The 288,358-nt window shown below is 42.8% G+C and overlaps 2 protein-coding genes and 1 non-coding gene across 30 annotated transcripts in view; 1 reads left to right on the forward strand and 2 right to left on the reverse strand.

Annotated features, from left to right (window-relative positions):
• Positions 1 to 45,276: 45,276 nt before the first annotated feature.
• Arhgap21 (Rho GTPase activating protein 21) lies at positions 45,277 to 173,278 on the forward strand. 9 transcript variants are annotated; one of them, XM_087896323.1, is made up of 27 exons: positions 45,277 to 45,402; positions 45,782 to 46,208; positions 99,683 to 99,862; positions 102,148 to 102,172; positions 127,176 to 127,268; positions 128,775 to 128,853; positions 131,313 to 131,367; positions 136,019 to 136,048; positions 136,905 to 138,795; positions 150,185 to 150,343; positions 150,461 to 150,563; positions 151,058 to 151,159; positions 153,197 to 153,233; positions 155,373 to 155,498; positions 157,529 to 157,813; positions 160,299 to 160,363; positions 160,439 to 160,578; positions 161,059 to 161,201; positions 161,449 to 161,604; positions 161,692 to 161,770; positions 162,373 to 162,446; positions 162,523 to 162,612; positions 165,104 to 165,229; positions 165,408 to 165,449; positions 165,734 to 165,839; positions 167,717 to 167,748; positions 170,825 to 173,278. In XM_087896323.1, exons 2-27 carry the CDS (start codon positions 46,128 to 46,130, stop codon positions 172,496 to 172,498), a joined length of 5,973 nt encoding a protein of 1,990 aa, XP_087752449.1. In that variant the 5' UTR covers positions 45,277 to 45,402; positions 45,782 to 46,127; the 3' UTR covers positions 172,499 to 173,278. The 9 variants fall into 9 exon arrangements, with proteins under 9 accessions (XP_087752449.1, XP_048317019.3, XP_087752450.1 ...); XM_048461062.3 differs by having other exon boundaries at positions 151,058 to 151,150; XM_087896324.1 differs by having other exon boundaries at positions 45,278 to 45,402; positions 160,442 to 160,578.
• Positions 94,315 to 94,421, reverse strand: LOC125417697 (U6 spliceosomal RNA). Its single transcript, XR_007237222.3, has one exon. It is a non-coding gene; the product is annotated as a U6 spliceosomal RNA (small nuclear RNA).
• Positions 173,279 to 208,402: 35,124 nt separating the features above from the next.
• Positions 208,403 to 288,358, reverse strand: part of Kiaa1217 (KIAA1217 ortholog) — a 789,856-nt gene continuing 709,900 nt past the window's right edge. For 8 of the 20 annotated variants that reach the window (XM_085699015.2, XM_085699014.2, XM_087896327.1 and 5 more), the window contains 16 exons: positions 267,535 to 268,367; positions 250,127 to 250,231; positions 249,568 to 249,617; positions 243,926 to 244,092; positions 232,467 to 232,642; positions 230,705 to 230,835; positions 230,026 to 230,173; positions 226,663 to 227,122; positions 223,678 to 223,861; positions 220,652 to 220,812; positions 219,858 to 220,025; positions 217,185 to 217,304; positions 213,034 to 213,111; positions 211,328 to 212,923; positions 210,726 to 210,848; positions 208,403 to 210,026 (listed from right to left, as the gene is read on the reverse strand). In XM_085699015.2, the coding sequence (XP_085555141.2) occupies positions 209,532 to 210,026; positions 210,726 to 210,848; positions 211,328 to 212,923; positions 213,034 to 213,111; positions 217,185 to 217,304; positions 219,858 to 220,025; positions 220,652 to 220,812; positions 223,678 to 223,861; positions 226,663 to 227,122; positions 230,026 to 230,173; positions 230,705 to 230,835; positions 232,467 to 232,642; positions 243,926 to 244,092; positions 249,568 to 249,617; positions 250,127 to 250,231; positions 267,535 to 268,367 (4,995 nt within the window). In that variant the 3' untranslated portion in view covers positions 208,403 to 209,531. Of the gene's footprint in view, positions 210,027 to 210,511; positions 210,849 to 211,327; positions 212,924 to 213,033; positions 213,112 to 217,184; positions 217,305 to 219,857; positions 220,026 to 220,651; positions 220,813 to 223,677; positions 223,862 to 226,662; positions 227,123 to 230,025; positions 230,174 to 230,704; positions 230,836 to 232,466; positions 232,643 to 243,925; positions 244,093 to 249,567; positions 249,618 to 250,126; positions 250,232 to 267,534; positions 268,368 to 273,275; positions 274,268 to 284,589; positions 284,792 to 286,845; positions 287,192 to 288,358 lie in introns of those variants that run through there. The other 12 variants (XM_085699013.2, XM_048460706.3, XM_048460713.3 and 9 more) reach the window with 11 other exon arrangements.

Consider the following 288,358-nt stretch of genomic DNA (forward strand, 5'->3'; position numbering starts at 1 on the left):
TTTCAACCATACCTGCCTTTTGAAAGGGGAAAGTGAAAGTGGTATTAAGGTTACAAAGATAGAAGTGGTAGCTGGGCAGTGGTGGTGCACGCCTGAAATCTCACTACCAGCGAGACAGAAGTGGGAGGGTCAGAAGTCTGAGGCAGTGGGGACTACAAAGGCAAGCTCCCCAACTCCTCCTCAGTTGTAAAATGTTGATTTTTATATGTCATATAAAATATGACAATATTGTTGATTTCTGTTCTCATTCTTTATGTAATCTCCGTTTTTGATTACTGTAAAATGGAGATAGGAGTACATCCTCATTTCTCTGTCCTCTGAGCCCCTAAAATGTGAGCACAATTGCTGCACACACCTGCTTCCACTGTGCCACCTGCCACCATGTTTTCTCGGCCACTCCTCCATCAAGCTGCATCTTGCTGGGTATTTGGTCAAAAAGGTTTAGTTTCGTCTTGTTTTTGTTGTTGCTGTCGTTTGTTTGTTTGGAGTAACCAATGCAGAACATTGGTAGAGAGAAGGGGGATTGCTGTGATGATACCCTAACTATGATCCCCAGGCCTTTAGAGCCAGCTTGTGGAAGGAATGTGGAAGAATTGGAGCTATGGCCTAGAGAAGTCCTAGTGCGCTGCGAGCAGTGTTCAGTGAGCCATGCTGACCCTAACCTGGAAGGCAAGAAAGCAAATAGAGTCGTAGAGTGGAGGCTGAGCTCATTAGGTCTCTGAGGGGAGCAAAGATTCTCCTGGGAATGGGGCCAGAGGCCATTCATGTTATACTCTGGCAAAGAATCATGTTCTGTTTCCTGAAAACCTGAATGAGACTGAATTCAGAAGCAGTGGATTAGCTTGTTAGATGGAGGTAATTTCAAGACAGCATAACATTTAGACTGTAGGGTGGTTTTTACCACACTATATTCTTCCAATTTATACTGAAAGAGATCAGAAAGCCAAGCATGGAGCTGTGAAAAATGAACATAGTTAAAGTTTAGGATGGGGCAGTTTCAGAAAAAATGACTGTAATTTCTAAACAGATCAGCACTATTACAGAGAAGCCTCTGACTTCATACCAGGACAACAGTGTTGTAGGACAATCTTTTTGCACACTGTAAAGATGGTCTGTCCCTAAGGTTCCTGGTGATCAGCTTAATAGATGAATAGCCAATAGCTAAGCAGGAAAGAATAGGGGAGACTTCCAGAGGAAAAGAGTAACTTGGGGTTAGAATCTAGGCATGCAAGAGACATCAGGGAGACACTGAAGAGACCAGACATACAGTACAGAGTAGACCAAACCAAGTGGCAGAGTGTAGATTAATAGAAACAGGTTAATTTAAGTAATAAGACCTAGCTGGGGACAAGTCGAAGCTAACGGCTAAGCTTTCATGATTAATAAGAAGCCCGCATATTGTTATCTGTGGGTTGTAAGTCCAAGAAAAGTTCAGCTACACAATAGGGAAGGTGTTTGTGTGGGAGGATGCACACATGAAGAGTTCCAGGGTGCAATCGGACGATTGATCTGAAAGAAACAAACATGGAAAAGAAGAAATTTTGGAATACCCTATTTGAAAGGTGTCTAGGGAAGTGTTTTCCTAGACTCATCTACAAAGGCACCAGGGGTCATTGCTGCTGCAATGCAGGCTGTATTTGAACTGGTGTTAGAACTTGCTGGTGGTGTCCACATTGCATTGGTTTTGCAGGCATGCAAGTGAGAGAATCATGGAGGCTTGCAGCAGCAAGCTTCTGAGGTCCGGCGACATGGCAGCAATGTCAGATTCCCTCATGGAAGACCTGAGTGGGCTGTGCATGGAACAGTGAAGAAAACCCTGAATGTCAATGGAGATGTTAAAAATTTGGAAATAGCAGGCGGTAATACTGCACACCTTTAATCCCCGCATTCAGGAGCAGAGGCGGATGGATTTCTGAGTTTGATATCAACCTGGTCTACAGAGTGAGATCCAGAACAACAAGAGAGAAATCCTGCTGTCTCTAAAATAAAATAAAATTAAATTAAATTAAAATAAAAAAATGGTAATACTGGAAACACGGGTGTCTATTGAGGGACACTTCGGGTATGGTGTAGAATAGACTGAGCAGAGAGGATACACGCAGCCTAGAAAATAGAGCTTTAGGGGGAGGGCTACCTATCCAAGGCTGGCAGGGCCCAGGTGGAGATACTGAATGTGGAGCTACGAGCCAGCCTCCTGGTGTTGATCTCGTATTTTTAACCTATGCTTGCTATGCTCCTATGTCTCCCATTGGGTACGTTCACTCTGCCACTGTATGTTGAAAGTATAGGACTTAATTTTTAATTTATAGTTGCTCACAGTTAAGATTGGCTTGAGTATTAGAAGAGATTTTGAGCTTTTAGAAACTTTTAGAAATAGTTAAAACTATTAAAACTATTAAGAAGATTGGGAATCTTCCAATGAACTAAATGCTTCTTGCGTTGTGAGATGGCCACAAGCCCTTGAGGATTGAGGGTGGAATATTAAAGGTTTTCGTTTTCGTTTTTGTCTTTCAAGACAGGTTTTCTCTATGCAACAGAGCCCTGGCTGTCCTGGAACTCACTTTGTAGACTAGGCTGGCCTCTAACTCACAGAGATCTGCCTGCTTCTGCCTTCCAAGTGCTGGGATTAAGGGTGTGCACCCCACTGTCCAACTTGGAATGTTGTAGTTTTAAAGTGATTTGTTTGGGTGTAAGTTAACAAGATGTGGACTTTTGATGGCTAATCTTCACTGTCAATTTCAGAGGATTCAGAATCACCTAGGAGACACACCTCCAGGCACATCTGTGAAGGATGTGGGGAGTTAACTAAAGATAGGAAACCCTCCCTGAATATGGATGACATGAACCCATGGAAGCCCCACACTGAATACAATGAAAAAAAGCAGTGATCCAGCTGATCACCGGCCTTTCCCCTTTCTGCTTTCTGGTCTACTGAAATGTGGCAAACAGTTGTTATATACAGAACCAGCAGCCACAGAAGCCCCTGCCACCATGCTTTCCACGCTATATTTCTTCAGTGAGGCAAGATAAGCATCTTTCTCTTTGAAAATGGGGAGGATGACAATGGTCCATATACAAGATTATCATGAGGCTTAAATGAAATGATCCATCCTGTCAGAATAAATCTCAAACCTCAAATCCTAGTATAAAAGTGTGTGTATGTATGTTTGTATGTTTTCTTTTGTGTATATGTATTAGTCAGTGTTTTCTAGGGGAACAGAACTTACAGACACACACACACACATATACTGTATATATGTATGTGTGTATGTATATATATATATATATATATATTATTAAAAATGGCTTACAGACTGTGTTGTAATCGAGCTGGTCAATGATTGTCTACCAATGGAAGATCCAAGATTCCAGTAGTTGTTCAGTCCATGAGACTGGATGTCTTAGCTGGTCTTCAGCATATACCAGAACCCCAAAGAAGTAGACTCTCATGTCAGTGGAGGAATGGACTTGCCAGCAAGAGTGAGAGCCAGTAGGCAGAAGAGAACAACTATGCCATTTCTATAGGCTGCTATCAAAAGGTGTGGCTCAGATTAAAGGTGGATCTTTTCACCTCAAAAGATCCAGATTAAAAGTAGGTCTTCACCAGGTAATGGTGGTGCACATCTTTAATCCCAGTATTTGGGATGCAGAGACAGGCAGATCTCTATGAGTTAGAGGCCAGCCTGGTCTACAGAACTAGTTCCAGACAGTCAAGGTTGTGACACAGTAAAACCCTGTTTCGAATCCACCCTACACACATACATACACACACACACACACACACACACACACACACACACACACACACACACACACAAAGTGGGTCTTCCAGGGCCTAGAGAGACGGCTTAGTGGTTAAGAGCCCTATTTTCTTTTCCAGAGGTCCTGGGCTCAGTTCCCAGCACCATTATGGCAGCTCACAACCATGAGAAATTATAATGCCATCTTCTGATGTGCAGACATACATGCAGACAAAACATACATATACATAAAATAAATCATCTTTAAAATAGATAAGTAAATAAATAAATAAAGGTGGGTCTTCCCACCTTTTAAGAAAAAATCCCTCGCAGGTACCCAGCCACTGGGTTTAAGTAAATTATAGATGTAATCGAGTTGACAACCAAAAAAAGCCATCACACGCATGTATTGTATGTATATATGTATGTATGTGTGTATTTATATATATCCAATGTCATGCATATATAGTATGCATGTTATATGTTCCAATGGCATATATTTATAGTGTGTATATGTGTATGTATGTGCATGCACACACATATATACTCATATAACATGCATACCTAACCTATGTGTGTGTGCCCTATGTGTATATATATATAGTATATGTGCGTGGTCTATGTGTACATATATACTATATACATACTATACATTCATGTCCTTGGTTATAGGTATATAATTTTTTAAATCATTTTCTGAGTCATAATCCTCTGGGTTACCATGAAATTTAACTTTAGACACTATTGGGGATTTCCCACCCATATTCCAGTGCACAATTTAAGTGTCTTACATAGATGTCATCCTTTAATATCTACCAAGATGGTTCCAGGACCGCTTCAGAATACCAACATCTATCATTGTTCAACTCTCTTATATAAAACAAAATATAATCTACATCTACCTTTCTGTATATTTCAAGTCATCTCTAGGTTGCTTATAAAATCTAATAAAGTAGAAATGATATATACACTTTATCATTTCATATTATTTGTAAAATTATGCAAGAAAAGTGTCTGCATATGTTCAGATTTTTACAAAATGTCTTCCATCCATGACTGGTTGGATCTACAGATAAAGAATCTGAGTACAGAGGGCTCATTTTCTAGTGTACAACAAGGGATAGAGGCATGGGGATTCTCCTGGGTCTTTGAGATGCATGTTGCCTTGACGCATAGGGGCCTGGCAGTAACTCTTCTGCCATGTTTGAACAAAAGGCCCCTGAGAGAAGACTAGGAAGTTCAACATGCTGATATTGTCCCTTTGCTGAGGTCTAACCCCTCCCCAGTCCCTGTTCTCCATGACTGAAGAAGTTCTTCATAGTCTAGAGCTAGGTTCTTCATAGTCTAGCTCTGGGACCAGACTCTGGGGTTTGGAAGGCATCAACACCGAGAAGCGCCTGCGGCTCTCCAAGCCTACAGTCATCTCACCAGCTCTCTGCAGGAAGCCCATTGTCTACATTTGATTCCTGTAGACAATTCTTGAGACCTGAGCTGTCTCCCTTCAAGCCCTCCTATAGGCTAAACTTAAACTAACTTGGGTCTCAATCAGTGGAGCTTCTTCTATGATGCCTCCAGAGTTAGCTCTTCCTTCTCCTAGCTACCACTGATGTACCGCAATACTGGCTTCATCCTACTGCACATCCTAAGGGAATGTATGCTTTCTCTACTCATTTGAAAACAGTGTCAGCTCTCTTTGTCTCCAGCTAGTGCTGGACCCAGCAAGTATACAGTTTAGGTTTGGTAAGTCAATTTTCTCAACAGCAATTGTATGCATTTAACTTTCTCTCCTAATAGTGCTTGACCTCGGTGCTTGAACCCATGACACTGCTATGCACAGTTAGGTCTGTGGCCACCAGTGACCACAGACAACGTGAATTACATGGCTTCCTAATTGCAGATCCTGGGGGGTAAAACAACTCAATTGTAGTGTTAAAAACCTCTTCTTCATAGTGCAGAACTCATTTACAGATGGTCATTCACTCTCTTCTTAAATAATCCCCAAGGCTTTCACATTAAGTGGATTCAGAAGTGCATCGTGGGAAACACTAGCATGTGGGTAGGCATTATGAGAATGTCCTGGCATACAGCACCTGACTCACTCTGTGGATGAGAACAGAGCAGTTCAGAACACACAGATGCTGGGAGGAAGGGACATTCTGTTTTTCATGAAGCTTATTTTTCTTTCAGATTACAGTCCAGGCAAATAAGGAGGCTGGGTGGCCCTGCTCTCGAGTGCCCTGTTCTGTTAGCTGGTTCTGACTACAATCCTACAGGTAACAGAACCAGAGCCTTCTGCTCGCTCTTCCAGGAGCCGCTGTTATCACCACCAAGAGTTTTGGACTCGAACGGTTTTTGGAGATGAGAAAGAAGCAAAGACAGTGGCTCTTTGTGTCTCTCAAAGGCAGCACTGTTTCCCTGAACTGGCACAGCTCGCCGTCAACGTGGTGCCCTTCATGCGAGATTGTTTGACTACCCTGGCACATGGACTGCCCAGTGCCAGTCCTCGGCAGGGAGAAATGCTGGTGTCTCTGGCACTGCCTTTGCAGAGCAGCAAATAGGAATACCTTCCAAAAGGGGACTGTCAATTACCTGTCATACTTTCTGCTGCTGGCTTGTTTGTCTCCTGTAGCTAGTTGCCAACTAGAAGTGGAGTTGCAGCCTTGCCTTGTGCTTAGAACTGGAGTTGCTAAAGGCCCCTCTCATGTTCCTCTATTTGGAGTTCTTGTCCCAGGCCCACATCACAGCATGTTAATCTGTTTAAAAAAAAATAGCTGTTTGTTGATGCTACCACAACTTCCGGATCCCCCTACACCGGTCATTCATCGGTACAGTTAGCAAACACTTACTGGGAACAGATTTGATATCACCTGCCTCAGCCACCAAAGTGCACAATTACACACCTGGTTTCTTTAGCAGCCTTGCCTGTCTCTTTCATGTTTTGTTTAAAAAGGTGAAAATGGTGTTCATGGTGTTGAGATAAACAGACCAAACTCAAGAAGACAGATAATGTTTTCTCTCAGACGTGGACTCTGCACTATATGTGACGTATGTTTCTTGGGGGAAGAGAACCAGCAAGAGGAAGGAAGGGCACAAGACAGACATTAGATACAAATATTGACAAAGTACAATGATATACATATGTGAAGATGTCATAATGAAACCCATTATTTTGTATGCTAGCTAATAATAATGATAATAATAAATAATAATATGTGACTCTTAATAGAGGGAAGGCTATCATTGTTGGTGCTAAGTCCTGTGGGTCCCTTGTTGGTTACAGAAATACCAGGGACACAGGACAACACTGCCTCCTTGAAGCATCAAATAAGCCCTTGTTTTCTTAAGTCTCTGAAATTCAGGGTGCATTTGTAACTAAAACATGAATCATTCTATCCTAATTAGCATTCTTGTACTTAGGTCATAGCTATCCTTTGTTTTAGTTTCTGTCTTATGTTTCTATGGTGATAAATCTTGATTATTTTTCCTCTGGTTCCATACTGTTTATTGAGCTGCATTTATCCTCTCCGATGCTTTTCCAGTGGGTTTTATTTTCTGAGAAATAGTAGCATCACAAAAATCTTTCTTGAATGACTATCAATAGTGGAGTAGTTGGAATACATACTTTATTCATTACATTTGGCAAAGAGAAAGTATAGTTCTTTTGAGCGGGTCCCCACCCTTCAGCTGTAACTCATTACTGTCTACCTAAATGGCCTCAACTAGCCAGAAAGCAAAGGTTTCCCGTTACACATGACATCCATCAGCCAGTCTCAGCAGTGAGCTCCCTTCAAAATTGATCTAACTTGGAAGTAACAGTTATGACTCACTACTGAATCTCTTCATGCTTCCAAAGTGCAAAGGCACAATGGATGTTACGATTAATCTCGACCCACTGCGTCTTTCTTAGGTGTGCTTCAACTTTTGTATTTATTTCTCTGGTAGGATGCTGCTTGGGGCTATCAGCTCTTGAATGTCTTCCTCAGTAGGTCTGAAAGTCCTTCATCTGCAGGCGTAGGCTACATTAAGAAGATTTTTAAAAATACTTTTTAGAACTGTTATCTTATTCTGTAGTGCCACCCAGAAGCTGAACTATGTTAAACAATGTTTGAGTAAATGCTATGGTTCAGAGAGCAATGCTGATTGAAATCAGTACCCCAACTTCCACATGGGTTACATTCTGGAAGTTTATGGTCTGGTTTTTGGAACTTAGGTGACATTTCCCAGAGATAGTTCTGAAATTCATCATTTATTCTATCTGTTCTATCCTAACTACTCAAAGGCAGTGTAATCGTGAGAGCAGGTGAAGCATACTTTTTCAGTATGCTAACTATCTGAGCTATTTGTGCAATCTAATCATTGTTTATAAAAAATGTTTGTCGAAACTAGTCTGTTGCTATCAAAACAATGGTTACACACTGGTTTGGGAAAATGTTTGACCTCTGACACTCTCCATGTAAAGGAAAGCAATGTGGAATCCACAAGAACATATTCTGGTCACTCACAAACGTGTTTTTCAAAATAGTGAATGGCCTGTGCATGTCTGATCAAGAGGGCGAAAGCGTCAGAGCCTCTTTCAGGGGCTCTGGTGGGTTTCTTGAAGCATCAGCTGCAGTTTGAGATGCAGAGTTAAGACCAAAAGGTTGTTGTAAAACAGATGCTTTTAATTTCAAAGTTAATTTTATGCAATAGTTTTGAGAGTGCTTGAAGCCAATTCATGTCACAGCAGCATAATACAAAAGTGGGTCATGTGCGCTGGATCGTTATTCTGATCCCAACGTAAAGCACTAGGGACCACTGATAAGAACATCTGTCAAATGAAGTCTAGCGACCACCTGATAGGAGCATCCGGCTAATGAACAGTCTCACCCCTGGCTGAGAGGGCTTGGCGTGACCGTCCAGGAGGCACTGAAATGCCTCTGGGAGTCTGACTTTGGGAGAAGTGGAACACAGAGTGTGTGCTGAGTGACAGACTATTACTACTGTCCTGCCACCGGGGCTCAAAGATAGTACTAAGCCCTCAGGTACCATTTCCAGGTACCGTTTGTTCTGTTCTGAAAGCTGTTAAACCAGGGCCCACACTCGAGCTTGAGACAGGAAAGTAATAAGGAAAAAACTGACCCCATAGACCTATTACATAACAGTTGTGCTATTTCCAAGATAATTCACTGTGATTAACTCAAGTAAACAAACTGGGTGGGTGGTGGTGCACGCCTTTAATCAGGAGGCAGAGGCAGGCTAGTTCAAGGACAGGTACCAAAGCTATACAGAGAAGCCTTGTCTCAAAAGAACAAAAAAACAAAAACAAACAAAAAACAAAAAAGCAAAAAAAGAGGAAGGAAGGAAGAAAGAAAGAAGAAAAGAAGAAAAGAGAATGTCTCCCACCTTCACCATTTCAAAAGGAAATGGATGGTACTGTAAACCTAGCTAATAACCCAGGTCTGGGGAGGGTGTGGCTCCAGAAGGAAGAATTTGTCACTGTCCTTTAACGAAACTGGCATAGCCTCAAACTGCCTTCTAAATGTGTAAGCTTGCACCAATAAGTAAAAGCCACCCCAGTGTCAACCAGAGAACCTCCCCTTGCAGAATATGGCAGAGAATAAATAGATTCATGGCTGCCCAAGGAGTTGAGATTAAGTGGTAGCGGTGACCTCACCCCTAAACAAGACATTTACACCACCCGTCTAAGGCTCAGGAACCATTTCAGGACCGGGCAGAAAGCATGTCAGAGGCAGAAGCTAGGGCTAAGGCCTGTGAAATGCTATCTTCTCAGCTCAGCAGGACCTCGGCAATCACTAACTCAGCAACTTTGGTTACCTACATCGGGCCCACACAAGACTGACCCTATCAACAGTCAGTCATGAATGGGGGTGGTCAAGAGGCCCTCCCTACCTTTACTACTGAACTATCGGTAGGTTCTAGGACAGGGGAATTGCTGTCTCCTTTTGTATCCTCACTACTGAGTCCACTGGTCTCCACTGGATATGCCAAAGCAGTGGACACATAGATGTTATGGTTAAACTCCGTCACAAAGCAGAACAGACATGAACTTGAGGAGAGAGAGAAAGAGACAGGTTTGTAGGAAAGAGGCATGATGGGAAAGAGTGGCAGGGAAAGAGGAGACAAGTGGGGTGAGAGTGTACATAAGAAATTATCTAAAAACACATTTAAACAACAAAATTAAAAAATAGAAAATGTAAACAAAACAAGTATTTTGATTTTTAAATTTTCTTAGAAATAATTATGAATCAGAAATTTAATAATTTAATAAAAGCAAAAGTCTCTCTCTCTCTCTCTCTCTCTCTCTCTCTCTTTCTGTCTCTTTCCCTCCCTTCTACACTCCTTTCCTTCATTTTCTTTAAAAATTTGACAGGATCTTGTTATGTAGCCCTGGCTGGCCTTGAACTCACAATCTTTCTGCCTTGGCTTCCTAAATGCTAAAATTACAGGCAGGCACCACTATACCTAGATTTCCTATACCTATTAAAGACTTGAAACCAGAGTCAACCACAGGGTAAAAAGTTTGGAAATATCAATTCATTATTTTAAAACTGCAATACAAAAAACAAATGAAGATTTCTTTATCTCCCTGCCCCAGGGGTTGAATCCAGGGTCTTGCACATGTGAGGTAAATGCCCTTCCGCTAAGCATTTGCTCTAGTCCTGGGATTTCCTGTAAGTTACCAATATTGATTCATTTTCCCCCTAAATTGGATAGAAAAAGATAGGAAAAGAGGGGATAGGAGAAGGAGAGAGGGAGGAAGGGAGAGAGTGGGAAGGGAAGAAGGAAGGGGGCAGAGAGAGAGAGAAAGGGAGGGAGGAAGAGAGGAAGGGAGGGAAGAAGGAAGGGATTCAGGCAAGTATGTAGTGACCTGGATCTTGAACCAGGAAGTTTTGTTTTACCTTCTCTCTATTTTCCTGGTGATTTGATAACAGTTATCCTTATCTAGCCATATTATGCTCTTTCTGATTTAGTGTGGCCACACTCAGCAATCTGCCATTGGTCTACTCAGTCAGATGTGGACCTGTCTAGATGTTGAAGGGCAGACGACATTTGGACAGGTAGACAGTTTCAAACAATATTAGCAACTAGCTCAGCTGCCAGTCATGGAAAATTGACTGCAGACAAGACTCATGTTGAGTTACATGCATTCTATAACCCAGCCCACAAAACACCTTAGAAGGCTGGGGCTGCGGTGGCATGATACTGTCATTACCTGAAATATGCAAGTCCCTGCCTTCAACACCCAAGAATGGAAAAGAAAAGTCATTAGAGACTATGCATGGTGATGGTTAGGACCTATTGTCAACAGACATCTTTAAATTTCTCATCTCCTCGAGGATCCAGCTTTATGCTAAGGTCCATTCCATTTCTTTTGAGGTAATTGAAGAAACTTGCGTCTCAGAAGTTTCACGGAGGCTGAAGGACCAGAGCTCAGTTGCCAGCACCTATGTCAGGTGGATCATAACTGCAGGTGACTCCAGGACCAAAGAATATGACATCTTCTAGCCTCTCGGGACACCCGCACTCGTGTGTGTATATACCTACACATTTGTACATGCATACACATAATTAAAAATAAAAATAAATCACAAAACATAAAGAAGCTTCACTGAGCAGTGATGGCACACACCTTTAATCCCCTCAATCAGGAGGCAGAGGCAAGCAGATCGCTGAGTTAGAGGCCAGCCATCTACAGAGTGAGTTCTAGGACAGTCAGGGCTACACAGAGAAACCCTGTCTCAAAAAACAAAAACAAAAACACAACAACAACAACAAAAGGAAGCTTCACCATATGTCATTGTCTTGCTGACCCAAATGTAATGATGTCCACATCACTGTCCTAAATTTGATAATGTCAATTTCAGCAATTTATATGGCAACAACAACAACAACAAAAAAAACCATTGTCCTCCTTGGTTTTAGCCAATAAAGGCAATGCCAGGATAGACCTCACTGTAAGTATGATCTCATACTCCCAAAATCTCAGTATACTTAAAGCAAAAGGTGGGGAGGAAAGATTCTAGTGAGGCTGCTAAAACTATGGACTCCGTCCTCCAGTCCTATTGGTTCGTTAAAAGCAAAGTCTCAGAAAATATTATTTTTTAAATATTTAAAAATTTATTTTAAACTCTGTTATTCAAAAAAATGTAAACTAAAAAACATCACACAGTGAAATTAACCAAACCCAAAGACTCCACAGCTCAATGAACTTTTAAACAGTTAATAACCATTCAAATCATAGGCTGTGGTGCTTCACACTGCATTTTATACTTTGACTATCAAAAAGATTTTATGTACTTATCTATCATCAAAACTAAAAAACATGACAGACTTAGAACTAGAAAAACAATTAGCTTTATACCCTCTTTCACAGCTAGTGTTATCAGCCTGCATTCATGTTACACTGTATCCACATGTACATTTGTTTACATATGTGAATACATCATTGGCTAAATTTCATATATGAGGGAGAATATGAGTTCTTCTGAGATTCTGTGACCTCAATTAATATGCATTTTAAGTCTTTCCATTTTCCTGAAAAATTTGTAAGTTGTTTTCTCTAGAGCTGAGTAGTATTCATAAATATAAATATATATAATTTTCATTGTCTATTCATCTGTTGATAGGCAATTTGGTTGGTTCCACATCCTTGCTATAGTGAATAAAGCAGCCAGAAGCCTGGGAGCACAAATATGCCTACCGTAAGGTATGGTATTCTTGGGTATATACCCGGGAGTACAACAGTTGGGTCGCATGCTAGCTCTACTTTTAATTTTTTGAGAACTTTCCTGTAGGTGGAGTTTTCTTTCCTGCCCACAAATCCCAAGTAACCGCAGAGGCTTAAACTAATTACAAATGCTTGATCAATAGCTCAGGCTTATTACTAATTAGTTCTTACATTTTAAATTAACCCTGATGTTTTATTTCTACTCTGCTATGTGGCAGTACCTTTGTTAACAAGGCGTATTCATCTCCTGCTCCCTCTGCTTCTGGCTGGCAATCCAGACTCAGTCCTCCTTTCTCCCATCATTCTCAGTTTGGTTCTCAGGACTAACCTTACTCTGTTCAGCTTCTTTAAACCAGTCACAGCGACATGTATTCACACAGTTTAAAGAATATTCCACAGCACTCTCCAAACTGATTTCTACAATGACTGTGTTAATTTGCACCCCAACTCCCAGTTAAAAAGGGTTCCTTTCTGTCCGCATCATTTCCAACATCCTTTGTCAGATGGATGATAACCATTCTGACTGGGGTGAGGAAGAATCCCAAAGTAGTTCTAATTTCCATTTCTCTGATGGGTAGGGATATTGAAACTTTTACAACATAGTTATTGGCTATGTGTGTTTCTTGTTTTGAATATTGCCTTTTCAGTTCCTTAGCCTGTTTGTTGATTGGTGGTTTCGTTTCCCTGGTATTTACTTTCTGTGATTCTTTGTAAATCCCGAATGTTAGCCCTTTGTCTGAAATGTGACTGGTAGAGATTTTCTCACATTCTGTATACTGTTGGCTTATTCTGCTGAGTGTTTTCTGTACAGAAATGTCTTGTTTTCTTGTACTCCCACCTGTTGGTGTTTGGAGTCAGTGCCTATGTCGTTGGTTTTCTGTTCAAAATACTCTTGCCTACTCCAGTATCTTAAAGGTATGTCACGTTTTCTTCTAAAGGTTCCAGGTTTTAAAGTCTTTGATGCATTTTGAATAGATTTTCTTATGGAGCAGAAATGTAGTTTTGCCAGCATCATTTGGTGGACAAACTTTTTCCCAATCTATGTTTTTCCTTTATCGGAAATTAAGTGGGCATAGCTTTGTCACTTCCTTTTTGGGCTCCCTATCTGATATTCTAGTCTATTTTTATGCCAGTCCCAGGCATGTTTACGAAATTTTGGGAAGGGTATTATACTACCCCAGCAGGTATATTAAAGGCCATCCTGGATGGGAAAGCTCTGGATTAGCAAGTTCCCACCTATGATTCTGTAAGTCGTCACTGCTAACAGGCATTGTGCTGTGTCTCACTCAGGTTAACACGGTAGCTACCACACGACCCAAGGTCTCTGGAGCTCGATTATTCTCCTTCTCTAAAGCACTCACACAGCCTAGAGGATGCAGCTTAAGGTGAAACATAGTTTTACTCAGCTTCACTTCAAGGAGAAAGAAAGAGCATCAATAGTCAACAGATCTACTAATTTCCAGTTGTGGCTCTCGGCTTCTAATAATCGCAGAGTTTGGCTGACCCATTACGTTTCTAAAAGCTAAATAAATCAGTACCATGAGAAATACCCTGGCCTGGTTCTGCCTCAAATATAAATATACAAAAGAAGAATTCACACAGGTCTGTTTATAATTCAGAACAATAAAATAAATAAGATTGAAAAAGTCCTGGAGATGAGTCCAGAATGTCTGAGCCAGTTTCAAGTCTTCTGGCCTCTGAGTTGCTAACGTTTATTTTTTTTCCATTCCCTTCTAAAAGCATCGTGGCTACAAAATCTCAGAAACAGAACTGCAGAAAAGGGACAGCCCTACTTTATCCCATCAACCCCCAGTCACCAAACTGTGATTAAATGGGTGTGAAGACCAAAGCAGCCCAAGATTCCTAAAATGTCACATATTTGTAATTTGCCCAAAATGGAACCAAGCCTGGAGAAGCCTGTCTCATTACTTTTTGGCAAAAGACAAGGAATATCCATGGAAATGCTCTTAAATTTGTCCTTGTTTTCTTCTGAAAAGTAGTATCAATTTATAAAATAAATTTGAGCCCCAATAAAAGGTACCAACACGTCCAACCAGGGACCCTCAAAAAAGAACCTGGGCCACCCCAAACTATAGTGTTAGCATAGTGTTATGCTTAGAATGAGAACTGATGGTCAACTCAGCACACATGTCCTAACATGCCCTCACCTTATTAACTGTGGTACAAAGACCTTTCTTCCCTTCAAAGTGGCAGCTTCTTTGGGGGTGTAAACACTAAACCTTCCTGGATAATCATTATGACTCTTCTCTGAACTAATAGAAAGCTTTTTAATGATCCTAGATTAATGGTTGAACCAGCCCCTTTAGACTAACAGAAAGCATTTTAATGATCCTGGATTATGGTTGAGTTAGTTCTTTCTTTGCAGAAACTGCCCATTAGAGAAATCAGTAGGCCCAGCAGTCCACTCACAGATTCTAACAATAAATTCTACAAGTAGAGCAGTTGTGGGTTGTTCACACTTTTGTTTATTTGTCTAGAAGTTGATATTAGCATGCATTGTCTTTTTTGGATTCCTTACCACAGCCTATGCCTTCCAGGGTGAGTATCTGACAATCTTGGCATCCTGGGTCTACTGCTCTGGACTTTTTGGCATTAGAGTTGAATTGGTTTCACTCCTAATCAATGAACAAAACATGTGTAGAAAAATATAAGAAAGGAATACCCATCCTTTCTTGGTATTGGGGTTGTATAATAGGTGACTGTTTACATCTTGGTGGCTCAGGGAACTTGAGATAATCAGGTGAGTATCATGGCCTACTCCTAATGAGTCAGTATTGCTGCATCCCAAAGGTTCTATAGCGTCCTAAAATAGAAGCACAACCTGAAGACCAAGTGTCCAAACGTATAAGACTGTAGAAGACATTTCACACTCAAGCCCTGACAATAGTGCACTCATAAAAATGCTATTAACTTTAAGTGGTTTTACATATGGCATTGAGAGAATAGTAAAAAGTAACGGAATTCTTACATCTTTAATCAAGGTCAAAGAAGAAGAAATAAAAAGCATACTTCATTTACTTTTCAGGTGTTAAGCAATACATATTTGCTTACAAAATAAACTGATATTTAGTATCATAGTGTAGTTTATAACCTGTTCAAGGGTGGGGAAGCATCCAGAGTGAAAAGGGACAAATAAAACTGTGTAGACACATGATCGAAGAAGGGAGCAGAGATGACAGAAGCCACAGACCTATGAGGACTGCCATGAAGGGTTTCCGGACATGTGTCTTAGTTAAGGTTTCTATTGCAGAGCAAGCTGGGGAGGAAGGATTTTTGTTTTTTGTTTGTTTTGGCTTACATTTCATTGTTCATCATTTATAAAGGAATGGGAACTCATACAGAGCAGGAACTCAAATTTCATCAGGACAGAAATTCAAACAGGGCAGGATTTGGAGGTGGGAGCTGATGTTGAGGCCATGGAGGAGTGCTGCTTATTGGCTTGCTCCATGTAAGTCTACTTTCTTATAGAACCTAAGACCACCTGCTCGGGAATGGCACCTCCCACAGTGGGCTGGGTCCTTCCCATTTAATAGTTAATTAAGAAGATGCCCTATAGGCTGGCCCATAGTGTAGCATGAGGGGCCGGCTTGTTGGGGTTTCTGTTCCCCCCCAGAACCCCACAGCCGGCAAGTCCCAGAAAAAATCAATCACACAAAGCTCTCTATAAGTTATAAAACTGATTGGCCCATTAGGTCAGGCTACTTATTAGTTCTTATGACTTATCTTAACCCATTATTCTGATCTATGTTAGCCATATGGCTTGGTACCTTTCTCAGCGTGACAGCTCACATGTTGCCTCTTTGGTGGTCTCACATGTTGCCTCTTTGGTGGAGCTTCCTGATTCCCAGAATACTCCCAGTCTCTTTGTTCCACCCCTACTTCCTGTCTGGCTTTCCCGCCTATACTACCTGCCTGGCCAATCAGCATTTTATTAAAATATGATTGACAGAATACAGACAATTCTCCCACACCACCGCAGCACTATCTTATGTAGGCATTTTCTCAGTTGAGGTTTCCTCCGCCCGGATTCCTATAGGTTGTATCAAGTTGACATGCATCTAACCAGGACAACACAGGGTCACAGTCATGGACCCACAGTGGCTATTGAAAATCAGTATTGGGGAGTAGCTTTAAAGGCCTCACCCCTAGCTGAAGGGCTTGATGCTGTTGAAGGCTGTTGAGGATAGGAAACATCGGTGTCCTTCAGGGGTGTGAGCCCTGTTAGGTTTCCATGGTATCAGTGGATGGTCGCACACCCATGGGCACACGGGCAGTACTAACTGGACTCTGTGGATTTTGTTCTTATCTGAAAAGGCTGGGTGGGATAGTGCACACCTTTAACCCCAGCAATTAGGAGACAGAGGCAGACTGATCTCTGTGAGTTCTAGCCTAGACTGGTCTATATAGTGATACCCTAGCTGAACAAAACAAAAAAAAAAGGAAGGAAGGAAGGAAAAAAGAAAGAAAGAAAAATACCCCCTACCCAAAGGTTTGAGAGGAAATATGGAAAAGGAAATATGGTTTTGGAGGTGATGAAAGGGTGTAAATAGGATCAATATGCATTGGATTGCATTGTATACAAGTATAAATCCTTAAAGAATAAATGAAAAAATATCATTAAAAAAAACCTCATTCACAAATGACATAATAGTCTGTGTAGAAAATCCTGAAGAATTTATAGAACAGAGTTCAGAAATAGGTCAACATTACAAAAAAATAAATTTCACAATGGTCTCAATATAATTTAGTAAAACAAAGGAAATTTTTTTCTGACAAGTGGTTTACTGAAGTGAAACTCCCTCCTCTCAGATGACTGTAGGTTATGTCAGCTGACATAAAACTAGTCAGCACACTTAGCTTGATCAGTGCCAGATCACTGAGAAATCCTATCTCATTGAAACAAGGAGGACAGCACATGAGGAGAAACAACACTGGAGGTTGTTCTCTGGCCTCCATGTATATGTTCCCATGTGCACCTGCACACATACACACATATGAACATGAATGCAAACATGCACCCACACACATGGAAAATAAAGTTGACAGCACCAAATGTTGATGTGGCTGTAGACCTAGCAGAACTCTCAGAAGCAGAACACTATGTGTCACTTTGAAAAGCTACAAGATTTTATATAAAGCCAAACATGTACATTTTTTATGGTTTGATAATTCTGTTAGGTGTTTCTTCAAGAGAAATACAACATACTCACAAAACATTTGCACAAGAACATTTGAATATATGTGGCAGTATTTGACTTTATTGATAATGGTCCCTTACTGGGGAAAAAAAAACAAACATGTTAACAGTTGAATGTTTACACACGTCATGGGAGAGTCACACAATGGAATATTACTAAGTAGTGAAAAAAGAACTGCTAATGTACACACACTACTGATCAAATTAAAAAACAACAGTATAGCAAGTTAAAGAAGGCAGCAACTGGGGACAGAACCAGGGGGCTGGAGAAATGGCTCAGCAGTTAAGAGCAGTGACTGCTCTTCAGAGGACCTGGGTTCAATTTCCAGCATCCACATGGCAGCTCACAACTGTCTGAAAATCCAGTTCCAGGGAATCTGACACCTTCACACCAATGCAAATAAAATAAAGATAAATAAATCATTAAAAAATTTTTAAAAAAGTCAGAACCAGAACCAAAGTGAGGAGTGCTGCTTATTGCTTGCTTTTATGCCTTACTTATTCTGCTTTTGTTCACAATCCAGGTCCACCTCTAAGCTATGGTGCCCCTCAAAGCAGCTGGGTCCTCCCACATCAATCACCAATCAAGAAAATACCCTACAAACCAATCTCATGAGGTACTTCCTCAATTGGAGTTCCTTCTTCCCAAGTGTGATGATTGATGGAACCATTTGGGAAGGATAGGAGGTGTGACCTTGTTGGAAGAGGTGTCTCACCAGGGGTGGGCTCTGAGGTTCCAAAAGACTCCTAACATTACCAGTGTGTTCTCTGCCTTGTGCTGTGGATCAAGATGTGAATCTCAGTGGTTCCTGCTACCACATTTTTCTCTGCTTTCATGGATTTTATCCAACCCACTGAAACTATGAGCACAATAAACACTTTCTCTTCTATGTTGTCTTGGTCACGGTGTTTTTTGATAACAATCGAAAAGTATCTAAGACAGAAGTTGGTCTCAAGGAGTAGCTAGTACTATGACAGGGCCCGATCATGCTGGGTTTTGGAGAAATATGGAAAACTTTAGGGCTTTGGACTAGGAAAGGGCTTGAATGCTCTAAGCAGTGTTTAATTTATAGGACTTTGGGAGACAGAAGTGCTGAGCACTGTGGGGACTGTGGAGGCCCAGCTCAAGAGATCTCAGATGGGAATAATATTAGCAACTGGATTAGAGACCATTCTTGTGATATTTTTGACAAAGAATGTGACTGTCTTCTGCCCTTGTCCAAAGAATTTTCCTGTGTCTAAACTGAAAAGTAGGGAACTAATTTCTTTGGCAGAGGAGATTTCAAGACAACCTAATATTGACTTCATTGTATGAGTATTAGTGATCACTCTTATGCAGGTCTATTAATGAAAAAGAGAAGGAATGTGGAGCAAAGGGAAATACAAAATATACAGTCTGAAAAAAAAAGGGCACTGAGAAGTGTAATATGGGAGCCGAGGACTGTGCTGGGCAAGACTTCACCTGCTAAGCTGCCAGTGTGTGAAAGGAGGAGGCCTAAGGGATTCTCTGTTTCTAAAAAGAACAACAAATCAAAGATGCTACAAGTGTGTCTCAAGGGTGCCAGGGTACACCCCACATTTGCAGTTCAACTCGGCAGTGTTGACCTCATGATTCTGACTTTAAAGTCATGAGGGGCATCGGAATGAAGGGGTTGTGGAACCTTCCTCTGCTCTTAAGGAAGACCACGGAGCTCAGGCCTGCGGCAGGGAAGAGGCCATTGCATAAAACTGTAAAGGTAAAGCCAGCAATACATTGGAGAACCCAAGAGATTGGAGATTCCAGAGCCATGGAATGACTGCCATGGGGAGCTGCAGATGGGATAGAACCAGTCAAAGAGAGAGAAGGTGTTGAAGGCAACAGAGCTGGAAGGGAGGAGTCATCTAATCCCGCGACACTGAGCAGAACTGCAGAGTTTGGAGACTTCCCTGCTGGGTTTTGATCTTGTTTTCATTCAGTATTTCCTTGCTATTCCTTCATCCCTGCTTTTTAAAAAGGTAATGTGCATTCTGTGCCACTGTGTGTTGGAAGTACACATTGGCTTTTTTGTTTTTACAGGGGTGACAGTCAAGAGATCGCTTTGAGCTTCAGAAGAAACTTTTTAAAGTGCTGAGACTGAAAGACTATAGGGCCTTTAGAAACTGGACTGAGCACATTTTTCATTAAGCCATGCCCACCGGCCTATGGGGGCCAGGGAGTGGAACATGGAGGCTTGAACGAGAGTGGCCCACAGACTCCTGTGTTTGGATATTTGCTCGCCACTGGTGGACGAACAATCAAGAAAGAATTTGTTAGAGGAGGCTGTGTCACCAACACAGGGGGGCTTCGAGGTTTCAAAAGATCCATGTCGTTGCCAGTGTTCTCTGTGCCTTCTACTTGCGGATTACTATGTGAGCTCTCAGCTCAGGCAGGGCCTTTTCTCAGCCATTGTGGACTCTGCCCCTCGGATCCATCAGCCCAGCTGAACCCTTTCTTTGGTAGGTTTTAGAAGTTGGTCATGGTGTTTCTGTCACAGCAACAGAAAAGTAGCTAAGACAGAGGAAGACCGACACTTCCTGTATTTTGTTTCTGAACTCTAAACCAATATTTTACAAATAAGTTTGTATCTAATATTTCCTAAAAGCTGGGTTTCAGTCTTTACTCCACAAACTATCATGTGTATTTAGCTGGACTTAAAATTCAGGTGTTTATAAAAAGTGATATATTTCTGAGCCGTTTCTTCACCTGAGAGTCAAGAGTTGAGAGAAAACTGAAAACAAATGGTGCTACAGCACTGGATGAGGTCGATGGATTCACAACCACCACAGGAAGGCCACACAGCAGGAGCGGACAGGAAAAACCCGGAAGCAGGTAGGCCCTAATGCTAATTAAGCCCCCAGGGGGTGATCTCTACACCCAAGGCTGTGAGTAGCCAGCCTTCTCTGCTCCCTACAAGGAGCAGGGCTCACTGCCAGCCCTGCCGTGACCTTGGGTCTTGCTCTCGCTCCTAGCATGCCTCTCATTCCATGGTACACAAATATGCCTTTCATATCAGAAAGAGACTATTCCCTGTATGCCCAGCCTTCGCGGCCTTCCACGGACACAGGGACAGACAGCTGGGCAGAGCTATTTATGTTTCTTCAAACCATATTTCTTCGTAGATCAGTTAAGTTTTTCCTTAGACCTGTTTTCACTGGACTTATTAGATGCTGTCTTCAAGAACAAAATTTAGTCTGTTTATTTAAAAAAATAAAAGATATTTTGTTTGAGAAGTAAAATGTGTTGATCTAAGTGGCCATTATTGCAAGCTGTGGAATGGGATGTTATAAGGGTTATAGCTGTTTTGTTCAGCTTGCTTTATGTTAGAACCGCTTCTTTCCTTTGCTCAAACTCATATGGGCAGACACCCTGTTTGGCTCCTCCTCCATGTCTCTCCTGCAGAGCTTTTAGCATGTCTGGACTTTAACAATTTACTTTATTGAAATTAACTGTCTTGCCTTTCACCCTTGCCTCTACACTGCCAGGAGCTCCAGAGCGTCTCTGGCACAATTCCTCTCTCGCGCCACCCTCTTTACACTTCTCATGCTCTTTGGAAGGGGTCTGTTTCATTCATCCGTCCATCTCATCCCGACCCCTGGCTTCTTTCTACTTTTCTGAGAAGGTCAACTGCTAAATAGATAAATAGTTGGCCAGAGTCCTGTTTTCTCTACAATTGCCTCCCAAAGAAAAGGCAATAAATAAAACAGAGCAAGCGGGGGCTGTGTCAACATAGCAAACACCTGCAGAACAACTCGGGGCTGAAAAGGGCTTATGCAACCCTTCAATGGCTGTCCTGGGTCCAATAGTCAGCTTTTCCGGACCCTAACTCTTTCCCTGCCAAGGAGTCATGACCTTCGAACCTGGTGGAGAAGTTCAGTATAATACTGTATTATTACTTCATAGAACTACAGGATAAAATACACGATTGGAATTGGTCACAGACACAGGCTACGGGCCAATTAACACAAGCTAGAAAATGGAAAAATGATGGCAACCAAAACACTCCAAAATATAATAGGATTTACTATTTGCAAGCTGATTTTGCATACACTATAGCAACCTTCCTTACTACCACATATTAATAAAATAAGCCTCCGAGTGACTGAAATTTTCTTTATGATACCCACAAGGGAAGGGGCTCTGGGTAATAGGGGCAGCTATTCAGGGTCCCGAAATCATATTCCTCTGCGATATTCTCTTCCTCTCAGGCACTGGTCTTCTACTTCCATTGTGAAATATGTACCATTGCCAAGTTTTATTCTAGCCCTCACTCAGCTTTGATACAACGTTGTTTAAGGCTCAAAAGTGACTTCTCTTCACAAATTTACTTTCCCCAATTGTGCACAGAAATCACCCCAGAACCACAACAGTCAGGAAGAAAAGTCACCACAAGGAAAGTGGGAATATATGTAACTTATAATGTTAAAAGTATTTGACAAATATTAATGAGAAACATTGAGCATTTATTCAGTAACAGGCATTGTGGTGGGTGCCTATAGAATCTTTGGGCCTATGCTAGGCTGGGATGTAGCATGTTCGTAGAGCATTTGCCTAGTAAGCAAGAGGCCCTGAGTTCAAGTCTAGCAACACACACACACACACACACACACACACACACAAACACACAAACTCTCTCTCTCTCTCTGTCTCTCTGTCTCTCCGTCCCTCTCTCTCTTTCTCTCTCAGAATTACCCAAGAATAGCCTATGAAAATGTAGTATGAAACCAGTGGAAAGGAATGAACTCTACAGAGCTCTGAAGAATTTCAGGAATCTTACTGACATCTTTACTAGAGTTGCCAGAAGATGCTGTCTTCATGAATAAGAACATTAAAAGAAGAGAGCAAAGAGGATTTGAAGAAGAAGAATGTCATGAGAAAGCAAAAGAGTAGAGGTAACTTGGAAAGCAAAGTAGATAAAATAAAAATGTTTTTTAAAAAGCAGAAAAACAGAGTTAAAGTTACTTGTGCTTGAAAGCAGCACAGTGAGTTTCCCAAATATGCAGGAATTAAGCAAATAGATCTGGCTGCACATGATGATACTCTATAACCCCAGCACTATGAAAGCAGAGGTAGGAAGATCCCGAGTTCAAAGGCAGCCTGGACTAGCTAGATCCATCTCAAAAATAAACAAGCAAATAAACACACAAAGTCCAAAAGTAACCAAAAAGAAAAAAGAGAGAGAAAAATTTAAATAAATTAATTAATTAATTAATTAATAAGAAAAAAAAAGGCGTGCCTAGTTTTTGTAACCAGAGACAGCACATTTGTTTTCCGGCTGCCCAGAACTGAATAATAATACAGAAACCATATTAATTATAACACTGTTTGGTCTATTAGCTCAGGCTTCTTATTAAGTAACTCTTACATCTTAAATTAATCCCAGACCCAAATAGTCACACAAAAACTATATTTATTACAACACTGTTTGGCCAATAGCTTAAGTGTACTTTTAGACTGCTAGTTCTTATGTCTTAAATTAACCCACTTTTATTAATCTATGTATCACCATAAGGCTGTGGCCTACTGGTAAGGCTCTGGCCAGTGTCTGTCTCCTTCAGAAGCTACAATGACTTTTCTCTGCCTACTCTCTCTTTATATCTCTTCCGGCATGGCTATATTCTGCCTTGCAATAGGCCAAAGTTGCTTTATTCATTAGCCAATAAAAGCAACACATATACAGAGGGACATCCCACATCAGGTCATTGCTTCTATTAAGGATTCCTCAGGGCCTTTCAATTATGAAATAAGTCAAGAAAAGGACTGATCCATGAATCAGAAAGAAGAAAGAATATGTGGGGGTTAGAGGAGCCAGTGCTATTTATTAAGCAAATATACAAAATGAATCATTTTTTGCATATAAAGGAATAGTTTGAAAATATACAGACAAGTATTTCAACTGCAAATCATGATGAGTTATAAACACCTGAGAATAAACTTAAATAAAGGCAAGGGGCAGGCAAGAAGGCTCGGAGGGCAAAAGCACTTGATGACAAGATCTGAGTCTGATACCTGGGACTCACGTGATGGAAAGAGAGAACCAACTCCTGAAAGCTATTCTCTGACATCCGCACATGTGTTATAGTAGACACATAGAAAGAGAGAGAGAGAGAGAGAGAGAGAGAGAGAGAGAGAGAAATATGGGAGGGAAGGAAGGAGGGAGGGAGGAAGGGAGGAAGAAAGAAAAGATGAAAGAAGTTGGGCATGGATGTATACACCTATAATACCAGTGCTCGAAAGGCTTGAGGCAAGATATCACTGTGAATTCAAGACCAGTCTTGAATTCAAGACCAGACAGAGCTACAAAGTATAAAAGGACTGTGTAAGAATGACATTAAAAATTGTTAAACTGGGGCTGTAAAGATGGCCCAGCAGTTTAGAGCACTTGCTATTCTTGTAAAGGTCCTGGATTTGATTCCCAGTACTCACATGGCAGCTCACAACTGTCTCTCACTTCAGTTCCAGAGAAGCTGATGCTCTCTTCTGACCTCTGCAAGCACCGGATACACAAGTGGTACACAGACATACATGCAATCAAAATACTTATACAACATTAAATAAATCTAAAAATTAAGACATTTAAAAATTATAAAACTCCATCCCAGGTAACATACTAAGACAAATTGCTGGAAAAAGCATCTATATTCGTTATAGGGAAGCATAAAATACTATTACATTCTATGTCTATTCTGAGTCTATGCAATACCATTTCAATTTAAATTTTGATGGGTTTTGTTTGTTTTGTTTTTGAGATGACTATTCAAAGAAGAAGAGCCAAGAATCAAATTGGAAAACTATTACTGAAAGGCAGCTCTTGCTTCAAAAATGAAGGGTACATGTTAAAACAAAACAAAACAAAATATGTACATATTCACTTTTGGTTCTGATCTTGTCTAGACACCCAGGGTCAGCTTGCCAACTAGCGGGTGGATCTAGAACTTCAAAGTCAGCATATCGGACACATTCCCTCCCCACACTGTGTTTATAACCTCTGAGGCCACAGTCGGGAGGATTACAACTGTACATACTTCTCTTCCATTTCCTCAGACAGACATATTGCCATCCTCTGCTGCAGGTCTCTATGACCCTCTCTGCCCTTGGCCCCAGGCCTGGATTTTTCTCCTCCTTTGTGTCTACGTGACTAATCTCCATGGAGAGACCTTGGTCATGGCATTCCTTCTATCGCGTGCTTCAGAACCTTTAGTGACACCTAACTGTCTACTAAATATAGTCTAAACTCTTTAGTTTGGCATTTGTAAAAGGTCCTGTGCTTTCTGATCCCCCACTTCAGTTCTCCACTTCATCTCTCTGTCAGCAGACAGGTTAGTGGGAACAGCAGAGAAACGAAAGAACAGAGAGTGAAACATATGTAGATTACTCTTTAGAAGCCTTTCCTAGAGCCAGGCAGGACAATGTGCGTGCCGTCAAAAGAAGGTGGAGGCAGGAGGATTGACAGTCTGAATGAGTGTTCAGTGAGACTCCCTTTCACAAAGGCAAGGATTAGGTATGAAATCAGCAGTAGAGAGCCCAGCACATAACAAACTATGGGTTCCATTTCTAGCACAAGACAATACGCAAAACAAAAACAGAGAAACTGATGTGAATGGAAGGTAAAAATCAAATACTATTCTAGAATCATCCATTGAAAGAGGTTTTGCCCTATTTTGTCTTGGAATGGAGTCTTTGAAAGATGCTTATTTCATGAGTTGGTTAGAAATTACTCTGTAACAAACTACCCCAAAGCTTAGTGACCCAATATTCAACAACCATTTATATTGGGTGTTAATTTAGTTCCAGAGTCTACAGGGCTGCTGGTGGTTTTGCTAATTTGAATCCTGCTTAGTAGATCTTGGCTGGACAACCATTACTCAGCTGATGGAAAGGTAGCAGACTCCTGATCTAGAATGGTTCCAGCTGACACAACTGTCCTCATTTTGTGGAGTCTTTCATCCAGCATTAGGCAAGCCTGGGCTTGTTAACAAAGTGGTGGGAAGGTCTCAAGGAAGAGCCTAGAAGCAACAGGGCTTCTGGGTTGTAAGTATCCCAAGGTGGGTGTGGGAACTGAACTCAGGTCCTATGCAACAACAGTACATGATCTCAACCACTGAGTCATCTCTCCAGTACCCACATGGGGCTTCTTAAAGCTTAAGCTCAGAGTCGGCGTATTGTCATTTCCTTTGGCAGAACAAGTGACAAGTGGCCTAAATGTGATGGATGAAAACATTGAAGCCACCTCCTAACCATAGAAACTTCAGGGTCACACTGGAAAGGACAGAAATAGAAGGAAGAGCGAGTACTTGAGACCATTTTTCATAACTAGTAGTTGCCAGTCCCTACAGCTTATATCATAATAAGCAGGACAGACCAAGGGCTGAACCCACAGCAGTCAGTTTTGATTGGCAGATACTTGGGCCAATCTGGCTGTTCATGTGATCTGCAAAGATCTCTTTTGTCCACTAATCTCACCAGTCACCTCAAGAGCTTTGTTATGGATGCAACACACAAAAGTACAATTAAAACAAAATAAATCTTTGCATTTGGGGAACTAACTCAACGTCTTACCGCATCAATATCATAATTTGTAAACTTCGTTTACACAATGGTAAAAGCTTCTGGCCCTTCTGGCTGTGTAGAGAGATGCTGGAGCTCATCCTGTATGGAATGAGTTTGTCTTTCTTCAGGATGCACCACAGATCCCTTCAGGAGAGGTTGAAAGACCATAATTTTAATATTTTGTCTGTTCATTTCTTCAGACCAGTTTACCTAATACCAAAATAATTTTCGAACGACTTTATTCTTTAGAAGAAGCCTCTTTTAGTTGGCCATTGTTTTTATTCTTCTTTATGCAGCACAGTAATATCTGTATGAATGTATGTTACAAAATACTATTTATTTTAAGGACTAGACAAGTCCATTGCAAAACGTCTATGAATGACAGCATAAAAGGTTTTATAGAAAATAATGCTATATTTCCATTTGGTATTTCAGTTTGTGCTCACCATGAGTCTTTGCGGTGAAAAGACATCTGAGAAGACCAAAGGATTCCGTTCTGTGCCACCTGAGAGTTGTCCCTACCCAAAACAGCTTACAAATACAAACAGAAACACCGTGCCAAGAATTCAGATCACAGAAATTCCCTCCCAAATGAATACAACGTATATAATAATTAAGTTTTCAGCTCATTTGATATATAACTGTGCTCGTGCCCTAAAGCAGTGTGATTACCTGACATTTAATACTAAATATAAAATGAAAATTAATAGATGTACAACTGGATCCACATGCTAGCACTTGCGAATATAAATTAAAAAAAAAAATCTTGAAGACATTGTAGCCCAGAATAATGTGGGATGCCAAAGCCCTTATGACATTGAAGACTTTCCCATTGTTTCTTTTCTATTGTTGACTCTATCACCTTCATTAATTTATTCTTAATCTTTTCCTTTTTGTTATCAAAGAAACCTTGAAATCTTTTAAAATTAGAACCACTGAGCTCCTTCGAGCATAGCTATGTAAGCAGACCAAAGGCTGCAGGAGTCCAGTTTTCTGCTCCAGCAGCAGCCGGTGTTGTGTTCTTTAGTGTTCTCTTGCTCTGACCATTTGTTAAGTCACACAGAGAAGAGCTGGATCTGGTGGCTCAGGGCCTGGAACCTCAGCCACTTGGGAGGCTGGGGCAGGAAAACCATGAGTTCAAGGCCTGCCTTGGCGAGATCCTGATGCAAAACCAAGCTAGAAGAGAGAAGAGGACCTGTGGTGCAGAGAGAGAGTCCTAAGCCCCGAATCGGACACAACTTTACTACCATATTCAGATGCTAACACCAGGCTCTTGAGGTTTTTCTCCACACTGACCAGGAGTAAGGAACGTCACCCCAAACATCCAAGCATGTGAAGTTTCTTTTAAATGTTGTTCTAATTACATACAATATGAAAATTATTCAAATAGCGTAGGATAGAAAGTAGATCTCAGCCAACCACCTGGCGTCTATCCCAATTCTTCAGTTAGTTTACAACTTTTCTGACAATAAATGTCTATAATAAGGACATATAAATTGTACACAGATACATACAATCAATATTTATTGTGTAATTCCACGGCTTGTGAACGAATTCATAAATCTCTCCCCAATTCCTTTTTAACAACCACAGAATGTTTTTACTAATCCTTTTGTATAACCATTCAAGCCAAATGTCCATTCCTTATTGAGTAGCTTTGCATGTTTACTTAAACCAAGTTCTATATTGGATTTGTTGTAAAGTATATAATTTGCCCTCATCTTTTTAAAGATTTCTCTAGGACAGTGACTCTCAGTTTTCCTAAGATGCAACCCCTTGACACAGCTCCTCGTGTTGTGGGGACCCCACCCATACAATTATTTCGTTGCTCCTTCATAACTGTAATTTTGCTCCTGCTTATGAGTCTTAATGTAAATATCTGATATGCAGATGGGCTTAGGTGACCCCTGTGAAAGGGTCGTTAGCCACCCCCACAAGAGGTCACAACCCAGAGGTTAAGAACCACTGTTCTGAGGTGATTCCTGTGTCTCTTATGGTTTCATTATCCTTTCCTTGTCACTGAGGAAACTGCCTTCTCCAGTCTTATGATTTAAGAGCAGAGTGTACAAATATGTAAATTTGGGGCCGACAAGACACATACAGATAAGTAAATAAACAAACAAATAAAATAAATAAAAATTTCTATAAAACTTCAAATTAAAATACATATTTTGTATATGCTCAAAATATTAATTATTACAAACCTTAAAAGAACCTTAAATAGGCTGGGCAGTAGTGGCGCACCTCTTTAATCCCAGCACTTGGGAGGTAGAGGCAGGCGGATCTCTGTGAGTTCAAGGCCAGCCTTGAACAAAAGCTACTTCCAAAGTACTTCCAAGCTACTTCCAAAAGCTACTCCCCAAAGCTACAGAGAAACCCTATCTCGAAAAACAAAACAAAACAAAAAAGAACCTAAATACAAATAAACCCTGTTCATATCTTTGGTTTTTGATTTATTTTTAAATAGATAACCAAAACTTTCCTTTCATTCTTTGAGATGATAAAAGGAGCTTGGCGTGGCAGAGAAGGCGTGCCTTGCACTGGTTAGGCACTCAGGAATCTGGTCAAATCTCCCAAGACCTTGCTGGTTACAGTATTATTACTAGCAGTTTCAGATTGGAGTGTTTACCAAGCATTTGCCAGGAATGAAGAGAACCTCCCCTATCCATGGAGAGCTAGCAACCGCAAGGAAAAAGTCCAGCCCCAGTAGGTAGGGCACTAACTACACCAGCAACAAAAGGCAAGGTAACTGGACATAAAAATTATATCTTTTAGATTAAATACCTCTAGTGAATCAAACTTTAAAGTTTTGTGAAACTATGAAACACATGCATTCTACATAATATCCCAAACTTGACATTGCGCTTTAAAGTCCTTTGTATGGCTTAGTTCATTAAATCTTCAAAGCAAAAGGTGAGGTGGCACATGCCTGTAATTCCAGCACTTGGGGGCTTAGGGAGGAGAACTGGTCATTGTCCTTCAGCTGCACAGGGAGTCTGTGCAAGAGTCTTAACATAAAAAAGTGAAAATAGAAAAATTCCAAAATACGATAGGTGTTGTCTCCATTTTTTATTATTAGAGAAACTAAGAAAACAAGAGAGGTTGTCTATTTGCAAAACCAGCCATGGTTCTAGCAGCATTTGGACCACTTGAGCAGAACCTGACCTAACCACCTTTTCCTTTTGCTACTTCTAAATAAAACATAAAGCTGCGGACACCATATATAATATACAAAATACAGTGTTAAAAATACAAATTCATAAAAGGTTCTGCATCAACAACCATGAAGAAATACAAACTGAAACCACAGTGAGACATAACATGAGAGACTTTGAGGTCCCCACTAGGAAACTCTTAGAATTGCTAAGCACTTTCATCAGAATGGGGGATACAAAGTTAGTGTGAAAAAAATCAGTAAGTAGCCTTCCTATACACCACAAATATCTGAGAAAGAAGTCAGGGAAGCAATCCTATTCACAATAGCCTTTGACGAAAACCAAAGAAACACCTTGGAAAACACCCAACCGAGGAAGAGAAGACCTGCTAAGAGAACAACCCAAGGAAGACATTGGAAATGGAAAAGACCTCATGCTCACAGATTGGGAGAATTAACATTCGATAAATAGCTATTCCACCAAAAATGATTAGTCCCCAGTATAATCCCAATACCCTTTTGCACAGAAAGAGGAAAAAAGCAATAGCATTTAAAAAAAAAAAAAACCCTTTAAATTCATACGGAACAAGAGCTCTAGCAGCCAAAGCAATTCTGAACAAAACCAATATTACTGATATGATAATATCTGATTTCTAATTATACTACAGAGCCATAGTAATAAAAACATCATGAGAGTCAGGCAATGGAGGTGCACACCTTTAATCCCAGCACTCCAGAGGCAGAGGCAGAGGCAGGCGGATTTTTATAAATTCGAGGCCAACCTGGACTACAAAACGAGATCCAGAACAGCCAGTGCTACACAGAGAAACCCTGTCTTGGAAAATCAAACAAAACAACAAACAACCAAACACATAAAAAGAAACAAACCAGTCTGAAACAGGGAAAAACACACACTAAGGTTAATGGGAGAGAAACCCAAATACAAGCCCACAAAAGTATAACCACCTGATTTTTGGCAAAAATATGAAAATATACATTGGAGAAAGTACAGCTTTCAACAGATGGGGCAATGGGATCAACTTGAGTTTAGCAATAATTTTCTTTGGAAATCATTATTTGTCATTTTATTGTGATAAAATGCACATTTCCTAAATCTCCCATTTTAAATCATTTCCTGTGACCACACATTCACACTGTGTGTGTCACCACCCTCCATCTCCAAAGCTTTTCACCTTGCAAACCTGAAATTGTACCTATGAAAGGATAACCCGCCCTTCCCACCCACTATGGACATTTCCTTCCTGCTCTCTACTCTAGGAATTTTATTACTAGAACCTCCAAAAAGAGATGATGATACCATTGATCCTTTTGTGGGTTATTTTGTCTAGTTCAGGCATGTTTCAGAATGTCTTCCTTTTCTTTAATGATAAAAAGCATTCCTCCTCTCTCTCTCTCTCTCTCTCTCTCTCTCTCTCTCTCTCTCTCTCTCTCTGTGTGTGTGTGTGTGTGTGTGTGTGTGAATTTATTTTATGTATTCATTCATCAATGGGTACTTGGAGTTTTCCATGTTTGGGTTGTTATGAGCAATGCTGTATGGACATGGGTGCTTAGATAATCCTTTAAATCTCTGTTGTCAATTCTTTGGGGTACAGGCCATGAAGGAAGATTTCCATCCACATAATTCTAGTCTTGCACTTTTGAAAGCCCACCTTGGTGTTTTCCCTGGCAGCCGTACCATTTCACATTCCTCCCAACAGTTATTTTCCCACAATGTTTGCCAATGTTCACCCCTCCCCCTTGCTTTCCTCTCCCAGGAGTCATCATCATGGATGTGAGGGCGAAGTGTGCATAGCCCTTAATGCTACACATTGCAGTGATCAAGAATAATATTTATAGAAACATGTTGGTTAATACCCTTGTGAATTAGTAACTACTCCCATGCTGCTGAGTTTGCCATCATCTTGAGCACCACAATTGCCTCAAGACAGCCAACAGAACTGCAGACATGGGCTTTAGGAGACATTGCCCGGTGTGGGGTTGCCTAGTCAGTGGTGGCAGTAGCATGGAGCCCCGTGACTAGCCGGCAGTGAAGACTGTTACAGAAACTATTCTCCCCGGAGCTCACCCACCCAGTGTTGCCCACTTGATCCTCTGACAACCAGGTCTTGCCCTTTATTTTTTTATTTTTAATATTGCATCAGCACTCACTTCAAATGCCCACCCGTTGGACTTACAGTTTTTCTCCAAGAAAATAAGAAACCATGTCTTGCAGTTTAATTAAAAGTTTCAAAGTGTTAGGTCTTATTTATCTCTTAATGTAGAGTCACAATTCAGCATGTCTTGGCAGCTGACATCTGAAATTCTAGCATTCAGAGTAAGGGGCAGGAGGATCACTGTAAGTGCAAGGCCCACCAGATTCGGATAGTGATCTCCCCCATTCCAGACTCTTCCACATTCTTCCCACAAACCAGTTCCTCAGGCCTAAACACTACATACATGGTCAGGTTTATCTCAGCTATTGCCAGACTCCTCTGGACCAGTTTTCTGAATTAGTCACCTTTATCATTGTTAGGATAAACTATCTGACAGGGGCCACTGAAGGGGGAAAGGTTTATCTTGCCAACAATCCATCATGGTTGAGGACACACAGTGTCCTTGAGTAGATGGTCACACTGTGTCTCCAGTCAGGAAGCAGCAAGAGGGATGTTGGTACACAGCTCATTTGGACATCAACCCATGGGACGATGCCATTCATTTTTAAGGATGGGTTTTCTGTCTTCAATTAACCCAAACCTAGAAGCTTCCTCACATATTTCCTATTCCTCATTGTCTTTTTTCCCCTTCCTCTTCCTGTTTGAGGTCAGTATGAATCTGCCCATGATTTTTGTACTTTTAATGAATGTGTGTGTTCATAATACTATGTGACATATATTATATATGTATTATAAATCAACTCACACTTAGGGAATTTCCTTTCACATTTGGGATCCATTTTATTATAAATTAATTTATATTATTATATTTATTGACTTTGTTAATTAAACGTGCACTGCCTAAATAAAGTTGATTTTATCCACTTTTTTTCCTACAGAAGGAGAACTTAGGAGGGGAATATTTTATACATATAAAATATTTTATAGTGAAAATATTTTTTCTGGATGAATATGCCGAAGTATAATTTTTTGTAATAGGATTTTTTAGCCATATATTTAAAGCTGCTTTTCCCTCCCGAAGTGGTTCTTTATTCAGTTTACAACACATGATGTATTGAGTATATTGCACAAACCAGGATCTGTTGTAGACACCGAGGAGATAGCAACCTGCAAAAGAGACCTGCTTCCAGCTCCTCTAAGGCTTACTGTCTAAGAAGAAAAAATAAATACATAACACCAGGTAGCGATGAATACTTTGAGAAACTGAAGCACAAAGGACAGAGTTAGAGTTTGCCGCTTAAGTGTTCTCCAAATGTGTGCATGCTGTCTGGAGGTTAGATCACGGAGGGAGTGAGTTTGCCTCTTATGTGTTCCCCAAATGTGTGCATGCTGTCTGGAGGTTAGGTCACAGAGGGAGAGATCTTGAAGGGGATCCCAGCATCCCAGACTCTTTTTAGCCTTTTGCCCACTGTCCCATGAAGAACCTCTACCACATGCTCCCCACCAGATGCACTGTACAGACACAACACAGCCAAATGCCTGACCAACATGGACTGTGAAACCGTGAGCCTGAATAAGCCACTTCCTCAGTTCAGCTGCCTACCTGCTACACTTACTGAAATCTAATACAGGCAGAGAGATAACTATCTGACGCATGACTGAGGTGGCCCCTGTGGAGGCAGCTAAGGCGTCATTTAAAGTACGGAGGTCAATGAAAACCTTTTTAAAAAATAACTTTTAAGTAAAAAACCGCAATGAGATGAGGAGGTCCCTCGGCTGTGTGAGGGAGGGCAGGTCTGAAGAATAGATGGGCTGCAGCTATGCAGGGAGCAAGCCCCCAACACTTGAGAAATGACAGTAAGCAGAAGGGTGCATTCTGGAGGTGGACCAGGAGAGGCGGTGTACGTTATTGGTAGGGTTTAGGCCTTTTTATCTTAACCAAAAATAGGAAGCCATTGGGGGATTTTAAACAAATAAGTGTGTCAGGATCCGATCTGAGTTCTCAGAGGCTTTCCTTGGCCCCTGCAGATTGTGGTAAAGACAAGGGCAGAAGCCAGAAGACTAATTAAAGGCTGTCGCTTTAATCCAGGTGATAGATGGCTTGGCTGGGGTTAGGGTGACAGCTGTGGAGGTGACGGATCTGGGCATAACTGAGCATCAGAGCTGTCTGACTATGGGATGAGAGAGAAAGAGGGGTTCAGGGAGCCTCACAAGTCGGAGATTTGAAGCAACTGGAAGGACAGAATTGCCACTTATGTGGGGAAAACAGATTGGGGCATTTCACATTGGAGACCCCTGCTGGATATCAAGGTGGAGATCGGTGGCCTCAGGTTCTGCAGACAGTTTAGAAAAGGGGCCAGAACAACCTTTGGACGGCACTGAACGACCCACATGCTGTGAAGTCAGCGCTTTCCTCGCCAACACAGTGTGGTTTCAGAAGGCTCCTCCGTTTGATTGGCATTATCCTGACCACAGGGGCACGGAACACGAACACTTTTTTTAACGCTCAGGGTCAGAGATATTTTCTCTTTTGTGAACTATTGGTCCTTTCTATTTTGCCTGCTGGCCTCTGGGAGCTCTTTCCACATCTGAATATAAATTCCCTTTGAGTTGTATGGGTCTCTTGAGTCTGTGGTTTGCCTTTTCACTTTACGTCTAAGTATTTCGTCTTTAGGATTTCAAGCAGCGTAAATAACTTAATGGTATTTCCATAGCTCCTTGTAGCCGACAAGGAAATTGACATGAGTAACACTTCTTCACCTTTCCTCTCCTGCTTCTCCAACACCCTTGGTTCGCTTCTGCCGTAGTCTGTTATTGCAGTATTATTATTGCCTTCTTTTTTGACAACGATTTTCCTCTTAAGATTTATAGTATCTGCATTCTGTGATGGCACAGTGAAGACCACAGGTATGCCATTGTCACGACCAGTCCTCATTTATGTAATGGAATCCAGTAGTAAATCACAGTGCCATATGTCATACTTTGGGGGAAAGTGATATAGTTCCTGAATTTACATGTTCAAAATGTCTTCTTATTGCTTTTAAATTTGAAACGGTTACACGGTTTTGATCTTTAGAGTCATTTTTCTTTTTGTTTTTCTTCAGAACTTCTTCCATATTTGCTGTGGGACAATGGTCTGTGTCCTGTTAATTATATTTTAAATAAACACTGATTGGCCAGTAGCCAGGCAGGAAGTATAGGCGTGACCCAGCCACAGAAGAAGTAAGATGTGACTGCCCCGCTGAATAAGGTACCAAGCCACGTGGCTAGCAAAGACAAGAATAATGGGCTAATATAAGTTATAAGAGTTAATAAGAAGCTTGAGCTAATGGGCCAATCAGTTTATAACTAATGTAGACCTCTGTGTGATTTCTTTGGGACTTAATGGTTATGGGAACCGGGCAGGACAGAAACCCCGACAACACATATTAATTAATACTGAGAATTTGTAGCCAGTCCCGCTTCTCCTTCAGATTAAAGGCATGTGCTACCGCTGCCCAGCACTATCTATTTAAACTGCTTCCACTTAAAAAGCAGGGTTTTTGTTTGTTCATTTGTTTGTTTTCCCCTGGAAAGAGGTAGATAGGAAATTTATTAGGCTCTGTCGTTCTCACGGACTGAAGTATCTCCTTATTGCCATAGTGCTGCCTGGATGATCAGTGCTGCAGGCAAAACAAATGGAAGTTCTATTGTTTGCAGCCTTATTTTATTTTTATTTATTACTAACACATGTGTTCATGCGTGTGTGTGTGTGTGTGTGTGTGTAGGCATGTGTGTATGAGTGTGTGTGTGCACACACCGTTACTATGTGAAGGTCAGAGGTCAACTTTGGGAGTTTGTTCTTTCCTTCTAGCAGGAGTTCCAGCTGATGAACTCAGGTCCTTAAGTCGGCCCTTCACAGGCATTTAATTACAATTCTTGCTATCTCTGAGAGGGTCCATAGACAAAATATTTGACGCCTATTAACATAAATTTCAGATAAAGAACAAATAAATGTGTACTATTTCAGTTATTACAACAGGTTTATACTAGAAAAGTATTTTTTGAGATCTATTCTACATTTTTGTTGTTTTTGTTTATTTTGTTTTGTTTTGTTTTGTTTTGAGACAAGATTTCTCTGTGTAACTCTGACTGTCCTAAAACTCACTCTGTAAACCAGGCTGGCCTCCTGAGTCCTGGGATTAAAGGCATGTGCTACCACTGCCCAGCACTATCAATACTCCATTTTTATTTGCTCTTTATTTGAGAGTAAAATGGAACTGGGAGCCATTTATATATTATTTATTATTAAGACAGGGTTTCATGTAACACAGACTGGTCTTAAAACTTATGTTCAGATCCTCCTGCTTCCACCTTCCAAAGTGCTGGGATTCCTGGCATATGCCACGATGACATGTTTAGCACTGGAGATGGAACTAGAGTACAGTGTAGACCAGGCAAGGTCTCTACCACCGAGTCCAAACTCTAACCCTTTATTTTTATATGCTAAATGTGACAACCTATTTCAGTCACTGTGAAGTTGGGGAGCCTTTTAAGGGGAGAATTGATACAGGAGGTTCTTTTGGCTATGTGTTGCTTTCATTGGTTGAATAAAGAACTGCCTTGACCTTTTGATAGGGCAGCACTTAGGTGGGCAGAGTAGACAGAACAGAATACTGGGAAGAAGGACAGACAGGCAGATGCCATGAATCTCCAGCCTGAGACAGACAAAGGTTAGAATCTTGCTGGTAAGCCACAGTCACATGGTGATACACAAATTTAATAGAAATGGATTAATCAAAATGTGAGAGTTAGCCAATAAGAGACTAGAGTTAATGGGCTAAGCAGTGTTTAAATGAATACAGTTTCTGTGTGGTTATTTCTGAGCTAAACTAGTTAGGGCAGCCAGGACGAAAAGCAAGCCCACTCATTCCTGTTATAGAGAATTCCTGCCCATGTTTCATATAGTCATATGACCACACATAGGAGGAAGGCTGGGGAATAAAGCGCAACTTGTTGCCCCAGTAAAATGCTATTATTAGGGAAGGATGGTACAGATGCTGGGGGACACTCAACTGCAAGCCCATTTTACCTCTGAAAAGATTTTTACTTTTGTTAATGCAAACTCTTTGTCAGAGGTCTTTATTTCTCCAAATTATATTTTTATCATTTATTCCTTATATTTATTTTTCTCACACTCCCCGCTCCTGGTGTGAAGAGTTTCCTCTGAGACTGAACCATTCTGTCATACAGGAAAGTACTTTAAACAGAAAGGTAAACTATTGAAAATAGCTACAGGAAGAACCTGAAACTGACCAGATTCACTAGCCCTCCTTCTCTGCCAGAGTAAGTATTAAAAGCTGAGTGTCTCTCTCAGAGGAGTGGAGAAAAGCTGTGAAGATGGCTTTCAGACAAACCGAACTGCAAAGAAGACTCTGAGGCCAGAGCAGCTACGGGAAGAGGTTTAGACCAAATGAGTCACAGGGACGGGACAGTCACCAAGCTGTTGAGCTGCCTGCAGGCTGTGCAGGGTGCTCCAGGTTCTCAGCTTCTGTGAGCTGTCAGCATGCTGCAGTGGGCCTTGACGAGGCAGCTGTCTTTGAGTCATTTCTATTCCTCCAATAACCCCTCACCTGTATTCCTGTGAGTAACTTCCATAAAACCCATTGGTTCACCAATTTGGAGTTTGATGGCGTTTGTGTTTTGGTCTGTTGTGGCTTTTCCATTTGGGGTGAGTAGATACGTGTGTTTCTCCCCAGGAGAAGTTTTGTCACACAGCACCCCCCTCCCCTTCTTTATTTCCCCTTTCTCTAGCACTATGTAGTTTAGGCAGGTCTTGAACTCGCAGTCTTTTTGCTTCATCCTCTGGCATGATTTTAATCTCTAGCCCCACTCACTTTACATCTCTTCCTTTCCTTTGGGTTTCATGTGGAAAACGACAGCAACCAGACCAGCCCTGCACACACCAGAAGCTTCCCGTTCACCTACACTGCATTCTTCTAGATACTCCATGACGCTGTGGCTGATTCCTGCTTTACTTCTGCCATGGTATGGTTCTTCCCTCTCGACATATTCTCTCAGCTCTCCCAGTGCCTTTCATATTTTCTTCATTCACTTTAAATATATCATTTCCACTTGGGTATAAAATATTGGTCTACTTTTCTTCAGTTATTGGAGTTAATCTTCTATAATATATTTTTTTCTCTCTTGTAAGGAGAATATACTCTGTTTCTGAAGTTTTTACAGCTTATTGGTCTTCTGATAAATCTGCCCCATCAAAGATCCAGCTGTTGCGGAGTCTCTGCCCCTGCTGTTTGCCTGTCTGAAGGCCTGACTTCACACATCCTGCTCTTGCACACAGCACAGACTCCTTGAGGTCCTTTTTGTTTTGCTCAGGGCATGTCTTGCAAGGTTGTTTGGGCTTGGCTTTCCTTCTTCCTTTCTTTCTCCTTCCTTCCTTCCTTCCTTCCTTCCTTCCTTCCTTCCTTCCTTCCTTCCTTTCTTTTTTCGAGATAGGGTTTCTCTGCAGCTTTGGAGCCTGTCCTGGAATTTTGGACTCATAGAAATCCACCTGCCTCTGTCTTCCCAGGGCTGGGATTAAGGCAAGCGCCACCACCACACAGTCTGGGCTTGGTTTCTTTGCGCAATCCCAGGATCAAAATTAAGGCCACCTGTTTTGCCACCACTGAAAGGAGTTCTGAATCAGCGCGAAAATGTCATTGGGTACAGTCTTGTGTATGTTGGATAGTTCCCCTGAAATGTTTGCGTTTGGAACCATTATCTTCTCAGAGTAAAAGACACTGATGATCATTTGTTTGCTTTGAGGAGACTGATCACAAACCCCTCCGTCTAGACAGTTACCATTGATGATAGTAGATCTGCAGGCAGCCAGGAAAGTGAAACTGCATGCTCCTTTATTTTGCCTTCTTCCCCACAATGACAATGTAAAATGTTTCCATCAATAATAATAAAAAAAAGTAGCCTAGGTAGGCCTGGAACTCAAAGTAGCCATCCAGGTTGGCCTTGGACTCATCTTAATCTTAAAGTGTCTAAGTCTCCCTTAGTACTGGAATTAAAGGCCAGCATGTCTGCGTCTCCATTCACCTTTGACAAGGACTCACACACTATCTTTTCCGTTTGTATATTAACAGACCTCAGAGTAGATGAAATATCTCTGAGAGTCTCAGGATTCCTGTTGGATTCAACCAGTAAAAAGCTTTGGGAAGACGCCAGAGTATAGATTTGTAAAGTATGATATGAAGTCAGCTCTGCAGGGCCTGAATGTTTATTTGTATGTGTGTGTTGTGACTCTTTTAGAAATTAAAATATAATTGAACTGGGTATGTTGGTTTATGCCTTTAATCTCAGCGCTTGGGAGGCAAAGGCAGATGGATCTATGTGATTTCGAGGCCAGTCTGGTCTACAGCTAGAGCTACATAATAGACGTTGTCTCTCTTGTGCAAAGAAAACAAGACCAATTTTATGCTTATATATAATCAAAATAATCCTTAGGGGAAAGTTATGCAAGCTTCAATCTATACTTCTTGAACCCACATGTGAATCGCCATATATTATTCTTTTTTTTTTTTTCTATCTGAAGGAAGAATCTTTAGTTAGTTGACTTTTGGATTAGTAAGGAATGCAGGTGATTTTAGGAATAAGGGACCCTAATCTATGGAGCTAAGGAGTATGGAAAGACAACCGGAGTTTTACTGATGCCAGGAATGGAACGGGCTTGGAACTTTCCTAATCCTGCCTAGTGATGGCAAAAGGAACTTCTAGGACAAAAAGTATCTTTCTTTTTTACTATGATGAAAAGTTTGGGTTACTCTGGATTGGGCCTACCATATTCAAAATCAACTGCTGGCAGTCTCCTAGTTTGAACAGAATAGCTGGAATGCAGCCCTCTCTTCCGAGCTGATAAAACACACTTCACGTTTACTGTAACGTGGGTTTCCACCCAGACTGCAGTGCTTGCACAGCGTGTTCCAGCCCAGACGTAGGCGAGTGGGTGGTTTTAAAAACTGGTCTCATATTTTTAAAAATAGAACGTTTCTAAATGAAAGTCACGATTCCTAGGGCGAAAGAGAAGCTGTGCATCAATGTATTTAGTCCTATTATTCTTCAGATGCAGAAATAAACTCTCAATGGTGCTGATTCATTGTAGCACTACATTGGAATAACACAAATTTGACTGCTGAAAAATAGTTGGAATCCAGAAGGAAGTGGTGGATATATGATGCCGGGTAAACTGTGATTTGAGATTTTATACCACTCAAAGTTATTGCCACCCAAATGCAAGTGATACTAGTTTTTAGGATGGTGTTGTGAGCCAAAAGAGTCAGTCACCGGAGATGAAGTTAGGTAAAGAGCTAAAACCTGCCATGGGTGGAGCTTGAGGCACACGGTCTTTATTCTCTTTATGGATACAGCTTTGAATTTATTCTCTTCAGCCATATGCACTGTGATCTGGATAGTTAGTGGTCTGCTAGGAATTTGAGATAAAACCGTTTATCATTAACAGTGATACAGACTCAGTGGTAGAACATTTGCCTAGTGTGTGTGAGGTCATGGGTTCAAACTTTAGAACCACAAATAATAACAATTATAACAATATCACCTTGATTATTTATTTGTTGAGTAATTGAGTACCAATTTGTGTGGCCCAAAGATGTGGCAGGTATTATGAGAATCTGAAATAAAGTTTCAAAATGAATACTAGTGTTCTATTACAGGATTGGGGGAAAAATAAGCTGAGAGCAAAGAAATTATTCAAAATTAGTATTTAACAGTTTGCTGGCCACTGTATATAAGAAACTAAAGTCTATTATCTTCAAGATCAGAAATTAATGGTAAGCCTAGATCATCTACAGTATGAATAAGAAGTCATGTATCTAGCAAATGCAGAACATTAAATTAGTAAATAATTTACAGTATTTGTTTGGAAGGGTTGGATGTGATAGAGGGCCCTAGCACTTCACTGCCTTAGAGAATCACTCCTATCTCTTGAATACAACAGTTAAATGCCTTGTGAAGTGAGGGGAGATATTCAACATGAAAGTGTCATTTCAAAGAAATGTTGGTAGGTATCAGTTCCTTTCTGAAGTTGTGTGACTAAGAAGTATAGCTCACAGTGTTTCCTCGCTGAAGGGAAGTTGCTCGTCTCATGGCATTTGATCTCAAATATCTCAGACACATAATTTTGCAAGTGCTTCATACTGAATTACAAATTTCACTTGTGGAATTCTCTGGCAAACACTCGTGCCTCTTAGACTTGGCAGCTTCTGTATTCAGAGTAGAAATCATCCATAGATTGTCACAGAATGACCTCAGACCAGACCAGGCCAGGCCACTGTGGTTCTATTTCTGGCTTTGACATTTTCCCTGATAATGGTTCACCAAACAATATTATTATGCCATCTACAAAGCCAAAACTTACATTTTGAGGATATAGTTGTCATCTTTAAAAAAAAAAAACTTACTTGCCTTGCAAGAATTATAGTTTATGAGTTGGCCTTCTAGTAGTTAACATAGTAATTTATGAAACTCTTTCAAGTTTGATGATAGGAAATCACATTAGACATGCTGCAGGCAGAAGATGGGTCTTCCAAGTGAGCAAAGCTATTACTTATCCAAGATACTTGTGATGAACAAGGGGCCAGGTATCAACCATGACATCCATGAGATCCAGTTTGTTTCAGTGTTCTCAGTTACAGTGATCCCCAACATCGGTTCACCCACTCTGCCAGGAGAGCTTTTAACAGGTGCCACATGATTGAAGTTTGGCTCATTTTCCTTTCCCTTGCCCTCCCTCTGGTGGAGGTGTTAATGAGTTCAAATACCTATATGGGCAGCTGAGGATTCCAAGGGCTGCATCCTGAACCCCTTACTCTGTCAGCCTGTGACGCCTAGTGAGGGGCTGACTGTTGGCTGCTGCTTTCCAGATGAGCCAAGGGTGCCCGTGCCCTTTCCTTAATCAGAAGGAAGCTAAATGGGAGAAGAATCACTTATTCTGAGGTTACTATTGCTCACATCTTCAGACAGGAGCAGATATAACTCTGAACTGGCTAATGTGTTCCTAGTAAGGGTCACGGAAAGTGAAGTCCCATTGAGGACACAAGACAAGGTCTTGCTTCACAGTAGCTTCGTGGTTTAATAGTTAATAATACACAGCGATTTGGTACTTCTTTTTTTTTTTTTTTTTTTGAGACAGGATTTCTCTGCACAGCCCTGACTGTCCTGGAACTAGCTCTGTAGACCAGGCTAACCTCAAACTCACAGAGATCCACCTGCCTCTGCCTTCCAAGTGCTGGGATTAAAGGCATGAGCTCCCACCACCCAGCATACTTTAATAGTTTAATAGCCAACATAATGTTTTTTTATTTGCAAAGTCCCTTTACAGCTGTGATTTCACCTGATGTTCTCAACTCAACAAACTATGAAAAATACTGTTATACTCACAGATTCTAGTAGGGGGACCAGAAACGTGTTTCTCAAACCCTAGCCACATAGTCTTCTCCATCCAGTAAGTCTGACATACACAAGCCACACATGATGTAACTCATAAAGTTATGAAAAGCATTCCCACGTTTTTGGGACACCATGATCATACCTGTCCGTCCTAGAAATAGGATTAAGTTGGTACTTACAGACCACAAAAATTAGCACATAGTATGTTAAATGTTAGCTAATATGGTTATTATCATCGTAAAGGCGTTTGAGGGAGTATAGAGCTATATAAAAAAGAGCGGACTCTGGAGCCAGACTCTCTGGGTTTGAGTCCTGCCTCCAGCACATAGCAGTCTCCTTAGGATGGACATGGAGCTCTCACAGCAGCACCAACGGGGACAGGGCTAAAGAGATGTCCGGCTGCTATTGTTCCTCATTAGCTCAAGAAGATTTTGCCTCAAGTTACATGAAAAATGAGGAAGATAGAATGTAACACTTTGAAAAGACTTTATTTTTAAATCATGTATATGTGTGTGTGGGTGTTGCGGCGAGTATAAGTGCTCCCAGAGATGGGAGGTGTTGTGCACCTGGAGCTGGAGTTCCAGGAGGCTGTGAGCTGGTTGGTGGAGGTGCTAGGAGCCTAACTCAAGTCTTAACTGCTGAGTCATTCCTCTCTCCAACCCCTGGATATAATCTTGGTTCTCGCGTGTTACTTTCTTTGTCATTCGTAAGGTATGTTACTTCCCCATAATTCCATAATGAATTTTATTTCCTTTCACGGCTAACCTTTTATTCTCTAGTACCAAATGGAAACCCTTTTCCCAAAACCCACCTTTGTAAAGATCTACTGCGAAACCTTCTAGAGAGTCTCAGCTGTTAGGCCCTCAGTTATGCCAGGCACGCACAATTGCATCTGTAAGCAAAGGATGTGAACTTTTGCTCATCTCCTCTTATTCTCTAAGCACACTAGAGACAAACCGCTTAAACGTTAGATTTCTTTTCAGTTTTTGTTGATTTAGCCAATAACAGGGTAGAACTAGATTTGCTATAGAAGGTCTATAGAGGATCTGGGCTGCTACGGAGTAAATTACTGAGCAGTAGGTTTCCTCTTCTATTTTCTTCCCTCCCTTCCTCCCCCCTTTTTCCCTCTCTCCGTCCCTCCCTCCCTCCCTCCTTCCCTCCCTTCCTTCCTTTTTCATTCTTGGCTATTGGTTAACTATTTTGGTCCGGAGCCGTCAGACACTGCATCTCTCAGGGTTACTGAAAATGATCTAGTTAATTTCTGTCCTCTAAGTGTGAGGGTTTGGTTGTGAATTCTTTCATTGTAAGGAACTAAGGTTCGGGTTCTTTACCAGCTCCAGAGAGTGCTTTAAACCTGGAAAAGAAACAGGACCCTAGGCAGTGGGTGTGGAACGGGGAGGAGTCTTCAGAAGATAATTGCAGCAAAGAAGAAAAAGGTAGCGCGTCCCACAGTGTCTTGTTTTTGTTCTGCTCTCTCAGGATGGTAGTGACAAATGATCAGACACAAAAGCTGGCAGTCTTCTGCCAAAAAGAGGATCAAAATGCCCCTCAACAGCATCTCCAGGAGGACAGAGACCGAGAGAAGGGGTGTGCGTAAGAGGAGGAGAGGACGACAGTGACAAGGCGCCTAGTGCTACGGTCCCAGCTAGGTGCTCCTCCAAGGATCAGTTGGTGAGCCACCTCCCAAGAAGGGGTGGGGGTGGAAAGGGGAGGCTGAGGGGCGGGGCAGAAGGCCCGAGCCGGTAGCCTCTGATTGGCTCATACTCTCTCGCAGCGTCTCCGGATTGGGCGGTTTGCAGCGGGAGATGTTGTGAGACGCAGCAGGGCGGAGCTAGCCGTTGGGGTCTGAGTGCTGGCCCGGGAGTGCGGTGTGGAGCCGCGGCTGCCGGCTGGGTCCCTGGGACTGGGACTATGGGGACGGCACAGCCGCCGCCGCCGCTCGGTCCTGCTAGCCGCGCCTATTCGCTCTGCTGCTCCGCAGGCTAAAACAGAAAAGAAAAGAAAAAACAAAGCAACCACAAAAAGTCTGAACGACACGTATCCGCCACCACCGGGTCCCTGCTTACCGCAGGAAGCTACCTTGCAGTGGGGCGGGTGGGGACACTCCCTTATCTGGAAGCCCCACATCCCGTAGCCTCTAGCCCCACCCGCTGCAGAAAAGGGGCCGCTGTCGCCCAAGACCTGTATCCCCGCGGTCCCGGGCCCTCGGTCCAGCAGGCAACTGCAGGGCTGTGCCTGCTCTTGGAGCGGCGCTAGGGAAGCATCTGGGGTTGTGAGCCCGAATCGGGGCGCGGGGACGAGACGGATCCCGCGCGTCCAAGTTTCGGGGGGCCTGGCGAGTACCACCCCGTCCTGGCCCATCTTCCTTCTCCAGCTTGACTTCCCGGGCCGGGTGACTGCAGACCGAAAACTCCTCGTCCCCGAGCGTCCCCCGGGAGGGGAGGGGAAGGAGGTGGGGGTGGAAGGAGGTGGATCCAGAAGGAAGGCGCGAGCAGTCCGCCCCCGGGAAGCAGCTCGCGTGCCCGCCGGCCGGGACAGTCTCGCGCTCGGCGATCGCGGGAGCGGGGGCCCCGGCCGGCCCGGCCAGGCGAGGGGAGAGTCCGGCGGCCACCGCCCCGCCCCACGCCCTCCCGCGGCGCCGAGAGCCCGGGGCCGGCCGGGGCAGGTCGTGGCGCTGCCTGCGAGCGGACCCCCTCGCCCGCGTCCTCCGTTGCGTGGCCGTCTCTCTCACCGCCCGGGGCTGAGGCGCGGGCCCGCGGAGGCCGCGCCCGCGTGTGAGCAGCGAGCGAACGAGGCCGGGGCACAAAGGCGGGCGGCGGGCGCCGGGGTCCGGCGGGCCGCGGAGGAGGGGCGGCGCCTCATGAATATTAACCGAGCCGCGGCCTAGCGCGCCCCGCCGCGGGCCGAGCCGCCGAGCGGAGCCCTCGCTACCCGCACGCGCCCGGGCCGCGCTTCCCGGGAGCCCTCGCCGGCGACCCGCCTCAGGAAGGGGCGGAGGAAATAGTGGTAGGTGGGTGGTTTGCTTTGCGCTTTTCCCTCTTCTTCAGGTGGCCACCCGGGAGGGCGAGCTCGGGTCGGGGTGGGGGTGGGGGGCGCAGCGGCGACCTACGAGTTGCCGGGGCCGCGGCTCTCCCGAAGCATGCCCGGGAGCCCGAGCGGGAGTGGGAGCGGCGCCGCGTCGCAGCCGCGGCGCCGCACGCCTCCCCACCCAGCCCAGCCGCGGGCCAAGGAAAACAGCCGCCTCCTCGGGGGCGCGGGCCGGGGCGCAGGGCAGGCTGCCACGGGCGGCCCGAGTCACCCGCGGCCCCGGCGGCCGCCGCAGACGCCGCCGAGCCCACGCCCGCCCGGCTCGGAGCTGGCTTTTTGTTTGTTTGTTGGGGAGTTGGAGGGCGTCTGCGAGTCTAACCCGGTGCGGTGCAAACTTCGCTTAAGAGTAGGTATCCGGGTGCTGCAGAACGCGCACACTGCCTCGACACTGCCCAGGAAATGCAGCAATTAAAATACACTTGAACCGGGAATTTTTTTCCTTTTAATTCATGAAGGCTTCATAGCAGCCGGGCGTGCTTGACACAGCCACAAGGGCAGTTCTGAGGTCTCGCTCTCTCGTTCTCTTCCCGCTGTTCAGGCTTCTCTCTCTCTTTTTAATTTGTGGCATGCGAGAACTGTTTCTTTCCTTTGCGTGGTTCACCTTTCGTGGACTGAGTAATCAATCGGATTGGGGGAGAGGGGGAACTTGGTCTGGACTTGTGGCAAGGCTAAAGATCGGCGCCTGGGGAAAGTTCACGTCCTTCATTAACTTCTCCCTGTTCTAGGAAGGATCTCCGAAAGCTGACGCCAGAGCAGCCCACTAGGATTTTTGTCTGCCTTCGAGTAGCACCGCTTGGAAGTAGACCTCTTCTCTCTGCCCTTGGCCTCCACCCTCCCTGCCAAGGAAACCTGTCGCCCCTGGACTCTGTCTGAAGTAATGAAGAGGGCGAATTCTCTTGAAGAGGGCGTTTGAAGGGGCTTCCTGCAAATCTTTCTTGTCTGTACGTTGTTGGACCAGTCCCTTCCCTGCTTGCCTCAGAACCTGCCGTGGAATTGATCCCCTTTTGGTGTGTGGTGGCTCCTCTTCAATGTGGACTCCAAAGGATTTGTCCCTTTACAGTTTGAAATGAAATGATGGCCACACATTGGACTGGTCTGCCTGAGGGAGATGGTGACAAACTCAAGGCCTGTGGGGCCGCCTCTGCCTGTGAGGTAAGCCAGCTAGCTGGGCGGTGGCTATTCTGTGAGCGTCCTGAGAGAGTGGGGTCGGCTGCCGCTGGGCCTCCCGAGGGGCAGTGTTGGGGGCGTTCAGCTGCTTGGTGCCAGTGCCCCAGTTGACCAGGAGGGACGTGAAACCTGGCCTACTTTTGTTTCTAGCGACTTCAGTGTTTAATTAGCAGGAACGAGTCTCTGTTTTAAATGCCCACATCTCGGTTACCCTTCGGGTCAGAGGCATTCTTCCATCCACGAAGGCTGAGAAGCCTGCGAACAGACGGTTCAGCGTCCATGTTTCCTTCAGTGTTTGGAGATGGAGCTGCTTGGGGACGGCTTTATGTAACTCGTGTGTGTGTGTGTGTGTGTGTGTGTGTGTGTGTGTGTGTGTGTGTTGCAGCCCCAGCGGAGAGGGCAGCTGCTGTGCTTCGCTGCACCTGGAAGCCGGTGTTTGTGACTGATGGGAGGGGATCTTGGCTGCTAGCGGTGCCCATAGCAGCTTTGGGTGGGAATCGAGTCTTTCCACCGACAGTTTGAGCTCAGCCTTGGAAAACGCCTGTAGTGTTGAAATTCCAAGCCCCTGAAAATCCTGGCTTTGCTGTTGTTTTATTTCTGCTCTCTGAGCCCTTCTACTGCCCCGTAGTTCTGAGGGCTGCTCCGGGTGTCAGGTGGTTTGTCCTGAAGTTCAGAGAACAGCTGGCTGGGAAGCACTGACTCCAGCTTTCCGGATTTCTCTCTCTCTCTCTCTCTCTCTCTCTCTCTTAGTTTCTTTTCTGTTTGTTTTTTGAGCCAGCCGCACAGAATTTGTAGAATATCTATTAATTTATGGCATCTGCATGCCCTCCTGTCTTCACCTGTCTTTATCCTCCTTGTATTGGAGTTGGTGTATGTGGGGTTCAGTTCTATGATGGATCTATTGTTTTGTATAGTTTCTGTAATTTGTTTGGTAAAGGCCTTGCACATTGCTAATCTTTACGCCTGTTTTTTGAGGTGCCTGTGTCTCTATTGAGAAGTCAGTGGTGACAATAGCAACGTCTCCAGTGAGTCCTCACTAGCTCACTCTTTCTTTTGCCTCTATTGTCAATTTCCACGTCTTGGTCTTCCGAACACGACTCGTTCTAAGCATTTAGTCAGTATTTCGGTTCAGAAAGCATGCAGAAAGCATGCTTCAAACAGATTGCTTCGTGTGGGAATAGAAAGTTTGTGCAGAGGGGACATTCTGTGTGTTAGCACGCAGTTTATTGGGCACAGTCTCAGGTTTACGTCTAGAACAGGTATTCTACTTTTTGATATTGGTAAACACCTGCTTGCAGGTTAAGCATGATTAAGTCTGACACCACAATTCTCTGATCGCAGTAAACCATAATGACACCTTTTGGAAGACCTACCTACAACCTGGTGATTGCTTAATGGGCATTGTAGTTACATAATGATATATGCTGTGGTCCTAAAGCCTTATTTGTCGTTGTCTTGTGAACACTTGAATTAGCATGCTGCTTGCATTGTGTTTTCTAGAACTAACGTTTATTTGATAATATACATATGTGTGTGTTGTTATTGTTTAAGGGTTGCTCTCATGCCAAGACTTTAGACACACCTTGTCCTTGTCTGTAAAGCAGTATGCACTTCAGTTAATTGCATGCTGGTTTTTATTGACAGTGGCAGTGTGTGTGTGCATATGTATATACATATGTATATGTATTTTTGAGGGCTGCAAAATTTGTTTTCAGTTGGGCTTTTTTTTGCTTGTGTGGCTATATTGTTTTAGTTGGGAATGAAGAAACAACATTGTATTTTGCTCATTTAAAGAGTACTTGAATTTGGTATTAAATGAATTTGACTTGACTTTTTAAAGAATAGTCTTAGATTCTTTGTGCTTCAGAAAACATTTTCAAACTGGCAGGTAGGAGGTGAGGGAAGTGTGGTTTTACTGCCTGCAGTTAGCTGGGTTTGGGTCTCTCTCAGATGTTGGCTGCAGCTTGGGAATATTTCTGAGTACTAGAAAGGGAGTTGCCATAGTTTGGTTTGATAAATGTTCGTCATTGAACACTGCACTTATTGGCAGTACTCTATTCTGTAATACCATCATTCTTCAATTAAAAAGGAAAAAGAAGAAAAAGGAGAAACAGTAACTATATTCCTGAATGTGTTTGAATAGTAAATTGATGTATATTTTTAACTAACCAGGAAACAATGCATATGTTTGGTAATAATGCTGTTTGTTAAATTACCAAAATGTCTAACTTTGTGAGACAGAAGAAACCAATTTGGTAATTTAATTGGCATTTCTTTCATGCCATATCTAATTATATCGTTCCATGTTCAATGAATAAGGTCAGTTGCTTTGCATAAAACAGAGATTTCATGTTTCTATTAAATGATATAATCTACTTGTGTCGATAAGTATATTAATTTAGGTACCTTTCCTCAAGAATATATTGGAAGACCAAAAAGCAGATAACCAATAGTTCCCATAACTTAAGGAATTCTGAAAATTCAGAAAGTGTCTTGGCGTTACAGTAAGGGCTGTATAGTTAGTGTTCTGTACCATCATACACGAACCTCCTCTGTGCATCCCTTTTCCCTTTGCCTGCCCTTCCCTCCCTTCTTATAGGTCCTGCCTTGTAGTCCTGGCTGGTCTCAAACCCAAAGCAATCTTACATCAACTTTCCAAGCAGTGGGATTATAGGCAAGAGCCACCAGGGTGGGCTTTAAAGATAAGTTTTTTAGTAATGGTTTTAATCAACTTGAACTATGTGTGTGTGTGTAAGTTTGGCTTGCTATTTTTGTTTTATATAGACACCTTTAAATATTGTGATAAGATCACCCCCTTTTCATGTTACTTAGTCTTGGTCTTCAAGGTTTAGTTTGTTTTTTTAGCCAGAAAACTGAAAAGTTGCATTGATTTTTCTTCCCCCATTCCTCCATTTTAAACGCTATTTTCACCTTTTAGTCTGTAGCACCTAGAGTTCTATAGTAATAAAAATTTTAGCAACCTCATTGTTAAAAACTTAATTGTCATTGCTAATTTCAGTAGTTCACGCTGTGTCTTGCTTTTTTTTTAAACTTCGGCTGAGATTTTCCAGTAACTGTAATGTTTTTGTGGCTGATGAAAATTATTTGCTTGTTGATAGTGCAGTAGTGTGAACACTTTGGTAGTGAGTTTTTTTCCTGAGTGGGAATTTGTGTGAAGTCTTACTTTAGCTGTCTTTTATAGTAGTGCTTGTTTTTTATAGTAGTTGTTTTTATCCCAGGTTCCCTTGCTCCATCTTGGATTCGTTCTGTTTTTCCTTTTTCTTCCTCTTCCTCCTCCTCCTTTTTCCATAAGATTCTTTTACTGTTTGCTTATTTCATATTGGATTAAGCCCTAGCTAGTCTCTTTCTAGTCTTTTATCCTCTGCTTTCATTCCCAGGCTTTATTTTATGTTTTCCTGTAACTTTAATGTGTGTGTGTGTGTGTGTGTGTGTGTGTGTGTGTGTGTGAGATTCCCAGTATATAACCCTATCCCAGATTTTATGGTTGCCCTGTAGACCTCCATAACCGTTTTGTTGAGTTCTCAGCAGTGTTTTGGGAACTCCGCAGATTTAGCCCGGCCACCAGCCTTCTGTCTGCCTGCTACTTGTCTCAGTTAAACACTAGGTGGTTAGTCTTGATTATCTTCTCTAAAGCTCTGTCAAGTCTCCACTCTAGATTCTACCGCCACTGGGGTCGCTTTCTCTCTGAACCACAGAAAACTGGTTTCTCCAGGAGTCCCAGTAGCCCAGCTTGTCCCTTTCTTCTCCCAGGCCACCCTTCTTTCTCACCTCTTTCTGTAGTTCCTATCATTGAACTTGCGGACTGTGGGGCAGGCAAGGCCTTCCTTCAGGTCCTCACCGGTGACTCTTCCACCTTGCCCTGGGTTCCCCACAGGCTCCTCACTGCTGCCTTTATCCCTTCAGGCTTCCATTTTACACAACTCCTCGGGAAGTCTGCCCTGACTCTCCAAGTGCATTAGTCCAAAACATGCTGCACTTTATTGGGAACAAGTGCTCACAGCTCTGGCCATCTCTGTCTTCTTTGGACTGCAGCCTCCATAGGAGCACAGATCATGTTTATGTGCACAGTGTCTGGCACATAATACATGCCCAGTGTTTGCTGACTAAGTGAATGGATACGTGCATTGGAAGGGCTTTACATTTCGTTGGCTGTTTCCGGAGAGTCCAGTCCACTGGTTGTTATCTCGATTGTTCTACCTCATCATTCCTTCCTCCACTGTCAATTTCAAGTTTTTTTCAACTTTCTTCCCTATGTATATCTCAGGACTCAGTTTGACCCTCTTTTCCTCCTGTGTTTCATGGTTTTGACCTTTGACCCAGGGTAGTCTCAAACTGGATGTGTAGCTGAGGATGACCTTGGAGTTATGATCTTCCTGATTCCACTTTCCAACTATTGGGATTATAGGCATACGCCAGAAAGCCTGCTTTTCTCTGTTGTTTTTGTTTTTGAGACAAGATCTCACTATAGAGCCAGGATGGTCTTGACTTTACCATCTTCCTACCTCCGTCTCCTCAGTCTGGGATTATAGGTAGATGCCACCATGTCAAGCTTCCCTTTATTTGAATTTGGATGCCCACATCCTACTGCCCTGAGCACTCAGAATCCATCTGCTCTTGAAGAGTGAGTAAACAGGCAACTCCAGAGCCAAACCGGAGACTCCCTGCCTTCTACTGCCCACCTTCCCCATTTGCTCCTGTGGGCATGCTCATCACCGGCAATAGCGGCCCGGCTCTGCAGACTCTGAAATGCCTCTTTTAGCACATGCATGATATGTATATTTCTTGCTTGATTTTTTGGCTTGCTGAGATGCTGTTTCTCCCTGTTGTAAGCAGAGCAGACCATTTATAAATCAAATCATGTCATTCTTTCACTCAGATTCCTTTAATGACCTTTCGTTTCCTTAAAAATTAAAGGACAGAGTTCTTTTGGTGACCTTCAGGGCTTTCCCCTTTGCCTTCCTACCCTCACTTCCTGTTACTCTTCCCCTCGTTATGTACTGGCTATCACAGACTTTTGCTCTTCTGCACACAGAGATGGAGCCTGGCGACCTCGAGCCTCCCGCTTGCTGTTCCCTGCTTTTGCAATGCTCTTCCCCATCTCTTCAAGGCTGGCTTTCTTGTCTCCAGTTTGTGCTCAGAGGCCACCCTCTGAATGCAGCATTGCCACCCACCCAAATGAGCGAACACAGTCCTCCACCTGCTCCCCACTGCCCCTTTCCTAGCATTATTTATCTTTGCATCACCTGTGTCCGGTGGACATGCTTAGATATTTTTTCTTTTTTGGGGGACGCAGCTAGAATATAGAATATAAATGTTCTGAGTGCAGAGTGTGACTGTTTTGTCCGTGTGCTCTTTGTGTTGTAATATGTTTTTAGATGGATGAAGACGAGAAATTTCAGTGTTGTGAGGTTTGTTCTTAGGCATGTCATATGTAAATACAGCGTGTTAACCATGAAGTAGGAAGTGCTTGTTCTTCAGAAGGGCTCCTCACTCCTTCCATTCCCTTCCTTTTCCCTTAAGGATTGCATTTTCATTAAGGATTGCAACTGAGATGTTTGAGTCTATTTTTTTTCCTTTGTATCTTTCTTACCTTTGGGAAGTTGGTTACCAAGTTACAGTAACCAGGACAATATATAGTGCAAATGAAGGAAATAATTTGCACCACTGGGTTTGATAACAGACTCGTGGAAAGATCATCAGGGTAGTGGATGCTTTACCTGTCAGGCGTGGGGCTCTGAGTTTGAACCTAACACTTAAAAAAAGTAGTATGTCTATATTAACAATATTTCTTTAGTCAAATGACTGTCTATCATATGACTGATACTTATTTTATATTTTTGTTTTTAATATAATAATCAGGCAATTTTAACAGCTGTTAATTTTGATGAGAATATAGAAATAAGTTTTTATCCTTTTCAATTATGAACTGCTATTTACTGATTTTTTTTTAAAATAAGTTACATGTTACCAGTCTTATAAAATTCTGATTTCTAGCAAACCCATACTCAAAGCAATACATGAGCAAGGTTTCAGAGGCATATGCTTTGTTCTGAGATGTCCTGGGGTTGACTCTAGCTATTTATTGTATAAGATAGCACCATTACTTAATCTTAAGTGTTCCTCCATATAAATAGATCCAAAGCCAGAATACCACTCTGCCAGAAATCTCTATGTAGACTTAGGACTGAGAGTGAAGCCTGCCAGGATTGAGAATAGTGTAGTCGCTGAAGCGCCCATCACTGGGGCATCATATGTGAGTCTGGAATTGAATGTGTTAAACAAGATCTTTCACTAGATAAGAGCCACCAACAAAGAAAATTTCTCCATAAATTATTAGTGTTCCTTAACATTCATTTCGCTTAACATATTTTGAAGTCTGTTGTGCTTTGATTTCATGTTTTGAGCAACTGCGGGTCAGGTAATGTATGACAAAGGTAATACTCTCTTTTGTTCTTTGCACTGTGGAGAGCTTTGTCTTATTATATTAACAATATGCTTGCTGATTTAAGGATGGGCAGGGCTAGTGCTGTTAGATGCACAGATGCTGTTATTGAATGCAGCTATTTTCTGCCACAGAAGGGCCATATGGTAGGCACTTGTTTTTCTTTCTGGTTGATGTGATTAGATTACTAAAATGAAAGGTTACTGTATTAAAGACTGTCCTAGTATTTATCCGCTTTTAATCGACCTTAAGGAATTAAATGTGTGAAACTATTATAAATAGCCTTCTGAATAGCTTTGGAGGAGAAAGACTTCATGTAAGTTACCTTTATGTTTCTGTGACAAAGCACCTGACATGAAGTAGCCTCAGGAAGGACAGGTTTATTTTGGCTTAGAGCTCTCCAGGATAGAGTCCGTCGTGGGAGGGAAAGCGCTGTGCAAAGAGAGAAGGTGCTGGCCACATTGTGTCTGCAGTCAGGAGCTGAGGCTGAAGGCTGCCGGTGTTCAACCTGTCTCAGTTCTGTCCTCTCTGGGACTCCAGCTCATGGAGTGGTAACACTCACATTCAGTCTTCACTTCTTCCTCAGTTACAGTTTTCTGGGGACATCCTCATGAACATACCAAGGGGTATGTTTCCATGGTGATTCTAAGTCCAGTCAAGTTGGCCATGGAGGTGAACCGTTGTAGACATCTTCATGCAAAAGCTGCATTTTGGATTCTTTTTATGAAAGCAGTTTTGTAATTTGAAGTCAGACTACAAACCATAATCTCATCACACTGAATATTAGACAGAATAGTTTATTTCTGTTAATAATGGAATAGCAGAGGACAGCACTTTATGCTTTTAAAGTCATCTGAAAGTGGGCTTGAAAGATGTCTCTGGGGTACAGGCACTTGCCATGTAAGCCTGGCAGCCTGAACTCAAAGCCTGTAACCCATGGTGGAAGGAGAAGACTGATTCTCCAGGGTTGTTTTCTCACCTCCATGTGTACACCATTGCATGTGCACCCCCACATCTCTCTCTGTCTCTCTATTACACACACACACACACACACACACACACACTATAAATTTTTTAAAAATCTGAAAGGGAAATGAATATACTGTACTATAGCTTTAAAAACTTCACACAATAGAATTTTTTGTTTGTTTTCTAGTTAATATAAAAAATTCCATTCTCATGTTAGGATTAAAACAATAAGTTTAAAACTTAAACCTGGTGTTTCTGAATATTTGTCTATTTAAGAGAACATGGTTAGACAGACCAGAGCAAACTGTAGTCCATTACTATAAAGAAAGCTATGTTAAAGACTTTATTGACTTTCCCCAGTGTCTGGCTGCTCTCCGGCCTTCTGTTTGATATTGGGTATGTTTGGATTCTGGCTGGGTTATTTGCTGCCTTTTGCCCTGTTGCTTATCTCAGCCCTGGATGGACATCTGGTGCAGCTGTGGGTCGGGCGAGGCATGCTCTGTCCTTTTCATAACCTAGTGAGCACATAGTGTCTTGACTTCCAGCTCTCTTTTCACTGCCTTCCTCACTAGTATAGCTTAGAGGGGCTTACATTTTTAATAACATGCTGATTATCAGATATCAGATGGGTTTAGTGTGCTTGGAAGTTTCTTCTAGATATAGTTTCACTAGTGTGCTCTTGGACTTATAGGCACTTTAAAAAGTGTCTTCAGGTCAGGTGTCTGGATACACCAGTGTCTCCTGCTATCTCAGGGTTCTGTATTGGAGAAAATCTGTGTGAGCGTGATCAGTGAGGCCTACTTTCTCTTCTGGCCTCTGATTATTGGCTTCTGGAAATGATCAGGATTGGTATGTGAGGTGAGGGAAGGAAGTGCTTGGGGCACCCAGTTTTAAATGGGTCTTCATTAAAAAGCTTTTAGGAAATTGCTTTTGCTTCATTTATTCTTTCCCTACACTCATGCTTCTCAACAGGTTCGAAAACAAATGAAAAATAGAGACAGAGTAAGTAAAAGCCTAGAATTGTCCCAGGTGCACACTTAACAAATTGTGGTGAGCACTGCTGAAGTTATGGGCTGAGCTCATGGACTGGATTTCTTCCTGACATTCCAGTTTGTTCTTTATTCCTTGAAGTGAGAGAAACCCAGTACGGAAACAAAGGTAGGAACCACTGACGTACTGGAGACTTCTGTGAGGCCCATCATCTCCCAGAATGTTTTCTATAAGTGCCAGCAGTTTCTTACAGGATTCTTTCCACCGTGGTGCGTGGCCAGAATTTTGACTTAGTGAAATGTAGAGGATCATGATTAGAAATTTGTTTTTACTTTTTTAATTTTAAAAATTTTATATTTGTACTGTATTTTTTTAAAAAGTGACTTAATATATCATAGGCATACATCTTTGTTCATAGGTTTATGGATGGATCATACCCTATTGTATATGGAGGACAAGAAACCTAAATAGGCTAGGCCAAAGGGAATTTCAAAGTCTGTAATATAGAACTAAGATTAGATTCATTTTCTATGTCTGTGAAGGTAGAACTAGGTAGATGGGCCTATTCTAATTAGAAATTAACCGAAATTAAATTTGTTTTCTTAGCAGAGGTAGGATGATCTTCAGATAGAGATGTTATAGTCGATACTTCTGCCTTGGTAGGATTTTCAGTCAGGTGTGTTGGGGTGATCTTTTGAGTAACTTTTTGAACTACAGATTTCTAGTAATGTAATGAATAGATAACCCTGGAATTCACCCCAAACCTTTAATTATTGAATGAGCTTGTGGTATCCCAGTGATCACCCAATTTTAAGAACAGCAGAACTCAAGATCATATTCACAGACCCTTCTGGGAAGTTGTAAATGGCCATAAACTTAGTTAATCTTCAAGACTGAAATTGTATTGGAGCTTCTTCTCTTGTAGTGAAGCCTTGTATCCGCGTTGCTGATCTGCTGAAGTTATCTTTTCAGACACAGACAACTGTCAAGAGAGTCAGACATGGTGGTGCACACCTCTAGCTGCAGCTAGCTCGGAAGCTGAGACATGAGTAGAAGTTGAACCAAGGGATTCAAGGCAGCAGAACAAAACACACTTTAAAATCCAGCAGGTGTGAGTGATAGCTAGTGTACTTTTGAAAAATGTTGGTTGTCCCTTAGTCAAAAGTTAAACATTTTAAAGTGATAGAATTCTCCTTTTTGGCTTAGTGCACATACAGCTGTTAGTTTCTTGCTTTATTACAAAACTAATATATTTGACTTCATTTGTACAAGGTTGTATTTAAAAATTATTGCTAGGATAAATTGCAGGCAGTTGTTTTTACTAATTTTTAGCAAGAAAAGAAAAAGTTACAGTAGAAGAATCTAGTTGCACACCCACATGCACACATACACATGCATGCACATGCACGCGGTTCTGTACCTTAATACACACTGAGTACACATTGTGAGGGACAGAAATCATTACAGCATAAATCTTCAACAATGAAGTGTTCATTAGTGAGATAATTTCCCCGTAAATCTGTCCCCATTTCCCTCCAGCCAGCAGCTCTCCTGAGTGGCCGGCATCGGATAGTGTGATGCAGACACAATGCAAACTAATTGCAGTGTCCAGTTGCAGTTCTGAAAAAGAAGTGGGTTTTCTCGAAGACAGTGAATGTGAAGGAGAAGGCGTCCAGCCACTGACAAAGAGGGACTGGCAGAGTGAGACCCAGTTCCCAAATGAAGGAAATGTAATCAGGGTTGATAGGCATCTCAAAGGAGAGCAGTGGAGAGCATGTTTAAGGATTAAGAGCTTTTGAGAAATTGATGTCTTTGACTGTGATTGCATCTGGGAGGGTGCAGTTCTTCTCAGAAGCAAAGTTTAACTTAGACCTAGTCTTTGAGCAGCTCTGTTTGCCGAGAGACAAGAAACAGCAGCTATGAATGTGTTGATGGATGGATGGAAGTAGTGGGCAAATTTCTCTTACGACTGAGCATTAGCAGAAAACCCTAGCTTTTCTGGTTGGCTTTAAATGAAGCTGTTTAAAAATAGCTCTCAGCGATAGCCTCATACAAGGTTGTAGTTCTTAGATGCCCAAGTAGTTCAGAATTGTGATGATTTTAGCTGCTACTGTTTGTGACTCTCACGGGTCTTTGCTGCCTAGAATACCACTGATGGCTTAGCCAAGAGTTCAGGTGATTAAAATCAAGACTGGTAGGCACAATTACATTGTACGTCTCATAAAAATCTTCTTCAGGATATGCTTCAAACGATCTCTAGGTGATGATACTAACAGAACCATAGTGTGTGGCTGCCAGAACTGTGTCTGCTCCAGCCATAGAGGAATACAGATTCTAATCAGCTACGGAGAAACCAAGAATCTTTTTTTCTGTTGTTTGTTTCTGTTGCCTTTGCTGCTGTCGCTCCTGACAGCCTTGTCCTCTGTGATCGTCATTCTAAGTTTGACTTTTAAGCAGATTGTTCGAAAGATATGTTTGGAGTAGCAGGTATTTTGAGAAGAGGGTAGACAGTTATTTAATGGCTTAACATATGTGTGTCCATTTGGAGAACACAATAATTCCTCCAAACACTGGGCTTAGAAAGGGCATGCCTCACAGTGTGCTGAGTGTTAGGTATTATTGGCAGGAAAATGGTGTGTCTTTCCTAGCTGACTTTTAATTGACCATAGACTAAATAGAACTCTTTCTTAGTCTCTTAATAGGATTCGAACTTTAGAAGTTATTTTGTATATTCACTAAGAGGGATAGAATACCAATATTATGAATAAAGTAGGGGTCATTGGTCATAGCCTATATATAGAAAATAAAAAAGAGAATTTCATGGATTAATTTACGCCAGTGAACTTGGCAAATGAAATGGTCAAGTTTCTTAAGAGGGCAAATTACTGCAGTGGACACAAGGAGAAATTGAGGAATCGTAACAGTGTCGTGTGTTAAAGCAATTGCATGTGAAACCACAAACCTTTCCAAACAGAAGGTTTGAAATCCATTTGGTACATTGGTGTATTTAAGGTATACATCTATCTAACTATATATCTTATATATTAAACATGTCACATATTTAAGGAAGAAAGGATTTTATAAGCCAATTTTTTTTTTTTACAAACTCAAAAGATAGAAGTATATAGAATTTTTCTGGCTTCCAATTTATGAGGCCATTGTAGGCCTGTCCAGATAAATACGTAAGAGAAGGAATTCATATTAACAGCTGTCATGTTTAAATTCTGCAAGGATATTAGCAAATCAGAGCTAGCAATGAAGTGAAAAGGGTAGCATGCCAAAAGTAATTTTGAATTATTTTAGAAGTGACTGTTTATTATCAAAAATGAATTAGCAACAAAGCAAGGCAGTTTATATGATCATCTCAGTAGATGCAAAGTGTTTGATCCAGTGTCAGTCAGAAAGCTGGGAACGTAATGACACTCGCTGATTTGCTGGGAGAACAGCTGTCAGATGGTGTCTGGTCTTCAGTGCTCACATCCACGGCCTCCCGCAGGCTTACAGTGTAAGTCAGCAGAGGAGCTAGAAGGGAGGACGGAGAGCAACGAACCACTTCTTAGAATGCATTTATACACGTAGAAAACCATAAGGGATGCACCGCAAATGCCTGCTAGAACTAACTAGTTATAGTTTCAAACTTAGGGATACAAGGCGGTTATGTGGTAGGTGTTATATTTCTGTGTGCTGACAACAGCTAGCGAATGAGACGTAAAAATGAGCTTTATTTTAATGTTTGAAGGGGAACTAAATGGAGAGTTAGCCACAAACTGCTCTGTTAGATTCAGTTTCGTTACAGTTAAACTTAAAGCAGGCTTTTTGCTGTTGTTTGCTGGTTTTTTGTTTTTTGTTTTTTGTTTTTGTTTGTTTGTTTTGTTTTTGAGACAAGGTCTCTGTACATGACCCTGTCTGTCCTAGCTCTGACTCTGGCTGGCCTCTAACACAGAGATCCACTTGGCTCTGCTGGGACTGTGTTTTACCACACCCAGCTTTTAAAAAGAGAACTAAATAAGTTGATTCTAAAAGGTATGTAGATGCAAAGGACAAATTGTTGCTAAAGCTATACTGAAAAAGTAGGACTTTGAAAGACTTGCAGTATCATACTGACTTAAAGCCACGGAAATCCAGACAGTACAGAATTAATATAATCTTAATGTCTGCAGGAATGAAGGTGAGTAGAGAGTGGAGACCTGCTCATCCTTCCTTCCTCCGTCCACTCAGATGCACTGAGGAAGGATAGTGTTTCCAACAAATGGACATACATACAGAAAAAGGAGCATCCTTTTTAATGTCTCATTGGACAGAAAAGTTAACACAACATTGATCACTGGTGTGAATATGAAAGCTGATTATAAAGCTCCAATAAAGCAGCAGAATGGACAAAGGTTTCTGAGAAATGACCCAAAAAATATTTGCTATAAGAGGAAAACAGTGATTATTTCTACTTTATTAAAATGAAAACTTCTATTTTTGTAAAATGCAATTAAGAAAATGTTTTTCCGGTTGCACAAGGTGTTGTAGCCTTTAATCCCACGCTCAGGAGACAGAGGCAGGTGGATCTCTGTAATTTCCAGGCCAGCCTGGTCTACAGAATGAGTTCCAGGATAGTCAGGGCTCCACAGAGAAATCCTGCCTTGAAAAACCAAAATAAATAAATAAACAAAGAAGCAAACAAATAAAAAAATTCTTTTTGAAACCAGAGATGGGGAGGAGAGCTTCGTGGAGTCTGTTTTGAATGAAGGGATTGCTTCTAGAATCTGTATAGGAAATTCCTAGAACACAACTATAAGACAGTCTACTTTTAAAAATGGGCAGAAACTGAACCACAAGACGAAATAGATGGAAAACACATGCAGACATGTTCATCGTCTTAGTAATGGGGACGTTTGGAGCATTTGCTGTTCTCCGTCGCTGTGCGGTTTGCTGCTGTGACTGCCTGCACTCAGTCAACGCGACAGCAGCTTGTGGGACATCTCTTTGTAGGGTCTCTCTGAAGCACTAAAGTAATATTGCTCTTACTTTTTTATTTTTATTTTGTGTTAATTGGTGTTTTGCCAGCATATATGTCTGTTGTGAAGGTGTCAGAAGCCCTGGACCTGGAATTACAGACAGTTGTGAGCTGCCTTGTGGGTGGGAATTGAACCCTTATCCTCTAGAAGAGCAGCCAGTGCTCTTAGCCACTGAGCCATCTCTCCAGACCTATTGCTGTTACTTTCCAATTTCATTTTCCAGTTATTCATTACTACCACATAGGAATGAAGGATTTTGTATAGCAACTTTGCATACTCAAAATGTAAAAATTTCACTTTTTGGCTGCTACCCATTAGAATATCAGAATTATAAGTCAGAATACCAAGCATTGTTTGGGGAGGAGCAGCTGACCTCTCACGTACTGTAGCTGACATGATGACACGCCGTGGAGGAAGACCTTTTGCCACCTGTCGGGAATTCAGGCACTCATTCACTATGCAGAGTCTTGCTGTGTAATAGCCCTGGCTAGCCTATTGCTTGCTGCATTGCCCAGAATAGCCTTGAACACAAGATAATCTTTCTGCCTCAGCTTCTCAAATTCTGAATTTACAGGCATGTAGCATGTGTCTCTTTTTAGCTGTTTGTAGTCTTAATATCTAGCATCTTCAAATTTGAAATAGCCTATGTGTTTACCAACAGATGAACCAGAAAGTAAATTTTAATGTATTATATAGTAGAATACTACTCAGACTTAGAGTGGACTGATACTTGCAACCACATAGATGTATCTCACAAAGTAAGAGAAGTTAGACGTGAAAGAGTGGATATATAGACACATATATGTACACACACACAGTTCCACGTATAGGAAATCCTAGAACTAGGGAAAATAATCTCTAGTGATGTAGAGTATACTGTTGGTCACATGGGGGAAGACTGATTGCAGAAGTCCGAAGGAACCTGGGGTAACTGGTTGTGGTTGTGGTGTTTATGTGTATATATATTTATGAAAATCAGTTGTGCATTCAATGGATACATTTTATTCTGTGAATTAGACTTTAGCAAAATGTATTTGAAAAGAAAAATGTTTGCCAACATGAAAGTGTGGCAAGGCTGTGCAGTAGCAAGCCCTGATATAGTGCCCAGTGCCGTCTAACACAGCACACTTAGACCAAAGGCTTGGTGGCTTCCTGTAAACGCCAGCAGATACCCACCTTATGATCCACAATTTCTATTCCCAAAAAACAAATGTTCACAGGAGTGTTCACAAGGGCTTGCTCCTGCCAGACTGAAAGCAACTCACCTGTCCGTCTGTAGGAAAATAGATAAAGTGTGTGGTGTGGTTGTATGGCAGCAGGATGTATGGATATGAAAATATCCTAAACAGAAGAAGTGAACAGACAACAGGGCCCAGCACTATGATTGCAGAACTGTTACATGGTGGTAGAAAAGAGAACGGAGTTTACTTTTGTGTGTGAAGGCCAGGGCATCACTAGGAAGCACACAGGAAACTTGCAGGGTAATGGGAACGTTTTGTATCTTCATGTATGTGTGAATGGTGTAGGCACATGAACTTGGAAAATCAAATAAATATGGGCTCAAGAACTGCGGGACCCAAGTAAAAGACTAAATATTTGGCTGGGAGATGGGTCAGTGTGTAACACACTTGCCATGCAAGTCTTAGGAGTATTAGTACAAGGTTTGGGACCCCTCCACACACACTCATGTAAATGCTGGGTGGGCATAGTGGCCTCTAACTGTATTCACAGTTCTCAGGAGGTGACAGAGACTTGTGGTTCTGGGAGCAAGCTGAGTAAACAAGCCCAGGAGGGAGCTCTGAGATTAAGTGAGAGACCCTCCCTCAATATCTCAAGTGTCTTCTTTTATCCCTTCCCACTTGAGGTTAACCTCTGGCCCCCACATGTGCAGACATAGGGGCACGATCCCTCTTCCCATGCATTCACATAGATCTGAACACATACATGTATGTACACATGTGCGTGCACAAAAAAGAAAAAGCTATGCTAAGTATGACAGTAAAATGCAAAATGGTGAAAAAGGAGGCGGTGCAGAAACTGAAGAATTCACCAGAACTGTTGTGTAAGCACCAAGTTCCCACCTAGTGCTTAACTGTGCCTCCTGGATGTAAAAATAAATATTTTTAAAAGGAAGAAAATGAAAATAACTTAGTTTCTATTCTTAAGTTCTAAACTTAAGAAGTGTTTTCAAAGAAAGGATAGTTAAGGGAGCTATTGTAGCTCTCAGGAACCTGAAGCTAAACATTACACTTAATTTGTATCTCCTACATACAGCCAGCTTCTTATATCCTAACAGTGTGACAAAATTTATCAAATTTTGGTTTTCTCTAGAACAATTTTTTTAATATTTATTTATTTATTATGTATACAATATTCTGTCTGTGTGTATGCCTGCAGGCCAGAAGAGGGCACCAGACCCCATTACAGATGGTTGTGAGCCACCATGTGGTTGCTGGGAATTGAACTCAGGACCTCTGGAAGAGCAGGCAGTGCTCTTAACCTCTGAGCCATCTCTCCAAATAGAACAAATATTTTTAAGAATTTCTTTTATTTCCTTAACTGCAGTCATTAAGAAATCATAGTGAGCTGGGCAGTGGTGGCGCACACCTTTAATCCCAGCATACAGGAAGCAGAGGCAGGGGACTCTCTGAATTAGAGGCCAGCCTGGTCTACAAGAGCTAGTTTTAGAACAGGCTTCAAAGCTACAGAGAAACCCTAACTAGAAAAACCAAAAAGGAAAAAAAAAAAAAAGGAAAAGAAATCATAGTGAAACTATACAAAAATTGAAAAATTACAAATACTATAGGGGGTGAGAAGCTGATACTTTACATTGAGACTGGAGCTCCGCTGTCAGGCAACTTGATTTTGTATGGAGGTGGAAATAAGTAAGTAAACTCTGAATATCATTTTTAAAATGTGGGATTAAATTGTTAGCTATTCCACTTAAATGCTGTGAGTTAGATTCTTTGCAGGAAACTGTATTTTATAATTTTTTTGGTTATGCCCAATAATTGTTTTATCTTCTTAGTGACTCGAGGACTTAAGATTTAAGATGTAATTTTTTATTTTAAAAAATGCTTAATAGTCATACATGCATATAATGTGCTTTGATCAAATGAATCCTTCATTCCCTCCTTTTCAGTTCCTCTCATCCCCCACCCCCAACTCTTTCCCCTCGACTTCATATGCAGCTTGGCTGGGGGAGGGGCTCATGAAGTCCCACTCCTGTCTGAGGGGCTATTGCCTGTTGATGGCTGTTGAAAGAAGAGTCAGTTTTCTTCAGGGTTGCTTCCAGTAGGCGGTCCTCCACACATACATATATATGCAGTACTAAATGGACTCAGTGGTATTCAGTTTAAAAAGGAGATCACACTTTAACCATTTTTAAGGGCATAACTTGGTACATTATGCACATTCATAATTTTCTGTAATCCTCCCTATTTCTAGGGTCTTCTCATCACACCAGAGTGAAACCCTGCCTACTGTCCCTGGCCTCCGGTCACCTCGGTTCTATTTCAGGGTTACCATTGGCCGATCCTTGTGATCTGTGCGGTCAACAGCGTTTGTCTGTTGCTGTCTGGCTGCCTCCCTTAGCACAGTGCTTTCGTGCTTCACCGCACTGTGGGGTCTGTTAGAATTCCATGTCCTTCTGTGGTGAGCGGCATCCTGCTGAGTAACATGCATTTGGTTGTTTATGGTCTCTTAGGCTGTGAATAACGCCATTGTGAACATACTACACAGGTATCTGTTTGAATTCCTGTCTTCTTCCAAGAACAGAACTGGTGACAACTGCAGGCAGGTAGGACAGCGTGGCAGGGGCAAATGTGAGAGAATAAGTAATGTTCAGAACAAACCAAAAAATGTGTGAAGGAGAACTGTTAAGTACGCGGTAATACAGAACTTAATTTCCAGTCATCCAGTGATGATGCAGGGAACAGGTTCCAGTGTTTGAACAAGTCTTTGCTGCGTTCCATTCCAGCTCAGACCTGTTTTTGGCTCACGAGGGCACTGTGCAAGGAATCTCTGTTATAGTCTCCATCCAGTATCTGACTTTTTAAAAACACCCAGCGTCTAGTAACAGGAAACCAGTGGTGTTGTTTTGTCAGCCCGGATCATCTGTTAGTTCTCACAGAGAGAGCGTTTGAGGATGGAGAAACTTTAATATTAATAATAGTGTTTTTCAGTTCTTCCTTTCTAGTGAGTAAAATCAGAGTATCTCCATTTTAATTATTTTAATGAATTTGGTTTTGTTGTCTTCTTATACTTAGCTTTTTTTCTGCCCATCTCATTTTACGGCTAGTTTATAACCTACAATCTGCTGGAGACTTACAAGTGATTGTTTGACTTTTCTGTAAATAGAACAGGCACAGTCATTAAAAATAAATTTACTTCTGTCTGATTAGTTTTGTACAATTTTAAATGCTTGCTAGTCAAGTTACTTAAGCAGGATGGGATACTAGTTAGATTGTTTTGTCTTCAGGTAAAAATACAGACTATGAGAACAGATTTAAATAGTTGGGGTAATTACACTAAAGACTTTAAAAAATTTGTATGTAGGGGTTGGAGAGATGGCTCAGAGATTAAGAGCATTGCCTGCTCTTCCAAAGGTCCTGAGTTCAATTCCCAGCAACCACATGGTGGCTCACAACCATCTGTAATGATGTCTGGTGCCCTCTTCTGGCCTGCAGGCATATACACAGACAGAATATTGCATACATAATAAATAAATAAATAAATATTTTTAAAAAATTGTGTGTATGCGTGCTCCACATGTGTGCAGGTGTTGAGAAAGCCAGAAGAGGGCGTTAGATCCCCTGGAGCTGGAGTTACAGGCTGTCGTGAGCTGTCCACCACTGTTTCTTGTCCTCTGCAAGAGTGGGAAGAACTCTTAACCAATAAACTGTCTTTCCAGCGCCCAGGGAATTAAGTCTTTGCAAAGGGTGATTTGAGCTGTTGTTCCATAGCCGTATAGTTTATGTCTTGTGTTTGCTGTTGTTTGATTGCCTCTAAATGTGAACATCAGAAAAACGTAATCGTTGGTCCGCTTTCTAGCATGGAGCATGTAATTGCATCTGCTTTCAGTTTTATCTCACCACCTTTTAATACTCATTCCTACTGTCCTGTAGACGTGGATGCTGTTGACATTTGTTGGCTGTAATGTTTGTTCAGTCTCAGAGCACTGGTTAGTTCTTTGTGAGTTCTAGACTGGAATATCTGTTTCCTAGAAATATGCTATGAGACAAAGAACATCTTAGACAGTTTTATAGTTCTGAAGAAAGAGCGTTAACACTCACAGCACTTAGCCTCTACAGCATTCCGGGAAGGCGTGTATGACTGTATGCATTTTCAAGGTGAAAACAGGTTCAGAGAGCTTAATTAACAAGGCCAAGGCCACACAGATCTATAGCTATCTTATTTCCACTCATTTCTTCAGAGTGGTGAATTGCTCATGATGTTTTCCCGAGGAAAGCCCATGTTGAGTTTGAACCTGACCTAACCTCCCTTGTTGGTGGGACAAAAGGTCTTTGCAGCAAGTAGCATAGCAGTGGTTCCTTGAACTCACAAGACGGCCAAAGTCCATCATGTCTGTTCACGTTCATTGTGCTGAAATACCTTTCTCACGTCTCATGTCTCTCTGTAAGTCCTGTTTCCTTAAGCCTGCGGCAGAGCACAGTGCCTGAGAAGTGTTTTTTCTGACCTCACTGACCTCAGGTAGAAAATAGTTTTTCAGTCCCAAGGTGGATAGTCTTGCTTTTGGCGGCTTTTCTTCCTTGACACTTTCTCTCCCTCTGGACTCCTGCTGTCATTTTCCTTATTTTTAGTATTGAGTAGATCTGTAACTTAATTCTTTCAGAGTTCAGAAGGTCTTAGATCTTAGAAGTGGTGTAGATTCTGGCTGTGAACTGTTGTGTGAGTATTTGCATTCATGGAATAAACACAGACTTAGAGCCTATGGTCAACTCAAGTCAGGCTTTATTTACTGCCAGTGTATTAAAAATGTTTTCACTTTCAGGGCTGTTTGAAATTTAGGATAGGCAATGTATAGCTATAAATACAGATCGACTGCTATTTCAGAAAATCTATCTAGTAGTCACATGATAATTTATGACTTTTGTTTATTTATTTATTTTTTTGAAAACAAATTAGTATTGATTACCTTAGAGATGATGTGAGTGTGTGGGTATTGGCTGCCAATTGAACCATCATTAACAGGTAGAAGTGACTTTATCTTTCAAAGCTTATTATACTTTGATTTTTTTGGTCACTGTTGACCTTTTCAGTTTTTTCCTAAATCCTTTAGACACAAACCCAATTATCACTGATGGTTTTTTTATTTTCTAGTTCAATTTTATGTGCTATTTTAGCCCATGATCTGGAATCAACCATTGTTTCAAGATGTCCTAGTATCTTTTAGTAGACACAGTATTTCAAGACCTCACCTTCTCTTAGAGATAGATGTTCATTCCCAAAGAATTGAACACACACACTCATGTTCTATAAGCTTCTATACTTATCCATACCAGGACAGCAGCAACAATATTGCTATAGTATTATTATTAAACAATAGGCCTATTTGCTGCTTTTTTATTTTTTTTTATTTTTTTGGTAATAAGAATATAAGTCATACTATTTCCTTTCAAATTCAGGGTTTTGAGAGTGTTGTTGTTTGAGACAAGGCCTCACTGTATAACCCTGGCTGTCTTGGAACTCACTATATAGATCAGGCTGGTCTAGAACTCACAGAGATTGTCTTGCCTCTGCCTCTTTGTGCTGGAATTAAAGGTGTGCCACCACACCTGGCAGGCTCAGGCATTTTTGTTTAACCTTTTTGGTATTTCATTCTATTCCTCTTTACCCCCAGAGAACTCATTTAATTTTATCCCAAACAGCATATATAACAATCTGGGGAAAAAAAAGTGCCTGATGAATGTAACTCTGAGAAATTACATTTTTTCCTATTCTTCCTTTACCACCCTTCCCATTTTTTAAAGAAGTTGTATTATATCTGCATTGTCAAATGAACAGGAATTACAGGTCCTCTGTTCCCTTTTAAAGTGTCATTTAGTGTTGATTCTAAAATAGCTCAGTGTTAAATAATCATCTTTGTTTCCCATGCTCTGCTTCTTTGGTTTTGACATGGAGTCCTTCTTTGTAGCCAACACGGGCCTGTGATTTACTTTGTAGCTCAGGCTGGCCAGGTTACAGATATGAGTCACCACATCTGGTTGCTTTAGTTGTTTTGATTGTCTAGAGTTTGTTTTCTGATAGGTTCTGTGTGAAAGTCTAGGACACACAATTCCTAGAGTTCTCACAAATTTGTGAATATTACGGTGGAAAGCTCTACCCTGGGCAGTTTCTGGATTCATTTTCTTCCTGGAAATGTCTTAAAACTGATGCTGCAGGTTTGTTTTTGTTGTGGAAAAGTAAAATGGCCATTTAATTTTATTTCCATAAGCACTTTGCTCTTTCTGCCTCAGTTAGTTGGTTATTATTCATTGCTATGATAAAATACCATGACCAAAAGTGACTTACGGAAGAAAGACTTTATTTCAGTTTCCGGTTCATGGCGAGAGACCATGATGGTGGTGGAGGCGGAGTAGCAGACAGCCAGAGCCAGATGCAGGCAATTTCATATTCCCCTGTAAACCCTAAGCAGAAAGCAAACTGGAAGTGATGCGTGGGTTTAAACTTTCAAAGCTTCCCTCAGTGATGCATTCTTCATCAAGGATCCAACGCAAAGGTTTCACATCTCCCCAAGCAGCACCACTAGATGGGGACCAAGAATTCAGCTGCAAGAGCTTATGAGGACATTGCTCATTCAGAGCACCACAGTGGCTCCCATCTCATTAATGTAATGATGGCATTCCAAGGGCATTCCCTTTCAATTTCAAATGTTCTTGTTTCAGGAAAGCATTTATGAATTAACTCTTTGTACATACTCTTCTGCTTCTCTGGGATTCTTAACGGACTGTGTTGTATGTACATTGAAACTTTCCTCCTATTTTCAGTGATTACCATATTCTCTTATGTCTCCTCTAGCTTACTGTTTACTTCTGATTTTGTTTCTTTTTATTCTTTTGAGTTTTATCATCTCATTTCTGAGTTTGTGTAGTTTGAAAGGAAGTTTATTTGACCAACTGGTAATTGGTGCAAGCCAGTTCTAATTTACCTTCCATGTTCTATAGAACTAGTGGGAACATACTTTGAGAAATGCTGCTGTATCCTGACAGAAAGCAACGGTTGGAAGTGATGTAGCCTGTGTAATCTATGTTTAACTTTGGTTTAAAATATTCTTTTGTTAATCCTGTGGAGCAAGATTTCAGAAAGGTGTGACAATGGTCGAGAGACCAACCTAGGAGAAAGCTTATGGGAGTCTAATTCGGCGGGAGGCAGTGGAGTAAGAAAGGGACAGTTCTAGAAGTGACAGGTTTAGTAACTGGGCAGAGAGAGAAGGGACTCTAGGATGGCTGTTTTCTGTTTTGGTAACCAAGGGCTTGAATTGAGCTGTCGTTATGTAGATTTGGAGATTATTGGTGCTGGGAGTTGGGAGAGGGAAGATAATGAGCTCTGTTTAGGGCTTGTAGTGCAAGGCAGCTAGGTACCCAGGCTTAGCCAGGGCTCAGTCATGCAAATGGGGGCTTGGGGGAAAGAGTGGCGTTGGAGAGGGTTGAAAGTAATTCATAGTCATGAGCCTGGAGGATGACATCATCTAGGGAGAGCGTAAGAAAGGAGAAAGTGGGTCAAGGAGAGAATTCTAACTTAGATAAGAAGGGAAACCAGCCTTAGAATGATTAGGTGCTATTTAATCTTGTTACAGTTGTTCATGCTAAAAGGTCCATGCAGGCGTTACTCATTTTACAAATGAATGATTTGGAGTTCAAAGGTTAAAGCATTTGCTCCTTGTTGTACTTCTGTCTGTGTGGTTTGAACCCCTGCTTCTCACTTCTACCTGGCCTCTTGCTGCGCAAGGAGTTTCAGAAACATTGTACAAGTGGCAGTGTGCTGCCTAAGGTGAGAGATATGGAAGGTGTTAGCAGTGTGGGGTCCTGCTGAGAAGTTAAGGAGGATGAGTAAAAGCCACCGATTCTTGTGCTGGAGTTGGGTTGCTGTGGGGTGTAGGTAGTGTGGTTAGTTTATTGCACCACTTTGTTATGCCGTGCTTTTATTGACTAAGTAAGTGCCAGCTCATGATTCTCCAAAAGAAGAAAACAACAATTGTTAGAAAAACGAAGTGATGCTAAATTCATACTAAGACTGTTATGAGACAGCCCTCCTGCATGATGTAACACAGCATTCTAGTGCTTTGGAGGGTGACGCAGCTCAGACAGGAAGGGGAGGGGAACGCCTCTGAGCACTTCACTGCAGAGGGAGCGCCGCTTGCTGACAAAAGCTGAGTCAGAGGATGGAGACTGCGCTATAGGCAGACATGGCCCAGTTCAGGCTGCTGGACTGCATGATCAACCACAACTGGAGTTTACTCTGCAATCTCTACTGTGCATGGAGTGGCCAGGTTTGTCTGTTGGATACATACTTTGGCTTTGTAATTTGAGGCTGCTGTGACTGTAGAGCAGAGTGGAAATGCTTGATACAAGAACATAGTCTTGTGCAGTCGGCTTTTGTTACTTTTTGATGAATTAGTTTTGTTCACATAGCATATGGTAAATGTGATCTGCATTACTCTAAGATTGAGTTCACTGAAGGAGCGCACACAAACGGTGCTGTTGGTAGAGCATTCTGTAGTGGGGGAGGGGAAGTGGCGATGAATCCTTAACACAAAACTAATAAATAGGAAAGCAATACAGTTGTAAAAGAAGGCAAACATCACAGCTTTTCCAAGGAGTTTAAGATTATGTTAATAAGGTGGTAGGAGTTCAGAATGAACTGCCTTTTATTAGCAAGCTTTTTATTTACAAAAAATATGGTTCTGGATTTCTTTCACAGTGATATTGAATGAAGCTCCTTTCTGAACTTTTCATGTTGTGAGCCAGGCTTTTATGAAAACTATTGTTTTGCTTGGTGGGCATGTTTCTTAGAATAGCTTCCTGCTCTTGAGTGTTCTCTAAGAAGCAAGCCGTTCTCAGTGCATCCCCACCAGCACTCTTAGCAGGTAAAGACTGCTTTAGTAAGTCGTAAATCATGTTGTACATGCTCAACCTAATGGCTTTTAAAATACAGAAGACCCAGCTACGCCCCAGCGATGTCTCAGTTCTTCCACAGGCCAGATACAAACTTCCTAGGTTGGAAGATTTGAAATTAGTTCCAAGCAGAACATTTGGGTCTCAGTTCTTTTCTGTGTATCCTATTTTTTTCTGGCGTGGAAAATAGTTTCATAGTTTAGCATGGACACAGTAGACCAATAAATAGATCAGAGAAATTAGAGATAGAGAAGGCCATTTAGTGTCTGTTTCTTTCAGATAAGATTGATCCCTCAATGCACTTTCTAGTACTTTTCCTAATGGATTTACATTACCATAAAAATATGGGTTTTACATGGCTACTAAGAGAATAAGCGAAGATAGATACTGCAATTATATTAACATTTAAAATTCATGATATCAGGAGCCGCGAAGCTGAAACCTGAGCTCTGTGCTTTATACTTGCTCCATAACTATTACTAAGCCTGTAGTCTCACCAGCAAACTTCCTTGTTTGAAGTCTGAAGCTACTTGGTCCTAACTAACCCCAAAGGAGTTTTAACTGTACTGTAGATGTCCTGGGATGAGTTGACGCAGCTGCTGACTCCAAGTACTTTGTGTGTGCCTTGGCCTGTGTGTTGTTGGAGTTACTGTTGCCATAGTCATGGCTTTGATTTGACGTTGGCCATTTAGCTAGAGTGTCTCTCAGAGAGTTTGCAGAATGTAGCATAAGGAAAATGGCACAGGACACCATCTCCTCTGGATTTTGATGCCACTACTTAAAAAAATCTGTTTGTTTTCCAGACAGGGTTTCTCTTTGTAGCCTTGGTTGTCCACGGTCTCACTCTGTAGACCAGGCTGGCCTTGAACTCAGAGCTCTGTCTGTCTCTGCCTCTGGAGTGCTGGGATTAAAGGCATGCGCCACCACTGCCTGGCTACTTAAAAGTGGTGCACTTTTAAAAAAAGTATTTAAAGAAAGTCACAGATGCAGCATATTTATTTATTTATTTGGTTTTTCGAGACAGGGTTTCTCTATAGCTTTGGAGCCTGTCCTGTAACTTGCTCTGTAGGCTAGGCTGACAACTGAAGTATGAAAGGAGTCGAAAAAGAGTGAAGTGATGGCACATACCTGCAATCACAGCACTTGGATGCAGAGGCAGAGGAGGATCAGGAGTTCAAGGCTAGCCAGAGCTTAAAGGAGTGAAGAGACCTGCATGGAGGCAGGTATTAGAGACTGCAGACAACAGGAATGCGAAAGCTCTCGGTCACAGCTCCTGTGCTGGACCTGATGTTGACAGACGCTGCCTGTATGTCTGTTGTATATAACATACACAGCTGGTGCTGGCAGAGCTCAGAAGAGGGGATTGTGTAGCAGGCTTTCTTGGCTCACCAACCCCCAAATCATTACACGGAGACTCATTATTAATCATGAATGCCTGGCCTTAGTTTAGGCTTGTCCCACTAGCTCTTATAACTTATTTTAACCTGTTTTTCTTCATCTACGATTTGCCTGAGGGTTTTTTGTTTTGTTTTGTTTTGCTTTTTACCTTTCTCTTATTCTGTATTTTCTACTTTCCTGCTTTCTCTGTGTCTTGTCTGGCAGCTGCCTCCCTGTCTGACCTCGGGCTCTCTCTCTTTTCTCTCTTCTTCCTTCCTTCCTTCCTTCCTTCCTTCCTTCCTTCCTTCCTTCCTTCCTTCCTTCCTTCCTTCCTTCCTTCCTTCCTTCCTTCTTTTGAGCCTACTTATTCTTTCTGCCTGCCAGCCCTGCTTCTACTGCCTAACTATTGGAAGTTCAGCTTTTTATTAGACCAATCAGGTGACTTAGGCAAGCAAGGTGTAACAAATGTAACACATCTTTTCAAAGTTGAACAAATACAGCATAAAGAAATACAATACACTTTTACAATGTTAAAATAATATTCTGCAACATAAACAAATGTAATACGTCTTTACATAGTTAAAATAATATTCCACACCAGGGGTGGATTCTCTGGAACTGGGTGGTTGTACGCCACTGTGTTGGTGCTGGGAACTGAGCTGAAGTCCTTTGCAAAAGCAACAAGTGCTCTTCTAAGCCTTGTCTCTAGTTCCTTCAAGATACTGTATTTTAAAAGAAGCTAAGTGTTTAAATTATATGTGAATTTACCATACCTTTTAAACATTGATGGTTTATTAAAAACTTTCAAAACAGGATCTGAAGCAAATCCATATATTGGGCAGGTGTGGCTCTAGACTTACATTGTGTGACTTCTAATTTATAGTAGACATGGGGTGTCACTTGGTTCTCTTGATTTCACCATTGAAGCTAAGCAGTGCCCAAGAATGTTGCTAGATAAAAGCATGTGGTATTGATAGGGAAGGCGTGCAGAGGATGAGGAAGAAAGGGAGTAAATGAAGTGGTGGATGAGGGAAGAGGGAAACAAAATGGAGATGAAGGAATGATAAACCAGGAATGAGGAAGTACCACCTTGGGGCAGAATGCTGGTCCTGTTAGTTGCTACATATCTCATTGCTGCAGGAGACAGGATAGTGGAGAATAATGCCAAGTTTGGCGTCCCAGAATATTTAAAGTAGAGTTAATGATGGTTCTGTTATGTCCATATGCTGCTGACTTTGTGTACCTCACATAGTGTGGACATCAGGAATTACTGTGAAGATGAAAACGGGGGGGGGGGGAGGCTTGGTCCAGCGCTTGGCAAAGTGCCTGGCATATTATGTTTAATGTGTGCTTGTTGTTGTTGTTGTTGTTATTAATGTCCTCTAGCTCGATCCAGTGTGCATCAAGGTAATATCACATGAGGTTTATATTAGAAATTAAAATTATTTATAAGTTGAATGATTACTTGTAAAACATTGGAAATATAAGTTAAAATTGATTTACACATTTTAGTCATTCAGCTAACACTCCTACTAATATTTGATATGTATATGGCCAGTGTTTTCCAAAATCTTTTGTGGAATTTTGAATAGTTTGAAAATTTTTGAGTAGTTGATAGTTTTTATAAACTGGAGTCAAAGTATGAACAATTCCCACTCCCCAATTTAAAAGGCTTCATTAAAAAGGTGTGTGTGTGTGTGTGTGTGTGTGTGTGTGTGTGTGTGTGTGTGTCTGAGAATGTGTTGAGTGCAGGTGCTCGGGAGGTCAGGAGATTGTTGGATTCCCTTGGAGCTGGAGTTAAAGGTGGTTGTGAGCTGCCCTATGTAGGTGCTGAGGACCAAATTAGGTCCTCAGCAAGACGAACAAGGACTTTTAACTACTGAGCCATCTCTCTAGTTCTCAAGGCTTTGTTTTTAATAACTAATATTCTAGCTATAAAATCTATATATTTTAATTACATTGCTGGATATTCAGATTGCTTCTTTGTATGTTTTCATGTGTCTGCATACAATTGTGTGCATCTATATATGCATGCATGTTGAGACAGGAGAACAACCTTAGGTGGCAGCACCTGGAGCTGCTGTTGTTTGTGTGTGTTTACTTTTGAGACAGGGTCCCTCTACATGCCCCTGACTTTTCTGGACCTGGCTATGTAGACCATACTTTCCTCGAACTCATAGAAGATCCATCTGCCTCTGCCTACAGAGTACTGGGATTAAAGGTGTGAGCCTAGGTATTTTAATGATAGGGTTTGAGTTTCACTGATTAGGCTAGACTGGCTATCCAGTGAGCCTCAGGGATCTGCCTGTCTCTGCCTCCCAGCACTAGGATTAAAAGCACAAGCTACCGTGCCTGGCCTTTTTGCATGGGTTCTGGGGATTGAATTCAGACTCTTGTGCTTATGTGTCTAGTACTTTGTTGACTAGCATTTCTCTAGTCCCCTCTAGTGGTTTCAGTGACTCACATAGGACCATAGGAAGTGCCACTGTTAGGAGGTGTGGCCTTGTTGGAGGAAGTATGTCACTAGGGGTGGGCTTTGAGGTTTCAGAAGCCCAAGCCAGGCTGAATGACCCACTGTCTCTTCCTACTGTGTGGATCCAGATGTAGAACTCTCCGTTCCTTCTCTAGCACCTTATCTTCCTGCGTGCTGCCATGCTTTCCACCCCCATGATGTTAATGGATTAAACCTCTGAGCTGTAAGCCAACTCCAGTTAAATGTTTTCCTTTACAAAAGTTGCTGTGTTTATAGTGTGTCTTTACAGCAATAGAAACCCTAAGACACCCCCGCTTCTGTATCTTTGCTATAATGAATTGCTGAATATCCTTCAAGGCTGTGGCTGTAGCTCAGTTGATAGAGTGCTTGCTTAGCAGCAGGCAGAAGTCCTGGGTTAGATCACCAGTGCTACATAAACCGGGTGTGTGGCACATGCTTATAATTTCAGCATTTGGGAGGTGGAGGCAGGAGCATCAGGAGGTCCAAGTCATGTTCAGCTACAAGAAGATTGTGGTCAGCTTGGGTTGGGCTACATGAGACCTCCTACCCCACCCTACCAGTCCCAGTACCCTCCTACCCTCCAAATCCAACACACACCTCCAGGCAAGCCAGTAACCTCAGTTTTCACGTTTTGTATTTTACTAACTTAGGAAGGTGTTTCATTATTGCTGCTTTAGTCAGCTGGGCACTCCAGAGGGACTTTAGGCAGAGATCCTGAAGGTTTTGTTTCACAACGGACACAGTGCTATAATGGGCTGTGCTCCTTAGCCTGACCTCCAGGGCAGCCTTGTATGTAGCTGTGCGGATGTGCGTCTGGAGTCTTCTGTCTGCTTGTTCTGTTTGCTGTGCACTTCCAAACGGAAGGTTTTTAGATGAGTAGGCGACATCAGCCAGAAGTAACATTTGGAAAGCACACAGTGGGTGGGACAGATTCAGCATGAACACAGGTGAGAACAGGGACGTGGGGTGGAAGAGCGGAGTTCTCTTCCTCACTGTTAAGAGAAGTCCAAGCTGAGCAACTGTGTGTCTAACCAGTAGTGTTTAAGGACTGTTGGCTTCAGTCTCAGAACTGAAGCTCTCACAACCATTGGTTTCAGGAGGAGGAGAAAGCACTGTTCCGCCATTAGCTCTAAGATAAGCCCTGTACAGGAAACCTGCACAATGATGGAAAAGGCCATGAGGAACTTTGGTTCAGTATTTTCAGAGTGATTAAAAATAGCTGCCAGGCATTTTAGATATTTAACCTCCTTGGTACTTCTGATAACCCCACAGTGTGGGTGTAGAGGTCACATGCCTGTCTTTGCACTTGAGGAAGCTAGTGCAGTGGGAGGCTTAGTCCCTGGTCCAGTTCCCACCACTGGGACGATTTAAGCAGGGTACGCTGAGACTCATCGCAGCTGAGTGTTGTGATTACAGGTTGTACCACCTGTTAAACCAATTCGGTAATTCCCAGGGCTTCTGAATTCTAATTCTAACAAAATAAGATATGATTTATATACTGTATGTTTGAGAAATGACATTTTAATTCTGCTTTGTTACCATGGTTAATTGTTAAGTCATAATTGATATGGTTGCTTCTCCCAGTGACCTTGGGTTCAGAGAATGAATGGGAAAGTTTTTAGAAAGAACTTCACTTGGTGCTTTAAAGAACTCAGTTCCTGATTTTCCTGCCGTTGTACAAACACTAGCAAATGCAGCAGCCAGGGACTCTATTCACTTTACCAGCAAAAGACCTGAGAATGTTTCTGTCCACGGGTAGTGTAGGTTATTCTGTGCTTTCTCTTAGTTGAAGAAAATCGGGCTCAACAACTCATCAGGCTTTAAAACAGCAGAGTTTTCAAAACTGATGAGCACTTGGTGGAGTATGAGGAAGGTTTGGCCTAGGCCAGTGATCAGAACGGGGGAAAGGCATCTGGTCTTCCTCACTTCTCTCCATCTTCCTGCATGCTCGCTTTATTTCCTCCCTGTGGCTGATCCTCTAACCCTCCCCGCTCAGCATCCTTTCACTTAGATTTCCTCACCTACGACTTTTCCCCCATTCTTTGGAGGCAGGTGGCACTAAGGTTGAGTCACGTTTAGGAACAATGTTTTATTACTCTTCTCTCATTTCTGATTCAGGCTCTTTGGTACCCTTCTCACTGGGCCCCTGCTGTTTTCTGTGCTGCTGCCATCCCCTTTGCTCCATCACCAGGCTGTATTCTCGGCGTTGACTTGAGAGAGCATGCAGCACCGCGCAGACTGGCACTGCCTTGATGACTGGAGTGCCCTCTGACCTCTGCAGATTCGTGCTGACTGGTTTGTTTTCGTTTCTGATGCCTTGACCTGGTCCCGAATGCCCCGGTTCCTGAGCATCATGGTCAGCCACAGCAGTTCTAGTGCCTCTGCTTAATATGCAGTCTCATTTTGTCAAGCTTCTTAGGCCCTGCCCAGTGGTGTATGTGAGCCTCCCGTTCGCTCTCCCGTTCGCTCTGCCGTTCCCACTACTCTGAAGCTAATACTTTTCATGCACCAGTACGTACTGGCCAGGGCCTGCAGTTCTCGGGGGAACAGGAACCCTTTCCTCTTCATTTTTGTTGGCCCTGTTTCTAACCTTTATTAAATATGCCGATCCCTTTCAGTCAGGAGCAGATTCACCCTGATAGTGGGCAGTACTCTTAAGTATTTTACTTGGTGTACCATTGCTGACTGCATCTTCCCTCTCTCACTGGTGGGAACAGCTGTGTTCCTGGTCCTGGTCCTTTTCAGTGGCTGGATACCCATCCTTTTAAGAAGTCCTTCCTTCAAGCAGACTAACCCTGCTTGTTAGGACTGGGCCTCTGGGTCAGAATCCCCTGACCTCTCTTTCTGGTCTGTTACTTAGCCCTCTGCCCTGTGAACTCAAGTCTTCGCTGCGGAAGTCTTACACATTGTGTGTATAAACCTGGGTTGTCATAGGGCTCCTTCATCCTCTCGGGGCTCCTTCATCCTCTCGGGGCTCACTGCCCTTTGTCATCTGCTGATCCCTGACTGGAAGCTGTTGCTTCATAGACGCTATCTGAGTTTGGGTTGTTTACTCGGTAGAACGTCAGTTATCTGCTACTGAGTAGCAGATTACCCCTGCATCTTAATGGCTGGGAGAACATGTCTCTGTTTCTTCTGGGGTAGAAAGAGAAGCATACTCTCTTAGGCTTGTCTGTAGTATTGGCCACAGCACAGCCTGGCTCTCCGTTTGCCTGGGGGATGATCCTGTTGATGACTGACTTCAGTTCTTCAGGGGCTATGCAACTGAGAGCACATGAGTTTTTTCTTTTCTAAAAGAGGTGATTTCATTTTATTTAAGTACATCTTTTACAAAGAAATAAATTTTATTTTTAATGTGGATGTTTGCCTGCATGTATGCATGTGAATCTCATGCATGTCTGGCGCCTGTGGAGCCTCCTGAGCACGCTTTGCTTAAGCTGGCTGAGTGGACGGCAACTTCAATTTTGTGTTTTGTGCTATGTGACCCTTTGCAGAGAGGGTGCGGTGTACAACCTGGCAACTTGTTTCATGAGAGGGTGTAAGGGAGAAGAGGCAGAGAGTGGACAAGACAATGGTTGCTGTGTTTTGGAATCTAACCTGGGAAGGGACATTCCATCACTTTTATGGAATCTCGTTCTTCAGGAGCTAATCACTAGGTCCAGCCCACACTCAAGGGGGGAGTTTGCACATAGACAGGAATGCCAGAAGGTGGGGAGATTGATTAGAACCCATTGCAGAGTCGGGGGATGTGTTGGTTTGTGAGGCAGCTCACAGACCTGAGTCTGCAGTACTCAGCTCCAGGAGCTATGTCACAGTGAAAGGACACAAAGCAAGTCAGCAGAGAAAAGGAAAAGGCAGGGACAAAGGTCAGTGGAAACCACACAGGCTTCCATGAGTCCTCCCTTGGTGAAGTCACACAGGATGTGCCTAATTGCTTCAGCCACAGACTGTTAACAGCATACATGAGAGAAAAGGGTACCAGAGAAACTCATTCAAGGTGAGTTTCTTTTTCTTTTTTTTTTTTTTAAACTGCAGCCCAGTCACCTGTCTAGAATACACCACAATTCTAGACTCTTAAGAAGAAAACAAGTAAGTACTTAAGCGAAGTGAGCCTCTTTCATCAGCTAGGAATTGATGGGAACATTCTTAAAACCTAAACAGCATGACACCAGTCTATGGACGCTTTGCAGGCAGTTCTCAGGTCTGCGGTGCTAACTCTCCTGAAGAAGTTGGAATTTGTGTTTGTCTTACTACAAATCATAGTAACAGTCAAAACATTGTATTAAAGCCAGGTGTGGCAGTGCATAGCTGTGATTCTAACATTCAAGACATTGAACCAAGAAGATAGCCATTCTGTGCCGTCCAGGACCATACAGTGAGACCATGGCTTAAAATAAATTACCCAATTTCTTGGAATATGATGTTAAGTACTGTTATAGTGGAATAATACTATCTTTTTCTTTCTTTTAGTAGTCTCTTTTTGAGTAAACAAAACAGGTTAATATGAATTTTAAGGCTTTTTCAGCAGTTTATAAGATCTGAAGAACTAAACATTAAGTAAGATCAACTACTTTCTACACAGACAATGTCTATTTTGGATATAAAGAGTTTTCAAGAGACTAGATCCAAAGTGTGGCTTAGTATTGTAAAATTCAACTAGGACTGGGACCTGGCTCATGTGGTAAAGGACCTGTTCTGCAAGCATGAAGACCTGGGTTTGATTTCCCAGAACTCACGGGAAAATGGGCCAGGTGGTGGTGCACACTTGTACTGTGGGGCAGGGACACACAGACCTCTGAGGCTCATTGGCCAGCCAGTTTTGCCTGAATAGTGAATTCTAGATCAATGGTAGACCCTCTTCAAAGAGGTACACAGAATTTTTTTTTTCACTCTGCCCCCCTCATATATAACATACACACACCTCCAATTAATGAAAATAAACTTTCAAAATAATAAGATTAGTTGGGGATGCAAGTGAGTTTGTAGAATGCCAGTCTAACGTGCTGGAGGCCCTGGTTTCAGCCCTAGTACTCTGAGACTGGGATGGTGGCACCAGGCCTGTTATCCAATACTCCAGAGGCAAAGCAGGAGGATCAGGAGTTCTAGGTCATTCTCAGTCCCAGCCAGTTCCTGGCCAACCTGGATTGCATAATATTCTGTCTAAAATACAACAGTGACAACAAAAAATATATTAAAAGAAGACTCTTGTTCTTCTTTCACAAGAAGAAACATTTTTTAAAAACTTATTTAAACCCAGTTTATCTGTAGGTTACTCTTCTGAACACAAGTTCATTTTTATATCTAACTGCAAAGCCTCTCTACATGTTCCTTATGAGTGTTTCAGGACTGGTAGCTCCCTGTCTCCCAGTGCCATAGCCAGTGCCTCCCAAACTCTGACAGGATAGCATAGCAACATCTACAAAACCTGTCGTTTGGTTTTGCAGGTGCCCTGACTGACCAGTATTTCCAGACATGGCCCATGACTTTGAGCACACCCAGGAGCATCTGCTCTGTTAGCAAAGTGGAGCGGTGCTGCCCACCCTTGTCTATTTATTTTGAATGGTGCATGCTTCTTTTAGCTTCTAAATTTGTATACAGGATAATTCTTGGTTTGCTGCATTTGTATTTTCACAAGTTTGATATTCATTTTAAGACACCTGAAGATATTCATTATATAGTATGCAACTTTCTTAAAAGGGTATAGTTCAGTGGTGGAGCACTTGCTCAGCATGCACAAGGCCCCTAGTTTGGTTTTAACATCTTCACCTTATAGATAGTTTCTAAGTTTCCAGTTTCTATAGCTTTGCTTCTTGATAATTGTTGGGCTATTTCTGGGTTTTGGAAGCATTTTTCTTTGTAATCTATTGAAACAATCTGTTCTGTAATGTTGTTTCTATTGTATTGTAGATTTACTGAAATTCTTCAGTGCTTCCTGAAAGATTTTACACCAAGGTTCTCTTAAATATCAAGCCTCTCCACAGTGTTCAAATGTGTTTAAAATACTTTTTGATATTTAATTATAGCTTTTCATGACCTAACTGTAAAATATATACCTCCTGCATTTGGAACGTTTTACTTGGCTGAGTTTTTAGTGCGTTTGACCCTAAAACAACTTTTGAAAGTGCAGGAAGGAATTGTGTATTTCTACAGTGGGAGTGGGACAGCAGGGATCAGTGGCTGAGGCTCTCGTCATGAAGCAGGAGGGCCAGGATTTAGGTCCCTAGAGCATATAGAAAGCCAGGTGGGGCGTAGCACTCCATCTCTAACCCCAGTGCACTAGAGGAGATAGCCAGATTGGTGATGGCCATGTTCAGATGATGTTGCCTCAGTTTATGAAGGTGCAAAACAATTGATGACATCAACTTTAGGCCTCCATACATATGTTCACACATGCATAAGTACCATACACATATCTCCGTCACATGTGACACACAAAGATGAGAGAAAGGAAGGAACAGAGAGAGGAGAAAGGAGGGAAAGAAGGAAGAAAGGGAACTGCAGCCTCCATGAGCTGGGTGTGTTTCCCCCAGGAAACCTTGCCTTCCTAGTTAACTGCTCCAAGGTCAACCCACTCTGCTGTGTCTACCAGTTTAGGGCGCGGCCCTTGCTGTGACTAATCAGATTATAAAGCAGGTCCAGCCTACCTTGGTTAGGGCATTATCTCCTCTGTGAACCCAAAGGTCTGCTCTCTTTGGTGATATCTCTGTGTATCTGGAGCTCTCTCCAGCCCTCAGGGATTTTGTTTTGTTTTGTTTTGTTTTCTACTACCAGGATTTAAGACATTCCTGTCAATGGGACTGCTTTCTGAGTGTCAGTGATGCCACATGCTTTCTTTTAGGGGAACTGTGCATTCTTTTCTGCTATTTATATTATTATTATTTATATCTAGGAAGAGTTTAAGGTGATTAGCTTTGCTAATAATGAAAGAAACAAAGATTAAGTCAGTGAAAACCATTTTCATTTTATCATATTTGTAACTTAAGAAAATCCCAGCGCTAATTGGGACACAATAGTGTCCTGCTGTGGATGGGTTTTGCCCTTTATTTTATACTTGATACTTTGAAACTTTGGAATGAAAAACAAATGAAATGTTATTATATTAATAAGTCTGTTCTCAGGAATTTACCCTAATGTGATTCTTATGGTTTTTCATAGACACTGACCTATAAAGAGGTAGTAGTATAATAGTAAGAGAAGTTCATTGACCGGGCTTGAGACATGGCTTACTACTCTTGCAGAGAACAGTATTCAATTCCCAGCACCCAGATAGGGCAGGTCCAGTTTGAGGGGATCCTCCACCCTCTTCTGAACTGTGCCGATACCAGCACTAACATGTGCACAAAGCCTCATACACATACTCAGATACATATATACACCTAATTAAAACTAAAAAAAAAATCTTTAAAAAGTTGGTGAATGTAGCCTATTGTGGCGGTGTGCACATTTAACCCAACACTTGAGAAGTAGAGGCAGATTGCTCTCTGATTTTTGAGGCCATCCTGGTCTTCAGAGTAAGTTCTAGGACAGCCAGGGTGACACAGAAACCTGTCCCAAAAGCACACACACACACACACACACACACACACACACACAAAGATAGTGAACAGTTGCATATACCTAATTAAAAAAGAAGTTGAAATGAATAAAGTGTGTTTTATTTATGTGATGAAATAATAGAGTTTTAAAGATAATATAGACATATATGTTTATATGGAAAGAGACATAAGTAAAAAAAGTTAGAAGAGAAATTTCTCTAAAATATATTTTCATATGAAAAATGTTGGGGAGTATACATATATACCAAAATTTTGACTTAGTTTTCTCTAAAGAGGTTCGTTTTTCTTCAATGTGAAAGAAACCTGTGAAGATAGAACCTCAGTTGAGGAATTGCCTCCATCAGATTGGCCTGTGGACATGTCTTTAGAATATTTTCTTACCAATTCTTGATTAATGATTGCTATAGGCGGGCCCAGCTCACTGTGTGTGGTACCCTGGGCAGATGGCCGAGATTATACAAGAAAGCGTATCAGCAACTCCTGGGTAGCAAACCATGAAACAGCGTTCCTCCATGGCTTCTGCTTCTGTTCCTGCCTCCTCCTGCCTGAATTCCCACAGTGATGGATTGATTGACCTGGCTGTTGTAGGATGAAATAAAGCCTTTCCTTTCCAAGTTGCTCTTAGTGCTAGTGTGTATCATAGCAGCAGCAAACAAAACAGGATTAGAGAGAATGGGAGATAAATTCAGTTATTTTCCCCTTTGCTTATTTTTATCTTTAATGAACATTTATTATGTGTCTTAAAAGAAGAATGGTATTACGACCCATAAACTGTCTCCTCATATTGCGGAAGGTTCCGTTCAGGAGACTGCAAACTTCAGCTACAGTCCAAGCTGTGCAGTTCGTTATGAGAACATCAGCGAGTCTGGGCCCAGTCTCTGTGTGCAGAGTTAGTTGGTTGAACTAGGTCTCTGATTTTGAGGGTTTTAGCTTCTGTGAAATTATATATAACCTTTACAGTATTAGTTAATGAGTCCACTGTTAAGTTGATAATACAGTGTGAATGTGTATGTGTGTGTGTATATACATTACGCACACAAATATTTTACTCTTTTTGCAGCAAGGTTTCTCTATGTAGCCTTGCTAGCCTGGAACTCATAGTATAGACCAGGCTGGTCCAGAAGTCATAGAGCTCCACCTGCCTCTGCCTCCTGAGTACTGGGGCTAAAGGCACACTCTGCCACACCCGGCTGATAATACAGTGTCTTAATACGATATTTGGGGTTAATTTATATTTTTTAGAGCTTATGTAAACATTTATGAAAATGAGTCTTTGTTCTAGAGCAGCACGGTGCTTGAAGTAAAATAGGTAAATTTTGTGATGGCTGTACCTGCCATGTCTTCCCTAGCTTGTATATGTGTGTCCTTCTGTATATGTTTGCTCAGAGCGGACTACATTATTTCTTTGGTAGCTAGGATGAAATGAAAATTAAGCTTGATTTCTATTTGATTACCTAAAAGGTAAGGAGGTAACTGTTTTTAATTTGAAAAAAAAAAATCTGTTCTCAGCTTGAGAAGAGCAAACATTTCAAACATAATCACAAAATAAGAACAGTTTGAAACTATCTACTAGTATTACATCTTTAACAGAATATATGTAAAAATACACATATCTGCATGTTTTGGTTTCTAGTTTTGACCGTCTTTGTTGCATTTCATTCATGTTTGTGTGTATGCATTTGAGCACACCTGTAGAGGTCAGAAGACAACGTTTCGGAGTCTGTTCTCTCCTTCTGTCATATGGGTCTGGGGACTGGGTGCAGGCTGGCTGGCTTTGTGACAGGCTCTTCACTGGCTGAGGTGTTTCTTAAGCCCAGTTGTTGTCTTCTTCATGTAATATGCTGTATGCACTCATCTTGGTCATGAGAAGAATAGGAACTATGTAAACGGAGCAGTTCCCAGGCAAAGTCTTAAAGTAGTTGTTTTCTTTTACATCACCCTTGCTTTATGTAAACTTTAATTGAGTCACCTAACTTTATTCAGTTTTTTGACTGTAGTTTTGTTTGGGGGCACTGGAATCTCTTGAGGGAGTGGCTCTGTCTTCAGTAATAGTGTACAAACATGCAGTTTCACGTGCTGGTGGTGTCTTGTGGTGCAGCGCTCTGCAGTGAAGAACTGGGGAGGTGGGAGTATTGGACTCTGCCACTGGAAATTTGTGGTGAGGATAATCTTGAAAAAGATTTCAAACCTGGTACAACTTAGCAGGGATCGATACACTGCATGGCACTCCAGTCTGAGGTCGCGGTGCCAGGGCTGTGGCTGTGGTCATTATCTAGGAAGTCCTGAGGTTGTTCAGTAGAACTATAAAGGCGTGTGTGTGTGTGTGTGTGTGTGTGTGTGTGTGTATGTGTGTGTGATAGGAGAGAGGTTAAGATAGTTTTTATTATATTGTGAAGTTTTATATCTTATTTTCTTTAGCATTTCACATTGGGCATCTTCCCATACCCTGAAAATGTTTCACAGTCATGACATTAGTAGCTCGGTCATAATCATTCTCTTTCGTTGCTGTTGGACACGGGTTTGTTATTGTAAGGATAGAACTCAGGACTTGACCCTTGCTTGGAAAGTGCTCCACTTCTGAGTTGCACATCTATAGCTCCTGACAATTTCACTAGTTTCCAATTTCAGTTTGTTATTGTGATTAGGATCAAGAAGAGATGGGGGATGTAGATCGATCAGGAGAGGGAGAGCTTTGCTTTTGAAGAACATTTTTGAAAAGTAAGGATTAGCTGAACTTTACTGAGGTAACTTCTTCAGAAGTCCTTAGCAAAGTGATTAGCAGAGCAATACTTCAGATATTGAATGTTTTTTCTTTATAATTTGAAAGTCTTATAGAAAGATACTTTAGGAAGAGACTAACTTCATAATGGAGAGGATAGTGTACCACAGTGTTATAGTTAGAAAAGAACAGGGTTGTTGGTTGAACTACCCTTGTGGACAAAACTATTTCTGCGGAGAAACAACACAGCTTTACTCAACCCTAATAGGGAACCCATGACAGACCAAAATCAGGATACCACTCATGTCCAACGTGGTGAACCAATGAGTTTTATTGAGGTTACTTACAGGAGCAGAAATGACTCAAAGGCAGCGGAATCACCAAGGCCCACACCAGCATAGCGACAGCTCACAAAAGTTGGGAACCTGGAGCACAGTGCACAGCCTGCAGGCAGCTCAGCAGGTTGGAGTGTCCTTTCCGAGTGACTCTGGTCCAGGCAGCTGGGCTGGTCTCAGAGTCTTTGCAGCTTTTCTCTCTGAGAGTCTGCATTGCAGCTCAGCTTCTCTGGGGGCTTCTTGGTAGCTTGATTCCCATACAAGAGTCTTCTCTGCATCATAGCTTCCCTTAGTCAGAGAAGGACTCTCAGCTTTTCTTACTCCGGCCAGGAGGGGCCTAGTAATCTGATCAGTTCCCGGGACTCCCTGAAGCTAGTTTGAACTGTTTACTTTCCTGTTTAAAAAGCTTCCCTGCAAGATAGAACGTTTCAGTTTGTTATTACTTGACATTATTATGCTGTTATTGTATCTTATGGATAGGAAATGCTTAGGAAAGTTAGAAGCAAATAAAGAATGAAAGTAAATTTATTCTGCCTAATTTTTGTAGCATGATTGATGGCGATGGACTATAAATGCTGAGTGTAGTTGGTGAGGCTTTAAAAGTAAAGGCGGAACTTCTTGTGCCAACAGAAATTGCAGTAAATTGTGGGTGTCTACATTGATCTAGTGCTGTGGTGTGGTGTCAGTGCTGGCCTGTGCCAAATGTGCTTGGCTCTTGGCTCATTTTATCTTTAGACTTCTCCTTACCATTAGGAAGTTGCATGTTTGTCAAAAGGTAGGAGAGGAAAAGCAATAGAGCAGGAAAGCTAGTGCTGATCGATACAGTACCACAGCATGAGTCCTGCCTGCCTAAAATCGTGTTACCAGGTTGTTTTTTCCTGCTTTAAACTTGCATTAGATTTGGTTACTCTAGTTGGTGCTCCTTAACAGCTAAAGACGTCTTTATCATTATAAGCCTGTTCCTAGTATACCTAGGAGATAGCAGTCGAATTGATAGATTCTTAGAATTGAAAATAGTTTGTTCTCTGACAATTTTGTACATGTATACAGCATATTTTAGTCACATTCTTGTTGCCATCTCTTCTTCTTCCTCCTCCTCCTCCTCCTCCTTTTCTTCCTCTTTTGTTTTTTCTTATAGCCCACTCGAGTCCATTTACTGATACTTGTATATATGTTGAACCTGGAACCAAAATTTGTAGAACATTTTTATTTCTGATATTTATTCTGAAATTTTTGTTTCTGTTACTTGATCTTTCTTTTTAAAAAATAAAATACCTGAAGTATACATTTCAATGAAAATCATTTTTTTCCAAATGTGCTAGCCTCTCTTACAATGTTCTAGTAATATAGCAGGAGTTCATAGACCTTCTGGGCTCCCACGTCCTTAGGTTTCATCATGATTAATATTTGATTTTTTTTATTGCAGTAACATGTCTTCAAGTAGAAACACTTTGTCTTTTGTAAATAGACTTAGGACCTTTGGTTTCTTAGGAGACAGTTCCTTAGTAAGCTTACATTATTCAAATTATGTTCTTTGGTTTTGTTAAAAGTTAAGTCATAAACCATTATTAAGACAATAGTGGACAATTTCAATTTCTTCTCCTGCAGTACTAAGGAGAGTTTGAGTACATCTTTGAGTAAATTTCTGAGCAAATCCCACACAGGTCCAGAGAGAAGTGACATCCTTCTCTTGGAGCTGTCTGGGCAAAAGGTGGCAGGACAAACCATGCTGTCGTAGCTCTTGGTGGCCATGACCCAGCTCACGTATTTCAAATTCACTTCTTGTTAGCATTATACCACGAAAACATTCTATACCAGCCAATTTCATTAAAAAGATATAAATACTATTAAGCATGTGTTAAGTATGTTAAAGAATTTATAAAAATACTGTGTAAAGAAACCACAGCATAGTGCATTTCCCTACAGACAGATGTTTTGAGGAACATTTAAAAATTTTGTTAGTGAACTAACTGGACACCCCCATCCCATTTACTAGAGGACGGATAAATGCAATGTAGAACTTTCACAGTGCAACGCTGTATACTGATAGAAGTGATTGAACGGTGCAGGCATCGGTTGGCAGCTGCCGATAAGACACACCCTCCCCTTTTTGTGGTGAGCACCTAAATCTCATGTCTTTGCATTCTTACTTTAATGAGTATTTTTAATCATAGAAAGCAATGCCAGATGATATTAAAGAAGTGGCTGCAAACATATTTCAGATGTGCTAAATAATGGTTGGTGTATCATAGTTCATCTTTGTTTCAAAACCTTTGAGATATTTTTCAGTTTATAAAAAAAATGAAACTGCTGTGAACAGTTCTGTGTAAGTTTTTATATTGACATAAAAAACTGAATTTCCTATTGAGCAGTCATTTGTGTTTTGGAGAAGGAGGGAGAGCGTGCCCCTCTCTCTTCCCTGCCTGCCCGCCCAACAGTGTTTCTCTATGTAGTCCTGGCCTTGCTGGAACCCGCTCTGTAGACCAGGCTGACCTAAGTCAGATCCGCCTGCTTCTTCCTCTTGAGTGCTGGGATTAGAAGTGTGTGCCACTACTGCCTGGTGAGAAAAATTCTTTTAAATTATAATAGTTTTACAAATGCCAGAGGACAGATTTTTTTGAAACAAAAAATTTATTTTTGTTTCAGGCACAATTTTGAAAACTTTATCTCTTCCTTTTATTCTTTAATTTTATGCACTTTTCATTGTGTATTTGTAATTGGAGGAAGAAGGGGAGCATACACGCATGTTGAGGTAGAAGATGATTTTGTGGAGTTAGTTCTTTCTGTCACCATTTACTTGGGTTCCTAGGCTGGAACTCAGCTCACAGGGCTGTTACTTGAAACCACGGGAGTCTGTTAAAGGGTGTCAAGAATTTATTTAGGTATAGGGTAGGGACCAGCACTCACTGGATACAGAACCCATTAGATGCCACCGCTGATCCAGCTGCCTTTGTCCAGCCGTTCTGCCCAGGGGTAAAGAACACTAACCACAAGCCATCTCTCTGCTGCCTGCTCTGCTTGGACCACCCAAGAGAGCGTGAGAGCAAGAGAGAGCTCTTGACCCTCTTTCTCAGCTTTTAAGTGGTATTGTAGGCAGACAAGACCATGTCTTAGGGCTTACTGCCCCAAAAGTCCTTGGCTAACTGGATCAAAATCCCTCTACACATGACTTTTTTGGGAACAGTGCCTGCTGAGTGGCCAACTGCACTTTCTCTTTTAGAAAAGCATATCAAATTGTCCCTGTTATCGTGAAGATATGTTTTGTTTGTCACAAGGAGAACCAAGGAAGATAGAAACATATAATTGGAGTATGTCATTACTACCAGTAAAAGAACTCAGAGAATGTGCCTAGAAAATGGGCTGTCTATGAGACATACCGGATGATGTGATACCTCCTGTCATTCTGTGAGATGGCAATGTTGCTATTGTATGCCTGTAAACTAATGAGATGATTCTCACCATCTGCTGATATTCAGAGCTAACCTACTTGTGAAACATTCCTGGATTTTTCGTAACCTTGCTGCAGTTTTGGTTTCTTTGACTATTATATAAATATGAAGTATTAAAGTGGTGATTTAAATATCTCTTTGAAAAATTGGGATCTAAAAACAGAGAAAGAGGGAGCAGGAAGACACACGGGGAAGGTGAGAGAAAGGGGAGCCGCTTAGGTTATAAATGCAGTAAAAGGCAGAAACTGGCTAGGTGGGCAGTCCGAGCGTGACAGCACCAGTGGTGCCACTGCTGCTGAGATTCACTTCAGAAAAACCAGCTCTACCAAGTTAAGCAAGCTTTTTATTAAAATGTTAAGTACTACCAAGATGGGATTTGGTCAGGGTCATTCTTGGAAACTTTGCTGCAGAGTGGCCCCGAGGCACAAGTTGTTGGAGATTATATGAACAAAACCTGACCTATAGGCCACCATACTTTCCCATGAGACTTTGTTGTAATTTTCAACTCAAGAACTACAACTCCCAGCACCACAGGAAGTTAACCTAGTCATGGGGCAAGTGGGTCTTACAGGTTTACTTTAGTGTCTAACACTACAAACAAATGTCTACTGATGTGATAAACTGAAGATCAAGCCGTGTATAAAAACACTGACTGCCAAGGGTTTCCTTTGCTGTATCACGCATGGAAGTTACCTGAGTCTTCCAGCTCCAAGCTATGCGTTCATTTTTTGGTTATAGTAACTGTGTTGAGCTAGAGTCACAGCTTAGAACAATATGTGCTTAGATACAACAAGATACGTAGTATCAAAACAGGCCCTCTTGTTTTCAATATGGATTGGCAAAAATGTCTTTAGGGCTGGAGAAAGCTCCACGGTAAAGTGCAAGGGTGAAGATCGGAGTTTGATTCCCAGAACCCATGTGAAAGAGCAGCAGTGACCATCTATAATCCCAGCTCTGGGGAGGCAGAGACCCTTGGGGTCCCCTGAGGCTCTCTGGCTAGCCTGCCTCGCCTAGTGAGTTCCAGACCAATGAAAGGACCCTGTCTCAAAAGCAGTGGACGGCATCTAAAGAGTGACACCCAAGGCTGTCCACTAGCCTGACTCATCTCTGTGCCCGCTCTCTCCTCCCTCTCCTTCTCCTGCCTCTCCCTCCACCCCTCTCTGTCTTTGTCTCTCTCTCACACACACATACACACACACATACACACACAAAAAAACCTCTTTCTCCCCCCATGTAAACTAATAATCAAACAAGAAAGATTTTAAATTAAAAAAAAATTATCAGCAAGCCATGTGGTAAGACTTTCAAGCATACTTGGCATATGCAGATTATATTTAAGAGCCTTTTAACTAACTTAGAATCTAAACCAATAGACCAAAAACAAACAAACAAAAACTAAACTTCAATTCAAGACAGATTATTTCTCTGGCATAGCTGTGGAGAAATTAGTTTAGAGATGAAACAATATCTAATTTATCAACACTGTATTATTTTTCCATTTTTGCTAATGATGTGTCTCGGAGAAAGTGGGTTAGCTCATTACTTAGTAGATGTCTGGTTTTGAGAAATGACTCAATCACTGTAAATCCACTTCTCTGTTATACTCCTGATATGCAGAATTTTGACCGGCAGTGACTCAGCCTTCGAGTACTTGCCATGCCATGCATGTTTGAGGCCATGAGGATCAATCTCTAATACTGAAAAAAAGGTCAATGAATGTTTAGAGATATTCAGGTTTTGTTTTTCTTAGACAAAAATCAAGATTTTACACTTGATCTCAGTGTCTGAGCAGTGGTCCTTCAGTACATTTTTACAATAAGTTTTTTCTGTGTTTAGTGACACATGATTTTATTTTATGAAAGAAGTTTATTGTTTACTTTGCAAGGTGGTATTTTAAGTATTATGCACTTTTAACTCATTAAAAAATTAGGGATGGTAATAGTTGTCTATACAGTCTCAGTACACAGGGGATCAGGAGTTCAAAGTCTGTCTTCAGACACAGCAAATTCAAGGCCAGCTTGGGCTACTTGAGACTGTCTAAAAAAATAATATTTAAAAATATCTCTGGAATAATAGATAATAATGACACAAATAGCCATATGATGTAGTTGTTTATGTTGTTTGACTATTACTTATCCAGAGTGCTTGGGCTAGAGTATATTTAGTTAATTTGTTTGCTTGTTTGTGGATGAGCTCTTACACTGTGTACACGTACCTGGCACAGTGTCTTAAGCGTAGTGTTTCTAGTGCTCTCTTGTTTTCCTGAATCCTACTTCTGCTGTAGGTAGTAGAAGACGTTGGGGTTTTTGCGTTAGTGCTGTAACTTGCACTATCATCCTCAGAGCTAAGACACAGACATGCTTTAAGCAGTTTGCCAACCACAGCCTATAGCTATAAACCGAGGATCCAGTTCAGAGAGTTTAGTTTTGAGTGCATGGCCCCTATGCCATATCCTAGAAACATCAACAAAATAGCGTTGAGCCAGATGAAAAGGTGCAACCATAAAGTTAATAGTTCAAGGACATAAAAAGAAGATCACTGTTCTGTGTTTTCTCAGCAAGTAAAATCACCAGAAGAGGTTGGATGGCCATGAAAAGATCTGGTTCTGTAAGCAGACACTGCCTTTAAGTTGCTGTGTGACCTGCGGTAAGGGTTACAAGAGGACAAGTCTTTTTCAGTGGGACTGACTGTAGGCATGTTGACTGACTTAGGCACACTCTAGGATTTCCGTGAGGGCCTTTCACGAAAAATAGAATGCTGAATGGTTTCTCAGGAATGCATTCTGGGATGCACCAGGAAACTGATTCATTATATGTTAAGTATAAATAACTATAAAAGGAGACTTCTGTATACTTGTTATGTATATAAACATTCTGTCCTGTTATAGTCACAAGCCTATCTCCTGTTCCTCCTACCTTTCCTTTTCTTCTGTCATTGATCCAGAGCTTTCCATGTTCTAGGCAAACACTTTACCCTAAGAAGTTACCACAATGATTTACAAATAAAAGAAATTCACCCATTGTAAGTGTGCATTTCATTGATTTGTGACAAATTTACTTGTATAGAATGTTTACCACACTCCTTTAGAACTTTTCTATTATTCTAGAAAGTTCCATCATGCCATTAACTCCGTTTTTTTAAACAATTACCTTTATATTATTTGATTGGTGTTTCCCCCTTACATTCTATCTGAGCCTTCCTTTACTTTGCTTTGTCTAGTTATTCTAATTTTTATAGAACTGTTTTTTATCTTTTAGTTTCTTTGAATGTTGAGGTATTGTTCAATCAAATGACCTTGTTATAAAGTCTCTTAAGGGAATGAGATGGCAGTTCTTAGTCGACAGAAATTTAGTCTCTGATATCCAGTCATTTCTTACCTTTGTTCACTCTTAGGTAGTTAGCAGTCAGCTGTGGTTGGGAAGTAAGATGTCCGGGGAGATGCGGGCCAGAGTCTCTTAACTGGAGGGATCTGTGAGTGCTGACTTCTTTACTCACTGCCCACGTTGCCCTTGTTACTAAATCCAGAAGATCAAAGGCACTGTGGGTATGTAGGAGTGAAAGAGGTACTCATGTATGTTTCCTTTTATCTCCTCTTTGTATACAGGCCAATGAAAATGTAACCTTCTCTTCTTTCCTACAGGGGAAAGGTCAGAGACAGAAAGGGCTTAGATGTGTTGTTCTGGGTGGATGGAATAATTGAAACAACTGAGCTATATGCTGTTAAAAAAAATTAGTTCGTGGAGGGCAAAGTGAAATTGCTTACGCTTCTCCATCTTCTTTCGTGGAAAGAACGCAGTAAATTAAGATGTACCACGGCTAGTGAGAGACTGAAGAAGAGAAACCATGATCTGTAGAGGTTCCTGTGTGATCGGAAAGAAAGCCTGACTATATCTGAGGTTGTGAGGCCATCAAAAGAATATTCTAGATATGAATTTAATGCACAGGTCAGTTTTTGAGTGTTAAAACTAGAGTCCAAAAGGATCTTAAAAAATCCCAATTTAGACTGAAGAACAAGATTATGAGATTACAGGCTAGAAGAGCTAGATGGTGAGAGACATGGACACAGAACATTCTCTAGCTGGGAGTCAGGAATGTTCGGTTGAAGATTTCTGAGGTAAGGTCTTGCTGCATCCCAGGTTGGCCTCAGATGCAGTCTTCCTGCATCAGTTCCTTCTCCCACCTCTGCTAGGGTTGGCTTGTCCATTTTAGAAACCATGCTTTTAATTCTTGCTCTGATTGTAGACATTCACAGTCTGGGAAAAATCATTTCACAAGGTGGCCCCCATGTGCTCATGGGTAACATGAAAGAGTTCATTTATACTAAAATTCAGAGGGTCTTTTTTTTGTGAAAATTATAGAATAGGGCAGCTAACTACATGAAAAGGGTATTCATTATCATTAGCCATTAGGAAAATGCAAATGAGGGTCACCACAGTCTCCTCTCGTGCGCCTGTCGCAGTGACTGGAGTGACAGCCAGAGTAGCACGGTCACTGACGCTGGCTCCGCTCTCCAAACGCCACAGACTGCAGCAACTTGTCTAGTTCTCCTTTCAATGTTATTTTCTTGGCACTCTTAAATTCCATACTTATGTATCAAGTGTATCAAAGGGCATCAGAGCTCAGGAAGAAACTTGGGGTCAGAAACTCTCTCTGTAAATCAGGCTGGCCTCGAACTCACAGAGCTTCGCCTGCCTCTGCCTCTCAAGTGGTAGAACAAAAGGCTTGCACCACCACCGCCCGACAGTTTTTAGCTTTTTAAGTGAAGAACTCTGAAACCACCTGCAGAGACTTTGTATATTAGAAATTAATTACTGGTAGTTTATCTCCCCTTCTTGGATTTTGAGATTTCTAGAGGGCCGGGGAACCTGAAAATAAATATAGGAGGCCTGTGTAAGTTAAGCTTCTGCACTGAACTGCACCACACTAGACTAAGAGTCAGGGTAGTCAGTCATGTTGATGTTCCACAGGGCCAAACTGCAAACTGCTTTGCTGTCAGACATCCTGAACAGCCAGGAGGGTGATAACCACATTCAGGCCATTTGATTTGCACCCTTACAAAGAAAAGAAAGGAACCTGAGGCTAACTGGTCAGTTATTGCCCTATGTCTCCCCTTCCCTCTGGAAATTAAAATGCCAAGGCAGAATCAGTAGATTCTTGTAGTCTTAAGGAATGAGGATTGGTAGAAAACAGTTACTGTGTTATTATTTTAAAATGTTAAATTATAGTTACTTTGAATGTCTGTATTTGGTAGTACAAATAAATAGGAATAATATACACTAATATGTTGTAATAAACTCTTAGGGACTGTCTGTTGGTCTTAATTACATCACCAGTGCAGTTGAAGGAGCTCCTGTTTCCTCTAGATTTTGGCCTTTCCTTTCTCTTCCATTCTTCTTTCCCGGCACCACCGTGCGCTTGAGTCCATGGCATCTGTTCCATTGCATCTTATTTTCTTCATTCTCTTTATGAGGTATGCTTGACATGTGATCAGCTGTACACATTTAATTACACATGTAAAAATGTTACAAGAGCATGGTAGTGAGCATACTTACTCCCCCTGCCCGCCCCCCCTACTCTCTCTTATCTCCTCTATCCATCAGGGTGGCTGCTGTCTGCTTCCTGGCAAATGTGGACTTGATTTTAGAAAAATTTTCAGGCCCTTTTTGAATAGAATCATGAAGCTTGTACTCTATTGGTTTCGATTTTTTAACGTAGTGCAATTAATAGATACATATACAGGAGTTCATTTCATTGCTAAATAGTGATTGATGTATCATAGTTCATCTTTGTTTCAAAACCTTTGAGATATTTTTCAGTTTATAAAAATATGAAACTGCTGTGAATAATTCTGTGTAAGTTTATTTTTTTGGCTTTTTTAAAAAATTTGTTTATTTATTAAAAATTTCCACCTCCTCCCATCCTCTCATTTCCTTCCCACTCCCCCCACTCCGCCTCTGCCTCCCTCTTCAATCCTAACAGCAGTCAAGGTTCCCTACCCTGTGGGAAGTCCAAGGCCCTTCCCCCTCCATCCAGGTCTAGAACGGTATGCATCCAAACAGACTAGGCTCCCAAAAAGCTAGTACATGCAGTAGAATCAAAACCCAGTGTCATTAACATTGGCTTCTCAGTCCGCCCTCATTGTCAGCCACATTCAGAGAGTCGGTTTGATCACATGCTCCATCAGTCCCAGTCCAGCTGGCCTTGGTGAGCTCCCATTACCCACCGTCTCCGTGGGTGGACGCACCCCTCGCGGTCCTGACTTCCTTGCTCATGTTCTCCCTCTTTCTGCTCTTCATCTGGACCTTGGGAGCTCAGTCCAGTGTTCCAATGTGGTTCTCTGTCTTCATCCATCACCAGATGAAGGTGCTATAGTGATGTAGCTATAGTGATGTAGCTATAGTGCAAGATAATCATCAGTACAGCTATGGGAGAAGGCCAGTTCAGGTACCCTCTCCTCTGCTGTCCAAGGACCTAGCTGGGAACATCCCTTTGAATACCTGGGAACCCCTCTAGAGCCAAGTCTCTTGCCAACCCTAAAATGGCTCCCTTAATTAAGATATTTTCTTCCCTGCTCCCATATCTACCCTTCCTCTATCTAAAAATATGGAATGCTTCACAAATTTGCATGTCATCCTTGCGCAGAGGCCATGCTAATCTTCTCTGTATCATTCCAATTTTAGTATATGTGCTACCAAAGCGAGCACCTGTGTACGTTTTTATATTGACATAAAAAACTGAGTTTCCCCTTGAGCAAATGGCTGTGCCGCACAAAAGGCACATATTTAACTGTTTATGAAACCATATAGTTGTACAAAATATTTGTACCATTTTAGATTTGCAGTAGCATTGTGTGAGAGGTCCAGGTGACCAGCACGGGCTGGTCTTTACAGGACATGGTTCAGTCACAGTGTTGAGCATTTCTTAGCTTCTTTAGTAAGGTATACTTTGATATTCTGCTCAATTTTTAATTATTGAGTTTCTAGAGTCATTTTTATGTTCCATACATTACTTTTTGATGAGATCCCATTTATAGAGATACAATTTCAGCAAATTGTTCTTTCATTCTCACATGTTTCAAACAACAGATTTTGATGAAATCTTTAAAAAAAATAGAATATAAGTGTAGGAAATTTCTTCAGAGCATGATCTGGCAAACTTTAGAAACCGTATGTCTTCATGCAAAAGTGTCCTGAGATCTTAATTGAAATTGCTTTGAATCGATATACAAATCTAAGTCTATAGCTAAATCTAGAGTTAATAGGGTAACATCGCCAAATCTTCTAAGAAGATTGTTCTTCGTCTGGTAGGTGGTCTTTCAGTGTCTCAGTAGTAATGCTTTAGACTTGTACCTTCAGTTTTAGGTCTTGGGAATGTTTTGTCATCTCAAAGCTTAGTGCCGTTTCAGTTGATATATCTGGTTTTTTTTTGCATATGTGTTTGTGTGTGGGTGTATGCAAATGATCATACACCCTCTTCAGAGGTACAGGATCCCCTGGATCCGGAATTATAGGCAGCTGTGAGCTATCCAACATGAATTATGGAAACCAAATGCACGTCTTCTGTGAAGTGCTCTTAACCACCAAGCCATCTCTCTAGCATGGTTCATACATCTTTTTAATTATGAAGTTGCAGCTGTTTATTGCCAATATGTAAACATACCATTAATTTTATACATTACATATTACCGTCACATTCCAGTTACTTAGTTACATTGCCTTGCTGCAAACTTGGCTGGGTAATGTTTCTGTCTTGTCTTCTCACATTCTTATGAAGCAAATCATTGTGGAATAGACCTGCTAATAGAAGATAATAGAAAAGGAGAGTCGGCATTTGCAAGTATTTGCTATTTGATAAAGGTGACATTTTTAAATTGCTGGAGTGAGCTTAGAGTTATAATTGAAAGCAAAATCTTATCAACAACTCAGACATATAAAGTTATATATAAAGACATATGAAGTTTGGATTGGAGGTATGCTTGAACAATAGATACCTGTTTGGTATTGAGCACACGATACTAAATGAAGTTACCCAAAGAAAAGAGTTTAAAGAAGTCAATGGATTTACTGTGGGGGTGGGATTTGCTGGCACCTCAGCCTTCAAGGAGTCTTCTGGGAGTGCTGCACTTTCTGGGACGTGAGCCTGTTGGTTGTCAGTTGTCTCTCGCACGCTGCAGTCAACTTCTTCAACCAGCCAGATCTCCCACATTCTTTTCCAGTGTCTGACCTGCTCTACACCAGGTTCCACTAGTTCAACCATTCCTGCCTGCACTGCAACCAACCTCTCGTCTTCTACCGGACCCTTCCTGCCTGCCATCTACCCCTCGTCTCTCTGGCACCATATTCTAAATTTTCCACCCATCCACAATTCATATCACCCATGTTCTTCTACAGGGTCTAACCTGGTCTACCCCATAGATCCTCTCTTTTGCCACAACCTTCTTTGTATAAGATTTAGGACTAACAAAAGAAGTCCACATGCCCAGATCTCACCAAAAAAAAAAAAAAAAAAAAAAAAAAAAAAGAAATGTGAAAGATCAAACCGATATCTTCTTTCCAAAACTTACCAGTCCAGTCCTAAAGAAGTGTTTGCCAATGAGAATCACCTAAAAAAAAAATCCCTGGACACAAAATTTAAAAGGACGACTATAAACTTCTGCAAAGAATTCAAGGAATTTAAATATGGCAGAAAGAAGCAGCTCAATGAAATTAAATAGAAAGAACTTAAGAAAAATAAATGTCTGAGTGATGCCCAAGAAGACACAGACAAGGCTGACAGACATGACGAAGACAATCCAGGATCTGAGAACAAAATTCAAGGAGATAGAAACACCGAAGAAAATTCAAACTGAAATAAAGGTGGAATTGAAAAACTCAATAACTCAACTAGAAAACTCAAAAGGAAAACCTTACAAGTCGAATGAATCAAGCACAAGATAGTTTAGCAGGACTCTTAGACAAAGTAAAGGATCTAAACCAAATAAGCAAGGGATATGCAGCAGAAAAGTAAAAAAAGGAAATGTAAGACACCATAAAGAAAACCAAATCTTTGAATTATAGGCACAGATGAGGGATAAGAATCTGAAATGAATGGCATAGATCAGATCTTCAATAAGATCATAGAAGAAAACTTTCTACCAATACAAATGCAAGAAGTACACAGAACATCAAGTAGACAAGACAGAAAAGAAAATCCCCATGGCATATCATAGTTAAAACAATAAGTATGCAGAACCAAGAAAGTATACTTAAAGCTTCAAGAGAAACACACACACACACACACTTTCCATTTAGGAAATTTGAAAGCCAGAAGAGTCTGGAGCAGAGCATTCTAAATCCTAAAAGACCACAACAGCTAGCCTGGACTAATAAACCTAGCAAAACTATCTGCCTTAATTAAAGGAGAAAAGAAAACTTTCCATTGTATAAATAGCCTAAAAAAATTTTTATATCCTAAAAAACCAGTAGGAAAGTACAGGAAGCATTATTTTGGGCTGAAGAGAGGAGTGAGCATAGCAGACTGGGGAGAGAAGCACAAAGCTGTAATTACTCTAACACAAGGTACCCGTGAGAGCGCAAACAGTACCAGAAGTCAACAACATGCTGACCATGATGGACACATTACAGTAGTAGCAGCTTTAAATATTAATGTCCTCAATTCTCCAATTAAGGGCCACTTACTGGATGGATCTAGAAGCAAAATTCAATTATCTGTTGTTTACAAGAAACATCTTAGTTTTAAAGATGGGCACCACCTTAGCAAAAGGATGGACAAAAATACTCCAATCAAATCTGGTAGGAGGCAAACAGGTCTTCCTATCCTAATATCTGATAGACTAGACTTCAAACTAAAACTAAAACTTCATTCTAATCAAGGGAATGGTTACATTAAAGTATGTGATTAATTTGGTACATATGTACCAAACTCTTGTGCAATTAGTGTCATTAAAAAACTGTACTACTGATTGAAAGACAAAGATTAGTGTCAATCCATTAATAGTAGGTGATTTTAATACCTCACTTTCTCTGAGAGACAGGTCATCTGGACAAAAAATAGAAGCATCAGGATTAGTTGACATCATACATCAAGTGGATTTGTCAGATCCACAGAATATTCCACCCAAACACCAAAGAATACACATTCTACCTAGCCGTACATGGAAGCTTTTCTAAAAGAGATCATATCCTGGGGCACAAAACATTTTTACAAAGTAAAAGACAAACAAAACTACTATATCTTGTTTGATCTCAGTGCAATAAAACTTAAGATAGATAGCAAACAAATCTCTAATAAATATGCAAATTCATGGAGAGTAATCAAAATGATGGATGGGTCCAAGAAAGAAATAAAAATGAACTTGTAACTAAATGATAAACAAAAATACAATACAGCAAAACCTCTGGGACTCATTGAAAGCAGTCTTAGGAGGAAAATTGATAACTTTTTAAGTGCCTACATTAAAGAATCACAAATAAGATACACATTTAAGACAATAAATGTCATAAACTACATAAATGGACTTAAAGACAGTAATCACATGGTCATCTCAATAGATGAAGGAACAGAATCCAACATGCCTTCATGATAGAAGTCTTAGAGAATGTAGGAGAGGGGCCATTACATAGCTAGCAGGTATTAGAACAGGGACTTCAGTTATTATCAAGAAAAACATGGGGAGAGTGGGTTGGTAGATGCCAGGGGATTATGTTCTCCTTATAACTCTGTTTTCTCATTGTGAAATCCTGGTAGGGTCATTGCCTTCCAGTGAGGGTGAGGGAGAAGGGATGAAATAGCCGCTTAGGATGAGGAGACAAGATGTCATGTATCTCTGAGTGACAGTACTGCAGGGTCTGACATTAAAGTGAACGCCACCAGCTCGGCTTTGTTTCTCTCCACCTGTGTTCATCTGGAAAGGCTGAAGCTTCAAGCGGGCAATGTGGATTGCTCCTGGGCTATTCAGGTGACAGTGAGGAGTTTTGAAGAATCTAAGGTTAAGGGAGTAAGTAAATCGAAGCCTTTTTAAGAGAAGCGTGAAGACTTGGGGTTGGTGAGGCACAGTGTAAGAGGGAACAACAGGAATTAAGAGATACTTAATAAGTGAGGATTTTGGTTTAATCTGTAAAGGATTTTTAGTCTTGGTCAGGAAAAGGCTGAAGAGCAGAGATCAAGGGACCTCAAAAGCCAGAATCTTGAAAGGATTGTGATCTCTGTGCATATGTAATTCAGGCTTAGAGCTGAGGTCTTTGCTAGTTTTCTAGTATTTGTTGCATTGGACCACATGGCTTACTCTCCTTCCGTGCTGAGAGTTCTGCCTCTCTTTCATTGTTTCTCCTTTGGCCCTTTATGTGTTGTGGGATTTCCTTAGTGTCATTTTCCATGCTGTCTGTGACATTTTTAGTTTTAATTATTGTGCCAATAAGAATTCTCTCTTGCTCATTAATTTTCCACTATATATATATTTGTAGTTTTAGTTTGGGGGTGGTGGAGAGATGGCTCAGAGGTAAGAGCATTGCTGTGCAGGATAAAGACCAGAGTTTAGGTCCCAGTACCCACTTGACAAGCTCTGCACGCACCATTAATGAGCAGGTCATCCACAGTGAGGATGCTGGGCCTTGCTGCCTGCTGTCCTAACCTTGTCAAACACCGTAAACTCCAGGTTCAACAAGAGACCCTGTCTCAAAGGATAATAAGGCAGAGAATGGTAGGAGACGCAAGACACCCTCTGGCCCCAGCGTGCATGTAGAGGTGCCCACACATGTATATACACCATACGCATGCTCGCACACATGCACGTATGCACATCTTTGTGATTTTGGTGGTTGTGATTCATTTAACTCTAGCAGCAAATAATGACCTCTACATAAAGTTCATATTTATACTTATATTTATAAGTGTTTGAACTTAAAACCTTTCCTAAATTAAGTATGTTGTGTTCTGTAGTTAAGCGTTACATATCTTTGCACTTTAGGTGTCAAAGAATAAAGATGGAAAAGAAGAAAGTGAAACTGTGTCACCATCTGAAGATGAGCCGTTCTCCTGGCCAGGTCCAAAAACAGTCATGCTGAAGAGAACATCGCAAGGGTTTGGCTTTACACTGAGACACTTCATCGTTTATCCCCCAGAGTCTGCCATTCAGTTTTCATATAAGGTAAGAGAATCCCATCCCCTCTGGGCTTTCCCCTCCTCCCCTCTCCCCTTCCCCTCTTTTCTATCTTAAAATGAGTGACATATTTGTTTTTTAAAATCTTTTATATATATATTTTTAAACCTATAACAATCTTTAATTTCTGAAATATACTGATTCTAAACTCTAGATCTATTTTTTGGTGACTTCTAAGCTTCATTTTACTCTTTGTGGTGTGTGACTTCCCTAGATCTAGAAAATTTCTGTAGGCTCTGGGCAGACTATGGCAATTGTTGATTAAAATATGCTGGTGATTTCAGAAAATTAATAAGAATAGAAGCTGCTAACTTTCCAATGTAGCATATGATGGTAAGTCAGAATTTTGAAGTACAGTGACGAGAGTAAGCTTCACGAATATGCTCCAGTTGAGAGTGCTCCCGTCTGAAAGGGTCAGCGTGTGATGGTTTTAGCGCAGTTGATGTGTTTGTGATCATTCCTCTTCCCTGCCATTGCTAGTGCTAGCTTATTTCATCCGCAGCAGAGATGTGGAGCAAGTATATTAGCCCCATGTAACAGACGTGGAGACTGGGTTAAGTCCTATAAGTAGAGTTGCTCTGGAATTTGAACTTGGGTAATGTATTGATTAAAGACATATAAAGATAATATCCACTTGTATCTAGAGATCACAGTGTCTTTTAGTTGTTCAGTTTTTGAGATGTAGCTCTGGCTAGCCTCAAACTCACAGCTCTCTGCCTCCTCCTGTCTGCCGAGAGCTGGAATTAAAGGTGTGCTACCATACCTGGACCCTCACTTCATTTCCCTAAACACCTCTTTCCAAGGAAATGAATTGCAGGATAGTCTTTTAAAGGCACTGAATATGTCAGTGGTTATGAATAATTACTGCCATTGGACTTAAAATTTATCAGTCATGTTTCCTAAAATGTCTGTACAGCGACTGTCTAGCTGCTTTAAGAAGTTATTGATCTTAAAAGCTCTGATAATATTTCTTACATATTTACTAGATACACACGCTAGAGCTGTGTCATTTTTGTTTGTTTCATTTAGATCACAAGGATCATACAGGTAATACAATTTTCATAAAATAATTAACACAGGTTAAAAATGTATCTGTATTAGAAAGTATTTGTAGAGTCGAAAAAATCTGGTCTGATCCCCATCTCTGTCCCACGTGAGCTCTGTGACCCTGAGTATCGCACTTGTGAGACACCAGCAGTGCCTTGCTCATGGCGGTGTGGTGACAATGGGAATGGGAACTGATAGACAGTAATGCTTGCTAGAGCCATGTAATGCTGGGGTGTGGTGCAGATATTCATGTACATAGGACTTTTTTATATTCCCTCCCTGGGAAATATATATTAGAGTATTTTCCACTTTCATATTGAAATTTTATCAATTCACTCAAGGACTGGGTGCTCATGCATGTGTGTGTGTGCGTGTGTGTGTGTGTGTGTGTGTGTCTGTGTGTGTGTCTGAGGAGTTAGACCCAGGGCCTTAAACATGACACTTGCTAGGGGAACACTGTATCACTGAGCTATACTCCCAGCCTTAAAAGAATTTAAAATAATTTTTAGTGTTATATAGTTTTTAGAAAGTATCCGATTGATTAAAAACAGCGTCTCTATTATGTGACTTAGCTGGCAGCCGATTAGTCTCAGAACAGAGCTTATAACAAGAAGAAGAAAAACAACATTTGGGCAGCCAAAATAAAGGTCAAGAGTTATGTAATAAATCACTAGCCTTCAGCCAGAGCTCCACTTTCCTTTCTACAATGCATGGTAGCTTTGATTCGGTCAAGGCTCAGCAAATATTCGTCTTGATGTGTTTTCATACTAGCTTTTTAAAGTTGCTTGCTAATTTCTTAGCTAGACATAGGCAGCATGGCAGCAAGAGCCTAAAGACACCAAACAGATAAACCCAATTGCGTTCAGGAACTTAAACATGTAGTGGTTAGTTCTGTATCCTGTCGTAGCCCATGAGTGCTCACTGAAGGCCCCTGTAATACGGTAGATTCTCATCTCTCCGGCTGCTTGTGTGGTACTTCCACCTAAGTGTCTCCGTGATGCACCCCACCCCCACACACTTCAGAGCTAGTTGATTTCTTGCTCTGGCTTCACTCACAGCCTTTTTTTTTTTTTTTTTTTTTTTGTGAAAACTCCACCCTTCTAACAAAGGTGCTTAGTAATATTCTAATTGGTATCAATTATATACCAATAATTTGCTTTCAGTCTGGTTGTGATCAGCTAACAGTTTACTATTGGGCTCATATATGTATTTGTTTTATTTTGTAGGATGAAGAGAATGGAAACAGAGGAGGTATGCCGTAAAATTTTTACTTTTTCTCTAAATATACACGTTCCTCTGTGTATTCTCCTTTGCTCTCATTCCAGGGCTTTGTGAATTCAATCACTTGGTTGTTAGAATTTGAACACTAACACTTTCATTATTTATGCAGCACAATTCTAAGGATATTATGGAGGGTTTTTATTTTGGTCTGAGAACCTTTGTAAACTTAGTGGTCCTTTCCGGGCAGGAGGAGCATGTTGTGTTTTATCAGGGTGGCTTCAGGTTCTTCTAGTCTTACTCTTAAATGCACTTAGGGAATTTTGTAAAAGATCCAGGCTGAAAGGGATTATTTCTTAATAATTTGAATTTGATAATTTTCGGGCAACTCTAATGAGTTAAAATTTACATACAATATAATAGATTCGTAAAAACTTTATTTCTGGGGCTGGAGAGATAGCTCCCAGGTAAAAGTAGTTACCGCTCTTCTGGAGACCCTGAGTTCGATTCCCAGGACCCACATCCAGTGGCTCAGAACTGCATGTCTCTAACTCCGTGGGACCTGATGCTTCTTAAAAAGTATACATAACTGTGATACAGTATCAAAACGAGGAAATTAACATTGATAGGTATTAGTATATTAGCTACAGTGTTCAGTGTTGCTGAGCTTTCCACTAGTTTTTCGTTATTCTAGAATCCCACTTTGCATTCAGTTATGATCCCTCCTTAAAATCCCATGGTCTTTATTTCTCTCTTTTGTTCTTTTTGTATCTTGTGACCTCAGCATTGTAGAGACTCTGCTAGCTTTTGTCTTGTAGGATGTTTATCCACTTGGTTTGTCTGATGTTTTCATACCACCAGTTCAAGTTTAACGTGCTTTTACCGATAATACCACATTTGCACAAATTATAAGTATATGTTGTATGAGAGTTAATAAATGTATAACCCATGAACCTTCCTTTCTCATCAAGATATGACTTAAAAATATGCATTCCATCAGTTTTGAAAGTTTCTGTGTATTCTGTATATTTCTGTGTAGTTGTAACTCATTTGGTTTCTTGTCAATAGAGAATTTTACATTTTCTGGAATTTCTTGTCAAGTAGAACAGTGTAGACTATTCTGTCTGTGTCTTTTGCCTGACTTTTTTTTAAATGTCTGTATAGGTACTAACAGTACTATCCCCCTCCCCCTGCCAGCTGAGTAATTTCATTTAAATCTATTCCACTTAGCCTTATTGGATCCTCGTCATGTCTGTGTCTTCACAGCCTGCTTTGTCATGTTTAGGATTAACATGGAAAGAATTTCTTTTAGTATTGCCCAGGATAATCCGAGGGTGTAGGCCGGGTAACAAGAGTCACAGATGTCACCTGTGCAAGGTGGGACCCTCCTGTCACCATCTGTTGTGCACCAGAGTTTAGGACGAGTTCCAAGTGCTCCTGCTGGACAGGAGCAGGGACAGTGGACAGAACAAGCACCGGTGTGAGCAAAGGGCATTTGAGTTCTCTGTCATCTTCCCACCACTCCCCAGGCCGATGTGCTGGGGCAGATATGGCATACATAATGTCCTCCTTGCTACGGGGAAAATGCATGCTTAATAAATCTAGAAAAATGTAACCAGAAAGCTGTGTGTATATGGGGATGGATCTGCCGCAGTCTGTTGAACTAATTACATGTAGTTATGTGCTTTGAATGGGAAGAATTAATGGAAGCACTTGTAGGGGCCAGGTCTCAGAGAAAGAAACTTGGAGAGGAATAGTAACATGTACATAAAGGATAATCCACCCATTTTGTACCTATTCTTATTCAAAACGGAGTTGTCCATATACAGAAATACCATGTTGCCATTAAATAGTAAGAAATAAGTTAATTTAAAAAAAGGCACAATGGTTAGGAAAAGGGGAGTGGTTGTGGGAAGAGTGTGGGGAGGGGGTGAATATGATCCAAACACTTGAGATTCTCAAGGAAACTGATAGATTTTGAGTAAAAACATTAATTTGATTGACAGGAGATTCAGTGTATATAAATTTGTTTTGTGTGTCAATATTAAAGAAAAGCTGAATTTGCTTTTAAGCTTTCTAACAGCCAAAGAATCAAGTAATAATAGTAATAGTTAGAAATACATATCGTCTGTTAAAAAACACCATACTGTTTGCATTTGATAGGAGGGCAGAGTATCGTATATATTCCTGTTCTGGAAAGCATAGAGAATGCTTCAGCAGTGTTGCTCCACATGGCTGTTTTTACAGTGAATTTACATCCTTAGCATACAGTTCCTTTAAAGCAGTGGTTCTTAGCCTTCCTAATGCTGCATCTCCTAATCCAGTTCTTCCTAATGCTGCATCCCCCTAATACAGTTCTTCCTAATGCTGCATCCTCCTAATATAGTTCTTCCTGTTGTGGTGACCCCCAGCCATAAAGTTATTTTTGTTGTTAGCCAGATGGTGGTACATGCCTTTAATCCCAGCACTAGGGAGGTAGAGGTAGGCAAATCTCTGGGAGTTCAAGGCCAGCTTGGTCTGTGGAGTGAGTTCTAGGATAGCCACAAATACTCAGAAACCCATTTCAAAGCCCCTCTCCCAATTTTTTTTTTTTTTGGCTACTTCATAACTGTAATTTTGCTACTGTTATGAATCATAATGTAAATAGGTGATATGCAGATGGTTTTAGGGGTCCATGACCCCTAAAAGGGTCATTTGACCAAAGGGGTCACAACTCGCAGGTTGAGAACCAGTTCTTTAAAGGGTTTCTTAGGCTGCAGAAGCATTGTTTGAGGCAAACTTGGATGCCTGTGGACACGTTCGTTATCTCAGCAGGGCTCCTGGTATTTCCCAGGTAGAGGTCAGAGGGCCCTGACTGTCCTACCAGTAAGAAGTAACTTAGAAAGTTCAGAAGTTGTGGACCTTTTGTCCCGAAGGAGACCTTGGGAAGGACTGAGAGCACCTGAAGAGTTACACACTAGGCATACAGTTGGAAAGAAACCTGCTTGGTTTGGGGTGTGTGTGTGTGTGTGTGTGTGTGTGTGTGTGTGTGTGTGTGTGTGTTAGGGATCTGCTCACCGTGAGGATGAGGTAATAGTCCTCTTTTGTAGCTAAAACGGCTAAAATCGCTCCTGCAGATCACATGGCTAGTGAGCGGCCGGGCTGGGCTCTCAAATCAGTTACCTCAGGCGCTCCTCAAGTTCATAGTTTTGCTTTTAAACCTAACATTTGTTGACTTATTTTTAAGTATTCTTCCTGATTTCTTTAATTTTGTTTCAAAAGTATTTCTACCTTACAAAAATGTTCTTGCATTTAGGGTCAAGAATTATTAGGTAAATTATGTAGTGTGTTTTGAAATTGGCCCTGTGAAACCTGCATGGAGAATGTTAAGATCAAGGAAACTTGTTTTCTATCTGTGAACACCTCAAGATTAAAAAAAAAAATTCCCATTAAGGTGAGGGAGCCCTGAGTACCTTCTAGAAGGGAACTGCACTCACGACACTGCTGAATAGCTGTTTGGCTTTGGACCTAAAACTCCCCTGAGCCTGGGGACTTTCCGGTGCTCTGCCTGCTTGATTGCAGGCTGGGCTTGTGTGCATCCTCCCAAAGGTGCCCATCAGCTGAACAATGCCATCTCAGCCTAAGCACAGTAATATTATTTCAACTGAACTATTGTCCATTGGGTCACATTACGTATTAAAAAACTTCGGCTCCCAAGCAGTTATTTACAGATGGATTTTTGAGTGCACCCTGATCAGAGGCAGCTTATAGATTATTCACTGTTTGAATTCAGTAAAATGTTACGTTTTTATTTTTTTAAAATATCTTTCCGAGTCTATTGAGATTAGGAAACTCTTTCATGTGAGTTTTGTTGTGAAGTAGAATCCGAGCCTCAGGTGATCAGAATCAAGGTGTATCATCCATGGAGAAGAGAATTGTATGGGAATGCCTGAGACTCTGCTAGAATGCCAAGATTCTGTAAAGCACTTAAAGGTTGTGTATGATAGCTTTCCTTTTGGTCATTTAGTTAAAATATCTTTTGGCATTTAATTTTCTAATAATTAAATTGCCCATCTTAACTATTTTTTTTTTACACATCCTGTACTTGGGTGTTATTTTATGTTTTAAATTTTCTTTTCCTGGCCAAGTATGGTGGCACACGCCTTTAATCCCAGCACTTGGGGAGGCAGAGGTAGGCAAATCTCTGTGAGTTCGAGGGCAGCTTGGTCTATGGAGTAAGTTCTAGGATAGTTAAAGATACACAGAGAAACCTTGTCTCGAAAAAACCAAAAACAAACAAACAAAAATTATTTTTCAGCTGGGCAGTGGTGGCGCACGCCCTTAAGCCCAGTACTCTGGAGGCAGAGACACTGAATTGGAAGTCAGCTTGGTCTTCAGAGTGAGTTCTAGGACAGCCAGGGAGATTATATAGGGAAACCCTGTCTTAAAAAAACAAAACAAAAAATATTTTTTATTTTTGAATTTTCTGTACAGTGATATAATACAAGAAAAGACCATTAAAGTGGGGACTATCTTGGAGAGAATAGCTGTTTTGGACAATTGATATTGTGTTGATGCTCTATTGTCCTTTAAAATTGTGGAGTAAATACTCATAATCACATGAGAATAAGGTTGACTGTTGCTGTTATTTCCTTTTCTTAGTTCCATTATATTTCCGTTGTTCTAGCATGTTAATAATGTGTGGAGTACCTGGAAGTTGTGTGAATAGTCTCAGTTGTGACGTTTGTGATGTGATATTTTCTGATGGAATAGCTCTGTAGTCTGTACTGGGGTGTTCCAACAGTGACAAGACCCAGGTCAGGCCAGATGCAAAGGATGGTGTGCACTGGCCCTGGGCATGCCAGAGTGACACAGCAGCAGCTGGACAGAGTCTGTCCAGGAAAGTTAGACTCTGTCCATGAGCTTACGCGCTGTGGCAGGTCCAGCCTTTGCCATGCCCTCTGTTGAGCACAGAGCCCCTCAGAGCTGTGTGTGGAAACAAGTGTGCTTCAGTGAAACACAGCTTTAGTGATGAGGAGAGGCTTAGAAAGCTGAGACAGTGGGGTGTACTGTATGCTAGCGTTTCTGTTAACGTGCTGAAAATACATTCTTTCAGAATAATGTAGCTAAAATACGGGCCTGAAATTGTGTTACAAGAAGTTTTTCTTTCTGGCCAGGTCAGTAGCCAGAGATTTGGTGGTGAGTGTGGGAAATACATTTACATTTCTTTTCAAATGCAGCTATTCTGACTGAGCTCTGTGGAGTCTTTAGCTGAACCCTATAGGATACATGTTTAATTGACTTGTTTTTAATTAACTTAACTGGATAGGTATTAATGAGTTGCATATTTTCTGTTAATTTTTAGTCCTCCTTAGTAGAACAGCCATAGGCGTCTTAGTCTTATTTAGGAAGTAGGAGAGATAGATGGCCATGATGGTGGCCACAGAGCTAGAGCAGGCAACAGTACTGACAACACAGTCGTTAATCCTTAGCACAGCTTTCCAAGGGTGGATACGCTTACTGCCTCTAGTGTTAGGTGATGTAATCGAAGCATGCCATTTAAGTAATTAGCAAGAGGTAGAGAATCCGGGTTCTGGAGTTTCCTCTCAGTTTCTGCCATGGCCTCTCAGAGCTTAGCTTTTATGGAATTCAGGCTTGAAAGTGTAGAAGAAAGAAAATTATGTTCTCTGGATTGTACACACTGGTAACAGTGTGTGTTCTTTGAATTGTACACACTGGTAACAGTGCATGTTCTCTGGATTGTACACCCTGGTAACAGCGTGTTCTCTGGATTATACCCACTGGTAACAGCACGTGTTCTCTGGATTGTACACACTGGTAACAGCGTGTTCTCTAGATTGTATACACTGGTAACAGCGTGTGTCCTCTGGGTTGTACACATTGGTAACAGTGCGTGTTCTCTGGATTGTACACACTGGTAACAGAACATGTTCTCTGAATTGTACACACTGGTAACAGAGTACATGTCCTCTGGATTGTACACACTGGTAACAGCGTTTGTCTCTGGATTGTACACGCTGGTAACAGCATGTTCTCTGGATTGTACAGACTGGTAACAGAGTACATGTCCTCTGGATTGTACACACTGGTAACAGCGTGTTCTCTGGATTATACCCACTGGTAACAGCACGTGTTCTCTGGATTGTACACAGTGGTAACAGTGCATGTTCTCTGGATTGCACACACTGGTAACAGCGTGTTCTCTGGATTATACCCACTGGTAACAGCACGTGTTCTCTGGATTGTACACAGTGGTAACAGCATGTTCTCTGGATTGCACACACTGGTAACAGCATGTTCTCTAGATTGTACACACTGGTAACAGAGTGTGTTCTCTGGATTGTATACACTGGTAACAGAGTGTGTTCTCTGGATTGTACACACTGGTAACAGCGTGTTCTCTAGATTGTATACACTGGTAACAGCGTGTGTCCTCTGGATTGTACACATTGATAACAGTGCGTGTTCTCTAGATTATACTTACTGGTAACAACACGTGTTCTCTGGATTGTACACACTGGTAACAGTGTGTTCTCTAGATTGTACATACTGGTAACAGAACATGTTCTCTGAATTGTACACACTGGTAACAGAGTATGTGTCCTCTGGATTGTACACACTGGTAACAGCGTTTGTCTCTGGATTGTACACGCTGGTAACAGCATGTTCTCTGGATTGTACAGACTGGTAACAGAGTACATGTCCTTTGGATTGTACACACTGGTAACAGCGTGTGTCCTCTGGATTGTACACATTGGTAACAGTGTGTGTTCTCTAGATTATACATACTGGTAACAGAGCATGTTCTTTGGATTGCACACACTGGCAACAGCGAGTTCTCTAGATTGTACACACTGGTAACAGTGTGTGTTCTCTGGATTGTACACACTGGTTAACAGCGTGTTTTCTAGATTGTCCAAACTGGTAACAGAACATGTTCTCTGAATTGTACACACTGGTAACAGCACATGTTCTCTGGATTGTACACAGTGGTAACAGCGTGTGTCTCTGGATTGTACACACTGGTATCAGCATGTTCTCTGGATTGTACACACTGGTAACAGAGTACTTGTTCCCTGGATTGTACACACTGGTAATGTCGTGTCCTTTGGATTGTCCACACTGGTAACTGTAACATTAGGTCCTGCTTGTTGGGGTTTCACTCCTGCCCAGTTCCTGCAATCGTTATGCCCCAAAGAAAATCACACAGTGTAGCATGAAGGGCCGGCTTGTTGGGATTTCTGTCCCACCTGGTCCCCGTTTAGTCCCAGAGAAAGTCACACAGAATCTATATCCGGAAGTAGCCTGGAATACTGCGCCCACATTCCAAAAAAAATGGACAATTGATATTTTCCTTTGTTTAAAAAAAGGGGGGGGGAGTTGGTGTGGGAGAATTGTCTATTCTGTCAATCATGTCTTAAATAAATGCTGATTGGCCAGACAGGAAGTATAGGTGGGGCAATGAGAACAGGAGAATTCTGGGAAGTGGGAAGCTCTGTCTCCAGTCCTGCCCAGATCATGGAAGAAACAGGATGTGACCTTCCCTGCAGAAAAAGGTACTGAGCCATGTGGCTAGCATAGATAAGAATAATGGGTTAATATAAGCTACAAGAACTAATAAGAAGCCAGAGCTAATGGGCCAATCAGTTTATAACTTATGGAGACCTTTGTGTGATTTTTTTCTTTGGGACTTGCCGGCTGTGGGAACTGGGCAGGACAGAAACCCCAACAAGCAGGCCCCCATGTTACAACACAGAAGTCTGCATAAGTTGTAAACTGATTGGCCCATTAGCTCAGGCTTCATATTAGCTCTTATACCTTATATTAACCCATTATTCTTATCTATGTTAGTCACATGGCTCAGTACCTTTTTCAGCAGGGCAGGTAACACACATCCTGCTTCTTCCATGATCTGGGCAGGACTGGCAAGAGAGCTTCCCACTTCCCAGAATTCTCCTGTTCTCATTGTCCCGCCTATACTTCCTGTCTGGTTATCTCACCTATACTTCCTGTCTGGCTAGTGGCCAATCAGCATTTATTTATAACATAATTGACAGAATAATGAATTGTTCCACACAGGTAACAACGTGTCCTCTGAATTGTACACACTGGTAACAGTGTGTTCTCTGGATTGTACACACTGGTAACAGCATACATGTCTTCTGTGTTGTACACACTGGTAACAGCGCATGTTCTCTGGATTGTACACACTGGTAACAGCATGTCCTCTGGATTGTACACACTGGTAACAGAACGTGTTCTTTGGATTGTACACACTGGTAACAGCGCATGTTCTCTGGATTGTACACACTGGTAACAGCATGTCCTCTGGATTGTACACACTGGTAACAGAACGTGTTCTTTGGATTGTACACACTGGTAACAGCGTGTTCTCTGGATTGTACACACTGGTAACAACATGTCCTCTGGATTGTACACACTGGTAACAGCACGTGTCCTCTGGATTGTACACAATGATAACAGCGTGTATCTCTGGATTGTATACTCTGGTAACAGCGTGTTTTATGGATTGTACACAATGGTAACAACATGTGTCTCTGGATTGTATACACTGGTAACAGCACGCGTCCTCTGGATTGTACACACTGATAACAGTGCGCATTTGGCTTCAGGTTCAGTTTTGATTTGCACAGCAGAACATTTCACATATGTTCTCTAACTTTCCTCATTTTACAGGCTAGCATGTTATTGGCTTTTTTTTATTGAGCCTCTGCTTAACGACAAGGCATATTTTTTACCCTTTTTTCCTTAATTTTTTAAAAATTTATTTATTTGTTTTACATCCTGACTACAGTTTCCTCTCCCTCCTCACATCCAAGTCCTCCCTCCCCATATTTATTATCTTAATATCTGAATTTGCTTTTCATTTTGGTTCAGTTATATTTTTGATATGTGGAATGCCTTTGTCATTTATTTTTATGAAATGATAAGAGAAATCCTAGGTTTGGACCTAAAATAAATTAGATGTGAGCAAAAAGTATTTCTATAGAAATACTTATAACTGTCATTTCAAAATAAACACTAAATTTGACTAAAATATTCATTGATGTATAAGTAGGTAAATAATGATATATAGTGGAATACGCAGAGAAATGGATGAATTTTGAAAACTTTTCTTTTTAAACAATTCTCCTTATATAGCTTGAACTTACAGGAATGCTCTTGCCTCTGCCTCTTGAGTGGTACAATTAAAGGCATACATTACCATACCTCGCTTGTATGAATTACAATAAAATCTTTCTCTCTTTACACACACACACATACACGCACATACATGCATACATACACACACACCACTGTTTATCTATTTACCTGTTGTTGGACAGTTAGATTTAATAGTCCTTATGGCTATTGTGGTTGGTGCCACTGTGAACTTAGATGTGCTGATATTTGGGTCCATGTTCTCAGGTCTTTGGACAGATACCCAGGAGTGTGATTGCTGGTCACACACTTTTCCACAGTGGCCTCACCATTTTCATACTCCCAGGCACTGCAGGAGGTCTCCATTTCCCTGCATTCTCTCCTACAGGTTTCTGTTTTTATATTAGAGCCAACCTCATAGGTATGAAGTGAAATTTCATTGTGGTTTTGATTTGCATTTCTTTAACTGACTAATACTTTTAGATAATATCTTTGTGTGTGGTTTTTGGTCACTTGGAGAAATATCTGTTGATGTCCATTGCTCATTATTTATTTTTAAAATTATTGTTTTGTTTTTGTATGTATATGGGTGTTTTGTCTGCATGTATGTCTGTGGCCCATGCTTGCTTGTTCCTGGTACTTGAGGAAGTTAGAACAGGGTGTTAGATTCCTGAACTAGAGTTACAGGTTGTGGGCCACCACGCGGGTTGCTGGAAACCAAACTCAAGTTATCGACTTGTAGGCGTTCTTTCAGTATTTCAGTCAAGGAATTAGTTAGCCGCATTATGTATAGTTGGACGTCCATTGATCTTGCTTTTCAAATTCTTACTAATTCTGATGTTTCTTATTTTAATGCAGTCTGAATGGGTGATACTTGTTTTTAAGTATCTTGTTTTTAAGATACTTTTTCTCTTTGAGAACTTTGGACATGAAGGTGCTCACTGGTTTTCTAGGGTGCTGCTTCATTTCCTCACTCACAGCCAGAACTTCAGTTTGCCCATCATTATTGCTTTGGTGTGTGGTTTGGGACCAAGATAAGCTTTTTCTATGATTTTTATTTTCATTTCCATAGTGTTTAGTGTAAAGTCTGTACCTTTTCAATTACTGTGTAGCGAAAATTGCCTTGCTCATAAAGTTGTCTGTCTCGGTGTTGGTCTGTCCTGGACTTTGCTCTATCCTGGGAGTTGGCCCGTGGCTTGTTATTATATAGTTTCCAAACCAGGAAATTTTTTTTTTAAGAAGAGAAAAAGAATCAGGATAGAGACTATAGGTACTTACGAAGCCCAAAATACTTATTATCTGATTCTTTACAGACACACATCATTCTTGTTGTTCTGTTTCCCATTTTATTTGCATCCAAGACAGCACTGCTTTTGATTGTTGTGACTTGAGAAGTGGCTTTATCCTGCAGCGTATTCTTCCATTTGTTCAAGACACCTTGCTTGGGCTGAGGTGTAACTAACTTGGTGCTTTGTCACCGACCCAGCATTAAACCCACAAACAGAAAAAAAGAAAAAGAAAAAATTCCTGACTTTTTCATTTATTATGTAGTGTCATAAAAGTTTTAGAATTAGGCTTCAGTTGCTAGAACTTTTATTGTGTCTGCGTTACTTAGAAAATGTAAATGAATACTTGCCTTCAGGAAACAGAGGCAGGTGTATCTGAGTTGTTCCGGGACAGTCAGGGATACACAATGAGTCCCAACCTCAAAAAAGAAAGTAAGTGAGCATGCAAGTGCACGCGCGCGTGCGTGCACGCGCACGCACACACACACACACACACACACACACACACACAAAACTAAAACCAAACAAAATCCAAAATCCTTGGCTTGTTGAAGAGTGTAGATTAGTTGGTCTGCACTTTTTATATAATCCTTTGCTTTTTCTCTGTCCATCTTTTGATAAAGTGAATGTGTGTGCATTGGTTGGATATTTAGGTGTTAAACCAACTTTGTATTGCTGGCCAAACCAAGTTTGTTCCTACTGTCATGCTTCTTATCAACTTTGTTTGGCTTTTCTACTTGAAGATTCTGGCTTCTCTGCTCAATGACTGTATTGAGATTAGCAGTCACGGAGCAGCAGCAGCTGGCAAGAGCATTAGGGAAGCGATTAGGATGGACAAATAATCGAAGAGGACGGCGCGATACAGATCTGGTCCTAAGGGAGAAAAGTTAAGGGTTGGTTTGTTAGGCCAGCAAGTAGATGGGTTGGGAGCGATCCTCTTAATGAACTCTGTTCGGGGCAGCAGTTGGGATATGGCAGTGGATCTGATGGCTGGAGTGCTACCTGCAGAAGGTTCTCAGAGGGGAATGTGAGCATGGCATCTTCATGCTTGATAGCCTGGCCTTCTTCCTCCTCTCCATCCCAGCTGAAAGATCCTTTCCAGGCTGGCCCTGAACACCTTGCTTCCCTCGCAGCCTTTGGAGACTGTGAGGCCCTTTGCCTTGTCTAGCTTTTCTGTGGTCTGTGAGAGAAAGTTGACCATGAGGCTAGTTAGCAAGATATATGTATTTAGAAACTTAGATACTTATAGCTAATGAAAATTTTCATTTGTTTAATCTTTTACATTTATTTATGTATATATATATATGTGTGTGTGTATGTGTGTGTGTGTGTGTATAAGTGTTTGTTTTGCCTGCATGTATGTCTGTGCCCTTTTTTAAATATGAAAGAGATTCAGAGAGCTAATTGGAGGCATTGGGCAGAGGGATATAGTTGTAAAAGAACTAGCAAAGTTCACACAGAGTCTGCCCAGTCCGCAGCATGACCGGCTGCTCTTCAGACAGTCTCTCTGAGGAATGTCGCCTGGGCAGCCCTGCAATTGGGTGGGGGGTTTGAACTGTGTTTTCCTAGCTGTTTGGTAACTTGTGACCTGGCTCGCAGACACCACCCGGCTGGATTACCCCATTCTTGTTTCTGATTGCTTTCCAGCCAGCCTATATAGAAAGAATGGGATTCCTAACTTCATAAAAGTTAATTGTGGGATTTACAGTCCCCGCTTTTGACGTTTAGCACATAAATTCTCATTATTGGCATAAAAACAAAACAGAAATGTGTGCAGCTAAAAGCTGAGCACAATAAACTAAGAAATCTATTTCTTGTTTTTTCATCACTTAGCAAACATCTGTTGAGTCTGTCCCAAGAGCCAGACGCTAACTGATTGCGTGGAAGGGAACCTTGCGGCCTCCAGCCTCCCTTCCCTCAGAGTGTTGATCAGATGCCACCTGATACAGTAGCTTCCGCAGCCATTTAATAAGAGCAGCCCTGCCTTTCATGTTCTCTTTCCTTCTCCTCCTGTGTGCTGTTCTCCATCACCTCACACTAATTTCTTCACTACTTCCCCCTCTCGGTTGAAATATAGGCCAAGGAGTTTTGGTTTTTCTTTTTCTTTTTTTTTTCTTCCTTCAAACTCAGAATAGTTTCTGCCATGAATTTATTGGAAGCATACAGACCCACACATATGACACTCTGATTTCAAGAAACTTGTAATCTGTTGGAAAGTGGAAATATAAAATAACTCTTTTAAAATACAGGAAAGACTGCTTAGGAGAACATTGGTTAGATTGTTGATGGATTTAATGCGGAGGAAGGAAACACAGCACATGCTGAAGTAATATTTGCCTAGCTTTGGGGAGGAGCGGGGTGGGGTGGATTGTGTGTTTGTTGTGGGTGACCGATACATGGAGAGTCAGACTTAGTTTTTCTACGTTGAGTAGGTTGAATGGATGGAAACTCCGTGAATCAAAGGATGCTAGAAGGAGACATCTTCCTGTCCCCAGGGAGTGGGGTTCAGTTTGGGATCAGGAGCTCTTCTGGTGGCCACTAGGGCACATAGTCTGGAGTTCTTGAGGAGGACCAGCCATTTATGAATGAGCAGTCGATATGCTAGAGTTAGGTCCTGGACATAATGAAACCATCCAGCGAGCGTGGTACCTCAGAGAAAAGATGGGGCCAGGGAAGATAATGTCTAATGATGGCCAGAGCAAAAAAAATCAGAAAAAAGATGTAGTGACATTACATTTGTATTTTAATAAATATAGCTTGCCTGAAGTTCAGAAAAGTAAAGCAGCCACCCACTGACTCTTATCTTTACCTTAGTCCAAAATGGCACTCCTGCCTCCAGGAGTCTCAGAATGAGACTGGGTGTGGCTGCTGGGATTAAAGGTGTGGTCACCACTGCCTGGTCTGGAAGGCTGATCAATGCAGCTATTTTATCTCTGAGCTTCAGGCAAGCTTTATTTATTAAAATACAAATGAAATATCACTACAGAAAGATCTGAGGACAACCAGAGTTAGCGCTTTGCTAATTAAGGGATGGTGATTTTGAGGTGTCAGTGAAAAGCTTGTCATTGTGGCAGAGAATACATTAGGACAGTGGCCAGAAGGATGCTCTCTGTCAAGTAGCACATAAGTGAAGTTACAGAGGACAATGGAGGTGACAGAGATTGAACTAGGATGTTTGTTAGAACATCAACCTGTGCCCAGAGACAGCAGTGCCGAGTCTGTATGCCTGTCCTGGGGATGTTTGTTCATGTCAGAAAACCCTGAAATACAAGTGACTGGAAATGAGGGAGCGCATCAGCACTGGCAGAAAGTGTGCAGGAGGACGGAGGCGCCTACACCAGTCACAGCCGCATGGAGAAAGTGTGCAGGAGGACGGAGGCACCTACACCATGGACAGGAGAAGGGGCACTTCGGGGAGATGATGTTGGGTTGATTGAAGTTATATACACAAGAAGTGGTAGCTGTGGACCAAGACTCAGAAAAAGGCCGTGAGGACTAAGTTCTTGCTTGAGAACAGGACACAGGAGAAAAAAACTTCAAAATGAAAACTGAGCATTTAAAAAGTAAAATGAGGCCAGGGCAACAGAGGTGCAGGAAATAGGAGGCAGGTCCATTGTGACCTGTGCTTCAGGGAGAGCAGGTTAAAAGTGCAGAAGTTTGGAAGAGCAACCTTGAGGGAACAGGAGGTGAACAGCGAGAGCCTTTCCTGAGCAGAAACCTGATGGACTTAGCAGTTTACTGTGTGGCTCAACTTCTTTCAGCTGTATTGCTAGGCCGGGAACTGCAGGCAGAGCTGGGGTGTAGTTGGTCTTCTCTCTAGGCAGATGGGCAGAATATATACTTTGAAAGGTCAAGGGGAGAAGAGGTTGAAGTTGCTAAGTTTTGTTGAGATGTGCGTCCGTAGATGATCTTAGAAGGATTCCTGAGGGGAGGCTGGTGGTCTTGACCAGTAGAGAAGGCTCAAAGGAAGTTCTTGGCAAGACTGAGGCGAATTGAGAGATGGAAAGTTGTTGCTTATGATTAAGAGTGCTGTAACAATTTGGTTGGTCAGAGAAATCACAACCTATCATAGCAAAAAAAAAACCAACAACAACAACAAAAAAACCAAACCAAACAACAAACAAAAACCAAAATAGGGCTGTGACTCTAGGCATGATACATGACTTTTGAAACTCATAAAACTTATAGAAAAAACTGACATCTTGTGAACTTGAAATACTCTGAAAGTTAATCGCGGGGCTGTTTTGTTCATAATAAGAAAATCAGTATGAAAGTGGGTAAATTTTTGTTGGGTGCTAACATGCTCCTGGTGTTTCTGCCTAGCTAGGACAGTTTTTGACTCATGCCTGACACCTAGTGGTGTTGTGCTCACACTACGCTCATTGCCCGCCCTGGTCTGAACTGACCAGGACAGGAGACAAAAGCTCTTTTGCTGTAGGCATTGTTTAGGGTGACATTTTGAGTCAGAGGGCATTTATGGAGCATCTTACATGCCAGGTGCCATTCTGTGCACTTGAGATAGTCAAGTGACATGTTTTCTCGTCTATAAACTCAGAGAATTTGAAAATATAGCTGAGTAAATCGGCAATAAACTCTCTGTATTTTAACATATAGCTGAGCAGATCCACTGTACACTCACAGAACTTGAATGTATATCTGAGCAGATCTACTATTACCCCATGAAATTTGAATATGTAGCTAAGCAGATCCACAGGATGGGTAAGTTTATAAACTTAACATAGAGTTTCTTGTGATTTTCACATGTTTTTTTGTTTGTCTCATGGTTTGGGGGGCTGCGTCAGTCATTCATGTTAAGTAACTGTTTAAGAAGATAAAAATTGGTTTGTGCTCAGTGTATGTGAGAAACCATACCTGTACATTAACACTAAACTTATCTTTCAGCTATCCTTGCCAAAGTATTTACAGTATTTATGAATGAATCAACATCTGGGGTATAATTTGAAATGTTTTAGAAGTATATGAGTGTGCTTTAATGGAACAGGATTTTCATAGCTCTTTAGGTAGGCTCCTGGGACTTCGTGGTATTAGCCTGTCTGGTTCTGAGTGTATGACATACAGTCCCATGGCAAAAAGTTTTGGGATCTATATGTATCTGATTTGAAAAAGTTTTAACATAAGTAAGTTCAAATATAGTCTGCTTTTTAAGGTTTTAAAAAGATTTCTTTTTTTTACTCCATTATTTAAAGGTCAAGTTGTATAAAGGAAGTATATATTTGATGTAGTGTATGCAGTTGTGATTGAAACATGACAGATCTCATCCCAATTCCATTCTGACATTATTATAACTTGAGGTCAGGTTCTCTTAAATTGCAGGCTGGGAGATAAAACTTATATGTACTAGCTAGCATTCTGAAAATGATCATGTCAAATAGAATTTGGAGAATACATTGATTTAATAAATTACTTTTTCCCACTTGTTTTTGTCCTTACCACAAAAGAAGGAAAGGAGGATAACAAATCAGCTATAGTATTTTAGTGTTTGATTATATGATACATGCATTTTTTAACGTGAAGTAGTGTGTTTATTTTAGGGTATTAAGATGACTTTCATAACTGGATGTGGTGACTTGTGCCTGTAATCACAGCCTTGAGAGTCTGAGACAGAAGGGTTGCTCTGAGTTCAAGCTCAGCCTGGTGACAGAGCTAGTGCCAGTGGTACAGAGGCACGAAGCATGGGCATCGCTTCCGCTGATCTTTTTCCTTTGGCTGTATAACCAGCAATGGGATTGCTAGGTCTTGTGAATTTTTTCCCATTTATTTATTTGACAATACTTTATACTGTTTTCTGTAATGGTTGTGTTGATTAGTTTTATGTCAACTTGACGTATGCTAGAATAGAGCCATTTGGCCATTTGGGAAGAGGGTCTCTTTGTTTTTTTGTTTATTTGTTTTTTGTCAATGTAATTTTTACTCATAGACTAATAGCTTACTGCAATTTATCGGTCCCAGTTAATTTGCATTTATGTATATAATGGTTATTTATTATTTGTATTGATCTTAGTTTTGAAAAACTAAGTGGACTCAGTGGACTTGGACAATGCCAGAGGCTCCATGGTTCCCTTAAAAGAATTTTCAGTGAGCTCTTTTCCAAATTCTCAGTGTTAGATTATTTTGATAGTTAAAAGCCATGTGAAGAAAATGAGTACATAAAAGGAATTTAGATTTATTTTATAGGTTAAACCTTACAAATAGTTTTATTTTTTATTGAGATTATTATACTTTAATTGCTACACTTTTTCCTTTCTCTTTTCCCCCTCCAGCTTCTCCTATATACCTACCTCCCTACTCTAAAATTCATTGGTTCTTTTCTTTGGTAGTTTTTACTATTTTTGATTGTGTGTGTGTGTGTGTGTGTGTGTGTGTGTGTATTTCTTCCTAAATCTACAAATACAACCTGCTCAGTCCGTACTACATTACTCGTGTATGTTTCCAAGATTAACCAACTGGGGTACTCTTTGCTTTGGAAAGCTGGTTCTCCCATTTTGAGCATTTTTTAGTGGTCTGTGAGTCTTCATCTATGATTGAGGACACATTAGTTTCCCCCTCGGTGTTAGCATGTTTATTGGCATTGTCTTTGTTCAACTCATGTTTGGGCTTTTCTGCCAATGTGACTTCATGGGTATAGCTTCTTTGACATTTCTAGGAGACATAATTTTACAGCAAACATCCTGTTCTCTGGCTTTTACAATTTTTCTGCCCCTCTTTGGCAATAATCCCTGAGCTTTAGATGTAGGAGTTATTCTTTCATATGTACCTTTGGAACTGAGCTTCATAACTCTGCATTTTGATCAGCTGTAATTTTATATAATGATCTCCATCTGTTGCAAAGAGAAGTTCCCTTGATGAAGGGTGAGGACTGCACTTATCTGTGGGCATGAGGATAAATATCTAATATGTGGTTAGGGGTTATGCCTACTTAGGAAAGAGGCAATTACAGGTTCTCCAAGATTTATGACTTCACTAGTCCCAGGTAACTGGCTAAATTTCCAGGACCAGGCATTACTTTCCTCTTGTTGAGCAATTAGATTGCTGTTGGTTACTGCCAAGGTATGCATGCCACTATAGTACGTCATGCCATGCTGGTTGTTGTGGTTTGTAGGCATCATACATAGCTGGGTAAGACTATTGGTTGCTTCCTCCCCTTTGGAGGCTTCTGTGACATATTTTGATATCATGAGAGCTCGTTCTCAGGGAGGAGACTTTCAGCTCAGGCCCAACTCGAATCCTCTGTGGAAAATGATCTGCCCATATATTCAACTTCATGAGTTAGTCGTGGATCTGCTCAACTTTACATTCAGTTTCATGAGTTAATAGTGAATGAGCTCAGCCATATATTCCAACTTCATGAGTTAATTGAGGATCTGCTCAGCTATATCAAATTCAGTGCATGATGACTTAGCAATAGTGACTTAACTTCCACTTCTTGGAAGCAACCAGGGACTACAGCAGTATTTTACAATGTTTTGGGACTCTCTTTGACAACCTTGACCAATAAGAGGACTTCCCATGCTTGGTGTTATGGTTTTTGTTAGTCTATGGCTCTTGAGGGGAGCCTTATCAGCTCAGATGGGATAACTTCATTGAAACAGTGTTTGTTTATGTATGTTCAAACTTAGGTGTATTATATTTTTAGGTTGATAGATTAATAGTATAATTTCTCCCTTATGATATTTTTCTGACATCCTTACTGTTAATTTTACCCTCTTCCCTCCTTCTGTATTTATCTCCCACCCTCCTTTGGGAGTTTTCCACTCCCCTATTTAGATCAGTCAATCAGTCTCTGGCAAGGCATGCATGCCACTATTGATCAATCAATCAGTCCCTGTTGCAAGAGGACTGTTCATTGAGCAAATTCCTCCATAATGTCAATTCTGCCTGGCATTTTCTTTAGTAATGATTGATGGAAGAACCCGGCCCACTGTGGATGGTGACAGCTTTGGACAGGTGGTCTTGAGTTATATATGAAAACAGCCATTGAAGCCATAGTGATCAAGCCAGTTAAGTGGTGCTTCTCCTAGGCCCCTGCTCCTCCAGCTCTTGCCTTGCCTTTCCTCAGTGATAGGAGTATGACCTGTAAGAGAAATAAACCCTTTCCAATCCCAAGTTGCTTTTGCCCATGGTGTTTTATCACAGCAGTAGAAACTCTAAGACATCTGTACCACTCTAATTGCCACCAGTGGACAGGTCTCCCCTTTTTCTGGTCCTTGCCAGCACTTGTTACCTTTGTCTTCTAGTACACTGTGGTTTTGGCTTGCATTTTTTTGCTACTTAGTAATGTGGAACGCTTGCTTTCACTCTGTGTTGACCACCTAATAATATGTCTGCTGAGAAGTGACTGCTTACATCTGTCGCACATTTTTTATTGGGTTGATTTCTTTTTTTGCTATTGAGTTTTTGTAGTTTCTTAATATTTTTGGTTATTGACTTTTTTTCAGAGGTGTAATTTGCAGTATTTTATCTTGTTCTATGTGATATCTTTTGACTGTGATGATTATTTCCTATTTCTATGCAGACTCATTTTAGTTTAATATAATCTCATTTATTTAGCTGCTTTTGTTTGCTGTATTTCTGGGCAATATGAATATAATTGTATATTTGTATACACATGGCAATACTTTTTTTTTCAGTCAATCATAGGTACATCAGTTTGTTCTAGAAGTATAGAATTCCATGGTTGGCATGATCTGTTACTTTACGAATCTTTCAGGGTTGTTTTTGTAACTGGCCATCTTAGTTTGGGTTTCTATTGCTGTGAAGAAACCCCAAGACCACAGCAAGTCTTTAAAGGAAAACATTTAATTACTATAGCTCGCTTAAGGTTTCAGAGGTTCAGTTCATTATCATCATGGCAAGGGTGCATGACGTCATGCAGGCAGGCATGGTGCTGGCTACATCTTATCAGAAGGCAATAGAAAGTGGACTTCTGTGTGACTCTAAGTAAAGCTTGAGCAAAAGAGACCTCAAAGCCCACCCCCAGAGTGACACACTTCTTCCAACAAAGTCACACCTACTTCAAGGCCACACCTCGTAATAGTGACATTCCCTTTGCCACCAAACCACCACACTGCCATAGGTCAAAGATTATTTCTTTACCATCTGTCTACTCTGTGTACCTTCATACCTAAAATTTTCAGGTAAAATAAATGCTGCAGGTGATTTCAATTTGAGCATTATCTAAAGAAGTTTGTTATAGATTTAAGTCATCTCTCTTGACTTTAGAGATGTCAAATTCAGTCTGAGCCACCAATCTTTTTGGAGATGGGAATCTAGTTCACAACAGGGATATTGGAACATTTTGTGCTTATACCTTTATGCCCTCTTCTCTTTCGTTTCTTTTTTTTTTTTTTAACTGTGCTCTTCAGCTTCCTTCTAATGTGACTATTGAGTTTAATGGATAATTTCTCAGCCATTGTTTTCTGATTACCTGCAGGGATAAAAGGTTGGTGTCTTCTCACAGGGCTTGTTTTCATCTGTGTGTAAACCTTGTCTGTAAACCTGGTTTATAATAAAATGAGCAGAATCATATTATTTAATACCTTAATGCTCACAGCAACTTTGTCAGGTAGGCATAATTACTGTTGTTACTGCTATGCAACTGAGTAAACTGGCACATGTAAGCAAGTTATGTAAAAAATACTTGCCAGGGGGCTGGAGAGATGGCTCAGAGGTTAAGAGCACTGACTGCTCTTCCTGAGGTCCTGAGTTCAATTCCCAGCAACCACATGGTAGCTGACAAGTATCTGTAATGAGATTTGGTACCCTCTTCTGGCGAGTAGGCATATATACAGAATACTGTATACATAATAAAAATCTTTTAAAAAAATACTTGCCAGGTAAAATAAAGAGCGCTCAGTTAAATTTGACGCTTATATCAATAACCAATAATTAATTAGTTAGAACTTAATCAAATATTACAAATTTTGGTAGCTGGATTGGAAAGTAAATGGTAAAGGTGGGGTTTTAAGCTGTATATTCTGGTATAAGGCCTAAGTTTTTCTGAAGTACTCCATTATCCTGGGCACAGTATCCGACTCCCCTGGACATTCAGAATTGGATGGTTCCCCCTCCCTGTATATTACTAATTCTTTTTACTTAAGTGCAACTGATCTCATTATTGTAAAGTTTATGTGTTCTCTGATTTTAAATATTGTCCTGAGCTTTCAGTCAGTTCATGTGTGCTCACCATGCCTTCTTAGTCAGGTGTGGTCACTTCATTTAGCCTTTTGCACCCATGTAAGACCCTTTCATGTGCTTATTTTCTGCAAAGATAAAGATTTAGTTAGTTACACAGATATGCTAATATAAAAACTTAGAGAAGGTCAATAAAAAGATACTAGAGTATGATACTTGACCTTTAAACATGTTCTGTGTGTCTTTAAAAAGTCAAGAGATGGAGAAGTAAAGGAAGGAAAGTGGAAGTGACTTTGTAAGAATCACCAAGGCAGCTGTCTGGAAGGAAACAGGCAAAGTCTCCCTGTTGGATTATTAAAACTCAAGTTTGGATTTTTCGTTTTATATGTCCAGAAACTGATCTGCAAAACCTAATGACTGGGGAGACTGAATGACACACATTTTATTTACTTATTATCCTATTTTTGTTTGCTTGGTGTATATGTGGCGTATACATGTTTTTTGTACATGTGTGGATGTGAGTATACATACTTATGCAGAAATGCAAATAATTTTGGCCTTCATCTTCTATCACTTTCTACTTTGTGTTTTGAGTCATACTGCACGGAACCTGGAGCTCATGGTTACAGCTGGCTGGCCAGTCAGTGTGTCCCCGAGATCAGCCCGTGTAGGGCTGGTTATAACTGTGTGCTGCCATGTGCCTTTTATATGGGTGGTGGAGATCCAAACTCAGGTTTTCATCTCAGCAAGAAGCACTCTACCTACTGAGCAGTCTCTTTAGCATTCATTCATTCGTTAGTTAGTTCGTTTGTCCATTCATCTAAGACAAGGCTTGCTCTCTAGCTAGGCTGGCCTCAAATTCATGATCCTAATGCCTCCACCTTCTGAATGTTTAAGTTATAGGGATGTACCACCATGCCTGGCTTGATACATCTGAGCTCAAGTTCAAACAGAATTTCACCCCCCCCGGTCTCTGTGTGTGTGTGTGTGTGTGTGTGTGTGTGTGTGTGTGTGTGTGTGTGTGTGTACTGTTAAAATTAATGAGCCAAATGTCTTAACTCAAAATATAAAATCTGACTATAGAAATTGAAGACATGTAAATTCTTACTGAGACTTGCTTATTTAAGGGATACATTAAGAACGGTTTTCTTTTTTTATAGGAGGGATTAGATTAAACCCTGGTAGAATTTAGAAGAAAGTTCATTTTCAGCATATGTTATGGTTTATTGATATTGTTGGCCTCTTTTTTAATCTATTTCACCTCCATAGGTCCTTAGGCATAGTGTGATGATAGACTTATCAATAACAATTGATAGATTTTACAAAAGAAGCCATTGCAAAAGTAGTATTTCTTTTGTAGACATTAGGCCCAAATTGTTTTGCTCATCTCTCCTCTGTGTAAGTAAACTTTGCTACCAAAATTTTTAACTGTCATCACATTGCTACCCAACTAACTTCTTATTATTTTGTAGAGTGTATCAATAATCATTTGTATTTAATACAATTTGCAGCAAGCCCTTTTATTTCTATTTTAATATTTTGTTATTTTATTTTATGTGTATGTGTGTTTACCTGCATGTATCTCTGTGTACCACATGTATGTCTGGTGCCCAAGGAGGCCAGAAGAAAGCATCAGATCTCCTGGAACTGCCACGTGGGTGCTGGGAATCAAACTTGGGTCCTCTGTAAGAGCAGCTGGGGCTCTTAACTGCTGAGCCATCTCATATATATAAACCATAGCCTCTATGGTTTATATTTTTAAATGAGACAGATGAGAGACATCAATAAAAAAAACAAATGTCTTTTATTTTACACACCTTCCTGTGAAAGCAATGTCTTGGTAAAGCAAAATGTTAAATCCTCAGATCTTTAGCCAAAAGGACAAGTGGTTTCTTTTAATGCGAGCTGTTGTAAATGTTGGGTTGGTCACAAAGGGATCTAGACAGCCTAGCTTCAGGATTAGAATTCAGTGTTTGCATTTTGAATAACTCAAATTGAAATACACTTTTTCTTCATAGAAATTGCATCTGTGCATCACCTCAATTATGAGAAGATGTCCCTAGGTGATTTTTGTTGCTGAGTTAGTGTGCACATACCTAGATGGGGATGTAACTCATTGGCAAAGCTCTCACCTAAAGTGCAAGCCCTAGGTTCCATCCCAGCACTACAAAGAAAAAACAGCTAGAAATGTAGATAGACAGCATGACCTTCACACACCGAGTGCTGTGTGGTATAGCCACTGCTGTGTATAGTTTGTCACTGACAGAATGTTGGGCTCATGACTGTGATTGTAAGTGGGCTTGTGTAAATAAAGCTGGATTAATGTCAGTTACTGAGACGCCACGTTAGTCTGCCTCTGCCGAATTCTTCGTTTCTCATTCCTGCTCAGTCATGACAGTCTTTGGATCACGATTCCTATCTCCAAAGCCTGTGAGAGTTAGACTAATATGTTTATTCATCAACTTTGTAAGTGCTTATTAGATGCCAGCTCTGTACCAACCATTTTCTAGTTGTTGTGGATATCAGAAAGAATGATACATTTCCCACCATTAGCTCTATTAGTGACAAATACAGCAAATAAAGACACAGATATACAATTTTTGTAGTGATACTTTCAGTGAACCCAAGTTATGAACAGAGATTTTCAAGTGGCAAAGGGGTCTGTGACCATACCACCCTGAATGCTCCCAACCATGCCTGCTGGCTTCTGAAACATAAGCATTGCTACTATAGTAGGATGGCTTAGGTGGTTGAGTTACTGCTTTAGAGGGTGTCTTTCGGATTACAGAGCTAGGTATGAACAGGAGTGACCGATTGGTGGTCTGTTACTGAGAAATGTCTTTCGAGCCTCCTTTGTGCAGACATGATAGACAGTTTCATGTGGCTATAATGGAGATTCTCATATGTGGCACCCTCTCCTCCCCAGTGTTGCTGTTTAGTAAGTAACATTAGATTACCGTATGCCTTGTTACTCAGTTACATTCTTCTTTAAAGGTTTGTGTCTTCTACTTCAGTGGTTCTAGCTAACCTCAGACTATTTGGAGCCAGTCTACAGACCAGCATTTCTTTTTCTTTTTCGTTTTTGTTTTTGTTTTTGTTTTGTTTTGTTTTGTTATGAGACAGGGTTTCCCTGTGTAACAGTCCTAGTTGTTCTGGAACTAGCTCTTGTAGACCAGGCTGGCCTTGAACTCACAGAGATCCACCTGCCTCTGCCTCCCGAGTGCTGGAACTAAAGGCCACCACCACCTGGCCAGACCAGCATTTTTAACACAGCCCCAGGTGGTGCAGGCCACAATGGTCCTAACCTTGAAAACTGTGGGGTTTGTTTTGTTTTTTAATTCCACAGGCTCATCTGGTGTTTATCAGTCAGCTGGCCTGTTCTCTCTTATTTGACTCTTTCCTTGACATCTACTTCTTTGGAAACTGTTTTTCTCACATTGTAGTATTAGGGTCACCTTGGAAACTTGTTAACAAAATGAAATTCTGTTTGGCTCCTATACAATTTTTATTCCATAAATGCTGGGGTATCTGTGTATCTATTTATAGGAGGGTCTGTGGACCACAGCTTGTGAAATATTGTCTTAGTCAGGGTTTTTATTGCTGTGAAGAGACACCATGACCATGGCAACTCCTATAAAGGAAAACATTTAAGCAAATTGGCAGCTTACAGTTCATTATTATCATGTCAGGGAGCATGGCAGCACACAGGCGGACATGGTGCTGAAACTGAGAGTCCCACATCTCGCTGGCAGTTGGAAAGTCAACTGTCACACTGAACTTGAGCAAAAGAGACCTCAAAGCCTGCTCCCAAAGTGCCGTGCTTCCTCCGGTAGTGCCTGTCCGTTTGGGGGGCATTTTCTCTCAAACCACTACACTGACTGTATTCATGTTGGTCCTGTTCTTATTGTCACCGCTCCATTTTGTGTCTGTCTTTAACCAAGTTTTATACTATCTTGTCACTTATTTATGTCCTATTTTTCCCATCACCCCTTAGAAGAAAGGAATGTCTTCAGTGTTAGCACAATTTAGTTTTAGAAGACTGTAGTCTGAGTGTACCTGTGTAACAAGCTATGGCTTATGTTAGCTCTGTGACCTTTGAACATCTTTCATCCCTTCAAGACTTGGTCCTCTGTGCCCTAGTGGTCATTATATTTATTAACTATGGGAATTAGGAGCTGTGAGATATGCATAGCATATAATTTAGTCATAAATACACAGACTATGTTCAATTTGATTGTTATTGTGTTATGGCAGAAGCAAATAAATGCTCATTTAAGGAAAATTCCTACAGTCTTGTATTAACATCCAGATTCAGGTTGTGTTTAATACTCTGAAAAATCTCTACTCTTGTTTTAATTAACTCTCATTTTATGTTTGGGAGTTTTATTAAAATGCTGTGAAGCAAAACCATTTCTCGGGATTTTTCTCTTTCCTAGGAAAGCAGAGAAACCGATTGGAGCCGATGGATACCATATTTGTTAAACAAGTGAAGGAAGGCGGGCCTGCCTCTGAGGCTGGGCTATGCACAGGTACTAGTCATCAGTGTCTCGTACATTTATTTTACTTTCCCTTACACATCTTTTCCTGTAGTTTTTTTTTCCCTTTTCTATTCTTTTATGTACTTTTCTCTCTCTCTTCACGTTTTTGTTGTTGTTGTTGTTTTTTGTTGTTGTTGCTGCTGCTGCTGAGATTTAGTTCTGTCTTTCTTGAAACTCAGTGGATGTAGCTGAACAGACAGAACAACGAAACTTGATACAATCTGGGCACTTTTAGTTAAGACACAGACTTGCAGTCTCTTTGAAATCTACAGTTGGATTTTGACAAAAGGATTGTAAAACAACAAACTGATGAAGAGACTTCTTCAGTGTAATTGAAATGATCTTACCCTGATCAGGCAGGTAACCTGCAGAATGGCTGAGCTCCCCTGAATACTTGCAAGTTCCTTCATTTCCAGGTGTCAGTCGTGGTGGTCAACACAGGGAGATTATTAGCTGCTTGATACTATATCTTGCTAATTTGATTTGTGACATTAATAAAATTAACTCAAAATCAAAGCTTAGAAAATACTTTAGAATATTTTTGTTGTTTTTAATGCATAAAGCAATTCAAAATAGAAATTGACAGCCTCTGTATGCTTCTTTTAGTTCTCTTTGAATAAAGTATATATTCAGCTGCAAATAAGTAGTGAGTACCACTACTGAGATTTACTAGGCTACATTGTAATTATCCAAATCATATTTAAAGTAACCCTTATTTTAGTATCATTAATATGCATAATATGCTTATTAATATCTATACATGCAGAATTTCATTAGAATATGTCACCTGTCATATTCCAGGTGACAATTTTGAGACAATAAGTTGGAGATAGTGTGATAAACACACAAAAAATACTTTATTTCTATTTCCCATTCTTCTGTCCTTTGTTTCTTTTTTTTGCCTTTTTATTCTTTTTTTGAGTAATACAATATTTTCCTCCATTAAAATGAAGAGTAAATTAATAGATTCAAAGTAAAAAAAATGCATATATTTGTATTTAAGTTTCCCAGCACATTTATCAATTATCCAGATATGTAGATTGGAAGAACACTGTAAAAAGTGAGTAGATAAAATCAGATGACCCTGTTGAAACGTTAGCATCACCTGAAGCCTGATGGGAGATGGAGGAGTAGCTGGGGACAGGACAGGAGAGCATCTGGGCACCATTGCTGTTTAAGGTCATCAGTATCAGAATTCTTACCTGCACCATGGCTGTACTTCATGAGAAGTTGGAGGCATCAACAGGGAGATTTATTTTTTTAACAGGTACTTAAAAATATGCAAGTAGTTTTTAAAAATAAGGCACATTGGGTGTGGGGTGTAGTTCAGGTAGCAAGCAGTTTGACCCCAGCACCACTAGAACGGCAAAGAGATGGAGCAGTCTGGGGAGTTACTTTACAGTTACTCAAAGCGAATTCTTTCTGGAGTTCCTGATGTGTTACTTTGTTTATTTTCTTCCTTTCTATTTAATTATTCTTTGTAATTACTCTTTGAAGGTGACCGGATTATAAAAGTCAATGGAGAAAGTGTCATAGGAAAGACCTATTCCCAAGTAATCGCTCTCATTCAGAACAGGTAGGATTCTTGAAAACTGATTAATTTGGTTAAAACCCTGTTGAGCAGGTAGGCTTCGTACAGAGCTGTGCCCTGTGAGGGACTGGAGTGACATGGAACTTTCTCCTTCAGAGGATAATGGATCTGGTGTTGCCAAGCATTAGCCCATTCATTGCTTAGTGGGCTTGCCAATTTGTAATGGTTACAATGTAAAATCCTTTGTGGTTTGAGAGCACATAGTATAGATAATATGAATTTTCCACTTTAATTTGAAAGGACAAATATGTAATTTGCTTAAATAAATCTGGAAATAAATGGACACTTGGTTTTCTAAAAAAAAAAAAATCTTAGTGAGATGCATATTTTTTAATGTATTTTACCTAACAGTCTTATTGAATAAAATCATTAGCTTGTATTCCTTCATTTGTTTTAACAATCTCAGCAAGCTATTCTTTTTAAATTCACTTGCCTGCAATGTACAGAAGGACAGAATTTTGAGCCTTAAAGGTAAATACACACTTAAAGAATAACTGTCTGGAGGGTCACAAAGACAATTTAGTCTTCTTTTTTTCTTTCACTCTCACACTTAAAAAATTTTAAATAACTTTTTTTTTTAAGAAAAACAAAAACAAAAAACAATCCAAAGTCAAAGAGGTCATGATATTGAGTTTCTATCAAGCGTTAGCATGACTCTGGCTCTGACTTCCAATCCTATCTCCTTTCTAAGAGGTTCTTCCCCAGTTCAAATCCATAACTTTTGAATTATTGAATGGTTCCTCTTTGCTTTCTTCACCTGTTTATAACTCAGTTGAAATTCTTTATTTTCTAAAAGGTGAGATTGTGTAGGTATGTCTCAGTCAAAGACAACATGGGGCATCTTCTTCCTCCGGAACACTGTCCACCCTGTTGAGACAGAGTCTCGTTCCTGGAGCTCAGCAGGCACTTTGTGCTGTCTCCCCACCTTCCTAAGGTTTTTATCCAGGGTCTCTAGCTATGTCTACAGCAGTTTGTGCCATAGTTTAAATTATTTATACTAATGTCCTAATGCATTGTGATGTTTTTACAATGAAATGATATGATCATGATTAATTGATCTCAGAGTATTCTATTTGATGTTTTAATATTTAATGAAATTCCTAGAGAAGCCAAGTCTTTAATGTAGGTATTGGAGGCAAAGCCTCTGCAGAGGCAGCGGGAGGTGTACACATTCTCCCTTTCCAGTAACCAGATCATCACACCTACACCAGCATGCCAGTATATAACCTAATTTCTGTTTTCCCCAAATCCACATAATTCTTCTATTATTGGTACAGATCTTTCAGAGTAACACGAGAATAGTAGTCTTAAAATTTCTGCTACAAGCAATTTGATACTGAGAGAGAAGCCTTTTATGATGTTAGTTTATTTCAGAAAGTTGTGTAGCAGGGGCAGAGCAGCTGGAAGCTGCAGGGCTGCAGTGACGTCACTGCAGGGGACGTCTCTGTACAATATGTGTGTTTTCACCTCCTGAAATGCTGGAACGCAGGGGCTGTTAGATGTGTTTGCACCAGTGGCTCATTGGTTTACCAACCTCCTGAAATTTATCAACCTGAACGGATACAAAGTAGTGAATTTTGAACTTTTTTCTATTTTCCATTGGGATTATTTATTAGTCTTTGAGGGTATCAAAGGGAAGCTGTGATAATAGGTTAAGATAGCTCCACTATCCTTAATATATCTAAATATGAATGCAGGCCATGTCATAGGGCTCATCTCAGCTCCTCTTGAGTCCTCTCTTTCCTCCCCTTTTCTTTCCTGTGCTGCAGATCAAACCAGGGTCTGGCAGATGATCTCGCACTGCGCTGTGCAAACCCAGGGAGCCGCCCCCAACAGAGATCTGCAGTGCCAGCATGAAAAACGCTTTAAGCTGTACCTATAAGGTTCTAAGATTAAATCCTAGTGATAAAACAAATAGTTGAGATGATGCTGAAAACAGAAATTATGTTCACCACTTCTGAGGCTAAGATGGAATTTTCAAAATTAGAAAGTTTAAATCTGCTTAAAATGTTAAATTTGAGGGGTTGGGGTTCAATCCCCAGAACTTAAAAGCATCAAAGCAATAAAGTCACTAGAAGAGTTCCTGGCTATTTTGTGTTAACAAGTTTTAAGTTGATAATAAAAACCTATAATTTATCTTATTGCTCAAATAATCAATAAAGACTCATACTCTGATATTTTTCCAAGTTTTGTCCTAAAACTGTTTATTAAGTAACACTTTATTTCTGAATTAGCGACTCATTATAAAGACAGCTCAGTTGATTATGTACTATGGAGACTTAAGTGGGGTGCCCTCTTCTGTATGTCACCTACCTGTGTACGATCAGCTTTTTTCATATGGTTTGTTTTGAAAGTGATGATTTAAAAGTGCCCCTAAACAAAGCATTCTGAGTTAGAGTTTCTTGTCAGCCTCTGCCTCCTGACAGTGTTGTGCTCCGTTTCAGTGACACCACGCTGGAGCTCAGTGTTATGCCAAAGGATGAAGATATTCTCCAAGTGGTAAGCTTTCTCCAAATAGAAATTGTTTTGTAGACATAAATATTAAGGTGGTTTTAAAAAGAAGAGGATTGCATCAAAAGAGGTTGCAGATCAAACCCGACTCACCCTCTCAGCAGTGTGTGACTGTGTGCTTTATAAGAGAACGAGAGACTGTTGTCCATTACTGGAATTAAGTGTCATTCATGGGACTGTTTTATAATTCCTCAGTGAGCTCCTCTGAAGCTGAGGCCTTGGGCTTGCTAGGGAGGCTCTCTGCCTCTGAGCTAACCCCCTAGTCTCCGGTTTGGCAGGAGACTCTTAATGTTACCCTTTAGGATGAAACTTCTGAACAATCAAGCTGAGTTGCATTGTGGGTATCCTTTGACTCCAAGGCCAAACATCAGAGTGTGTATGCACTTCTTTAGGAATTCGAATTTTTGTTTTTTGATATGTAAATAAGAGTTTTTAGAAAGTAGATGCTAACTTTTCTTTTAACTGTTACTGTGTTGTTAGATCTTTAGAAGTGTTCATTGTGAATGGACTCTGCAGCTTAGTAGGAAATGCATTTGAGTAAGTGAAACAGTATGGGCACGAAATGGGCGTGTAGTCTAAAACACTTTCCTGAGTGTAAGAAGGAGCAACGGATATCAAAAAAAAATCTTTCACTTGAAATAATGTTTTCAGTGAACTTGGCAGGTCATTAACATACAGGAAGTGGTGATGATCTCTTCTCAGTGACTTGTTTTTTACTTACAGATAAATTCAGTAAAACAGGGATGTAGCATGATTAATAAAAACCTAATAAAAACCCAGAGACAGATATTGGGGTTCAACCTGAAGATTAGAAAAGCAAAACAGCCAGCCACTGACTTTTAAGCCTCTGCCTTAGTCGGATATGGCAACCCTGCCTCCAGGAGTCCTCAGAATGAGACTGTCTTTGAGAGCTGTCTCCTCCCATCTCATATTCTTGTCTAGGACTGGGATTAAAGGTGTGCACCACTACCGCTCGGTTTCAGTGTGGCTACTGGGATTAAAGGTGTGTGTCACCACTGCCTGGTCTGCATGGCTGACCAGTGGGGCTGTTTTACTCTCTGATCTTCAGGCAAGCTTTATTTATTAAAATACAAATGAAATATCACTCCAGAGGGGCTATAATTTGAATGTAGCCCAACAAGATCCTAAATAGTTTCCTTAATCAAAAGCATCAGTAAGGAGACCCTAAGGATTCATCTTATTTGCTGATATCTAATAGATGAATTAGCTGAGATTCATGCAGATGAACCCCAAGTGTCCTCAAGGCATAATAGCTTTATTTAGGAATGGCTCACTATTGATCACAGAATATTCTTCCTAAGTATGTGGACTAGGGCCTGGGGAGACTCAACCAGAAAGGAGTAGGTGCAATGTAGTGACAGAATAGCATTAGTGAGTAAGACTGATGCTTCCAGTTACTAGACTAGAGGTGGAGGACTTTTCTCTAATGCTCTGTTGGCTCCAGATTAGGTAAACCTGGAATCAGAAGATGTGAAGATAGACCACTTCAAAGCTACATTGTCATGAGCTTTAGTTACTTTTCCTTGCCCGCAGCAGATACTGCTGGAACCGTGTGGCTAGTATTGTCCTAAATTTTTAAGTTCGTAATTGAGTGCAGAATTCTGTGATAGATGAAGGATGGCAAACAATTTCATGCAGCTGGCAAAATAGCTTCCTAATAAGATCAGGAAGTGATGTGGTGGTCCACGCTTTTAATACCAGCATCTGGAGGCTGAGGCAGGTGGATCTCTGTAAGTTCCAGGCCCCCTTGGTCTACAGAGTGAGTTCCAGTACAGCCAGGGCTGTTACACAGAGAAATGTTGTCTCAAACAAGCAAACAAACAAACTGAAATACAAAGAAAAATCATTAGAAGAAAACTAGGTCAGTCTGCTATATAATTCTTTACAGCAAGTATACAATAAAGGATAGTGCAAAGCGTTGTAAACACTGGGTGGCATGGCCATGCAGGTCTAGGCTCAGCGTCAAAGACTATGGTAGACAAAAATCTAAAATTTACTCTTAAAAATTTAAAAACATGTACCCTCGATGATAAAAGAAATCCCCACCTTTATACTTAGTCTTAACTCTGATTTTAAACCATTTAGAAATTAAGAGTGTATATAAAATATAATTAATGCATAATGCGTTCTCTGAAATCATAATTTTTATGGGATCTTAGACAAGTTTTGCTAAAATTAGGGTTTCTATTGCCATGAAGAGACACCATGACCATGGCAACTCTTAATAAAGGAAAATATTTAATTGGGACTAGCTTACCGTTCAGAGGTTGGTTTAGTCCATTATGGCAGAAAGCGTGGCAGCATGCAGGCAGTACTGGAGAAGTAGCTGAGAGTTCTACATCTGGATCTAGGTGAGAGAGTGAAAAGGCAGGTGAAGAGAGAGTAACATTGGGCCTGACTTGAGCTTTTGAAACCTCAAAGCCCACACCCAGTGACATACTTCCTCCAGCAAGGGCACACCTCCTATAGTGCAACTCCTGATGGGTCTGTGGTTACCATTTTCATTCAGGCCAAAACAAGCATCATTATTGGAGTTACTATTAATATGCAAATAGAATCAAATGGTTTTTTTTTTTGTTGTTGTTGTTGTTTGGCTGGTTGGTTTTTAACCTTACATAGAAATACTGTGTTTTAGTATAGATCCTGGGGCTTAACTATTTCACAGGGGACCTTGAGGCCTTACATAAGTACTTATATTGAATTTAAATTCGTTTTTAATTTTGAAGTATCCATTTGGGTTTAAAAAGAAAAAGTTAAGAGTAGCTACATAAGCAATTCTTAATGATACTGAAATAATATAATTTCAGGTAAATGTTTTTTTCATACAGGATGACTGTATCATAAAAGAATACAAATAGATACCATTATATAAGGACATAATTGCTTTGTTTTGCTTACGGGGTATTCTGTGCCATTTAATTGGTACCCACTGATAATTTAAAGACTCCCTGATGGGTACTTAAAGCACTGGTGTGTTGGACCATGATTACTTGTTGGAAGAGTTGATGCTGTGTAACCAAGCACATGAGAGAAAGCACAACATCGTTACGGATGTGAGCGAGTTGGAATTATCAGTTCTCTTCCCAGAACTTAAAGTCATATCTTTATACTCAGTGTTCATTTGCCTCAAAAGATTACATATTCTGATTCCATCCAAGTGACCTGTTCTTATGAATATATGTCTTTCATTATGGAGCCCAAAGCAATCTTCAATGTCATGGGAGAAAAAGCATTGTGTAGTTGTGAGTTTTCTGTTCCTAACTTGTTGGGGCCATATATTTATGCTTTTGGGATTGCCATGTACAGCTCTGGGTTATTCTCTAGTACAACGACCTTAGGAATAAAATACTTGTTAATTTCTCTATGGATGGTTGACTGGTGAGACCATTTGTTCCCAAATTTAGTGTACAGAATTTCTGTGTAGAAATTTTGGCTATATCTAAGGAAAATAGACGTTTAAAGTATTTTATAGATAATGTTCCTCTTCAAATTTGACTAAATGAGTTACCTTTTAATTGCTGCAGAATGACCTTTTCAAGCATGTATAAAACCTGTGTGGGTAAAAATGGGCTTTTATGGGGAGTAAGTATGTGTATATTCTCTTCAAGTACAGTGTGTTCTATCTAGTGCAGGAGAGATTTGCCAAAGCTTCCCAGCTTTCCTGACATTGCCGGCTGTAGAGACACCACTGCAGGAAATACTGCAAGAATCTTTAAAGCTCTCTTAGGTCATTGTGTGTGTGTGTGTGTGTGTGTGTGTGTGTGTGTGTGTGTGTGTGTGTGACGCACGTGTCGCAGAAAAGCAGTGACATTAATCAGTGTGAAAAAATTAGGCTTGTTATGTCCAGGTACATAGCCAAGACACACACTTCATATTCACATTTACAGTGTTTATGCTATAAAAATATTACGGTGTGTGTTATGTTTATAAATTTAGCTTTGATTTCTCAACTGCACTCAAGACTGTGTTGTGTAATACTTATTACCACTACAAGTTATACTCTGGAAGTGACTTTTTATGTCTAGTTGATAGTTATTTAATAAATGAATAAAACACTATAAAAGACATTGTGTTGAAAGATCTTAAGTTTTGAATGAATAATCTGTTTAAACCAAACAGTTGTTTCCTCCTGTCATATGGTGAAGTTGTCTGTAGTCAGCTGACAGCCTGTGGTTATGCTCTGATCTACCAGGAAAGAGGAGGGTGCACTATTTTAAATGCATAATAGAGCATTCATTTAGTCTGGAAGCAGGGATGAAGAAGCTCAGGGGAAGAGAGAGGCAGCGATGCTGCTCGTGTTGAAGGGAAGCTTGTGGCACATTATCAGATAGCTGTACATATTGGAGAACATACCTGTCAGGTATATGTGCCACTAGATGTATTCTGCTTCCAAGCATAGACGACAGATCCAGTGAGACCCAGAGGAGAGCTTGAGAATAGGATGCTTGGTGGTGCTGAAGGTATTCCTACACTCCACTGCCCTTCACTCTCTTGGTGCCTTCCGGAGAAATCATTATAGATGTATTTTTAGCTTGCTGTTTCCAGCATCAATATGACAACATGATTCTGTCTTTATATCAGTAAGCAGCTTCTACTGTGTTTTCCCATTTTCTGCTAGCTACAATTTACAAAGGATGTCACAGCACTGGTAAGAGATGCACAGTAGCCATTTCCTTGTTTTTTAAGTTATGTTCCATAGAGATTTGTCACAAGCCAATCTGTTAAAGTTGTAAGTTTGCTTAATCATACTAATTTGCAGAGCGTGTATGTAGTACGTGGTTTTCCTTCCCCCTCTACCATCATGCTTTGTTTGTGCGCTCTGTAACTGGTGTTAAAGCGTATTTATCTGCATTTGTATTTTTTAAGTATCTCACCCTCTCCTAATCCTTTGCCGCTGTGTGGTAGCTGCCCTTGAGCTTTGCAGGCTGTGTAGTGTGAGGGCAGGATATGCTGCTAGCCAGGAGTTACTCATTTGATCAGGGGTGACAGTCACCACACCTAACTGCCTGGCTGTGCATAATCCTATGTGGCATCCATGAGCTCTGCTTGTGTGGAGTTTTTCTAATTAAATTTCAGTTCTTAGAATTTCAAAAGTATTGCTAGATTAATTTATAAATTAAAAAAATAAGAGCTGCATGCATGCTTCTTAGTTGTTGAAATGCCTTACATAAGAAAGACCAGTTTATCGAGTAATGGTTGTTAGAGTAAAATAAAAAGTTTATATTCAGAAAGATGAATTATCTTTTTCATATTTTTTGTTTTTAATATATGCTACCTAATTTCTCAAATATGCACATTCAGTGACTTTAAATATGAAAATATTTAGCATGGCTGTTTAGGGCCTTAATTTTCCAAGGTGATTTTTTAAAAATTCTTGAGGATGTGCTGTGCTTTGCATGCATGTCATAGTAAGCATCATTCATGGTTAAGGTAGGGCTTGCTTAGTCATAGTGCACTACAAACATGAAAATTGTTTGTGATACTTTTCTCTGATTTTCATCCAGGCATATTCTCAAGATGCCTACCTGAAAGGCAATGAAGCTTACAGTGGCAATGCCCGTAACATACCTGAACCTCCACCAGTTTGCTATCCCTGGTTGCCATCCACTCCTTCAGCCACGGCACAGCCTGTCGAAATATCTCCTCCAGACTCCTTACCGAATAAACAGCAGACCAGTACACCGGTCCTGACACAACCTGGCCGGGCTTATAGAATGGAAATACAAGTGCCTCCATCACCAACGGATGTTGCAAAGTCAAACACAGCAGTGTGTGTTTGCAGTGAAAGTGTGAGGACTGTCATTGTGCCTTCTGAGAAGGTGGTAGACTTGTTATCCAATAGAAACAACCATTCAGGTCCTTCGCATAGAACTGAAGAAGTAAGGTATGGTGTGAATGAGCAGACCTCTTCAAAAGCAGCATCAAGAACCACATCACCGTCATCAGTTCCCACTGCCCACCTAAGTCATCAGACCACAGGCTCCAGATCGTTGGAACCTTCTGGAATTTTACTTAAATCTGGAAATTACAGTGGACATTTAGAAGGAGTCTCAAGTAGTAGACCTCAAGCTGTGGATTCTCCTTCTGTGCCTGTCAATCACTATTCCCCAAACTCCCATCAGCACATAGACTGGAAAAATTATAAGACTTATAAAGAATACATTGATAACAGGAGATTGCACATTGGTTGTCGGACAATTCAAGAAAGGTTGGACAGCTTACGAGCTGCATCTCAGAGTGCAGCAGACTATAACCAGGTGGTACCCACCCGCACTACTTCGCAGGGACGACGTCGAAGCACCTCTCATGATCGAGTGCCCCAGTCGGTTCAGATCCGGCAGCGCAGTGTATCTCAGGAAAGACTGGAAGATTCTGTGCTGATGAAGTATTGCCCAAGAAGCGCGTCTCAAGGAGCACTGACCGCTCCACCTGTTAGTTTTAGTAATCATAGAACTCGTTCATGGGATTACATCGAGGGGCAGGGTGAAGCCACAGCCAGTGTCAATTCTGAAAGTCAGATGCCTGACTCAAATGGGGAACGAAAACAGACATATAAGTGGAGTGGATTCACTGAGCAAGATGATAGACGAGGTATTTGTGAACGACCCAGGCAGCAAGAAACTCACAAACCTTTTCGAGGTTCAAATTTGACTGTGGCCCCTGTTGTTAACTCTGATAACAGGCGACTGAGTGGTAGAGGAGTGGGACCTGTTTCACAGTTTAAAAAAATCCCACCAGACCTAAGACCACCACATTCCAACAGAACTTTTCCAACTATGAGTGGGATGCCACTGCCACGGGCTGTTTCACAGGACAGGTCCCCACTTGTGAAAGTCCGAAGTAATTCTCTGAAAGCGCCTTCTGCACCTGTCTCAAAATCATCCTTCAGCCAGCACTCTCTGGTGTCCACGAAAGACCAAAGGCCCGTCAATCATCTGCATCAGCATAGTCCACTGAATCAGCAGACATGGTTCAGACCTGAGAGCACGCTCGAGCACCAGCTGGGGACCGAGCTGTCCCCATGTTTACCCGGAACTTCTGCTAAGACAGGGCCTCAGCTCAGTGAGAACTTGGGAACTTCAGATTTAGAATTATCTACCAGTCCAAGGAATGGAGATTTAAACTTACAGGAGGCTGAAATTCAGCAGCCAGATGTGCTAGATAATAAAGAATCTGTGATCCTAAGAGAAAAACCTCCATCTGGTCGCCAGACACCACAGCCTTTAAGACATCAGTCTTACATCTTGGCAGTGAATGACCAGGAAACCGGGTCAGACACCACCTGCTGGCTGCCTAACGATGCTCGCAGAGAGGTTCATATAAGAAGGATGGAGGAAAGGAAGGCTTCAAACACCAGTCCGCCTGGTGATTCCCTGGCCTCCATCCCATTTATAGGTGAGCTCATTCAGAGACACTCCATGGTGTTGACTATGTAAAAATGCTTTCAGAAAAGTGGGATTTATATTCCGTAGGCACAGACATCTTAAACTGTGCTTTCGAAGCATTTTAAGTGCTGTTTACTTGTTTGTTTTCAGTGCTGGGGATCAGACCCCCCACAATGAGCCACAGCACCCCTCTCTAAATATTAAGTTGTGCTTTGGTCAGAGCCATTGCTTCTCCTCCTTAAAATTATTTCTATTAGATATTTTCCTTTAGAAGTAAACTTGCATCTTGTGTTTTTTTTTTTTTTTTTTTTGGAGACAGGGTCTCAGTGGGTAGCTCAGGCTGGCTTTGAACATATGGTTCTGCCCCTCCACTGCCAAGTGGGCTTACAGGTTCTCATAATCTCTTCTTAGTTTTCGTTAAATCAGTTTCTATCATCTGTGGTCAAGAGACTCGATGACCAGTTATACCTAGTTGTTGATCCACCTGAATCAAAACCCAGGCATGCCCTTCCTTGCTACATTAGTAGTAAACAGCTGCTGGGTCCTAGAGGCAGGTGCAGGATGGGCCAGACTCCTGGGCAGGAGCTCCTGTGTGGTCCCACACGGGGGGGGGGGGCTTTTATGATGCAGCTGAGTTGAGTCACTCGTGCGTCTGTAGGTTACCCCCACCCATTTTCCCCGTAAGTAACCACTGGAGACTCTAAAAAAAAAAGGTAAGAGGTAGGAAAGCTTTGAACATTAGTAATGAGCCCTGCATCCAAGCAGTGTGAAGCACGTTGTGAAGAGGGACCCTGTGTCAGTGTGTAGAGGGGCCTTGCTTTGACACCAAGGCATGGTCTTACAAGTTTATGAAAGGCTCTCTGTAGCTTTGTAATGTAATATTTGTCAGTTTCTTACATTTTTCTCTCTAGAGAAACTTTAAGCTGTTGAACAATTGAACTGTCAGGTGGCAGTATCCAAATCAGCTTAAAAGTGTCAAGAATAGTGTCAAGTTTTTATAAATCGGTTATTGTCATTGTGAGGAGAGTTTCAGCCAAAATTATACCCACATTCAAGTTTGTATCCTTACTGCCAAGCCTGCTGAGTAGTTCTTGTTGTACCTAGAATTTGATAGCTCACCTACATGGGTAACTGAGGACTGATGGTGTGTATGTTTGTGTTCTACAACCTGAAGCTGCATGTCACAGGCCACTGAGATCTTACCAGAGCGACAGCATTGTGAGATGTTAGAATAAAATAACATGGAATATATTTAGTTTTTAATGGCTGGGAGATAAAATGAGAATCAACTATTTATTAAAAAGCATTCATTAACTAAAATATAGAGTAGTTGTCTCTATAATTCTGTGTATATGCATATTAATGAAAACAGAGCATCTTACTGGTTTATTCAGTGAGAACAAAATGCTCAGGGCTGGAGTGGCGGGTGGTTCAGCAGCTAAAAGTGCTTCCTGCTTTCCCAGAGGACCTGAGTTTGGTTCCCAGTTCACCTACACCAGATGGCTCACAACTGCCTGTAACTCCAGCTTCAGGGGATCCATCTGATGGCCTCCATGGTACCTGCACACGTGATATATACTCACATTGATGCATATACAAAATAAAATTAAGCCAGGTGGTGGTGGTGCAAACCTTTAATCCCTCAGTTGAGGCCAGCCTTGTCTGCAAAGTGAGTTCCAGAACAGCCAGGGCTACACCCAGAAACCCTGTCTTGAAAAACAAAAAAGAAAACAACAAAATCAGACTTTTCAGGATAAAAGTGCTCACTGACTCCCTTCGTTGGTTTGAGTACTTACTGAAGCCTTTCTCCTAATTCCTACCAAATACGCACATCTGCTTTAGCACTTTTAAAGTTACACAGTGTAACCTTTAAAGCCCACTCACTGTAGCCTGTGGTCAAGTGGCACTAGTTACACAGCACCAATAGAGGCTAAGATGCCTAAGGTTCTTTGACTGTTCTCCCACTGTGGAAAAACTGTCCATCCCATGATCAGCCTCCCAGAAGTTCCCAAGCCTGAGGTGGGCAGCTCAGCACCTTCTGAGTTTTTTACAGCATAGCCCAACATTTATAATACTTCTGCTTGAAGTAAAGACACTGAAAAGAATATAATTTTAGTATTCATCTGATTTTTTTTTTAGAAAATAAGCTTTCTTTTTACTTAATGTATTTACCCGTTTTCTTTGATGCTTTCAGCTTTTTGATTAAAAAATCCATTCTTGAAACATTAGATTGCAAAAACCTTGTCATATTAAGTAGAGGTTGGAGAATTTTATGTTCATTTTTTAATTCATAAAACCTCAGTTCTTATTACTTTGCTTTAAATTTTATCCTACATGTGTTTCATTACCTATTGGTTATATAAATACATATTCTAGGGGTAGTTAGGATAGATAACAAGATCCAGGTGGAGAGAAGAGAATGCAGTGCTCCCCAGTGAGCTTTCAGAGAACACAGATTCCATTAGACTGTGTTACTGAGAAACAATTCAGCAGCCAAAGAAATCAAAAAATGTTAGCTTACATGGGAAAGCAAGTTTTTGTCTTTTTACTGTGGCAGTCACCAAGTCATTAATATATTACTAGATGCTGGGAATTCCCTAGGGTTAGTAGATCTTAAAAATATTCGGTAGTACATTCTTTTGTTTAGATTATTTAATGGGGTCAGTGTACTATAAGACAAATTTTGGTATATGTTGACCTGTTTTGTGGTGCTTTATTTAAATGTTAAGTAACAAGGAAAAAAATTAAGGCTTGCTTTTGTGCCATCAAACCTAGAGGTCCTGTTATTTTAATAATGCTTTTTGTTACTTGAAAACATTGTAGATTAATGTCCTCATATCAAATGCCTTGTCTTTTCCCCCAAAATACCAATGTAGAGCCAGTTCACTTATTTAGTGGTCTGTCAGGCAGAACTAAGGTCTTCAGCAGGGGTTTTCAGCCTGTGCATCATGACCACTTTCGGGGTCAAATGACCCTTTCACAGGGGTCACATGTCAGGTGTATTTACATTGATAACAGTAGCAGAATTACAGTTATGTAGTAGCAATGAAGTAAAATAAAGATAATTTTATGGCTGGGGTGACCACAACATGAGGAACTACCTTAAAGGGCCACAGCATGAGGAAGGCTGAGAACCACTGACTTACAGGAAGAAAATTTTCCATACATTTTATTACATATTTATTTAACATAACATTAATCTTATACTATAATGTAAGAAAAATGCCAACATTTCATTTTTATTTTCTTACTTATTTTTATTTTTTTGAAAAAGAGAACTTTTTTCATTTTACATACCGAGCCCAGTTCCCACTCCCTCCCCTCGTCCCATTCCTTCTACCTTCCCTCCCCGCCCCCACCTCCCATCCACTCTTCAGAGAGGGTAGGGCACATTGGTTTGAGGAAGGACCAAGGCCCTCCCTACTATATCTAGGCTGAACAAGGTATCCATCCAAAGAGAATAGGTTCCCTTAAAGCCAGTACAAGTGGTAGGGATAAATCCTGATGCCACTGCCAGTGTCCCCGCAGTGTGCCCCAGCCATACAACTGTCACCCACATTCAGAGGGACTAGTTTGAATTTATGCTGTTTCCTTCCCTGTCCTGCTAGAGTTGGTGAGCTCCCATTAGCTCAGGTAAACTGTTTCAGTGGGTGTCCCCATCATGGTCTTGACCTCTTTGTTCAAATTCTCACTCCTCAGCTAAACTTTGGGAGCTCAGTCCAGTTCTCTGATGCAGGTCTCTGCCTCTGTTTCCATCAGTTGCTGGATGAAGGTTCTATGGTGACATTTAAGATATTCATCCATTTGACTCCAGGGCAAGGCCAGTTTGGGCCCCCTCTCCTCTATTACTTAGGGTCTTTGCTGGGGTCATCCTTGTGGATTCCTGGGAATTTCTCTAGTGTCAGGTTTCTTGCTAACTCCATAATAGCTCCCTCAATCAAAGTATCTCTTTCCTTGCTCTCATCTCTGTCCCTCCTCCATCTTGACCATCCCATTCCCTCAAGTTCTTCCCCTTCTTTTCTCCTCTTCCCCTTCTGCCTTTCTCTACCCACCTCCATGCTCCCAGTTTGTCAGGCAATCTTGTCTATTTCTCCTTTCCAGTTGGATGTATATATGTTTTTCTTAGGGTTCACCTTGTTCCTTAGCTTCTCTAGGGTCGTGACTATAGGCTCCTTTGCTTTACAGCTAGTATCCACTTATGAATGAGCACATACCATGTTTATCTTGGGCATATACCCAAAGTAGGCTCAATCATACTACAAAGATATTTGTTCAACTATCTTCATGGCAGCATTATTTATAATAGCCAGAATCTGGAAACAACCTAGGTGCCCCTCAACCCATGAGTGGATAAAGAAAGTGTGGCACATTTACACATAAGAGTACTACTCAGCAGTAAAAAACAATGACATCTTGAAATCTGCGTGCAAATGGATGGAAGTAGAAAAAAACATCCTGAGTGAGATAACCCAGACCCAACATTTCCTTTTTAAATCAGGAACTCTGGACTGAGAGCGAGGAGAGCCTATATAGGACCAAACTAGGCCCACTGAGTACGGATGACAGTTGTGTGTCTTGAGCAGTCTGTGGGGCACTGGCAACGGGACCAGAATTTATCCCTACTGCTTGAACTGGCATCTTGGAACCCATTTTCTTTGGAGGGATATGTTGCTCAGCCTAGATACAGTGGGGAGGGCCTCAGACCTGCCTCAAAGAGATGTGACAAGCTTTGTTGACTCCACATGGGAAGACTTATGCTCTCTGAGAAGTAGTTGGAAGGTGCTGGGGGGGATAGGGGGAGCAGGAGGAGGGAAGGGAGTGGGAACTGGAATAGATAGGTAAAATGAGAAAAAATTGTTTTAAAAAATAAATTTAATAAAATATTACTTATTAGTGTAGTTTGCAAATATGTTACACACATAAACTTTGAAAGGCTACATTAGTCTTGAGTAAATCTTTAGATTCTTTTTTATAGGCAGATAGAAAATACAAAGTGATTAACTGAGTAACCTGTAGCAGCAGGTATTCAGGAGACAGGATGGCTGCTTGAACCAAGAAGTGAAGACCAGCCTGGGCAACACAGACCTGTCTCAGAAATGAGAAATGAGAAATGGAGCTTTCTATCTTTTCTTACCTCTGATGACTTAAATAAAAAGAAATGGTATTTGCAATATTTGGATAGCTTTTTAAAGGGCTGTGTCACAACTAGGTTTGTTTTAGAAGGCTGAAGACCCACTGCCCCAACTACCCCTCATCCTACTGAAGCAGGTACTAAAAAGAGAGGTACATTTGCTAAGGATGTAGGAAACCTCCAATTCCTTACAATTTCATTTTTAAAAAAACATTTATTATATGTATAGGTATTTTGCCTCCATGTATGTCTGTGTAGCACATGTGTTCAGTGCCTGCAGAAGCCAGAGAAAGGCATCAGATCCCCTGGAACTGGTTGCAGATGGCTGTGATCTGCCATGGGTGCTGGAAATGGAAATTGGTTCCTCTAGAAGAGCACCTAGTACTCTTAACCACTGAGCCATCTCCCAAGTATGTTATTTCATTTCATCCCCTCCCTCTATTTCTTCCTTCTTCCTGTCTTTCTTTTCATTGTTTTTCGAGACAGGGTCTCACTAGGTAACGCTGACTGTCCTGGAACTCACTCTGTAGACCAGGCTGGCCTCAGAATCACAGCGATCCTTCTGCCCTGTCTCCCAAGTTCTGGGATTGAATACTACATGTGCCATGACGCTCAGCTCCCTTGATTCATTGATAGTTGTAAATGCTTATGGGATATAAGGTGATATTTGTTCATATACATTGCACAATGACCAGATGAGATAATTAGCATTTTCATCTCCTACATTTATTATTTCTTTATGGTATATGTATTCAAAAACCTCTTTCTAAATATTTATTTTGAGACCAAAATACTCGGTGATACTGTAAAGTTCCAGAATTTATTCCTCCTGTGTAACTCAAACTTTGTACCTGTTGGCCAACCTCTTAACCTTTTGCCTCTAGGAATCACATGCATGTGAAATCATACAGCAGTTGACTTTCCCCTCCTGATGTACTTCACTTAGCAAAGTACCCCCCCTTTCAGATTTGTTCATGTTGTAAATGGTCTTTTTTTTAAAAGATATCCTTGCATGGTATTCTGATTAGATAGATAGATAGATAGATAGATAGATAGATAGATAGATAGATAGATAGATAGATAGATAGATAGATAGATAGATAGATAGATATCCATTCATTCTACATTTTATTTGTGTCTGGATCCCAACCATGGACACTTCAGTTGATTCCATGTTGGCTCTTGTGAATAGCTCTGTGGTATACCTAGGAATTCAGATATTACTCCAACTTACTGATGTCTTTTAAGTCACTGATGATTACTGAAACTGCTTGTTCATTCCCAGCTTCCCAGACCCAAAATAATCACACAGAAACTATATTAATTAAAACATTTCTTGGCCTATAACTCAGGCTTCTTCTTAACTAGCTTCTACATCTTAAATTAACCCATTCCTATTATTTTATATTTTACCATGAGGCTTGTGGATTATCAGTAGAGTTCTGGGGCGTCTGTCTCCTTTGGCAGCTATATGGCATCTCCTCAACTCTGCCTACTCTCTCTCTCTACATCTCTGTTCAGATTTTCTGCCTGGCTTTATTCTGTTAAGCCATTGGCCAAAAGCAGCTTCTTTATTAGCTAATGCCAATAAAACATAGCATACATCACCTCCCCTTTTCTGTCTTATTAGAAAGGAAGGTCTTAACTTTAACATAGCAAGATTATATACAATAAAACAGTTATCAAGCAAGAATTATAGTTACAATATTTAGTTTATTTACATTTGACAAATTAAGGAAAATATTCTACCATCAATCCTATCTTTGTAAGTTTAAAGTTTTATATCTAATCTATCTTTTATAATTATAACTATCTTTCTTCAGTTCCATCAAAGACTCCAGAAGTATATAATATTATCTATGTAAACAGGAAATGCATTATAAGAAACTTGCAAAACTCTAGAATTGACAGAGACATCTTATTGCCTAGACAATCAAACATTGGGGCATCCATCTTCAGCTTACAAGCTCATAGTATCTAGCAGACTTTTCCATAAAGCAGGAAATTTGAAAGGCTGTTTTGCCTCTATTGGCAGTTTGTTGGTCACTTTCTTCTGTGTTCTGCAGAATGTCTGACAGACTCTTTCATGAAGTAGGAACCCGAAGGACAGTCTCACCTTCTTTAGGCAACATCAGCAGTCATTTTCTCTGTGGTTCCTGTATGTCCAGTTTATACAGCATACTATCAAGCAGTCCAGGCAAGAGCAGTTTCTTGCCCAAATAGCTAGCCTTGTCACATTGAAGGCAAATTCCATAACGAGTTTCTTCAATGCCCATCAACCTCTCTGAAGTAATTGGTACTGCCAGAAGCAAACATGTCTCACTGTTGAGAAAAGTCTAAGTTCTTAAAACATTTTAAATGCCATATTCTGTAGGTCTTTGAAAGATTTGATGAATAACTATCCATCTAAAATATATCTCTGTACACCTAGAAAACCTAACTAAAATGACTACAAGTTTGACTATTATAAATGACTATTATAAATATCTATCTGTATTTCTTAACTATATATTGCATTTTTAAATGAGCTGCACAAACACAATACCTTAAATAAGAGCAGAAACATATATAACAGAATGGACCTTAAATTTGTATCAATAGACCAAGATCCACACCAATGCAAAATTCATCTTTATATCAAATCCCCCTTAGATGAAAACAGTATTTATAAACAATATTTGGGAATTTGGGCATAGTTCTCTCTAAACTGCTTCCTGCTCTTTGTTGGGTGAAGTATTTGGGGGAGGGGTTCATGGAGATCTTTTGGGGATCTTAGTCTATCAAACCACAATAGTCTGGAAGGAATCTACAGGTTGTCATCCTCTGTAGAAACAAAATCTCTTTTCCAAAGTAACATATCCTTAGACCCAAATTTTGAAGTCAAGATACCTTTGAAATATATATGTTGGTTTAGCTTAGAAACCCTAGAATCAAATGTCCCTTTGTAGTCAAAAAATTTAATGAAAACACAATAATATACATAATCCAGACTCTCTGTGTATCTTTATGTGGCTTATTTTTCTTTACTCCTTTAATCTATGACTGTCTGTACTCTTTTACTTTACTTTTACTGTCTCTTTAAAGACTTTGTTTTATTTTTTAAACCATTTTTGTAATTGTCTATACTTTTTTTCTCTCTGAAGCCTGTGTAAATTTTTTAAACACACTATGACCTGTTTACTTATTTACTTCTGTCTGAATCTGTCTTTATTGCATATCTGTAATCTTTTTCTAACCATGAGTACTTTTAAAATGGTATGCAGCTTGGTTGCAGTGGCCCTGGTTTGCTTCCTCTGCCTCTCTCAGCCTTTTAATATGACAGAGGTACCTTAACCGCCAGCTCTGGGACTGCTGTTCAGAGCCACGCTCACTACTTTAACTCTGAGGAAAGAGTGTGCAGCACATAAATGCTTTTTATCTGAGTTAAAACTAAATCTGCCATGCAGTACATTGTATGGCTTGGAAATACCTCTGTGTGTGGCGGTGGGAATCCGCCATGCTCTCCTGCCTGTACACATGTGCCTAGCAGATGTGATCCAGCTGCTTGCCCAGGCGTGGGTGCGAAGCTGGTGCTTAGTGGGGTGCTCTCAGCCACTTTCCTCCTGACCCCAAGTGGGCATACAAGCACCTAGACCTGAACTGTGTGGCTGGCCATACTGGTCAGCCCCACGTTGGCACACCATTTTGTAGGTGGAGATTTCTTGTTTATTTCCAGCCACCCAGACCCAAAATAATCACACAGAAACTATATTAATTAAAACATTGCTTGGCCTATTAGCTCAGGCTTCTTATAACTAATTCTTGCATCTTAAATTAACCCATTCCTATTACTTTGTATTTTACCATAAGGATTGTGGTTTACCAGTAAGGTTCTGGGGCTTCAGTCTCCTTTGGCAGGTATATGGTGTCTCCTCGATTCTGCCTACTCTCTCTTTAAATCTTTGTCCAGATTTTCCACCTGGCTTTACTCTGTTAAGCTTGGCCAAAAGCAGCTTCTTTTTTAATGAGTGGCAATAAAGCATATTAACAGCATAGAGAGGGGAATCCCACATCACTGCATCTTGAAGAAACTCCTTGTCTCTCATGGTGTGGTCATTTGGCTGTAAACAGGAGGGTCTCACCTATGAAGCTTCTTTTTGATATTTTAATAAGGACTGATCCCATTAAATCTGTAGATTGCTTGGGTAGCATGGACATTTTAAAACTATTTATTCTAACCATTCATGAGCACAAGGCATCTTTTAGTTATTTGTTTTTTGAATTCTTTTATTGGTGCTTTATGATTTCGATACAGTGATCATTTGCTTTCATTTTTTTTTCAAGATTCTGTGTGGTTTTCTAAGTCATTGCAAATGGGATCATTTTCATGACTTTCAGATAGCCCAAAAGCTACTGGTTAGCATATAGAAAGGCTGCTGTTTTTTATGGTGATGGCTATTTTTGTGTCCTGCAGTATGACCAGATTTATTTACTTGTAATAATGTAATGACAGTTATGTTGTTCTTAAGTTTTATTTCTAAGATAGAGTCTCAGCGGGAGCCCTGGATGAGCTAGAACTCTGGCCTTGACCTTTTTATTCTGCTGTCTTTATCTCCTGGGTGCTGGGATTAGAGGTGTGTGCCACCACACCTGGTTTCATGAAGAGCTAGGGATCCACCCTACGCCTTTACCAACTGAGGCACACCCCCAGCCTATGTCCTCATAGTTTACCAACTGAGGCACACCCCCAGCCTATGTCCTCATAGTTTTTTGATGGAGTCTTCATGGCAGCTGATCACATTGTATCTGCAGTGGGAAGGCAGAGGGTGGGGAAAAGCTGGTACTCAAGTGTGTTCCTTATTTGGTTTGAGACACCTCCCCATCAAGTGTGCTGCCCACATAGGCAGGCCTTCTTTCTTTAGTTATGCCTTCTGGAGATACCACCATAGACAAACCCAGAGATGTGTTTCCATGATGATTCCAAGTCTGATCAAGTTGGCAGTGGAATATTAATCATCATAATAATCATGCTGCCTGCATTTTTAAATTTTTTAAAAAATAAAAAATTTTTTTTTGGTTATAATGGTGTTGCCATCTCTTAATTTCAAAAAATCTCTTGTTTTCTTTGGTGTGACTAAAGGTTTGTCAATCTTGCTTATCTTTGCAGAGAATTAGTCTTTTGTTTCGTTGACTCTTTGTATTTATTAAAGGATTTATTGCTTTTGGTTATATAATAGAAAAGTTACAATTTTTCAAACATTAGTTCTTTTTGCTAAAATACTGATCAATAAAATGATAGAAGATTATTAGAATTTACTCAGAATTAGTGTTTGACCTTCTGAACCAAGTGATCAAAATTCTGTTTTATATCACTAGTTTATTTGTAAAGGATTCTATTATGGGACATCTAATCTTATGCCTTATAGTTTTTCCCTCCTATTAAATTTTATTTAGCCTAAAATACTAGAATGTAAATCATTGATGTTTTCACAAGAGTAAAAACGTAGAATAAAGTTATGGCTCACTAACTGGAAGACAGGTGCCAAGCAGGGCCAGTGAGGCTTGGCTTAGGTTACACCATTGACTTCTGCTGTCTTGCTCTCGTAGTCTGTAAAAGTCATGTTTCAAGATTTTGTTTCTTTTACAGGAAGTAGGGTATGTAAACCATTTACACGTATTAGCACATAATAAGCACCGTTAATGTTAGCTGTCATGCATGTATACAAATTTGTTTGACAGATGGCAACAGACAGAGACGGTGAGAACTCACAGCATAGAGTTTCCCATTTCTACAAGTCCGTCTGCACACAGCTAATGGGAAAATCATGACTGACACCTGTCCTGGAAAGAAGGGACTTTTATGATTTACATAAAAATGCCAAATAAATTAGAATGCCCTGATACACTTCTACTGGGTGTTACATACTGGACTTCGTTATCCTGCTACAAAAGTTAAAGACTTGTGTTGGGGGGAGTTGACAGACAGACTTGAAAAAAATCAATTTTTACATAATGGCTGATTATTTGCTTTGGTTCACTTAGGGTCTTACACCTATATGTTTTGCTATGCTTGTTTTCATTTATACATTGTTGGGGGAAATTATTCATTTTTATATTTTCAGAGTTATTGGCAGCACTACAGTAGTGGTTGTGTAAAGTGAATTTTAATAGAGAGCTGTGTCATTTTATTGATGGTTTGATGACTGCTAAAACCTTCACTTGGCCTTTTTAGGCACAACAGTCAACTGTGACGTCTTTAAGGTTCAGTAATTGTTTTCCTTCCTTCCAGACGAGCCAACCAGCCCTAGCATTGATCATGAGCTTGCACACATCCCTGCGTCTGCTGTGATCTCAGCCTCTCCCTCCCAGGTCCCCGCCATAGCAACAGTTCCTCCCAGCCTCACCACTTCCGCTCCTTTGATTCGACGTCAGCTCTCCCATGACCAAGGTACGTTTAAAGTGATTCTGCACCGTACCTCACAAATACATGGCAAGCGAATCTTGTTACCATTGAAAGAATCTGAAAGACCACTTAAAAAGTATCAATGCTGGGTCTGAATTGCAGAGTCTGTTGGACCTCCCAGCTTAGATGGCCAGCACAACTCAAAGACAGAAAGATCAAAATCCTATGATGAAGGGCTGGATGATTACAGAGAAGACGCAAAACTGTGAGTCTCAGACGTATTGCTTTAAATGTTTTTATGCAAATGGTATTCATTATGAGTTTAGCTTTTCAGGTTGTCTTATTTTTAGCTTTGACATTAGAAATGCAAGTTGAATAGTATCAAAGTAGCATCCAATTTATTTTAGAAGTAATATTTTTATTCTAGCAACATGCTTTATATGTTATAGCTATAAGACGCTATTCCTCCCCCAGACTGTAGCTATTTATAGTGGTTTTATAATGAGGTAAGGTTATTACTCATCGTTATGATGTGTTCCTTCAAAATTCGGCTGATTATTTTTTTATTTTATTACTTGAACCTTCAAACATGATTTTCTAGTTCTTTTTCATGTGGATATTTTTATTGATACAGTGTTTGGTTCATAGATGAGTTTAGGAAATGTTGACAGCTTTTATCAGTGAGCAATTCTTACATCAGTTTGTTTACTGTCCTTTTACACTTTCATCAGATTGTCATTTGTATTCTAATACAATTAGTTCTTCTAGGACTAGTCGCGTAAGAGCGGTTCCTCTGAGATACGGCCAGGGCACAATGTTCCAGCTCAGTAGGAGTTTTCCTTATGATGCCAGGTTGGATATGTAAGCCTTTGCCACACAATTCAGGCTTTTCCCTACACGGCTGTGCACAGCTTCCTTCAAAGATGGCAGCACTATGTGTTTCCTCACTTATTCAACACATGTACAATGTCTTAGACACTATTAACTCCCCATTGCCTTCTCTTGTCTCCTCCATCTACTGCTAAACTCCCTCTCAACTAGACTACACTCCACTGTCTATGTCCGTGTGTCCCACCGAGTTCAGTTAGGGAAGCATGCATGAGTGTGTGGAGTTATTTACCATAGCATGAACAGCTTACAGTGGCCACATTCGTGAACAAAATGCCTCGCCCCCCACACACCTGCTTGCAAGTAGTGGCTCCTCCTCACTTTCCTCCCCTCGCTGGTGCTAGGTGGTGACTCTGAGTTTGTCACAACTCCACCTTGTGTCCCATGTGTGGATGGGGAAGGGAGACCGTGAACTGCGATGTTATTTGAGTTACGCAGCTAGTGGTGTACTCTCTATTTACACTCTATTTACACTCTCTATTTACAGCCTTTACCTGCTCTTCTTCGTTCACGGACAATTTTACCTTTACTTGAGAGTAGTTAGTAATTCCAAAGTCCAGCTCATGTCTGTGCCTGGTTTTATAATCTTCCATATCTTGAAACTGGGTTTTTTTTTCTTTTGAATTGTCTTTTTTATTAACAATGCCATGTTTTATTGAAAGCTATACACTACAGATAGACAAAAATTGGGGTTAATTTTACAGTATTTGTTCCCAGAGGTGGACATAAATTGTGAGCCAGGCTCTCTCCAGGAGTTTAGCCCTCTCTTTCTATCCTACTGGTAAACAGTTTCAGTGTCTCCGGGTACTTTTCAGGAAGGAGTTTGTATACCTGTTTCTAATTGCCTTCTTGGTTGAGGTGGTTTTTGAGAGAACAATGATATATTTAGTCACATCTTAAACGTTTAATTATTTTTGAAGAATTAATACTGACTTGTCTTCTGAAGCTTTTTCATTGACAGCATTTGTTTCTCCCATTCTCGAAAGCACTCAGAGTGTGGGTGGATGAGTGTGTGCAGTGGGGTGGGTTAAGGGTTGGGGTGGGCTAAAAGGGGGTGTCTCTGGCCTTCATGGGCCTGCAGAAAGTTGATCATAGGCAAGAAGTCTGGTTTACCATTAACTCAGTAGCCAGTATTGGTTCAAACTTTTGGAGTCCGACTTTGAGTGATTTATTTTAGGCATGTTTAAGCAAATCACAGTTTAGTGGAAACTTCTGGTGATAATCAGCTCAATCCTGCATGCACAGCAAAACATACATAAACCTTTTTTAAATGAAAATTGGACGTAACTACATTGAAACTCTTTGCTAAAGAATACTGGGACACCTTCCGTAAGGATAGCTTCTATAGATTGACTGAGAAAAACAAGTTTACAGTGTTCTGGGGGTGGAGAGTGCGTTGTCAGAAAGTCTCAGGCTGCGCAGAGAGTCAGCAGGCTAGGAAGCACATCTGCTTCCGCCTTCTGGGCAGAAAACAGGTCTTGCATTCCTTCTCTTGAAGGAAGAGCTCTGTGTTTTTCACATTCCAGGTTCCCCAGTGCTTACCTGTGAACACCAAGACCTGCCTCCTGCAGGTAGAGGGCACAGGTGTGGCTAGCACTACCTGACAGCTCGCTGACTGTTGCGCTCAAGGTCCAGGGTTTTCATTAGCTGCATAGGGCAAAGGAGCTATAGTGGGCTGCCTGCTGTAGGTAATAAGCCCAATGGTTAGCCCAGAGGTAGCTTTTCCTTTGATATAAAGAAATATTTTTTTAAAAAGTTGCACACTTAAAGCAAAAAAGGCAGAAACAGCTGACCTGGCAAATTAAAGCTAAGAAAACTGTTATCAATGAATTGAAAATGTACATGTTTATAACTTAGATTTTCTCACTTATATTGAACAATGAACATATCAATAGCATGGTTAGGATGAAATGTCAACTCATTAATTAATGAAAGTTTAGTTGTAGTAGTCAGTTCTTACATAAAGAGTTTTTTATACTTATTACACTTATTTATATATTTCTCCAACAGATCTTTTAAGCACGTGTCTAGCCTGAAGGGAATCAAGGTTAGTATTTAATATTTTTAAGATACCGAGTAAATGATCAGTGTTTTATTTACCTTAGTTTACTTTAGTCCATCAAAGAAAAGTATGTATTTTCTCTTTTGGATATTTTGTATTTAAATGATATGCATTTTAAAACCATGTCCACTGGATTTGAAAGACATGTGAATAAATGTTTTTAATTTCTAAACATTTTCATCAAGTATATAATGCCCTACAAACGTTGGACTGATTTTTCTCATTAACAACTCAAGGCCCAAATCAAACTGCCAAGCAGCCCTTCTGTGTTTTATTTTCTCTCCTCAAAATCTACCTGCTGCTTCTAACCACATCTGTACCATTTTCTTTACCTTTCCTTGCACTTCATTGAAAATTTAGGAATGACTAGACAGGAATATTCTAATTTGCTGCCCTTGAAATGGCTGGAACTGCATAATTATTTCCTTTCTTGCTCTTTCCTTAAAGTCTTTGTGCTTGGAACATGGCCTTGCCAAAAGCCAGCAAGCACCCAAACTTCCGTGGTACCCATCCATACTTGCTTTCCCAAGCCCCATCCTCTCCTGCAAGGTAGTCTTCCCAGTCCTGTTCACTGTCCCGTAGATATCATCTGTTACAGAAAACTCCCGGAATCTGTGTACCTCTCTACAACTCCCATTTTGTACTTTTTATATAAACCTTCTTGAAAAACACATACATGGTCTCTTCCCCTCAGTTCACATGCATGGGAATCATAAGTGTGCCAAGGTTGCCAGTGTCGCTCAGCTTCACAGATGATGGCTACCTGGGTGTTTAACTTGTCGAGAATAGTTCCACAATTCCATCTGCTGTTTCTACTTCGTCATCTCTTCCTTTGAGTTCTAAGAGTACATCTGAGTCTTCTTTGCTGGCTCTTTTGCACAGTTAAAATTTTGGAATGCCTAAAGCTAGTTTCAGCCTGTTTCTGTACGCTGATTTCCTTGTTGATTAATTCAGAGGCCTCACGGAATCTGTTTGCTAGCCTTGGCTTCCTCCCAGAACAGCAGCTCCTGTAAGTCACTACTTAACCTGACGTCTTCATCCACATACTTAGTAAGCAGCTCCAGATTTGCATAGCTCTTGTTTACCCTTAGATGGTTTATCCCTTCTCTCTGTCTCATTAATTCCCCTTTTATTCTCCCATTTGCTCAAGACAAACTGTTTCTTCTGTTTCCCTCCTTGACGGCAGGCTTGTCTGCTGTGTCTCTAAGCCATAGCCTGAGTGGTTCATCCCTCCTCGTCTTCTCTCCAGTCGCTCACCTCCTCATGACTGTCCTTGAAAAGAAACCACTCTCCGTGCAACAGGATGGCCTTACTCACTCTCAGGCTTCCTTCCCTTTCTACCACAGACAAAAGACCAGACCAACTTTTCCTTAGCTCTGTACATATTAAAGTGATAAGTATGTGTTCATCAGCCATGCATTCTTCCTGAACTTTCCATCTCTGGCCTGTTACGGTGCTGCTGCGGCAACCACCAGCTTAGTCATCCAGTTCCCAGTCCCTCCATGCCCATTCTCCAGAAGCACAGATCACGAATGGCTAATTTCCTCACTTCTGTCTCCAAGTTTTTATATCATTTTGTTTTGAAGCATGATCACATTGTATAGGATAGGCTGGCTTTGAACTTACTTTGTACCTCAGGCTGGCCCCAAACTCTGTAAACTAGACATAGATTCATTATTTGCACACCTTAAGCGCCTCCCATTGCGGCCTCTTGAGTGCTGAGATTATAGGTGTCCCACTAGACTTGGCTTCTTGTTTGTCGACAATCTGTTTGTCCGTCTGTCTGTCTGTCTTTCTGTCCATCTGCCTTTGTGTGTGTGTGTGTGTGTGTGTGTGTGTCTGTCTGTCTGTCTGTCTGTCTGTCTGTCTGTCCAGCCCATTATCTTTTTCTGCCAAAATGTGAATCCATGAGACTAACGAAGTCACACTATTCTGTAGATGGCTTTTAAAAAACAATGGAAGCCAATTCGCCATTTACAAAAAGTGCTAGAAGTGTTTCTGGTATGGTTTCTAACCCCAAAACTTTCCACAGTGTTTTACTTAGAACATTAAATATGACATTTTGCCAGCACAGTTTCTGTGTCTAACTATTTATATTTAGTGTTCTCTTGGCTCTTTCTGCAGATCACGGACAGCCAGAAGTCCTCAGAGGACTCTGGATCCAGGAAGGATTCTTCCTCTGAGGTTTTCAGTGATGCCGCCAAAGAAGGGTGGCTCCAGTTCCGACCTCTCATCACCGATAAGGGCAAAGTAAGTGCGCTTTCTTAGCTCATGTGACACCAGAAGTGAGGCCTGATGAAACCTCTTACATATATGAGGTTGTGAGGCGCCCAGGCATTCCTAACAGGGGAAATCTCATCAGTCGAGTCGTTTTCTGCTTCTCATCTTGAGCACCAGCTCCATATGGAGTATACTGCCTTACAGTGTGCCAGTGTGAACGGGAAATCGGGGTCTAAGGAGGAACTCTCATCTCTTACTACCAGGATGGGTTATCAGAGAGGCCTCTTAAGTCACCAGATAGCAATTCTTCTTACTTGCATCTAAAAATCTTTAGCCTAGTTCTTTTCAATTTTTGTTTCATTTTATTTTATAAACACTGAATTATATGAATGTGTATAGTGGTATCAACATGGTGCTTCAGTAAATAGAATCCAACCCAATAAAACCTTTGCATAAGAATTATTTTAGTGTTGCGACAGAATTTATATTTGCAAACATACTTGGATATGGATGCTCTTGCTTTACCCTGCAAAGCTGGTAACTTTGATGATGTCATTTTCTGTCATTGTGTGTTGTTTCAGGTACATTCTTTTTGGGGTGTTGATTATGCCCCTGTCTTAAAACTTGAGTTTTACTTGTATAATGGTTTGTGTTTTTCCTTTGTTTGTTTTTTTTTCTGGTCAGAGATACAGCTTAATGGTAGAGCACTTGAGCACTGCTCTGGATTCAATCCCCTAGCACCAGAAGGAAAAAAAGTATATTATTGGATTTCTTTCTTTTAATTATGAAAATTTCCTTGCTACTTTTGTGTTCCTATAATCGTTATTAAAAAAATAAAAGCAAATAGTTAATGGCCACTTTTAATACATTTCTGTAGCATGTATTTGGGGTTAGTTGTTCATTTTGCCTTCCCATCTGAAGTTGATGCAAATACATTCCCTAATTGGTATATATGTGACATTAAAAAAAAGTACTACCTTTTGTTTTTTAACTTTTTATTGATTTTTTTGTGGATTTCACATCATCCATCCCAATTCCATTCATCTCCCCGTACCTTCGTGTCCACCCGCTACCCCCCTCCACAATAAATTTTAAAAAATAAGGAAAGAAAAAGAAAAGTCTCAGTGTGGAAGCTGTCATGTCACACAGTGAGTCACAGTTACCTTGGTCCATAATTTTACTTGCAAGTATTTGCTGCAGAGTCATTGGTCTGGTTCAGGGCCTCTGGTTTCTGCTGCCCTAGCGATACTGGGACTCCTCTTAGATATCCTGATGTTGTCCTGCTCCACGGAGATCTTACAGCTTTGGATCTGCAGGTCCGCCCGCCTCACATGCTCCAGCAGTTCATAGATGAGGTGGATATTGGGGTGAACCAAGTCATACTTCTGATTATGGGCCTGGGTGATACCTGGGTTGATCAGCCTGCTGATCAACTTTCCCTCAACATTATCCCTAGGGTGAGCTCCCCATACCGTAGCCTTGGCTAGCTCACCTTGGAGCAACCATCAAGGGAAGGGATCAGTTTTCCTACTTCATGCCCTTGGGGCCAACTCATCCACACCCATACCACCTCAGCCACCTCTACTGTTTTGAAAAAATACTACGTTTAAAATTTTTATTTGCTTATTTAGTTGGGATCTCACTGTATAGCTTGGAACCTGCTAAGTAGACTAGGCTGTCCTCACACAGCCTTTGCCTCCTGTGTGCTTGGACATGAGTCACCATGCCTAGCTACACTTTTATTGTATGTGTAAGTGTGTATCATGTGATTGTTCTTATGCCATGGCAAGAATGTAAAGGTCAGAAAACAGCGTGTGAGAGTCAAGTTCCCTTGCACTTACGTGGGTCTCTGGATAGAACTTGGCAGCAGGCAACTTTCCCACTGAGCAATCTGACTTTTTTTTTTATCCTTCCTCTCTTCGTGTGTCTTCAGTAAATGAGACATTGCTATCCCATGTACATAACTGCATCTGAAAGGCGCTGCTTAGTCCCGATCCTGTCACAGAGCTCTAGCCTTGTATTGCGTATTCATAGACATGGACCACTTGGCTATTTTCCAGCGTGTTGGTGGCAGCATTAGGCCTTGGAAACAGATGTATGTTGTACTTCGGGGCCATTCCCTTTACTTGTACAAAGACAGAAGAGAGCAGACAACGCCATCTGAGGAAGAACAGCCCATCAGTGTCAATGCTTGCCTGATAGACATCTCATACAGTGAGACGAAGAGGAGGAACGTGTTCCGACTCACCACGTCTGACTGTGAGTGCCTGTTCCAGGCTGAAGACAGAGATGACATGTTAGCGTGGATCAAGACTATCCAGGAAAGTAGCAACCTAAATGAAGAGGTATGATTGTCAAAGAATGTGGATGAAATTTGACACTTATTAAAGAAGATTATTTTTATAAAAAATAAGTTACACTATTTTCAGCCATTAAAACAGAAAATTCAAGTATACCCACATTATTTGTATTTATTGAAAAAGAACTATTACTAAACAAGAAAAATAGGATATTCATATTCTTCATATCTTTTCAGACACAGCAAACTACAGGGAGGAGCCCCATGTTATCTTCTGATTATTAGTGCTGTCCCTGGTACCTGTAAGGAGGGTCAGGATACACTCCATGGTATACCAATGTCTGTGGGTGCTTCAGATTCTTCCATTTGACATAGAAACCTGCAGGAACCCTTTTGACCAAATTACTACCCATTTGTCCTGGATACTGACATTAGTATTGTTGTGGGTTAGGCTACAGTAAAAACATTTACAAAAACAAGTTACTATGTAAAGGCAAAGAAATGATGTTTTTAAATGGAATTGTGTAGGTAAAAATATACTATATCCTGGTATGCTCATGGGTTTCTAAAGAAGCATGTATTATGAAAAATCATGCTATAAGGCATTTTTTTAAAAAATTAAGGAATAATGCCTTACATTTTTGAGAGTCTCTGGCTTATACCATCAAGGAGTTGCCTTTGCTTCAAGGATTTTAATAGTCAAGGTATTTTCAGTACAGTGGAAGTCAAGCTTTTCCTCACCCCTCCATATCATTAGCACAGTTCTCCTTGCACATTCTTCATGCTCTTTCTGCCTGGTACTCGGCGCTCGTGGTCAGCTGCGTCAGCTGTGCCGCTGCGTGTACAATTTTCCTCTGTTCATTCCCACCGTTCAGCTGACACTGAAAGGCTCACTCCGCGAGGGCCGCCTCTCTGGGCTGCTTTGCCTCCTGCCTTGCATTTGCTCTGTCGCTGCTCACTGCAGTCAGCTGAATTGTGTGTCAAGAAACTGAAGGGTAGATTTCAGCTTGAAACAGTTGCTTGAGCTTTTTAATCAGCATGCTCAGTATTAGGATACATTATGGCATTTTCTTCTTTTATTTTTGTCTATTATTTTTTTGTTTTTTGTTTTGGTTTGGTTTGGTTTTTGAGACACTGTTTCTCTGTGTAGCCCTGGATGTCCTGGAACTCTCTCTGTAGACCAGGCTGGCCTTGAACTCAAAAGATCCATCTGCCTCTACCTCCTGAGTGATGGGATTAAGGGCATGAGCCACCACTGCCAACTATATTGTGGCATTTTCATAAAAACTCTTTCTTTGTTGATCCCTTTCCCTCACCCCCTTTCCTTCTGGTCCCCTTCTTTCTGCAAGTAGCCTACATTCCACTTTCATGCCACGTAACATTTTGTTGCCTTTTTCTTTCTTTCTTTTTCCCTACTCATGGTCCTGTTTGTAATTCCATGATCTGTACCCACCCTCGTACATGCACACATATGAAAATTAAAGTCTAGTGTCTGCATAGGAAAGAAAACATGTGCACTTTGTCTTCCTAAGCCTAGGCAACGTAATAGTGAAAAGCAGAGAAGAGAGTCATTCGATATTGTTGGCAAGAGGAACACAGAGCTCTAGTGGCCTCTGGTCCATCCTTGAGAACCCTGCATGAGGGTTAGCTTGGGTCTAAATAGAGGGCAGAAAGGCATGCATAGCTGAGCAGTCCTGGTCTGGTCATGGTGTGATCCTGTCCATCATTGTGGCTCAGCTTTGACAAGTCACAAAATTGAGTGAAATCTTTTTCTGGGATACAAGCCCCCTCTTACTGACATGGAGCATGATGTTAGCCTTTGCTTCTTTTAGCATGAGAGCCCTGGGACATGGTTAACTTTTTGAGAACCATTGTTTCAATAATCTGATAGCCAAAAAGAACACAGTCTCTTCAAGGATCTTATTTTCTGCCTGTGTGCCTACATGTATTTCTTGACACTCAAAATAAGAGGTATTTTAAAAAATGTTTGCAGACACATGCCAGTGTGTAACTGCAGTAACTACAAATAGTTACTCCTCTTTGCTCACCTCTGAGTTCAGCTTGGGACATAGGACAAAGCAGGTTCTTGAAGACCTGCCCCTCTTGATGCCACTTAACTCATAATTCACTGTTCCTACAAGTTAAGCATTCATAAGTTCTGGTGCATTTTTCCATTTTGACTCAATAGTATTATTATTGAATGCTGATCATTCATTCTGGTATTAGAGAAGAAGCTGACTTTGTGTTCCTCAATTATGCATTTTGCATAGCATATTAATTCAGTATCTACTGAATCAATGTTACCTAAAAACTATATTGATATTACATATGTACATAAAATACATAGCAAACTCACTTACAGGGAAGGAGGCACTTGAACCATTTGCCACATGGTGACAGCTCCACTGAGAATAAGTCATAGTATTTATATTAATAAAATGATAAAATAGCAAGCTTCAAACACGGGTTACCCTCTGCCTCTGATAGTCTGCTAGCATACTTTCTAACGTTACCTTCTGCTCATTCTGTAGGACACTGGAGTTACCAACCGAGATCTAATCAGTCGAAGAATCAAAGAATATAACAGTCTGATGAGGTGAGAATCCCACCACGCCTATGATTAATTCAGATGTCAGATATACAGTTATTAAGAAATGTTCCTTTCTTTCAGCAGCAAAACAGAACAGTTGCCGAAAACACCTCGCCAGAGTCTTAGCATCAGGCAGACTTTGCTTGGTGCTAAATCAGAGCCAAAAACTCAAAGCCCACATTCTCCAAAGGAGGAGTCAGAGAGGAAGCTTCTCAGCAGAGGTAACTAAGTGTAACCAGCTTAAGCTGGGTTGTGAGTGTGTGTTCTCTCTTCACGATGCTGTTTTTGCCAGCAGACCCAGGGTTAGCTAGCTCGAAACTCCTGGTAAATACAGAAGAAGCTTATTGGACTTTTTCTTTTAAGGTGAGGCCCAAGGCATCCTTCCCTGTAATCAAGAGAGAGGGAAGGAGAGCACAGAGTCATATCTTTACCGATGTAAATGGCCAGGCGTATCACTGCCAGACAAAGGCAAGGACGTGTTGGTTCTGCTTCTTTCTGAGATGGTAAAGAAGTCGAGTGTGTCTGGCAGTCATGTGGCAGGGTGGAGGCATGACAGCATCGGAGGAGAATTCTGTGCTAAGTGTAGATTGTTACAAGACTGCAGTCAATGCAAGCATCGGTGAAGTAGGCTTTTAAAGTGATTCAAAGAGTCTTGTTTCCATTTTTTATAATGTCAACTTATTTTCAATAACAATCAAAAGATGATACCAGTCCACCCAAAGACAAAGGCACTTGGAGAAGAGGCATTCCAAGCATTGTGAGGAAGACATTTGAGAAAAAGCCAGCCGCCACAGGGACCTTCGGAGTTAGACTGGATGACTGCCCGCCTGCCCACACCAACCGGGTAGGAGACCCCCAACCATTCGGACCAGTCAGTGACCATTATAGTAGGGCCTGAGTTTACAGCCCTTTGGGTAAAGGGGCTGCATGCTCATCTGGTCAGCGCTTTTCTCTCTTAGTGTAACTGTGGGTTGAACAGTTTTTATCTTAACTCTGAACTAGAGTAGTAATTTAATCAGAAATGGTCAGTAGGAATTCATTTTCAAACTTTTGTACTGTGCTAAATAAAATGCTGGTTTCTTGTTTTGCAGTATATTCCATTGATCGTTGACATATGTTGCAAATTAGTTGAAGAAAGAGGTCTTGAATATACAGGTATTTACAGAGTTCCTGGGAACAATGCAGCCATTTCAAGCATGCAGGAAGAACTCAACAAGGGGATGACTGACATTGATATACAAGATGATGTAAGCTCATTTCTGTTTGAATAACTGATCCATTTTTTCTTTTATAATATTGACCACAAGAATGCTTTGTTTGTTTTGCATATCCAGAAATGGCGAGATCTGAATGTGATAAGCAGTTTACTAAAATCCTTCTTCCGAAAGCTGCCTGAGCCTCTCTTTACGAATGGTGAGTTAGTTCCCTCAGACCATGCCAGAGGAGAAGACTCACCGTCTGTGGGAAACCAGGGCATAATAAATCTAACCAGGACAACAATATGAGGGATGAAGAAATGACATTTATCTCAGGTCTAAATTTAATGAAAAGCATAGTTGAGAACTGACTTTGTTCATTTGTAGTCTTGATAAATTTTGGTGAAAAATCATTTGCAAAAGTTGATACACTTTAGTAAAATGAAATAAGACCTATGTTCACCTTTGTTTGTCGTCTAGCTAAGTATGGCATTGTTTCAGTCAGATTTCTTTGGTCATAGGGTTTAGTTTCACGACCCCATGCTAGATACTGGTGTGAGGTGGGGATAATGGGCAGGTTGAATGAATGGCAGACAGAGGTTTGAAAAAGTCCCATTGAGAGAACTCTTCTCTGTCTCCTAGAAAGGCTTGGAGATCATTAAAAACCGTATCTAGCATGTAAATTTCAGAGATTTATATTTTAAAGATAGACAAAAATCTTACACATTTTAAATTGTGGTTTAAAATTAAGCCCTGAGGAAAGGGGAATGCAGTTCACCTACGCAGGTTAATTTCTTCTCTTATTTCTACCACTACCAGATAAATACGCTGACTTCATTGAGGCCAATCGTAAGGAAGACCCTCTAGACCGGCTGAGAACGTTAAAAAGATTAGTAGGTATTCCTTTTTGTTGGGGAGGTGCAATTCAAATACAGCATTTAAATCCATTCTGAAAATAATATGTTCCAGATTCATGACCTGCCTGAACATCATTTCGAAACACTCAAGTTTCTTTCGGCTCATCTGAAGACAGTGGCAGAAAATTCAGAAAAAAATAAGGTACGCAAGGTACAACCTATTGAAATACACTCTGGGCAGCCTCAGTTAGAGGGCTGGCCTTCATCACTCTGTGCTGAGAACAGAGGAAACCTAAGAGGCATCAGACTGGACTGGCTGGGTCCTTCTGAAGATCACGCAGAAGTAAAGGCCCCACAGACAGCCGCTGTCACTCTTGCGAAGGGCACTTCATTGGATATGGGTCACTTGACATCTGTCCAGCAAGGAAAATGGGAGAGTCAGAATTTTATTTTGTTTTCAGCTTTCAGTCACTACCTTAAATAGGTGGCGTATATGCGTGGTAAGCCAGCCAAAGGGCACCAGATGATGCACGCTGAAAAGTAGTGTTTTCTTTAGTTTCCTGTTAAACAGATGTGGGACTTTTCTTCCTTCAATACCGCATCAGTACACACCCACAGTTAGCTCAGTTTCTCAGATATTCAGTTCATGTTCAGGTTTTTTTGAGCAGTTTTTTTTTTTTGGTAATATCTTTCCAGTTATTTGTTTAAATAACTAGGTAAGATCCGCATTGTATTTCACTATCCATTTTAGTCTTCATTTTTCATCTTTTTGCTTAGCCAGTGAGTGATTGTTACCTAAGGCCACTATGTCAGGAGGTTGCAAATGATTCTCCTTCTAACTTGGGTCATTATTTAAAGTTTGTGATGATCCTGTTGAGTTATGGAGAAAAAAAATGAATTCTGGCTGGAGTATTTCCTAGTTGATTTTCCCTGACAGGTGGAGTGTACAAAGTTCAGTAGCCTTCCTATGTACTGCGTCAGACATACTGAGGGAAATCAGGGAACAGTTCCACTCACCGTAGCCTCAGAACTGGATCAGTTAGCAGGCGTCTATGCTGCACAATTTCTTTTCGCTGTTGTTGTTCTGTTTTTTTTTGATACAGGGTTTCTATTCAGTATAACTGTCCTGGAATTCGCTAGGTAAACTCAGGCTAGCCTCAAACTTAGAAATCCTATCTCTGCCTCCTGAGTGCTGGAATTAAAAGCGTGAGCCTCCACACCTGGCTCAGGTTTGCTTTTTGTTCTGTTCTGTTTTTTTGAGAAGGATCTCGGGTAGTTCAGGCTGGCCTTGACCTCAGCGGTGGAGCCTGTGTGTCCTTAAGCACTTGCCCTCCTGCATCTTCCTGCCTGTGCTGGAGCCATAGCAGAGGCCACCACGGTGGCTTCTGGAGTTTTTTCTGGATTAATAGTGAATGTTGAAGACAATATGGTACTTTATTTCCTTGACATTTTCTTAACCTAATTTTTTGGACATTAATTTCCAACAACCCAAAACAAAACAAAACAAAAACCCTCTAGGCAAGTGCCATCTTATATCTGGGAGCTAACCGAAAGCTGCTCATATAGGACATCTTACATCTGGGAGCTTACCGCAAGCTGCTCACATCGGACAAACGTGTCTCTGTACATAAATATTAAAGGATGGTATAGTCTAAAGGCTTAAGTGAAGCCATAGGCAGGAATCTACTAAATATCTGACATTAAGCATTTGATGTGGTAGATTTTTTGGCTTTGGGCCATTCTTGCCATACCAGCACAGGGGTTGGAACAAAATAACTGAATATTCCAAAAGGAGACACAAACATGGTCGTGCCCAAATTCTTTGTAATAGTCCAGGAAAATCCTAAATCTAGTAAGAGTTTATTTTTTTATTTTCCTTTCTTATGTTATGATGACACATATAACACTGGTTAAAAGATGAGTGGCGCTTGCTTCAGTAGAGGAGATAAGCCGTAGGCTCCTTGTCTGGTGAATTACATACACATGTGGTGCCTCTTAAATAATCTAGTAATATGGGATCCTGATGATTATTTTTTTCATACCCTGATGAGTTCTGAGATTGGTTAAAGTTATTTAACGCTTTAATCAAACCTTAAGCTCAACATAATATAAACACATCAGGACCCGTGATGGTCATCATTAAACAAATTCGGAAGAGCCTGTCAGTGAGTATGCAAGCTGATAAGAATCTCATGCTAAAAAGTCAGGGAGCCTAAGCTCAGAACTTGAGGAGATTTGGATAAGGTCAAAGTTCATCAGAAAAGATATTTCAGACTTGTTTTCCTTTGTTAAAGATTTTGATGTATGACACAGAAGACTCTGGAACCTTGCATTTATTCCCAAGTCCTTTGTCCCTTTCTTCCAATTCCCAAGAGGAATTCATTATTCATTAATTTCACCTTTTTCTTTTTTTTTCCCCAACCAATCCAGATATCTTTGTTAACTAAAACCAGTTGATTTGGTTTCATACTAATCAAAGATTCCTTGGAAAAACACAAATAATCAATTAGCCATCATCCATTATCATTTTAGGATTTGCTCAGAAAAGCCATAACTAGGAAGAATTCATTTTACTTTATCCATTCTTTGTGGTTTTCATCAAAAAGAACTTTCCAAAAATAAATTTCAACATCACAATTCCAGACCTGCAGTAGAGGTTTAATCTTATTTTTCACTTTCTTCCTTTCCTTCAGATGGAACCAAGAAACCTAGCGATCGTTTTTGGTCCAACTCTGGTGAGAACATCAGAAGACAACATGACCCACATGGTGACGCACATGCCTGACCAGTACAGAATCGTAGAGACCCTCATCCAGCATGTAAGTTGACACTGCCTCTTCCTGAAAGGCCACTTCCATCGCAGCTGACGGCTGGTAGGACCAAGGCTGCGCTTACTTTTCCCCTCTGACACTTCCCTTGTTCCTGTTCTGTTCCCCGAGATAGAAATACACTTAGAGGGTTATTTAATTATTCTCACTTTTTTATTTTAAATTTTAGCATGACTGGTTTTTCACAGAAGAGGGCGCTGAAGAACCTCTCGTAAGTATTGTCAGTGCGCGTGCTCCGCTCTTTTCATGTGGGACACAGGCTCCTTCTTGATGCCACGACAGTCTTGATCTTCTGCCTTGTGTGCTCTTGTCAGCTCTGTGCCCAGGAAGCAGGTCTCTAGTGCCCAGTCGCTGATCTGATGAGCGTGTAACTACTTCATCATTAGTGGCATCTAACCAATGCGAAGCTAAGCCCCTGTTCCATATAGTAATGTGTGTCTTCTACTAACTGTTGTTTGGAGAGACGGTGAAGAGGTCTTTGTTTGTTAACCACAGACGACAGTGCAGGAGGAGAGCACAGTAGACTCCCAGCCAGTACCCAACATAGATCACTTACTCACCAACATTGGAAGGACAGGCGTGCTCCCCGGAGATGTACCAGGTAACTCTTGAATGGGCAGTACTGACCTCTAGGTTATTTGACATTCCTATAACATGAAACAGCGAATGAGCCATGAGTAACAATCCACTATGAGTTCTTTTCTTTTCCTTCCTCTTTTTCCTTTCTACTAATAAAAGCTGCGATCTGCCTTTTCTGATTGACCTCACTTACCTTCCAGTGACTATAATGCCATTGACAGTGCATGGAGTTGTGATGTTTGTCAGAACGGGAAGATGAGAGCAATGAGCATGCAAACCACTGTTTTGTTTTGTTTTGTTGTTTTAATTCACAGTTTCCGTGTAATAGTCATCACAAGGTAAAACAGATATATGCTGCTGGATGTGTGGTTGCTGTGACGGCAGAAAGGATGGGTAGACTGAATGCATAGTTCTCGTTTGGGGCAGTTCTGTGAGAGCAGCATGCTCTACGACCTGAGCTGCCCCTCGCAATCCAGTGTCCTCTGTCACTAGAGACGTCGCAGTCTAAGTCACTCTACTGACCTTGATTTTCTTCTTTCTCCTACTGCCACCCTAATGCTTGGTTAAGTATTAGTGTTTAATAGGCTCCTGATGGAACCGTCTCCTGCCAAACTGTTGCACTAATCTGGCATGCTACTTCACAACGATGTTCTCCCTTTGTCTCTAGTTCTTGTTTTAGCTCTAAAGGCTTTTTCAGCACTCACTGACACAGGCAAATCTATACTGATGTTGCACAGGCGAAGTGGGAGGAGTCTATCACACGGTAATGTCACTAGTGGATTCTGTGATGTCCCTGATGGACAGCTGGAACTGTAGGAAGAAGGAGGACTGCTGTCCACACTGTAGCTGCCTTGTCTGCAGAAACCCCCGGTTCTTGTAAATGCAAACAGAGCTGATCTGTGGTGTAAAGTCTCTCTTAAGAATATTGTAAACAGATCACTGCTACTCTCTTAAAAGTTTTTCTGCTGTCTCTTGTTATTTCTGAAGCAGACCCTGAGGAGAAATAGCATGGTATGGTCCACCGGTTCTTAAAGTCATAAAGCATTTAGCCATGTGTTGAAAGGGGCGTGGCATGGGCCCAGCTCATTAATTTTGAAAATAATTTTCCCAGTATTTCAAAGATAAAATTCTAAAATTGATATTTATTCTTCGTCATGCTGGCCCCTTCCTACCCTCTTTTTAATTGTATAATCTGAGTTTTTGCCAGACAGCAAAATTATGGTCTCCATTTTTCCATTTCCATAATAGCATTTGTTAATAGATACTTACAAACCTGGTAGCAATTTAACCAGACTAACCAAAAGGATCCCTGACTGCACGGATGTGAAACTGGGGCACGCACAAAAATAAGCATCATCTGACAAAACCAAAAGTGACCTGGGAGCAAGGTCACCCTAATGCCTCTGTCGTGTCCATTCACGTCTGGGATATTTTTATACAAATTCCAATCTGACAGTCTGACAAAAATCAACATGTACACCAGTGTGAGTGTTTCTATTTGTAGCTAGGGCAGCCGGCAGTCTGGAAAGTCCTGCATCGTGTATCAGTTTCAGATGCAAGATGTGGGACATAATTTTAAATGGTGTTCGAGCTTCTCTATTGCTAGACTCACTATTTAGAAAGACAAACACTAGTGTCCGTTTTTGTTCAGCACAGGGCTCCTTTGCCATTCCTCTCATTGAGCTGGTTCTGCCTACGATTCACAGCATCCTTTCATGGCGGTGGCTTTCTGTGGTGCAGCTTGCATCTTTGTGAGCTCTGACTATCCACTGTGTTCTATTGTTTTGAGTTTTGCTTTCACATTTTGTTCTGTGCCTGTCCTCTTCATAAGTTTTGCATTGTTTGTTGACAGTGGTGAGGCTTGGCTCCCACTAACCGCATTTTATTTACTTCCCACAGATTCCTCTACTAGTGACGCAGCAAAATCTAAGGTGAGTTGTGTATACAGTTTGAAAACACTTCATCGTGTCTTTGTATGAGAGCTTTTATCATTAGCATACAATTGTAGTTCATACTGGAGCCAGAGCAGTGAAGTCCAGTTGAGGAGAAGTTAATTTGGAACAGAAGAAGGCTGGAAAATAGAAGATCTTGGGCTGGAAGGTTGCAGTTGTGGGAACAGTTTAGGAATGGCTTGTTTATATTGTCAGAAATGTACTAACATGAAGTTGGGTGGGGATGGCACACGCCTTTAATCCCAGCACTTGGGAGGCAGAGGCAGGTGAATCTCCATGAGTTCGAGGCCAGCCTGGTCTATAGGAGCTAGTTCCAGGACAGGCCCCTAAGCTACAATGAAAGCATGGAGAATGGGATAAAGAATCCGAGGCAGGAAGATAACACCGGTCTAGCCTGGTGTTGCTATTATAGTGAGATTCTGTCTCAAAGCACACCCACATAAAAGACCCTTCTAGCACAAATTGGACTCAATGGGTCATTTAAAAAGAAGAAAAAGACAGTTATGAAGTGGATCTGTGAGTCTACGAGGAATGAGGGATAAAAGTACCTGTAAAAAGAATTTCCATGAGTGGAAAGGTGCTGGAATAATAGTTTTCAAGCGTGTGTGCATGCACGCTGTAGTGCACACGCGTAGAGGTCAGAGGACAATGAACTGAGTCGGTCTGAATCAGTTCTCTCCACTTGGTGTGTCCCAGGTTGGCAGGTGATTTTACCCACCAAGTCACATCTCACCAACTCTTCTGTTGCTGTGACAGATACCGTGACCTCAAGCAACTAAGGGGAAGAAAGACTTTATCTCTCCCTATACTTTCAGGTTGTTGAGGGAAGTCAGGGCAGGAACATGAAGCAGAAACCACAGAGGCATACTGCTTACTGGCTCACTCAAGGGCTTATACTTTTAGCTAGCTTTCTTACCTAGTCAGGACCATCTGCCTAGAGATGGTGTTGCCCACAGTGTCAGAGCCATCGCAACTCAGTAAGTAATCAGAACAGTTCCCGCACACGCTTGCCCATAATACAGTCTGACCTGCGCAACCCCTCAACTGAGACTGCCTTCTCAGGAGACTCTACTGTTGGCCAAGTTCACAGTTAAAGCTGATTAGCATGTCCACTGGGACTTTTGTTTGTTTAAACATATATTTACAGTTCTTTTACCTTAAATTCATTGGTTGCTAAATTTGTGTGTGTGTCACTTGGGTCACATACACACAGACCTACTTAGATAATTATAATATGGATGACACCAGCCCTGTCTCCCACGAAAAAGAGCCTTCAGTCTGATCATCATTGGCAGGGCACTAACACGAGCATGGTACATTATTGTATAATGTATTTTTTTATGCAACTTTTCCTGATTACCTGAATATTCTTTTAACTCCTGTTCAGGAATAATCAGAAATCATCACTTACATTCGATTGTCCTGTCTCTCTGATCTCTCTAGAGCTAGAATATGTCCCAAAACCTCTTTTGCCAGATTTCTATTTGGAACAGGGTCTCACAATGTAGTCCATACTAGCCTGGGCTACACTCTTTCAGCCTCAGCTTCCCAAGTGTTTCACTGTACCCAAATTAAGGTGATAAACTTTGAAATCAGAAAGACGTGCTTGAAAGTCCTACTCCCCTTCACTAGACATGCACCCCCTTTCCCTGTATGTTCATCTTACATTGTTTTGTTCTAAGCCTATAACATATTTGAATTTTCACTGTTTTCCAAATTGTAGAAAAAGTCTTTTTCCCCAACACACAGAATTAGAGAATTTAAAGGTGATATAATCCAGGTGCTTCTTCTATGACTGGTAAAATCAAGGTGTGAAAATGAATTCATCCTTTCTCTGTGTCCTGCAGAGCAAGCTGGAGACAGGAGGCCAGTTCCCCCACTCAGCTCAGGTTCAGCCATGGTCCAGCAGTGTTAAAGAGAACATGGAGGAAACAGCAGCGGCCCATAGGAAAGCACCGTGGCTGAGAAGTCCTTTACCATTATAAAAGCACAAGCCTACTGATCTGTGATTTGTCCTTTTTCATAGAACAGCAGCCTTTCAGAAGACATCAGGATAGCAGGCTAGCTTATTTAAGGTTTTGTTTTTGTTTTGTTTTTTGTACTAGGCATGTATTTTCTGATCCATTACTCTACATGCCTTCTGCTAGGCTCTCTTTGCTGAAGATTGTGTTCCAAAAACAAGGGCTAATTTACCTGCCCACCAACCACTTAACTTGGCAGGCAGACATTCAAAACAAACTGTTTAAATAGCTGTCATCAAGAGCTTCCGATACATAGCACGTGACTCTTACATTAGCAGTGCACTGCAGTGTTTTGGGGTAAGAATGTACAACCTTTTGAGTAACTTTATGTCCTTTGAATTTTTTACTTTGCTGTTACATGACATGAATAAGCCTTTAATAACTTGGTTTACCCAAGGCAAATCCCTGAAGATCCAGTCTTGGTGAGCTATTGGGAACCAGACTCCCCTTAGCTGAATGAGAACTTCAGGTACAGTACCTGTACCATATACTGTTCACAGTTAGTCATGCAAACCTAACCATGTCTGAATATTACGTGTCAGAATGCTGTTTACCTGTTTCCCTTTGGGTGTTTGAGACAGGATCCCACTGTGTAGTTGGGGTAACCTTGGGACTTGTCCTCTTTCTGGCAGCCTCCTGAGTGGTGTGATTACAGGTGTGCACCAGCACACCTGGCAGAATACCTCTTAACTCCTGTACTTGTAGACCAGATAAAGGAAGTGGGACTATTTGAGTGTTATGGGTGTGGGAAAAAAAAAACAATGAGGAAATTAATAAGACTTGGGAAGCCTCAATACCCCTCAGCATGAACTAATTCCCTGAAAGAGAAATGTATCTGTTATGATGTGACAAGAAATAGGACTGGTGATTAAATAAAAAAAAAACTATCATTGATACAAGTTTAAAAATGAGTATTAAAAATAAACAGACTATGCTGTGGATGCATCTGGCGTTTTGGTAGGCTTTAACTCCAAGCCAGCCCTGCCGAGACTCTGGGCAGTGTTCATAACCTCACTTTTCTGCTTGCCTCCTAGGGCTCTTGGGGCTCAGGGAAGGACCAGTATAGCAGGGAACTGCTCGTGTCCTCCATCTTCGCAGCTGCTAGTCGTAAGAGGAAGAAACCCAAGGAGAAAGCCCAGCCCAGCAGCTCTGAGGATGAGTTGGACAGTGTGTTTTTTAAGAAGGAGAGTGTGGAACAGAGTCACAGTGAGATTAAAGAAGAGTCCAGAAAAGAAAGTGAGGTATCAGGAAGAAAGCAGAGGGCTGTCATTGCCAAGGACAGTAACGCCAAGAAAGACACTGCTGTATCGAAGGAGGAGAAGAAAATGCCATCTGAAGAGCCGTCCCCACCACACAGCTCCAAACGCAACAGGTCCCCAACTCTCAGCTGTCGCCTGGCCGTGCTGAAGGAGGGCTCCCGATCTCTCCTGCCGCAGAAGCCCCACTGCGAAGAAACGGGGTCTGACTCGGGCACTCTGCTTAGCACGTCTTCCCAGGCTTCGCTGACGAGGTCCACCAAAAAATCAACCAGTCCAGAAACCAAGCACAGTGAGTTTTTGGCCAATGCCGGCACCATCACCTCAGATTACTCTACTACATCATCAGGCACCTACTTGACCAGCCTGGACTCCAGCCGCCTGAGCCCGGAGGTGCAGTCAGTGGCAGAGAGCAAGGGGGATGAGGCTGATGACGAGAGGAGCGAGCTGGTGAGTGAAGGGCGGCCGGTGGAGACAGACAGCGAGAGCGAGTTCCCCGTGTTCCCCACCGCGCTGACTTCGGACAGGCTGTTCCGAGGGAAGCTACAGGAGGTTGCCAGGGTGAGCCGCAGGAACTCAGAAGGCAGTGAAGCCAGCTGCACTGAGGGAAGCCTTACACCAAGTTTAGACAGCCGTAGGCAGCAGTTCAGTTCCCACAGGCTGATTGAATGTGACACGCTGTCTAGGAAGAAGTCTGCCCGCTTCAAGTCAGATAGTGGGAGCCCTGGAGACACTAGGACCGAGAAAGAAACTCCTGCCCTGGCCAAAGTGTTTGACGTCATGAAGAAGGGCAAGTCGACGGGAAGCCTCCTGACACCCAGCAGAAGTGAATCCGAAAAGCAGGAGGCCACTTGGAAAACAAAAATAGCAGATCGCTTAAAACTGAGACCCAGGGCACCGGCTGACGACATGTTCGGAGTTGGGAATCAAAAACCTACTGCCGAGACAGCGAAAAGGAAAAACATCAAACGCAGACACACGCTCGGAGGCCACAGAGATGCTACTGAAATCAGCGTCCTGAGTTTCTGGAAAGCGCACGAGCAGAATGCCGACAGAGAGTCTGAACTGTCAGCTGTGAATCGGTTAAAACCCAAGTGCTCGGCCCAGGACCTCTCCATCTCAGACTGGCTCGCCAGGGAGCGCATCCGCACCAGCGCCTCTGACCTGAGCCGAGGCGAAGGCCGTGAGTCACAGGCCGAGAACTCCAGCATGCCGGGCATACCCGCCAACACCCAGGTACCCCTCTCTCAGCAGTCCGAAGCCAGGGGCGCTGCTAGCACCTTGACTTTAACCGGCGGGCCCCCTCTTTCCACACCACCACAGTCACCTGACCAAATAAACGGAGAAAGCTTCCAGAACATGAGCCAAAATGCTAGTTCTGCAGCCAACACCCACCCTCACAAACTGTCTGAAAGTCCCAGTACTAAGGCGGAGTCTGCTCCCTGTCTTTAAGCTGGGTATGTCCACTCAAGAGAGAAAAGGCTACTGTTACACAGTTTGGTAACTCTGTAAATATTTTTCTTGTACCAGAATTGTTATTATGCAGCCTTGGTTTGGGCTGGATTCACCATTTTGCACTGTGAAATAGCTTTACAGTGCATTACTACAGCCAGAAGAACACTCACATATATTTAAAGGTATATCAGATAGTTGTATACAAATAAGCAAGGTGTTTGTTGCAACTTACTACATAGTATATTCCCCAAATTACTGAAAAAAATCGCTGGCTTATGCCGCAGAATTGTCCTTTTGGTTCCTCACTAACAAAAGTGCCTCATGATAAAAGTACATTTGATTTTTAGGGTGCCATATTGTTGAAATTAGATAACTTACATTGAATAAATGAATGAGTTTTATCAGTAACAAATTCATTACATTTACCGGTTTTAACTTACACAGGTGGATACAGAACTTCCATTCTTTAGTCATTCCATGTGGATCTGAGTTTTATATCAAACTTTTAATACAGTTTTTGAGTTTTGTGTGACTTGAATTTTTAATCTTTCTGTAAAATACGTAATAACTTAAATGAACATATTCTATGTGTATCTTTTCTTCAGATACCAGATTTGATATAAATGTTGTAACATAGATGTGTAGATAGTAGATCCTGGATGGAACTGGCTTCTTCCTGAGAAGAATATAATTCTGCATGAGGACTTAAATCCAAACCTGTGTCATGCCTGTGTGCATACCCAATTAAACACTGGAAATAAAAATTGTTTTGGTGAATTTTGCCCTGTTGGGAGCTGTCTCTATTTTAACTGTTGCCCATTTGTATACTGTCTAGCCCTGTTTTTTTAAAGCTAGCCTCTGTGTTTGCAGTCCTTCCTCCTCTCTCCTGCTGAGGCTGGGATGATCGCTTAGGAATGCTTATGGCGGCCTCCCTTGTGTGGGTCTGTGGTCCTTAGGGACTGGAGCAGTGGGTGCTGCTCGCCTGTCCTGGAGGAGCATTAAGTACAGGACTGTACTTCCCAGACATGTAGCCTGTTAGGCTGTAACTTCTGAGTTCACCTATATGAACAGTGACAGAAATGTAGCGAGTTAGACTGTAACTTCTGAGTTCACTCCTATATGAACAGTGACAGCAGCACTTCCCAGTGTAGCATATTATAAATAATGTAGCCATAAAATCTAAATGTGTGAAGATTTGATGAGCACAGAAGTCACTGTAGCCACAGATTCTCAAAAAACTTTTTATAAAAACATGTTTCAGGTCTGAAAACAGTCACAGTCTACATTCCCTTGTTATCGGAAAGGAAAGGAGTTTGTAATAACGCACACTCAGCTTGCAGTGACTTCGACACAACTACATTATAGAAACTGACACCAGTCATCAGGCACTGTGCTGTAGCTGTGGGCACAGAGGGCACAGGGAAGCCTATGCCATGTGTGGCTGCGCCATCACTAATGTGGTACTGTGCAGCCCTGACTGCCCGAGAACTTGCTGTGTCAACCAGACTGGCCGGGAACACAGATCCACCTGCCTCTGCCTTCCAAGTGCTGAGACTGTAGGTATTATTTGCCACCATGCCAGGCTGGATGTGATTTTTCTTAAACAGATATGCTGTCAGTAAAGGTCTGAAGAAAATATACTTTTTGTCTAGTTTACACCACAAAAGTAAAAGTATATTATTGAAACTGTCAAAACCATCATTTAGGCATTTTGAAAGACTGGTTCAAGGCTCAAATGATTGTATTTCAATCTGCCCTTGAATTAATTATGTTTTTGGATTTAGTTGGTTGTGTATTTTTAAAATCCCTAATGTTGGTTTTTCTAGGATTTCGTTCTTTCATTTTCTAATATATGCATTTTAGGCCTTTGGACTCTATTTTTATTATTAACTTAAAAATATTGGCGAGAAAGATGGGGAAGTAGGTAGGGTGTCTGCCCAAGTCCCACAACCTGAGTTCTATCCCTGAAGCCTACATGGTAGAAGGAAGAGAATGAGCCCCACATGTGTGTGCACTTGTGCACAAATCATAGTGTAATAAAGAGAATCTTAAATCCGTCTTGGTTTCTATCCTGGGTTGGCTTCTCCCAAGCCTGAGTGTTATCTCCGCGTGGATCAGCTTGATTTCCAGATGGCTGAAGTCTTTGCTGACCGATTGCTGCCAACCATTTGAATAATCACTAAGCTGAGCTCAGCTTTGAACCACTCAAGAATGAGAGCTAAATTTTGAATTCATATATTGCTGCTTTAAAACGTATGGGGTGCATGTGTGTAAATGTGCAGGCATGCAGATGCCATGGCCCACATGCCACTGGCACTCGTGGAGGTCAAAGGACAACTCTCAGGAGTCACTCTTGCCTCCCTGTAGGATCCAGGGTTGAACTCAGGATATCAGGTCTGTGTGCAAACATCTCTACCCTCGGAGCCATCCCATCAACCCTATTTTGTCATTTTCTTAAAAAAGTTCCTTTGCTACTTGGAAAGAATATTTATGTCATTACTGAACTTTTATTGGACATATTAGGTCAAATTCATTACTTTTTTTTCTGTTTCGGTTTTTCAGGACAGGGTTTCACTTGTGTATCCCTGGCTGTCCTGGAACTCACTCTAGACCAGTCTGGCCTTGAACCAGCCTCTACCTCCCTGCTGGGATTAAAGATGCACCACCACACCTGACTCATTGCTTTCTTTTTGGATCTACTTCCTATCTGATTATTCAGAACCTGGCTGGGAGGTGTTAAGAGTTTACGACTGCAGATCTGTGTCTATCAACTATATGTTCTGAGATTTGGTGACTAAATAAATATAAGAACTGGTTTGCTGTGGCTTAAGCTTTTCAACCTTATAGAAAGTCCCGATCTCTACCAAACTCTTTGCCCTCAGTTATTTCCATTACATCAGTATAGTTGCGTGTATCTAACACATCTTTCTCATCCCTTTGCTTTCAGTCTTTTTGGGTGTGTATGTTGGTGCTTATATCTTAGACTGGATAGTTCTTCAAGTGTAGTCTGTAGTTGGAATATCCAACCTGGTTACATTTAGTGCAGTTACTAGTGTAGAATGATTGAAGACCTGAATATGGCCATACACACACAAGTTTTTAGCTTGGGCTAGCCTGGATTTGCCATGTAGATCAGGCTAGTCTCCAACTCAGAGATCTGCCTCTCAAGTGCTAGGATTAAAGAGATATGACGCTATGCTCAGCCATCAATTTTTTTGAAAGTGGAATCACTATATAATTTATTATCTATTGATGTTATTTGTATTGCCACAGAAAAATGCCTGAGGCCAAATACTTAATAAAGATGTTTATTTAACTTAGAATTTTGGAGGACTAAGAGCATGTTTCCAGCATACTGGGAAGGCTTACTCCACATGCTGCGTTACATCATGCCCGAGAAGTGGGAAGGACCTTGACCATAGGCAGAAGGGGCCAAGCACGAGGGCTGACCTTACTTTACAGCAAACAGCTTGAAGAAGTCCCTCCTTAGACCATCATTATTGTCTTCTCGGGGTGATGCCCCTTGACCTAGTTAACTTTCTATTAGATGTGTCTGGTGCGTGAAATGGCACAGTGGGTAAAGACACTTTTTGAAAACGTAGCTACTACAGCAATGCCACACCAAGGGCCGTGCCTCCGAGGCATGGACACAGGAACAAAAGATTTTCAAGCCGCACCCAAACCATAGCACTGGCTATAAGAAGGTTTTTCTCTCTAAATATTTTAAAGGTTTCTTTATTTATTATTGTGTGAGCATTTGTACAAATGTACCATAACACAGGTATAAGGTCAGCAGAGGACAGCTTTCAGAAGTGTGGATGCAGAAGACAGCTCAGGCCGTCATGCTTGGTAGCAGCCAGCACCTTTACTTGCTGAGCTGTTTTGCTGCCCCATTACACATTTTTCAATGGATTTTGATGTAAGTTGTATGTGTTTGAAGAACACATGATGGGACTGATGGTTTTTGTTCTGGGTGCCAAGTCCAGGGCTGGTTGTGCAGTTTTCCCACGATCTGCGGTGCCGTCTTCTGCCTTCTGTCACTCCCAGATACATTGTAGGACTGTCTGGGGCTCATATCTTCTTCATCGCTCTGCTTGAGTCCCTGCTCATAATACATACTTTATAAATCCTGGTGGGAAGTTTTTCTTCTTGTTGCTTCTAAGCCAGTGCACTGCAGCTGCTATAGACTTGCATGTGAGTTTTCTGCTTCAGTATGTTATCTTTAACTTCCATTCTATTGGAGGGATAGTTTTCCTTCTTTAATTTCTCAAGTTGGATGATTAAGTTCACTTATTATATTTTTAATCTTTTCAGATCTCAAAGTTTATAATTTCCTTATGTTTATAAGCTGTATCAACTAAGTTTTAATTCCAAGTGTTTTATAGTTTCATAATTTTTTTTACAGATGGGTTTAGAACTGCCTTTAAATGTCCAAATACATGACATTTTTATAGTGTATCATTTTGAGAAATTTTTCTGAATTCATTATGGTAGCATACATAGTCTGCATGGTCCTAATTCTTAGAGTTTGGTTGGACTTCGTGTACATTCGGTTATAACAATGCTCTGTCTTCATTCACAGCAGGCATGCTGCTCGGAGCAAGCCTGCTGTCGTGATGGTCACCGTCTCCGGTTCTTTCTTTTCTAGAGGAGGCAATGAAGTCCTTTGTGACAGACAGCATGAGCTGTTGACATTGGATACAGCCATGCCAAGGATGCTACTGTGTCGCATCCTCATGGGGGTGGCAAAGCCTTCCCCAGGTCTGTGTGTGAAGGTTAGCTGTGTCTGGAAAATGTCTACTTAGCCCCGCCCCCAAGTTGTTTACCGCCTGAAGACCACATCCCTACAGAGACTGATCCTACTGAGATTAGCTAAACCTGCCTCTGTTCAGCTTTGAATAACCCCCCCTCCTTGTTCAGCTGTATATAACCCTGCCTCCTTGTTCAACTGCACATAATAGTGGCCTCTGTTATATCAGTTCCTGGAGCCATGCAGGACATGGCGCTTTTCTTCTTGCTTTTTTTTAAGTTTGTTTTTAGAAGTTTCAAATTGCTGTGGACCTTCTGTCTAGCTAAGGACGGTTGGGATTGCAGGAGTGAACTCTAATCTTTTTCTACTGAGCTAAAGCCTATTTTGTACTTGTTCTTGTATTTGTTTAGTGAAATTAGCCTTGTTCTGGTTTGTATATTTTCCAGTCTGAGTCTATTTCTCCATTCTTTAATCTTTCCCTATAGCTTTCTCTAGTAGCTTTCTCTGTTATCCTTATAAATATAAAACCCCTTATGTTCTGTTACTTTTTTTAAGTAGTCAGATAAAGCGTCTTTCAACCTCAATGATCAGTCTTTATCTCTCTGTTGTACTTCCTGATTGTTCAATCATCTGTCCACTACCCTTGGTTTTTATTATGTTTTCCTCACCTTTTTACTTGGATTGAGATTTTCTCTTTCCATCCTTCTCCTATTTCTGTCCTTTTTGTAAATCTAGAAAATTCGGTATTTGGGACTGGAGACTGCTCAATGATTGTGTACTGTTCTTGCAAAGGACCTGGATTTGGTTCTCAGCACTCAGTTCTGTAACTTCAGTTCCAGGGGGATCTGATGCCCTCCTCTGGTCTCTTTGGGCACTTATACTCACATGTACATACACACACTTAAAAATAATAAAATAAATTTTAAAAGGAAAAAATGTAATATGCATACTACAAGAAATTTCTTTAATAGTTGATGAAGAGACAGCTTGTTCATTTCCCAGATGCCCAGACCTGAATAATCACACAGAAACTATTACAACACTGTTTGACCAATGACTCAAGCATATTCCTAGCTAACTTTTACATCTTAAATGAACTCATTTCTGTTAATCTGTGTATTACCAAAAGGCTGTGGCCTATCAGTAAGGTTCTGGTGTTCCAGAGTCTTTCTCCTTTGGCAACTCTGTGGTGTCTCCTTGAGTCCACCTACTCTCTCTCTATATCTCTGTTCAGATTTCCCACCTGGGTTTACTCTGCTAAGCTACTGGCTGAAACAGCTTTGTTCATTATCCAGTAAAAGCAATAAATATTCAGAAGGACATCCCACATCTCCCCTTTTCTGTCTAATTAAAAAGGAAGGTTTAACTTTAACATAGTAAAATTACATATAACAACTGGTATCAAGCAAGAATTACACTTAAAATATTCAGTCTATTTATAACTGGAAAGTTTCATATCTAATTATCTCTTATCATCTTTTATCATAACTAAGGAAAACTATATCTATTTTCAACTCCATGAAAGACTCCAGAAGTATATATCACTAGGTAAACAAGAAGTGCATTGTAAGAATCTCCAGAACTCTAGAATTGACAGAGACATCTTACTGCCTGGACAGTCACCCAAAGTTCTTCTGTAAAATTGGGGAATCCATCTTCAGCCTACAGGCCCATAGTATCTAGCAGACTTTTCAATGAAGCAGGAAATTTGAAAGACTGTTTTGCCTCTATTGGCAGTTTGTCAGTCACTTTCTTCTGTGTCCTGCAGAATGCCGAACCGACTCTTTCATGAAGTGGGATGTCTCACCTTCTTTAGGCAAGTTTAGCAGTCATTTTTCTGTGGGTCCTGTATGTTCAGTTCATATAGCCAACTATCAAGCAGTCCAAGAGCAGTTTTTTGTCTAAATGGCTAGCCTTCTCATTTGAAGGCAAATTCCATAATGTGTTTCTTCGATTCCCATTACCTCTCAGAAGTAATTGGTGGTGCCAGAAGCAGACATGTCTCACTGTTGATAAAAAGTTTTAAGTTCTTAAAGCATTTTAAATGCCATATTCTGTAGGTCTTTGAAAGATTTGAAGAATAGCTATCCATCTGAAATATATCTATACATCTAGAAAACCTAACATGACTACAAATTTGACTGTTATAGATGACTATTAATCCATAATTTTTAATTATGCATTAAATTTTTAAATGAGTTGTATAAACATACTTTAACAAGAGTAGAAATATACACGTAACAAAATTGACTTTAAATTTGTATCAACAAACCAAAATCTATACCAATGCAAAGTATTTATATCACATCTCCCTCTTTTTAAAGAAAGATTGCCTGTGATTTAATCATTTATACCCAACTCCTTTTCAGTGTAAACAAACAATTATAATAAACAATCATTTGGGAAATTTGGGCATAGTTTTCCCCAAACTGCTTCTGCTGTTTGTTAGGCCAAGTATTTTTAGGGTTCATGGAGACCTTATGGGGGGGGGTCTTGTTCCATCAAAACACATTAGCCTGGAATCTTCTGTGGAAACAAAAGCAGAACCTCTTTTCCAAACTAACATATCCTTAGACTCAAATTTTCAAGTCAAGATACCATTAAAATATATATGTTGGTTTTACTTAGCAGTCCCCAGAATCAAATGTCTCTCTGCGGTCAAAAAATTCAAAGAAAATACAATAATATGCATAATCAAGACTGTATTTTCATCATTAAGTGGCTTTTTTTCTCTTACTTTTAAATATTTTATTATCTTTACTCCTTTAGTCTATGACTTTCTGTACTCTTTCATAAACCCATGTACATTTATCCAACACTGTGACCCATTTAGAGGTCTGTTTTTTATGAATCTGTCTTTATTGTGTATCTGTAATCATTTTTTGACCAGGAGTGCCTTTTTTTTACTGCTAAGTAGGTGTGGCTAGGACCTCCTCTGTGGCGGAGGCATGTTCACCGCTTCTGTGAGCCATGCTCAGCACCCCAGCCCCAGGAATGCAGCAGGTCTATGTTGCCATTAGGCAATTTATAGCACTGCTCACAGACCCCATGTAAGTGCACTGTAACAGAGCCATCATGAGCCAGGAAGCCAGCTCTTAAAGGAGCTGGGCAGTTTTTGCTGCTAATGCCTAGTCAGGAAGCCTTCTCTTAAAGGAATTGCCCCTCTGCTTGCCTCTAGTAAACAGAGTCCACCTGAGAAAATGCTGCTGCCAAGATGCCATGTTTAACTCTGTTCTTTTGTGTCTAAAATTCCTTCCCAAGCTCTCTCAGGTTTTATGTGGATGTAGCGAGCCCACATTGGTGCCATTAGTAAATGGAGACAATTCGTTCCAGACTCAAATAATCACACAGAAACTATATTAATTACAACACTGTTTGGCCAATGACTCAGGTATATTCCTAGGTAGCTATTACATCTTAACGCATTTCTGTTAATCTGTGTATCACTGCAAGACTGTGGCCTACTGGTAAGGTTTTGGCATTCCAGAGTCTTTCTCTTTTGGCAGCTACATGAGGTCTCCTTGACTCCACCTACTCTCTCTGTCTCTGTCTGTCTCTCTCTCTCTCTCTCTCTCTCTCTCTCTCTCTCTCTCTAGCTTTACTCTGCTAAGCCATTGATCGAAACAGCTTTATTCATTATCCAATAAAAGCAACACATATACAAAAGGAATCCCACATCAAGTTGAGCTTTGCTCTCAAGCAATATAGAGACTGTTCCTCTCCAACATCTTCCAGAAATTTGTTTTATGTTTTTTACTCCATGATGTGGACAATGTTCCTTTTTGATACAGTTTACTTCTGGCATGCCACTGAGCATTGCTTCCTGTAATCTAGACTGACATTCTAAGAACATTTTCATAGAACCTGAACTTTATCTTTTAAAAATTTCTTCAGTGAAAATCATTTGTCATAAATATCCACTGTTTCTATTTATCTTTTGGTGAAATTATTTTGCTGTTTGTTCTTGAAAGTACTGTGTTGCTGGTGGTGCAGGAATAGGTCTAAGCAGTATTTCCCCTTCATCTGGAGATGCCGTTGTCTCCCAGTGCTGCACTGACTCAGCAGTAAGTTACTGCCTTTTAAAATCCCCCCTTTGCCAGTGTCCTGAGGCTTCGGTACAAAGTGTGAAGGGTTCCATCTCATTATCCTGCTGAGACTTCTGTGACTTTAGTATCCTATCAGTTCCGTGCTGTTTTGTCACCTTTCTTCCTTATGCTCTGTCACCTTCTTCAGGAACACCTTAGAAATGTGCTGCATGGACTCCCTCTTCTGCCACATCCTTCCCTTCCCTTCTTGCTCGCTTCTCCCTCTGCCCCTCTGCCAGATTTCCACTTTTGCTGTTTCACTTTTAGCTCTGTCTAATCTGCAGTTAAATCTGTTCAGCAAGTTTCACATGTCACTTATTTTGACTTTCTCTAAAAATAACACCATTTTCAAAATGACCTCGTCAGCTTTGAAATACCACTTGTCACATTTACAACTGTCTGTAAAATGAAACCATTTTATTTTAGTATGAATCCCAGAAGCGGACTACCTGCCTGCAGATCTGAACATTGCCATTTACAGAAGAGGTGAGTCTCCACCCTTGGCTCCTGGGGGCAGTAATAATTCCTCTCCGAGTTCATGTGTGTTGTTATCTTTGACATAATTCAGTTCTAGTGGATCTGGTGGTTTTATCTGACTCTTGCATACCCAGTTTCCGCTTTCACTGTAATCAACATTTGTCATACCATATTGAGTTCAGTGTACCCAAATGATGCTTGTCCTTTCCTCTGAAGATACCCAGAGGCTGCTTCTCAAGGCCAACAGGAAGGACGATTTATGCAGGCATTTTATGAACAATTTATCTTGGGACTGAGGAAGTCAGCATGAGGGTCACAGTAGCCCAGAATCATACAGGATTCCCAGGAAAGATTTTTTTTTTAAAGGAACATTAAAAACCAAAGAGTTTATCAATAACTGCTGCAGGGAAGCCAGGCATCTTTAACATTGCCTTTTTTGCAGTCAATTTGTTACAAGAAACTATAACCTTCGCTATAAATATCTCTATATTTAGGCTAAATATTGCCTCCTCCAAAATTCAGCTTCTCTTTGATCTCAAGAATCAAAAGAGAGCACCTTAATTTATAAATTGTTCATTAGCTGTTCATTTTGGCCAAGATGTTTTGAAGCCTGCGTTAAAATTTTCTTTACAATATGTTGACATCTTTATAACATTCTAAGTTTATTATGCTCATAAATTCTTAGGAGAAATATCTCATAGTTTCCTCTCCATTTTCCATAACCAATTTACTCTGAAGACCTAATGTAGCCCCAAAGGACTCTTTAGCTGCAGAATAATGAGGAAAGCCACGACTTTGCTTACAGACCCCAGTGGTCCTTCAAGGTTGATTATTTATCTGCAGACATTTCCCAGCCCCACTTTGGGGAAGTATCACTTAAAGGGATTTGTCCCCAGTCAAAGCAGAGATGAGGAAAGTAATCTTCATGCTGGTGGATTTCATGAAATGATTGGAGGTGTTTAGTAGTGTGAGGGGGAAGGAAAAAAATAACCCAAAAAAACAAAAACCAGGCTTTTCTTGTAAGCCAACCTCAGTGTAGTATGACTTTGTTGGTTTTGAGTCAGGATCTCACATAACCCAGGTTGACTTCCAGCTCACTCAGTAGCTGAGAATAGTCAGCTGTCCTAGAACTTGGTCTGTAAACCAGGCTAGCCTCAAAGTCACAAAAATCTGTCTGCCTCTGCTTCCTGAGTACTGGTGTATGCCTCCACCACCCAGCTTCTAGTATAGTTTTTAAACATTAGAAACTAGTAATCTTCCCATCCTTCTTGCTCACTTTAGTAGACACTATGCAAACAAAACCTTAAATTACAAAGTTTAGTCTATCTCCTTCCCTGGGCTCCCTGTCCAGCTGAGGGGGCTGCAGGCTGTTGACCACTCCAGGCCAGCCTTAGTAGGTTCCACCCCTGATGTCTTTCCCCTGTAACGTTTTGCAGTCTTGCCTCCAGCTGTAGCTGATTGTTTTCCCAGCCCTATGTCATTATTTTCCATCTCATGTGGTCTCAGCAGACTGCTTGCCTGTGGCCAAAAGACAGTGTTCAGAGTGACCAGAAAGACGTCACATTAAAATCAGCCCAAACTGTTCTGAAGTCCCCACCCCTTAGAGAGCATGTATGTGTCCGTTTCCCGTTCACTCAGCCCCTCCAGTCTTTGCCTGGCTGTCACTATTGCAATGATTGATCCCCAGAGCACTGCCCTAACCCTTGGCTTGACTAAAATCTCTTACAATGGAGGGTGCTGACGACTTTTGGCCTCTCAGCCCCACACTGCGTCTTCAAGGATAGATGTAGGAGAAGTCCTGTATTCTAAGGGGAGCTATAGGAAGGGCCAGCCTGTGCTTCAGCGGCAGGTTCTCTCACTTTGGGAGAATCTTATTTCTAGGAAGTGTAACACTGAAAATCTTCAGGTGACGAGATTTTATTCAGGTGACTAATACCTAGTCAATGTGACAAACTTTAACGCATGCCTCAGGCTCCAGACAGCTAGCTGTGGCCATAGACTGGGCTCTTGCTTGCTATTTACAGGAGGGGACCTTCCCACCAGTTCCTGGAAAAGCACCTTTCCCTTGGTATAGACTGACTGCAGTCTAAGACTCTTGAACTTTAAGCTACCTCAGAATGGAAGTCTTGCGTAGTGGCCCCCAAGTTCATGGACTGCCACCCCAAATATCCCTACCTCTCAGCTGAATGTACACAGGAGAGGAATAGACACCTCTCTTTTCCTGTCATTCCTATTTTGGGCTTCCATCGTGTGCAGCTGCCCATAGTCCTGGGTGAGAGAGACATACGTAGGGTGCTTTAGATGAGGAAAGGGTCAGTCATTTTTCCAAGTCTATATGACTAGGAACAAAAAATTCTGAACTTTAGAGCTTAGAAAATTTAGAAATACCTACCCCCTATGAGATATGCTAAGAGCACGAAGGAAAATAGGAACATCGGGTTAGTGTTATCTGAACAAAATCCAGTCCCTTGAGGATTTAAGACATATGTTCTTACTTAGAAATAAGATTTCTCCAAAATGAGAGAACTTAGTGGAGAAAAAAACTGAGAATATACAGAACTAAGATTATTTAAACACTTTTTATTACTATGTAATTTAACTGTGCTTTTAATTGCTGATATGGGCCATTTTCATAAGCTGCCTCAGTTTCTCATAAGTTCAGAGATGCTAACCTCCCTCAGGGAAAAATGTGTTGATTTACACATAATTTCATTTTCTGATAATTAAAGTCCTAGACACTTAAAACATACTTGTCAGGGTTTCCACAAATCATAGTGCACACCTCGGTTCCTATCTGAAATTCAAACAACTGTTTGATTCATGCTAATTATTTTCTTAAAGCAGTCAGTGAGGTAGCTCAATAGGTAGCGGTACTTGCCGACAAGCCTGACAACCCAAGTTCAATCCCTAGGGCCCACCTAGACCCACAGATTGTTTTCTGATCTCTATTTATGCCCGTGTGCGCGCGTGCGCACACACACACACACACACACACACACACACACACACGATAAATTTTTCTGAATAGCAACCAAAAAAAATATGTGTTGATTAAAAACGCCTGAGAGGAGCCACTTACATAAGAAAATATTTACTTTGGCTTGTGGTTTTAGGATTTTATTCTGAACTTGGCTCCATTTTTGCAGAGGCCTCTGGTGAAATGGTATATTATGGCAGAAGGGCACAGCAGAATAACTGTTCACTTCCGAGCAGAAAGCTCAGCCCCACTGACCTTCCTGCAGCTAAGCCCCACTTCCTTCTGATCCTTCCAGCTACGCTGTGTCAATGGATCAACACACTGATAATGTCAGAAGTCTCCTGATCCAGTCACCTCTCAAAAGATCAGCTGATGACCAAGTCTTTGGCTCGGGCATCTTCTCAGGCTACTTTAGAGTTAGCCTATGGTTCCCCAAGTCTGTAAATAGCAGAAGGAAGGGTGTCCAATGCTGCCACTGAGTTGTTGCATTCTGGAACTCTCTACCCTGGCTTTGTAGATGTGGGCTAGATTACACTTAACCCAGCCTGACAAGCGTTTTTGGTGACTAAACTTTTGCAAACTTCTCGCTGATATGAGTGGCATCACATAGTGACCCTCACGGTCACTCGGCCTCCCTCCTCCACACTATTGTTACCATGGGGCATAGCTGCCGCTTCTCCAGTACCATTTCGCGCTGTGAAGACGAGGTGAGGTGTGGGATGAAGGCAGACCTCTTCAAGGCAATGCTTGCTCTTCTCTATGCTAATTCGTCAGCCACAGATGGCCTAGCAGAAAGCCATTTTCATCCCACGGGCTTTGGAAGCCAACGCGGAAGCAGAATAACATGCTCACTGTGAGGTCCAGAGTGACCTCATAAGGCACAAGCTCCCCCATCAGCTGGGCCACTCAGGTCTTTTCCCTGAGGTGACGGAGTTCTCAAAAGGAACTTTATGGGTGGCATTTCTTCCAAAACAGTGGTTCTCAACCTCCTAATGTTCTGACTCTTTAATACAGTTCCTCATGCTGTAATGACCCCAACCATAAAATTATTTCAATCCTACTTCATAACTGTAATTTTGCTATGGTTATAAACTGTGATGTAATTTCTGTGATATGCAGGCTCTCTGGTAGGCAATCCCTGTGAAAGGGTTGTTTGATCTGCAGAGGGGTCGCGACCCACAGATTGAGAAGCACTGCTCTAGAAGCTGACAAAGTAGGACAGTCTAGCCTTGACAGGGTGGGGGACAAGGGAAGCCGAAGGGAAAAACTGCTCAGAGGACAGGTGCATTTGTCAGATGTCTGACTTTGGTGGGACTGACATTGAGATGGCCACTGAACTGAGTTTTCAGAATCTTGGTTTAAAAAAATAAAGGTTTGTGTCTGACATCCATCATGCCAGCACTCGGGAGGCTGAGACATGGAGAAATTTGAGTCTAGCTTGGGATATAGTGAGAGCCTCTCTTGAAGACAAAACAGAAACTATCAGAAGTGTGAAGCCCATCCTATCACCTTTCCTCAGTGGCTCTGCTTCCCCAGAGGCACCTGATAGTGGCCCGGATGCCGCATGAGTGGCGAAGCACTCATCCAGCCTGTGGAAGTGCCTGGGCTTGAACCCTAGCACCAGAAACAGAAGAGAAATGCAGCATTCTGGGGGCAGAGGAGGGAGCTGTACACAGCCACGGGAAGGGTGCCTAATGTCACGCAGACACCTGCCTCTGCTGAACCTCATGCATCAACCAGCGGTGTATTTAGATTTTGCTCGAGGTGGTGGTGAAAACAATGGGCATAAAAGGTGAGGCTGTGGGCAGGTAGAAGTACAGTCACTCTACACACTAGACCAAATCACAGATGGAACCACCTCTTCCTTTAAAACTTCAGCCCAGCCGTAATTCAGACCTGTGATAGAGTCAGGATTTCCTGAGCAAAGAGAGTGACTATTGGTTGATTTATATGAAAAGCACTTATATTATTAGCTTTAACTACATTTTTCCTAAAACGTTTTACCCTACACCATAGCTCTCAACCTTCCTAATACTGCAACTTTTTAATGCAGTTCCTCATGTTGGGGTGACCCCCAACCATAAAATTATTTCATTGCTACTTCATAACTATAATTTTGCTACTGTTATTAACCGAATTATAAATATCTGATATGCAGGATATCTGATATGCAACCCCTAAAGGGGTCGTGACCCACAGGTCTTTGACTTGCCTTATTTCCCCAGTAGCTTTCCTAGGTCTCTCCTCTCTGATCCTGCCACTGAGGTCTAAACATTCCACCAGAATACAGAGCGTGTTTCTAGATGCTGGCCAACCTTTTCCTGTTGCCTTTGGAAGTCTTTTAGGGCAGGAATTGAGTTCCACTGCAGACTGTACACAAATTGTTGGACAACAGAAATAACCCAATAAAAAAATTCATGACCACAGCTTTTGAGAACTCTGTCATAATCAAGAGGCCAAATCCAAGAATTTATTACGTAGAAGGAGAAGCTGAGATAAAAACCAAAATTTATTCTATGAAATTGTAACAAAAGCCAGGCCATGGTGGTGCATGCCTTTAATCCCAGCAATGGGAGGCAGAGACAACTTCAAGACCTGCCTGGTCTACAGAGCGAGTTCCAGGACAGGCTTCAAAGCTACAGAGAAACCCTGTCTTGGAAAAACAAAATAAAACAACAATAAAAACAAAAAAAGAAAGGAAATTGTAACAGAACATTTAGTACAAGAAGCATTTGGAACCCCAAATGGACATGACCAGAAAAGAACCTCTCCAGTACACGTTATAGTTCAAATGCTCAGGCTGCAGGACAAAGAAACAGGATTAAATTCTGAAAGAGAAAAGCTCCACTTCACTTACAAAAGCAGCCCCACCAGAATACCTTAGCAAAGACCCTCAACGCTGGGGAATCTTGAGTGACATATTTTAAGACTTGAAAGTAGAAACTGCCAACTAAGATCACTATATCCAGCAAAATTATCTTTTAATATCCTTGGCAAAGTAAAGCCATTTCCAAACACGCATAAACTAAAGCAATGCATGACGTCTGAGCCAGCACACCAGAAGATGCTTAGAATTCTGTTCCAGTCTGCTTTCTGTTGCTGACATAAAACACCATGACCAAAAGCAACTGTCACAGTCTATCTTTGAGGGAAGCCAAAGCAGGAACTTTAGGCAGGAACCTAGAGCCAAGATCCATGGAAGAAACTTGCTGGCTGACTCTCAGCCTCAAACATACATAGCCTTTTTATACAGTTCAAGACCTGCTTAGGGATGGTACCACCCACCGTGGATTGAGCCCTTCTGTATTAATAACCAAGAAAATCTCCTACAGACCTGCTCATAAGCCAATCTTACCTAGGCAATTCCTCAATCAAGATTTCCCTCTCAGGGGATGACTCTAGGCTGTGTCAAGTTGACAAAGCCAACTAGGATAAATCCTATAAAGAGAGAGGGGGCAGGGGGAACACACATAATCACATGATCATTTTGTTTTGTTTGGCAGTATGGAGATTGAACCTAAGAATTTATGCATGAGAGGCAAGTGCTCTGCTACCCTAATATAATTCAGTAGCTATTTATGAATGGGAAGGAAAAAAGACCATACCAAGAATTTAATATTTTTTGTAACAATATAATTGTATAGAGATTATTTACCATGAAATCTTGAACTTAATGTCAAAATCTTGAGAAGATTCACCACTGACAACAGGAACAAAGAAGGAATCATTGGTAATCCCAATTCTATTCAGGGAATAAGAATGAATCTATAAAAAATGAATCTGCAATGGTTAATTATTAAAAGTAAGCAAGTTAGACTTGTTAGTCAGCTCAGCAGGAAAAGGCACTTGCTGCCATCCCTGCTGAGCTGAGTTTGATGCCTGGCATGCATGTGGTAGAGGGAGAAGATGGCTCAAGCAGGTTGTCCTCAGATCTCCCTGTGTGCTGTGGCGCACATGCACATACACACACACACACACACACACACACACACATTTTTCTGTGTGCTATGACACACATGTGCATACACAGACACACACACATTTCTCGCCTAAGTTGTTTTGGTCATTTGTATTTGTCACAACAATTAAAAAGGAAACTAGAATAAACTTATAGCCAAATTAACCAAGGATGATCCAACATTTGCAAATCAATAGCCATATTATAGCACAAATAGAAACCATGGGTCATCTGAATAGAGAGGGGGCTTTTGATAAACCTCAATGACCTTTCATGATCAAACCATCAATGAATTAATATCTTAATATAATACAATATACAACAGATTTACAGCCAATGTTATACTAAATGTGGGAAAGTGAAACATTTTTCTAAAGGAGCAAGACCTGAATATCTGTCTACTGTTCCCTACTCTTCATAATACAGTGCTTGAAGACTTAGCCAGAGCAGTCACAGAAATAACAGGGATAGGAAATAGGAAAGGAATAGCCCAACTAAATATCAGCACTCAATTTAGTCTTCCCACCTAGTTATATTCTGTCCTGTCATAGGCCAAAAAAGCTTCTGTATTAACCAATGGTAATAAAACATATTCACAGCATACAGTGGGGAACCCTGCATCAAGAAACCAAACACACAAACCACTGAAAATAAGCACTGGAGAGATGGTTCAGCAGTTAAAAGCACTGACTGCTCTTCTAGAAGACCCAGGTTCAGCTCCAGCACCTACATGATAGCTCACAACCATCTGTAACTCCAGGTCCAGGGGATCCAATGCCCTCTTCTGGCTTCTGCTGGTACCACACTCACATAGTGCATGGACACATATGAAGGCAAAATACCCATATACAGTAAAGTAAATCAGAACTACTATATAACTCAGCTATACCTTTCCTGAGTGTACTCAAGGGAATCAAAGCCAGCATATGAAAGAGATAACTCCATACTATGTTAATCATGGCATTGTTTATGGTGTGTTAGAGATATGGCCAGCCTAAGTGTCCTGTAATGGACAAACAGGTAAAACTATTGTATATACTCACAATGGAGTGTTATTCAGCCACAAAGAACAAATCAACCAATTTTTTAGGAAAAACGGATGCAACTACAGGTCACCTACAGGAATAAGCCCGACTTAGACAAATCCTGTGCATTGTGTCCTCTCGTGAGAGAATAGAAGAAGAAAAAAGATGGTTTGGAAGTAGCAGAGGGACAGCTGGGGAAATACACAGGACGGAAGGGTGAATGACAATAAGACAGTGGAAGGGAGGTGGATAGGACCGAGCATGACACTCAAAGTGCCATGGTTTGTTCTGTACACTGTGCATCCGTGGTTGCAGTAGGAAAGACCCCATGAGAGCTTCTGGTGCAGTTGGGAAGCTGTGCTTTGCTGAGCCAGTGAGTGCCCTTCGTGCCTAGAAAGGGGAGAGCACTTTTTGAGTAAAGTCTCTTCGTGCCAAAAGGGTGTATGGGCTGCAAATAAGCACACAAGGGATTCTATCTTCACTGGTAACTAGCTGACCTCGTTATTATTTTTTTTTATCAATTTGACACAGGCTAGAATCATCAGGTAAGAGGAGCCTCCATTGAGCAAAGGCCTCCATCAGACTGGCCTGTAAACTGCGGGGTGTTTTATTGATTAATCACTTGTGGGGATATTTTGTTTATGATCTAACAAACAAGGCTTGCCTGAAGACCAGAGTGCAGAACTAGCAACTCTAGGTAGCCATAGAGGTCAGGCAGTGGTGGCACACACTTTTAATCCCAGGAGACAGAGTCAGACAGATCTCTGTGAGTTCAAGGACACTGTAGGCTCCATGAAATTGATTCAGTCTGACACCCTAGACTCCACAAAATTGACTCAGTCTAAAAGAGAAAAAGAGCTCACACAAAGAAAATCCTAGCATTAGGGGTCACACACCTTTAATCCTAGCATTAGGAAGGTGGAGTCAGGAGGGATATGGCTGGGCGGAGAGAAAAATATAAGGCAGATGTCCCGCGCTTCCGTCTCGCCAGCAAGAACCACGCGGTACACATAGGATCCTTCTGCAGAAAAGCTTTATGTCTCTTGGGAGCTAGAGCATAAGCCACATGGCGGAGACCCAGATAAGATGGAACCCATCCCTTATAAAGGAAACAGACCCTGCTTTGGACGTGTCATTCCTCGATTGGTCAACTGCTCCCAGTCCCAGGTGAAACCTCGGGAGTAGGCAGGGACGCAGTGGTAGAGAGTTACAAAGCACGTGCGCTGGGATTAAAGGCGTGTGCCGCCACACCTTGGGGTCACAGAGGTCAATCTCTACCTTTGTTCCTAGAAGCAATGGAGAATGTGGTCCGGCCCTCCACATATCCCCCTTTTTTTACTTCTTTGCAGAAAGGCAACTCCCTAGGAAGGTAAAGATAGAGGTCGCACTTCCCAAAATGAAAACATAAAAATGGGCTTACACGGAATCTGTCCCTAGGCTCATGACACCTGGAACCTATCCGGCCTGCCCTCTGCCATTTTTCTGGGAAAGGGAATATACAGCAGAAAACCCTTAAGCAGAGCGACTTATCTCTCAGAGAGGGCCATTCTCTGTGCGATGCTCTTCAGCTCGACAACCTTCAGGGCTAGCTAAGCCAAGCACTCCACCCTGTGCAATGGACCACAGTCCTAGGGGTGCAGGAGCTGGTTGGCTTAAACCTTACTGCTTTAACATAGATAACCACACATCAGTAGAGGCCCCCTGTTCTAGGGCAGCCAGCGCTGAGCAAAAACCACTTTATCCCTATGGCTTTGGGATTTGAGTCAGCAGACCATCCAGAGAAGAAACACTATTCCATAGCGTAGGACCGTTCCAAAACATTTCCACCCCCACCCATTCTTTGAAGTAGGGGATGAAGGACACAATCCAGGACTGGAATTCTTCAGCCAGGCTTATGTCCACTCGCGTGGAGTTGATTGTCATGATGGACCATCTCAAGGAGGACAGCAAATCATCAAAATTCTCCTGCAAGATACAAAGACAATTCTCGGGACAAGTTAGCCACTTTTATAAAGTTCTCATATGGTACATTGGTCACACATAAGGCTGGAGTTTTCCATTCACAGCCCAATTGGGCAAGCTGCCATAAGATATCCACCTGTTCTTTATTCTACCTCTAATAGATGTATCTATGGTAGCCTGTTGATCCAGGGCTGTAGCCACTGTGGTAGATAACTGATTGAGGGTCTCTGTTTTTCATGATATAGGCCGTGCTGTCCCAGTGGCGCCTAGGAAAAACCCAGGCCCTGTTTGTTGATATTAGGTTTAAGATTTATTGGCTCCCGTATTCCTTGCCAGTATGGTGGCCTCGGGTTCCAGAGCCCGCCCGCCATCCAAGGGCTGTGTGAGGCTGCACGGCTCCGCGTGTCCCAGGCCAGGAAGTGGCGGCTCCACCCCCAGGCGCCCCTGCCTTCCCCGCGGGGCTAGCCTAGTTCTCTGAGGCTGTGTTGGTGGCGGAGTGTGGCGGGAGCCGACACTCAGACCGAGGCGGCACAGGCAGCAACATCTCAAGGTCCGCGCCAGAGCCGCTGCGGCTCAAGGGGCCAATGGGAGAGGCGGCGAACAGGGCCGCTTTCCTACTAGCCAACTCTCAACACCTGTGCCACAGCAAAAGCAGCTGTAAACAAACTCTCACAGACCCAGCCAACGACCCAATCACTTTAAAAATCTAAGGGCTTTTTGCATCTACCTCCCTGTGGATCCTGAAACATTAGATTTAAAACCAAATAGTTGTAAGCTGCCATGTGGTCACTGGGGAATTGAACTCATGACCCTTGGAAGAGCAGGCAGCATTCTTAACCCCTATGCTATCTCTTCAGTTCCTTATTCAGATGGAAAATCTCTCGGGCTAGTAGCCAGCATTGTTCGCCCCGCCCGTTGCCCCAGGCTATGCCTTTGTTACCTAGGATCAGCACAGCTCAGCTCAGCCAAGCGGAACAGAAGCCACTCCAGCCTCAGAGCCCCTCACAGTTTTAGGCACATTGCAAGCCTTCTGACCTGGCAGCTTGTGGCACCGTTCTCATTCTCGGTACTGCTGTGATACCCTCCAGGCCAGGCACCAACTGAGCCTGCGCAATATGCCTCCCACCATAGCCACAGAGCAAAGCTCCGCTCCAGCCGCCCTCCAGCCCCAGCTGCACCCATTCCGAGCCCAAACCGGTGTACGGAGCAAAGCTGAACTCAGAGAAGCAGGCTTGAAAGGGCCTCATTTAATCTTTAAGGGAATTTGGGCGTCGTTTAGTCTCTTTGGCTGCTTCCTGCTGTTATTGGGCCGCTGAATTTTAGGGGTATACATTACAACATTTCAGGAGGTCTCGGTGATTCAAACCATGTAAATCCCAAGTACACCCTTAGGCTCTCCCCCTCCGTGGAGACGAAAACAGAACCTCCCTCCCAAAACACCACATCCTCAGCAGTCTCCAAGTTCAAATATCCCTCTCCCATCCAGTACACAAAAGACAACATGAACAACACAACATAAAGCTTTTGACCCTGCAAATCAGCCTTCTCCCCCATCTCCACTCTCCCAAAATCACCGGGAGGTCCTTTTTAACTTATTTTTTTTTTCTGTCTCCCCCATTCTTTACCGGAGGGTCCTTTTTAACTTATTTTCTTTTCTGTCTCCCCCATTCTTTACCGGGGGGTCCTTTTTAACTTATCTGGGTGCGCGCACAACCTCCCACTGCTGCTCAGTTTCTGATATGCTCTCTGGACTTTAGAGCGTACCTCTCTAAGCTTGCATGCCTGCAGTTCTGAATCCTCCTTGTGTCCAAGGGGTCTCCGATGGTGCAAAGTTCTTCTTTTTCCCGGGTTTCGGCAGATGTCCCGCGCTTCCGTCTCGCCAGCAAGAACCACGCGGTACACATAGGATCCTTCTGCAGAAAAGCTTTATGTCTCTTGGGAGCTAGAGCATAAGCCACATGGCGGAGACCCAGATAAGATGGAACCCATCCCTTATAAAGGAAACAGACCCTGCTTTGGACGTGTCATTCCTCGATTGGTCAACTGCTCCCAGTCCCAGGTGAAACCTCGGGAGTAGGCAGGGACGCAGCGGTAGAGAGTTACAAAGCACGTGCGCTGGGATTAAAGGCGTGTGCCGCCACACCTTGGGGTCACAGAGGTCAATCTCTACCTTTGTTCCTAGAAGCAATGGAGAATGTGGTCCGGCCCTCCACAGGCAGAAGCAGACAGGCGCTCAGGGCAGTCAGTCTGAGAATGAAGTCTGAGGACAGCATCACCTCTTTGGTTTGAGCACTGGTAGAGGTAAGAACTAGTGACTGCCGCTCTGTTTCTCTGATCCTTCAGCTTTCACCCCGATAGCTGACTCTGAGTTTTAATTATTTAGAACAATTAGAATTCATGTGACAGTCAGTGATCCCTGGACAAGTGGTCCTGGGATGTTAAGGTCATGGAGGGCAAGTCAGAATGCAGCACTCCTCCACAGCCTCTGCTTCAGCTCCTGCCCCCAGCTCCTGCCCCCAGCTCCTGCCCCCAGCTCCTGCCCCCAGCTCCTGCCCCCAGCTCCTGCCCTGACTTCCCCTCATGATGGATGACAACTGCATGCTGTATAAATAAACTCCTTTCTTTCCAGCTTGCTTTGGGTCATGGTGTTTATCGCAGCAATAGAAAGCAAACTAAGACCCAAACGAAATGAAATGAACTGAGATCCACCTCTCTCTATACTCAAAGCACGGCTAAATTTAGATGATGGGTGGTGTGAACTATTGGTGAGGCTGTGGAGGGACAGGGGCAACAGTCCTGCTGGTGGGATCACAGTGCACACTTTTGAAAAGATGTCTGGAACCTCCTCCAAATATTAAATATGGCCTTCCTGAATGGCACAGGCAGGGCACACCTCAGTATTCGCCCAGGAGGAATGAAAGGCTATGTCCGTGAAAAGACTTCTCTATCAATGTCCACAGTAACCTTGCTTGTCAAACTCAAACCAGGAAGCATATTCCTGCAATGTGATGCTGTTTGGTCATATGAAGAACTGAACTACTGCTGGACTCAATAACCGTTCTGAAGCCCAGAACGGTTAGAGGGAAAGAGGCCAGCCTAAAAATCACAGTCTATAATTCCACTTTCTCAAGAAGTTGAGATGACTCAAAACTTAGTTACAGTGACTGAAAGAAGACCAGAGCTTGGAGCAGAAGGGGTGGGGAGGGGTGGGAAAAAAGACAGTAAAACAGAGCACTACAGTGGAGTAATTTAGGGTGGCCCCCAGAGCCCCCACATAATAGCATTCACTGCCTCATCTGGAGAAATTTGTTGGTAAGCAACACACCACCTCAAGGGGATGGGGGGATTTTGTCTCTATTAGACTAGGTAAGAGTTCATATTCTGTGGTACTAGCCCACGCTATCCCTTGCAGATTTTTTCTTTTTTTCACCTTTATATTTTGGTGGGCTGGCAGTCAGTCCTAGGGATGGCAGTACATTAGACACAGCATCCAGTCCCAGGAACTGAAGTGTGCTACACACAAGCTTGGCCACGTGGATGTGTCCCCACTCTCACTTGCTAGCTTTGATGAGGCCGTGGCTATGCAGGGAAGACCATGTGCCGAGGAAGTGAAGGCAGTCATGGCCCACAGCCTGCAAAGAACAGAATCCTGAAGCAACCAACTGAACTCAGAAGCAGAGCAGAATTCCCAGATCCAGATTTAGGACAGTTTCAGCCCAATTGATACCTTCAGTCCCCCCAATCCTGATCCAATGTCCCTGCTAAGCCACATCTGGACTCCAGGTTTTTAGACGCTGTTTGTTTCACAGCCACAGATAACCAACACAAGACACACACACACTAAGAAGAACATGCCTGTAAACTGCATGCCTATGAGGAAGGGCACTACAGCACCAGTGGGACCAAGGTTAAATCCCGGAAACACCCAAGGAACACATGCAGAGGAACTGGACCCTCCTGTGCTGGAGTGTAAATTGGTGCTGCCTCTTAGAAAAGTTTATGGATGGACAATTCCCCTAACTTAGACCCCAAAACATAGCCACATGTGCACCAAAAGTATATGTGAAGCATATACCACGGCGTCTAAAGAGTCATGTCAATTTGACCAAGTGCCAGTCAACAAGGTCAAGCTCTGGCTTCCAACACACTGTTGGCTTAACCTCAGAGCCACAACCGAGAGGAAAGCAGAACACAGTATCCCGTTGTCTACAGAAAATCAGAAGCAGGTCGTTCTAACAGAATCACGCGTGGGGAGCCGTGTGAAGGGACCTCGATGACTTTCTATTTCTTCAATTCTTCTGGGAGTCACTTGTGACTTTGTAGACAATGAGCTATGAACTTGGGCTTTGTGTGATCGTGTGTGTCACTCTTGGGCTTTGTGTGCATGTGTGTGTCACACTCGGGCTTTGTGTGATCGTGTGTGTCACTCTCAGGCCTTGTGTGCACGTGTGTGTCACACTCGGGCCTTGTGTGCTCGTGTGTGTCACACTCGGGCCTTGTGTGCTCGTGTGTGTCACACTCGGGCCTTGTGTGCTCGTGTGTGTCACTCTCAGGCTTTGTGTGCTCGTGTGTGTCACACTCGGGCTTTGTGTGCTCGTGTGTGTCACACTCGGGCTTTGTGTGCTCGTGTGTGTGTCACTCTCGGGCTTTGTGTGATCGTGTGTGTCACACTTGTGCTTTGTGTGCTCGTGTGTGTCACACTTGGACCTTGTGTGCTCATGCATATGATACACTTCCTAAAAACTTGACTCAAAGCCTCATTTATGTCAAGTGGAGCCAGTTTTAAAATCCCAATATTCCTATGGCTGCATGGATTTTACCACGGCACACTCCGCTGTCTTTGGCCACAGCGACTATTAAGACGATCGGCCATAGACTGGGTGGCTTATAAACCGCAAGAGTTTATTTTTCACAGTGTTGGATGGAGGAGGTTCCAGATAAAACTTTTGGCAAATTTGAGAGTGAGGGCTTGCTCGCTTGATCTACACTGAGGTCATCTTGTTGGGAGTCTCTTGTATACAGGTGATAATTCCACTCAGGAGAACTCCGTGTTCATGATCTAATCACTTTGTTTTATAGCATTTCATTGGGGTTCTGTTTCCATTTGTCTTGTCTCTGTGCAGGAACGCAAGTGCTGATAGAGGCCAGAGGCTGCAGAGCCCCACCCCCAGCTCAAAGGACACGTGGTTGGGGGCCAAACCCGGTGAGGGCGAGGAGCCAAACTCAAGCCCTCCGCTCCGCACAAGCAGAACCTGCTTTAACAGCTATGCGGTCTCTCCGGCCCCCAGAGTTAGGATTTTAAACCAAAATTTGGGTAGCAGGGAGAATGCAAAGATAAAAAAGATAAAGATAAAAAAGATAAAGATAAAAAAATTTATACCTGTTAAAAATTCATTTTAAAAATTAAAAAGTAAGCATTTTATTTCTATCCTTTGTTAAAAATAGGAACAAGAAGCTGTCCATGGTAATGCATGCCTTTAATCCCTGTACTCAGGAGGCAGATGCAGGTGGATCTCTGTGAGTCTGAGGCCAGCCAGATCTGCATAGGAAGGTCCCGGGCAGCCAGGGCCATGGAGAAAGCAAACAGACCAACAAAAGGTACAGGAGGAAATGGAGACAGGTGGACATTAAGAGATGGAAGGGGCCCTGGGATACAGTTCAGTTGTTCTTTCTAGCCCAATCTATAAAATACTGTGGAGACTGAAACTGAGCAGTGCAGAACCCGATCAAGTGCGCAGGCATCGACTTTCAGAGTAAGACAGGCCGTTTGATAGCAATCCCGAACAGGTTCAGATGAGCAGTTTGCTTGGACGCCAGCGATGTTCAGGGCCAGCAAACTGTAGCAGTCTGTGGGGGTGGAAGGGACAAAAGACCGCAGTCTAGCCTCAGCTATTGTGTCTGTGGAAGCTTCTAGGGACACGAGAGGGACACTGCTCTCAGCCTTCTAGGGGCAGGGACACTTGGAAATCAAGGATTCTCGGTTTGTGAACACCTGAACAGGCCTGGGGAGAACTGTGTTCACATTCCTTCCAATGAATGTGCCCAGCCCAAGTGGCACTGACCCTGTTAAGAGGGGCCTTTCTCAGGCACTTGGTGTAGCAGGTTAAGGGCATGCACACTCTGATGGGCAGGGCAGCTGCACACCTCCAGGTGTTACTGACTGACTGAGTTTCTAAAGTGCGGTTGTTCTCACTCAGAGCCACTGTTGAAAATCCTGCCTTTGCCAGGCTCTTCCCACTCTGAGGTGGCTGAGAGGCCAGATCTCATATGCTGTGACATCTGAATCTGTATATCTTTATTTCCTGTCACAACCCAAAATGAAACAGGGCTGTCCCTCTGATGTAGGAGGGTCATCTGTCTATGTGTTATTTTCATTGGTTAATAAAGAGACTGCCTTGGCCTTTGATAGGACAGCAGCTTAGATAGGCGGAGTAGACAGAACAGAACGCTGGGAGAAAGAAGCAGAGTCAGAGAAGCCGCCCACCATGAAGCTGCCAGGTCAGACATGCTGAATCTTTTCCGGTAAACCTTGACCTCGTGGTGACATATAGATTATTAGAAATGGGTTGAATCAATATGTGAGAGTTAGTCAATAAGAGGCTACAGATAACGGGAAAGACAGTGTTTAAATGAATACTGTTTCCATGTAATTATTTCAGGGATAAGCTAGCCGGGATCTGGGTGAGAATGCAGCCCGCTGCTCCTTCTACACCCCTCAGAATTAGTAGCCTTTAGGTACCATGCCACTAGTATCTTCTGTGGGCCAGTGTCAGTCATCCCTCCCTTCAAAACAACAACAACAAAACTAACAAACAAAACAAAAATGACAAGGTCTCTCAGAATCAGGTAAACATGAAAGCCCAATACATTTTCAAGTAAATCAGAACATCTTAGGTCACCCCCACTCTTCCTTCATGACACTCCATCACATTCTGTGTCCTCAGTAGTGCAGGTATTTAGTAAATCAGAAAGTCCTGCCAAGCAGATGACAGCCAAAGGACCCACAGTGTCTCCAGGAATCATTAAATGTCTCCTATGGGGCTGGACTGGTGAAACAGGAGGATTATCCGTCAGTGAAGACAATTTCTCCAGTTTTAGTAACATGCACCCTTTGTTACAAATGACTTCTGGGGACAGTAAGGGGAAACCCCAAGCTCTAACACTCGGAAGGCAATGTGCTGCATTCGTGCATGGAGACAGAATCTGGAACAGTCGGAGTCAGAACGGAAGGGACAGGCAGACAGCAAAGAGCAGCAAGCCTTAGCTTCCTGATGAGTTCACATTTACCGCAAATGGTAGAGGTGTGACAGGGGTACACTTAAACGTGTCCTCAGACCCCAGATACCAACTGCACAAATGATATAGAGGAGGGACTTTGCACTGCACATCTAGGGGAAAGCTCAGGGCTTCTGAATGATCTGCCAGTCCGGTGTCTCTCAGGATTTGATGTCATGATGCTGTGGTTTGGAAATGAAGTGTCCCCCAGAGGTTGTTTTGAACACTTGGATCCCATCTGGTGACACTGTTTTGGGAGGTTAGGGAGGCTTTAGGAGGCGGAGCTAGCTAGAAGGAGATTTGGGTTCAGAAGTTCTTCCCAGATCTCTGTCTCTTCTTTCTTGCTGCCTCCTGATGGACCTCTCCTTGCTCCTGCTAACGCCTGTGTCATCTTGACCAGACGCAGAGGCACCAGGGAGCGTGAGACCTCTGATATTGTCAGCCGTTACTGTTATTCCTGTAGGTTATGTTAGGTGTGGATGGAAGCCACAGCAATCTAACAGACTCAGATGCTCTCATGAAAACACAGTATTCGGGCTAAGTGAGTCAGCTGGGCTCTGCCGAGGCTTAGCTCCAAATGTAGATAAAATAAACAGGCAGTGATGTAATCTATTTCTGTATTTTTTTCTAATTTTTTATTTTGTTTTTTTAAGATAGCATTCCTATGTGTTTATCCCTGGCTGTCCTGGAATTCACTATACCAGACTGGTCTTGAACTCACAGAGATCCACCTGCCTCTGCTTCCCAAGTGCTGGAATTAACGTGTGTGTCACCACGGCCTGGTTGACTGCTTACTGACTAGCTTTTCTGAGTAAAGTCATTGCTTGGCTGAGCTCACCTGTCATGGCCCCTCAGTCCCTGTGGCGTATTTGCATATGTGTGCGCACCCACATGCATGTGGATGGGCGTGCATGGCTTAAGCCCAGGGCGTTGGCCATGCTCGGCAAGTGCTCTACCGCCGAGTTTTGTCTCTAACTTTTGTTATTATTTTTAAACATAGGAGTTTACAATTTCTAGTTGTTTCCTGAAGCAGGCAGCAAGACTTCTGGAAATTCCACAGCAATGTGTAAAAGAGCAGCGAGTTCATGAAGAAACATAGAGTGGCCAGAGGACCTGGGTCACATTTCCTGCACAGTTCCTGCCCGTGAAGGAATTCTCCTTTGTGTGGTTCCGCCTTGCAGCTGACCTCTTAGGATTTCATTGTCAGAGATGCCACCCTGTAAATGTCACCCTGTGCCTGAAGGGAACATTAATTTTCTGTCCAATAGGAATGATAGAAGGCAGTGAGTAGTTTGCAGGGTTAAACACAGCATCACCTGCCTCCCACTTTGGTCCAGCGCCCTGGCTGCATGAGCTGCTCAGTTGAACACTTTTGTAACTATATCAAAAGTTGCAAGTGAGAATCTGAACAGCAAGGTGCTCAAAGTTCCAGGCATGAGCACCAGGGGGCAGCAATAAGCAATCTTTGCCTAATAGTATAGATTCTCTGAGCATTGAGTTGCAGGAAACAGGAAAGCCGCCCAGCAGCAGAGCTATGGGGCAAAAGGATTTGCAGCAGGCTCTGCTCTCGGCTCCTCTGCAGTCTGTTGCATGTATACTTCCTTCCTGCACTTGGAAAATCTTTACTATCTCATACATGTCTCTCTGACTGGTATGAAAGAAGGTGCGTCTAGCAGAGACCCAAATCCAAACTTCCTGGAGGGGGCAGCATCTGAGCCCAGGCCAGAGGGATCACTAGAACACAGATGAGGGCCTAGACAGAAAGAACATTACAGGCTGAGGAAGCCGCTTGTGGTGTGGGCTTGTCTTAGGAGAATGGTTGGCACAGAAACTGAAGGGTGAGCCGATGCCAGATTGCATCCTTGGGGCAGGAAGACCTAATCTGCATTAGAAGTGTCTCCTTTGAGGCATTTTAGACAAAAGGGGAAGTTAATGCCATCTCTCCTTGAGGTGTCAGCGGCAGGGCATTCTTTATCCTTGCACAGAACTGTAGGGCTGGTGAGAACCTTCTCCTCTGGGCCTATTCAGTTGTCAAGACAAAGGCAGTCTGATGACAACTGTAGCAGATGATGTGTTTGTCCCAGAATCGTGTCCTTCTCGCTCCCTGTCCAGGTAAGGGAAGGCCTTCCTGTGGTTTGGCTTAAAGCTGACATCAGGTGCAACCATGGACTTTTCAGGAAAAGAGAAGCCTGGGAGGAAGACTACCATCATGGGGAGAAGAGATGCTGGGGCGCCAGGACTAGTCTGGGTACCCATGTGAAAGGGTTGGAAACCCAGGAAGGCAAGCTGGCCAAGAGAGGAGACTGGCCTATCGAAGGTGCACTTTGCTTCTCTGCAGCTCTAAGAAAGCTTCCAGCTCTAACCCATCTGCCACATTCAATCCAGTGCGCACCCTTAGATCCAGTCTGTTGAAAAGACAGCACCGGATGGTGCTTTAAATGCTGGCTCAAAACAAAACCAAAATCAAAACCAAGTAAATCCAAACAAGAATAATCAACTAAGTAGATGGTACTCCCGAAAAATATACAGTGTCTTCTGGTAGATAGATGGTATGCTCTACGCTCATCAACTGAACCATTAGTACCTGTCGATCATGAAGTGATATTCTGACTGGTAAGACCGGAAGACTAAGGTTGCCACTCCCCTGTGTCAGTCCAGAAAGAACTTCTGTTCTGTTGAATCCTGAACAATCACTGGCAGTGGCTTTACATGAAGCCAAAGACAGTGCCGGAAGAAACAGAGACTGCAGTAACTTCTGAGGTAGCAGCGTCTGCAGAAGCCTGGGGAGTGTGGCTGAGGAGCTGGGGGTGGGGCTGAGTGTGCAGACAGAATCCCAAGGAGAATGGGGGCTGGGAAAATGGGCTGAAGCCACCAGGTCAAACATTGTTGGACCCAGTCTGCATTAGGTGGTATTAAAGAAGAGGGGCTGATGGAAAGAGCCAACCCCTTCTGAGCAAGGGACAGACTGAGGATTTGGCTTTTGCCTTGCGTCACATACACTGATGTGACCTGGTAACCAGAGAAACTGTGTGTCCCCCCCCCCCCCTCCTGAAAGGAACCACACAATTGCAGCTAAGACAGTTTCCCTAGCTTTCTCCCAAAACCTGCACCACATCTGCAGGGGCCCCTCCCCATTGGGTTAGGACCACGTTACACAGAAGCAGGGAGGCACCAAGCGGGGCCACATCATTATGATGCTGCTGACCACAGTGCAGTCTTTGGTACCAACACAGTTAAAATGCCTCACTTAAGTAGTAGGAACATTCTGGAGAACAAGAAAGACCCATGTCTGTGCTTTCATGAGGCCAGGTCTTAATTTCACCTGCAAAGGCACCTGAATGCTATGAACTGGCATCACAAAGAAAGCACCATGTATAGCCAAAACCAAGGCAACTCCCAAAGGCACCAAGAGTGTAACACATAAGGTGGCTCTAAACTGACTTTATAAAGTCGGGCAGGACGTGGTGGCACTCCAGCTGCAACCGAAGCACTCTGGAGACTGGAAGATCAGAATTTGACAACAGCCTGGACTATACATGGAATCCCTGCTTCTGAGTAAATAAGTAGGTAAAATAACAACTAAGAAGTTGGAGGTGGGGTGCACACATTTACCCCCAATTGATGGTTGAACCAAGTTCTTCCTGTGGAAACCAGTGTGGCTGCAGTGACACCTGTATTTGCCTCTGACTTTTCTGGGAGGAGAGGGTACTTTCCAGCCCTGTTGTCCCTCTAAGAGTGGCCTGGGAGGCTGAGAAAACACCCCCTCTTCATTCCTTTTGAGTGCCCAAGCCTTGGCACATTCAGGTGGCAATATTCCACAGCCCTCCAGGAGGGCAATGCACTCAGCTTCAAGAAGCTGCCCCCTGAGTCTCCAATGTCTTATTCCAGGCTTTCTTGGGTTCTGCCGCTTCTGGGGTACCTCTCATTGTTCTGGCTTTTGCTATCCTTGCAACCTGGCAATGGTTCCGCCTTTCCTCAGCTTCACAGCCCCCTCCCAGGTGCCCAGAGGCTGGATATCCTTGGCTAGTGACTTTATCAGGCTTTATGAGAGAGCATCCGAGGATAAAGGTTTATGAAGACGTAGAGGAGGGGAGCAGGACTGGTCCACGGGGGCAACTTGAAGGACCTGTGGAGAGCGTTTTCTTGTCAGCACTGAAGGTAAAAGTGGTATTTCCTGAGTCAGGGATGCTAGAAGCTTGCTTCAGGATGGTCCCTGCCTGGTAGGACCATGCTGCCATCTGTTGGGCATTTAAGAAATGAAAACCGTGTTTGTAATTACCAGATTCTAGAGACCAAATTCATGCCACCTTTAAGGAATCTAGTCTCCGGTGATGAGTGGAACCAGGGGAACTGGCATTTGTTTTGTTTGACCCTTTAAACAGTGGTCCACTCTTTGCAAAATGTCACAACACACGGCATTCACAGCGTTTGAGTCTGGGGCCTGGTCTGAATGCGTTTTCACTTGAGACTGAGTTCCACCGAGGATGCATGGCTGGGACAGCCATCGGGCAAGGTGGGGACTGTTCTACACCGGTGGATGGGTAGAAACGCCACGAAGGGTTTCTCCTCATACAAAACCATTTACGAGTGGAACTTACAAGCAACAGAACTAAGATTCATTCTCTTATCTTAAAGACTCTCAGTGGGCCCCTTTACCAATTTATACCTGGCAAGTTTCAAAGCCAAGACCCCAGAATCCCTTTCAGGAGGTACTTACCAACAGCTCTTCACCAGATGAGTGCGATCAGCCAGAGGACTCTCATGTCAGATAGGGCCCGGAGATGTTGGCTACAGCAGGGAGGACCAGCCCTGGCAAGAGGTCCCCATCCAGCACCTTGGGATTTCAGAAGCCAACATGGGGCTTTGGGGAGAGTTGTGTTGTGAGCCCAGATTGGTACCAAGCTCATTCCCCACCCAACAATTAACAGCTGATGACAATGTCAGCCTGGTGAGCGGAGAATCTTGTCACCTGCCCTTCTTCTGAAGGGGAAGATGCCAGAACTTGAAATCTAGTAACCCCTACAGTGACTGCTTTTCTACAGCCTACTTGTTTGTTTGATCAAGGAATGAAAAACGACTGTCAACAGTACTGCTTTCTAAAGGGGCACCATGAGCAGTCCCACCCCCATGCAAAACAGTCAAGCCCTGCCCCACTCGGCCTGCCCTTTACAGGCCTCTGCCTGGGCACAGTGAGATGGGGAGGGAGGAGGTGTGTGTGGGGGAATCCGTGGCTAAGGTTGGAGAGGCAGTGAATCTAAGGCCCTGAAGCATCATGGCTGGCTCATAATAGACAACAGATGGCCATTGCTCTGGCTATGTTCACAGACTCATGGTCTAAGGAATCCCCGAAAATCTCAGGCAATTAAACTTTGAGCTTTTTGTGTGAATTTAAGGTATGCAGCATAGGGTCGCTGTCTTATGGGGCAGACTCTATAGAACACAGCTTAGCCCTCTTGACTTCAGGCTGTTGAGTGAGCCTCTGCTTCTAAGTCCATGGGCAGCACGAACTGTTGTTGGGGCAGGACCCAAGAGTGTGGCCCAACACATAATTGTCAACTTACTCAAAGCATTGTGGGAGTTTTATGTATTTTCACTCAATTGCACAGCTCTTGAGTGTACACGCGGTGGAAGACAATGTCACACTTCAAAGTCAGTATCTTGGATACCTGTCTTCTGTTCTGCAGTGCAGATTAGGGGCCGGATGGTGGGCCTGGCTAGAGGCCTTTCCCTGGCTAGTGTTACTGACACATGGACAGAAACTAGCTTCCAGGCTATTGACTGGTACTGTTTCCCCAGTTTCTGTGTCCTCCCAAAGGCTGTGGGGCTGCTCAGGTGTATTAGCATTTACGGAGCTCCAAGGAAGCTGGTTAGTGCTATCGGGACATCCAGGAAGATGGTTGTTTACCTACAAACCTGGTTCAAAGAAAAGTACGCAACCTGTTCCAGTGCCCAGGGGCTGGGTCCCCCCATTCCAGGGTCTTGCTTCTGGCACTCCTCCTAGAGATGGGCAACACCAGGGGATGTGGAGTTGACTGGGCTGGGCACTCCTGCCCTGAGAATTTAGCTGTGTAGGAAGGACTACATTCTTGCAGCCAAGGTCCCCAGAGCATCAGTGTTTCTCTATGCCTGTGTAAGGATTTTAGTCATGGGCAATGCAGCTACGTTGATGACAAGAATGTTCTGTATTGTCCCCCAAAGGGCCAAAAGGCCATCTCCCTGAGGTCACAGAACAGAACTTTGCGGCTTCTGTTCCGATGACTCTGACACTCCCCTGCTGCCCCATTTTGTCCTTCCTAGGATTCACCCCCACCTCTTGATTAGACTAGAAACTTCTTAGGGGTCAGACAGTGCCACAGGTATCATCGAAATTGTTAATGATAAGTCTAATCTTTTCTAAGTTCTCAAGATGGGTAAGGCTCTATCTGAACTGCTGTATCAGTTTTAATCCCAGTCCTAAGAGCTGAATCCCATCGCTAGACTGTGGCAACAGATGAGGAAACCAAACTGTGCTCAGATTTGTATGACCCGAAAATAGCAGTAAGGTCTCAGGTCACAGTGTTACCTCCTCAGTCCCCAAAGCCCCCCAAAACTGGTTCAGTGGAGTTATGTGTTGTTCAGCAAGTGTGAAAAGGATGCATGCAGAGGAGAGGGGCAACTTTGGTTGATTCAGTCCATTCCTTCCGTCTTCATGCCTGTACTGGGTCTTGAACTCAGGGCATTAGGTTTTCAATGCCTTTACCAGATGAAGCATCTCGCTGGGTCTATTTAGCTTATTTAAGAATCTTTGTAGATTGCAGAGACTTATTAGATTAATGGCAACCACAGATGATTCTTAAGCAAATATCTATTTGTAATTTAACAAAACCTGAGAAGTCAGCTGTTTTTGCTGCCACCCCTCACCCACTTTAGATGTGAAAATAGCCCAGGTGCAGTTGTGAGCCTCAATGTACGCATTCTGTTTTCACTTTGAGATCTCTATACTGGAGCGTCCTTAAACCAAACAGCCCCTGTTGAGGACGCCCTGTTAGGTCTGGGAGATAGGCATATGCAATACAGCAAGAACTTAAACACAGCAAAATACAGCAAAGTGAAGCAATTTATTATTTAAGGATCTTTGAGTGCTGGTGGGGGTGGGACCAAGGGGATGGTGAATGGGCACAGAACAAAGCTCAGTCAGCAGGTTGGTGGGAAGAACAAGAGGATCTGAGGGCTATGCCTTTATTAGGTCCTCATGCCTGCTCCCTGGCTTTCAGAGAGATTGGCTGGTGAAAAAAAAAAAACCACACATGTGAAGTAGAAAGCATTTGGTATTGGGTGCTAACCATTAGATTTGATTGTGGTTAGCAGCTGAAGGGTGTGTTGGGTTTGTGGCCAGTGAGGTAAGAAACCAACTAAAAGAGGAGGGGATCTTAACTCAGCTAAGGGTGACAGGGTAAAATCGGGTCTCAAGTTATGTCAGACTTAGAAATGAGTGTTATTGAGTCAACTCATTTCTGCCTGCTGCCATTTTGCTATGTGTGGTTGTGGGCAGCCTGAGTATACCTGGGCTCTGTTCCTCACGACAAGAGAGAAGGAACTTCATCACCCCTCCCCGACCTGATGGAAGACACAGGCAGAGAGTTCTGGGTCAGCCTTGAGAGGTCTCCAGTCCAGGGAATCTGCTCCTGCCTGTCTGACACTGGCTCAAAGGGACCATGAGCTGCCGGACTCTGCCAGAGCTCTGGGAAGTCTGATGTCAAACTGAACCCCAACTGCTGGTTAGGAGCTTAAGCAAAAATCCCCAGCATGGCCATAAACAGGAACAAGCACACCAGCATGAATTAGCTAGCTACTTGTCACACAGCACAATTGTAATTCTAGGAATGGGTATTGTCTATGAACTGTTGAGATCACGGGACTGCTGGACAGGACAGGAATGCTGGGATCGTGTACACTGAAAACCTTCCCTAAGTGCTACTGAACTTGTGGCTGCCACGACTGCTGTGAGCAGAGGTCTCCGGAGGTATTTCTTATGAAGGCATGAAGTTCAGGAAACCTGAAACTTGGGGACAGACAGCAGGGTGTGACAGTATTAGCTCTTTACAGCTAACCAACAAGTTAAATAGTTTTTGATGTGAAAAATAATGATGAACAGGTTTCTAAAGTTGTTTGTGGAATTTGGAAATTTTTATTATTAATAACTTTTTGCCAGTTTGTGTGTGTATATCTGTCTATATTTATGTATGTGCATGCACGCATATCGAAGCCAGAGGTCAGCCTCGGGTGCTGGTCCTCAGGGTATCTTACTGGCCTGGAACTTAGGCTGGACTGGCTGGCAGGCAGTCTCTAAGGATCTGCCTGTCTCGTTCCCAGTGCTGGAATAGGAGGGCATGCCACTCTGCTCGCCTGTTTTTGTGGGTTCTGGGGATCAAACTCAGGATCCTCGTGCTTACAGGGCAAGCACCATCCTGACTGAGCCCTCTCCTCCATCTTCTTTCCATTCTTTGTAAATGAAAACGTACTGTGTTGCATGTACATTTCCCTTAGACCGACAATATTTCTTTTCAAAATGGAGAACTCCAGGCTGGGGAGCTGACTCAGTGGTTGAGAGCACTGTCTGCTCTTCCAGGATCAAACTCAGGATCCTCGTGCTTACAGGGCAAGCACCATCCTGACTGAGCCCTCTCCTCCATCTTCTTTCCATTCTTTGTAAATGAAAACGTACTGTGTTGCATGTACATTTCCCTTAGACCGACAATATTTCTTTTCAAAATGGAGAACTCCAGGCTGGGGAGCCGACTCAGTGGTTGAGAGCCCTGTCTGCTCTTCCAGAGGACCCAGGTTTGATTCCTAGCACTCATATGGAGGCTTCCCAACCAGACTTTCAATTCCAGGGATCCGACACAACTCTTCTGACCACAGGCATCAGGAATGAATGTATATCCATATACATAAAATAACAATTTAAAAGATTCAAAATTGGGAACTGAAGGAAAAACAACAAAAAACTACACACACACACACACACACACAAACTCTGCTCGAACCAAGAGATAAAGGCATCTTCTTTTTACTTTTACTAGAAATTAAGAGGAAAAAGAAATCAAGAAAGCCCCAAAAACCCCCTTCTGACGAATGAGTACGCAAACTTGTATCCAGGTCTATGGTCTGTTAGCCAAACCCCAAGAAGCCCTGGAGAAAAGTAAGGCTGCAAATGAAGTCCAGACAACCACACTGTCAATCAGTTTATTAGGAACTCATCCTTAGCTACTCCGAGCTTTCGGAGAAGCACCGCTGTATACGTGCACGTGGCTACACGTTACTCAGAATGCCCTCAAAGCTGAGACCCGGAGGCAATACTTACATGCTCTTTGACTAGGAAGTAGTTAGTTACAATGACAAGGTACAAAAAATAATAAGCATGCAGCCCTTTATTTAGTTTTGCAAGGTCTCTGCTTACAGTTCTGTATGTTACATGGCTGTGTTATACAAATACAGTTATTTACAAAACCACTCAAGCTGTGCAAACCGGTCGCTTTTTAAAAATGGATGGGTCGTCCTGTTTCTGCCCACCCCAGCATAGACTCTCAAGCATGCATAGAAATTAACTTTGGTGTGGGAAAACTACTCCGTGTGCTATCACATACAGTGTTTTGATGTCTGTTTATATTTATATATTTACAAAATCTCCTCAGTGTACAGAACCGTACAGCAGTGTATGTTTTAAAATCCACAATGTAATAGTCTGGGTACCCAGGTCTTGGGAAACATAAAAAGGGGCTAAGATACTGCAACAAAAAATACTAAAGAATAATAATATATTTCTTAAAGGAAAAAAGGAAGGAGAAAATAAAAAGAAGGCAAAAAAAAGAAAGCAAACCTGCTTGGGCTAGCAAGTTGTCATCCATCCTTCCGATGGCAGTGCAAGAGTTTGCTGAATGTCATCATACGGGCTGTGCAGAGGCGCACTGGCTTAGAGTCTAGCATGCTACTTTCAAATGTACAATGCTGTAGTATCAAAAATGTTTTGGCAAAAAAGATCTTGAAAGGAACCATGAAGCTTTTGACAAAAATAGAAATCTGTAATAAAGCTAAATAACACTAAAATAAAAGAAAATATCATAATATATGCTTTACAATTTATATAGTCACACTTGTGTCTCTCTCTGTTCACCTCTAGTCTCCGTAATGAAAAATATTTTTATACAAAACATACTAAAACTCTGGAATCATACATGTTTTACATGCGTAGTACAGCTCGTCTCACGGTCTCCTCGCTCTCTTTGTTAATAGCACATGCTTTCTTCATTTAGTAGGTACTGAATCTAGACAGTCATCACTATGTAATTACAACAGCAACAGAGTGGGACAAACAAGCTTGACTGCAACCTAGGAACTAACTCAGTGTTTAGCACACACTTCGCATGAAGCCTTGGACAGTACGGCAATATGGTACATTCTCTTGTGGAAACAGCTGTTCCAGACTGCTAAGAATTAGAAACAAGGATGTGATTCCACCTCGTGCCTACTAGGATCTGGCCTTTAAGACGTTTCCTTTGCTGTGGACGGGGTGGCTTTGCTTGAACTTCCGTTCTGTGCTTTGTAGCTGGTGAGGCTAGGAGTATGGATGGTCCTGACGCCCCTGGCACCTTGGTTCAGGGAGGTGGGGGAGGCAGGGGAGGGAGGGGATGAGGAGGAGGAAGTAGGGGCAGCTCGGCCATTTTGAGTCTGCAGTGCGAATGAAAGGTGATGGCCTTTACCTGCATGAGGCGGGCTCTGAAACTTCAAGGAGCCATTAGAGACAGAAGGGATGAGGGAGGCGGAGTGAGTGGGCCGTCCTGCTTGGGGGCTGAGAGGGGTAGAAGCAATCGATGGTTTAGTAGCAGGTGCACTGGGGAGGTTAGAGCTGTCACCGCTAGCAGAGGGTAGAGAACTGCTTTTCCCAGAGCTGGGAGAAAGGGCTGGAATCTTAGAAGCAGGGAGGGAGGGGGAAGTAGGCTTACAATCCCCACCAGCTTTCTTAGCACTTCCATTAGCCTGCAAACAAAGATGGCGGGAGACACGCGGTCAGAAAGCTGGCAACACCATCAACACACAGGGCCTGGCAACACAGCCCTTCAGAGAATCATTCAGCACAAGAAACACAAGGAACAGTCGTGGCCTGAGCTACGTTTTGTGCTTGTCTGGACCTGGCAGAAACAACCCCATGCACATAGCGAAGAAGGAATGGAAGCAGCAGGAAGGGAGACCACACATCACACATTCCGCAGGCATCCGCGGTGCTGGTGCCGGTTGTCCATGCATGGGGATTGGGGTTGGGGTGGGGCGTGTGAATGTGCTTTTAATGTGGGGGTGTTAATGTGACTTTAAAGCCGTCAACACCGATGTTAGTAGTGGTGACTTAAGAGCAGATCATGACAGGTTGGTTTGTCTCTGCTTCCCAAGAGGTTTTGATAAGCACTACATTCACCAAAGAAACCGCCACTGGCCTGGCACCATGTGTTAACAGTTAAGGCCTGGAGTCACAGAGGAAAAGACGTTTTATTGTAGGCATGCAAGAGTGTGGTGAAAAGTTTAACACAGTTCTCTTCAGACTTTTCTCATGCCCCCAGATCCAGAATGTCTACGTAAATGATATCTCACAAAGAAAACACAGTATTTGGTATAAACTAAGTCAGCGACTGGCTTCTTAATTGCAACAGTGTCCATCCAAAATTTGGTTTAAGGTAAAACTACCTGACGATATTGGCGGGGATCCTGCAGTTTGGACTGTTTGCTGGTTTTATCCAGGCTTCCGGGTCTGTTCTTAGAACTCATGGGGACTGGCATCCGGCTTGTCTGGGGGGTGGTGCTGGAGCCCTGTGGAAGGACCGGTGAGGGAGGGGAGACAAAGAGAAGAAGGTGAGCAGATTGTTGCTGAGGCTGCCCCTCTAGGTGCAGAGAAGGTCAAGGGAAAGCTAGCGCCCTACATGCAGGACAGACCCAGAAGACACCAACTGGGTTAATCAGAAGAATCAAACAGAATCAACAGCTCACTACTGATCAATTGGATTTTAATGTGAGTACCGACAGCACACGGCTGACCCAGCTTCCTGATACGGACCCAACACCAATCAGCAACAGAGGCACAAACAGAATTGATTAGCTGTTAGACACCTAGTTGTTGGTTGTTTTTGGAAGGCGACGGAGAAGGGAGGAAAGATGGGTACATGACGAATAGACAAAAAACGCGAGCCACCTGAAAGGAAGCGATTAAATCACAAGACACCTTTTGCTACTGTGATTATGACAGGCTTAAGAAGCAGCTGCATTTTTCCACTTTCCACAGACCAATATACCTTACGTGAAGCTGAAGATATGGACGTGGGGGGCTCTGGGGCAGGGGGCACTTCATCCAGAACTAGCAAGGCCCGGGGAGAGACCTCTTGGGCTATGTGGGGCGAGCTTGCACCACAATCTCTGTTGGAAGAACATGGGGTATCAACTAGGGCCCGGGGGCTCATTTCGCTGATTGTATTTTCAAGTTGCCTTATGGTCTGCTCCAGGCTGTCCAGCGTTCTGTACGTATTTTTCCTAATTTCATCCGTCCTTGAAGTCGGAGATGTGCCTTCAAGACTGAGTTGCTCTTGTCTCCTGGTCATGGTTTTCAGGGCATCTTCGGGCTGTGACCTGTTGATTTCAAACCTCTTGGCCTCTTTGTGCTGTTTCAAAGTGCCATCCTCTTCCTCTTCCTCATAGACCACCACCTGCAGGGTCTTCTTTCCCGTCTTAGTTCCTGTGCGGATTGCCTGAGTAAGAGCAGCAAGCTGCTTTTTAGGGAATTTGAATTTAAATTTTTTCTTGGGGCTCTCGAACTGGTCGTCAGTCATGTCACACTTGCGTTCCAAGTTTTGAGAATCTTCCGTGCTAAGTTTTCTCTGCTCAGCTTTATGAACTTCCTGCCCTCCTGGAGTCTGTGTCTGTGACATGGAGTGGGGTTGTGACTGTGTCTCTGCCTTCTGTCCCCTCCTACCACTTCCTGAGTCAATCTGCTCAGGAGACGTGTGGGAAGAGGGTGGGACTCCAGTGTCCCCACTTTCCTCCTCTTCCTCCTCCTCTATCTTTTCCTCTGTCATCATTCTCTCTAATTCCTCATCACATTCCTCAAAGATGGTGGAAAGTCTCTTATATGCGGATCGGATGTCCATGGGTTCATCAAAAATGATGATAACTGGCTTCTTGTCCAAGCACACGACTGGCTCTTCACCTTCAGTCCCTTCCTGCTGAGAGGTAGCCTCTTTTCTTGCATCAATATTGACTGTCTGTACATCTTGTCCTTTTTGACTCACAATGTCATGGACCTCCCCACTGGACAGAACCTGGACAGCGGTTTTGGTGATCATGAAGGCGATGTTATCAGTGGCTGGGTGTTCCTCACTGGGAGAACTGGGAGTCGATTCTCCATCTTCGTTAGTGTTTGTATTAGCATGCCTACCCACCTTGGATCTCAGGACAACTTGTCCAAGATCTGTCATGAGAACGTCATGATCTTGTGCTTTGACATCATGAATACTTAATTCTGTTGATCTAGTCAGTGGAGGAATGTGACTCTTCTCTGTATTTTCCTGTCCTTGTTGGCCTGTCTCTTTTACCTTTCCATAACTCGCCTTCTGAGTCTCCGTGTCAGGAACAGCACACTGTAGTCCCGAGACCTTAGGCCCTTGGTGGATTTCACCTTCTAATGAATTCATGCCAGTGAAATTAAAATTGACCTTAGCCACATTTTTCTGGGAATATTCTCTACTGTCTCTGAATACATTCTTATTGGGTGTGGAATTTTCCTCCATGAAGGTGTCACCTCTACTTTCTGGTGTTCTCGATGTGTCTGGCATACTAGCCACCATGGGTCTTTCCCACTTGGGAGGGCCACGAGGTCTCAGAGCCCCTGCGGTAACCTGAGAGGCAAAGCGGAGAAAGGAAACCACACACATTAATCAGAAAGGGTCTGCAGGGTAGGTGATCAAACTGCAAGGCATCAGCTGGAACCCAGAGGCGGCAGACTCACCTTTTGAGATTCCACTTGGGGGCCATTTTCACATTCAACATCAGATTTTCGTACATCTTCGTGGAAAAATTCCAAATTCTGGTAGAATAGTGTAGGACATGTTACTCCACAAAACCACATGCGCCCACAGTGGACAATCACTATTGTTTAATTATGTTTCCAAACATGCGTGTGGCCCAAGCACATGTGTTACACACCAACCCGAACCCTACAGCTCTGTTTACCTGGGACTGCTTTGTTCTCCAACCTTCAAAACTGCCCTGTGCTTGCACAGATGAAAGTCTCCATTAGAGGAACATTCAAGGATTTCCAGTTTTGTGGGGGAGCAGGTAAGAGAATAAATGCAGCCATTACCAACTCTCTTTTTAACTCCTCCTTGTCTGTGACCTTAGCAGAGTCTAGTACCAGAATTGTAGGAAGCACACTGGGAGGTGTGGGCCAAGCAGAGACTAGGATTCTAAGATACAACTGCCTCTTAATGACGTGACTTTGGATACATCCTTTGTTTCACGTCTCCACACTTCAGGTTTTGGTTTTGCTATGCCTATAAACTGAGAAACAAGAGCAGGGTTTTAAAAATGTTCCATCCAACTCTTGTATGGAAACCATCCCATAAGGAGTTCTGTTTGAGTTGGTTGTCATACTCTGGGCTAAAAGAAATTTTCTTCCACGCTCCAGTGACAGATTGAAAATGTCTTTGTAGGTTATTACTATATTCAGATAACCTTCAAATTAATAGCAGCCACTATGATTACATCTAAATTTGCGGTGATAATACTCCATAGTTTGCAGCCATGTAGTCCTCAATGACAGGGACATGTCCTGACAATTGAGTCATGGAGTGATTATGTTGTGCAAACATTTCAGTGTATCCTTACACTCACCAGATGTGTAGGCTACCATTGTGTGTGGCCTCAGGATGCTCTTGACAGATTCAACAAACTAGCACATAAAGCTGCTGCCCATGTAGCACAGGTTATTGTGTTATGGTGACTTCTGGCTTTCACATAACTAGAAGTCTACGCTAAGACACTGATAAAGAGTACAGGGCATTACATATGCCGGTGACAGCTTTCACTATCCTTTTCCCATCAGGCAGGACAGGCAACTGTCTCTTTCATACGTCAGCCTCAAGTAGACCTGTTTAGAGCACCATAAACCATCTCAATACAACTGTGTGATGCAGATGATTGACACCAGTTATGACTTCATTGGATCACCACGGTAGACATGATCCATTGCTCACCAAAACATTATGCTACATGGTGCATGATCATAATCGGGGGGGAAAAAAACTAGTGCAGGCATCTGAGGCCAAGATAGTAGCTGTGATGTCACAGTCAGTTTTTATTCTCTGCATTTTATGATGCAGCCTTTATTCTCTCTATTTTAAGATGTAAAGATGTTCATGGGGGGGCAGTCTCGCTAAGATCCAGGACTGAAGGACCCAACAGCAGTGAGAGTCCAGGTAATCAGAGCATTTCATCTCAGGGCATTGTGTTCTCCTAGCCTGATTGGAAGAATATCCCCAGACCCTGTGTATCCCTAATAGTAGGATCTGCTCTCCTCTCAGGGTGCTGCTGCTGGCCCTTCTAGCTGTAGAATACCAAGAGGCAGTGATGTCTGTTACAAGGTGAAATACAATCCCAGGGATGGCCGTTTGTTTAAAGCGCTGACAATCTCACAAAGCACAGGAACCCAGGCTGTGTCACAGCTAGCACTACCGCTCTGGTTCCGAGTGGAAGGAATAGTCACACGCGCTCAAGGGATAACACGAACAATACAAACAACAAAGTCAGCATTATCCACATGGAACGCCATCAAAGACAAAGACCGAGGTGCACCCGCCGCCAGTCACCGCCAGTTTACGTTTCTGCTCCCCATGGGGGTCCCCAGACTGGGCAGTACTGCTGCTGCAATAGAATGCATGTTCTTCTGTGGGATTTTAAATTCAGATTATAAAGCAACTAACGTAGCACATAAAAGATTTTAAGAAGAATATTAATGACGATCCAGCCCAACCTTTCAGTTCCAAACATGGAGTTAGTATATTTCACTAGCATCCAAGTAAAAGTTTACTCCCCATAGGACAGGACTGGGTATGTGAGAGCTCAAGTCCCCTGCCATTCCCATTTACTGGGGGTGGGAGAGGAGGGGAGAGGGGTGGGGCTGGCATCTGCTATGTCTACTGCTAAATATTTCCGGTCTCGCTCTGTAATGTGTATACTTGAATACAGTTTAGCCGTGGGACTACTCCAGAGCAAAAGGTAGCTGAGTTGAAGACTAGTTCAGATTTCACACAGATAACTGTATTTTATCAATGGGCTAGAAAAAAAAAAAAAAAGGAAAAGATTCATCAGAGCAAGCGCTTGAACTTCAGGGAAACTTGATCATAGTTGTCCTGGAAATTGACAGTGACTTCTCAGGCATGGATGGTCACGATTTTGCATGAAAGGCAACCACCCTCTTTTGGATTTGCTTATAAGCCCCAGGATTTGTACAGCCGAGATGGCTGGGGAAGCAGAAGAGAGACCCAGTCACGAGGAAGCCATGTAAATGTGAAGGACCAGGCTGGAGCTTCATGAGGGTGGGGAGAAAACAAAGGACAAAGACATTTAAGTTATGGAAGGGCAGGCGGGTGGGCCACAGAGAGGTTAATAATGACAGAAACTGGGGGGTAAGTCTGGGAGTTCTGGCTATTACAAAGTGATTCACCTATTGAGTTTAATGATCCAAAATGAGTGCCTGACCTACAAACAAAACAGTGTTGGCAACTCAACAATGACTGCTGGCGTTCCCATAGCAACTTGCTTCCAATCAGAGCTATCAACAGGTATGGACTTCAAATTTCAAATTCAAGCAGGAACTGCAGGCAATATCAGAGCCAATTAGAAAAGTCTGTAATGAGACTGTGGTTATCAGGAGTCCTTTGGGAGGTATGAAGTTTCTAATTAGTGTTCTAGAATGGTCACATTGGTCCAAACACAACATGCCAGGCCCTGCCAGGGGCCTTCTACAAGTTAGTAGTAATAAAGCCATATGGGAAAATTCCATACGCTGAATGAACAAGCAACCTATTTCTGGGGTGATATCATGGGTTTAGTGTTCTGTGTGAGACAGCTTTGCCTGTCATTGTCTAACAACCTCCAGGTGTGTAAGACATTCTCTGCCTGCTGACGGTTTCATCTGTCTACTGGCAGATCACTTCACCCTAGGGCTCTGTGACGGCTCTGTGACGGCGGCAGGCCAGAGCTGAGCAGGTTCCTTGAGGACTTAGATTTTTCCCTCTGTGGTCTGATACTTTACCTCACTGAGTCTGCCTATATAAGAGCTAAGGAATCCACGCGGGGTAGGTAGTAGGCCGCCTTGCAGCTTTTCTCTTACTATTGTTTCTCTTTATTGAAAATCAAGTAGTGTCCCTGATTCCGGAAATGTAAGTTTTCTGGTGGGAAATGTTAGGACTTGAGTTGGTTCGACTTTTTGTCCTTAATTAACATGAGATGTCTCTGAATCCCAAACCACAGGTGCTCTGGCTTCAGCTTCACACACTGTAGCTCTGGCCTCGGTGCCACCAGCGCTCTCTTCAGCATGGATGATGCTTTGCTACACAACCTGGATGCCTCTTCGAATTCACAAGTATATTATTTTAGCAATAAAACTACACTTACTCGTTTTAAAAAATAGACCTCAAAACTGGCAATAATTTGTAAGGATCCTGTTTGGCATACTTCAGTGTGTGTACAGGTATGCTTCTGTGATTCTAAACTTTCATGAGATAGGTTGAAAATGAGAAAAAATTGCATTTACTTAGTTATTATTTCTGGTTTTTGTTGTTGTCATTGTTTCTAACGAGCTGAACCGAAACTCTCGGAAGGTATACATTCTCTATTTTGGGACGCTATCGTCTTGCTTTTGCAAATGCTACTGTGTGGTGCTCACAGAGAACAATTCTGACTTTGGAAACATTTGGAAAAATAGAGATATTTCTAATCTCACTGTAAACCTGTTTCTCTGTTAGTTCCAAAAGACAAGGGAGAGAGAGCAAAACAGGAAGGCCACGTGCGGGAGGTCAAGGGCAAGAGTGCGTGTTAGTAGCAGAGCAGGGCAGAGCTGTCTGACTGTGTGGTAAGTTCACAGCTGCCACGTGTTACCTTCTTCTCCTTGGGTGGGACTGTGGCGCCTGGCCTAGTGTCTTTAAGGTGGCTGTCAGCTCGGGACTGCTCAGCATGACTGTTTGGATTTACACCCATAAAGGAACACTTCTGGAATGCCTAAGGAATTAAAATACTGAGGTTAACAGGGATCCAGGTGTATGGAGCAGAAAAGAGGCAGGAATCCAAAGACACGGGGTCCCCAACCCTGGTCCTGCATGCAGGTTCCTGCTAGGAGCCACCTTCCTGAAATCCTGTATTGCAGAAGTCCTCAAGTTGGCCCCTGGCTGAGCACTACACAAAAAATTTCCTTGTAAAGATGAAATGGACAGAGCTCTAAAAACTATTAATACACTTGGGCTGGAGGTAGAGGTGCATGCTTGCAGGCATGAAACTCGCCTCAGGATCTAGCATCAAGGAGGGAAAAAGGCTCTCAGGTGCACTTGTGTCATTTTTTGTTTTGACCTTTTTATGTTGGCAAATATATGAACAAATCAAGAAAAGATGAAAAGATCTTTATGGTCTTCATTTCTTATCAGCTTTATTGACATGATAGGAAGAAAAACTCACGAGACATTTTAAACTTAGAAAGAAAGAATGCACACCTGTTCATCTCTGAACCAGTCGCAGATCCCACCCTCGCTGTGGCTCCTTTTCAAGCAGTGAATGCCCTTAGCACCATGTGAACGGCCAAGGAGCTGCCAAGCTCTGGACATTGGAGTGGGGCCAGCAGCTGGCTCATGTGAACAGGGCCAGAGAGACTAGTTCATAAATAAAGAGCAGACGTACTGCTTCTCTCTGTCGGGTGACAGGGTTGGGGACATCGGGAGACCCTCTTGGCACCGTGACCGTGCAGTCCACTGCTGCTTGGCCTCAGCTAAGCATGGCTGTGCAGCAGCAGCCAGCACAACCGAGCGCCAGCGCTGCCGGCTCACTCAAGAGAACCAGTAAATAAGAGTCTGGGCTGTAGGGCATTTTCCACACAAATGCTATAGTCGTTCTCATGTGCAGTTAGCATGAAAAAAAAACTTATTGAAGTAAATAATCTTAAATAATTGCAGCCTAGTATTCTCTCTATGTCAAATGTTGACATCTGGAAACACCTCAGTAGATAGAAAGAAGAATTTGTGACTTTGCCAAGTGAACATTCTAGCATCTGTCCTAACATCAGGACATAGCTGACTGACAACGGGGACCCTCTTCTGCTTTCAATGCTTGTCTGTCTCTCTGTTGTGGTCATCTTTGCCCTCCATGCTACCCGTTCCTTAGACAGTGAGTCCTGGCTTGTCCCAGATACGCCTGACTTGTCTACAGGCTGCCAATCGAAACCGTGTCCTTTGAGCTGTTAGAAGTTATATTTCCAAGCCTGAATTTTTCTTCTGAAGCTGGGCCACCTGAACACAGGGTTCTATTTAATGAAAACTACCCTTAGAGGGACTGAAGAGTCTCCTTGTCATGCCAGGGGTCTGACTCAGGAGCACACATAGGCAAACTAGCTGGACCGACAGAGCTAGAGAATTTCAGTCTCTATTATTACTAGCCACTGACAGCAAGCCAGATATCAGATACACTACTCCCTGGGAAGGGATCGTCACAGAAGACACTGAAGACCTAGGACTCTAAATGAGGGAAGGTCATCTCAGATGGTAGCTAGAAGTATCAATGACAAATATCTGATTTCTATTGGAGTGTTAACATTGTAATATTCAAAAGTCTAATGGTTACTAACTATAAATCTGTTTCTTGTCAGGAAGTTTCTGGCCACTGTAAGAACGCATGGAGTCTGCTTGGTGGAGGGCTTGACCCAGGACAATCTGTGAGCTTGGGTGAGTAGTCAAAGGGTTCACCACCCAACGGAACACTCTGGAGTTCCACTTTCCTTACAAGGAGCTCAGTTTGGCAGCTATTACCATGAATATGATGAAAACCAGAGCAGACGCAGTATCACTAAACTGACATGGTATAAAGTTTTCTCCATTCCACATGAGGAAGTTAGACTCCCTGGGCTGCACCAGCCACATGGGCGGTGAGAAGATGACATGTTTTGGAGCCCCACACAGGATTCATTCAGTCTCGCAGAAGCAAGAATGTCCGTAAAAAGTGTGAGTCAAAAAAAAAAATCCAGAATTTGGTCCAGGAATTAGGTATGTATCTAATGAGGTGAGTTCCCAGGACATGCTTGTAGGGAAGAGTCACATTCATGACAGGGACACGGGGTGGCCTTGGGTATAGACCCTGTGATCTATTCTCAGTCCTGGCAGAGAACCGTGCCAGTAGATATTTAAAAAAAAAAAAGAAAGAAAGAAAAAACAGAAAAACAGAAACAAAACCAAAAACCCCAATAAAATACTCTCAATAGGCCAAGGAAAATAGAAAAAAAATAGAATATTCCTATCACTTAAAGCTAAGGAGTTCTGCAACTGATTTTTCTATGTAAACTTTACAGAATTACTTTGGAAATGGTCTCTATCTACATATCTTCCTGGTGCCCAGAGAGGTGGCTGGCTCTCAGTTTGGAAAAATGGAGGCCAGGACTAAAAGACACAATTAGCATATGCTAGCTCCAGCGCCCTTTACCAGCCCCGTCAGTTAACAAACCTGTGGGCTCCAAGGCTCGGGAAGCCCAGATGAGAACCCAGAGAGCCAACGCCAGGAGTCACCTCAGCTACCTACCTGGAGTTCTGCCATGATTTTCTCTCCTTCTTCTTCTTCTTCCTCTTCATCCTTGGAGGAAGAGGCCGGGACTGGTGGCGGGGATGGGGCCCAGGCTGAGGCTGGCTCCTCTGCGGGACATTTTGTAGCTCTAGACTGTGGGGCCGGCCCAGGGTCTTCACTGCTCACCTATAGGGGATTCAAACCACAGACACTGGTGTAAGACCCTCAGGCCAGACTACGTGGATTCTTGATGCCTCTTTAGCTCTGGTTCTTCCAGCCAAAAAGCTGCCTGATTTCCTTGCATTTAGCTTGGGTTTGTTTACATAAGTTGTCACATTGGTGAATGGTTTGAAGAATTATAAAATCGCAAATTCCCCACATTTATAAAAGGCCCTCCTCACATTGCATTTCCAATTCCAATTGGAAATTGTCCTTTTTCATTTACTACAAGGGCCAAGGCTTTCCAAGTGTAAGCTAAGCTCTCTTTAGCACCTTTTTATGCTGATACCTTCAGCTACGACGGCTGATCTATTACCTAGGTAAGACTGTCTCTCTTCCCACCCCACTTCAGGCTAATGATGCCCCACAAGGGAAAGTAGCTGGCGATCTGCGTTCATATCGTCCCACTAAAGTCACATCAGCCTAGCACCCACGGTGCCCAGGCTCGGCCAATAGCATCGGCCGACAATCTCCATCTGGGGCACATTCAGAGTTCTGGGTGAGCTGAATCACTACTCATTTATTTTTAATGTTCGGACAGATAGAACTGTCCGCACCTAGAAACCAGTTTGCCAGGACTCAACCCATCAGACCTTAGACACCGTCTCCTTTCTGCTGGTGTAGACCACATCGCCGGACCTTGTGGTGGTGAGTCCTGACCCAGGAAGGTAACTTCTTCGCGGGGGTGGGGGTGGAGGAGGGGGTGACTTTCCCCCTAGCTTGTCCAATTCCTGCTCCGAATTTGGAGAATCTTCTGGAAAAGAGTATGTCATTTCAAAGATAATCTCTTTTGAAGATGCATCTGGTTGGTGTATACAAACACAATACAATTTGACTTAAAACTCTCTATTCTCGTCATAGACCAATGATTAAAGGGACAACCTTCACAACAAACTGAACTGAGCTCCCTTTTTGCTAACTCAGTTCTCTCATCTCTTACATAGTACATACAACATACTACAACAGAAGGCCTTCCATTGGGGTGTTCTGGGGTGAAATGATATATAAACATATAGACAATCATTAGCTCATTGTGAATGCAATGCAAACTAGTAGATTTACTATTAAGTGAATTTCTTGGTACACATAAAAGCTGAGGGGCACTGGAAAAGTGAAAAAAAAAGGGGAAACTAAAGTTAAGTCCCAAACCCTTTGCCAGGCTTCAAAGCCTACAGTTCTAGCCTGAAACAGTAATAATAAGAATTCACGAGTTGGAGAGATAGCTCAGTGGTTAAGAGCACTGCCTGCTCTTCCAAAGGTCCTGAGTTCGATTCCCAGCAACCACATGGTGGCTCACAACCATCTGTAATGAGATCTGGTGCCCTGTTCTGGCCTGTAGGCATACATGTAGACGGAATACTGAGAATACTGTATACATAATAAATAAATCTTTAAAAAAATTTATAAAAAAAAAAGAATTCACATAGCTATGGGGATAGACTCTAGCTAAAGATGGGAGAGGTACAGAGGAAATGGGGACAAAGAATCAAGACAAAGGAAAAGTGGATCTCTGGGGAGAAGGGTCATGGTGAAGGGTTAGGAAAGATGCCTTGCTGGCAATGCGGGGACACAGTATTAGAAATCAGAGTTAACAGCAATGCTAGCGGACATGGGTATCGCTCAGCGCTACCTCCTGTTCAGGAAAGCCATTTCTCACTCAAAGGTTAATTTAACAGCCTGGCTTCTGCCCTTTCTCTGCCTGAGACCCACAGGCTCACCAAATCAAAACCCATAACTGGTTTCTGGAGTTTTCTCTTATTCTCTCTATGGACTTGGCCTGGACTCCAAGGGGTATATTTTGCTTTTCTGGGAATCTGAGACTTGTTTTGAGCAGATTCTTCAGTTTCTGCTTTGAGTTGTAATGAAAACCTGGGCAAGTCATAGGGACAAAAACAAAGTTAGTTTCTAAAGGGGTGTAGTTTCAAGGCTGCCCATGATTTAGGTGGACCCTGCCCAGCTGGGAGGGCTGCCTTGACTTAGAGCATCCATCCAGGGTTTGCAAGGCTGAAAGTAGAGGCTGTCTTCTCATTGCTCTGAGGGTAGACCCCTTTCTTGACCAAACTTTAGTCAAGTTCCTTCAGCCTCCTTCTTCACTGGACCCTGGCCTGGCTGCTGAGCCTAGTTCTAGCAGACGGTCCTACTGTCGGCTCAGCAAGGATCTCCCCAGGCCTGATACTTCTCTCTTGTTTACTTCAGGATCGAAAATGAAATGAAATTTGTGCCCTGGCAATGCTGAAGCATGCATGGGCAGCCCGTCTATGGCGGTTCTGTTGCGCTTGTCCATATTGTGTTTCATTGTCTAAGTTGATGAGGACGATTGACCAGGTCTCTTCCTCAAGAGGGCACCAGATGACGTTACAGATGGTTGTGAGCCACCATGTGGTTGCTGGGAATTGAACTCAGGACCTTTGGAAGAGTAGGCAGTGCTCTTAACCACTGAGCCATCTCTCCAGCCCAGTTTACTGCAAGACTCTTGAACAAATCTTTTCCTGTTATTTTAAAGAAACATCTACTGAATAATTTTTATTTAACAAAGACTGAGGCTGTGGTGTTCAAATTTTTCATCAATTTTTTCCTATCTATCCGTTACCTGTGTAGTTTAACAATACACCCATGAAGGTTTTATAAGACCTTGTATGGAAACTTTTGTTTCACCAGTATAAATACATTAAAAATCTCTCTCTCTCTCTCTCTCTCTCTCTCTCTCTCTCTCTCTCTCTCTCACACACACACACACACACACACACAGATACATAGACAGACAGACAGACAGACACACACACACACAGACACATACGCGCTCACACACACTGATAGAAGTGAGCATTTACAGCTACAGATGACGGCTACATATTCTGGGTGACCTGTGTATTAATGAACTATTTCTGATAATTTTTTTGTTTTGTTTTTTAAGTAGGAAATATCAATAAATTGAATAAAAATTTATGCTGGTAACTGAATAATTTATGCAGAAATTTTTAATTTTTATTTACTTTTGGTTTCTCTGTGTAGTCCTGGCTATCCTCAGAATCAGAGATCCACCTGCCTCTACCTCCCAAGTGCTGGGATTAAAGACATGCGCTACCACTGCCCACTGGGAATGTTTCATTTGAAGGTACAAGGTGAAAATGAGACATATCTTTACAAAATGTGTGCCATATTTGTGGTACATAAATAACAAAAATACGAGAATTATATGAAACACCAACAGACTGTGAAAAGATTAATAACGGGGAAGACAATTATTAAGGTAGAAATGTAATGAGATGGGTCAGAAATTCTCTCCAGGGACCTGAGGGGAAAAGCCAGCTTTGGAAAATAATGGCCCCTTGCATCTTGACCTCCTCCGGGAATTTCTTTTGTGGAGAGATTGCATTGTGCATGTGTGTGGTAGTGTTATCTACGGCCTGCACGTAGAGGTCAGAAGACAGGAGCTCATTCCCCCTTCTACATGAACTCAGGTTGTCAGGCTTGGGGGCAATGACTGCCTGCTGAGCCATGGAGATTCTTCAGATACATGGTCCTGTCAATGCACAGGAGCTAATATGTGTGATAAACTCTGATCCGAGGCCAGGGAGCCTGCACATCTCTGCAAGGCCTGCTGTAGGCTGGCCCTTACCGGACAGCTCCTGCTTGTCCCCGGCGGCTTCAGCCTTTGGCCCTGGGGTGGAAGCTGGAGGCATCTCCAGGTTTGGAATTGATTTCATGATGTTGGCCTGAGCTTCTTCCAGCAGCTTCTCAAACTCTTTCCCATTATATTGTTCGAGATTTTGCCTTTTTTCTTCCCATTTCCTTTCTGCTTTCTGCAGGAAGATAACAATTGCAGATAGTTTAAAAATTAGAGAAGACTTAGGTTATAGATTTTATGCTGATGCGCCAAAGGGGTTCAGCACAGTTAAATATCATTTAACTGTGATATCATTATCAACAGTTAAAGTTGATAATGCCCTGGCCCATCTGAGGCTGCCTGCCATCTTGCATTGCCACACTGCCCAGACCCATCAAACTGTTTTAGCCCCTGTGACACTCATCCACAGAAAAGCGATCTTGGAAGCTCAAACCTACCTCTTGACAATCACTCAGCACTTAACATATACTCTGTCAATGCTAGATTCAAATGGGTAGGGATGCTGCTTCCCAAGGTGTTTTCTACTACTCAATTTGTTTTCTAAATTCAACTTTCATCGCAAAAGGAATGTTTAAACAAACAGAACCCCAAACAAACACTCCCTAAGAACCACAATAAGAACCGAAGTCCTGTTTTCACACTGCACTCATGTATTGAAATATGATGAGGCACTCTATTCATATGTGCCATTTTATGTTTTTATGCATCAGCTGCAAAAATAATTAAGGTTAAAAAAAATCCTTTGCTGCAATTCTAATGCTGATCAAGACATTATATGACTTCTGGGTCATCCTTTCTTTCTTATAAAATGGGAAGGGTATTGTTTTAGATTATCTGCTAGCTTTAGACCAGTGTGGTCAAGTGTCATGGCAGAGATGCATTCAAGTACTTCTAAGCAAACAGAAGCCCTCCTGCCACCACCACCAGTCTCCTGTGCTTTCCTTTTCCAGCGCCGAGCACCTGGGCATGGACTTGGCAAACCATAAACAGCTGAGCCTGGCTCACTGCTGACCCAAAGGCTATGAGATAGAAAGGACCAGCGAAAGAATAAAGCTTGCCTGGTTTGTCAATGGCCCAGGAGACAGAAAGGCCCTGGGCCTCCCTACCCATGTTCAGGGTGTTTTCAGACACAGCGCCCAAGTGTCCTTTTACAGCATGAAATACACACATCTTGTGGACAACTGTGTCTTCCAGGCTTTTAGTAGATGTTTATAAAATAAAAGTGTTGCCACAGTGACATCCTGTAAGTAAGAAAATGAGCACCCCCACCCCCACCCCACCCCACCACTGCCTCCCATCTTTTCCTGATAAGCAATTTTTAAATAAGTGTCATGGATCCGGGCACAGACACTGCATATGGAACGGTAAGTACCCATTGTCTAGAGGCCTCGTGACTGTGGCTATGGAAGATTTAAGAGGTCATCCCAACACACCTGGGGTTATCAGCTGGTGACATGTAAGACAGGTGAGGGTGGGTATGACCAGGTTGCTAGGGACAGAGCTGAGGAAAGGCTCTGGGATTAGGGGAAACTGAGAGCTGGGGAAACAAAATGTATTAAAATATGCTTTTTTTTTTATATGTCCTTTGTTTTCCCAGTGGTGGGGACCCGGGAAGCAGCAGAGGCTGAGCTTTGTTGTCCTGCCCCCAGCATCTTCCTGTGTAACCCAGGCTGCCCTCCAACTCCCAGCCTTCCTGCTTTAGCCTTTCCCCTACCACAGCACGGCTGCTGCCTGCCACGGCCACTGCTCCATTTCCATCCTTAGACTACGACAACTTCCCATCCAGCTCCTGCCATTCCAGACTTTGTGTACTGTCCCTGGGTTTCCTGGAGATATCATTTAGAAAACTCACTACTGGTCAGACCTTCCGTGTTCTCCAATATCTCTACATCGTATCCCCAGGGAACTTGCACTGGCTTCCAAGTGCTCCCAGATCAACTTACAACCAGCTAAACTGGTTTTACTCCCCGCCTTCCTTCTCTTCCAGGAATGCCCTAGCCCAAATGTTTTCCTCCACATCTTGTCCTGGTTAGTTTTCTGCCAACTCGACACAAGCTAGAGTTATCTGGGAAGAGGACCCTCAGTTGAGAAAGTGTCTCCACACTCCATAAAGGGCCTGTGGGCAAGTCTGCAGACACTTGCTTGATGAATGATTGACGTGGAAAGGCTCAGCCCACTGGGGGGCCAGGGTGTATAAGAAAGCAGATTGAGCAAACCACGGGGAACAAGCCAGTAAGCCCTGCTCCTCTATGGTCTCTGCTTCAGTTCCTGCTCTGGGTTTTTGCTTTGAGTTCCTTCCTTGGCTTCCCTCGGTGGATTGTGACCCAGGCTATGTAAGTCAAATAAATCTTTCCCTCCCCCAGTCGCTATTGGTCATGGTGCTTTCCACACCAACAAAAAGCAAGCTAAGACAGTGCCTTTTTTTGCTTACCCTGATTCTAGTGGCTTCACGAAGGGAGGTGAGCCCTCTCCAGAGCTCACCGTTAGCATGGAGGCTCTGTGTGTACTGGCTCAGAAAATGCACGGGCCTCATTTCCCTAGAAGCTTGCACTCAGCCACGTCAAGTGGACATACCAGATCCCAGATCAGCTCCCGTGGGGGCTGGCAGATGCTTCCTAGCCGGTCTTTCCCCATGAGAGCTCGCTGCTCACATTTACCAACATATCCCTGACCCATTTTCCTTCAGGTTAGGGGTCATCCTTACACTTGATGACCTTCTCTCAACCCTACTCCTGTATTCTGTTCCCAGAAAAATCTAAAAGCAAGTAACAACAACAAAACCCCTAAATATCTACAAAAAGCTATCTTTAGTCACATATATCTTTGATCCTTATTATATTCATAGGAATACAGTCCTATTCATATATGTGCATAATACATATCCATACATTGGTATTTAAATATACAGCAATCAGAATATAAACCCTCTGTCTGCAGGGAGGGTATGGGGTATGAGAAATGAAAATCGGACTCTACCTCAATGGACACTGCCCTGTTCTTGGCACTCACACTGTGGATTTCTTCAATGAACAAGCTCTGCATGGAGGAACCATTCATTGGGGTTTGAGGGGACTGGGGGGCTGGAGCTGACTGAGGTGCAGAGGTTGCTTCCTGTGTAATCGCTGTGGAACTGGCTGTATGGGAGCCAGTCCCTCCAGACAAGTTCTGGGCCGCATTCAGCAAGGCTGAGGAGTGTTGGGAGGGCTGCATGACCACGGGGGAGCTCTGTGCATGGTGAACCATCATGGTGGACACGGGCACCACTTCTGACTTCACATCGCCAGGGCCTCCGATGCTGCTGTGCACGGACTGTCCTGGCACATGGACTGTCTCCTCCTGATGCTTCAGGACCTCTGCAGCCGTGGCCTTCTCCATGGCAACATACTGTGCAGCTTGGGCTGCATCTGTGCCTTTCAGGAGCCCATCAGTGACATGCCTAGGAGAGATCATGCACAGCAGTGTTAAATGGTGACCAGTGTTCCTCTGTGATCTCTCTGTGGTGTATTTGAATGTCATGCATCAGTACCAGTTTAGGTGAAAATATTAAGGAACTCCGGGGTAAAGGTTATCTTAGCAATGTTCCAAAGCCATATGGGCTTTTGCAGTTCTTTCTTCAAAAGATGGCTTTGTGTGTGTGTGTTCCCTCATTCATGTATGTATGTGTGTGTGAATTCAGACACACATGTGCCATGCTTCACATAGCGAGCAGAGGATAACCTGTGGAGTCTCTGTCCTTACTTTGCACCTTGTCTGAGGCTGGATTTTATTGCTGCTATTGATGCCAGCATGGCCATCAATGCCAGCATAGCCTGTGAGCTTTTGAAGACTTGCCTGTCTCTGCCTCCCATCTGGTCATAGGTGTATTCATGCTACGGCACCTGGTACTACCTGGGTTCTAGGGATTTGAACACAGGTCCTCAGGCTTTGTGGCAAGTGCCCTTACCCACTGAGCCCTGCTGTCAGCCCCAGGAGATAGTCTCTATCTTTTAAGGTAACACTATTGTGCCCAGACTGTTTGGTGGTGATAAGCGAAAGTGAACACGCATTTATCAATATTCATTCCTCTACCTGATTTTGGTCTGTGAAGCCCTCAAGTACACTCAATTCTTAGTCAGAAGCTCCTAGAAGTCTTCAAATTCTTGGACTGTGAGCCATGTTAGCCTGTATCTTACCTTATTGCTCTCTTTCCCATATACCTTATAGCTGCCTTTCCCTGTATGTGAAATCAACCAAGCCTTTCAAATTCAAGGCCTACTGTGGCTGCAAACCGAGGTGTATTTTGTTCCCCATCTTCCTGAACATGCTATGCAAATGTTCTACAACTGATATATATCCATGTGCTTGGGTTCTGAGAGAAAGTCTATGTGTAGTTCATGTTGACCTTGAACTTGTGATCCTCCTGAGGGCTGGAATTATGAGTGTGTGCCACCTTCCCTGGTTCTTTGGGAGTCATTCAAAGTTATATGTCTATTTTCACACAGGCTGCAGTTGAAAAGACAAGGATCTTTGGAAGCACACACGTGTGTTTGAGTGTTAGTTCTAACATGTTCTAGAATGTCAGGGACATTGCCACTTTGAGTCTCAGGTACCTCTGTAGAATGTTAGGATGGCAATAAAGACAGTGCCTTCTTACAGCCAGGAGGTGGTGGCGCATGACTTTAATCCCAGCACTCAGGAGGCAGAGGCAAGTGGATCTCTAAGTTTGAGGTCAGTCTGGTCTACAGAGTGAGTTCCAGGACACCCAGGGCTACACACACACACACAAAAATCTTTGTTTGTTTATTTTGAAAAATAAAATAAAAAAATTAAACAAAGGTATAATAATGCCTTCATTGATGAGTGTGTGTGTTTGGGTTAATACTGTAAAGTCATGTATCAGGAAATGTATTAAGTAAACAAGGGACTTGATCCCCACATTTTAATTTGTCTGGCATTCTCTTCTTGCTAGAATGCTTACTCTTTTCTCTGATTTGAACAAAAGACAGTGGGTTCTATGACTTTCTTCTGCACATCTGTGTGTCTTTTGCTTTTTACTTTACCTACTATAGGCTTCTTAAGTCTCCAAGTCACTGATCATTCAAAGCACGTGATCCCATCTCCTTCAAGACCTGTATTCTCGGGTGCTAAGACAAATGCTGAGCTTAATCACCCAGTGCTGGGTATAAGAACACCTTTAACTGGTTTCCAGAGAGAAGAGAGGACATTGCTTCCTGCCAGCCCATGGTTTTCATTTAATGAGGCTGGCTTAGTTTAGACATGTTACCCATGTCACATTGGGTAACAGCCTACTGAAGACATAATTTAACTGATCTTTAGTGCAGTGGAGGAGAGAGTTCACTTGGTAAGAGGAAAAGAATGACATTATGGGAAGGAGTAACAGTACAGCTCCTTCCTGGACGGTCTATGTGGACTCAGAATTCCTTTGGCATCTGGTATTTCTGAAGTTGACTATACACCTGCTTTGGAGAGTTATCTTGTTGAAGTTGGTTATTGTTAGGAAAATCTGCTTCTTATGACTAGTTATTCATCTTAAAGTTAATTGCATACCCATTATAATTTTACTCTAAAGCTGACAGAGCGATTACAATCAGGGAAGAAAATTCTTACAAAGTTTCTGACATTACTTCTACCTGGAAACTATTCTTTCTTTCTTTTCTCCTTCTTTCCTTCTTTTTTTTTTATTTTTATTTATTTATTTCGTGGTGGTGTTGTTCATGGCTGAACACATCCTAGGCAAGTGTTCTACCACTGAGCTACACTCCTGCTCTGTAAGCATGGTTTCAATGTGTATGATGATTCTAGAAATTTTTCATTAAAAGTTGCATATCAAGCAGCAAATCCTCTGGATCTTTCTTCATAGTAGTGATCTTTGATGAGCAGGTCCACTCAAGAATGCACTTCTTTCCTTGGTGGTACCATCAGATTCCCAGATACCCTTTCAGTAGATAAACAGTTGGTTTTTCTAACTGACGTCTACTACGCCCCCTGCCATGGTGAAGGAGGCTAACAGAGTATTTTAATTTGTTCTTTACCTACAAATTGTTACATTTAATTTTTGAAACTACTTATCTAATTTTATTTCTAAATTCATTAATTTCATAGTAGTAGGGATCAAGCCCGGCACATGCTAACAATTTAAAAGCCTATGATGGGTCTGATGCAAAAGTCTGCACTGAAGGAATTAGGCCCTCAAGCCACATTGTAACAGATGTTGAGACTGTGGGAGACGCCATAAATAAGGGGGGGTAAGTCATGATGTTACTAGAAGTAGGCCCTTGGAGCAGGGCAGGAACCTAGAGCCCTCCTCCTCACCCACCCCAGTAGGACCACGACAGTCACCTCCGCAACATCGTCAGCACATCCGTCATGCTTCTCACTCGCTTCAGGAGGCTGTCCAGCTTGTGCGGTTCTTCCTTCAAGAACCTCACGGCCTCCACTTCTATGCGCAGGACAGCACGCATCTTATTTTGCAAAGTTGGAAATTCTCCTACAGGCCAAACCAGCAGTGTGTTATGGGATAGGAAGACAGAATAACCACACCCATCCCACGCCTGTGACCTAGGGCAGCACAGAGAAGTACCATGCCTACACATGTCGGGAGACAGTGGCTAAGAGCAGAGATGGTGACCTCGGACAAGGTCACCACCCCTCTAGATCCATTCCCTGTGTATTACGGAGAAGGTCAACTGAAAGTTAGGGTCGTTTTCAAGATGTAGTGTGTCTGTCAGATGCAGTAAAAGTGAACAGACACCTTAACTGTTTCACTCAGTTTCCATCTTCAGCCCCCTTTCTAGGGTCCTCTAAGACGTCCCGAATGAATCTTTCACTATCTGAAAGATTATTTATTAAATATTTATTTGAAGCAGGGTTTCACTATTTCCCTGTACTGGTCTCAATTAAGTTCAAGGTATCCTCCTGCCTCAACCTCCTGAATAGCTGGGGTGACAGGCTCATATCTGAAGATTCTTACACATCCCAAGAAACACGCTTCCAACCTCCCTTCCTGCAGAAGCCTCACCTTTGAGAGTGGCCACAGCTTCTCCCACTTGACGCAGGAGGAACGCTCCGTCCTCCACATCCTTCAGCGTCACCACGCGGCCAGCGGAGGAAGAGTCCTTCTTCAAGTCCTCAACAAAGTCCTCCAGCTCGCTGTGGGGGAGGGGGTCAGACAGCAGAGAAACTGAGCACGGAGGGTCTCAGGAGGGGCAGGTGGAGGAGCAGGGCACACCTTGCTGTGTCCCAGCTCCACCTTGGGTTTCCATGGAGGTGGTGGGAGCGCAGTAGATGGTACTTTGTTTTGGAACCTTGCATAGAGGTGTAAGGCAGCTTCAGAAAGATTCTCCTCTGCCTGCCATTTGGGGCCCAGGTTGGCCAGAGATGTGTGTGTGGTGGGGGGAGTGGCTCGTGGCTTACAGAGATACTCTTAATTTTCAAGGGTATTCATGACAGCCAAGGGAGCAATGAGTACACTTGGTGACCAGGAAGGGAGGGAGAGAAAAACAGAGGGAAGAAAGTGGTGAGAGACTAGAAACGGGAGCAGGCAGTGTCCAGGGGCAGCATAAGCCAGTTGCTCCCACAGAAGGAAATCAGACAATCAGGGTTCTCAACTTTGGTGTCTGACATTTTGGAGCAGATAATTTCTTTTAGTGCAGTGAATGATGTTAAGCTGTATCCCCAGCCTCTACCCGCTGAGTGCTAGCAGCAAACGACCCCAAATTCCAGTCATTTGTGATACACGTGAACGACCCTTGACATTGTCAAATGTCCTTTGGAAAAAGCAAAACTGACCTCAAAATTCTCTAACAGATAACCTCTAGTGTGTCTGATAGTCCCAACAATAGTGATTGCCTCTATTTTTATGGCTAAGTACTCATATAAGATCTGATTTCTGGTGTGTGTGTGTGTGTGTGTGTGTGTGTGTGTGTGTGTGTGTGTGTGTGCGTGTGTGTGTGTGTACACAGATCCCAACTCCAACAGAGCTAAGTTACATTCGTTCACTCAAAACAACAAAAACAATCTGTCCAGGCATCTTTACTCATTCCCCCATGTGTTTGTATCCTTTCAATTTGCCTGAAAATTTGAGAAAAAGCTGTTTTTTAAAAATAAGATTAGTGAGGATAGTGTGCTGAGAAACACAGGACCACTAGGTGGCAGCAAGCGATTGGCGACTGTACCTCCTGGCGCCTTCCCTAGTGGAGCAGGCAGAGGAGGTGACGGAGAGGGCTAGGGCGGCTGCAGGTAAAGTGGAGGGAGCTAGGGCGGCTGCAGGAGGGAGTCCAGCAGCTCAGAGAATGCATTCATTAAGGATGAAGTCACACACAACCCATCTGACCTCTTCGGACTCTTACTAGAAGAAGTCCATCAGAGGACGCTCGCCTGGAGGTGCTTCTCTTGTTCGACTGTGGGTTCCCATGATCTTGTTATGCACAGCCCAGACAGACATGCAGCAAGTCTCCAGAGCAGGAGGATGGTCTACAGAAGGTGCCGTGCAGATAGGAATGGCATGATTCCAGCACGAGATGTCATAATCACCTTGTCCCCAATTCTCCTGCCAACCCCACCCCCCTTCTCTAAAGATGTCACACTTTCCTGGTCAAGAGACATGTTGCCATGGGGACGGTGGAGTTTCCCAGGCCTTGAAAGAGGGACACTCGGAACCACAGATACCAGGGCCAGCAGATCTCTGATGTACACAGTAGGGGTTCAATAAAGAGAAGGACAGTACCAACTAAGAAGAGCACCCAGTGAACAGCTTTTCTTCCCAGGTGGCCAGCACTCACCGTAGCTTCTTGATAATCCTCTCCTCTTCGTGGAGGTACCTCTGTCTGTCCTGCTCCACCAGGGTGCGCTGGCGTTGCACCGGGTCCTCCAGTCTCTGCATTGTCTCCTTCACTTTGCTACTGATTTCCAGCTCAGCCTTCTTCATCATCGCCCTCAGAATCTCCTGGTTCTGCAGCTGCCGAACAAAAGAAATCAACTTCCATTGGCTTCGGCGGTCTGCCATCGTGAGGCCTGAATGCCTTGCAGTCTTCAGAAATGGGCTCAGGAAAAAAACTACAGCTGAATCTTTATTTTGGTAAGAAAGACAAGAAAGCAGGGACTGGCTACAGCATCGCTTCCTCAAGGACCTGCTGAGCTTCAGCAGGCAACTGACAGCTGAACTTCTATTTGTGTCTACAAAAAAGGTAGAATCTTTTCTACTCTTCCACTACTGTTACACACACACACACACACACACACACACACACACACACACACGGCGCAAACTCTGATGGCCATGGTTTTATAGAGAGGTGCCAAGTAGACCAACCAACCCCAATCCTTAGCCCCCTAGAGACTTAGGGCAGCCACCCAGACTTTCTTGCCCTCTGTTTTACTTTTCTCTGATTATGTGGGATCTGCTTTCCTTGGCAGGATCATATGAGGCTCTCACGTGATCTCTCAACAACCACTGGCTTGACAGGAATTTTTCAGAATGTCTTTTATTTATTTTTTTTAAATATTTATTTATTTATTATGTATACAATATTCTGTCTGTGTGTATGCCTGCAGGCCAGAAGAGGGCACCAGACCCCATTACAGATGGTTGTGAGCCACCATGTGGTTGCTGGGAATTGAACTCAGGACCTTTGGAAGAGCAGGCAATGCTCTTAACCTCTGAGCCATCTCTCCAGTCCCAGAATGTCTTTTAAAAGTGAATCTGTACTTTCTGGTTTGTTTGGCTCCGTGTCTCAATACCATGGAGCCATAGCTCCTTACCATGTGGCACTCAGTATTGATGGTGACAGTGATAATGAGTCCAGAGGAGACCAAGGCTCTTGGAAATTTACTAATTTTACTGGATTTGACAAAGACCGCATGTGAATCCAAGCCCATAATTCCCATACAACTTTCAGAACTCACTGTTTTTTCATCTCATGGAGCAGACAGCATGCAAGTTTGCAGTCAGGTGTCATAAGACATCTGTCAACACTTGCATCCTTAGGGCAGGGCAATGGTAGTCTTTCATATGTCTGGGAAGAGAGCACCTTCCCTCAGTCTCCGCAGCCGCTATTCCATCATATTCATTACGCCATCACTAAGTCCCCTGGAAGCACCAGAGAGTCCTTCCGTTGTTTGAATTGTTTTCTGGACCCTTCTCCACTACAAGCTATCACCTCACAGGGTGGGATGCTGCTGTCATCGGCCCCATTATATCTTCATACTGAAGGGAAGGACAGTTTGACCATGGTACCATTTGTTCAGAGCCTCATTGTGGTCTCCATTACCCAAGTAAAGACTAATCTGGGTCACAAGCATAGGCACCACAGGGTCCCAACGTCAGTGCAAGATTCTGTGGTGCTTACTGGCTAAAGAGACTATGGCCGTGAATGCTCCCATGACTGTTAATAAGGAAGTGTGATAGCAGGACAGTGTCTTTGCCTGATTGTGGGGATTTAGTCAGACAATATAAAAACATGTTTAGGGCAGACTCTGGTACAAACCTAACTCTGAGTACATACCAGCTATTGTTATCAGAGAGCAGGAACCTGGGGGTGGAGCCTGTGGCTGTATCTGGGAGGGAGCCAGTAAAAGTGGGCCACTCTTGGTGACCTCTGTGACTCAGCCATGTTCACATGGCTCTGCTAATGTCCTTTCCGTGTGCTTCTGAAATCAGTCAGCGCACAGCAGTCCTGAGCCTCCTTTGTTGTTTACAGCTCTGGCCCGTCCTTCCTTGAGACAGCCCTTCCCGAGTGTCTCGTCTCTTCTCAGGTGCTCACACCAACATCCTCTGGTCTTTCTGACTCACCGAGGTCCTTTCTGCCACAGTGACCTTGTACCCACATATTTCCACCTCTTGAAATGGTCTTCCCGCCTCCTTGTTAATTTCTGCTCTAGAAAGAGGATCTGATATCATCTTTTGAACAAATGAATTTAAGCAGCCATCTTGATAACAGAGAGTCGTGGAAACCCAGAATTGTTCTCTAAGTGGTTGAGTTAGGGAGTGACCCTGGTCAGCTCAGGTGAGCCTTAGGCTCAGCCTGTGCTGCAGAGGCTGTGGCAGTTCTATGGTCAGCACCATATAGGTCAGTGAAACATAAACAGTAACATGGCCTTCTATGAAAAACTTCGCTCAAATTTAGGGCTATAGCGCGAGCTCCACGGAGCTCTCCTGGGACGGGGAGGCACAGTGAGTGGACATGGTCGTGTAAGACACAAAGATGCACACGATTAAAGAGTTGTCAAGGTTATGGATGCCTGAAAGCTTGTGAGAGAAGCGGCTAATTTAACTGGGATGCAATCTGAGCATCGGAAATTTTTTGACTATCTGAGTAACTGTGTTTTGCCACCAAGGACAGTGTCATGGTCTAAAAAAGGGACTCATGAAAGAAAAGACAGTATCACGGTGCCATGAGCCCGCTGTGCCATGAGCCCAGCCCTCTGCCACACATGAGCCCAGCCCTCCTGGCCACACACGAAGAAACAAGCTCAAGTAACACTGTAATCTCATTAGCAGCAGACATTTAAATGGCTATCAAAGTGGGAATCATTGCTGGGAGGGCCTTCCCACTGAAATCGGAAGGTAGGAAATAGGCCCCCTGACAGAGGTCACGTGACTTGTTCAGGCTCATTTGTCAGTTACAGGCCCACTCAGGGTTAGAAGCAGGCCATTTTATCCCGTCTCTCGAATTGCTCTTCTATCTAGACATGAGTCTTGTTCTAGGCAAACTTTCCGGCACATATAGCATTTCTGACACAGCGATGGACATCCTGGAGGAAGACAATTCCACACAACACATCCATGAATTCCTGTGCTACAGAGCAGAGTAGGAACGACTGTCCCTAAGTGCTGGGCTCTGGGAGTCTCCTTGCAGCAGGAGGATTCCTGGGAGTCAGGTAAGAGTACAGACACGGAACTTATTATGACACTGTATGTGTGTGTGTGGGGGGCACTTCTTGAAGGGAGGAACGCCGAACTAGCTAGTTTCTTAGTTGACTTCCCTCCTCTCTCCTCGCCTATCCTGCCCTGTTGCCGTCATTATCTCCTGGTCACAAAAATGCCCTGCTTCACCCCAGCAGAGTGCACAAAGAAAAGCAGAGGGCAAGTGTTTGGTCCGCTCTTAGTCTTTCTCTGTGTTGAAGAGCATGATAAGGTTTGTAGGTTTCCCCTTCAGTTATGAAGGAGCATCAGTTTTGTGAAGGGACAGTATTCAAACAGTAAGAAATGTACGCTCGCACCAAGACAGCTCCTCAGGCTCACACATACGGCCACCAGGAAACATCACTGAAGAGAGAGACATTTCGGGGTCCCTCTAAAAGTACCCTTCACAATCCCTCACGTTTGCGACCTCTAGCCTGAGAAAACCAGCCACACTTCTGCTATCACAGAGCAGCTCCCCCGTCCTAGAACATCATGCAGATGGAATCACACGTTGTCTATTGTAACTGGCTTCTTCCGTCCAGATCTCCCAGCCCCAGTGCTGAGATGGAACTCAGGGCCTTGCATGTGTTAGGCAACTGATCTACCCCTGAGTCACACCCCAGCCCAGCCCAGAGCTGCTGAGATTCCAGCAATGTTATGGACGTACTCAATGTTTTATAGTTTGACTTGATTCTGGTGATCTTGTTAAAGTCACTGATTTCGAATGGCACTCTTGTCAATCCCTTTCACGAGCAATTGCATCATCTGTGAGGAGAGACAGGTACACTTTGTGTTTTGCTGTCATATACCCGCATTTCCTTTGCCAGCCTTGCTCTGCTTGGTAAGATATTCAGTGCTAAACAGAAGGGAAAGGTGATTTCCGTCTACTTGGTTCTTGCGTTTTCCTGGGATCATGTGTGGCGTTTCACTAGTAATACCATTTCCTATGGGCTGAGGAAGGTTCTTTCTCTCTGGAGACTCCCGAGTGTTGGTGCCACTGATAGTGAGTTCCAGCATGCGTGTCTTGTATTTACTGAGAGGTTATGCATTTTTTATTCTGTTGATTGGGCTGAACACGACAATTTATATTTCTATGCTAAAGAACTCTGGTGTACTTGAGGTAATTATTTTTTTAATACATTACTGAACTTCATTGCTACTATTGTTGAGGGTTTAATGCCTTTGTCTTCGCAAGGGCCGCTGGGCTGTGACTTTCCTACTTTTGGTTTCCTTCTTAGGGCATGTGCTGGTTACTTTTGGTGTGCTTGACACAAGCTAGAGTCATCTGGGAAGAGTGGAATTCAATCGAAGAGCTGCCTCCATTAGGTTGGCCTGTGGTTCTTTTTCTTGATGAGTGATTGATGTGGGAGGGCCCAGCCCATGGTGAGCAGTGTCACCACTGAGCCGGGGGTCCTTGGTTTGTATAAGAAAGCAGGCTGAGCAAGCCTTGGAGAGCAAGCCAGTAAGCAGCACCCCTTCACTGCCTCTGCTTCAGTTGCTGCCTTGCCTTCCCCTCCTGGTGGAACTGGGACTGGGACTTGAGAGCCCGCTCCTCTCGCAGCTGTCGCTTTCAGTCAGTGTTTATCACAACAGTGAAACGCTAACTAGGACAGGGTAACACTGACTTCATAAGAGGAGTTGGGCACCAAGTTTCCTCCCCTTCAAATTTTTGTTCCCCTTTTGGGCCTTTGAAGATGTCCTTAAACTATTTCCTGTCTGTTCTTACTTCTGATTAGAAGTGTATATTAATCCTGATTTGTGTTTCTATGTATGAAATGCTTCTCCCCATTCTGCCTGTCTTTTCTATTGATCCTTGTTTTCTAGCAATCTGTTTACAACATCCATTGTTGTGGTTTTCTCTCCGACGACCAGTCTGGGTGTTTACTGGGCTCTTTAGTCTGTGGATTTATAACGTTCATCAAGTTTGGAAAAATTGGCCCCACTCTTTCTTCCCACATTGACCCTTGAATACTGCTCCATGGGTCACTGAATTTTAGTGTAATTTCTTCTTAACTCTTAGATGGTTTCTATTGCTGTTTTCTATTGCTTTCTTTGGCCAGTGCTTCATAATTTAAGTCTCTCTAGATACTGTGTGTCTTTTTTTTTTTTTATAAACTATCAAAAGCTCTATCTTTAAGCACTTAAAGCATCGGTTCATGTTTTCTTCTAAATCTGTGAGAATAATTTGAAAAGCCTTTTGAAGTCTTTGTTACTGATGTAAGTGATCTTTGTCACTTCTGGTTGGCTTCTATTGGCTGAGTTTTCGTAGATTATATCTTTTTTTAACCATCATTCATTGTCTAGTAGCTACTGGCTGGATGTTAGGCATGGAATATTTGTTTTTATTGTTTTCCTTACAGATTTTGGGTATTCTCTGACAAGCCAGTTGTGTGTGGCTCATTTTGTTACTGAGAGGACTATTTTTAATCTTTTGTAGGAAGAATCTAGGGTGATCTTTATGCTAGGGCTCCTTTGGTTCAATGACTGGGATATAGCTTTTTTTCTAGTCTGTACTTAATTCTGAGGTATCCAATATGGCCTCTTCATTTTTCTTGTGAAAACTTGAACTGCTCCAGGCCTGGGTGGTCTCTGGGAAGATTCTGACTTGCTAGTTTATCTAGTCTTTACTTGGTCCAGAGGTCTGGTCATTCTACACATACTTGGTTTATTACCCAATAGCTGGCCACAGATTAACATAGTCCTTTCTATACAGAGATTTCTTCTACTTGGCACTTCATTCCACAAATGCAAGCTGCTTCAGCTTTCTGAACCTTGATTTTATCTCCTTAGCTGAGCAAGACGATCCCAAGACTGCTTGAGTTTCTGCATTACATCTGAAAATTGCTTCCAGGTAGATGCACGGGTCAACCATGGGATTCATCTGCCTTGTCTCCATCCTTCTAAGCAACCCAGGCTCAAGATCTCTGTTGTCCAGTGTCTACAAGTCATGTTCAATAGTTTTCAGTTCTCTAGATGTCAACAATGGGATGGTGGGCGGGGCTGCAACTACTGCCTTTTAGCTGAAAACACAACTTATTAAAAATGCCTTTGATGGTTTTATAAGCACACTTGGAATGTTCTTGGCCACTAAATCTTTAATTAGGCCAAGTGAGTTATCCATGTCAACTTCATAAATAATGTAGGAAACCGTTTAAACCTAACTACCTCAAAATAGTCCTATACCTCCTAAGCTCATCCCTGACAAGGTAGGTGAAGCCAGCCTTGACAACATGGTCAGCTGACCGAAAGCACCAGATGCTGCAATCTCCCTGTGACACTGAGCAGTGGGTATGCCACAAACTCGGGGGTTTGGGACTAAAAACCAGACACCAGAATGACTCCTAACCACCTTCATAAAACAAGCAATGCCTAGTCACGAACACACGGTATCTGGATGTTGTCTCAGCATCTTAGATAGTCTCTTGTCTGTAGATCTGACTGGACCTTGGTAAATTGTTTAGTAACTCAACAGTCAACTTCTGCATCGGTTCCCTCTATCATGTCTGCCTGGGTGGAAAAACAGTCTGTCCTACAAGGGCCACATTTTGGTGTACTTTCCTCTGGGATACACATTATCCTGACTATAATTTTGGACATCAGAAAATAAAACACTCTAGCACAAGAGCTACATTAAGATAACTGTTGAATTATGTCAGACCAGATCCTAGGGTTCAGTGAACAGCAGTCTCGTCTTTAGTGTTGATCCAGAGGAAAAACCCGCAGATTCCCAGAAACCTTAAACATGTAACACTAAGCTCAGAATAACATGATTTTCTTTTTAACTTATCAGGAAGCCAGATAAAGAGATGGGCGGGTAAGAAAAAAATAGTGATGTGTGACTTGGGACCACAGAATGTATCCATTCTTTTGATTTCGGCAAAGTCCTGACTGTGGTCTCCACAGAGCTTGTTTTCTTCCGGGAACACATTTCATTTCTCTCCTCAACTCAGAGAGGGGCAGGAACACAGTCACCTCCGTGGCTCTGGAATTCTTGTGGAAAGGAAAAAGAAATCTACGCACTGGGACATTCTGCAGGAAAGGAATTATCCACCATTAGAGAAAAGCGGGTTTTCATCTATAAATTATGTCAGTAAAAGTAATGGATGAAGAGCATCCTCTGTTGAGGAGAGTATCTGTTGAGTTACGAAGCCCTTTTATTGTCGCCCTCTTTGTGGACCCAGAGGTTACTTGGGAGGGAGCACACAGCAGTGTAAACATTCCATCAGCTTGTGGCCGGAGCAGATCTGATGAAGCCGAGGAGGCGCAGCTGATGAATGTGGCTGGTGCGGTTTAAGGTACCATCTCCTGGGCTTACAGAGTGGTACTCATCAGCATCCGCTTAGCATTGTGAGAAGTGACTGATCCTGGCATGTCTACGAGGCATCTCACTGGACTGAGCTGTCATAATAACCTGAAAGCAGTAATTCTTTCCCTGGAAAATTCTAGAACCACTAGCCTACCTGTCAGCCTATACTCTTGAAGTCAGACTCTGGCAGGGTAACTCAATATATGCTCTTTTGTGAAGGACTGGAGGTGACTCTAGCGGGCAGCATGGGTGGGGCATGTCTTGTCCAGTTCATATGAAGTTGGAAGCCAACGCATCACATGCAGAGGGAGCTGGTTGCCTCAATGGCTGCACTGGCATCATTTTCTCCCATCTGATCACCCTTGTGTCTGCTTCATATTTTATTCCTGAGAAGAATCTATCACTTCTGGAAATGAAATGTTCACATATGAGAATCTGCTACAGTCTAAGACTTTCCAATGATTTAATTATCTAATTACTGGAGCAGGCTGCCAAACACAAAAGAGTTCATTCAGTTACACTATTTTATAACACAGCTCAGAGAACATTGGAATTTCTAATTCCATTTTTGTTCTTTTGAGACTCTCCTAGCAGGTTCTGCATGTCCCTAATGATAGCTCTGTTACTGGACTCATAATCACACTGAGACTGCATTCATATTAGGTGTAGGATAATGCAGGTGCTGAAGGAGAATCGGGGCTGCCACAGCTTAATTACTCTCAATTGTTCTTGTGTTAAATAGACTCCCTTGGCTGAAAAGACAGAAGTTCCTAGAGGGGGGAAGCCTGGGACACAGAGAATACAAAGATTGGGTGGAGATGGGCGGTGAAGGCAGTCAGGTTACGAAACAAAGCACATATCTTCCCCCTTGTGTCTGCTCTGGAAACTGCTAACACTTCTGTGTTCAACAGCACATTGCTTATGTCCATTTGCTCCCAGAGAGAACCAATGAAGTGGAGCAGTTCTACAAGGATAAAGAAACTCATTGGGCTAGGATAGTATTGCTAAGCCTTGGTCAAGAACTTTTCTGTTAAGAAATCAACAGTTTTACACTGTGCTGACAAAGGTTCGAGGGTTGACGGGGCAGTAGGTAGTAGGAGATCTCTTCCAACCCTCCCAGAACCAAATAATGCCACCCCCGGTGTTAACATTAACACCCACAGTAACAACTGCTTATCAAATGCTTAGGAAATAGCTAAGACAACTGTTTGTGCTCATGATAAAGCAATGCCACCCATGCCCCCAAACCAAGAGCTGCTCACTGTGGGGAGCAGTTAGTGCCTACTATAGAAATGATAGATTCAGCTTGGGGAGTGAGGGCACCACAGCAGGGGTGTCCAATGAGGAACAGAGTTTCCAAACAGCAACAGTGCTAAAATGCAGCTGCAGTGTGAGGAGGGGCATGCTGCGGGATAACCCTTGGTACACTGTGAAAACATGTTGCTCTCATTGTTAATAAAAAGCTGATTGGCCGATAGCTAGTCAGGATTTTGGGGGCAGAGAGAATGCTGGGAAGAAGGGCAAAGTATGAAGAGTCTCGAGCCAGATGCAGAAGAAGCAACATGGGCAGTTCACAGGTGGGGTAGCACATAGATTAATAGAAATGGGCTAATTTAAGTTGTAAGAGCTGATAGGAGATAAGCCTAAGCTATCGGCTAAGCATTTAAAATTAATATTAAGTCACCTGTGGTTATTTGGGAGCAACTGACAGGACACAGAAAGACTCAGCCTAAAGGAGCAGACTCCAGACAGACTGGGAAAGAAACAGGGAAGTGACAGGTGTGTCTGACCTATAGACCTGTCCTGCCCTTTGGCCTTGGGAACACCGAACAACTGAGTCTTAATTACTCTCTAACACTTGAAAATGGAAATGTTTTATATCAGACTTGTATTTGCAGATTTTCTGGGAGTACTGAAAACATTCAGAAGCAGGGAGTCCAAGTCCACAGGGTTAGGGATGGCTGGAATTGAACGGCAACTGCTTTCTAAAGGGGCTGAGTACTTTGTCCCTCCTTGCTTCATTTGTCACTTCATTGTTAGGACACTGAGGACTGAGAACATTCTAGTTGTCATTCCAACCACCCACAGAAACATTTCATTTCATTGCAGAATCAAATCATTCTTATTCTCATTCTCCCCTCCCCTGCCTTTCCCTTCTTTGCAGAGGGATGGCTCAGTGCATGAGAATGCTTTCTACACAAGCATGAGGACCTAAGCTGGAATCTCTGGCACTCATAGAAAAACCAAGCTTGGCTGCACAGGCCTGTGATCTCAGCCTGGAGGACAGGAGCGGGTGGATCCTAAAAGTTAAATGGCCTCTGGTTCAGTGAGAGACCTTGTCTCAAAGCAACAAAGTGAAGAGCAATACAGGAAGAACTCCAAGGTCTTCTTTTGACCTCCACTTGCACAGGTGCATGGGCACACACCTGCATACTCACATGCATACACCACATACACAGGTCTGCCCCTCCCCACATACACATGAAATGAAAATAAATTTGCAAGGCAAAGAGAAGTTCATCCAAGATGGACTTTCACAGACACCCATGACTCAGAGGGGATTTCATACACCACATACACAGGTCTGCCCCTCCCTACATACACATAAGATGGAAAATAAATTTGCAAGGCAAAGAGAAGTTCATCCAAGATGGACTTTCACAGACGCCATGACTCATGGGGGGGATTTAAATAAATATACAGCAAATGTCCCAGGCGTCTAGGACAGAGAGAAAGTGGGCGCATGGTGGCTGTCTGGGCACTGAGCAATTTGCTCTGTTTTGCCAACCCTCACCATGTACTCCAGGACCTCAGAGGAGGTCTTCCAAACCAGCTGCCCTTACTTTACATTTTAATTTTAATTAAAATTAGAAGAGGTGATCTTGAGACAGGATCTCATGATGCAGTATAGGCTGGCCTCAAACTCACAATCTTACTGCCTCAGCCTCCCAGTGTTGGGATTAGAGACTTGGATATGACTCGGAGCCTCGTTCTAGCTGCCACTCCCCCTTTTCCACTGCTAGACACTGGTGGTGGGAACACACACTCTTAGCTTTCATTAGGTGGTGGAACATGTTGGGTTTATGCCACTGGGGTGCAGAAGAGCTGTGGCTCAAAGTCCTTTCTTGTCTGAACCTCACCACTTGGGAATTGCTTCCACTAGCTGTAGAGGAGGCCCGCCCATGTGACTGCCCCAGCTACTGGGTGTGTTCAACTTTAATAATATTTGGATTGTGAGCTTCTTAATGGAGGTCAAAGAGATGTCTCCATAAAGCCCAAGCAAGGACTATGCCCTCCACGTCCAAGTCCAAATCCTTGCCAAAGGCAGGGAGGGCGAGGCTGCACTGGAGGCTAAAGGTGACCTCAGGCAGTGTTGTGCCTCCCAACTCCTTAGGACTCGAGGCAGGAGCTGGGATAGCATACTTTGTCAGATTGACCGAGATCTGGGATGTGAAGGGTTATTTTTACCCCCACTTTGATTCCCTATAGCTCAGGGATGAGAAGGACACAGGACACCTGGAACACACCACCCGAACAAAACGCAGACGCTCTGTGCTCAGCAAGTCACCCACAGGAGCTTTTCCTCACCCTTACTAATTCATCTTCTATGCTAAACTCACAGTTCTGAAATGAGGAGGAGTCTGTGCTGAACTCATATTTCTCGAGGAGGAGGGATGGGCTTCTGAGAGCTGGCAACCTTGGCTGGTAGCATGCCCCATGGGGTAGCTCTCCTCTCGGCCCTCTTCTAAAACTACAATTGCTGGAAGGTTCTTTTTCTCATGTAAAGCACTTACTACCAAAGGAAGCTGTCATGCATTGGCTATAGTTGTGGTGGAAGGTTCTAGACCAGGCTTACGGGTAAACAAGGGAGCTGTGTCATTATGATCATATGTGTGGGACCTTCAATTAGCTCCTAAAGAGAGCAGGTAAAGGGGCCCAGGGAAGTCACAGCAGAGCTGGGGCTATGGGAGTGGGGGCAGAAAGTCAGATCCCAAGCCACTAAGACAGAGGGACACATCTGTGAGAGGTACCTGGAGCTGCCTCATCTGCTGGAGCTGGAGTCTGAGTTCAACCACGTTCCGCCTCATGTCAAGCAGACTCATGTGGATGGATGAGGTACCAGCAGGCAGGGCTTGGCTAGGAGGCAGTGGGGCCTCCAAAGTGCCTAGACTCTTCCCAGCTGAAACATGGACCGTTCCTGTGAGGGGGAAAAAAAAAACAAAATCAAAACCCAGCAAAGCCCTTAGAACGCAGACAGCACCTGAGCTGTGGGGCCTATCTGCACACAGAGGACTAAAAAATTAATTAAGAAAAACACCAGGAAAACAATAGGTCCCAGAATGCTAAGAGTTTCAGTGTGGAACCACCATGTTCTAGAAGCTTCACCGTCGTGGGATGGCAGAGCAGGGTTTACAGCATGAAGCCATGTCAAGGAGGCTAAGTATCTTGGCTGCTGCCAGCCCCTCTGTATCCATCTATTTCCCCTCCCTCTCCCTTCTCTCCTCCCTGTTTATCCCCTTATGCTGTGATTCCTCCACCTTTCCTTTTCTTTTTCTTCAAATGCACAGAGTTTCATAGACAAAAGTTGAAAAGTATACAGGACAAAATATTAACAACATTCTGGCTGCTGATATTCTAATACTCTTATCACTAAATTTTAGATTTTTAAAATCTGTTTGGTATATATAGCTGTCATTCCAGAGTGGGGGAGGATTTAATTTTTGGGTCTTCATAGAGCACGCTGTGTGACCATCTCCTGCTGGCAGGTGGACATGGGACTGATGGAGATAGAGACAGGAAAGTAATCAACAGAAGGTAAACTTGGCTGAGTCCTCACAGGCCTCTAAAACCTCCTTTGGTTTTAGTAAGATTTCTGTGCATTACTACCCTCTGTAAGACAACACGATTTTCCTTTAAAATTCTTTAGGAAAGAAATTAAAACCAAAAGGCAATGGAAAGAGTCGCTTAGGCTGGGGCTAGGAGCACAGCGCAGTGTTGGAATACTCTGAGGTCCTAGACTCAACTTCTAGCACTAAAGGGGCTAAGGCTGAGAAGGACAGCTCCTCACGTATTCCCCAGCTGCCCTTATTCTCCGTCTTTGGTTCAATTTATGAAAGATTCATACATTTTGCGAGCCCACTGGGGAGGGTCAGCAAGGTTTAAAGGGAATGCAAAATTATGGAACAGGCCCCCAGAGTAAATACTGTATCTGTATCACACACACACTCACACACACAAACACACACACATGCACACATACTCACGCACATGCACACACACATACACACTCATACATAGACACATAAACGCGGAAACACACATATACACATGTACACACACAGAACTTCTGTCTATTCTTAGGGAACAGGCCCCCAGAGTAAATGCTGAATCTGTGTAACACATACATAGACACACATGCACGCTCACACACAGAGATACACAGACACTCAGACACATACACACCTATATACACACAGAAGTTTGGGCTATTCTTATGAGCCTCAGTGGTCATTCACACCATCACCAAGCGGGTCTTGAGAAACTTTTACAAGTATCCCTGACACAGATCAGCGTCACCCTCAGAGAAGCCAGTGTCTGCCATCTGTGCAGTGTTGAGAAGACTGTTTTCCACTGTGATGACAAAGGAAGAGAACACCCAGTGACATCTCTTGCTCCAGCCGTGGGTCACAATTAACTCAGTGTCTTCCAAGGTCACGTATTCTGACAGGGAACAACTACCAGTTCCAAGTTGTCGCTTTTGAATCAGACAGCCTGTGCCTTGTGTGGAGGCAACGATACATGTGTACAGACATGAGAACTCCTGATATCACAACATACATCATCTGCAGAGTAGAAGGAACCACCCTGGTTCCACTTCAGTAAAAATGACACTGTGAAAGCCAATCTGTCCTGCCAGCTCCTCAGTCAAACGAAGGCCCATTCCTTCTGCATACCTTGTGATCCTAGTGCATTCTGGGGTTCCAGTTTACCTCACCAATCTTTCTTATCTATCTATCTATCTATCTATCTATCTATCTATCTATCTATCTATCTATCTATCTATCTATCTAGTGTGTGTGTGTGTGTGTGTGTGTGTGTGTGTGTGTGTGTGTGTGTGTACATGTCGATTCTCACCTTCCAACTTTCAGTGGGTTCTGGGATCACACTTGAGTTGCTAGGTTTGCACAATAAGCACCTTTACCCACAGAGCCAACTCGTAAAGAGAACAGGCTCCAGCCTGCACGTTTTTGTTATAGATGAATGCTTATATCAGGCTTCAAAAACATTTTCAAAAACCAGCTTCTTTATGGAATCTATATTGTTTAAGAATACATCTTTTTCAATAACAGCCAGTTCTACTGCGTGTGGTTTTTGGTCCCACCGATTCCCTGAAACGGCTGCTCATAAAGTGGCCAGCAATGGCTCCTCTCCAGGGAACATGACGTCATCTAGCACATCACTGGTCTTCGTTGTCTATCAGTCACTTCTTTCTTTTCCTGTCACATTGAGATGTCTCTTCCCTGCCTTCTTCCTTCTCTGCTGCTCCATCTCCATCAGTCTCTTCTCTAAATCCTCCCTCTATTGACCTTTGAGACCCGGGTACCTGTTGTCCTAGGTTTGCTCTTCTCTCTGGCCATGTTTTGAGGGGAAGTCCATCCTCTCCCACCACTTGTCCAGCTCACTGCCCCCCCCAACCTACGGTTATCTTCAGAGTCATATACAAATAGCGTCAAGTCACCCACAGTCTTCCCTACAAGCAGATCCAATTCATTATCTCCTCTCACGGCCCCACAAACTGCTTTCTGTCTCTATTTGATTTTAGCCAAGGTCACTATTATCCACTTCAATATTTAGGCCAGAACCTGGAAGCTATTCTCACTCTCCATTTTTCCATGTATAAACTTGAGCAAGCAACTCTCAGTTCTTGATTTAATGGGCATTGGTGCTACCCTGTGGGCTAAGGAAGTCAACAGTTGTAACTGCTTAGCCCAATGTCTGACCAAGAGTGAATCTTACTGGCCTTGGCTGAATTCTCTGAGCAGAATGGGAGAAAGGACCATTTTCTCTACCTTTGTCTAGAGTCTCAGCAAGTATGGAGCTCTGGGGGTGACCCAACAGCTAGCAAGGATCTACGGCAAAGCCCTGAAATGCAGACTCAGGATGGAGAGGACCTAGTACTGGGGACTCCAAGTAAGCCCCGCTCATGCTAGAGTCACAAGACCTAGAATTGGGATGCCACACCCACAGATGGGTAGTCATGTTCAGTTTATTTCCAAGTCTAGCAAGAAGACACAACATACAGTTTGCCCCCAGAATCTTACTCCTAGGGGTAATTGGTCTTGGTTAGTTTATATCTTAAAATTATCATTATCTTCATCTTCATCATCATCATCATCATCACCACCATCATGTGTGTGTGGGGGGGGTTGGGCTCATGATATAGCATGTAGTTGCTAGTCAGAGTACAACTCTGGAGTTCATTCTCTCCTACCTCTCTGTGGGTCCCGGGGACTGAGGTCACCAGGCTTGCACAAGTGTCTTTAGCCACTGAGACATCTCACTGGCCCTGGGTTAGTCAGGTTTTAACAAGTGTGCATGTGATGTGAACTAACACTGGTGCAGATTTAGAATGACTGCCACCAGCTGGGGGACCTAGAGCATCTTAACTTACTATGTGTGAATCTGTTTCTCTCCGCAAGATACAGATGGCAACACCTTCCTCACAGGTTAAGTGTGCTAACCAACAACATAATACACATGGTACGCCTCACAAGTGCCCTCTGCTCCTTTGTGTCTACAGGAAAGTACACATTTCTAAGTAACCAGGAAGTCTGGACTTCATTTCTGTTGACCTTTAATCAAGTGAGTTTCTTGCCTTCTACATAAGTCTGTCATTTGTCTATACACAGGGATAACACTGCTTATAGTTTACTTCCTAGGAGTATGGAAGAATCAATACATTTTGTGCACTGTACTGGCTGCCATGGCAACTAAACCCCTGTGGGCAGTGTGTAACCTTGGTACATTCGTTAGAAAGAGAAAGACCAAACTGGGCAGAGACGCAGGAGGGCAAATCACTCGCATTGTCAATGCTTTGCATATAACATGTGACCACTAAGTCCGTCTGTCCCCCACAATTACTTATTATGCTTGGAAACACGGCCAAAGAAACTACACTTGTTTATTCTGCCTTGCTCAATAGGGACATTTACAAAAACTTCAGACTGAAGAAAGCAAACAACCTGTGTATCTTTCAAGGACTTGTGCATCATAACATGAAAGGATGAGATCAAATAGGAGGTATGTGGACTGTGTGTCACGTGTGTGGGGATGTGTGTTCCACTTCCTTATGTGGAAAAAGAAAACAAAAATGGTACCTACCTAGCCCACGGTGATAGACATTAATGGGTTAATGCACGGACACTGCCGGACACACAGGAAACACTCCCTCAATGTTTCCTTATTATTACTCTACATAAGTTGAGAAGCATCGAAGCCTACAAGCCAGCATGTACACATTGAGCAGAATGATGTTTAGTACACTCGTCATTTCCAGAATGGGTTCCGGAGGCACTGTTAGTAGTTTCATTCTATCCTCTGAGGTTCATAATAAATAAGGAAATGAGTGAATGATTATCCCCAGAGCCAACTGGCAAGTTTTGAAGTCAAGTTTAGTGATTTCCATGAAATAACTGTCTGGGTTCAGCCCAGGCCACTGACTGATTTCTAAGTGGAACGCTGGAGAAGCCTCCCTCAGAACTGAGCGCTAGGCTCTGCTCCACCCGAGTGGAGTCAGGGGCAGGGGAGCTAAACCTATGCTCCTAATCCTATTCACATTCCTATGCTGCATGAGGCCAGAAGATGCGGTTTCCCTAAATTAGGGGTTCATTTCTGGTAGAGCCTCAGCATGTGAGCATACTCTTGCCCTGATCTGTTTATAATCCAGCAGGCAGGAAAACAGCATCTTCTGCAGGGAGGCCTGTCTGGGGACCGCAAGATCAGGCGGTCACCACACAGAGGTGGGGACATCAGGAAGTCATGCTGGGGACAGTGTCAGTCCTCCTTCAGGGAATGTTAGCATTTGAAAGGAAAGTCGGGAATCTCGTTCATTCTCTTTTCCTATCTAGACTTATGTAAGTGGTTATTTCAGACTTGTCCATTCCCCTACTACACCCAGGCTAATGTCCGTCCTCAGTGGAATCTATCAATGGCTTCACTCTGCACTTAAGGGACTGCTGAGTTACCTCGACCTGGAAGGATCCTCTCCCCTTTCCTTCCCTAAGTTCTAGGTCCCCTTTGTACTCCACTATCGCCTTTCCAGGGGACACTTTCTACCCAGGCAAGCCTTTTGTGTAGCTTTATCGCATAATTCTTGATACTCAAGCCACATATATGTTCAACTTTTCTGTGGATTGGAAGTTCTAGACAGGCAGCGCCATGTTTCACACTTACATAGCCACTCTGTGCACCAGTGCCTGGATGGGCATATGAGTGACTGAGTCAATGAGCAACGGAGCAGTGATTTCTGTGCTGCAAGGAGCTGGAGTCGCAACGGAGATCTCTTGGACACTTCTGCATCAGAGCAACTGACTTGGAGAAACACTGAGTACATGTGAAGCCAGCCAGTGCTGATTGAAGCTCATGGCCATCCAGAGCTCCTGGGAAGACTCACCTGCACCATCGGTTTGGTTCCTGCCGGCTGTGGCTTTCATCATTTTCTCACTGGATAAAAGGAAAAAAGAGAGTCAGCTCTACAGTTTCCAAAGTCCCATCGTCTTTCCCTGACCCTTCTATTCTCAAGAATTGGCGGTGATGGATTAAGCAATGAAAGTGTTTGACATTGGCTCCATGCTGCCCAAGATGGAAAAGGCTTCCCAGGTGTGTGCTGACACAGGCGAATGCAGCTGGGCACACAGTGGTTTTCAGATGGCGGTGGATGTGGACACACGTGGATGGTAGGAACAGGCACTGCGGGGCAAGTGGTCCATGAAGCCACATGCACTGGGAAGCCCTCTGACCCTTCTTGGGCCAAAGTATTATCTTTGTCCAAGAATTACTGGAAGAAAAACAAAACCAAAAGAACAACCCCACACACCATAATTTATAAAGATGTAAACATGTCAGCCCTAAAATGATCACGGAGAAATGAACTTCAGTGAATGAATGGCTGTAGTGATTAAGGAGAAGCGAGCTGAAATATGTTTTGCGCTGCACGGCTGGCTTCTTTTTACCTAGACGTCTCTTTGCTACTACCCGTAATGGGGCCTTTAAAAAGGGCAGACTGAACAAGGCCAGTTAGACTGGCAATCTGCTTTTCCATGGCTTGCATCCTCTCTCTGCAAAACAAGAGAATTGTCTGTTAAAACTGTTGAGTTTCAGATGGGTTCTGCTAGGTGAAAGATCCACCTGCGGGCTATAAAAGGTACCAGCCAAGAGGCTGCCAAAGTCTACCCAAACCTGGAGCACTGAAGATTCTTGACTGAGGCCAAGATTTATTGATAAGAATGAAGTGAGGAGACTGTGATCTCACAAAAAAGACAATGCCCAGGCCAGCAGAGGCCTCCCAGAAAATAGCATCTCCCTCGGGTGCTCACACAGTATGTATTTTTACACCTTCTTGCCCTGTGAGAGGAGACCTCGGTGGGACTGGCTCTCCGCAGGGCCAGGCCCTGCATTCATACATGCCTCCAGGCTGCTCTTCCCATCTGGGATGCTGCAGGCTGGTTTCAGTGTGAACGATGAGGGTGTTTGTTGCATGTGTAGTTATACTTGTTTCATAGCCCAAGGGCAGACAAACAAGCGCCTCTTGTCAACACCATGGAGAATACAGTTGAAATCAATATGAGGTTGAGAGTAGATGATGCTCAGTTTGATGGTGTAGAGGACTTAGCCTGGAGGATTTTGAAGGATCAAGGAGGACAAATGCACTCAACAACTCAATCATGAACATACTAATCCCCCCACCTCAGTTACTGCTTATGGACAGGTGCTGTATCTTTCTCTTCAGGGCTCTGTGGTGCTCCAACCAGGTATCTGAAACAGGCTCACCTGTCTACATCGTAGACAATGGATGTAAAACAGGACCACGTGTATAATAGAATTCCTAGTCTACAAACAGCACACTCATACACACGCTGTGGCTCTTCAGTTCAAGCCAACTTCCCTATCTGATACTCCATGGAGACAGAGTAGCCGGGTAGCAATCTATCCTTTCATTACAGAAACACAACCGGTGAGGCTGGGCCCACGGACAGACAGGGCCTGAACTTTGCGGCAGTCAAGAGCATCCTTAACCTTTGAGGCTTTGAGTCTTGCCTTTGGACTAAAATCTTGAATGCCTTATCAATTACTAAGTGTAACTTTGCAGTTACCAGTTTCTGGTTTGATGATTCCACATGCTTTCTTCAGTTTAAAAGGACAGGGCAGTTATGACACGAGGTTTCTTGCACGTATGTCATGTGGGGTGGTTAGCTAATGGCTGCAAAAGACAAGCAGCCCCAGCGAGTGATGTATGTCTGAACGGTATGATCTTTGTTCTACTAGAGACAATCACAAATGCCAAGGGTGGACGCACATCTGCACAGACTGACTGTTGATATACCCGGGCACAGCAGAGCATGTCAGTCTCTGAACTGAGGCGTTTGCAGGCACCCCTATGTACGTGGCCTCCTCTTCCCATAAAAGGATCAATGGGTCAAGGAAAAAAGTTAGTAAAAAAAAATTCTAATAAGAAAATCAGGTTAGCAAAAACTTTCCAGAAAGCCCATGTTTATCAGTAAGTCACAGTAGTACGTCAGAAGGGATGGGGATAGTGATCAGCCACAGTGTCCGCCACAGAGGAGACACAAACGGACACGAACACTGGGAAACTACTTATTTGAGAGAAAGTGCCAGTGCAGAGTGGAAGGTATTCATCCCTATCATTCTCTGCGCAGAAGATGGAGAGAAATGCAATGTATGGACAGGTGCACATCTACAAGGAATAACCAAGACTCTGCTGAGAGGAAAGAGCAAGAAGAAATCTTGGCACCATAAAACTGGCTATGGCGGCAGTGCAGATTCACTGGCTCTGTAGCACTCACTATGGAGGCAGAGCAGATCCACCTGCTCTGTAGCACTGGATATGGAGGCAGTGCAGATCCACTGGGTCTGTAGCACTGGATATGGAGACAGAGCAGATCCACTGGCTCTGTAGCACTGGATATGGAGACAGAGCAGATCCACTGGCTCTGTAGCACTGGATATGGAGGCAGAGCAGAGGGGCCACAGGGTTCCCTACCATTTTTTTTACTCTCAGGGGAGATTGACTTCTCCACTAAGCTTCCCCTCCATAGTTAGTGGTTTGGGGATGCAGAGAGAGAACAATAATTCCTCACTTGTACCTCACTGCCTGATTCTTCAGGGCTTACACCAACACAAGTGTAGAATAACTTTAGATGGCAATTTAGATGCTTGCAGCAAAAGGCCTGAGTGTGATCCAGGTATCTACATGCTTGGTTCTGTACTCAGTAACCATGAGTTAGGGCATGAATACTCCCTGGGTGGCCTCTTCCAGGCTATGGCATCAACAGGGCCACCAAGGAGGAGACACCAAGTTAGATGCTCTTTGATATCCTCCCTGTGGTGTATAGACATTTGAACCAACTGTAGAGGGGCCACAGTTCTCTTCCACTCCCATGTGGGGTCAGTGCAGTGGAGGCAGTGATGGGACAACACACTGACCCCAAATGTGTGTGCCAATGTCTCAGCCAAAACCACTTCATGAAAATACAACTCTTCTGACACACGGTAATGAGAAAACTTTCCTTCATATTCAATCATCTAAGTGTTTCTGGTTTCAGGATTCATTTGAGGGAGATTATCTGATTTATAAATTCATAAATAAGATTGTCTTTCCATTTCATGGTTGGTAATCTGGAAACAATTTTATGGTTTAACTAAATTACAGCAAGTGGAATGTATGCAGCCTTCTCCCGTGATGAAATGTTATGAAGAATGTTTAATATGAAAAGGGGAAAAATAGAAATGCAGCGGAAGAAGAGAAACTAGGCACGACCCTGCCGTTTACTGCAGCGGCCATTCTGTGTGATAACCGTCGGAATATTAAGGACACTTAGACTAATTCTTACCAATTTCACTTGGTTTAAGGTATTATGGGCTGGTATAATTACTGTAGAAAAGACGGCTCAAAAGTGATTTTATAAACCATTTTATATCATTCCATAAACCGTATTTATACGATTAGTAGGGGAGGGTTAATTAGTCATTTAGCGCTGCAAGTCAGCTGCTTGGCTGCACAAACCTTTTTTGAGGCCCAAACAACATGAATAAAAAATACAAGGCAAACTCAGGGAAGGTGCTATTCCCAGCATCAATCGGCCCCTGATTTTGTTTGCATTCCTCCCTGCCCTGGGTCTGTGTGTGCAGATGAAGGGGCGCCCACATGGCTCAAGGGCCGCCCTTGCTGCCTTCTGAGCAGAGGGAAGAAAACGTTCTGTGCTCGAGGAAGTATTTTTAGCCAGTGGGTTTATTCACGTGACTTTTGATTCAAGTTTCACCTTTAATCACTTTTGATTATGGACATGTCTGTGCTCTGAAGGAGGCCTCCTTGAGCCTGGATTAGTTTCTTATCTTTGTCTTGTTAAGAAAATTAATACCAATTAGGAATCAAGCTGACACCATACTAAGCGAAGAACAGAAATTCTTAACGATGAATTCCAAAGGATGCGTGCAAGCCTGCATGAGCGTGTGCATGAAAACATGTGCGTGCATGTATGTAGAAGCAGACAATGATGCTGAGTGTCTTCTGGGGTCACTCCCCACCCTATATTTTGAGTCTCTCAATGACGTAGGAGCTTAGTCAGGCTGGTGGTTGATGAGCTTCAAGCACCCACCTGTCTCCATGTGCTGGGGATCTGAACTCAGGCCTGCATGTCTGTGTGGCAAGTGGACTATCTCCCCAGCCCCCAAAGAATATGTTTCCAAAGATACAGAGCAGCTGGCTGAAACCAGTCAGGCACACTAATGTGCATTAGAAATTCAGCCCTCCTTAGTCAGTTCCCCCATCACTAAAATTAGCTGTGTAAAGCAGTAAGTCACAACTACCGGAGGTGAGACGGCTGTTCAAAGAGGTACTAAGTGGTCCCTAAATTCACTTCTGATCAGAATCTTTTATGACTTCTTGCTACCATTGTGGAACTAATCATTTAACGTCCCATTTCTGGACTATGTTATCCTATTGGGGGCTAAATAACCAAGAGACCACTCCCGACTCTCCGAACAATCTTAACTTCTCATTGAGGCATCTGGACTTGTTGAGGGAATATGGATGGAGTTAGCAGCTGGAGTCTATTACCCATCTGCCCTCTGCTCCTGGAGTGAGCACGAAGATCAGGCATGCTTTGTCCCCCTACTGTGGCTTCAGTCATTGAACGTGCCCTCTGCACGTTTAGAATTATTTGGGAGGATCTGGAAGGCATTGGGAGAGGGGCAACCATAATTGGAATATTGTTTATGAGAAAACCATTTCAATTAAAAAGTAATAAAAAGAAAAAAAAAGCAAAACAAAAAGAATGACTTGTCTAAATTGTCTTCCAAAGTCAGGAGCCCCTGCTATTTGCAGGTATTTGAGCACAGCAAGTTGCCTTTCCGTCACAGACTCATGTTAGTTTTCACACTTCTGTCACCTGACAAGCAGCAGTTTAAAAGAGAGATGATTTGTTGTGTCTCATGACTCGAGAAAAACCTACAGAGCTCATGGTGGCAGGAGCACATCTCTGGGACGCCACACCTCTTGATAGACAGAGCGGGACAGACAGGTGGCCAACAAGCCAGGTTGGGTGGGATACAAGTCTTCATCCTTGGCCATCTGTTTCCTCCAGCCTGGTCTGGATGTTCAAACAGATGAACATATCCCTATTCCAATCTGCCATCTTTTGAAGCTCTAAGATCCATACAAACAACCCCTGTAGAAGCCTGACATTACAGATTCTTAAACACGTTTGCTGTTATTTTCTGGCTTCAGGTTCCAACCTAGAACGTTTTTACTGTCTAGACCTGAACTCCAAACTCCTCTTGAAGTCACTCACTCTCTCATTGTCTTCAGTTCCCTTGTTCATAGACTAGCCCCTTCTCTGTATCCTGGCCTTGCCTTCTTTCCGCCAGCCATCAGTAATGTCTAGACAGCCCCTGGGGGTTTTCTTGTTCCTTATGTTTTCTGAAGTTCAGCCTGAAGACACTGGCCCTGTTGCTCTGGCCTGCAGTGGGACAACATACCATAGTGGGACATGTGTGCTGGAGGAACTCTCTTCAGTGGCGTGATGGCCAGGAAGATGGGGTCAGGGAGAGGTGGAGAGGAAGAGGAGGGGCAAGGATCCTGATATTCCCTTCAAGGGTGTGCCAGGCCCTAAACAAGCTAACTTCTTTCCCTAGGCCCCAACTCCTTAACATTCCATCACATACAACAACAGTATAAAACTAAATCTTCAACAATTGTCTTTAGGGAACTGTTTAGATCCAAACTATAACAGTGCCTGGAATAAGTACTACAACACTCCCCTCCCCACATCCTGTCAAGACCCGCTTGCTTCTAGGCTCTTTTCCAGCCTTCCAGATTCCATGTTAGCCTGGCTTTGCTTCCTGACTGTCCGAGGAGGCGACAAATGAGAAGAATTGGCCCCTGTGACACTTAATCTTACAATGACATCTTAGATCTTACAATGACATTTTCTGTTGGTTTCAAGGAGACTGGGTAAGGTATCATTTCACTAGGCAGCCATGTTTTCCTAGGCCAGATAAAACACAGCGGCCAAGCCAAAGGCGCTTACCTAAGACGCACTGCAGTTGGCATTATTACTAGTGCTGCTGTCTCTGTGCTCAGGATTGAACCCAGGGTCTGCATGCTGACCCCAGGTGCTCTACCACCAAGCTGCACCCGAACCCTGCACTTATACTGGGATACACAAAATACAAACATATGTCTGGCTTGATAGCAAGCCTGGAGCCCACTCATGGAAGAGGGTAAAAGGCTGTGTGTACCTGCTCTGAGGCCTCGAGGGAACAAAACTCTGCAGTGGGACATGAGGAGGAAATGCCACACTGGGCCGTCCCCTCTAGCTCTCAGCTCTTCAGACTAGAAACCAAGGCTGCTTGTTTTCCTCAGCATCATGGAAGAGGGTGGATTATCAACTTCAAGTTCACCTTGGCCATGACTTTGGGTGTAGGTAGGCACCATGACAGGAAATGGGGAATCATGGCACATGAACGTTCTTCCTTGTCTCAGGCTTAAGAAGCCCTGAAGGTGACATGGGGTAGTTCCACCCAAGCTAGGATTCTGGGGGCTGCTTATGTCCTTGGCACCGTCCACAGAAAGCTCCCGGGTAATCAGCCAGAAACGCAACCCTTCCTGAGAACTGGCACACGAAGCAAAGGCGGAAACTGGAAGGAATGGGCGGGGCCCATAGACTAACAGTACTGATGTGGGCGCCACAGCAAGTGCAGCAGTAGGGAGTCAACTAAAACAGTCCCAGCGAAAGCACGGGCCGGGAACTGATCGTGACTTGTGCTCTGACTTACAGAGGTGACCCCTCTACACAGTCAGCCAGCACTTACTGTGCTAGGCAGTGTTCGAGGGACCGAAGACACGGAAGTAAGGCTTTACACACACACACACACACACACACACACACACACAGAGAGAGAGAGAGAGAGAGAGAGAGAGAGAGAGAGAGAGAGAGAGAGAGAAAGAGAGAGAGAGAATGCCTGGCAGGGCAGAGAGGTCAAAGAGCTACTGTGCCTACAGTAGTGAAGGAGGGAAGGGCAATAGGAACCAATGCAGGGTCCCACCGGGAATGCAAACCCCATAATTTATTTGCAAACCAGTAACCTTTTCAGAATGAAAGGGAGTCACTGGTTACTACGGAAGGCCAGAGGTAAATCTGACTGGCCCCAGACTAGCTGCAAAGTGTGTCCTTCCAGATGTGGATAATTTTTATGGCCTTTGGTCTGACTATGAATGTGATGGTAGCTGATGTGAGGACATTTGAGGACTCAAATTTTAACTGGATCCTAAGACTTCTCTGCTGAGAACATCCCGGAGTAGATAGACTCGGAGTGGGGAGCCAGTTAGAAAACCACATGGTAGTCAAGAACAGCCTCTCTTAGCTGATGGCATTTGGGTGAAGCCCTGAGGTTGGAGAGGAGCCAGTCCGGCGGCTGTTCAGTGGCAGTAAGCACCAGGCAGGCACAACCACAAATGCACAGTCTTCAAAGCAGGCAAGTCCCTGCCAAATTTAGACCCAGGGGCCAGCACACATGCAGTGGTGTCCATGGCAGGGAATGCTGAAGGTCTACAGGAGTTTGGATCTTCAAGGTCTTCCAAAGACTGTAGTGTTAAAGGATTCGTCCCTAGCCTGTGGTACGACAGGGCAGTGGAAATTTTGAAAAGTGGTTTCAATGAAAGGAGGCCAGGCCATAGCGGGTATGCATGCCTATAATGGGGATGTATGACCTTGGTCCCTCTTGCTTCCTGGCTACCATGAAATGCAGAGGGCTCTTCTGCCACACACTCCCACCTTGATAAAAGTGCAACCACTGGCTCAAGGTGAGAGGCCCAAGTAAATGTGGACTGAAATCTCTGGACCATGATCCATGAGCCCTTCCCCTTAGTAAGCTACATGTCTTGAGTGTTTTGTTACATTGATGGCAAGGGCACACAAAGCAGCGGTCATGGGGCCAAAAGGCTCTGGCATTGTTAAGAGAGTTGCCCTTGGTCTCATCCACTACCTGCAAAGATCATATCTGAAATATAGCTGAAGTCAGGATCCTAGAATTGAATGGTTTCTCAGGAGGAACTTATTCAGCCCTCATAATTCTCTCCATTCTGGTTCAGTGATCCTGACGTTAGGAGAGAGAGAAAAAAAAAAGAAGGGTGTGTCAAATCAGACAAGTGGGTCAAAGCTCAGACACACCCAGGACAGGGCTCCCAAGGTACACCGCTTCTGAAGCCCGATGGGTCCTTCCCAGAACAGTAAATGCAGACTGGAAGCACTCCCAGAAGTTAATCTATTTCACAGTTTACTCTCTGTGCAGGCTGTATTAGTTGGGACCTGAAAATAGCCCCAGGTCAGTGACAAGACACATTTGTCTCTTGGATCTGGATGGCTGCATAACTAGATAGCTTCATGTTTTTATGCTCATAAGACTCTTTATTGATCAGACAACTTTCTGGATCACCAAGTGGTTTTTGCACCTCTTTTCATCAGAACTGCACAGCACCCATGAGGGATGTGACCTTTCTAAATTACAGAAGGCACTGAGTTTCAGCAAGGGAGGCTTTATCGTCCCTCAGGGAACATGGCTAACTGCCCCGCAGAGTGCAGTAGCCACTCTGTAATGTCACCACTGTGATGGCGACGCACAGCCTGGGGTCAAGTGTTTCATTTCCTGTTGGCTCTGTCAGTGACTCTAGCTACCACACCCCAGAGCAAGCCAACATGAAATCATCAATTTTGGATTTTCTTTCTCTTCCCTGAGGGTGCTCTTCAATATTCATGTTCTGGAGTGGCGTCCCATTTTTTTTTTTTTTTAAATCCAGGTACAAACTGGTAGGAAGAGCTATTCATTTCTGGTACAGAATGTAACTTATTTCCAACTGACAGTGTTGGAAGCTAGGGAGAGCTGGTTCTGGAGTGGTGTGAACATAAGACCCACTGTTTCTGTAACAGAATCTTATGACATTGTCTACAAGGATCTCAACTCCTGAACTCCCTACCCCAGCCTCCTGAGCTGCTGGCATTGCAGGAGTGGCTCCCGTGCCTGCTTCCTACCTATGTTAGCTGTAAAACCCTGGTGTGGATTCTGAAGAACAATGACTCAGGGGCTGGGTAGTGGTGTCGCCCATCTTTTATCCTAGCGCTTGGGGGTGGATCTCTGAGATTGAGGCTAGCCTGATCTACAGAGTAAGTACCAAAAGAGCCAGGATTTTACACAGACACTCTAAACTGTGTCTCCTTATATCTTTTCTAAAGTCAGGCTACAGGACAGAGGTCTCCAAATTCCGTTTAGCTCCAAGGCTGGTCAAGGAGGACATGATTTGACTCACAGCAATACAGTGGAAAATATGGATTTTTAAAAAAGACCTACCATTTTTGGAACTTTGGAATTAATAATTAGATTAAACTGCAGTTTTGAATAACATCATTCGTGAAAAAATAAAGCCTAGAGTTCCAGTAAGCATGAATGGCATCTACTTGGCCATCAGTTGGAGAGCCAATGAGTCACAGCGGAAGCCGAGATGCGGTGTGAGCGTCACGAGAGCCTCAGCTCTTTAAATGAGCCTTGTTTCCAGGATGGGGCGGTCATGCTCATTTCTACACTTCAAGGAGGCTGGGTCTGCCCCTAAGCCTTGACTCTGGGAAGGTTCTGGCTCACAAGGAAAAGAAACTATCTGACTGCTGAATTGTTTAGGCAACTCTGATTTTCTTCCATGTGTCAGAATCAAGACTTCTGATTGACAGCACCTCTTGAATATTCAAAAGAAATGCAGTCATGTTTTAATTGGATCTAATTAGTGACAGGTGATGGCTTTTCCTTTGGAGAAGATGGTTTGTTTAAAGTATCTCAGACTTCATAACAGTCATTTTGTACAGAGTATCTCTGATGTAAATATGGGGAGGGCTATCTTCATAAATCAGTTAGATGGTCAAATGTGTTTGTTAGGTATCTGATGCCTGAGTTCAGCCTTCTGCATGGCTACCACATATTCCTTATCCATTAGGTTACATCCCTGGGGATGTAGTAGCAATTCAACATATCGGCTCTTACTCGAGTTCTTAGACTGGCAAAACATCCTATCATGATGTCATTATAGGTACTGTAATGGCAGAAACATAGCCAGTTTTGGATAAAGACCAGTTGGCCTTCTTTTTATTTCATTATATGCAGGCCATAAATTCCAGACCATCTGAGGATTATCACGGAGCTCCCAGATGGGCCTGACTTAGGAAAGTGCTCCCGTTTCTGAATTCTTCGCAATTACAGCCTGTATCACTGCTTTGGAATTAATTATGTACAACCATTCCCCCCAATTATGGTAGGGTTGTAATTGAAAAGTTTACTTGTACTTTCATTGTTTAGGACTTGGAATAAGTGGCAGTTGGATTTCCAGCTGGCCCCCAGAAGCTTCTTTATCCTGAAGCATGTTATTAGTCCCATTGCTCCACATTGTTTTCAAGGAAAAACGTGTCCTAACTTCCCAGCTGGACTCTGCAGTACTGGAAAGAGACCTCCCCTATGGAGCTCAGGACTCAGCGAGGCGCTGGGCTTGCTGTGTCTTCCCGCTCCCTACTTTGCTAGGAGACTCTGTCACTCTCAGGAAGACAGGAAAACATCTCCCAAGCATCCCCAAAGATAAAATGAACCCCAAATCCCATGGCAGGTGTTCTTCCCAGATGGGTAGTGAGTTGTTTTCGGAGTCAGAGGGCTGCTGCCCTACCACAGCATAGCTTAGATGTGTACATTAAGCTCTGAGCATTTTATGATTGTCTTCAAAGTTTATGGCCCTTGTGTGTGAGAACCACATCCAAGCTCCTCTCTGTGTCCAACAAAGCGTCAGTTCGCAGCCAAATACATAGAGGACCTCAATAAACACTTATTGATCCACAGTTTGAGCCCTGTGGGAAAGCAGATCAGACAAGTGCCCAGTTTGTCTGGCACCAGCAAGCGTCCCGCAGGTGGCAACACAGCCACATCTGTGGAGGGAGGGACCTCTGCCATCAAGCAGACTGCTCAGGTTCAGGGGATTCCTCAAAGGATGCCCTCAGCCTGTCTTGTCTTTCGTCCCCAGACTTGACGACTCCTGAAACAGACTTGCTAGTGGCTCTGCACCTCTGTACACTCTGAGTCAATTCCATTTAGGGCTCACAATTGGTTTTATTGTCTCACCTCCCCCCTCCCATTCTCCCTCATGATGTTTTGTGCTATTATATTAAAAAATATGTCTGCCTGCCCCTTCAAGCAGCAGCTCCTCTCTCCCCTTCTTTATACCCCTCCCCACACTCTGTCCCGGGGCAGAGTGGTTTGCTCAAAGTAGGAACTCTTAGAAACCTGTATGGAGTTATTTTCTCCATTTTATAAATGAGCAAATGAGGCAGAGTAAGATTCCACGATGTCATATCAGTGTACCAACTGATGATAAGTGTGGGAATTAATCTGAACCTAGGCAGACTTTAAAGTATAGACTTTAATGCCTCACCATAAGCAGTTGGTGGGCAAAAACTGAAACCAAACAAAAAGAACTTGAACTAATGGGAGTGCCAGCGAGTTCTATCATAACGCACATTAGCCATGGCAGCACAAGTTTATAAAGTTGGTATCTGGAAGCCTGCGGTAAGGTGGTCTGGAGTTCAAGGCCAGTCTGGGTAGAAAGAGAGATCCTGTTTTAGAAATGTATATCCCAAAGCAAAGCAACCAAATAAACTACAGTATTGCTTTACTCCTCTTAGTAAAGGTGAGGTAGAGACCTGGTCAGTCGTCCTCATCAACGTAGACCGTGAAACCCAATATGGACAAGTTCAGCAGAACTGCCATATGTGGGCTGCCCATGTATGCTTCAGCATGGTCAGGGCAGAAATTTGAAAAATTTTCAATTTCAAGAGGTAAAGTGCAGAACTGAAGTGATAATGGTTATAATCTGTAATTTATGTCTGTCACCCAGCTGTTGTCAGCTCCAGTAGGTTTCAGAAAAAGACTATACTTTCCTGAGAGCAGAGGTCCTGATGGGGGTGGCTATCTTGGAGGTGGGTGGCCACTCAAGTGTTTCGAGACAGCTCTATTAGGGTATAGAGCTTCTGAGGTGGCTCACCTTGAATACCCCAGGGAGAAGGAAAGGAATAATCCTACTTAAAAAAAAAATCACAGTTCACTGTGCTCTGTCAGGAGATAGCATTATTTAGAGGCTCTTCCAAAGCCTGTCAGCCAAATGGATACTTTGAAATGCCACCAATCTAGATTTAAACTTTCATCCTATCAGCTCCCAGGGCAACAAGCCATGCTGTCCCTTAGAGCTAACAACAGACCAACATTTAGTCCTCGTAGATTGAGAAAGTAATGAGAAGTCATTAGAAACAGACCCAGGTGATCGGCGAGCATGCAGGCTTCCTCTGGCTTTTGTTCTTCAAGCTTACAGTGCCTAAAAAGTCCTAACCAGGAGCCATGTGGCTTCTCTTTCTTTAGACTCGGGCTACAGTCAGGGCTAGACTTGTTCCTCAGTGCGACTCTTCCCTACTCTGAGGAACTTACCGGCTCTGACTGAAAAACTATGCTAATATGGAATCTCAGCCCCAGGTCCCTGAGCATGAAGAATCAGGTTCCATTTGAAGGATTCTGTTAGGCATTTTGGGGGACGGCCATTAGTGGCTCTGCAATGAGCACCTTTGGATTTTGAGTGATATTTCAAGAAAGATACTTTCGATTATCTGACCCAAGCTACAGATAGAAAATGGTAAAAACATACACGCCCTCAAGCTTTACAATTCTTCCGGTCAGGGGTCAGGATGCTGTTCCATGGAGTGATTTCCTAACCAAGGGCAGGCAGAGCCCCTCACTCTAACTGGCTGTCCCACAGAATCTCCTCACAAGTCTCTTACAGCTGCTCGAACCCATTTTTCCTTGTTGGAATCCCAGCAGAAGGGGTTGTCTGGGTACAACCATCAAAATATGCAAGGTGATCCTCCTCCTTGAAGTTCAGACACAGGAAGGGTGTTAGGAGAAAACTCATCACCCATGGGATCCATGGAAGGAGAGCACCACCATGAGATACATTACACCGTTTATGCTGACCTTTCACAGATATTCACCGAAGTGTCTTCAGAAAGCAAAGAGAAGCTGCCTCCCAGAGAACGAGGCACATGAGTGTAAGCCTAAGGCTAAAGGACTCAGTGTTGGGCGCTTCATTTCCTTGTCAACAGAGCTGTATACGATCATGTTCCTTCAAACAAGCTGCCAAGGGACCTCTCCACCAGACATGTGAGAGAAAGGATTCTTCTCTCTGATTTTCAGTGTACTGCAGCTATTTGGGCTATTACACTGAAGTGCTCTTCGGAACCACACTGGAGTCCTGCAGCGCTCAGGAGAAAGCGCAGCTCCCCACAGCTCTGGCCCCTAGGTTTTGTCAGCTCACTTAGATGTAAAAAAATCTCACTTGGAGATTCTCAAAGAAAAAGCACTCTCATTTATATACCCTTAATATTATGAAATGGCAACAGAAATTGGCTGGGCATTTTATACCCCATGCTCATGAAGTCAGACTTCAAGGGAGCTGCACATGCTTTAAAAATACTATCCAGATCAAATATTTCTAAAATAACGTCATGAGCTCAGTGAGCTGATAGCATGTAATTTCGTGCTTTGGTAATTATTCCTGGTGTTTGTCTTTGGCATTTTTTCCCCTTTGACATAGTACTCAGATGCACGTTTTTTCTTTTTTTTTTTTAAATAAATTCTACCAAGAATGTTCTCTGCCTTTCCCATTTCTATGTAATTGAGCTAATATACCAGCTAGGGCAGTTATACTTTAAATGGCATGCATATATTTAGCAGAATAATTATGCAAATTCTGCCATGTTTATGATTGTGAATGTCCTTTGGGAGCAGTTACTTAGCATCCAGTCCTAAAATGATTTTTGAAGGATTCTGGTTGCAATATTCAGAACTCACTTCTGTCTACTTCTCGGCTGTGGGAAGGTGGGTACATTGATAGGTGGGTCCCATGGCTGCTGGAGTAGACTGTGCACTCCATGAATACAGGATTTCTTCCTTCATCTGTCTTCCTCTTAAGATGGGGATGGAACCTAGAGCCTTGCACACACTAAGCAAGGGCTCTACTACTGAGCTGTAGCCTCATTATTTAAGATAGGTTCTCACTATGTAGCTGGGGCTAGTCTTGATCTCGAATCCTCCTGTCTGACTCTCAGGTATTGGGGTTACAGATGTTTGTCGACATGCCTGATAAGAAGCACAGCCCGTTTACTAGATGGAGCCATTGCATAACACTGGTGATTTTACAGAACCAACTTAGCACCCTGTCCTCAGTTTCTGTATCTGTGAAATGGGTTGGAGCAAGTACGCATCTGAGCAGTTGTTCTGACAGTTCTACCCTGTGCTATCCGGAGGACTCTTATTTCAGTGCTCATTTACAAAGGCCCTGGACAAGACAGATGTGGACAGGCTGCTGCATTTCAGCGGAGTCATCACTATCCATGGATGTATTGTGTCCAGACTGAATCAGCGAGGACTGCAAAGCTGCCTTTCATTAGCGGAGGCTCCAAACATAGATGGAGCCTGTGCCTGTGGTCTGTGGTGTGTGTGTGTGTGTGTGTGTGTGTGTGTGTACACGCACCTGTGTGGTGTTTGTATAGTGTGGATGTACATGCCTGCACACTACCTGTGTGTGTGCTGATCAGTTCTGGGCTTATCACTGTTATTTTTCAACTTGACCTGAGCCAGCCAGGGTCATCTGGATAGAGAGGACTTCGATTGAGAAAATGTCTCCAGGGCTGGAGAGATAGTTCAGCCCTTAAAGGCTAGGCTCACAACCAAAAATGTAAGGGAAAATGTCTCCATTATAGTGACCTGTAGGCAAGCTTGTGGGACATTTTCTTGATTAGTGGCTGATGTGGGAAGGCTCAGCCCACTGGGGTCAGTAAGGCCCCTGGACAGTTAGCCGTCTGAGTGGCAGAGTAAAGCGCAGCGAGCATGCTGGGAAGCAGCATCCTCCACGGCCTCTGCTGCAGTTTTCCCCTCTTGAGTTTCTGCTCTGACTTCCCTCAGTGACGGACTGTGACCTGGGCGTGTGAGATGACAGAACCCTTCCTCCCCAAGCTGCTTTTGGTCGTGGTGTTTGTCACAGAAATAGAAAGCTAATTAGGACAGGTATGAATGTAGGTGTTCAGAGCATGTATGTCTGTGGTGTTTTCTGTGTGTCTGTGTCTGTATATGTCTATGCAGTACATGTGAACAGGTACCCCTGTGGATTTCCTGTGTTTGTATCTATCTCTGTTATATATGTATATATGTCTGTAGTGTGCATAAGAGTGCATGTATGTATTTACAAATCTGACAGGTGTTATGTATGTATGTGCATAATGTAAGATCTGTGGAAAAATGTGTGTGTGTGTAGTACTAACCCGTCCACAAACACATAAACACCCCAGCATAATTATCTGTGGAGACAAGTTACTTAACCAATCAGGATTCACATAGGCAGGATATGCGAAGTAAAATTTTTCCTTTGTTATTTCACGTCTGGCGAAGGTAGGGACGTGAAAACGTAAAATTACAGCATCACAGTCTTCTGTGAGAACACAGCGGTGATGATGACACTATGTTCTAGGTGAGCACTTTGTCTGACTAGCTTTTCTAATACTTTCTATTCTAGATATAACATAACTTAATTTTATAAAAATGGTTTATAACATGTAAAGATGAAATCTATAGACTTTTTCTTGAAATTTGAAGAAATGAAGTCAGTGAGGCTGGCAAATCCGTCTACTCAAGGGAGTGAAAATCCAACAGGGACACTGGAGAGTGAATCTCCTTTAAGACGTTGGTCAGGAACTCACACATGGAACATTCTGCACATCTTCAAAGGCTGTGCTTTTTTCTGTTGTTTGCTTGGTTGGATTTTTACTACAAGGTTTCATAGGCTGACTCTGACACTATAGCAATGTTTTCCTCATTGTCATGCCTCAGTGTCTTGAGCCCCAACATACCCATTACCGAATCTCTTGACAAATGGGACTAAGTGGCTCTGTGGGCTGGGTACCTGTGGCATCTGCACCAATGATAGCATACTAGGCGTTGGGAATGGGGATGTGGGGGTTTGAATGAGAAATGCCCCTATGTTTTTGAACATTTGGTCTCCAGCTGGCAGCACTGTTTAAGGGTGTTAGGGATCCTGTAGGACGTGGACGGGGCATGGGGGGGCAGTGGAGGGATGAAATTTGAGAGTTTATAGACTTACCCCCCCTTCTGGTTCTCACACTGCTTCCTGTGTGGGGTTAAGATGTGATCTCTCAGTCTCCCACTAAAGCCTCCTGCTACCACATTTCCCCAGCATTAGGGACACCTAGCGCTCTGCAGCCATGAGCTAAAACAAGCTCTTTCTTTCACAAGTTGCTTTGCTTTCCGTCATGGTATTTTATCACAGCAACAGAAAACTAACTAATACAGAGAATGGTGCCTCTGTTGGTCAAGTGTCCCCAGAACCTAACATGGGAACAATGGCATGTGATGCTGGTCCTCTGCTCCCCTCAAGGCACCCATGGAGCAGGCAGCACGGCGGAAAGGAAAAGGTGAGAGAGGGTGGATTCTGGTTCTCAGTCTTACACCCTGGAAGTTATATATAAAAGATCCACTTCACTGAATCCATGTGCTTCTAATTCTCATCCTCCCCATGACCCACCATTTCCCAGCTGCACCTCACAGAGCATTTCAGGGACGCATCTGTCACCGTACCTGTGGAGTGCTCAGCACTCGCTCCAAGCTCTGCCTCTTTTCTTAGCTCGACATTCTCAAGCCAGTTAGCTAGCTGCTACTTTACCAATGGTGAGGGTTGGACTTTGTTCTTGCGGTAATGATCCCAAAATGTTCATGCTCATTCCTGTTCCACTCTCCTGAAATTTTTGTGTCGTGAGCCTCCTTATGCCCGAACAAATAGGGGCAGCCTCACATGGTAAAATTTTGCTAGAGGCGGCAGGGCTTAGGACTGATTTGAGTGTGAAAACAGTAAGTTAGGAAGACAGTTCACATTCCATTCACAAGCCTGGACTTCTTATAAGGTTATATAACAGTGTGTAATGGAACCATTTCTAGTCAGAAGCAGTAGTTCTAAGTAGGTCCTGAGCAACTAAGTATCTGATTCTTGTATTTTATCCTTTCAGAACCTACATGAAACAGGTAAGTTGCCTATTTTACTTCAATTTATCTGCCAAAATTTATGATTATAATTATTTCATTGAGTTCAATTAATTCATGCTAGGGAACTTTCTTCTATAAAATTTTGTTTTCAGTTATTACTTTGCAGATTTTGGAGGATTTTCAAGATACATTCAAGATATAAATATGCATATGTGTATATATGTAAAACTTGAGCACTCAGAGTGTTTAATTCACTAGAAAACTACCCATTCCAGCTCCACTCCCAGATGAGTTTTAAATCCAAACATTCCATGTTCATGCAGACTTGTTCTTTCCAGTTTCCAAAACAAGATGAGAAAATGACATTGCACCCTACATGTGTAACACAAATGTCTGTGATCAACAGTTAAGCTACTATTCATTTTCTATGACAGACAATTGCTATGATCCCTCCATCTGTCACCTGCATGGTTTCTGTTAATCACCATTTTCCTCCCAGTTGTTCCAAATTACCTTAATGGCAATGCTGTGAGGACCACAGTCGAGGGACAAGAAGCCTAGTGGTGACTGTGGTACCTCTGTCTACTTTCTCTTGGTCACGGATGGACCTCATTGACCTGACCCCACTCATTTGGAAATCCTACAGAGAAGGGTCACCTCCTTTGATGCTCAGCAACACACAGGCACTGACCTCCCTTGGCCACCCTGGTTCCTTATGCCTTACCTGGTTTCTCTGTCTTTGGGGATCGTAGCAGTGCTATAAGCAAAAACTTGCTTCTCAACTAGAGGAGGTCCCAGGTCTACAAGGCTGGATAATCCTGGAGTGTTCCGTGGCTTTTCGATATACACCAGGGTGCCGGGCTCCTTTTTGAAGGACTGACGGCTGGGTGAGGCCCGGTCGGGCTGCAGAGTGTGAGGGGGCCCGTGTGCGTTAAGATGCGGGTGCATGTCTATCATTCTCAGGTCACCCACCCGGTGCGGAGATGCTGGGGGCGTTTTGGAGCCCAAGGTAGGCAAATGGCTGTCGGGGTATTTCCTTGACTTCTGTCTGTATAATGACTGCTCCATATGCATTTCTGCTTGCAAGGAAGGGTTACAGTAAGCACTTGCTGACCGGATCGCAGTGCGGTGGTATGCGATGACATGATCCGGGACATCCAATGGGTGGCCTCCGTGAGACGAGGCTATGCTCATGCGTCCCTCGTGGTAGACGTAAGGGTCGGCATAGAAACCCTCGTTTCTGAACATAACCAGGTTTTTGTTGCTCATATCCTCGTCGGGCTTCACATCTCTTCTTTCCAAAATGGCGCTGGGACTTGGGGAGATGGATCTAGAGACCGGCAGGCTGGAGAGTCTGTCCCTGGGGATGGTGGCGTTGCCAGGAATAGCCATGGGACGGCTGCCCCCGTAAGGAATTCTGGATGGTGAGGGAGGCAAAGAATGGGGCACTGGAGTGGATGGTGGGGAGTTTGGAATTGCATGGGGTGGGTGAGCTGTGGATCCTGGTCTGGGGGCTACAAGGCCATCTCCTCTTGCATAAACAATTTCTCTCTGCATCTGGAAATAAAGCAAGGAATCAGAAAACATACGTAGATAACCAAGGTTTGGGAGGAGTCCCAATGTGATAAGGTGAATTCCTTAATAGGGAAAACCTGGCCATGTTTCTTTCCTTCTTATCAAACACTCACACAGATGGATGGACCGGGAGCAATTGTCTCCTTACAGGCAACAAAGTCACAGATCCTGAGGTGACAGACACCCCAGGTAGGTTCAATGCAATCATAAAGATTATATATATGGAAACAAGGAAGTCGGGCATGGGGGTAGGGAGCTGCGATGATAGCAGCAGTCAAGGCCAGAAAGGCCAGAAGGTGCTAAGCTGTCTGCTTTGGAGGTGAGAGGAAGCCAGGAGCCAAGGACTGCAATGGCACAAGATAAGGAAATGGATTCTCCCTCAGCCTGCCAACCAGTCTGGTCCTGCTTACAGGATGATAAACGCCCATGAAACTTATCTTAGAGATCCAACCCAACCTCTATACAAGAATGAATTCAACTCATTTAGAGCCTAAAATATTTTATTTGTTTGTTTTGTAATGTTGGAGTTCAAACCCAAAGCCTCATAGCTTAGGCAAAGGCGCCCCACCCCACAACTCCAAGTCTCTAGTAATTTGTTGTAGCGACCTCAAAAAACATCTACCAGTGACAACACAGTGCCATGGTCTGAATGTTGAGGCCATAGCTTCTTACAGCCACGTAATAAATGTAAAGCTAATGTATACATAGGTCTAAAATTAGGTTTTCCAAGACCTGTGTTGGGCACCTTTCCCTACAATTAGCCCTGGAAAATAACTAATAAGTATTTCTCGAGGCTAATGTTAGGTAGGGCCATGGCTACAAAGACAAAACGCATCCCTGGGAGAAGTGTGGAATGAGGTTGAAGTGACTCATCAGCTCTTGACTTGAGGCCTATGTGAAGACAGCACAACAGGCTAGGGGAAGTAAGGAGGTAACAGTGAGGTGATAGAAGAGAAAGAACCTGAAGCGTGGTGGAGGCACCGTGGAAAGTCTTAATGGCACAGCCTGTGGGGCCACAAGGTGGTGGTGGGTGATGTCACATCACTTAATTGGCAATGGGACTGGGATAACAGGCCACTATGAGCTGCAGTTTAGGGCCAGGTAGCTTAGGTATCCAGGCTGTGGCATATCTTGGTCCAGGAGAGGTAAGGATGCCTTTAGCTCTTTGACAAATGCATCTTCAAAGAGAAGCAGTGACAGGAGAATAAAGCTAATGACAAAATGGGGGGGGGGACGACTAAATTTGTGCTTTGCAACCACGTTATTGTGTTATCAAGGACAGAATCAAAACAACAACTAAATCCAGGATATGATTATTTGATGCACTGGTGCTTTGGTCAAGGCCCAAGAGGAAAATACACATTGAGATTTTCCATCGTCCCGTGAGGGAGAGAAAACGGAAACCATAGTCCCTTATCCTTACTTCTGAGAGACGACAGAAGGGTGTCGATGGTTGGAGGGTAGCTGTGATAGCGTCATGGAAAAGGGGAGGTGGCTCAAACAGAGAAGAACCAGAATATGAAGGACTCACGGTGGGGGAGACTAGTTTGAATAGGAAGCAGAGTCCATGCCTTGTATAAAAGAAACTGATGCATTACCACATAAATTTGTCTACTGAACAACTTTTACCAAGACACTCCTAAGAGTCAGGCATTGGGGTATAGCTCCAAACACTTTCTAATTCCCACCACTGAGAAGGAACCAGCTTTTCTTCCGTGGGAATCCAGAGCAAGAGCCAATCAGTCTTCCATAGCTTCTTATCCTGTGCCTGGCACCCAATGATGCAGAATTCTTAATAGGATCAGGGACTTTTAGGTATTATAATGGATTTTACATAAAATGTGAACAATTAAAACTAAACTGAAACATAGTTACAAAGAGTCAACAACCAAATAGAACCCTTGGAGGGTGTTTCTTGAATTGGCCTCTTGATTCTCCATGGACCTGAGTGATGCTGTGGACCCCAGAGGGAGCAGGCTCCTGACTTACAATCATCGTTTATCTCACTACCCTCTTTCCTCTCTAACACACACATGGAGTTCATGCCCCCCCCCAGGGTGGTCGCTACCCCCTTCTCCATAGCTGACTGTGCTATCCTGAAATTCCCTTTTGTGTCCTTACTTTTATGTTCCATACTTAGTCCTGGATTCCAGGTATCTTAGTGTTCCTGTGCATATGACCATTCTCTACTCACCTAGCACATGTATGATTCAGGTGTGCAATTCAGTAGACCAGAAGGGACCCACCCAAAGTTATGGTGGGGTAGTATACCTGAGTAGTTCTCCAGAATGGTTGGAACAACCATGGAATGGAAGGTTTGAAAAACCATCACAAATCCTTACAAATTCCTTTCCCACTATCTTGTACAGTTCAGGTATGCTCAGTGCATGGCTTTATAAATCGTAAAACCTGAGAGGGTCTGGTTCAGCTGGCAGTGAGTATCGGACGAAATGCCCCAAACAATCATGGCACACAATACAATGACCACTCGCCCCCCAAAAAAGCTTAAGATAAACTCATCACATCGCATTGATTCAAGCAGGTCATTGTGTGAAGAGCATCACACATTGCCCGAGACAAATTAACACATAGACAGTTTTGTTGCCATTATTGTTGAGAATTACAAAGGTAAACAAGATGAAAAATGTCTCGAAGCCACTTGGGATCAGCAACTGCTTTAACCACCTCTGCTTTCCTTTCTTTCTTATCTCTAGATAGCATTTAGTCTTTGGGGATTCCAGCCCAGCTGGGCACAGTAGAAATATCTGTCTTCCTGTTTAGAGAGTAAAAAGAGAGAACAAGATTCTAAACAGTAGAGAACTACTAAGATAAATAAGTAATATTAATGAAAGGAAAATGTAAAATTAACTTTAATTAATAAAAATATAGACATGTATCTTTTAAAACAGCAGAGGTGTTTGAATAGGAATTTTAAAATGTTTCGTGATATGAAAAGACATAGTCAAGAGTTATGAGTATCTTTTAAAATGAAATACCAAAAGATTCATTAGAAAAAATTCCTTAGTTTCAAGTGACACAAATAGATATATCCTGAAAAAAATAAATCAATTAAGAATAATTCTGACACACTGTATTGGGCATTTATGTGAGGAATGTGGGTGTCAGTTAAAAATACCGAACAGTCTACCTCTGTCTTGGTCCAGGGACCAATCAGTCCAGAACCTCCATGAGTGAGGATGGATCCTAGTTATAGCCATGAGCATCTTATTCTCGCCAACCATGTAGGTATCATCCCTGACCTTCCCATTTCGAAATAATCTTGCCATGGTCCAATGGGGTCACTGAGTGAACCACTGAGTTAGCCACTGGACAGTCAATGTTAACAGAACAGTTAATCTGGGGTGAATGTCTCCATCAATATTAGTGGCATAGCCGAAGCCTCTGGAAATGTTCATGTCGCTTTGCCAGGTTGTGTCTGCTTTTCCAAGACTGAACTTTAAAAAGCACCCTGATCAGTTCAACCCCTGCTCTAAATAGAGCCCCAGAAGAGGATGGCGTGATAATCCCATTAAACTGTGGGAAAACATGGCTTTCGGGTCCAAGAGAAGAAACTCTTAACATGAGATAACTCCAGTCCATACAGTCAACGCCTGAGTCCAGCTGATGGCACCTCACCCAGGACCTGGTAGAAGGATGGGGAGATGAGGAAGGAACTTCCTGCTCATTTTTAAAACCTAGACTTTACTGACTTCACAAGCTATGTATCTGACTGGTTGTGGGGCAGGTAAGGTTTATAGTTTGTCATTTACAACAACCTTTGGTGTTCAAGCTAGTGTCCTGCTTGTGACTGTAATGGCCTTGTTTCAGGTGTCTACCCCTTTACTTTGCTGTGGTTTTTAAAGTGTCCTGCTGACAAAAACCTGACATTAGCTATGAATGAGCTTTTCTTATACTAATACCCACGGTCGGGTCTAGGAGAAGATTAGCTGACTTGGCCCGGTGAGATAAGCAAGGCGCATGTGTACACAGGATTGCAGCTGTCTCCCACCCATCTCTGCCTCTGCTGCATCTCACTCCTCTTGGCAAGTTTAAGAGTAGCTGTGCCAATCACTGACGCTTTCTCTACAGGGAATTTAACGCTGAAATCTGTATATAAACTGCAGAGTTTCCTTTTCCAGAAATGAAAAGAGGGCCTACTTAGGTCTTCCTACTCCCTTCTCAGAATTCAAGTCAAGTATTTGGCTGCACAGGCTCCAGCAGAGAAGTGTTCAACCATTCAGCAATATAGGAACCAAGCTATTCTTTCTCCCTCCTTTGCTCGGTATGGTATTGCCTTTTCCTCTCCTCACTGCTACCCAAATCCCTCCCGTGTGGTTATTGGAGTCCTTCCGGCACGGGTAAACAAGGAGATGTTTTACACGGTCTCATCACCAAGTAGCATGCTGCTATTTCCACTCACAACACCCAGTTCAATAGCCCACCCATTCTTCCATCAATGAGGAAACACTAAGGGCCAGTTCAAATTATGTTTGAGTTAGGCAGCTCTACATATGGCTGTATTTCATTTCCCCCCAGCATTCTAAGCAAGGCAAGAATCACTCAGTTGGGAGTTTGTTGAAAGTAAGACAAGAAGGAACATTTTAAAATTATTTCTGGAAAAGAAGACCTAGCACGCGCAGTGCTTCACTTTCCATCTTCTGCGGCAATGTTCCCATAATCACGTCTCTGTCCTAAGCATTTACAGCACATACAGATATGCTTTGTGGGGAGGGCATAATATGCTCCGCTTACTCTATTTCAAGCCCCACCCTTCCAAGTCTAGAACCTGTACGTGGCCTCCTCCATCAGACCACATAATAAAGTGTCGAGCGGAAAACAGAAATGCACCCTTAGAAATGTTTTCACCCTCAAAGAACAAAAGCCACTTACTGTTTGTCTGCCGGAACCACCTGGGTAACTGACACCGTGAAAAGGCCCATTGGCTCTGTGCCGGGTTACGGTGCTCCTTTGTTTGAGATCCTCATCCGAGTCCTCAGGCCCTCGCTTCGGTGATCCAGACAACTTCTCTTCAGAATCCAAATCACCACAAGGGCGCTCAGATACTAAAATGCTCCCCAACGAAGACCAGTTTGTTTTGCCCGGTTCTCAGAGCGAAGCTGCCACAGGCATGGATAAAAAGTAGCTCTCCCCACAATAAGCCAATTTCTCCTCCCCTTGGAAATTAGTCACTGAGTAACCTCAGCTCACATCCAACCACAGGCTACTGCGTGGGTGACTCAATCCTTCAACAATTGCTTACAGGGAAACCCAAAGCAAGGAAGGCTCAACGCTGAGAGCCCTGGGTGAACGGGTTAGCAAGAAAAGTTATATTACCAAACAGAAGCTACAGAAAGCAAAGATGATCCTTAAAGCTGACCAAGAGCCAGCCACCAAGAAGCAAAACCAACAGAGAAGAGGGTGCTACTTATCCCTCAGGACCGATTCTCGCAGCAGCTTCCTGTTATGGGTGCCGAAAAAAAAAATCTGGCCCAGCACCAAGACTTCCTTCTCCTGCTAGACTTTTGAAGTCTGGTTACTGGCAAGTAAAGGCAACCTATCTCTCCCCTAGGTTTGTGGTACCTGAGGGAAGACAGAGAGAGGGAAAAAAGACTGTCTACTAATTAACCAGCCAGTTTAACCAGGCTGAGCTCTCAGTCCTCTGCAGCTCAGGGCTAGTCATGGCTTTGGGGCTGGAAAACCCAGTTGAGATGAGGGGAAAGAGAGGGCAAGCCGCAGCTGCAGAAAGAGGCTCTCTGAGAAAGGCAAGCAGCTCCTGGCAGCCCCACCCTAGGCAACGGGGAAGAGAGAGTCAGGGGTTCTCCAGAGGCGTCCCCCGGGGAAGGCGCTGTACAGCCTGCTCTTCCAGGGAGCCAGGGACAAGAAGGGGCGCGCGTGTCTACCAGCAGTAGCGCGCTGGAGGACAGGTGTCAGCACCTGGCTAACAAAGGTCAGTGAGGCAGAAGCCAAGGCGTCCCTTGGCTCCCAGAAGTGCTCTATTTAGCCACTCCCCTGTTCTCTGAGCCCTCAGGGACAGTACAACACCCAGCTGGGAAGCCTGCAACACGGAACCTCAGACCTTGGGCTGGCTTTAAGCCACACCTCACTACCACACTCATGGCTGCCTGAGCATTTTTAAAAACATTTTTAGGCTGTCAGAGGTTGTTCTTGCGACCAAAAGAATTTTGTGACGTCGCTGAAGTTCAAATGCAGTCAGAACTGCGAACTCACCAAAGGAACCGTTTACTACCACCAAATTGCTTGTGGTTATTAAGGGAGGGGACGGTGGTGCCCATGACACCACCACCCTCCTAAGATGGCCCATTAGAAACAATATTTTGATGAAGTGGTTTGAAGAGGTTGGGAAAGTGGAGAAGGGATGTGAAAACCCTTATTTTGATTTTTTAATCTAATCAGCAAGGATTTGTTATTTCTCACCGGGCTACGGGAAGCACACGCTCTTGGCTCCCAGGCATCTGGCATACATTTGGCAGGTTTTGTTGGGTCACAGAAGGGCTTTCCAGGAAGGGGAATATAGAAATTGGCCTTCATTGTCTGTGGAAGCCACATCCAGGCCCACTGTCTTTGTTTAATGGCATAGGGCACAACATGGCTCTTTGAATGATTTGCTGTGCAGGACCACTTGTTCTAAAGGGTTATATTCAGAATGACAGGGGTCATGCCCTTCCTGCCCCAAAACAGAAGCAACAGACCCCCAGTGCTCTTTGGCTGAGTGAATCATGACATAATCAACATATTCTTTCACGACAGCCACCTTAAAGGGTGGTGACTTCTGTTGGTCCTGCTACCACGTGAGTCCGTGGTACCGCGGGAGGCAGTCTGGCCTACCTCTCCCATCTCTTCCTTCCCGCCACTTCAGAACCACATCCTTGCACTTTGGAAGTGCTCCAGGGCACCCTGCACAGTGCCCTGCAGTGTCCTGGTTTCATCTTTTTGGGGGCAGTAATTCACTGTCAGGGGTTTGAAAGGCAGCCCCATCCTGTGGTGAATTCGGATTAACTAAATGCTCTACAGTAAGCAGTGGTCTGATCCCAGAGAAGAGAGATGCTTTGCTATCCAAGGCTTTGAAAGAAGTGGTTAATGAAGCATCCATTTCTGAAAAAAATGTCCTGGTGTTGAACACAGCCCGACGGAGTGGCTCACAGTCTACAGAGGGCCCCTTAACCCTTTCCCAATGGTCCAAGTGCTGCCAACTACTGGCATCTCACACTCTAGCTTGATCAACAGGTTGCCCTCAGTCTTGCCTACCTTTCCATCAGCAGCCTTTGTGAGGCTGCCATTCATTTCCCATCTTCTCTTGTTGGACTAAGGCTGCAAGTAAAGTGGAAGCAATTTATCTCTTTTAGGTTAGCATTGAGAAAGGCCTCGCCAGTAAATGTGCAGTGTTATCTCAGTAGGACACAATGCTTATTCTCTGGGAAGACCAATGACATCGTAAAATTTGTTCCTAATTCTTCTTTCTCATTCATTATCAACTTAAGAAATACATACGTAAAAAGAAACTCCAATGTGCCTACAGGCATACACATGGTGTCATAAAAGGAAAGAATTATTATGCTGAAAATATTTCAAACTCTTGTTTATAATGTTAAAATTGCAAGGATGGTCACTTGTAAGGTCTTATTAATCTATTAATATTTCATTTGCTCATAAACAGACCATCTCCCAGACATGAGACAGACAGATTGTTGCCAAAATTATTGGATTCTCAGTAAAGAGATGATCCAGTCAGCGGTTAGTTTATGGCTATATTTAACATGAGTGTTATTCCCAGAAATAGTTTGACATGGAGAATCTAGTTGGGCCCAACACCACTAGATCTGGTGGACCAGCCCTGTGCCCAACAGTGATTAAAGATGCTTGGACTGGGGCAGAAAAAATAAAAAATATTAAGTACATTCTCTAACTTCCAAGTCACAGTCAGTGACAGGGCAGAACTGCAGGGCAGATAAAAGAAAAGCTCCCCTCTCTCATGGGTACTTGTCTTCCCCGGGGCTGGCTACTCCCTCTGTCATGGGCCAAGGACAACTCCTTCTGTATCTGTAGTGGTCACAGTTAGTAAAATCATATCTTCTTACAAACATGTCCAACAGATGGAACAAACAGCTCCCTGTCTGCTCTTCTCATCCACCCATGCTTCGCAGGGACAAAGGTCTTTTGTGCTCAGATCCCTTTCAGAAATCTAGATTTGCTGTTGGTATACTATCTAGGTGCTCAACTCAGTGGCTTACACGGTTCCTTTTGAGTAACAGCTATTGAAATGCCTATTTAATTATTAACGTGTACCTTAAATGTATAATACATTGCATTATCAACTTACAATGTTTCTTACTGTGAAAGGAATTTTAAATGTACCCTCGAGCAAATACATAGGATAATCACTTCATAGTTTTGTACTACAAAAGTGCTTTCAGTTATGATTTTATTTTATGGACTCCAGAAGTCAGTGAGATAAACAGGGCAGGTACTACTGTCCTGAATGGCTAGGGCATGAGATGTAGGAAGTTAAGAACCTTGCTCAGCATCATGCAGCAAGGACATACATGTAGTAGCCTTAGTCATATTCATCTGTAGGAGATAAGTTCCAACATATAACTAGATGCCTAAAACTGCAGATAGTACAGAACATTATATATACATATATATTATATATAATATATATGTATATACACACACACACATTTCCCCCTACACATATCCCAAAGAGATCAACAGCAATAATGAATGCGGGATAATTATAACAGTGCAATTTTAAAAAATTGTAATAAAAGCTACTTAGAACTTATAAACTGGTTATTCTTGAATATTTATTGACTAGTTTTAGATAAATGAAGATTGACCTTGGGGAGCTGAAATCACGGGAAGGGAAACCAAATACAAATATGATATATGATATATGATATGGTACATACATATATATATACATACACACAGATATCAATTATTTATGCACTAAAATGTCTGAGATGTATCTGATTAAAATCTCTCTCTGAGCATCATACCTCAGTTATGATAGTGATGCCACTCCAATTATGCTCCTGGGGACCAGAGAGCTCTCAAAGTTAACTCCTGCATCTCTCTGAGGAACGCATTAACCAATGACCAAGGCACAAGTCCCTTCTCTTAACCCTGTATCCAGCCTCTGTTTCAATACAGAAACTGGCCGTGCTAAGATGGGAGAAACTTAGATACCATAGCAAATAGTTTTAGGGTGATTGCAACAATGTGAGAATTAAGACGTCTGCTTATTTTGGCTTGATGACATAGCAAGTCTAAACTTACCAAATGAGTTCATAACGATTTATATAGAATTGTAATCACGACAACTGTAGATTAGTGACATAGAGTTTCAGGGCTCATTAGAGAAAAACGATGGTAGATACCTGAATGAATGGCAGAACTTGGAAAGCAAATGGTCACTTAGCACCCTCACCTTTTATCCTTGGGAGATGCATGAAGGTTCGATCACTGCTTCACAGAACAAACATAACACAAGGCGAGCTGCACTGCGGAGCCTGTCTTAAACAGTCTGCTGTGGCTGGTGAGAGGTGCTTTGCTGAGCCATCATTTTTATCCACAGCTAATGTGTCAAGAGAAGAAAGGATTGCAAAAGAAACAAGTCCCAGGGGATAACTCCGGACGACATAATTTACAAACCCAAACTCTCAGCCAATAAATGTCAAACAACAGTGGAGTTTCAGAGCAAAACAGCCTTGTGGCAATTTACCTTTGATTCAAAAGGGTCTTCTGCTCTTGCCCTTAAAAGTAGCTTCCAGTGTCAGTCACTTCCGTGGGCATCCAAGGAGGGAGGATGCTCACAGGTAAGCCTGCCAATAGATGCTGTGGTGCAGGGGAAAAGTGGCACCCGCTCAGTTCTTTCAAAGACGCTCCAACTTTGTATTTGTAACCAAGACGCCCTTGAAACCCAATCTGTGTTTCTGGGCTTTAGTTGGAGCCTGAGACAAAGAACATAAAAACACTTGCGAATATTTGGACCAGATTATTATTCCTGAATGACCTCCAAGGGTGTCTCTCAAAAATCAGTGCAGACAGACTGGCAAGATGTCTCCGTATGTAGAGACATGTGGCCCATGAGCCTAATAACCTCAGTTCAGTCCCCAGAACTCACGGTAGAAGAAGAGAACCAACTCATCCTCTGATTGCCACCCATGGGCCATGACATGTGAATGTCTATATGCAGGTGGACCCCACACACATGTGCACAATAAACCAATAAAAACAACAACAACAATAATAATAATTTTTAAAAATAAAAATATCCGTGTAGAATGATGGATATTCCAACACCAGTCTGGAATGATCATTGAAACTGCCTTCAAGTTCAGGAATTAACATGAGCTTCGTAACCTTTAGATAGGACTTCCTGTAATACCCACTCCAACAATAAGATTCTGCAAATTCATGGAGTGCTAATTGAGTAGTACTGTCTGTGGTAAATCTGGGGCTACAATGGATGAGGAAGAAGGGCTCTGGTGAGACACAATCCTTACTGGGCATACTGTTACCAGTCTTTGATCCCAACAACTGGGAGCAGAGTCAGGCAAATCTCTAAGTTCAAGGAGAGCCTGGCCTGCATACTGAGACAGAGACAGAGTCACATAGTGAGGTTCTGCCTCAAAATACATACATACATACATAATACATACATTAAAAACAAAATAAACAGTACACAATCCCCTACCTTTGAGGAAGGCACACTTTAGAAGAGAAAGTTAAGCATGCACATGTATATTCAAAATAGATCCAGAAAGAACCACTGAAATGAGTGCACTAGACAATATTCCAATTTTCCAGATGGACAAACTGACCCAGAACTTCAAAAAGCCAGGCCCAGAATCTACAAGATGCCAGAGCAGTCTTACAGTTCAGTAACTAGAGACCAGTGTTTGGGTCTGACCTTGGGAGGGTCTGAGGTTGAGTATTATTTTGGTACAAAATCAAGTGCACAGATATCTGAACAAAGGCATCTCTGCTGCTTGCTCCAGAAAAGGAGGGTCAAACAAACCAAACATATCCACATTCTCCAAAATTGCAGGAGAAGGTCTTCGAAACAGTGACTCCGGGATCCCCATGAACTCCACAAAAGTGCCCCATTCCAAAGGAATACCTTTGTGTTTGCAGTTCAAATACCAAGTGAGACAGCCGGTGAGCATGGCTTAGAAATCTGAGCTGGTCAGCAGAGCCACTGCCTTGCCTTATTTGGATAAATAACAGCCTCAAAGACAACCAGTTTGGGAGTCATACATGCCCTGTGGCTGAGCTTGGCAGCATCTCTGCCCATGCCATGCCCTGCCCTGCTCCAGCAGCAGATGGAGGAACTGAACTATCACCATCCCTTCCCCACCAGGCTGGTCCTGATACAAAATGTCTCCGTCTCAGACACTAGACCTGCTTCTCCAAGTTCCAAGAACATACACCCAGAATCATGGGCGTCCCCACTCTCAGGTGAAGCCCTGAATTCAGAAACCAACATAGTCCTAAGAAACCAAATGGTTAGTTAGCAGCTCAGAGACTTCCTGGAGAGACATCATGTCCCATGTGACAAAACGCGCACATCATGGAAGGAGGGCGATACAATCTAGTTGTTCTTGCCAATGCTGTGCCCTGAAAAGAGAATCCCTGTCCCACAGGGCACAGGAAGAAAAGGCGCTGGGATCAGTGGAGCATTTTCAAAGCCCCGAACCTGCACCTAGAGCTTTGCATTCACTTTAAAGATAAACTCCAGCTCAACAGCTTACTTTCTTTCTCCCAGTGCTCAACCCAACATTCAGCCTTTCCTCCTTTTAGGTGTGTGTGTATTCACTTAAATTTCTTCCCTTTTCTGAAAAACAACACGAGGTAAAATTTCTCCCAGGAAGGACAGAAAGATAAAAGTCAACAAATAGAATTTCTTAAAATCAGAATACTGAGCTCTTGGCCCCCTGCTGATGGCCTCTCCTCTGGTCCACCGACATATACAATTAATCACTTACCCCTTCCAAAGTTTTAAAGAATTTAATCAACCTCAGCAATTGTTGCCCCTCCCCATCACGGTGCTAAAGGAAGTAAGCAGAGTGTGGCAGAACCACACTGAATTATGGCAAAACAGGCTTGATTTCTCCCAGGAATCTCTTCTCCATCATGGGCTCCCAAACTTCACTGTGGCCCCAGCAGTGAGTTTCACTAAGCCTCTAACTGTGCAGCTGCATTGTGCTTACCCTTCTCGGGCCATGAATAGTAAATGACTTAAATCATTGCTACATTATCTGAGATGAAGAAATGCATGAAAAACTTGCATTATTTTTTATATCACCAACAAATATTCATGGGCTCCTCACTGAGTTGTGAGGCAAAAACAAGTATATAAAATGGATAATATTCACTTAAATATATTCACAGGAGGATGAAGAAAATAACACCTTCTCTTGGTGAAACAGAAGAACTCATGAATGAATGGCAATTTGGAATGCAGGCAATGTATACCTGGTTGTACTATATCTCAAGGACTGCATCCCGAGTAATGCACGGACTTACATTTAAGAAGATATATGAAAATGTTCTTGCCGGTGCCAGGAAGATTACTTATGAGGTAAAGATGCCAACAGACAGGCCTGATACCCGGAATTCAATCCTGGGGATCCATGAGGTAGAAAGAAAAGAACCAACTGTTGTAGAACATCTTTCTAAGATGTGCTACCTTTGTTTATGCTGTGGAACATTTGTTTAATGATGCAAAGATGTGTTACATTCCTTAATGTTACATTTGTTTAACTCTGTGAAGCTGTGTTACTTTACTTGTCTAAAACACTGATTAGTCTAATAAAGAGCTGACCAGCCAACAGCAAGGCAGGAGAAAGGACAGGCGGGGCTGCCAGGCAGAGAGAAATAACTAGGAAAAATCTAGGGGGAGATCAAGGAACAAGAAAAAGAGGGGCCATCTGTGAAGCTACACAGCCAGTCGTGGAATAAGAAGGAAGCAGACATCTGGGTACCTTAAGACAGTCCTTGGGCAAAAATTATATTTTACTGTTGCCCAAAATTGGACATTTCTTTTGAGACAGGGTTTTTCTGGGTATCCCTGGCTGTCCTGGAACCAGCTCTGTAGACCAGGCTGGCCTCAAACTCACAGAGATCCCCCTGCCTCTGCCTCCTGTACTGGGATTAAAGGTGTGCGCCACCACTGCCACCTGGCAAGTGCATATCGTTTAATAAAAATTGTGACTCAAAGTTCTATCTTTGACTTATTTTTATGCCCTGATCTCAAGGTAATTCAGAATAGGAACTTACTAGCATTTTCCCAAGTTTCTTCAGATCATTGTTATAAATAACAAAAATACAGAAACATTTTAGAACATATTTCAGTCTTAAAATGGCTACATTAACATAATTACAGCCTTGGATGCCAATACGGCCACATTTCTCATTTTTATGAGAATACAGAGGTTCTCTTAGATCACAAGCTAATAGGCCCCTTGGTCTAAATATACACAGAGAAATCTGCCACAGATTTCTGAAGTGATGAGGTCTGACCCTGTAGATATCGGGCTGGGTAAATTAGTCTGCAGCAGGGAGGGTCTTTTTTCCTTCTTCTTCTGCCTTTAAACAGCTGCTAGGAAATATATTTTTAGATTCGCTTTTAAAGGAAAGCAAAAATGCTATCTACTTTTGGAGATGCATCTAGAATGTTCCTTCACGCACAACCACGTGGTGCTAACCATCTCCAGAAAGCTGTAATCAACATCTCTCCTTGGGGGTCAGCACAAAACACAGTCCTACACAAACACAGTCCCACACAAACACAGTCCCACACAAACACAGTCCTACCCCTTCATCTTAAATGAAGTATCTGACTGATCACGTAGTGGAGCGCCTCCTGAGAAACGCACAGCAGTGTTCAGGTTCACTGAGAAAATCTCCACTGTGGGTGTGCTTTGGCTTTCTGCTGTGTGCGGCTCTGTTCGACAGTTCTTGCTACTCCATTAAGGGCGAATGAGAAGTAATGGGTTCAAAGGGGTGAAATTACAAGGTAAACCATGACCTTTGATGTTCCGGGAAAAGGGAAGGAAGGAAGGAGGGAGGGAGGGAGGGAGGGAGGGAAGGAAGGAAGGAAGGAAGGAAGGAAGGAAGGAAGGAAGGAAGGAAGGAAGGAAGGAAGGGATGAAGTCAGTGCATGTGTGGACCTGGACTAGCGAATGAGCCAAGCATAGCGTTCATGCTTCAGGAATGCGGCGTGGCTTGGTGCTGCCCTACAGTGGCTTAAGTGATGTCCTGGATGTTCACACCTCTGATTAGGCGAGGCCTCGAGGAAATATATCTGCACAAAATGACTTCATGAATACTGCCTCTCTTATGGGGAACAGCCAGACGTTGGAGTCCTGAGAACTCTTCAAGGGGAATTAGATGGGATTTTGGCAACAAAATGATTCTTTCTTTTCAGTTATACACAATCCGTAATAATTACACCTTCCATGACCCCCGGCTTAGACTTCATCCTGAAGTTTCAGTCTATGGGATTAATGCTCCATTCACAAGGCAGGATTGACATTTAGGCTCTAACCCTATTCTAGCTAAACTATACCACTTACTTAATAATTGTCTCTAAGTCAGTTTTAAACTGACTTTTATCTGCTTACCTGTGAGCAAAACAACAATACTCATTAGTTCCTAGGCCCTTAATCTCACAAATCTTTTAAAAACCATTAAAGACTATATTATACAATGACTAAAATCTAAGCTAGTGTAGTAGCACACATCTGTAATGCTAGCCATTGAGTCCGGCATGGGATACAGGGTGAGACCCCCCAGAAATAACAGAAATGAAAGGATGCAGAATCCCTTTTCCGTGTGTCACCTCAAAATCAGTGGTGCAAGGCGAGTTTGCAAACCACTTTGTAAGTAGTTTGGCCACAGAACATTAAACCTGCACACAAAACGACGGCAGGCAAGAACTGCGGCAGCAGAGAAACGGACAACCAAGGATGCTGCTGCAACACTGCACAACATTATGGAAGCTAATAGTTTTTGATTTATTCAATGTATCGCATAATTTGAAGCAGCTGCTATTTCTCAATTGACTTGATGACCTATTCCTTTTTCATAAAAATACAGGATAGTCTAAATTTGGTTAGTCCAACATCTATTTTTGGTGCAGGCCCATGCATTTCCAATTAATGAACCCTAGCTCTGACAGGATCTCTGGTTCGTTTTTAGTAAGATAATCAAGAAGAGAGATGTGGGCTGCTTTCTTGCAGAGTAAATGAAGCAAGCTGTCCCAGCTACAGTCATGGATGCTGGGAGGTGGAGAGTCTTCCCAGACCTGCCAAGAAAACAGCTGGGAAGCTGGGCATGGAGGCTGAGTGTCCTCATGAAGACCTGGAAAGAATAAGCGAGTTGGAGGACAACCTTGGCTTCATAGTATCTTCAAGGCCAGCTTACATTACACAGTGAGTCTGTGTCCCTTCTGTGTCTCTCTGCCTCTCTGTCTCTCTCTCTGTCTCTCTCTCTGTCTCTCTCTCTTTCACACATACACACACACACACGCGCGCACACACACACACACGCACATGCACACACGCACACACCACACACACGCACACACACACACACCACACACGCGCACACACACACACCACACACATGCACACACGCACACACCACACACACGCGCACACACACGCACGCGCACACACACCACACACACCAGATGAGACCCAGAGGAATGAGAACAGTAGCAAAGGTCCACACAGCATGGCTAGGGGTGAGGATAACGGACTGGTCTGGGGCGGGCAGCTTGGGCTCCTTCACCATTTTTTATCCCTTCTTTGGTTTGTAAACCTGACTAAATCTCTCCAACCATGCTAAGCCTCTTGGATCTGAACTTCCAGTTTACAAAAGGTGATGCCTAAGTCCCTCTTTCTCGCTGTTGGGCCCGAAGACTTCGAATTGATCAGGCTTAGCCATTGAGGGAAGGAACAGCAACTATGGAGGTCGTGTGTGTTTCCTGAGTCATGAATCTAAAGGAGTATTTCCTCAAAAGCAGACGGAACACTTCTCGCTCCTGCACATTACACTTGAGCAAAGAAGCTGCTAGCCCCGTGGGGGAAGTACACTGGAGAGAAATGCCACTATACATCGTTAACACATTATTCTCTCTACACTCAAATGCATATGAAAACAGCCCACTCACCTGAGATACTTTGGGAAAGGCACAAAAGTGGTCAGCCTGCCTTGGAGCAGGATGCCAGACCTAGGAAGCCTGGGCTGATAAAGCCCGGAACAATCTGGCAGAGTCTTGCCGGCCTTGGCGGAAATCCACAAGGAGTATGGAATAGTGAAAGTGTGGCCAGAGAACCTGTGAGAAGGAGGTTTACAGCTGGGAGACAAGGAAGCAGGCTCCTAGTCAAAGGCGGCTTCTGCTAGCATCAAAGAAATGGGCGTGGCTTGGATAGGATAGGAGAGGCAGGGGGTGTGGCAAAGAAATGGGCGTGGCTTGGATAGGATAGGAGAGGCAGGGGGTGTGGCAAAACTTTTCCTGCACTGAAGCTTCAGATGGGTGGGGGCTGCTGAGTGGCAGAGGAGCGAAACTGCTTCAAGTGATATTTAGGTGGGTTGGTGGTGTGGCCAACCTTGGATTTCAGATCAACGGCAGCATAGCCAATTAGTGTATATTAATTAACAAAAGGAGTTTTGTTTTGAAATTTTTATAATTTGCTGTAATGGGGTTGGAGGCAGACTGCCTTGATCCTGAAACCCAATCCTGTGTGGTGCTAGCAGCTGCATCCCTGGTGAGAACTTTGCATAACAAACCACCAGGATGGACATTTTCTGCTGTCAGGCTGTGGTTTGGATCTTCGGCAGGGACTAAGGAGAGCAAGAAGGTTAAGCAAGCCTGCAGCCCTAGCTCTAGAACCTCCCCCTTCAATATCCTTCAGCGTTGCTCTTGCCTCTTTCGGAAGGGCAGTGGGAAGGCACCCGGAGCAGTCTCTCTTAAAGACTCTCAGGTCCATTTTCGAGCTCACAAACACACTCCCCGCTCTGTCCCACAAACACGGCTCTTGCTTGCTGTGCCCCTGCTCCCCCTAGCAACTTAGCATTTGTGGAAAGGAAATGGTAAAAGCCTGCAGCAGAGACAGTCACCCATGCAAAGGAATTTCATTTTCTCCGCTGCATCTGGTGCTGGCTGCCTTCATGTCACTTTGACTTGTAATTCCGTCCAGGGGCAAACATAAACATCAGCCCGAGCAGTGATAGGCTTTGAAAGGTCCCAATTTACAAAAACCAACCAAACAAGAGACTCCCAAACAACAACAAAACCCACTACAGTACAAAATGGTACCTTGACACTGAGTAAACATGACTTTTTAACTACTCCCAAGGTAAATTATGTGCATTGGCTCCAGGCCTGAAACTTAGCTCTTGATGAGGCTGTGAGTGTCAGACTCAGACACAAAGGTTCTGGAAAGGAAGCCTGGGTTTCAGTCCCAACTCGGCTACTTACTAGTGTGTTTTATTGTTACTTCATCATGCTTAGCTTCAGTTTTCCAACCTTAAAATGGGTATCACAGTACTTATGTCATAGGGCTACCATGATGACGATAGGAAATGATACACACAACGGAGATCACATTGGCGAACAATGCCCTACACTTTAAAATCATCTACAAACAGGGATGAAAACACTACTGGATGGATAAGCAGATCCATGCACGTGTTCCTTTAATAGAAAGTTGACAGGTTTAAAAGGGCATGCCCCCATTAAATTCATTTTAATGTGCTCTCTGATGTGATTTTACACAGAACTGTTGTGACAAAAACCAGGATTTCTTTCAAAGCCGTTCAAGCAATTATTAAATTTTACATTAACAGACTGTTTCAAAACTGGACACTTGTTCAGCATTCCTCAAGCTTAAATTGATATCTTCCTAACTCTCTTTCTAAACTATAATAATTTAACAATTTAAGAAGAATTTCACAGGAAAAAGAACTTAGTAACTTCCCAGAATACTACAAGTCAACACACACTTTTCTCTTATTTTTCTTAAATTTTCTCTACTGATCTCAGAGCTGAATGCAAGATATCTTTATGAAGATACTGCCGATTGCCACAAACCCATAAATGAATGAGCCCCGTTTAGGCAAATTGTACCAACGTTCCAAAGCCTTTCCTAAGATACAAGGTTAAACAGAAACAGGCTCACGGCTCTGTAGATCAGAGACAGCCCAGTGGAATTAAAGGGGGGACTTTTAAAAAACAGATTAATTCCAGCAACAATGAGATGGCTTTCAAAGCAGCATGCAAGAAGTTCAAACAAAACCTCCAACTTCAGCTCCTCACTGGAGAGAACACAGGAGATGTACAGAGAGGAAGGGAGGGTACAGCCCGTGCTGGAGCCGGACCGCGAAGTCTCGAGGGACTGAGTTCTGTTTTAAAGGCAGATCTTACCTTTCATCTTCCGTGGCCTGTTCTTTTCTAGAGGAAACTTTCTGGACTCACAGGGACCGCAGGGCCACCCATCCATCTGTCGAATGCTTCCAGCCCCGTCTCTTCATGGTGAGTAAATGCGAGGCTTTGCTTTCTTACAGAAGGAAGCTTTTAGTCAAAACATGTGGTTTAAAGGAGCAATAGCCACCCTTGTTAAAACTATTTCACGGACATTCAGAGGTATTACTTCTACTCTGTGGAAGTTAAAGCTGAGCAGGCGTGCATTTCTCCTGTTCCGGAAATCAGCATAACGAAAACCAATGCTGAGCCAACGAGAAATGTTTCTTCCCTGTGTGCTGTCTGGCAGAAACTGCAGCCAGATCAAGGAAGCACGTGATGTTTATAAATACAATATGGCTCATGTTGTCATAACCTCTCAATGACAAAAAGACGTGTAAGGGAAAACAAGCGGCCACTCAGCAGGAAAAATGAGATTTGCATCAGTTGGAAGCTGCCTGTCTGATGTGCAGGTTTGCTTCTGAGAAAGCGAAGACCTGAGAACACGGAGGGAAGGCGTACCGGGCAGACTCCGCATTAAAATGCGCTGGCTGGTTAGTCACCACAGCAAGGCTGTGACACGGCCATCCGAAAGGCACAGGTAAAGGGGGCACCTGGAGCTCATTGTTCATAACCAAGACCCACAGTCTCACTGATGCTAACAATGAGCGAACGGCAAGCTTTGTACAGCCTGGAGCTGATGAGAAAAATGTCAGATGTCGATGTCGCCATCGACCATGGGCTATTCTGATTCCTGGTCGGCCAGATATTTAGAAGCAGGGGTTTCAACATCTGTCTTGTTTACTGTTACAGCACCAGGATCTGGAGAAGCATGACTGCTAGAAAGAGCTGGCTCAGCAGGCTGCAGGGGGTGGGGGGACTTCTCTGACATTTTATAGTTGTGGGGTGATGCTCACTGTTGTAAAATCATAGTGCTTAGTTTGAAGATATTTGAAATGATAACAACCCACTCCACCTGAAGGCAGTTTTTGTCCTCAGGCATTGTGCACACAGCAACACACGGTATCTTACTTAGGTTTTTTTTTTAATGGGAGAGCTAGATTTCTACTGCAGGTAAGTGCAACCCCTGGGACTCACTCTTTCAGGGGGGGAAAGGCTGACAGATGTGCATTTCCCACAGTCACTGTATCTGAGAAAGCCAGGCTTTCCCCATCACTGTGATTCTCATCTGAATCTCCAGGGAAAACAACCACTGTCCTGTTGCAAGAGACAGAAAGGAGAATACGGGAAGACAAGTAGGCATTCTTATTCCTCACTGGGAATGAAACCACCAGCAGCCTATTTACAGACCATTGTATTGACATTAGCAAATAAAGCATTACCAGAAAGTTCAATAGGAAAATGCTGACCTAAGTAATATTTTCCATGACTGCATTTAGTCAGAATCTCTGCAGGAAGGGCTAGTGAGAGTCACAGGGAGTGTGAAGGTGAGAGAAAAGAAGATGTGTGGCTAGAA

Source organism: Myodes glareolus, chromosome 14, assembly GCF_982192425.1.
Source record: "Myodes glareolus chromosome 14, mMyoGla1.1, whole genome shotgun sequence".
NCBI classification, from domain to species: domain Eukaryota; kingdom Metazoa; phylum Chordata; class Mammalia; order Rodentia; family Cricetidae; genus Myodes; species Myodes glareolus.

What these genes read in the sequence shown, in the direction of transcription:
- Arhgap21 (XM_087896323.1), top strand. Translation starts at nt 46,128, where the DNA reads ATGATGGCCACACATTGGACTGGTCTGCCTGAGGGAGATGGTGACAAA. An exon ending in GAGGAAGCTTCTCAGCAGAG is followed by an intron (nt 160,579 to 161,058) that starts GTAACTAAGTGT and finishes AACAATCAAAAG; the next exon opens with ATGATACCAGTCCACCCAAA. An exon ending in TAGAGACCCTCATCCAGCAT is followed by an intron (nt 165,230 to 165,407) that starts GTAAGTTGACAC and finishes TTTAAATTTTAG; the next exon opens with CATGACTGGTTTTTCACAGA.